Source organism: Rhinoderma darwinii (assembly GCF_050947455.1).
Source record: "Rhinoderma darwinii isolate aRhiDar2 chromosome 1 unlocalized genomic scaffold, aRhiDar2.hap1 SUPER_1_unloc_4, whole genome shotgun sequence".
Classification (NCBI taxonomy): Eukaryota; Metazoa; Chordata; class Amphibia; order Anura; family Rhinodermatidae; genus Rhinoderma; species Rhinoderma darwinii.
The window spans coordinates 225,500-513,857 of record NW_027461668.1 but is presented as its reverse complement, the minus strand read 5'-3'; the positions used below and the strand labels follow the sequence as shown (position 1 = coordinate 513,857).

The 288,358-nt window shown below is 43.4% G+C and overlaps 3 protein-coding genes across 5 annotated transcripts; 2 read left to right on the top strand and 1 right to left on the bottom strand.

Moving 5' to 3' along the window:
• Nucleotides 1–48,760: 48,760 nt before the first annotated feature.
• Nucleotides 48,761–157,839, bottom strand: LOC142673167 (uncharacterized). 2 transcript variants are annotated; one of them, XM_075847177.1, is made up of 12 exons: nt 157,685–157,839; nt 113,475–113,638; nt 112,809–112,982; nt 112,601–112,724; nt 105,475–105,560; nt 105,196–105,310; nt 61,284–61,447; nt 60,638–60,829; nt 60,439–60,562; nt 52,163–52,260; nt 51,883–51,997; nt 48,761–50,910 (listed from the first exon to the last, which is right to left on the bottom strand). In XM_075847177.1, the coding sequence occupies exons 2-12, from the start codon at nt 113,550–113,552 to the stop codon at nt 48,761–48,763; spliced, it is 3,420 nt and encodes a 1,139-aa protein (XP_075703292.1). In that variant the 5' UTR covers nt 113,553–113,638; nt 157,685–157,839. The 2 variants fall into 2 exon arrangements, with proteins under 2 accessions (XP_075703292.1, XP_075703293.1); XM_075847178.1 differs by lacking the exons at nt 105,196–105,310; nt 105,475–105,560; nt 112,601–112,724; nt 112,809–112,982; nt 113,475–113,638.
• Nucleotides 157,840–158,044: 205 nt separating this feature from the next.
• On the top strand, nt 158,045–173,257 carry LOC142673165 (gastrula zinc finger protein XlCGF66.1-like). Its single transcript, XM_075847175.1, has 5 exons — nt 158,045–158,210; nt 169,837–169,991; nt 170,228–170,401; nt 170,486–170,609; nt 173,166–173,257. The coding sequence occupies exons 2-5, from the start codon at nt 169,914–169,916 to the stop codon at nt 173,255–173,257; spliced, it is 468 nt and encodes a 155-aa protein (XP_075703290.1). The 5' UTR covers nt 158,045–158,210; nt 169,837–169,913.
• A 16,882-nt stretch (nt 173,258–190,139) lies between these two features.
• Nucleotides 190,140–242,051, top strand: LOC142673173 (uncharacterized). 2 transcript variants are annotated; one of them, XM_075847186.1, is made up of 4 exons: nt 190,140–190,226; nt 192,382–192,494; nt 193,290–193,382; nt 240,970–242,051. In XM_075847186.1, exon 4 carries the CDS (start codon nt 241,002–241,004, stop codon nt 241,896–241,898), a length of 897 nt encoding a protein of 298 aa, XP_075703301.1. In that variant the 5' UTR covers nt 190,140–190,226; nt 192,382–192,494; nt 193,290–193,382; nt 240,970–241,001; the 3' UTR covers nt 241,899–242,051. The 2 variants fall into 2 exon arrangements, with proteins under 2 accessions (XP_075703301.1, XP_075703300.1); XM_075847185.1 differs by lacking the exon at nt 193,290–193,382.
• Nucleotides 242,052–288,358: the final 46,307 nt, after the last annotated feature.

The window sequence follows — 288,358 nt, the reverse complement described above, 5'->3', positions numbered from 1 at the left end:
TCAGCAGCGCTGATCGCAGGTCGTGGCAATTCCACATCCTGACCTAGATCCTCTTTTGTAATAAAGAACGAATTTTTTGCCAGTTTCGGTGAGTGCCTCGATCATTCCTCTACATATATATCCAGCTTTTTGTGCTATTCTTTCGAAGAGCAACTCCGTGGCAATTTACCTGCAATCATCCAACAGTAAGCAAGCCATATTTCAACTCCTATTCCGACTGTGCGGTTTTGGTAGTGCCAGCCTCTTTCCTTCTTCCCATTGATTGTATCCAGTGTATTTGGGCTAGAGCACGCCGATAGAACCAGCCATGGAAAATAATCCAGTGGATCATGTGGAGCCTTTGGCTACTTTGGATTCAGCAGCGCTGATCGCAGGTCGTGGCAATTCCACATCCTGACCTAGATCCTCTTTTGTAATAAAGAACGAATTTTTTGCCAGTTTCGGTGAGTGCCTCGATCATTCCTCTACATATATATCCAGCTTTTTGTGCTATTCTTTCGAAGAGCAACTCCGTGGCAATTTACCTGCAATCATCCAACAGTAAGCAAGCCATATTTCAACTCCTATTCCGACTGTGCGGTTTTGGTAGTGCCAGCCTCTTTCCTTCTTCCCATTGATTGTATCCAGTGTATTTGGGCTAGAGCACGCCGATAGAACCAGCCATGGAAAATAATCCAGTGGATCATGTGGAGCCTTTGGCTACTTTGGATTCAGCAGCGCTGATCGCAGGTCGTGGCAATTCCACATCCTGACCTAGATCCTCTTTTGTAATAAAGAACGAATTTTTTGCCAGTTTCGGTGAGTGCCTCGATCATTCCTCTACATATATATCCAGCTTTTTGTGCTATTCTTTCGAAGAGCAACTCCGTGGCAATTTACCTGCAATCATCCAACAGTAAGCAAGCCATATTTCAACTCCTATTCCGACTGTGCGGTTTTGGTAGTGCCAGCCTCTTTCCTTCTTCCCATTGATTGTATCCAGTGTATTTGGGCTAGAGCACGCCGATAGAACCAGCCATGGAAAATAATCCAGTGGATCATGTGGAGCCTTTGGCTACTTTGGATTCAGCAGCGCTGATCGCAGGTCGTGGCAATTCCACATCCTGACCTAGATCCTCTTTTGTAATAAAGAACAAATTTTTTGCCAGTTTCGGTGAGTGCCTCGATCATTCCTCTACATATATATCCAGCTTTTTGTGCTATTCTTTCGAAGAGCAACTCCGTGGCAATTTACCTGCAATCATCCAACAGTAAGCAAGCCATATTTCAACTCCTATTCCGACTGTGCGGTTTTGGTAGTGCCAGCCTCTTTCCTTCTTCCCATTGATTGTATCCAGTGTATTTGGGCTAGAGCACGCCGATAGAACCAGCCATGGAAAATAATCCAGTGGATCATGTGGAGCCTTTGGCTACTTTGGATTCAGCAGCGCTGATCGCAGGTCGTGGCAATTCCACATCCTGACCTAGATCCTCTTTTGTAATAAAGAACGAATTTTTTGCCAGTTTCGGTGAGTGCCTCGATCATTCCTCTACATATATATCCAGCTTTTTGTGCTATTCTTTCGAAGAGCAACTCCGTGGCAATTTACCTGCAATCATCCAACAGTAAGCAAGCCATATTTCAACTCCTATTCCGACTGTGCGGTTTTGGTAGTGCCAGCCTCTTTCCTTCTTCCCATTGATTGTATCCAGTGTATTTGGGCTAGAGCACGCCGATAGAACCAGCCATGGAAAATAATCCAGTGGATCATGTGGAGCCTTTGGCTACTTTGGATACAGCAGCGCTGATCGCAGGTCGTGGCAATTCCACATCCTGACCTAGATCCTCTTTTGTAATAAAGAACGAATTTTTTGCCAGTTTCGGTGAGTGCCTCGATCATTCCTCTACATATATATCCAGCTTTTTGTGCTATTCTTTCGAAGAGCAACTCCGTGGCAATTTACCTGCAATCATCCAACAGTAAGCAAGCCATATTTCAACTCCTATTCCGACTGTGCGGTTTTGGTAGTGCCAGCCTCTTTCCTTCTTCCCATTGATTGTATCCAGTGTATTTGGGCTAGAGCACGCCGATAGAACCAGCCATGGAAAATAATCCAGTGGATCATGTGGAGCCTTTGGCTACTTTGGATTCAGCAGCGCTGATCGCAGGTCGTGGCAATTCCACATCCTGACCTAGATCCTCTTTTGTAATAAAGAACGAATTTTTTGCCAGTTTCGGTGAGTGCCTCGATCATTCCTCTACATATATATCCAGCTTTTTGTGCTATTCTTTCGAAGAGCAACTCCGTGGCAATTTACCTGCAATCATCCAACAGTAAGCAAGCCATATTTCAACTCCTATTCCGACTGTGCGGTTTTGGTAGTGCCAGCCTCTTTCCTTCTTCCCATTGATTGTATCCAGTGTATTTGGGCTAGAGCACGCCGATAGAACCAGCCATGGAAAATAATCCAGTGGATCATGTGGAGCCTTTGGCTACTTTGGATTCAGCAGCGCTGATCGCAGGTCGTGGCAATTCCACATCCTGACCTAGATCCTCTTTTGTAATAAAGAACGAATTTTTTGCCAGTTTCGGTGAGTGCCTCGATCATTCCTCTACATATATATCCAGCTTTTTGTGCTATTCTTTCGAAGAGCAACTCCGTGGCAATTTACCTGCAATCATCCAACAGTAAGCAAGCCATATTTCAACTCCTATTCCGACTGTGCGGTTTTGGTAGTGCCAGCCTCTTTCCTTCTTCCCATTGATTGTATCCAGTGTATTTGGGCTAGAGCACGCCGATAGAACCAGCCATGGAAAATAATCCAGTGGATCATGTGGAGCCTTTGGCTACTTTGGATTCAGCAGCGCTGATCGCAGGTCGTGGCAATTCCACATCCTGACCTAGAACCTCTTTTGTAATAAAGAACGAATTTTTTGCCAGTTTCGGTGAGTGCCTCGATCATTCCTCTACATATATATCCAGCTTTTTGTGCTATTCTTTCGAAGAGCAACTCCGTGGCAATTTACCTGCAATCATCCAACAGTAAGCAAGCCATATTTCAACTCCTATTCCGACTGTGCGGTTTTGGTAGTGCCAGCCTCTTTCCTTCTTCCCATTGATTGTATCCAGTGTATTTGGGCTAGAGCACGCCGATAGAACCAGCCATGGAAAATAATCCAGTGGATCATGTGGAGCCTTTGGCTACTTTGGATTCAGCAGCGCTGATCGCAGGTCGTGGCAATTCCACATCCTGACCTAGATCCTCTTTTGTAATAAAGAACGAATTTTTTGCCAGTTTCGGTGAGTGCCTCGATCATTCCTCTACATATATATCCAGCTTTTTGTGCTATTCTTTTGAAGAGCAACTCCGTGGCAATTTACCTGCAATCATCCAACAGTAAGCAAGCCATATTTCAACTCCTATTCCGACTGTGCGGTTTTGGTAGTGCCAGCCTCTTTCCTTCTTCCCATTGATTCTTACAGCGAGCTTGGTGGGGTTCATGTCACACATAACATGTGTTCTTTGTTGTTTGTGTTTTTCCAGTCATGTAGATTTCTGGCCACAGGCAATAGTTACCATTCTTTACATTTTGAATTTTGGCTGGGAGTGACCACCATTTCCTTCATTGTGACATCCACCTGTGTCGTGCTGTGTCAGAGATTGAAGACCACGGTCATGCCTCAGCCCATGGCAGAACAGTGGCTTAGTATTTCGGACGATTTTCTTACTGCTACACAATTTCCTCATTGTATTGGTGCCCTAGACGGGAAGCACATTCGTGTGAAGAAGCCCCCACACACTGGCTCCAGATACTATAACTACAAGCAGTATTTTTCTATAGTCTTGTTGGCCTTGGCGGACAGTAATTTTTGTTTTACCATAGTGGAAATTGGGTCGTATGGAAGCTCTGCTGATGCACGCATATTTTGCTCGTCCAGAATGGGTAAACGTCTTATGAATAATCAACTTGCTGTGCCTGAACCTACCATCCTCCCTGGCTCCAGCGGCCCACCAATCCCATATGTCATTGTTGCAGATGAGGGTTTTGCCCTGACAAGGCAAGTAATGCGTCCATTTGCAAGAAGGGGCTTGGATGACCGTAGACGCATCTTCAATTACCGCCTATGCAGAGCGCGAAGATGTGTCAAATGCGCCTTTGGCATTATGTCTAACAGGTGGCGGGTGTTTATGACTACAATGCAAATGTCACCGCAGAATCTGACACGTATTATCCAAGCGTGTGTAGTTCTGCATAACTTTAGCCGCATACATGATGCTAGTTTTGATGCAGAATATATCCAAACAAATGCAACCACCACCAACACTGTGTCGGCAATTCCACTAGGGAGAGCTCTAACATCTGGACTCCGAGTGCGGGAAAGATTTGCCGCATATTTTGATAGCCCTGCTGGAGCCGTACCATGGCAGCACGATGCCATTTAAAGGGTGCCATAGTTATTAGTATTGTGTACAAAGGTCCTTAGTGACCCGTGTTTTTTCTTTTAGGTTCGGGGATTGTAGTGTTAGGGACTCGCAATACATGAGGACCCTTGACGTGGGTTGCGAGCTTATATCTGTTTTGGTCTTGGCATTTATCAGGCAAACAAGTAATTGGATGAGAAACACATAGGCTCTACCACTGATTTTTTCATACAATCACAACTGTCCTTTGTGCGTCAAATGTGAAAGCACTTCACGGCAACATTTAAATATCTTTTGAATAATGCTAAACGCCAACAGATGAACTAATACCTCAATGAACGCATGCAACAATGTTGGGCCCTGGTAAACAGTGTGTGAATGTACAATAACATGACGATTGTGAAACATTTTGAAAATGAGGAGTACAAAAGAATGCACACACTCAATAGCAAATATAAACACCAGAGTTTATGTTCCCGCCATACAGAACCCCAAGTGCGAACATATGTAAACACAATACTGAACTTGGCACCAACATGATGCAACAACAATAATAACCCAACACTGAAGTCAGGAAACAAAAAGCACTACTTCATCCCACACGCACTCCTACAAGTCCTGGTATTCATGAGGCGGGGAAGTGTAGCCGCTCAATTCAGCAACACTGCTGTCCACGGGCCTGCAGTGGATGTTCCTCAACAGCATAGTGGTGCTGATGCTGCACCTGGTAGCTGTAGCTTTGGAAAGGAGGTGGATATGTTTCCGCTGCTCTTGTGTAGGGCGGAAAATTGCGCTCACGGCCAGCCACAGGACTAGGGGAAAAGTGGGCAGGCAATGGCCTGTAGTCGTGTTGCCGTGCGCTGGGGGTGGCCGGTTGGGATGGCCCTGGTAAATTGGAGCCGACTGAAGGCTCCGGTAATCCTCGCCAATGCTCTATTGCGTAGAAGCACTGGCGAGGATTGTTGGGTGGTGTGGCACTGTCGATCAAGGAGATAATTGCGGACTGGAGGCGCGGCAGCCTATTGTCCTGTACCTTGCGCAGTAGTGGCACGATGCTGCGGCAAAAAAAGTCGTAGCCGTCCACATCTGCCGCACGACGCAGGTATTCCAGGACCCTGCCGTCCACTTGCGCACCAGCGGAAGCCATGTGAGTGCGTCGGCGTCTGGCTGGTGCAGGACGTTGTGGCATTTCATCCGTTGCCACATGTGCTGGGCCGGACGGTATGGCGCAGGGTCCTGAGGTGTCGGCTCCGGGGTTAGGGGCAGCAGGCGAGTAGTGTGAAGTTGCGCTTGGGACTCCCCATGGTCAGGCTCCTCTTCGGATTCGTTAAGATTGTCGGTGGTTCTAGAATAGAAATGCATAATGAGAAACAATTTTTCGCCAACGAACAAACATGCTCTTTCGAGGACATGACATGTGAAAACAAACATTTGTTCATGCGACAGTAAGATTACTTACGCTCGCCTCTCCATAATATCTTTCAGGAACATGAGCTGCTCTGTGTAGAGGTACCTCCTTTTCTTTGAGGCACCATCTCCACTTCTGCCTCTGTCGCCGTACTCCCTACGGAATTGATCCCTTCAGCTCCTCCACCGGGTCTTAACATCATGTACTGTAGAAGGAACCACAAAAAGATGGTCACTCTTTGTGTTACAGCACACACAGCTATACTTCAAACAAATTTCTGGTCCTTACACAAAAAAATACATTCCACAAGGTGATGATGCAGCGACACAAAAGAAACGTTGGCCATTTTGGAAAATGTTAGCACAGGGACACACTACTGAATATGGATGACATTTCATCTAGAAATACATGTACTCACCAATTCTCTGAAGGTCGCGCGTGCTGCTTTTAGCCCATTCGTTCATGAATAGCGACTGGGCTATGTGGTCCCATGCCACTTCTTTGGCCGAACGGTCGTGGTAGGACTCCGCACGGGTGTCCCACACCTCAGGCCTCTCCTGCACAAGGCAGATTAACTTCTCAACATCCAGACCTCGAGGCATGGCCGCACTTTTCTGTGTGTAGCTATGTATGGGCCAAACACGTTCTATAATAAAGCACTTCCTGGTTTGTGCTTGTTTGGACAAGTTTTCAAAGTAATTTACATGCACTTAACAAGTGTTGCGTGAAAAATGCACGTCCCACAGAGGTGCCTCCGTGTGGCATGCATGATTTTCACGCACCCATTGACTTCAATGTGTGCGTGATGCGCAAAAAACGCACAAATATAGGACATGTCGTGACAGAAGCATACACTATAGTAGCATCCACTGAACACGGCTTGTTGCCATTAGTAACCTGTTTTACATCGCATGTAATATCAGTGACAGAAGCATACACTTTAGTAGCATCCACTGAACTCGACTTGTTGCCATTAGTAACCTGTTTTACATCGCATGTAATATCAGTGACAGAAGCATACACTATAGTAGCATCCACTGAACACGGCTTGTTGCCATTAGTAACCTGTTTTATATCACATTTAATATCAGTGACAGAAGCATACACTATAATAGCATCCACTGAACGCAGCTTGTTGTCATTAGTAACCTGTTCTATATCACATGTAATATCAGTGACAGAAGTATACACTATAGTAGCATCCAGTGAACACGGCTTGTTGTCATTAGTAACCTGATTTATATAACATGTAATATCAATGCCTGAAGCATACACTATAGTACCACCCACTGAACACGGCTTGTTGCCATTAGTAACCTGTTCTACATCACATGTAATATCAGTGACAGAAGCATTCACTATGGTAGCAGCCACTGAACACGGCTAGTTGCCATTAGTAACCTATTGTATATCACATGTAATATCAGTGACAGAAGCATACACTATAGTAGCTTCCACTGAACACAGTTTGTTGCCATTAGTAACCTGTTGTATATCACGTGTAATATCAGTGACAGAAGCATACACTATAGTAGATTCCACTGAACACGGCTTGTTGCCATTAGTAACCTGTTGTATATCACATGTACTATCAGTGACAGAAGCTACACTATAGAAGCACCCACTGAACACGGCTTGTTATTAGTAACCTGTTTTATATCACATGTAATGTTAGTGACAGAAGTATACACTATAGTAGCACCCACTGAACATGGCTTGTTGCCATTAGTAACCTGTTCTATATCACATGTAATATCAGTGACCGAAGCATACACTAGAGTAGCATCCACTAAACACGACTTGTTGCCATTAGTAACTTATTTTATATCACATGTAGTATCAGTGACAGAATCTACACTATAGTAGCATCCACTGAACACGGCTTGTTGCCATTAGTAACCTGTAGAATATCACATGTGATATCAGTGACAGAATCTACACTATAGTAACATCCACTGAACACGGCTTGTTGTTATAAGTAACCTGTTGTATATCACATGTAACATCAGTGACCGAAGCATACACTATAGTAGCATCCACTGAACACGGCTTGTTGTTATAAGTAACCTGTTGTATATCACATGTAACATCAGTGACCGAAGCATACACTATAGTAGTATTCACTGAACAACGTTTGATGTCTAAACTACTGTGCTTCCCCCAACTCCTTGGAATGAGTGAGCGTTACATGTCTCCATTTCTACAGGATATGAATGACCTGTAGGGGGCAACGTTTCTAAAGGTGCAGCAGTGGCATCTATTGCACTATTCACATTTTCATCACAATCTTTAGGTATGGCCGGGCTGAACTCCAGGTTAACATCATCAACAGTCCCAACCTCTAGGAAAATCCCCTCAAATACACCTGGTTTATTACATGGCACTTCAGTGTCCAAGGACACAAACATCACCTCAGACACTTTACTGGCTCTATTTAACAGTGTTCTCTCTCTTCTTCAAAATGTGGAAATGTCTTCTCAGCATCTCCTGTATCAACCTCTATGAGAGAACTTTTAATGTTACTCAGGGTCACCTCTACAGTAATACTTATTTGATCATTGTCACCTGCAGATTCTCAAAGCAGCTGGTTGCCAGTAGCAACCACATTAGCTTTACCCAAAACGGACATGGCAATATTATTCTCTGGGTTACCATTAGTAACAGCTCGCACATCACATGTGACACTCTTGACATTCTCAGCTATGGCCTCCAGGGGCGCATTTGAGCTCTCTTCTGTCTCAGCTGCTGTTTCTTTACCAGCGCGTTCACACGCTGTATTCATCTGTTGAGACTGTGTGACCTGTTCATGTGTTACAGACATGTTAAGCGCAAATTGGACATTTTGTTAGTGCCACACAACGGGTATGTGATGTCATTTTCTACAGATATTACAGGAAACCCATTTCTACCATCAGACGCAGTTACTACAGGTGCATGTCCCCCTTTAGAATTAGTAGTTGCCTACTCTGAAGAAGGCTTCTCTCAGTGATAGCCATCAAGGTTATGTGGGATACTGTCTTTCTCCCATAGCTGCCAGAAAAGAGGACAGTTTCTGCCAAGCACAAATTCCACAAGAAGTCCCTCACATTTTATGAGTTTGTGCTGTACAGTCCCAAAATCAGTCTCATAAGTAAGAAGAACAGTCTCACCACTCTCAGGATTCTTAACGAATAGCAATATCTCCGGAAGCCCCTCGACACCGCCTGGGTAGGATCCAAATCAACTAAAAGTGGAACGCCACTGATCACCAACTCCAAAGTCTTGATCTGCAATTCCTCTGGCCTCTTTACCAAAGGACAACTAAATGCACATTTCTCCGCTTGATGGCACTTCCCGCACAGCTCCTTTGGCTGAGCAACAGCTGCCTGCTATTGATGTTTGTTGCTCCCAGCAACTGTATCATGGCACCACAGATGAATTGACCTTTTAACACTTGGCCACTCAGAAACAGGACATACGACCATACAGCAATTCGCTCTCAGACATCTCCAGCCTGGCTCCGATTGGTTGCCCTTAGCAACGGCACTCACAGCTTGTATTTTTCGCATCCAAGCTCTTTGCTCTTGCTTGCAAACATTTTCCAAAACCTTAGGCGTGTCCGATATCAAGGCACTTTGTGTTGTGGAGCATCCACGTTGTACAGAGGCTCGTTTATCCATCGACACCTGCAGTTGCGCCCGCACAGCCTCTAGCTTTGCTTTAAACTGTGCCTGGACACTCTGGGTTGGAAGAGTTACCCTTTCTTTAGCTCTGACTGTTTCTGTCAAGACCGTAATTTGCTTAACAAGGAGTTGGTTAGTCTCCTGCTGTTGCACATTTTCCAGCACCAACTGTTTCATCAGCTCCTCCAGGCTGGAAGTACCCGCTTGCATCTCGGTCTCCGAACTATCACAACTCAGCACAAACAGCCTCTCTTCTCAGAGACCGTCAATTTCAAACATCTGTCTCCTAAATTCCAGATGCCATTTTTGTGCCCAAAGCAATTCTCCACCATATGTGACAACTTGGGGTAAGTTAGCTCACAGGATCGCCATCTCCAGGGTCAAGATGGTTTTTCACTCCAACACAGTGGATTTGGTTTAAAATTTCTTTATTGTCTTCATACATGAAAGGTGGTTTTACAAAACAGTTCAAAATAAATCCTAAGCCGTCCAGCCTCTAACAAAACATATAGCACCATTCTAATGCTAGGCTGCTGCTGTGTTGTATCTGGCTGGTTATGAAAATGGGGGGACCCCACGTCGGTTTTAAAAAAAGAATTAAAAAAAATGCCGTGGGATCCCCCCCATTTTCATAATCAGCTAGAAACAACACAGCAGCCTAGCATTACCAGAGTAGGAAGGGTCATGTTTTTTGTCTCTTCCCAGCCTGCGGCCGCCCCAGGGCCCGTCCCTCCCTACAGATGTTCGGGTACTGGATCGTAGTTTTTTGGCACATAATTAGGACTCCCATTGACTATGGGAACATTTGGCATGTTTTACGTGCAAAGGAATTGGCTCAACACTTCTTTATTTACACAACGTGTTTTTTAAAAACACGCGTGTAAAAAAAGTGCGTTGTATGTACTAACAGCGCGCTTTACCAATTATTTAAATGAAAAGCATAATCAAGCATTTTTGATGCGGTTTTTGTCACGTCAAATGCGCAAAAAAAAACCACGTCAAATACACGTCATGTGAACCTGTCAATTGAAAAGTTATTCACCACAGGGTCTTCCTCTTCACTTTCATCATTCTTAGCCTTTTGGTGTGTCCTATAGCTTCCACCAGCTGCATTGTGCAAGCAAATGGGAGGCGAACAATGCTTAGCAATTTGAAGACACCTTTTTCTGGCTTGTAGCCAAAAATAGGGTGGGGTGAGATTCCCTCCCACATCTACAGCAGCTCTCAGTAAGAGAACCGTTATTCACCTTGCTATAATTATGGGAAGTGCTCCCTCTGGTGGCCAACATAGGAAAACATGTCAAATTATTATTTAATTTGTAATACTTCCCACCATGTGGAAGAAAAAAAAATACAGCAAAAAACGTTAAAAATCTAATAAAAATAAGTAACTTACTTAAAAAAAATTGTTTTCTTTTGTGACACATTCCCTTTAAAAGGAGCCTTCCCAGCTGGCAGCTAATGAGACTCCTAAGGCAGCCCAAACACAGAACCAAGCTCAGTACATAAATACAACACCAGAGCCAAGTTCAGTACATAAATATAGCGCCAGAACCAAGCTCAGTACATATATACAGCACCAGAACAAAGTTCAGTACATATATACAGCACCAGAGCAAAGCTCAGTACATATATACAATACCAGAACCAGGCTCAGTACATATATACAGCACTAGAACCAGGAGAAGTACATATATACAACACCAGTACCAAGCTCAATACATAAATACAACACCAGAACCAAGCACAGTATATATATATATACAGCACCAGAACCAAGATCAGTGTCACGATGGGTGTGTGGACCCACTGGGCCGTACCTCCGTAGCAGGATAGCAGCTGGCCAAACAGGATACCAAGGCAAAATCAATAGTTCGAATAAGGGTACCTGTGGCAATACAGACAGTAGCGATGGCAGGCTCGGATGGGACCTTGGCAGCAGGCAGACGCCAGGCATGGTATAATACAGTAGGCATTTTATACGACACAACACGACTCCAACTCTCTACGGCACAGGAATAAGGTAGCACGGGATACAGGTAGCAGGAACTGGAAAGCTGGGAACTGGAAAATTCTAAGGGACCATTTGCAAAGACTAACACGGGTAACACAACAAAGGTCAGTCAATGAAGGAAGGGGCAGGGCCCTTCTTATAGTCCAGAGTAATCATGGTAGCAATCAGTCAATCTAAAACATGTATTGTGCTCTGGCCCATTAAGGCCGGGAATGAGCTTGAGCGCGCACCCTAGTGGTCACTGCAGGACAGGACGGCCGCATGTGCTGGCATTTCCGGGGAGGAAGACGTCTGCAGGATGATAGGAGTCTGCGGTCGTTACAGTTTCCCCCCTCTTACGCCCCCTCTTCTTGCAGCCAGAGCGAGATAGGAACTTCTTAATGAGGGAAGGAGCCTTGACATTCTCCTCTGGCTCCACAGGGACATGTGTGGCACTATATACAGGGGGTGTGTGGCACTATACACAGTGGTGGGGTGGCACTATCTAAGGAGGGCCCTGCAGCATTATCTACAGGAGTTGTGTGGCACTATATACAGAGGGCACTGTGGCATTAGCTACAGTTGGTGTGTGTAATGTTCGTGGCTACGGGCTGTCAGCTCCAACCTCCCGCTGACAGACGCAGCCACGAGTCGGCAAGCGCTGGCCCCAGCCTCCTCCTCTGGAGACGCCAACGCTTGTATCCACTCACCTCTGCTGAATCCCGAAGGGTGCGTGCGCATGCTCGTCCCCGCTCTTAAAGGGGCAGCGCGCGCATCGGACATCATGGACGACCTTTGACCCGTGAGTACCCTGGACTATAAGAGGGGTCCAGCCCCCTAGTTCGATGCCTGAGCGTTGTTGTGTATCCCTAGTTTGTCTATGCAAATTGGTCCCTTAGTGTTTCCTGTTCCCAGTATTTCCCGTTCCTGCTCCTGTTCCTATATCCCGATCTAGCGCCGTGCTTGCTATTGCCGTGCCATGCTGGATACCACGCTTGACTGCCTACCCACGCCTGTCGTCACCTGCTGCCTCGTTCCTGCCAAGCTACTGTCCGTGCTACCACAGGTATCCTATATACGAACTATAGACATTGTCCTGCACCCTGTTGGCCAGCTGCCTTACCGCCAAGGCGGTATGGCCCAGTGGGTCCACAGACCCTTCATGACAGTATGTGGCACTATATACAGGGGGGGGGTGGCACTATCTACAGAGGGCACTGCGGTATTATCTACAGGGGGTTTGTGCCACTATATACAGGGGCACATTTTCGGAGCCTAGACTACCATTTGGTGGAGTATTGTGGTAAAAACTGATGTTAAAAATGGATGCTAAAAACTGATGACAACTAACGACAACTGATGGTTTTGTAGTAAAAATCATAACAAAGCCTGATGGCAACTGATACATTTTTGCATCAGTTTTTGCATCCGTTGTAATCACTTTAGAGACAAAAAAAACTGATGCTGATACAACGGATATATGTGAACGCACCCTTAGGGCCTGTTCACATCACCGTTCATTTCCGTTCTGGGGTTCCGTCGGGTGAACCCCGCAACGGAAAGTGAAAGTGACAGCACAGGTTCCGTTTCAGTCACCATTGATCTCAAAAAATAATCAGACAGATGCACAGCGTAATAATCAAATGACTTGTAAAGAACTGCTGATCCACCCCTTCTGAGTATTGGGACACAATCTATTGTCCTGAACCTTAATTGATTTAGCTGATGATTTTTTTCAATGAAGTCTCTCGGCAATGGTAAGTCTATCATTTTCTTCCTAATTGTACTCTTATGTTTATTAATTCTAAATTTAATGGGCATGGTCGTCTCTCCTATATAGATTAATGAGCAAGGACATGTTATCATGTACACGACAAAATTTGAGTTACACGTAAACCTGTGTCTAATATCGAAAACCTTCCCAGTGTATGGGTGCTGGAACGTATTACCCTTTAGAATATTATTGCAATTACAGCAATTCAAACACGGAAGTTTCCATTTTTAGGGGGGCAAAGCAACATTTGTGTATTTTTTATTTTTACTACCTACGTCTGACTTAACCAGTGAGTCTCTAATGTTCCTAATCTTACGATAGGACATAATGGGTGGTATATTCAATGTGGCAATCTCATTGTGTCCCTTCGACACTATTGGCCAATTCTTTCGCAGAATATTACTTATGCGACCACTCAAGTTGCCAAAAGTTGATATGAATAGTATTTGTTCCATATGTTTATTCTTGTTTTTTGGTTCCAATGGATCAGTTTTAGTCTATCCCGGTGTTTCTGCACAAGATTCCTAGGATATCCCCTCTTCTTAAATTTATTGCACATCTGTGTCAACCTAACCTGTTTCTGTGTTGTATCGTAATAGTGGACTCCATGGTAGAGATTCTATCATGTGTCTGGGATGATTGCTGCTGTATAGAAGAAGATTGTTTCTGTCTGTGGACTTCATGAATAAATCCGTTGAAAACAATCCATCTTTCCATTGTACCAACGTATCCAGGAACTGCAACTCATGGTCAGAACAAACCATCGTGAAATGCAGAGTTGGGATATGTCTGTTCAATTTCACTGTCTAGTTTGATAGAAATCTAATTGTGCTCCCACAATATGAGTAAATTATATTATATGGTTCACTGAAGTAACAATAAAGTAAAAAATACCTTTTATTTAGTAACTAGTTAAAAACAGGGGTAACACACCACTGTAAACATAAGCCCCACCGTGATTATTAAAAAACGTATTAAACAGAAAACACCGAGTCATTATAATACATCTAACTCGGTGTTTTTAGATATTTTGTCTGAAACCAGCATATATCCAGGGCACATCAATAGTACACTCCCCAAATGAAGCACAGGTGTCCGAAAGAATCGGATCTCCTAGTGCTGGGTGTAACTCAATATGACTATCCCCAATGCAAACATTCCATAAACAGTACAACGACCCTACGCGTTTCAGGTACTCATCCTCAGGGGTCCGTATAATGGTAACTCTGGCCTTCACACCAGCGATAAAATCCTTTGAACAGCAGGTATTCTGCTGTGAGTCACGGCAAAGATGCGCGTATCGATGTCAACGGCATACTTCATTGCAGGCGCTACGTTACTATAAGCGCTGAACTCCACCCCTCGTGTTCTAGCGGCAAACATGAACTGACCAATCCCCGCACCCTCACGATTAGTGACACCTGCCCATGTGACCCCTCGCCGTCAGCTGACAACCAGGGGTCATCATCGGCCGCATCAAACCGCTCGCGCAGGCGCAGTAGAAGTCAAGGACAATTCGCCCAAACTGCCATAGTGAGAGAAGGTAAGCGCTATACGATGATAGAATATAAGTAAATCTCGCGGGACAGTTAAACACCGCAAGTAGGCTGCCTGACATAGCAACTATAAAGTATTAATCACATATAGGGTAGAAAGAAAAAATACGATCCCTCATAAATATGGGGGACCGAGAGACGGTCGCCGTTGAAAAGCGGCAGACCAGAAAAGCCATCTCAAAACTACGTATGTTGAACAATTATAAACTCACCCACCCCAAGGATCCCAAGGAGATAGGTCGTTCATAGACTGTTAGATGAAACATGTATAATTTGTCTGCTCATTTAAACCTGCTGGATGTATGCATTCCAGTCTGTGGATCCATTGTGCTTCTTTGCGTAAAATCAGGTTATCCCAATCACCTCCTCTTTTGGGGGGTCTGACAAGTTCAATAGCTTGAAATTTTAAACATGCTGCCTGGCCTTGGTGTTTGACATGCACATGTTTAGATATTGGGGTATCTCTCTCATGGACAATATCTCCAACATGCTCCCTAATACGGCGACGAAATTGTCGTGCTGTTTTTCCCACATAATTTAGGGGGCATGGACATGTGATTAGGTAGACCACTCCCGCAGTCTTACAATTGACATAATCCCGAATAGTGTATTGTTTCTGTGTGGTTACGCTAGTGAAGCTATTGCCTTTAAAAATGAAATCACAGGCTTTACAACTGCCACACCTAAAGGTACCTGGTATTTGTCTGTCCAGCCACGTGCCCCTAGGTGAAATGGGGTCAAAACAGCTATGCATTACTCTGTCCCTTATATTTTTCCCTCTCCGATACGTGACAGACGGCCTCTGTGTGATCTGATCTACCAGATCTGCATCAGAACTGAGAATACGCCAGTATCTATTCAAAATCTGCATAATATCATTTTGTTTGGAATCATAGGTACCTATGAGTCTTGTGACCTGTACTTCTTTTCGTTTTTTAGGGATCAGAAGACATTGCCTATCAGCATCCCTTGCTCCCTCATAGGCCTTCCTGATGACCCTCTCTGGGAAACCTCTGTCCTTCAATCTCGTTTTGAGCTCCTTTGCCTGGAACTCAAAGTCACCCATAGAACTACAATTCCTACGTACTCTCATAAATTGGCCTTTTGGTATGCCACTTTTGAGGGACTGAGGATGACAGCTATTCCATTGCAGGAAACTATTTGTTGCTGTTTCTTTCCTATGTACCTTGGTGTGGATAGTGCCATCTGGTGTTTTGGTGATTTTCAAATCTAAAAAAGACAATTCTTTCTCACTGATCTCACATGTGAATTTAAGTCCTACATCGTTCATGTTGAGGGCTGCTACAAAATTATGGAACTCATCCACTGTAGAGTTCCAGAGGATCAACACGTCATCAATATATCTTATCCATAAACCAACAGATGAAGTCCAATTGACAAATTTGTCCCCAAAGACAATTGTCTCCTCCCACCAGCCAAGAAATAAATTTGCATAGGTGGGAGCAGTAGGACTCCCCATTGCAGTACCACATTTCTGATGGTAAATTTTGTCTTCAAAAATAAAAATATTTCTTTCAAGGACAAACTGTAATAACTATATGTCTGTTCAACTCTAAAAGGAACATGTCTAGACACAATCTTTCTCCCTCTCAGATGACAAAAATGTCATCAATAAATCTCCACTGGCAGCGGATGTGACCCATATGCATAGAGGTGTAGACATGCTCCTCCTCAAAGGTAGACATGAAAATGTTGGCATACGTTTGGGCTACATTGGACCGCAGTCCCTCTAAGCTGTAAATAGAATTGGTGACCAAAGAGGAAATAATTCCTCCCTAGTACCAAATCCAACAGATGGAGGATGAAGCGTTTACACCCTGGGTCACATCCGGTGCTGGTGAAACAATTTTCTACTGCCCTTAGACCTCTATCATGTTCAATGCTAGTGTATAATGACACAATATCAAATGATACAAGCAATAATGAACCTCTAGAATCAATGTTCTGTAATCTACTCAGAAAGTCAGTCATGTCTTTGATATAGGATGATGCCTTAATGGCAAAATCTCTCAGAAATTTATCCCACAAAATTGCAATGTTATTAAAGATTGAACCTCTCCCCGATACAATTGGTCTACCTGGGGGGGCACATAGATTTTTATGAATCTTGGGGAGTGTATATAGCAATGGAGTGATAGGCTCCTCTACCCTCAAAAAATTACTCAATTGATGGTCAATAATGTTCTGTTCCACTGCAACATCAATAATCTCTTTAATCTCTCTGAGAAGGTCAGATTTAGGGTCCCTGGGTAGCAGTGGATATATTTCAGTACCTGCCAATTGTCTATATATCTCAGATTCATATTTATTACTATTCATAATGACGGTAGCCCCACCCTGATCGGCCTGCTTTATGGTAATCTCCTTATTACTCATAAATTCCTTCAGAGCCTTACTTTTTAGACGGGTTCAAATTAATCCTTGTATCATGAATAGTACTCTCTTTCAGTGTCCTGATCTCATCCAACACAATCCTGGAAAATGTCTCAATCACTGGGCTAGAGGGGGGCATATATGTACTGATTGGTCTAAGACCTAATTTGTTAGACTGGAAAATACAGTTTGAATCAATCTTATCACATACAGCATCTATCTCTTTAGAAAACAGTACTTTAAGATTCAGAATTTTAAACCAAAAAAGAGATCTTGATATCATGCAATTATTTTGTCAAAATACAATTTAATTTTTATTTAAATACTTTACAATTTATTATACATCAATACAAAAATAACCCCCCTCCCAAGTATATACTATAGACATGTAAAAATATATAAAAGAAAACCAGGTGACCTCAAGTATGATGTCATAAATCATGAATGGTATAAACTCCTCATGAGATTACAGTTGCACCTCAGGTGAAGCGAGTAGCATGTATTCCTATAAAGCACGATCAACATGGCAATATGATGACATAAATCATGAATGATATAGACTTCTCATGAAGTCGATTACACCTCAGGTGAAATGACATATATTCCCATAGAGCACGATCAACATAGCAATTGAAGTCACAGTGCGATAGGTTTATTTAGATAACATATCCACGCTGGTAATCCTGCTAAGGGTAATACAAGAAAAATAGCAAAATAGCACTACAATTGGCTACAGTGATTACAAAGGAACAACCAATGTTAAAAATAGAGCATACCTATATAGTGAATATATGATAGGGCACCTGGACACCGAGCACCTCGACGCGCGTTTCGCAACCTTCGTCAGGAGGTGTAGTAGCTACTCTGACAGCTTCGATTTAAATACACAAATGAGAAACCCCTGTAACCAATGGCGCGCCGCGCACCGCTCACACCCACCGACGTCATCTCGTCAGCGTCATGACGAGCACCTCTGAACGCAAAGCATAATAGAGATGCCCGTCATGTCAAAACAGCTTCTGGTCTGAGGACGGTTAGTGCAAGAGAGCGCACGTGCGCACATCGGACATAATTCGTATATAGAGAGTTCCTTAATAAAACGGGGAATGTGGACAAAACATAAATTCAAAAATATCTGGATTATCAGAGTTATACTAATCCAGACTCCTACGATGCCATTTTCAATGTACATCGCCAATTACATGATGTATATAAATGTGTTCTCAATAAATGTGTATATATATATTTTTCGATGAGATCTGATGTCAACTGTACTATATCAGTATACACACAATTGGCAATGCCATATATACACATCCCAAACATCCCATACAATTGGGCTAAAAGATAACATATACATACATATTGAAATAGTTTAGACCCATAAATCATAATAAATAGAAGTAATACAAAAAGGAATTATACATATAAATGGTACATAAAAAGACCCCCATGTGAAATAATAATAAAATATAAAAAAGTGTAAAGAAATCTAATGTGTATATATATATATATATATATATACAAAAAGTGTAATAATACACCAATTCTATATATATCACCAAAGTGATATACAATTAAGCCATATATAATATGACAAATTGTAATTATAATTAGTATGTAAAAAACTACTAATAATACATGTATATAAGATATATAAATGTATAAAAAATATATATGTAAAATGTGAAGAATTCCCTGGTGAGGCAGCGAATGCCTCAGCGAAAGCACATGAAAGTCCGACAGGTGATGGACATCCAGGATACCCACCAGGCGGGGGCCCTCCGCCCAGAAACGTACACCGGACCCCAAACACCCGCCGGACAGCCAGGCGATCGCTGGAGCAATCACCTACCACCAGGAAAAATTAATTATATATGTGTGTATTACATAAAATTAGTACCTTAACCCCTTAAGGACGCAGCCTAGTTTTGGCCTTAAAGGCATGGTGTTCGCAGAAAAACATGTTTTTTTTTTAAAAATTAAACATTTAGTGTGTGGGTGATTAAACATGGTTCAAATTTTTTTTATTTTTTTCACGAGTCAGGAAATAGTCAGGAAATTTTATAAATTAATTCTAATTTATAATACTACCCATTTTTGGTCACTAGATGGAGCTAGTTCCCAAAATTGCAGCATTGCAACATTGGGTTAAAAGCCCTCGCTCTAGTGAGCTCTCAGCATCCCCCCTCCTTTATCCTGGCTAGTGCCGGGATAAACGAGGGGTTTGAAAGGTTTAACCTCCTACACTGTGTGTCGCCATTTTTTGAGGTAACCCACAGTGTAGTAGGTTTACATACAGTAGTAAACACACACAAACACTAACATACATTGAAATGTCTTACCTGCTCCTGCCGCCGCGGCTCCCTCCGGCCCGTCCGCTCCCTTTGCTGCCGCTGTTCCATGTGCACAAGTCCGGAAGCCGCGACCGGAAGTAGTAATATTACAGTCCGGCCGCGACTTCCGGTCCACAGGAAAATGGCGCCGGACGGCGCCAATTTTGAATAGGACTGTGTGGGAGCGGCGCATGCGCAGTTCCCACACAGACGCCGTACACGGACGTGAATGGGACGGGAGCCGTTCACAGTCCCTATGGGACTGTGGCTGCCGTACTCCATGTCTGTGTGTGTCGTTAATCGACACACACAGAAATGGAACAAAAAATGGCAGCCCCCATAGGGAAGAAAAAGTGTAAAAATAAGAAAAAGTAAAACACAAACACACAAATGAATAAAAACGTTTTTATTAAAGCACTAACATCTTTAACATATAAAAAAAATTATTTGCCATGACACTGTTCCTTTAAGGCTCAGAGCCCATTTTTCAAATCTGACATATTTCACTTTATGTGGTAATAACGTGGGAATGCTTAAACCTACCCAAGCGATTCTGAGATTGTTTTCTCGTGACACATTGGGCTTCATGTTCAAGGTAAAATTTGGTCGATATATTCAGTGTTTATTGGTGAAAAATTGCAAAATTGAGAGAAAATTTTGAAAAAATTGCATTTTTCAGAATTTAAATGCATCTGCTTGTAAAACAGACGGTTATACCACCCACAATAGTCACTAGTTCACATTTTCCATATGTCTACTTTAGATTGGCATCGTTTTTTGAACATTCTTTTATTTTTCTTGGACGTTACAAGGCTTAGAACATAAACAGCAATTTCTCATATTTTTAAGAAAATGTCAAATGCCTTTTATTTAAGGTACCTGTTCAGTTCTGAAGTGGCTTTGAGGGGCCTATGTATTAGAAACCCTGATAAAACACCCCATTTTAAAAACTAGACCCCCTCAAAGTATTCAAAACAGCATTTAGAAAGTTTTTTAACCCTTCAGGCATTTCACAGGAATTAAAGCAAAGTGGAGGTGAACTTTGCAAATTTCATTTTTCTTGCGGAATTTCAATTTTATTCATTTTTTTTTCTGTAACACACAAGGTTTTACCAGAGAAACACTTCTAAATATGTATTGTCCAGATTCTGACGTTTTTAGAAATGTCCTACATGTGGCTCTAGTGCGCTCGTGGACTAAAACACAAGCCCCAGAAGCAAAGAAGCACCTAGTGCATTTTGAGTCCTCTTTTTTTATTAGAATATATTTTAGGTAGCATGCCAGGTTTGAAGAGGTGTTGAGGTGCCAAAACAGTAGGAATCCCCCAATAGTGACCCCATTTTGGAAACTACACCCCTCAAGGAATTCATTTATGCTTGTTGTTACCATTTTGACCGCACAGTTTTTTCACAGCACGTATTTGAATTGGGCTGTGAAATGAAAAAAATTTCATTTTTTCCAATAAAATGTCATTTGTGATCAAAATTTCTTATTTTCACAGGGAACAAAATACCCCATTTGGTTGCCCAATTTGTCCTTCGTGTGGCAATACCCCATTTGTGGTGATAAACTGCCGTTTGGGCCCATGGGAGGGCTCAGAAGGAAAGGAGCGCTATATGTTTGTTGGAGTCCAGATTTTGCTGGATTGGTTTTCGGGTGCCATGTCGCATTTGCAGAGCCTCAGGGGTATCAAAGCAATGGAAACCCACCAAAAGTGACCCCATTTTGGAGACTACACCCCTCAAGGAATTCATTTATGGTTGTTGTTGTTGTTAGCATTTTGAGCACACAGTTTTTTCACAGCACCTATTTCAATTGGGCTGTGACATTAAAAAAATGAAATTTTTTCCAATAAGATGTAATTTTTTATCAAAATTTCTTATTTTCACAAGGATCAAAATGCTCAATTTTGTTGCCCAATTTCTCCTGAGTGCAGAAATACCCCATTTGTGGCAATAAACTGCCGTTTGGGCCCATGGGAGGCCTCAGAAGGGAAGGAGCGCTGTGTGTTTTTTGGAGTCCAGATTTTGCTGGATTGGTTTTCGGCTGCCATGTCGCATTTGCAGAGCCCCAGAGGTATCAAAGCAATGGAAACCCACCAGATGTGACTCCATTTTGGAAACTACACCCCTCAAGGAATTCATTTATGGGTAATGTGACCATTTAGACCCCATAGTTTCTTCACAGAACTTATTTGAATTGGGCTGGGAATTAAAAAAATATATATTTTTTCCAATAATATGTCATTTTAGCTCAAAAATTCTTAGTTTCACAAGAAATAAAATACTCCATTTTGTTGCCCAATTTGTCCTGAGTGCGGCAATACCCCATTTGTGGTGATAAACTGCCGTTTGGGCCCATGGGAGGGCTCAGAAGGAAAGGAGCGCTGTGTGTTCTTTGGAGTCCAGATTTTGCTGGATTGGTTTTCGGGTGCCATGTCGCATTTGCAGAGCCCCAGAGCTAGTAAAGCAATAGAAACCAATCACAAATGACCCCATTTTGGAAACTACACCCCTCAAGGAATTCATTTATGGGTGTTGTGACTATTTTGACGCCATAGTTTTTTCACAGAACTAATTTGAATTGGGCTGGGAATGAAATCAAAATTATTTTTTTCAAATAATATGTCGTTTTGGCTGAAAATTTCTTATTTTCACAAGAAACAAAATACCCCATTCTGTTGCGCAATTTGTTCTGAAGGCCGCAATACCCCATTTGTTGTGATAAACTGCCGTTTGGGCCCATGGGAGGGCTCAGAAGGAAAGGACCACCATTTGGCCTACTGGGGATTTTCTAGTGCGAAGTCATGTATGCAGAAGCACCTGAGGTACCAGTACAGTTGAAACCCGCAAGAAATGACCCCGTTTTAAAAACTATACCCTTAAGGCATTCATCTAGAGGTGTAGTGAGCATTTTGACCGGAGACCTACACCCCATAAACTGTAATGTGGGTTCTCCCGGGTATGGCAATACCCTACATGTGGCTGTTATCAGCTGCCTGGGCACACAGCAGGGCTCAGAGGGGAAAGACGAGGGGGGATAAGCTGTGCGGAGTGCATCAGGGTAAGTAAAATTGGGGTAAATTATAAACCAAGGGATGTATGATAAATTTTAAAACACGCTTTCATACAGAGCTCTGGTTATTCGGCACACGTGTCACATTGATATATTGTGTCATCCCTTATCGCCCTCTTATAGCAGACTTTGCACCTCTTTTGACTTTTTCCCTTCTTGCGAGTTTGGGGAACTTCTCCTGGAAAGTGTTGCCGCCCAGGTACGATGCGTGTGGCTCCGCTTCCAGAAGTACTGGGTGCCCCCTCTTCTTGGTCCCTAAAGATTAGGTTCTTGATAATCACCTCTTGAAATTCCAGGAAAGTTCCCGTCTGGCCTGCACATCGACGTAGCACGTACGCATTGTACAAAGCCATCTATATGATGTTCCCGGCCAGCTTCCTATACCACACCGCATGGCGCTGTAGGGCTTCAGGATTTGATCTGACAAGTCCACCCCTCCCATGTACCTATTGTAGTCCAGGATGCAGTCTGGTTTGGGGGTGGCCTTTCCTTCATATATCCTAAACCTGTAGGTATACCCTGATGCACTCTCGCAGCTTATACATCTTCACGCCATACCCTGCCCTCTTACCCGGCAGGTACTCGCGTAATTGAACCCTCCCTTTAAAATGTATCAAGGACTCATCAATAGAAATACACTTCTCGGGGTGTATGCTGGGGAAAACCGGGCTCTGAAACGGTCTAATAGGGGTCTCCGTTTATACAAACGGTCAAAACTGGGGTCATCTCGGGGTGGGCACGGCTCATTATCAGTATAATGTAAGAAGCGAAGTATTGCCTCATTTATTTATTTTTTAAGGTTCCAGTTCAGTTCTGAAGTTGCTTTGAGGGGCCCATATATTAGAAACCCCTATCAAACACCCCATTTTAGAAACTAGACCCCTCAAAGTATTCACAACAGCATTTAGAAAGTTTATGAACCCTTTAGGTGTTTCACAAAAATTTAGAGCAAAGTAGAGGTTAAATTTACATTTTTTTTTTGTCAGAAAATCCTCTTTATACCATTTTTTTATTACACAAAAGGATTTATCAGTGAAACGCAAATTAATACGTATTGCCCAGATTCTGCAGTTTTGAGAAATATCCCACATGTGGCCCTAGTGCGGTAATGGACTGAAGCACCGGCCTCCGAAGCAAAGGCGCACCTAGTGGATTTTGAGGCCTCTTTTTTATTAGGCACCATGTCCGGTTTGAAGAGGTCTTGTGGTGCCAAAACATTGGAAACCCCCCAAAAGTGACCCCAATTTGGAAACTAGACCCCTTGAGGAATCCAGTGTAGTTTTCTTGGGGTGCATGCGGCTTTTTGATCAGTTTTTATTCTATTTTTAGGTGGCGCGGTGACTAAAAAACAGCAATTCTACTATTGTTTTTTTATTCTATTTTATTTACAGCGTTCACCGTGCGCTATAAATAAAATATTCACTTTATTCTGCGGGGCGATACGTTTACGGCGATACCAGATGTTTATAGTTTTTTTTAATGTCTTATGGCGTTTGCACAATAAAATACGTTTTGTAAACAATCATTCACTTTTTGTGTTACCTTATTCTAAGAGCCAGAACGTTTTTATTTTTCAATCAATAAAGCCGTGCGAGGACTTATTTTTTGCGTAACGAACTGTAGTTTCCATCAGTATCATTTTTAGGTACATGCGACTTTTTGATCTCTTTTTATTCCATTTTTTGGGAGGTGAAGTGACCAAAGAATTGTGATTGTGGTACGGTTTATTATTATTTTATTTTACGGTGTTCATCGTGCGGGATAAATAATGAAATTATTTTGTAGTTCAGGCCGTTACGGACGCGGCGATACCAATTATGTATAGTTTATTTGTTTGTTTATATATTTTTATTAATAATAAAGGACTGATAAGGGAAGAGGGGGGATTTTTACTTTTATTACTTTTAAATCTTTTATTTTCTTATTTTTACACATCTTTTTTTAACTTTTTTTTTACTTTAATACTTTGTCCCACTAGGGGCCCTGATCGCTATTCTAATACACTGCACTACATGCGTAGTGCAGTGTATTAGAACTGTCAGCTACTCACTGACAGCAAGCATAGTGGGTCCTGACGTTGTCAGGACCCACTAGGCTTCCGTCTATGGCATAGCCGGACGCCATTGTTTGGTGTCCGGTTGCCATAGTCACCATCGCCGGCCGCTATCGCGTAGCAGGCCGGCGATGGCAGCTTAACCCCTAAAAAGCCGCGATCTCTATAGAACGCGGCTTTTAAGGGGTTAATCAGCGGGGACACAGTGATCGGTCCCCGCTGTAGGAGCTGTGACAGCTGCTGAACAAGACAGCAGAGTCACAGCTCCTGTATGTGTCGGGAGGACGGCCGAAACGGCCGTTACTCCCGTGACGTACTATTACGTCATGGAGCGCTAACGATACAGCTGCCATGACGTAATAGTACGTCAAGGAGCGGGAAGGGGTTAATCAAAAACATATAAATGATTATATAATTGTGTATGTTATGGGCATATATTATACCATATACCATTATTGAGTGGTTTCAAATACATTTCCAAAAATAATCAATAAATTTACATAAATATAAATAATAAATAAAAACAGACATAATACAAAACAAAACCACAAACAATAACATTATTTTATATAAATTATATAATAAACAAATATATCCAAATATATCCACACTTATATATGAAAATCATGGGCATAGCAGCTCATTGAAAATTCTAAAAATATATTGTATTATACATATACATCCCAGCGCCCAACAGTTGTCATACATATACATACAAATACATCGCAAACACCTACAACATAATATCATTAGGATGAACACATATAACAGCCAGTTGCCTATTAACTACATTGATTTATGCAGTATATATAGGAGTTACAGAACAGATATCAACCCTGTCAAAGGACAGGTAACATTCACAGATGAAAATTACATTAAACCAAATGATGGTATAGATTTCATAGTAGTAATTCTTCTCATCATCGATTTATCTTTTCCATCGCATCATCACACGGATATACAGGTCGTTGGCAAATAGATTCATATCAGAATCAGTCAAACGGAATCTAGTCAGAGTAGCAAAAATATAAATTAAAACATATTAAAAAACATAAAACAATACTTACAAGAAGGATAAAAAAGCTTTGAGATTCATTTAGGCCTTTAGGAGACATAGTATCCAAGATCACAATCCATTTAGTCTCCTTCCGCAAAAGGTCCCTAAAGACATCACCACCACGATTCCCCTGATAAATCCGATCAATCCCCTTGATTTTAAGCTGCCTCCAATTTTTATCATGGTAGTCCCTAAAGTGCCTAGCCAATGGCTTGTTACGATCACCAAAACCTTCATCAAACTCTCCATTGGTAATCCACTTAATGTCTCTAATGTGCTCCATCACGCGCACTTTTAACTCCCTCGTGGTCATCCCCACATAGATTTTATTACAGGGATACTGCGCGTGATAGATCACATTCCGCACATTACAGTTGATGAAGTGTACTATGCTAAAAGATTTCGCACAGTCTGACCCTAAAAAGGAATCAGTCCTCTCCATTACTGGGCAAGCACCACACGATCCACAGGGTACATTGCCCCATCTGGGTCCTCTAGATCCAAATAGATATTTGTTCACAGGGGGCACATAATGACTCCGAACCAGCATATCCCGCAAATTCGGGCTTCGACGTGGTGTCATCGCTGGGCTATCATTTAATATCTTTCTCAATCTTTTATCCGTAAGTAATATAGACCAGTGTTTCTGGAAGATATTACGAATAGAGTTCCAATTTTTATTGAATCTGGAGATAAATCTCACAGTGGTATCATCTGATTGTTTTTTTGTTTTGGGTTTCAGAAGATCATTTCTTTTAAGGGTCCTAGCATACTCATATTCCCGTTTAACATGAGTATTATCATAACCTCGTTTCAAAAATCTTTCGGTTAGGTCCCTAGATCTATTCTCAAAACATGTATCAGAGGAACAAATACGTCTTGCACGTATAAATTGTCCCCTAGGTATAGCCTTGATAACATGCTTTGGATGTGAGGAATCAGCCTTCAAATAGGAGTTTATGGAGGTGTCTTTCCTAAATATATCGGTCACCACCCGACCATCTGGTTCAATCCGAATCTTAAGATCCAAAAATTCTATCTCGGTTTGGCTATACTTACTGACAAGTTTGACATTCATGTCATTATCATTCAAATAGTCAAGAAATGATGTTAAGTCCCGCTCGCAGCCCTGCCATACAAACAGCACGTCATCTATGAATCGCCTCCATGAAATAACAGGTTTTCTTTTATATATTTTTACATGTCTATAGTATATACCTGGGAGGGGGGTTATTTTTGTATTGATGTATAATAAATTGTAAAGTATTTAAATAAAAATTAATTGTATTTTGACAAAATAATTGCATGATATCAAGATCTCTTTTTTGGTTTAATATATGTGTACATTGTGGTATCTTGAGTATAATAAATTGGCAAGAAATATATTTATATAGGTGATAATACGTTTTTGTTGTATATTTCTGAGCAGAAAAACTATATATGGATTATAAAGTACGTGACCAGGCTTGGGTCACACAACTGGCAACCATTTTTGATGGTACTAATTTAACCCATGAGGATGCAAATGGCGATGTGAAGGAGATTAAGGTATCACTTAAACACCTGTTGAAAAAACGTACAAAGGTGTGGTGGAACAAGGCCACACTTGAAAGTTACTTATCAAAGGACTTAATTCCACGGGGCCTCAGAGTCCAAATTTTCCCTTCTTTCCCAATTGAGGATTTGCCTTTTAAACAAAAATGGGAAGAAACGTGTAGAGTGTGTTCTAGAAATTTCTTGGAGCTATTGATTGGGCTGGATGTAGCAACTCTGAAGTCTGTAGAAACAGAGATAGAGATTCTACAAGATATATTGAAAAGTGAGTTAAATGGTGGTTCACTGAAAGAATTTGAAAGTGCAATGGATCAAGAATTTAAAAAGTGGGAGAGTGAAATACAGGCCAATAAGGTGAATAAATTTAAACGGGATTTATCGGATTACCAGACCAATACGGTATATAAATGGCAAAAATCGGGAAGATTATATTCGTCATCACGATCCTCCTCTGTGTCATCGGTCAGAAGTATTCAAGGGGATCGTTTTTTAGACAGACAGACCCCCACGTTAGATCGGGAAGGAACTATAGAACAACCCCAAGTACACACTCGGAGTCAGTACAACAAAAGGAATTATGGAGGGGCCAGAGAGATCAAGAAAAAGACAAGGAAACACTAGAGGTAATTAATCTCTCTGAGCGACAATTCACCGATGACGAATTCTCGGTTTTAAAAAGGGGGTTAACATTCTCTCCTACAGCCAATTTAGATTTTTTTCGAATTCGTTAAAGATGTACGTTTGTTCGCTCGGAAGCTCTTATTGAAATGCCACTTTTTTAATCCAAACCAATTTACTCCTAGTAGTGATTTGGAAAAGGAGACATTAAAAATATTAGAGTCATTGTTGGAGGAGAATCAGGGGGAGGAAGGATCTAGGTCCGGTTTTCCATCATGTGTAAATAAAAAATCCACTACTTTTCCATCGTTATCCCTTTGTCCACAGGTTGATATTTATGTCAGGTTGTTTACTGAGGAATTGAGAGACCTGAAGAATAATTTCAATGATAATTTAAGCCCAGGTGAACGTAAGGCTTTGAAAGATCTTAAACATATGAATGACATTGTATTTAAACCTGCGGACAAAGGGGGTAATATCGTAGCATGGCCTAGTGACCGTGTGGTGCTTGCCCAGTAATGGAGAGGACTGATTCCTTTTTAGGGTCAGACTGTGCGAAATCTTTTAGCATAGTACACTTCATCAACTATAATGTGCGGAATGTGATCTATCACGCGCAGTGTCCTTGTAATAAAATCTATGTGGGGATGACCACGAGGGAGTTAAAAGTGCGCGTTATGGAGCACATTTGAGACATTAAGGGGATTACCAATGGAGAGTTTTATGAAGGTTTTGGTGATCGTAACAAGCCATTGGCTAGGCACTTTAGGGACTACCATGATAAAAATTGGAGGCAGCTTAAAATCAAGGGGATTGATCGGATTTTATCAGGGGAATCGTGGTGGTGATGTCTTTAGGGACCTTTTGCGGAAGGAGACTAAATGGATTGTGATCTTGGATACTATGTCTCCTAAAGGCCTAAATGAATCTCAAAGCTTTGCATCCTTCTTGTAAGTATTGTTTTATGTTTTTTAATATGTTTTAATTTATATTTTTGCTACTCTGACTAGATTCCGTTTGACTGATTCTGATATGAATCTATTTGCCAACGACCTGTATATCCGTGTGATGATGCGATGGAAAAGATAATCGATGATGAGAAGAATTACTACTATGAAATCTATACCATCATTTGGTTTAATGTAATTTTCATCTGTGAATGTTACCTGTCCTTTGACAGGGTTGATATCTGTTCTGTAACTCCTATATATACTGCATAAATCAATGTAGTTAATAGGCAATTGGCTGTTATATGTGTTCATCCTAATGATATTATGTTGTAGGTGTTTGCGATGTATTTGTATGTATATGTATGACAACTGTTGGGCGCTGGGATGTATATGTATAATGCAATATATTTTTAGAATTTTCAATGAACTGCTATGCCCATGATTTTCATATATAAGTGTGGATATATTTGTTTATTATATAATTTATATAAAATAATGTTATTGTTTGTGGTTTTGTTTTGTATTATGTCTGTTTTTATTTATTATTTATATTTATGTAAATTTATTGATTATTTGTGGAAATGTATTAGAAACCACTCAATAATGGTATATGGTATAATATATGCCCATAACATACACAATTATATAATCATTTATATGTTTTTATTAAGGTACTAATTTGATGTAATACACACATATATAATTAATTTTTCCTGGTGGTAGGTGATTGCTCCGGCGATCGCCTGGCTGTCCGGCGGGTGTTTGGGAACCGGTGTACGTTTCTGGGCGGAGGGCCCCCGCCTGGTGGGTATCCTGGATGTCCATCACCTGTCGGACTTTCATGTGCTTTCCCTGAGGCATTCGCTGCCTCACCAGGGAATTCTTCACATTTTACATATATATTTTTTATACATTTATATATCTTATATACATGTATTATTAGTAGTTTTTTTACACACTAATTATAATTACAATTTGTCATATTATATATGGCTTAATTGTATATCACTTTGGTGATATATATAGAATTGGTGTATTATTACACTTTTTGTATATATATATATATATACACATTAGATTTCTTTACACTTTTTTATATTTTATTATTATTTCACATGGGGGGCTTTTTATGTACCATGTATATGTATAATTCCTTTTTGTATTACTTCTATTTATTATGATTTATGGGTCTTAACTATTTCAATATGTATGTATATGTTATCTTTTAGCCCAATTGTATGGGATGTTTGGGATGTGTATATATGGCATTGCCAATTGTGTGTATACTGATATAGTACAGTTGACATCAGATCTCATCGAAAAATATATATATACGCATTTATTGAGAACACATTTATATACATCGTGTAATTGGCAATGTACATTGAAAATGGCATCGTATGGGTCTGGATTAGTATAACTCTGATAATTCAGATATTTTTGAATTTATGTTTTGTCCACATTCCCCGTTTTATTAAGGAACTCGCTATATACGAATTATGTGCGCGCGTGCGCTCTCTTGCACTCACCGTCCTCAGACCAGAAGCTGTTTTGACATGACGGGCATCTCTATTATGCTTTGCGTTCAGAGGTGCTCGTCATGACGCTGACGGGATGACGTCGGTGGGTGTGAGCGGTGCGCGGCGCGCCATTGGTTACAGGGGTTTCTCGTTTGTGTATTTAAATCGAAGCTGTCAGAGTAGCTACTACTACTCCTGACGAAGGTTGCGAAACGCGCGTCGAGGTGCTCGGTGTCCAGGTGCCCTATCATATATTCACTATGTCCTCCTCAGGTATGCTCTATTTTTAACATTGGTTGTTCCTTTGTAATCACTGTAGCCAATTGTAGTGCTATTTTGCTATTTTTCTTGTATTACCCTTAGCAAGATTACCAGCGTGGATATCTGCTTATTTGCCATTGTTTTGCAGTTCCTAGCTCCATGCACTCCTTTTAATTAGTTTAGTTCATAATTCAGGTTATTCCGATTTAGCGGCTTTTTGGCAATTACATAGAGATTATAACTGTTACTCCCTTACCGCTACGTCATCTTCCCGATATCCTAATTTTTACTCCGTATCCCTCATTTTTAATATCTACCTTACCTAGTTATTTGATTGTCTAACCGTATACTGGTTGACACGCACCTGCTTCCCTTTTATCTTGTTTTTATATTGACAGTTTATTTAATTACTTACTGTATTGTACCTATATAATTGTATCCTATAATTGTATATTATTTTTTCATAATAGTATCTTATTGTATTATATTTTGTTATCCCTTTCTGAGTACATATTTAAATTGATGCCCGTCTTTCTATTCATACGTGCGCTGTCACTTTAGCATCCATATTGATGTCACTTTTGGATGCTATTACTTTCAGCATACGTTTAGATGTTTCTAATATTATTCTGTTAATATTATTCTGTTTCTTCTACATCTATTTAGATACTGTCTTTTTAACATCCCTTTGGATGTTTTTATTTCCAAGTAATTTTATTGCCGTATATATATATATATATTTTTTTTTTGTATATTTGGATCTTTCTTTTTTCATTTTTCTTACTTATACTGTTCCGACATAATAGAGTATTTTAATAATATTTAATATCCATTTGCAATTTTCTGCACTATGTACCATTGCTTTTTTTGCTATGTGTTTCCTCTGATTCAGTTGAGTATGTTTTGCAATGCTGCTGTCCAAGGTCCTGACCGCTGATTATACTATCTACTGCCTCGTGTGAATGGTTGCATTCCTTTCATTTGTGACGTCATCTGAGCACTTTGACCCTGGTCACATTGGTGGGTTTTTTCAGTGTTAAGTGTGTATTTAAACTGTGCAGTTGATATGCTTCTTTTATGGCCTGATGAAGATGCCGGTGCGGCATTGAAACGCGTAGCCTTGTTTTCAATAAATCTCTTGTATATTACATACCTTTCATGCCTATTACCTTCCTAGTGCAGCAGCGCCTTTGGAGACTCTGTTTTTTCTGTACATCAGCACAGCGTGGATATGTTATCTAAATAACTGTGACTTCAATTGCACTGTGACTTCAATTGCTATGTTGATCGTGCTCTATGGGAATATATGTTATTCACTTCACCTGAGGTGTAATCGACTTCATGAGAAGTCTATATCATTCATGATTTATGTCATCATATTGCCATGTTGATCGTGCTTTATAGGAATACATGCTACTCGCTTCACCTGAGGTGCAACTGTAATCTCATGAGGAGTTTATACCATTCATGATTTATGACATCATACTTGAGGTCACCTGGTTTTCTTTTATATATTTTTACATGTCTATAGTATATACTTGGGAGGGGGTTATTTTTTTATTGATGTATAATAAATTGTAAAGTATTTAAATAAAAATTAAATTGTATTTTGACAAAATAATTGCATGATATCAAGATCTCTTTATTGGTTTAATATATGTGTACATTGTGGTATCTTGAGTATAATAAATTGGCAAGAAATATATTTATATAGGTGATAATACTTTAAGATTCAGAAGTCTAAAAAAACTTTTAAGGTCCAAATCTAATTTAAACCAATCGAAATTGGTATCATGGCAAAACGAAAGTCCCTTTTGTAATACTCGTAATTGGTCATTCAAGAGATCTATAGAAGATATACAGTGAAGGAAATAAGTATTTGATCCCTTGCTGATTTTGTAAGTTTGCCCACTGTCAAAGACATGAACAGTCTAGAATTTTTAGGCTAGGTTAATTTTACCAGTGAGAGATAGATTATATTTAAAAAAAAAAGAAAATCACAAAGTCAAAATTATATATATATATTTGCATTGTGCACAGAGAAATAAGTATTTGATCCCCTACCAACCATTAAGAGTTCAGCCTCCTCCAGACCAGTTACACGCTCCAAATCAATTTGGTGCCTGCATTAAAGACAGCTGTCTTACATGGTCACCTGTATAAAAGACTCCTGTCCACAGACTCAATTAATCAGTCTGACTCTAACCTCTACAACATGGGCAAGACCAAAGAGCTTTCTAAGGATGTCCGGGACAAGATCATAGACCTGCACAAGGCTGGAATGGGCTACAAAACCTTAAGTAAGACGCTGGGTGAGAAGGAGACAACTGTTGGTGCAATAGTAAGAAAATGGAAGACATACAAAATGACTGTCAATCGATATCGATCTGGGGCTCCATGCAAAATCTCACCTCGTGGGGTATCCTTGATCCTGAGGAAGGTGAGCTCAGCCGAAAACTACACGGGGGGAACTTGTTAATGATCTCAAGGCAGCTGGGACCACAGTCACCAAGAAAACCATTGGTAATACATTACGCCGTAATGGATTAAAATCCTGCAGTGCCCGCAAGGTCCCCATGATCAAGAAGGCACATGTACAGGCCCATCTGAAGTTTGCAAATGAACATCTGGATGATTCTGAGAGTGACTGGGAGAAGGTGCTGTGGTCAGATGAGACTAAAATTGAGCTCTTTGGCATTAACTCAACTCGCCGTGTTTGGAGGAAGAGAAATGCTGCCTATGACCCAAAGAACACCGTCCCCACTGTCAAGCATGGAGGTGGAAACATTATGTTTTGGGGGTGTTTCTCTGCTAATGGCACAGGACTACTTCACCGCATCAATGGGAGAATGGATGGAGCCATGTGCCGTCAAATCCTGAGTGACAACCTCCTTCCCTCCACCAGGACATTAAAAATGGCTCGTGGCTGGGTCTTCCAGCACGACAATGACCCGAAACATACAGCCAAGGCAACAAAGGAGTGGCTCAAAAAGAAGCACATTAAGGTCATGGAGTGGCCTAGCCAGTCTCCAGACCTTAATACCATCGAAAACTTATGGAGGGAGCTGAAGATCCGAGTTGCCAAGCGACAGCCTCGAAATCTTAATGATTTACAGATGATCTGCAAAGAGGAGTGGGCCAAAATTCCATCTAACATGTGTGCAAACCTCATCATCAACTACAAAAAACGTCTGACTGCTGTGCTTGCCAACAAGGGTTTTGCCACCAAGTATTAAGTCTTGTTTGCCAAAGGGATCAAATACTTATTTCTCTGTGCACAATGCAAATAAATATATATAATTTTGACAATGTGATTTTCTTTTTTTTTTAATATATATAATCTATCTCTCACTGGTAAAATTAACCTAGCCTAAAAATTCTAGACTGTTCATGTTTTTGATAGTGGGCAAACTTACAAAATCAGCAAGGAATCAAATATTTATTTCCTTCACTGTATTTACCACTATATTTTCGCTCTTGGAGGATTCCTCCTCATCGGGAGTCTCGATCTCGAGCGGAACTGGCCTCTTGCGTTGCCGTTGGTGCTTGCGTACCCCTCTCCTAGACCGTCCCTATTCCCACGTGGACCTTTGTCTAAAAAAGGTGCACGGTTAGCTTCATCTGTAGAGTCAAAGTCACCTGTGGTATAGAGAAAATTGCCAGTCCTCGATTTCCTACGTCTCTGGGAAAGACCATGAAGTTAATATTTCGCCTGTTATAAATTTTACCATTCCGATAATCCTCCAGGTCACGATGCCACTTACCTCTTTTCGTCCTCTCTATTTCCATTTTCACTCTATCCTAATTGGTAGAGATTTTCTCCTTTAGAGTACTGAAGGTCTTTTCATTGGAGGATTGAAGGATTAATGTTTCAACTTTCATTTTATTTTCAATCAGCACAATTTCCGACTGTAAATACTCCACATTCAGAAGAATTAAATCAAAAGCATATTTGTTAGATATATGTTTGAACTTCGTGCAGAAATATTCATAGTTTGGGAAGAGATTCGGGTGTAGATGTGATCTGAGCCCCCTAGGGATCCTATGCGCCTTATATTACTCCAATAATGTGGATAAATGTAAATCCAATGAAATTTTTATTTTGGGTCATTTTCATATTGCCTCTTCAGGGCATCCATTGATGGTGGACAAAGGAACGCTGAATCTTAGGTTACCCATTGTACAATTCTCAATGCGTCTTCATTGCTATACGCAAAAGGGTTTGACATACCTTGCAACAGTGGTATAGTAGTATCTTGGGGAATCGGACCCATGGCACTAGGCGGATTCGGATTCATGATCAAAACTCCCGCTTCTGTGGTTTGATATCAAGCCAAAGTAGAAAATTTGAAGCAGCACAAGTCCCGAGTCTGGTGCGGTGCATGCTGTCAAGCCAGGCAAACCCACTCTGGCATAATGCGAATTCCAAGAAAAGTAGTAGCACAACAGCACACGTCTCCAGATCTTCAAAACGGTTTTATTGTCAAAACATCTTACGGAAAACAGGCAACGTTTCGACCCATAGTGAGTGAAGGGTCTTTTTTCAAGCCTAACATCATATCTAAAAACATCATCTTTAAATAGGTAGATACAAAAAGTCACATGGTACATTTCAGCCTGTGAAAATTGTGATCAGTGTCTTCCAGGTGAATTATACATTAGTTCAATTGACATCAATCAACTTGTTACATAATAATAAAATGTGTACAAAAACGACATACAATACATTTCATTAAACCAGTTGATATTTATGCATCAATCTTTATTCCATTATTATTACGCTGTACATCTCTCTGATAATTTTTTCGGACATATGTTACGAGTGTTCCCTTTAACTGTATTTTGATCACTTCTGTGATCTAGCTTATATAGGAGAGTTAACATAATATATGACTTACAATATGAGCATAGACAAGGCTGTATAGTAGTCCATACATGTAGATATGGGATGGTGCTCTTTTTCCCATCGACCCATTGGGCATTTGTGAACATGACCATTTGTTGCATAGTTATGGAGTCCCTACCAACACATTGGATTATGGTTGCATAGTTACGGCGTCTCTGACAATAATATTGATCTGATGTGGTTAACATACTTGAGCCACAAGTTACGGGATCGATTAAAATGTGGATTTCATACATACCTGATTAGAAGACCTCGCCGATTTGTTCAGTTGAATGTGGATGAGGCTTGACTCGCTGCGTCTACTATGCCTCGGCGATTCACGGATTGTGGAGCATGCGCAATGGTATCCTACGAACGGTGCTGGGAGCTGTAGTGTAGTGAACTTCTCTTCTTCTTTTCCGCTTAGTGGAATAATGATTGATGCATAAATATCAACTGGTTTACTGAAAATGAATTGTATGTCGTTTTTGTACACATTTTAATTATTATGTAACAAATTGATTGATGTCAATTGAACTAATGTATAATTCACCTGGGAGACACTGATCACAATTTTCACAGGCTGAAATAAACAATGTGACTTTTTGTATCTACCTATTTAAAGGTGATGTTTTTAGATATGATGTTAGGCTTGAAAAAGAACCTTCACTCACTATGGGTCAAAACGTTGCCTGTTTACCGTAAGATGTTTTGACAATAAAACCGTTTTGAAGATCTGGAGACGTGTGCTGTTGTCCTACTACTTTTCTTGGAATTTGCATTATGCCAGAGTGGGTTTGCCTGGCTTGACAGCGTGCACCGCACCAGACTCGGGACTTGTGCTGCTTCAAATTTTCTACTTTGGCTATATACAGGAGTATGTGACAAAAAACAGTATTATAAGTGACAGTCAACATGACTATACTAAGGACAGAATTCGTCAAACCAACCTGATTTGTTTTTATGAAGAGGTGAGCAGAAGCCTAGACAGAGGGGACGCTGTGGATATAGTGTTTTTGGACTTTGCAAAGGCATTTGACACTGTCCCTCATAGATGTCTAATGGGTAAATGAAGGACTATAGGTTTAGAAATTCTAGTTTGTAATTGGATTGAGAATTGGCCCAAGGACCGTATCCAGAGAGTTGTGTTCAATGATTCCTACACTGAATGTTCACCGGTTATAAGTGGCGTACCACAGGGTTCCGTGCTGGGACCACTATTATTCAACTTATTTATTAATGATATAGAGCATGGGATTAATAGCACTATTTCTATTTTTGCAGATGACACCAAGCTATGTAATACAGTTCAGTCTATGGAAGATTTTCAAAAATTGCAAGCTGATTTGGACACACTGGCAAATGAGGTTTAATGTAGATAAATGCAAAGTTATGCATCTGGGTACCAACAAGATGCATGCATCATATGTCTTAGGGAGAGCTACACTGGGGGAGTCACTTGTTGAGAAGGATCTGGGTGTACTTGTATATCATAAACTAAATAACAGCATGCAATGTCAGTCAGCTGCTTCTAAGGCCATCAAGATATTGTTGTGTATTAAAAGAGGCATGGACTCACGGGACCGGGATGGAATATTACCACTTTACAAAGCACCAGTGCGGCCTCATCTAGAATATGCAGTTCAGTTATGGGCTCCAGTTCATACAAAGGATGGTCTGGAGTTGGAAAAAATACAAAGAAGAGCAACGACGCTAATAAGGGGGATGGAGAATCTAAGTTATGAGGAAAGATTAAAAGAATTAAACCTATTTAGCCATAATAATAGACGACTAAGAGGGGACATGATTAGTTTGTATAAATATATGAATGGCACATACAAAAAATATGGTGAAATCCTGTTCCAAGCAAAAAACACTCAAAAAACAAAGGGGCACTCCCTCCGTCTGGAGAAAAAAGGGTTCAATCTGCAGAGGCGACAAGACTTCTTTACTGTGAGAACTATTAATCTATGGAATAGTCTACCGCAGGAGCCGGTCACAGCAGATGGCTTTAAAAAATGCTTAGATCATTTCCTAGAACGAAAAAAAAATCAGCTATGAGAATGTGTAGAATTTTTATTTCATCCCTTCCCTTTTTCCAATGCCTTTGTTGAGCTTGTCTTTTTTCGACTTTGTAACTATAACCAAGCTCAATAGATATGCAGTGGATATAAAAAGTCTACACACCCCTGTTAAAATGCCAGGTTTTGTCATGTCAAAAAATCTGCACAAGATGAATAATTTCAGAACCTTTCCACCTTTAACCCCTTCCCTCTTTAGCCACTTTTGACCTTCCTGACAGAGCCTCATTTTTCAAATCTGACATGTGTCACTTTATGTGGTAATAACTCCGGAATGCTTTCACCTATCCAAGCGATTCTGAGATTGTTTTCTCGTGACACATTGCACTTTAAGTTACTGGCAAAATTTGCTCGATATGTTCAGTATTTAATTGTGAAAAACACCAAAAATTAGCGAAAAATTTAAAAAATTAGCATTTTTCTCAATTTAAATTTATCTGCTTGTAAGACAGGCAGTTATAACACACAAAATTGTTGCTAATTAACATCACCCATATGTCTACTTTAGATTGGCATCGTTTTTTGAACATCCTTTTCTTTTTCTATGACCTCACAAGGCTTAGAACTTTAGCAGCAATTTCTCACATTTTCAAGAAAATTTCAAAAGGCTATTTTTACAGGGGCCAGTTCAGTTGTGAAGTGGTTTTGAGGGCCTTATATATTAGAAACCCCCAAAAAGTCACCCCATTTTAAAAACTTCACCCCTCAAAGTATTCAAAACAGCATTTAGAAAATATCTTAACCCTTTACACATTTCACAGGAATTAAAGCAAAGTAGAGGTGAACTTTACAAATTTCATATTTTTTTGCAGAAATAAATTTTTAATACAATTTTTTTTATAACACAGAAGGTTTTACCAGAGAAATGCAACTCAATATTTGTTGCCCAGTTTCTGCAGTTTTAGGAAATATCCCACATGTGGCCGTAGCGTGCTACTGGAATGAAGCACCGGCCTCAGAATCAAAGGAACACCTATTGGATTTTGGGGCATTATTTTTGTTAGAATATATTTTAGGCACCATGTCGGGTTTGAAGGGCTCTTGCAGTGCCAAAACAGTAAAAATCCCCCAAAAGTGACCCCATCTGGGAAACTAGACACCTCAAGGAAATTATCTAGGGGTATAGTGAGCATTTTGACCGCACAGGTTTTTACAGAAATTATTGGAAGTTGGCCGTGAAAATTAAAATCGACATTTCTTCAAAGAAAATGTAGGTTTAGCGATTTTTTTTCTCATTTCCACAAGGACTAAAGGAGAAAAAGCACCGCAAAATTTGTAAAGCAATTTCTCCCGAGTAAAACAATACCCCACATGTGGTAATAAATGGATATTTGGACACACGGCAGGGCTTAGAAGGGAAAGAGCGCCATTTGGCTTTTGAAGCTCAAATTTAGCAGGAATGATTTGAGAGGCCATGTCACATTTACAAAGCCCCTGAGGGGACAAAACAGTGGAAACCCCCCCACAAGTGACCCCATTTCGGAAACTACACCCATTGAGGAAATTATCTAGGGGTATAGTGAGCGTTTTGACCCCACAGGTTTTTTGCATAAATTATTGGAAGTAGGCTGTGAAAATGATAATCTAAATTTTTTCAAAGAAAATGTAGGTTTCGCTAATTTTTTCTCATTTCCACAAGGACTGAAGGAGAAAAAGCACCATAAAATTTGTAAAGCTATTTCTCCCGAGTAAAACAATACCCCACATGTGGTAATAAACGGCTGTTTGGACACACGGCAGGGCTTAGAAGTGAAAGAGTGCCATTTGGCTTTTGGAGTTCACATTTAGCAGCAATGGTTTGTGGAGGCAATGTCACATTTGCAAAGCCCCTGAGGGGAAAAAACAATGAAAACGCCCAAAAAGGGACTCCATTTAGGAAACTACACCTCTTGAGGAATTCATCTACGGGTGTAGTGAGCATTTTGACCCCACAGATGTTTCATAGAATTTAATAGAATTAGGCAGTGAAAATAAAAACAGTCCTTTTTCTTCAATAAGACGTAGCTTTAGCGCAAATTTTTTCATTTTCTCAACAAATAAAGGAAAAAAAGAACCCAACATTTGTAAAGCAATTTCTCCCGAGTACGGCAATACCCCATATGTGGTCATAAACTGCTGTTTGGGCAAACGGCAGGGCTCAGAAGGGAAGGACCGCCATTTGGAGTGCAGATGTTGCTGGATTGGTTTCTGGGCGCCTGTGGGCCCAAAACAGTGGAAACCCCCCAGAAGTGACCCAATTTTGGAAACTACACCCCTCAATGCATTTACCAAGGGGTGTAGTAAGCATTTTAACCCTGCAGGTGTTTTGTAGAAATTAGTGTGCACTCGATGTTGCAGAGTGAAAATGGGATATTTTTCCATAGATATGCCAATATGTGGTGCCCGGCTTGTGCCACCATAACAAGACAGCTCTCTAATTATTATGCGGTGTTTCCCGGTTTTAGAAATACCCTACATGTGGCCCTAATCTTTTGCCTGGACATATGACAGGGCTCAGGAGTGAAGAGTACCATGCGGAGTGGAGGCCTAATTTAGCGATTTACAAAGTATTGGTTCACAACTGCAGAGGCTCAGATGTGAAATAATAAAAAGAAACCCCTGAGAAGTGACCCCATTATGGAAACTGCACCCCTCAAGGCATTTATTAAGGGGTGTAGTGAGCATTTTCACCCCACAGGTCTTTTCCATAAATGATTGCACTGCGGATAGTGCAAATTAAAAATGTATATTTTTCCCTAGATATGCCATTCAGTGGCAAATATGTCATGCCAAGCTTATGACGCTGGAGACACACACCCCAAAAAATTGTTAAAAGGGTTCTCCCGGGTATGATGATTCCATATATGTTGAAGGAAACTGCTGTTTGGGCACGCTGTAGGGTCCAGAGCCGAGGGACCACCATTTGGCTTTTGGAGAGCGGATTTTGCTTGGTACTATATTTGTTTGAGTATTGCTGGTGTTTCCATTTATAATGTGGGGGTACATGTAAGCGGGGCGGAGTATATAAGGGGCATAGTTAGGTGGTATAATAATGGGGTAAAAAAAAATAAAAAAATAATCCATAGATGTGTGTTACGCTGTGAAGCAATCCTTTCTGCACAGGCCGGTGTCGCACTGATAAATGGTGTAATTTCTTATGCCCCTTTTGGTCCACACTCCGCACCTTTGTAGTTTGGGGAATTGTGCTGGGAAAGTGTTGTCCTGGTATAATACGGGCACCGTCACTTCCAGCGGATATGTTTGGGCTCTCCCCTTCCTGGTTCCATAATTTTAGGTCCTTGATAAATCGCCTCTTGAAACAGAAGAAATGTTCCCCTCGGGCACAACTGCATATTTTTTTATTTCCTGACTTATTGGAGCCATAACTAATTTTATTTTTCATAGACGTAGCGGTATGAGGGCTGGTTTGTTTCGGGACGAGCTGTAGTTATTATTGGTACCATTTTGGGGTACATGCAACTTTTTGATCACCTTTTATCTTATTTTTTGGGATGCCAGGTAAACAAAAAAACGCAATTCTGGCACAGCTTTTTTCGTTTTTTTTATACAGCGTTCACCTTGCGTTATAAATTACATGTTAACTTTATTCTGCGGGTCAGTACGATTCCGGCGATACCTAATTTATAGCACTTTTTTATGTTTTACAACTTTTGTAAAAAGAATGTATTTTTTCTGTCGCCAAGTTGTGAGAACCATAACTTTTTTATTTTTTTGTCGATGGAGGTGTATGAGGGCTTGTTTTTTGCGGGACGAGCTATAGTTTTTATAGGTACCATTTTTGTATATGTGCGACTTTTTGATCACTTTTTATTCTAATATTTGTAGGGAAAAGTGACCAAAAAACAGAAACTCTGGTAACGTTTTTTACGTTTTTTTTTACGCTGTTCATCGCGTGCAATAAATAATATAATATTTTGATACCTCAGGTTATTACGGTCGTGGCGATACCAAATACATATGGTTTATTATTATTTTTCAATAATAAAGGACTTGATAAGAGTAAAAGGGGGATTGTGTTTTATTTGATTACTTGAAACTTTTATTGATTTCAAACTTTTATTTTTTGCACTTTTTTTTTACACTTTTTTTTACACTTTTTCTCAAGTCACTAGGGGACTTGAAGGTCCAACGGTCAGATTTATTTTTTTTCTAATACATTGCACTACCTATGTAGTGCAATGTATTAGATCTGTCAGTCATTCACTGACAGCAAGCCGATTAGGCTTCGCCTCCCGGCGGGGGCCTAAATCGGCTTCCGTAATGGCAGAGCAGGAGACCATTGTGTCTCCTGTTGCCATAACAGCAGTCGCCAGTCCTGATTGCCTGACAGAGCTGGCGATCTGCTAGTAACCGCTACGATGCAGCAATCAATGATGACGCCGGATCAGCTCCTGACCCGGCACCATCTTGCCGGCAGCTACGGAAGCCGATCAGGCTCCGCCGCCAGGCGGATCTTGACCGGCATCGGTGCTAGGCAGACCGGGAGGCCAGTATTAGGCCTCCGGTTGCCATTGCAGCCACCGGAAACCCGGCAATTTCATTGCTGGGGTTCCGATGAGCTGCAAACACCTTAAGTGCAGCGATCGCGTTTGAGCGCTGCACTTAAGGGGTTAATGGCGGGGATCAAAGCTAATTTCGGTCTCCGCCGTTACAGTCGTATGTCAGCTGTAAGATACAGCCGAGATCCGACGATGATGGCACCGGCTCAGCTTCTGAACCGGTGCCAAACATTTGGCGTAAGTATACGACATTTTCCGGGAAGCACTGGCTTTCCATGACGTATATTTACGGCAAATGTCGGGAAGGGGTTAATGTCACATAACATCTGTACAGTTGTATTGAAAAACTAACTAAAATCTTTTAGGGTGGAAAAACCATAATGTGGTTGCATAAATTTGCACTCCCTTAAACTAATACTTTGTTGAATTACCCTTTGACTTTATTACAACATTCTTTGTGGGTAGAAGTCTATCAGCATGGCACATCTTGACTTGGCAATTGTTGCCCACTCTTCCTTGCAAAAGGGCTCCAAATCTGTCATATTGCGAGGGCATCTCCTGTGTACAGCCCTCTTCAGGCCACCCCACAGATTTTCAATGAGGTTCAGGTCTGGGCTCTGGCTGGGCCATTCCCAAATTTTGATCTTCTTCTGGTGAAGCCATTCTTTTGTTGACTTAAGGTATGCTTTGGGTCGTTGTCAAGCTGAAATTCATCTTCATCTTCAGCTTTTTAGCAGAGGCCTGCAGGTTTTGTGCCAATATTGACTGATATCTGGAACTCTTCATAATTCCCTCCATCTTGACTATGGTATGGAAAGAGGCAAAACAGTCCCATGCGGATATCGTATGTTTGCAGGAAACCCATTTAAATCAGGTAGATGTAAGTAGGCTGCACCATAAGCAATTTGCGAATATATATGCCTCCCCGGCTTATCACAAAAAAAGTGGAGTCGCAACTGCGATTAAAAACTCTCTGGCTTTTATACTTAGGGAGTCCCATATAGAGCCATATTGGCGTTTTGTGATATTGATATGTGACATTAATAACATTACCTACACTCTGGTCGCAATTTATGCGCCCAACCAAAAACAGTTACGTTTTTTTCAATCACTGTTTAAACTTCTCAATAAGCATCGGTCAGGTTCGGTGTTACTTATGGGAGACTTTAATAAAACAATGTGGCCCGCACTAGACTCCTCAGCTCATTCAGGGTCGGATAAACCGTCCGACTTATACAATATTACTCAAAAAGAAATGCTATTAGATGTGTGGCGGCTCCAGCATCCTTCAAAGAAAGATTACACCTTTTTCTCTCATCCACATAAGACATATTCACGGATAGATGTTTTTTGCGGATCCTTTTTTGTTTCGTAGAATAATATCTACAAAAATAGGTAATATCGATTGGTCCGATCATGCGCCCATTTATTTATCCATTGCAGAAAGATATAGTACTCCTCCTGCGAACCAATGGCGACTTAACAATTATTTTCTGTCTGCCCTTCAATTTGCTAACAAATCCGCTGATTTATTGCAAGAATTTTTTTTGCTCAATCATACTGCCGACGTTTCCTCGGCTACGCTTTGGTGCACACACAAAGCTTATATGCAAGGTCAATTTATCAGTATTGCAGCTAGAGATAAAAGACAGAAAAATGAATAGAGATTTCATTTGTCATCCAACATCACTCAATTAAGTGCTTCCAACAAGCAGTCTTACTGTCCACACAGGGCTGCTTTGCTCAAGACTTTACAGAATCAACTCCACCAACTTGACCTTTATAAATACGAGCAGTCCTTGAGAAAGGTGAAGGCACGTTATTATGGATATAACAAAAAAACCAGCGCCTTATTAGTTTCGCATCTCAAACAGAGATCGGCTCAATCTAGGATTCCTTTCCTTTATAATAGTAAGAATGAAAAGGTATTTGATCCTCAAGGCAAAGCAAGTGTACTGGCAGACTACTATGCAGATCTATATAATCTCAAGGATAATTTAGATACCCCACAGCCTTCTGTGTCCATGATTTCTTCCTTTCTACAGGACAGGAATTTGCCTTCAGTCACCTCGCATCAGTTGGAGATGCTCTCTGCTTGTATATCTGAAACTGAAATCCTCCAGGCTATAAAGTCCTTGAAACCTCATAAGGCTCCTAGCCCCGATGGTCTCACGGTAGACTACTACAAAAAATTTGGTTCTCTTCTCCTACCCCATTTATTGAATCTGTTTATTGATGTACAGCAAGGTGGTAATTTCCCTGTGGAAATGTTAAAAGCTACAGTAGTTGTTTTACCTAAACCGGGGAAAACTCCGAACAAACCGGGTAACTTCAGACCTATATCATTGCTGAATACAGACTTAAAATTGTTTGCTAAAATAATTGCGGAACGCCTAGCCGGCATTTTGCCTGATTTGATACATCAGGATCAGGTGGGATTTGTAAAGGGGAGGCTCTCATCTGATAGCACAAGGCGTTTTGTGGACTTGTTGGGCCTGGTGGAGCGAGATCGGACGCCTTCTTTCCTTGGACGCGGAGGCCTTCGATCGGGTCCATTGGGGATATTTGCGGTTACTTCTGGAGGCATTTGGAATTCATGGTACGGCGCATCATAGTATAATGGCCCTATATTCTTCTCCCTCTGCATTGGTATTTACCTCTGGATGTACATCAAACATTTTTAACATAACCAATGGGACTCGACAAGGGTGTCCTTTATCTCCACTCATCTTTACCTTGGTGATGGAGCCGTTGGCTACTTCCATTAGGTCATCTGTTGCTATTAGTGGTATAACGGTGGGGGATATATCTTATAAAATTGGCTTATTTGCGGATGATGTGCTCATTGCTATATCTGACCCTGAGACATCTCTATTAGAGGTCACTAAGATATTGGAGGCTTTTAGTGCAGTTTCGTATTATAAGCTTAATGTTACCAAGTCTATGGTTTTGAGTATGAATATTTCTCGTCTTCTTTTGGATTCTCTCCGGAAGAAATTTCCGTTTGTTTGGGTTCAGCACTCTTTCTCATACTTAGGAATACAACTTACCTACCCCACCTCTCTTTTATATAAATATAATTATATACCATTGGTATCTGCGATAGAAGCAGACTTATCCAAGTACATGAAGTATGAGGCATCATGGGTAGGGAGAATCTCTGCGGTTAAGATGATGATCCTCCCAAAAATACTATATCTATTTAGAAATTTACCTATTCTGCTATCGGTATCTTATCTTAAAAGACTCCAAGGTATAATTAATAAATATATATGGAAAAACTCCCGCCCTAGAGTAGCTGCGGAGGTATTATACCAGCCAATTATTAAAGGGGGTCTGGGTCTCCCGAACTTGGTTCATTATTATTATGCAGCAATTTTGGATCAAGTCAGAATGTGGAAGACTAAAGTTCCTATGAAACATTGGATTTCTATGGAAAAGGAATTACTTGATGGATCTTCTGTAGAAGCGCGCATGTGGCTATTGTCCACTGGTGCTAAAATATCTAAATCTTCTTTTTTAACGATTGATGCAGGGCTCCAGGTCTGGAAAAAATGTACTGTTATTCACCCTATAATCCCGGTGAGATTTTCGGATCTTCCTCTTCGACTGCTTTCGCTTCTGATACCTGATATTGATATCCAAAATTGGCTGTTGTCCGGCATTGAGTGTATTTCTGACATTATGGAGCGAACTCATCTAATAGCATTTCATGATATATGTCTGAAGTACAACATACCCCGTAGGGATTTCTATAAATTCTTTAGAATACGTCATTTGTTGAGTACATTGCCTCCTCTGATTGATTCCCCTAAAACGCCTTTTGAATTGTCATTCACTAATCTGGATAAAACATGCAAAGGGATATCAAAAATGTATAAGGTATTGTGTGAGGGTTTGCTTCGGGAGGAATTTCCTTGTCTGGGGCATTGGGAGAGAGATCTGGGAATCCCTATAAGTACGCAGGATTGGGAAGCCACTTTCAATCTAGCTTCCTCTCTCTCTAAGTGCGCTACACATTTGGAAGCGTCTAGGAAAATAATGTATAGGTGGTATTACACTCCTAGTCGTTTGTCGCGAATATATCCAGCATCATCAGATAGGTGCTGGAGGTGCCTCACTTCTTAGGGTACCATCCTCCATATTTTCTGGGAGTGTACAGTATTGTCCAGCTTTTGGCAGCAAGTAGAACATTTCTTACGATCTCTTTTAGGGGTTGACATTCAGCTCGCTCCTGCCCTAGCCCTACTGCATGTGGGATTGGTGGATTTCTCGCCGGGTGTCAGAAACATACTTTTTCATGTATTGCTGTCTGCAAAATTATTGATTGCAAAATGCTGGAAATCTACAAAAGTGCCTAGTATGAGTGAAGTGATCTTATATGTTAACAATAATTGTGTTATGGAACGCGCTTTAGCCTCTATTCAAGGGTCCCACGCTCGTACTTCCTTATGGGATCAATGGACTGACTGTACCTACTCCGACATACTCTTATGATTACCTTAGTCGAATATGTGGTCAATTTGTCGTGTCTGGATCCGGAGTTTTGATTGTGTTTCCTTTTTTTTTTTCTGTAAAAAATGTGATCCTTATCCCAATGCTTTGTTTGCAATGTTTCATTGCTGTATGTAATGATTAGATGTTTACTGGATCAATAAAAATCTGTTTATTAAAAAAAAAAGAAAAAAAAGAAAAGGCTTCCATCTTGCCACCCTACCCGACAGCTCAGACATATGAAGAATACGGGAGATTATTGCCATATGCAGTACACAACCAGTACCTGCCAGAAAGTCCTGCAGCTCCTTTAATGTTGCTGTAGGCCTCTTGGTAGCCTCCCGGACCAATTTTCGTCTTGTCTTTTCATCAAGTTTTGAGGGACGTCCAGTTCTTGGTAATGTCACTGTTATGCCAAATGTAATCCACTTTTTGATGACCGTCTTACGGTGTTCCATGGTATATCTAATGCCTTGGAAATTCTTTGGAACCCTTCCCCTGACTGATGCCTTTCAACAATCAGATCCCTTTGATGTGTTGTCAGCTCTTTATGGTCCATGGCTTTTGCTGCCACATGCAACAAAGAAAATGTCAGGAAAATCCTAATAGAACAGCTGAACTTTATATAGGGTTACTCAGAATCACTTTAAATAATGGCAGCTGTGCACCGACTACTATTTAACATGAGTTTAAATGTGATTGGCTAATTCTGAACACAACCACATCCCTAATTATAGGAGGGTGTTCACACTTAGGCAACAAAATTATTGTAGTTTTGTTATTTTTATTTTCCTCTCTAAGTGGTTTCAGATTGTTTTTCAATGGAATTGTACAGATTATGGGTAACATTAAAGGTGGAAAAGTTCTGAAATTATTCATCTTGTACTGATTTTTTCACATGACAAAAACATGGCATTTTAACAGTGGTGTGTAGACTTTTTATATCTACTGTAGATTTATAGCTAACCTACTGGCTCGCTTTTAATGTTTAACAACCTATTCCTAATATGTGGTCAAGTTAAAAGTTCAGGGCACTCCAGAGCTCCTAAGAGCATTTGCACAAACTCAGCCCCTAAGATTGATTAACCCCCTAGCTACAGGGAGACCAGGCAAACTATCATAGGTGGGGCAATAAAGGTGGAGCAGCACAGAGACAATAGCACAGTAGCGTCAGTATCACAGCAGGCCAGCCAAGATATCTGTGATGCCACAGCAGACTGGCACCACATACATTTATAGAAGAGGCTAAAATCAGGGTCAGGGCGGTCAATCCCACTCAAGTTTACCACACACTCCCGGGGTCAGCCCAGAATATTCAGCAGTGGCCTCTGGAGGCTAGCAGTGCATGGCACCTGGAGCATTCAACATGGAGAGAGAATGGTGGGGAGAGCACAGTCGTCATCACACCACTGTCCTTAATGGGCAGAAGTGACATGTCAAAAACCATCCCCCTTTTAAAGCAACCAGTCTTCTCTTATAATTCAATTAGCATGACAGGGTGATATTTGCCTTGTCCTCGTTAACACTTTCTCCTGGGCTAACGAGAATATCACTGAGCAGGTCATTTTGTGGCAGGGCTGAAATGCAGTGGAAATGGGGTTTTTGTGATTAAGTTAATTTTCCTGGCAAGGAATGACTTTGCAATTAATTACAATTCATCTGATCACTCTTCATAACAATCTAGAGTTAATGCAAATTGCCCCTATAAAAACTGAAGCAGCAAATTTTGTGAAAACCAAAATATGTGTCATTCCCAAAACCTTTGGCCAGGACTGTACAGCTGACACCCACTGGTGATGGTGCAGACTCCCCATGATACATGCACAGCGGTTTGTGGAAATGCTTTTCCAAGAGTGCTGTATCTACGCTGCAGATACTGTGAAAGGTTAAAGGACGTTTAAATTAATCTCATAAAGTGACACATTAGATTTTAAAACAATGGTTCTGTGTTTACAAGGCCATAATTGGCTGCGTCGCCAAGGGGTTATTGCCTGTGAATAACCTGATGAGTTAAAAATATTTTTTTCCCCTTCTATAGTTTTTCCCACATTCCAAACAAGAATACAAGATTTTTTGATGCAATTTTTTTGATGCGTTTTAAAATTTTATTTCCACGTGAAATATTTTTCCATATATATATATATATATATATATATATATATATATATATATATAAATAAAACATCAAAATGTCTTCTCCCCTCTGTGAGTTTTCTCATGTTTAAAAAGACTTGATTTATGTGTAAAACATTTCCCACATTCTGAACATGAATATGGCTTCTCTCCTGTGTGAATTCTCTCATGTGTAACCAGACTTGATTTAACTGTAAAACATTTCCCACATTTTGAACATGAAAACAGCTTCTCCCCTGTGTGACTTCTTTCATGTATAACAAGACTTGATTTAACTGCAAAACATTTCCCACATTCTAAACATGAATATGGCTTCTCTCCTGTGTGAATTCTCTCATGTAAAGTAAGACCTGTTTTATATCTAAAGCACTTCCCACATTCTGAACATGAATACGGCTTCACGCCTGTGTGAATAATCTCATGTGTAAGCAGACTTGATTTTTGCGTAAAACATTTACCACATTCTGAACATGAATATGGCTTCTCTCCCGTGTGAATTTTCTCATGTTTAGCAAGACTTGATTTTAGTGCAAAACATTTCCCACAATTCGAACATGAAAATGGTTTGTCTCCTGTGTGACTTCTCTCATGTATAACAAGGTATGATTTTTCTCTAAAACATTTCCCACATTCTGAACATGAATACGGCTTCACTCCTGAGTGAATTCTCTCATGTATAACAAGATGTGATTTATCTGTAAAACATTTTCCACATTCTGTACATGAATATGGCTTCTCTCCTGTGTGAGTTCCCTCATGTTTAACAAGACTTGATTTATCTGCAAAACATTTCCCACATTCTGAACATGCATATGGTTTTACTCCTGTGTGAATTCTCTCATGTAAAGTAAGATGTGTTTTATCTCTAAAGCACTTCCCACATTCTGAACATGAATATGGCTTCACTCCTGTGTGAATTCTCTTATGTGCAACAAGACTTGATTTTACTGTAAAACATTTCCCACATTCTGAACATGAATAGGGATTCTCTCCTGTGTGGCTTCTCTCATGTTTAACAAGACTTGGTTTATTTGTAAAACATTTCCCACATTCTGAACATGAATATGGTTTCTCTCCTGTGTGACTTCTCTCATGTGTAACAAGATTTGATTTTTCTCTAAAACATTTCCCACATTCTGAACATGAATACGGCTTCACTCCTGTGTGAATTCTCTCATGTGTAACAAGACTTGATTTATCTGCAAAACATTTCCCACATTCTGCACATGAATATGGTTTTACTCCTGTGTGAAGTCTCTCATGTAAAGTAAGATGTGTTTTTTCTCTAAAGCACTTCCCACATTCTGAACATGAATATGGTTTCTCTCCTGTGTGAATTCTCTTATGTGTAACAAGACTTGATTTTACTGTAAAACATTTCCCACATTCTGAACATGAATACGGATTCTCTCCTGTGTGACTTCTCTCATGTTTAACAAGACTTGATTTATCTGTAAAAAATGTCCCACATTCTGAACATGAATATGGTTTCTCTCCTGTGTGACTTCTCTCATGTTTAACTAGAAGTGATTTTTGTGTAAAACATTTCCCACATTCTGAACATGAATATGTCTCTCCTGTGTGACTTCTCTCATGTGTAACAAGATTTGATTTTTCTGCAAAATTTTTTCCACATTCTGAACACGAATATGGCTTCTCTCCTGTGTGAATTCTCATATGCTTAACAAGACTTGATTTTTGTGTAAAACTTTTCCCACATTCTGGACATGAATATGGTTTCTCTCCTGTGTGAATTCTCACATGTGTAACAAGATTAGATTTTTCTGTAAAACATTTTCCACATTCTGAACATGAATACAGTTTTTCTCTTGTGTGAATTCTCTTATGTGTAACAAGATGTGAATTAGTTGTAAAATATTTCCCACATTCTGAACATGAATACGGCTTGTCTTCTGTGTGAATTCTTCTGTGCTTATAAAGACCTGAAATTTTTGTGAACTGTTTACCACATTGAAACCTTTTACCCCCTTCCTGAGCTGTACTTGTGGTAACAATCTGTGATTCGTCAGAAGGTTCCTCATGATTAGGGGAATTATATGATAGATCTTTACTGTGAAGCTCTGGATGTACATTAAGGGCAATGTAATGTTCTGCTGAAGACTGCTGCTTGACATCTTCATCTTCTACTTCATAATTTATTGAAAACTTTACGTTTCCCTCAGAGTTCGTACTGGCATCTTCTGTTAGGATTAAAAATGGATTTTGTGATTTTTCAAACCACAAAGTAGACAACTTTATGACATATTAGGCTGCATGCAGTTTTTTTTATATATATATAGTCAATCAGAAGTGGATCCAGCAGGAAGGAAAGGTATGAGCCATTCCTTTCAAAACCAGCACTGGCTTTGGCTCAAAAAACTTCACCAAATACTGCCACAGAAATTGAATGCCTAATTCCAGCCTTATAAAGAATTCAAAAACACTTTAAATGGACAGTAATTTTTAATTAAAAACTTGTGTTAATCTAATTAGTATACCTGATATCTAGCAATTTTGCTACTTGCTTTCTATGAAAAAAAATCTGCATTATCCTTGCAAAGTCTGTATAAAGTGCCAATAGGTGACTCCTTTTCTATAATTTGTTGTCAACCTGTGGTTCTGCAAATTCAGTCCCTAGTTACAGGAAACAGTAGACATGCAGAAAATTGGGATGCCTCTCTCTGCTAAAGCTCCCTGTACTCATAGCCTGCCTGAACTCTCTCATGTATTCCTTGCAGTAGCGTCTTGCATCTCTGTCTGCTTTGTTAAAGATTTTTTCTGAATTTCCAGCATTTCTCGGACTCCGATGTGCACTTTGCCCTAGATGTCTAATGTTTGCTGCAAGTATTTCTCAATAATAACTAAAGCTGCATGTACAGAGTTCTCACCTCACACTAAAAATTTGTCTTTTGGAGAGAATCGCAGGAATTCATAACATTATGCCATGACTATAAAAATAGCGGAAAAATTGTCGTTTTGCTTTTATTTGCAAGAATTTTCATAGCTCTGAGCTCTGAAATGCGGGTACGACGTCATAACATTGTCGGGGACAGAGGAGCATGACTATTTTTAGCTATTGATGGCATATCGTGAGGATAGGCCATCAATTTTTAAGGGCTGGACAATACTTTAACAAACCTCCCATTTCACTTTCTAAATTCATTATTACTTACCTGTGGTAACATCTTCTGGAATATCCTCCTCCACTCCACTCTTATACGGTTGATCGTCGCTCACCCATTCTTCTTCTGCATCATCCTCCGCTTTCATATTAGTCAGATCATCCCCCTGATTTCACATATGTAACAATTCAGTACAATACAGCAGAGAGTGGGAAGAATCTAACAGATCAACATAAGAAACCACCAAAATCTAGGACCACATCTATGACCGCAGGACCAAAAAGGTCCACACAACCCTATATAGTCTGGTATAGAGCTCAGCTTCATCTACCTGATGATTCTCTGGGACATTGTGATTTTCCTCTGGACAATCCTGGGAATACAGAGGACTGGAACATCTCTCTGGTGGATTTCTCCTACTGGATCTATCTGTAGGAAACACACAGTGACTAAATACATGACTACTGTATATATATATATATATATATCAGACACTTCTCTCAACACTTCTATGCTTATTGATCAGAGCCGAAATTACAATGTTGTGCTTCTCACCACCTGCGCCACGGTCCCAGTGCTTTGTAAGCTGCAGGCCTAATGTAACGCCCGCGGTCGCAGACCGCAGATTTCTATCATTATGCAGATGTCTTCCTCCCCTGAGATGCCAGCACATGCGGCTGTCCTGTCCTGCAGTGACCACTGGGGTGTGCACTCAAGCTAATTTCTGGCCTTAATGGGCCAGAGCACACACGTTTTAGATGGACTGACTGCTCCCGTGGTCACCCTGGACTATAAGAAGGGCCCTGCCCCTTCCTTCATTGCCTGAGCTTTGTTATGTTACTCGTGTTAGTCTTTGCAAATGGTCCCTTAGTGTTTACCAGTTCCCAGTTTTCCCGTTCATGCTACCTGTATCCCGTGCTACCTTGTTCCTGTGCTGTAGAGAGTTGGAGTAGTGTTATGTTGTATACTACGTTTGCTGTATTTCACCACGCCTGGTGTCTGCCTGCTGCCAAGGTCCCATCAGAGCCTGCCATCGCTACTGTCTGTATTGCCACAGGTACCCTTATTTGAACTATTGACTTTGCCTTGGTATCCTGTTTGGCCCGCTGCTATCCCGCTACGGCCCAGTGGGCACAGACACCCATCATGACAGTAAGCTCAGGCCATGGACCCCGCTGGTCAACCCAAGACCATGACGACGTCACAAGTGATGCGAGCGGATATGCTAGACCTCCGGTCTCTACAGGACCAACTCCTCCAGGCCTCTGCTGTTCCTCCAACTACACCTCCTGGCAGTACGGACCCTCCGACTACATGCCCCAGTTGTGGATTGGAATTCTGGAGAGGTTCTCCAGCGGGGTTCCAAGTGCCCCAACCGCTGCCTGGGGCTGATCCATCCGTCCCAGCCTCAGTCATTGGCAGGATTGCCTTCTCACTATTCACAGTTTGCGGATGTTTTAGCAAGAAGGAGGTGGAGACGCTGCCCCCACACCGGGTGTATGTTTGCCATATTGAACTGGTTCCTGACACAACCCTTCCCTGTGGAAGGGTATACCCTCTTTCCTTGCCAGAGGCTCAGTCTAATGTCCGCCTATATTAAGGAGAATTTGGAGAGGGGCTTCATACGAAAATCCTCCTCCCCGGCCGGGGCCGGTTTCTTCTTTATCAAAAAGGACGGATCTCTTCGACCCTGCATCGACTACCAGGGTCTCAACCAGATCACGGTCAAAAATAGATAACCATTGCAACTGATTTCTGAACTTTTTGACCGCATACGAGTGAAGATTTTTTCTAAGCTAAATTTGCGTGGGACTTACAACCTAGTCCGAATTCGCCGGGGTGACGAATGGAAGACGGCATTTAACACCCGAGACGTGCACTATGAATACCTGGTGATACCCTTCGGTCTGTGTAACGCTCCCGCGGTCTTCCAAGAGTTCGTCAATGACATCTTCTGTGACCTCCTCTATGTCTGTGTTGTGGTCTATCTCGATGACATCTTAATTTTTTCTCCAGACCCGACGACTCATCAGAGACATGTCCGTCAAGTTTTGCTGCGATTAAGGGAGAATCGCCTGTATGCCAAGCTGGAGAAGTGCGTGTTTGAGAGAAATGCTCTACCCTTCCTGGCCTACATCATCTCGGATAAAGGCCTCAAGATGGATCCTGAGAAGGTAAAGGAATGACCACGTCCTCAAGGCTTAAGGTCCATACAGCGTTTCCTGAGATTCGCCAGTTTCTAACGGCAATTCATCCCACACTTCTCCTCACTGACAGCTCCCATTTCCACCCTTACCAAAAATGTGCGGACAGCCGCTACATGTTACCATGGAGACGTCGCGGCGCATCTGCAACGGGCAAACGCCGCTCTACACATTGGCCACATCGGCTTCCGTTTGGGGGCACTGCGCATGTGCCGGGGGCCGCATCACACACACGTGGTTTGGGCCCCGACGAATGCGCACTGTGCCCGAGCGGACGCCGGCCAGGGATCCACATGGTGACCACAGGAGAAAGGTAATTGCGCAAAAGGGTGCATACTATTGTATTAATTAATATATCTCATCAATAGACTATATAAGTAAGATTACACCCCTTTACAAAAATAATCCCTGAGGAAGCCACATTGTGGCAATACGCATGGGGCATTCAGTCCCCGTCTCCCCTTTTCATATATCATGTAATTATGTTGGTTTGATGCAACATTTGTATGCATATATTGGAACTGCATATCTAGGGGATTAGGTGGTATGGCGGGGGTCCCCCTTGGAGATTTCTTGTAGCATTTTGATGCTATTTTAAATGATTTTAATTTTTTCATGTGGTGTTGTTACTTCCAATAAAAACGTATATTTGTAATATACATAGTTATATTTTTTTTCGCGTCACACATACATACCCGATTGTGTTTTGTGTTTTTCAGGGTATGTGGCAAGATTTTTGCGGTGCCCGCTGGTGATTTAAATACCTCACGTAAAAAGGCATGAACGCCAAGGTTTGTACTCCACTAGCAGAACCCGCATTTCATAGCCTGAAGAATGCCTTCACATCATCCTGATGTATCTCGAAAGTTTTGTTGGGGGTGAACGCCTCCTCTGTTGGTGCTGGCGCACTTCTGTTACAGAGGACCCAAGGGCAAGGCATTGGGATGTGGCTATTACGCTAAACTTTTCTCTTCTGCAGGGCGCAACTACTCGATTGGGAATTAGGAGTTACTGGCCATCAAATTGGCCCTGTGGGAGTGGAGACATCTACTAGAGGGTGCAGTTCATCCGATCCTGATATTTACTGACCACCTCACCTATCTCCAGACGACCCAACGACTGAACCCCCGTCAAGCCAGATGGTCGCTGTTCTCTGCCCGGTTCCAGTTTGAGCTCCACTACCACCCGTCCAATAAGAATGTGAGGGCCGATGGAGTCTCCACAAAATATCATTAATCCGTCCTGCATTATCTCGGTCAACCCTTTGCAAGTAAGAGACATCCCTCAGGGGAGGATTTTTGAGCACTTGATAGACAGAAGGATAATTCTTAGCTGGGGACACAGCTCCAGACTGGCAGGTCACGCGGGTGCCAGTAAAACCAGAGACCTGATTGCCCGTAATTTCTGGTGGCCCATACTGCCCAAAGACATCATGGACTTTGTCTCGTCCTGCACGGTGTGCGCGGCTAACAAGGTTGCTCACTCCAAGCCTACTGGCCTGCTCCAGCCGCTGCCTGTGCCCAATGCTCTCTGGCAGCATATAGCAATGAGCTTTGTCACGGACCTGCCTCCCTTTACTGGATGCAGCGCGGTCTGGGTAGTGGTGGACCGATTCTCGAAGATGGCACATTTCATTCCGCTGACCGGACTAACTTCTGCTTCTCGACTGGCCGACCTCTTCATCCAACACATCTTCCGCCTGCATGGCTTACCTCTGCATATCGTGTAGAATCGGGGGCTTCAGTTCACATCGAAATTTTGGAGAGCCCTCTGCAAACTCCTTGATGTAAAGTTGGACTTTTCCTCAGCCTACCATCCCCAGTCCAATGGCCAAGTCTAGAGGATCAACCAAATCATGGAGGACTATCTACGATACTTCATCTCCAGGCAGCATGGTGACTGGGTGCAGCTTCTTCCTTGGGCTGAGTTCTCCTATAACAACCACACAAGTGAGTCCACTGCTTCTACACCGTTCTTTAATGTCTACGGCCAACATCCACAAATTCCTCACCCTGTGTCAGCTACCTTCCAGATGCCTGCAGCTGATTGTGCATTCAGGGACTTCCTACAGATCTGGCAGCAAACCCGATCATTTATTCTGCTGGCGATCAACTGCATGAAGTGAAAGGCAGACACAAGGAGAAGAGAGCCTCCACAGTTTCTTCCGGGTACCAAGGTCTGGCTGTCCTCAAGTAATATCCGGTTGAGGGTGCCGTTGTGCAAACTCGCTCCCAGAATCCTCAGACCCTTTGAGATCCTCCAGCGGATCAACCCGGTCTCTTATAAGCTTCGGCTGTCCGCTACCCTCAGAATCTCCAACTCCTTTCACGTGTCTCTTCTGAAGCTTGTGGTCCGGAACCGCTACTAAGACTCTTAGCCCTGCAATTGTCCCAGCGGTTCTGCCGATGTATTCGAGGTCAAGGAGATCTTGGACTTCAAGAGTATAAGAGGAAAAGCCTTTTACTTGGTGTATTGGAGGGGGTTTGGTCAAGAAGAGAGGTCCTGGGAGCCAGAGGAGAACGTCAAGGCTCCTTCTCTCATTAATAAGTTCCTCTCTCGTTCTGGCCCCAAGAAGAGGGGGCATACAGTAATGTCCGCGTTCGCAGACTCCTATCATCCTGCAGACGTCTTCCTCCCCAGAGATGCCAGCACATGCAGCCGTCCTGTCCTACAGTGACAACTAGGGTGCACACTCAAGCTCATTCCCGGCCTTACTGGGCAAGAGCACACACGTTTTATATTGACTGATTACTCCCATGATCACCCTGGACTATAATAAGGGCCCTGCCCCTTCTTTCATTGCCTGAGATTTGTTGTGTTACCTGTGTTAGTCTTTGGAAATGGTCCCTTAGTGTTTCCCAGTGTTCCCGTTCCTGCTACCTGTGCCACATTTTTCCTGTGCCGTAGAGAGTTGGGAGTCGCGTTGTGTCGTTAACTATGCCTGCTGTATTTCACCACGCCTGGTGTCTGCCTTCTGCCAAGGTCCCGTCCGTGCCTGCCATCGCTACTGTCTGTATTACCATAGATACCCTTATTCGAACTATTGACTTTGCCTTGGTGTCCTCTTTTCCCAGCTGCTACGGCGGTACGGCCCAGTGGGTCCACACATCCATCGTGACACTTATTGTGGCCTACAAGAGTGAATGGTTGGGAACTAACGGCTTTCTGCTCCACCATAGTATTCAATTGCATTTGTCTCCTAAGGATGTGAATACAAGTGAAATCGTCAGGACCTATTATAAGAGCTTCCTGACAACCAAAAGAGTACCAGATTGTTGACCTGGAACAATACCCCCTGCTTATATGGGAAGTGAAAATTTAGAGCGAACCCACGGTCAGACAAAGTACCTGTAGTAAGGAAAACAATTACTCCAAGATTCCCTTCTACAAGGGATGGAAAACCACTGAGGTCTTGGAGGAAACTCTATGGTTATATAAATATAATGGTGGTTTCTCTTGGCTCAAATACCCACAATATTTCTCTCAGACCGGAGCAGGCAAAACTAAATTGGGTATGGTCCAACAAATACCCTAAATGACATATATAAAGTACAGTTAAGTTTACCGCTCAGACGGCACTGGTAACAGTCCAATATCATTCAGTATGGACACTCTCTCCCAGAAAAATGCAGTGGACAATCCGCAATCCAATGAGGGTGTGGATGGTAATTCTTATCCTTGTAGTTCCACCGAGCGCCCTATCGTCTCTCTCCACATTCAAAGAACTTCTGGTAGGAAAAGGATATTATGTCTCTAACAGATGGAAAAAGGATGACACATAGTGCAACACCCTCTGAAAAAAGATTGCTCCATGCCAAGTTTAATCTATACTCACAGAAGTAACAAGAAATAAAAGCATCAAAGTAAAAATCTTTAAAATTTCTAGACGGCACGCCAAACACTCTCGCCCGACCCTGGGTTTCTCCCTTCCGGCTTCCTCTGGGGCGTATGGATTAGATTTGGTGTGGAGCAATCTTTTTTCAGAGGGTGTTGCACTATGTGTTTTCCTTTTTCCATCTGTTAGAGACAAAAGATCCTTTTCCTACCAGGAGTTCTTTGAATGTGGAGAGAGACGATAGGGAGCTCGGTGGAAGTACAAGGATAAGAATTACCATCCACACCCTCATTGGATTGCGGATTGTCCACTGCATTTTTCTGGGAGAAAGTGTCCATACTCAATGAGATTGGACTGTTACCAGTGCCGTCTATGGTTATATACCTCCAAGTTTAATTTCCCAAGTGATGTTATGGCGAATGGGGAAAAAGAGAATATTTATAAATACATTTACCGGTAATTGGTTTTCTGTGAGACCATGAGAGAGAAGTACTACATTGTCCTCCTCCATATATACACCAATCATCTATAACATTAAAACCACTGACAGATGAAGGGAAGAACATTGATGATCTCGTGACAATGGCGCCTGACAAGGGGGGGCGGGGGTATTAGACAGGAAGTGAATAGTCAGTTCATTAAGTTAATGTGTTTGAAACATGATGAAGTATAAAATGACAAAGGCCAAATTGGTCAGAGTATCTCCAAAAACTGCTAGTCTTATGGGGTGCTTCTGGTATGTAAAGGTTCGTACCTACCAAAAGTGCTCCAAGGAAGGACAACCGATGTACCGGTTGGCGGTCAAGACTCATTAATGTGCGTGAGGAGCTCATCTGGTCCCAACCCACAGAAGGGTTACGTACAACAAATTACTGTAAAAGTCACTACGGCTAGAATAGAAAGGTGTCAGGACACGCAGAGCATCGCAGCTTACTGCGTATGGGCTGTGTAGCCGCAGACCAGTCAGGGCGCCCATGCTGACCCCTGTCCAACCCAAAAAGCGCCAACAATAGGCAGTATCAGAACTGGGCAATAGAAGGTGACCTGGTCTGATAAATCCTGTTTTCTTTTAGATCATGTGGACGGCCGGGTTGCATCCCTTACCTGGGGAAGAGATGGCAACAGGATGCATTATGGGAAGACAAGCCGGCGAATGCAGTGTGATGATCTGGGCAATGTTCTGTTGGGCCCTTCATGTAAATGTGACACGTACCACCTACCTAAACATTGTTGCAGACAAGTAACCGTTATGGCAGCGGTATTCTTAATGGCAGTGCCCTCTTTCAGCAGGATAATGCCCCCACCAAAATGCAAATATTGATCAGGAATGGTTCAAGGAGTTAACTTGGCTCCAAATACCCCAGATCTCAATCCGATCGATTATCTGTGGGATGGTCTGGTAGAACAAGTCCGATTCATGGAGCCCGCACCTCACAATTTACAGGACTTGAAAGATCTGCTGCTAACGTCTTGTGCCAGATCTCATGGAGATGTTACGTCTCCATGGGTCAGAGCTGTTTTGGCAGCCTGAGGGCGACCTACACAATATTAGGAAGGTAGTTTTAATGTTATAGCTGATCAGGCTAGACAGAGAGAGACATTTTACATAGTTAGTGGGTTAAACAAGGTCTAAGTCCATCAAGTTTAAACTTTTTAGACTTACAAACCCCAATTCATCCAGAGGAAAGCAAAAAACACTTTATAGAGGACTTGTTGGCTCTCTTCACACATCTGTTTTAGTACATAATTGTATTCCCCGTGAATAAACAATTCTGGAGCATCTTTTCTCAGAACTCTGCGCCATGCCGTTCCTCTGTTATTCCTACTGGAAATGCAAGATTAAATTCAGAAAAGATTGTTACCATTCCCTTTGTGAAAGAGTCGTGTCCCTACGCCTTCAGATATTGTCAGAACTGATTGGACAATGTCAGACTATATGAACACTCCCCCAGATGGTAACACCTAGATGTCAAATCATTAATACATTTCTAGGAGGAATAACAGAATCCCAGTAGATCCAGAGGAAGGTAAAAAAAAATCTTTACACGACAGAGACCCGATTCTACATAAAGTAGAAAATACCTCCCTGCCCCGGCTGACAATCGAACAGATCCCTATTCTACATTTCTACCACTGACCCTGTGTATTGTGTCTTACAAAGAAGATATTCAGCCCTTTGTTATATCTGGACATGATTGTCATGTCTGCTGTTCCCACATGGTAGAACCTTACACTTCTCATGTTGTAGAGATAAGAGCAGCGCAGATCAGTCGCTGGTTATATAAGACTATGTTCACACATGGAAAAATAGTGGCAGAAATTTCTGTGATTGTCCAACTCATCTTATTGTGTTAGTAAAAATTCATGTACCTGCTTCAGAAACAAAAACATTCAGTTATATAGAAACTTCTACTACAAATCTGTGACCATTCCCAAGTGCAGCACTGCAGCAAAGCAAGGAGCGTGTGATCGGAGATCAGGAATTACAGGTCTGTAAATACTGCACATGACGAAATTAACACTTCAACAAAAACATTTAATAATATATAAATTATATATATATCTCACCTTGTGATGTGCGCGGCCGGTAGTTCTCCATCATGACTTCCTCGTACAGATCCTTGTGTCCTTCTAGATACTCCCACTCCTCCATGGAGAAATAGACAGAGACATCCTGACACCTTATAGGAACCTGACACATACAATGATACAGTCATTACCCAGACACCTCCAGTGCGGTTACTGTAGAATTTCCCAGCAGTGTCACCTCTCCAGTCAGCAGCGCAGTCATCTTGTAGATCACTTCTAAGATCTTCTTTTTATTGTTCTTCTCATGTATCCGGGAGTGAGGGGGAGGCTTTGTGATGGGGCTCTGACTATTGCTCCATCCTCCTGACCCCTGGAGATGGATGATAGGAGTCGTACAGTCACCCGATGTCTTCTTCACTATTGTGTACTCCTGTGTATGGAGAGAGACACTTAGAGAACTGAACACAGTATTCCCCCCTCAGTAGAAAGAGGGAGATTTTGACCCCACTGTATAGAGCTCCAGTGACCCCACATCCGTAATACTTTGGACCTCACCTACAAAAAGACATTGAGAAATTAGAACGAGGCCAAAACTAAAAAGCTAATAATATTGTGGGACTAGATGGACCATGTGCTCTCCTCCTGCCGTCATCTTCTATGTTTCTATATAGTCACTCTCATTGCTCTACAACGTTATTAACGGTGATATGACACATAACTGACCATATTGGTAGCTGATCTTCAGCTTTTCTGCTGTTGGCTTCTTGACGTCACTTGGAAGATCTGGGCGCTGTTATACAGGACACTGGATTCTTCCTATTACATCATATTATGTATTGTCCCTTCCCTATGTGTGACTTGTTCTAGAATGTAGAAAAGTTTACCTCTCCGCTCAATAGGTAGATGATCTCCAAGGTGAAGTCTAATATTCTTCTGCTCATCTCATTCCTGTCCTTGTCCATCCTTGGTGGGTCATTCAGGAGAAGGAACGTTGTGGAGGAGAAGATGAGAAAACTGGAGGAACTGGAGGATCTAGTACTGCAGACGTCTTTATGAAAAAAAGAGAAGATGGAATTCTAACAGGGGACAACAGCAATAGTGACTGAGAGATCTAAGAGTTTGGGAGGGGGCTCCTCTGCAAGATCATCCTCACCTCGAGATTGTGGACTAACGATGAGTTGTCAATTTCAATTGTGCAGAGAGGAAAAAAATAACTTCACCTTACAAAATGTTTTATTATGGATTATGGTCTTATTGCAGCATGTAGGGATAATTTTTTGGTGTTTCTATGTATGGGGTCCCATATGTGCAACTATATTGATATTCACCTTTAAATATATAGGTATTCTTTTTTGGTTTCATTATTTTCTTGGTGAATACAGGTCCAAAATTGGGTCACTCAGTTGTCACATGTTTTTAAAAGTGATATACATTCAGAGGTTGGCACCTATGTACCTTTGAATAGAGATATTCAGATACGTATCAAATCTTTATTGGAAAAGCGGACCAGAACATGGTGGAACAAGGCTTCACTGGAGCATTATCTCAGTAAAGATATTATCCCCAGGGGATTGAGAGTCAAAATTACACCTTCATTTCCAGTTGATGACGACCTATTCAGACAGAGGTGGGAAGATGCATGTAAAATCTGTTCCAGAACGATGTTAGAATTATTGATAGGGTGTGATAAACAGACCCTAGAAGCATTAGAAAGTGAAATTGAACCACTACAGCAAGATTTGAAGGGATGAAAATGACGACAGAAGAGATGATCACCTTTGAAAAGGAATTAGATAGTGAATTTCTCAAATGGGAAAAAGAGAACCAACAATTTAAAATGAAGAAATTTCAGCGTGACCTTTCTGATTACCAGAATGATCGTGTCTTTAGGTGGAATTGGCAATACTCTATGAGGTCAAGATCAAGATCGAGATCACGATCAGGCTATACATCGTCATCCTCCAATGAAGGACTATCAACTGGTTATTTTTTAGGCAAACGCCCCAGATGGGAGCAAAATACAGGACATCTAATGGGCAAAATCAACAAGCCTCTAGATGGAGGGATGAACCTCAGGAACAGACAAGCAAAGACCAACTAAAGGTAATTAATCTGTCCAATGAGATATTGACGCAGGCACAGATAGAAGTATTAGGAATGGGTTTGACCTTTTCCCCAGTATCCAACTTTGATTTTTTTTGAGACTGTCAAGGATGTACATCTCTTTGCTAGAAAACTGCTTTTCAAAAAGCACATTTCTAAATATGATGTGCAACTTTTACAGGAAAGGACGAACAGTTAACACTTAGGGCTCTTGATGAGCTTCTGAAAGAACAAGAACCAATTGTTGAACATAAATTCCCGCTGGGAGTCAGGGGGCACTCTACCACATTTCCTCCTTTGTCAATGTGTCCTGCAGTCGACACTTTTGTGAGACTGGTCACTAATGAATTAAGTAAATTGTCTTCACATCGTACACATAACAATTTAAATGGGGCACAACGTGAGGCCCTTGAACAATTAAAAAGAATGAAAATGGCGGTTATCAAGCCAGCTGACAAAAGGTGGAAATCTGGTATTGTGGCCTGTTGAAAAATATGAGAGAGAAGCCTTTAGACAGCTCAATGATGTGTCATGTTATCAAAAATTGGATGGATGTCCTCTTGGCAGTTTTAAGATCCAACTAAACAAAATTTTATGGAAGGCTTTTGAATCCAACATTATACCTAAGACCACACTTGATGGTCTGATTGTTGACAAACCTATCTTAGCAACCCTGTATCTACTCCCTAAGGTCCACAAAAATCTAGCGGACCCTCCGGGAAGACCGATAGTTTCGGGCAATGGAAGTTTGTGTGAAACTGTATGTCGCTTCATTGACCATTATCTTAAACCCCTTGTGAGCAAATGACCTTCGTACATTCGTGATTCTACGGATGTTTTGAATAGGTTAGAGGGTGTTTTTATGGGTCATGATGACTTTTTTGTGACATGTGACGTGGAGTCACTATATACTTCAATTGAACACAAACATGGCATTGAAGCTGCTAGGTTCTATTTAAATGGGACCAACTTGGAATCTGATCTCATTGATTTGCTGATTTTATTACTAGATTTTGTCTTACATCACAATCTATTCCTTTTCAAAGATCAGTATTTTTTACAAAAGAGGGGTGTGGCAATGGGGGCGACTTGTGCGCCCTCATATGCCAACCTTTTTCTTGGCCATTGGGAGCAGAATTTACAATTACTTGATGCTGATGATGGAGGCGTCCTGATTTGGATGCGCTTCATCGATGACATACTGTTCCTCTGGCATGGCGAGAGAGAGAAGCTTGACAGGTTTCTTGTGGATCTGAATGTCAACCAGCTCAATATCCGTTTGACTTTCAAAATGAGTCGGACGGATATTGAGTTTCTTGACATCAGACTCACTAGTGACATAGATGGATCAATTGTCACTGATATTTTTAGGAAAACTACATCAGTTAATTCCTTCCTTTATGCTAAATCATCTCATCCCCCACAGACATTGAGAGAAGTCCCAGTGGGACAATTTTTAAGAGCACGCCGGATATGCTCCACAGAATCGGCCTTTGAGAATCAGGCCTCTGACCTCTCATAGAGGTTTCGTGCTAGAGGTTATAAATCTATGGATATTGAGCAAGGATACAGGAGAGCTAAAAATACGCAACGAAGCGATCTACTCATACCTAAACCTAAGAAAAAGAACAGCAATGAAGAGGTAAGGTTTATCACTGGATATCATGCCCAATGGAGAGAAATGAAATCAATTTTTGAGAGGTTTTGGCCGATCCTCCATACTGATATAGACTTGAGTGTAGCGCTATCAGACTATCCTCTTATGACTTCACGTAGATCACGCAATCTAAGGGATATACTAGTCAAGAGCCACTATGTAGCTCCTACCTCAGAATTTATATTTAATTCCAGAGGACCAAAGTGGGGTTCATACCCTTGTGGTGACTGCGGGGCATGCTCTTTAATTACTAGATCTCTAAATTTCAGTGACTCTTCTGGGTCAAGAGAATATAAGATCTGTCATAATATCACGTGTCGTTCAACTGCTGCGGTCTACTATGCTAATTGCCCATGTCGACTAATATATGTGGGATTCACTTCTAGAGAACTTCGTGTGAGAATCCTTGAACATATAAGGGACATAAAGGGAGCCATGAAAACTGATGATCCTGAAAAACTAAGCAAACTAAAACCAATACCAAAACCATCACCATCAAGGTCTTTTCTCACTTTTAGGGGAATTGACAAAATCTCTTTAGGAACTAGAGGGGGTAATGTTCAGAGAATCCTTGCCCAACGCGAATGTAAATGGATTGTGAAACTACAGACCGTTTTCCCTAAGGGGTAAAATGAAATGGTCAGTTTTGCTCCGTTTTATAATGTCAATCTCTATTAGGTGCCAACCTCTGTTATGTTTTATACTTTTGTGTGTAGGGAGGATTTATAATTTACTTTTTGCTTGCTTGTCTTTTCAGAGCGGACTTTACTTGGTCACATCGGAGGTGCAGGAGGCGCATGGTTATATTAAGGCGCATGGTTGCATTGGAGGCACATGAGGATAGTTATCTCATATGTTCTGATATAAATGTGGTTTCGGTGACCACATCATCTGCTAATATTTGTGATGTAGTGATTGGCTCTCCTAACCCCCTTTTTTTATGACTTTGTGGCTATGTGATGATTGGATTAGGCGGCAATAGTAATATTTCTGCTTATGACCTGGTACAGTTATTTTTTGAGTGAATTGTCCCTATATTTCGGCATTCTATAGATGCATTATAATAATGATGGATGTTTTGTTTTAACACGGTTTTAATTATCGTATGCTTTTTTCTATCCATATGTCTTTTCACTTTATTATTCTTGCTGCTTTGAAGCTACACAATTGTGCTTTAAATGCACTCCTAATTTTATTTATTTAGCACTTGACTGTTCTCAGTCTCTTTTTTGACCTATTGGGTCTCCTTATGCACAATTATTACATATTTTTTCACTCATTTCTATGTGAGCATGTATGTGGTTATATATACACATAATTGCATATGCGCGTATGCATACATGCCTACTTATATATTTTTTTTATATATACTCATAAATACTTCTATATTTACTTATTTTTCACATTCATACTTTTTAACCACTTACGTCACATTTTAATTTATATATTTTCTTATTTTTGGTCCATCTATGTAATGTGGTATGATGTTTGGTCATACAATCTTATATATGGTGATATTTCACCTTAAATTATCTGCGATGTGTGTGCACAGTGGGATCCTAGGCATGCATTGGGTCCCCCTCTGTACACTCTTTTTACATATTTTAGCACCTGATTTGTTATTGCCATAGCTTTATCTGTCGGAACCAATTATAGAGTTATAATATATGTATATATATTCTCAATGCCAAAGTAGGCTCTCATCCATAACACTCTTGTTATCCTGTAAATGTATTCCTCTAATTGTTAATAGTGCTCCTGTATACATACCGCTTTCTATTTTTGGATATGGGCAACTGCGATGGCCTTGCCCTTGTCCAAGATGGATGTGGTGGTCCGTGGTTGTTGTGCGCATGCGCGGGGCCGTTCATGACGCAGTCCACCGCGCAACATGGACTTGAGCTCTGTGCAGCTGTGGACTGTGTGATTGAGGTGCCACCTCTCCTCGTGCAGGCGCCAGCTGAACATCCTATGGACAAGTAAGTGTGGTACACTTTCAGCTATGTACCTCCTATTTAAATCCTCTGGTTACACTCTTCCAGCACCCCCTGACGAAGCCAGGTGCGAAACGCGCGTTGGGGTGTTCTGTCAGTGTTGTGGCAGTGGAACGGCTCATGGTGGGTTCTGGTATGCATGTTATGAGGTCTTAATGATTTTCCTATGAATGTTACCATATATTTTTTGTGGTCATACTCCAGGCATTTGCTGTGGTAGATTGGTACAAGTATATTTATACCCATGGTACATACTTCATATTTTATGATATAGTATGCATAGTACCACCATTGTTTGCCCTGCCTCATATTCAACACTGTCTATCTCTTTGTACTGATTGTACATTGTTTTTATGGGTGTTAATTTTTAAGTGTCTTGATCAACATTGTTGTTTGTTTTCAATAGTCTTTTTGTATCTTTCTACGATACGTTTGATTTGGTCTTATTGCAGCATGTAGGGATAATTTTTTGGTGTTTCTATGTATGGGGTCCCATATGTGCAACTATACTCATTGATATATGACCTTTAAATATGTAGGTATTCTTTTTTTGGTTTAATTACGATTATAAATGTTTCACCCCTTCGATGCTGCGGTCAATAGTGACTGAGGCATCTAAGAGTTTGGGAGGGGGCTCCTCTGCAAGATCATCCTCACCTCGAGATTGTGGACTAACGATGAGTTGTCAATTTCAATTGTGTAGAGAGGAAAAAAATAACTTCACCTTACAAAATGTTTTATTATGGATTTTTTTTAAACTATAAATAATTGTTGTCACCCCAAAAATAATGTCCGGACTTATAAATGATGATATTTTACGACTTCTTTCAGCGTGAAGTTTAAGGAGTTTAGAAACATTATTGTAAAGTGTCTTCCCATTTGCGGTCAGGACTAGGTGACATTATTCGGGATGGTGTAAGAGTTATACCAGAGAGACCCCAACACGAGGACAACGTCTCCCCTGAGTTTATGTGAGGGTGAAATACGGAGTCAGACTTGTCTCACCACTGAAGGTTATTTCCACCGTGGTCATAAAAAGCCGATCCTGGAATTATAACAAAGCTACAAATAGTTCTTCGTCTTGTACAGATAACGAGGTGTCACTAGTAAGACAGATATAGATTATAATACATCACGTCATTTATCTCATCCACTCTCTACAATGTCAGGTTCAATATGTCAGTTGTACAACATTAAGGCTGGGTTCACACACCTTATTTACGGAAGTAATTCGGGCGTTTTAGCCTCGAATTACGTCTGAAAATACAGCTCCAAAGCGTCGGCAAACATCTGCCCATTCATTTGAATGGATTTTACGATGTACTGTGCCGACGGTCATTTTTTTTACGCGCCGCTGTCAAAAGACGGCGTGTAAAAAAGACGCCCGTGTCAAAGAAGTGCCTGTCACTTCTTCAGACGTAAATGGAGCCGTTCTCCATGGACTCCATGGAAAAAGAGCTCCAATTACGTCCGTAATGGACGCAGCGAAAAGCGCCTGAACATGCCATTACGTCTGAAATTCCGGAGCTGTTTTCTCCTGAAAACAGCTCCGTAATTTCAGCCGTAACGGAGCCTGCCGTGTGAACATACCCTTATGGTGCGAATACATAAACCTCTTCTAGATAGTAGCAAGAAAGACGCCAGTAATCCATCAGTCATGTCCAAATGCGGCCATCCCCATGACAACACTGAATGTCATGGTGCGGGAGAGAAGTATGGGGAAGCTTTACAGAATGGCCGATTTTACCCAAAAAACAAATCTAGATTATTTTCAACCATATAGACAATGTTAGATTTTATTATTTTTAGGAGTAATTAACCACTTAGTGACCAGCCTATTTTAGGCCTTCATTACCAAGCAATTTTTTTACGCTTTTCCATCGTCTCATTCAAAGAGCTACAACTTTTTTATTTTTGCGTCGACATAGCTGTATAAGGACTTGTTTTTTGCGGGACAAGTTGTATTTTTTAATAGCACCATTTTGGGGTACATATAATTTATAAACGTTTATTATTTTTTGTTAGGGGGGGGGAGAGAAAAAATTTTGCCACTCTTTTTTGCGTCCTAAATTTACACCGATTACCGTATAGTATAAAAAACACAATAACTTCTTTGAGCGGTTTGTTACAATTGCAACGATACCAAATTTATATAGTTTTCTTATGTTTTACTACTTTTAAACAGTAAAACCCCTTTTTTTCAAAATTATTTGTTTTTGTGTCTCCATATTTAAAGAGCCATAACTTTTTATATTTTTCTGTTGATGCAGTTGTATGAGGGCTTTTTTTTTTGCGGGACAACTTGTAGTTTTTATAGGTACCATTTTGGAGTACACGCAACTTTTTGATTACTTTTTATCAGATATCTTTTAAGGCAGGTTTCACAGAAAACAGCAATTTTTGCATTGTTTGTTATTTCATTTTTTTTAGCGGGTTAAATAATGTAATAACTTTATAGTTGGGGTTGTTACGGATGTAGTAAAACCAAATATGTGTAACTTTTTAACTTCTTTTGTTTTTAACCCCTTAATGCCCTGTGACGTACTATTACTTAATCGCGTTAACAGGATACAGTGTCTGCAGACACAGTTTTAAAGTAGTGATAGCTTAACGCTATCACTGCTTCAAGGCCAGGACCGGAGCTAGCCTCCGTTCCGGCCGATTAACCCCTTAGGTGCAGCCCTCAAAACCGAGCGCTGCATCTATGGTGTTTACAAGCAGATCGGAACTCTGCAATGAAATTGCGGGGTTTCCGATGACTACTCCGGCAGACCGGAAGCCTAAAAATGTCCTCTTGTCTGCCTAGAATGGATGCCTGCTAGGTCCCGCCTAGAGGCAGGGCCTAAAAGTCATCCGGCCGCAGTAACAAGATGGTGAAGGCTCAGAAGCTCAGCCTGCGACATCATCTGCTGGTGTCAGCTGTATGTTACAGCTGACACCATGCTGTAACAGTAGGGAATAGAGGTAGCTCCGATCCCTGCCATTAACCACTTATATGCCGCGATCAAAAGCGAATGCGGCATCTTAGTGGTTTGTAGCGATCGGCATCAACACAACGTGACGAAGCCGATCCTTGCTATGGCAACCGGAGGCCTAATAATGGCGTCCTTGCCTGCCACGTACAATAGCCTATTAGGCCTCGCTCACAACGGGACCTAATAGGCTTGCTGTCAGTGAATGACTGACAGCTCTAATGCATTGCACTACGTGGGTAGTGCAATGCATTGGAGTAAAGATCAGAGGTGCAGGCCCTCAAGTCCCCTAGTGGGACAAAAAAAAAAAAAGTTGAATATAAGTGTAAAAACAAAAGTTTCAAGTTAATAAAAATAAACAATGACTTTTTTCTTATAATAAGCCTTTTATTATAGGAAAATAATGAAAACGTAAAAAAAAAGTACACATATTTAGTATCACTGTGTCCGTTACGACCCAATCTATAAAACTGTCATAATCGCCATGATCATAAAGTCATACGTACCAAAACAGTACCAATAAAAACTACAACCCGTCCCGCAATAAACAAGCCCTTACACAGCTTTTTTGACTAAAAAAAAAAAAAGTTCTGGCTCTCCGAATATGGCGACACAAAATGTGCAGTGTCCAAAAGCGGGTAAGATCGGGCACCATTTATCAGTGCGAAACTGGCCACATATCTTATTTACCAAATTATTATACCCTGATGTTCTCCGCACAGATTACATATGCCCCCACATTATAAACTGAAATACCAGCAAAACCCCAAACCGAACAACTACCAAGCAAAATGTGCGCTCCAAAAGCAAAATGGCGCTCCCTCCCTTCTGAGATCTACAGCGTGCCCAAACAGCAGTTTACATCCACATATATGGCATCGGCATACCCGGGAGAACCAGCATAGCAGTTTGAGGTATTAGTCTTCGGTGGCACATACTGGGCACTACATATTGTGCACTAAAATGGCATATCGGCGGAAAATTTAAATTTTCACTTTGCACCATCCGCTACGCATTAATTAATGCTGTGGGGGCAAAATGCTCACTACACCCCTTAAAATGCCTCAAGGGGTGTAGATTCCAAAATTGGGGTCACTACTTGGGGGTTTATTTTTCTACTTGACCTCGGAGCCCTGCAATTCTGGTCCAATGCTGTGAAAATCACCAAAATAAACCTCAAATGCACATGTTGTTCTTCACTTATGAGCTCTGTCATATGTCCAGGCAAATGTTAAATGCCTTGAGGGGTGTAGTTTCCAAAATGGGGTCAATTCTTGGGGGCTTCCACTGTACTCTGGTACCTTAGGGTTTTGCAAATGCAACATGGCGCCCAAAGACCAATCCAGCAAAATCTGCATGCCAAATAGCACTCCTGCCTTTCTGAGCCCTACCGTTTGTCGAAACAGCAGTACTCTAGAGAAATTGCTTTACAAATGTTGGGGTGCTTTTTCTCCTTTTATCCCTGAGGAAATAAAAATATGAAACTTTTTAGTGGAAAAAATTGATTCATTTTTACGGCCTAATTCCAATAAAATTTTGCAAAAGACCAGTGGGATCTAAATGCTTACTATACCCCTAGAAAGATTCCTTAAGGGGTGTTGTTTCCTAAAAGGGGTCACTTTTGGGGGTTTCCTACTATTTTAGTCACTTTGCAAACGTGACATGGCACCCGAAAACCATTCCAGCTAAATTTGAGCTCCAAATGGTGATCCTTAACTTTTGACCCCTGCTGTGTGTCCAAGTAGCAGTTTATGACCACTTTTCTGTTGTTGCTGTAAATCGAGAGAAATTGGTTTTCAAATGTTTATGCCTTGTAAAAATTGAAAATGTCAACATTTTATTAGAAAAAATTCTGATTTTCATTTTACCAGCCTATTTCCACTAAAGTCAGCATTGAACCAAGTCAAAATGCTGACTATACACCTCGATAAATTCCTTGAATGGTGTAGTTTCACAAATGGGGGCACTTTTGGGGGGTTTCCATTGATTTCATCCCTCAGGGGCTTTGCTAATGCAAAATGACCCCTGAAAATCATTGCAGCAAAGCTTGAGCTGAAAGCCAAATGGTGCTCCTTCCTTTCTAGTCCCTGCCGCGTGTCCAAACAGCAGTTTATCACCACATATGGAGTATTGCCGTAATCGGGAGAAATGGCTTCTAAAATGTTGGGCATTTTTTTTCTCCTTTATGCCTTGTAAAAATTTTACATTTCTACATTTATTTGAAAAAAATGTATATTTTAATTTTCACGGCTTCATTCCACTAAATTCAGCAAAAATGTTCACTATACCCCTTGATAAATTTCTTGAGGGGTGTAGTTTGCCAAATGGTGTCTTTTTGGGGGTGTTTTCACTGTTTTGGTATCACAAGACCTCTTCAAACCGGACATGGTGCCGAAAATATATTCGAGTAAAAAGGCGGCACCAAAATCCTCTAGGTGCTCCTTTGCTTCGGAGGTCTGTGTTTCAGTGAATTAGCACACTAGGGACAAATGTGGGATATTTCTAAAAACTGCAGAATGTGGGCAATAAATATTAAGCTGTGTTTCTCTGGTAAAACCTTCTGTTACATTAAAAAAAAAGGATTAAAAATGCAAAAAAAATGAAATTTCTAAAGTTCATTTCTACTTTGCTGTAATTTTTGTGAAACGCCTAAAGGGTTAATAAACGTCCTAAATGCTGTTCTAAATACTTTGAGGGGTTCAGTTTTTAAAATAGGGTGATTTATGAGGATTTGCATTGTATGGGCGCCTCAAAACCACTTCACAACTGAACTCATCACTGTAAAAATAGGCTATTGACATTTTCTTGAAAATGTGAGAAATTTCTGCTAAAGTTCTAAGCCTTGTAACGTCCCAGAAAAATAAAAGGATGTTCAAAAAATGATGTCAATCTAAAGTAGACATATGGGAAATGTTAATTAGCATTTATTTTGTGCAGTATTACGATCTGTCTTACAAGCAGATACATTTTAAAGAGGCTCTATCACCACATTATAAGTGGCCCATCTTGTACATAATATGATCGGCGCTGTAATGTGGATTACTGCAGTGTTTTTTTATTTAGAAAAACGATCATTTTTGACGGAGTTATGACCTATATTAGCTTGATGCTAATGAGTTTCTCAATAGACAACTGGGCGTGTTTTACTTTTTGACCAAGTGGGCGTTGTGGAGAGAAGTGTATGATGCTGACCAATCAGTGACCAATCAGTGTCATACACTCCTCTCCATTCATTTACTCTGCAGATAGCGATATAGCTATATCAGTTTATATTATATAAGTGATCACACATAGCACCAGGGACAATCCTGATAATCAGTGTATATTATATAAGTGATCACACGTAGCACCAGGGACAATCCCGATAATCAGTATATATTATATAAGTGATCACACATAGCACCAGAGACAATCCCGATAATCAGTATATATTATATAAGTGATCACACATAGCACCAGGGACCATCCTGATAATCAGTATATATTATATAAGTGATCACACATAGCACCATGGACAATCCTGATAATCAGTATAGATTATATAAGTGATCACACATAGCACCATGGACAATCCTGATAATCAGTATATATTATATAAGTGATCACACATAGCACCGAAGGGACAATCCTGATAATCAGTGTATATTATATAAGTGATCACACGTAGCACCTAAGGTACAATTTTGATAATGAGTATATATGATGGAACAGCTGTGCCTGCAATTCCCTTATGTAAAAGAATTGTGTCATATTATAAACACGCAGGATATTGGATTTATACCGCGTATTCGCTGCGTATTTGTTGCAGAATTTCCCCATTAAGTTCAATGGGAAAGTCAAGTTCCGCAACAATCGCCATTGTTCCCAGAAGCCTCAGTGGGTATACCGCATCTTCACAGCAACGATGCAAGTTACATATATATATATATATATATATATATATATAAAAAGAAGGCGTCATGTGACCCCTGTAGCCAATCACAGGCTGGAGAGGTCACATGACAGAGCAGCCGGAAGAGCAGGTACGTGTTGCTATGGTAAGAGAGAAGTGAGGATCGGCTTTGTTATAGTATATCATTACAAGATACAACTCGTAGCACAAAACATCAGACCACTACAAAGACCAGAAATAGCAACTTACCACAAAGAGGCCGGCACTGATGGTGTTAAATCCCTGCTCAGTCTTGGTTGAGGACTCCAGTGGGCGGGGTCACTCAAAGATTGATACACACTCATACAGGAATGACTGATAACAGAGAGAACACCCGACCAGCGCCTGGTCTCTACCTCTAATGCTGCAATCGCTGAAGGACCTGTGCTGATGTCACCACCATGTGATCGGCGCAGGAGGGGCGGAGCTTAGCAATTGAAAGTAGTAATGGATAAAGGACCTGTGACGATATCAAGATCACGTGACCGGTATATCATGGGCGGAGCTTAGAAGTGGAAAGAATGAAGAATGGATGAAGGACCTGTGATGAGAAACATGTGACCGCTGCAGGAGTGGTCTGAGCTAACCAGTGCAAAATATAATAGTTTGTGGCTAAAAGACCTGCGATAAGGTCACCACCATGTGACTGGGGCAGTAAGGGCGGAACTTATCAGTGGAGAGAAGTGTTGGATAAAGGACCTGTGACAATCATGTGATGTAAGGGGTTCGTGAGGGGCGGAGCTCTGTGAATGGGCGGGGCTCCTGTGCTATGTGGAGAAGTGATGGATTCAGTGTTTTCTTCTTCTATAGGTTTAGGCAATTGTGTGAAAGCTGGAGCCAGGGGAATGATGGGAGTTGTAGTCCTCTCCTCTTATACCTCCTCCCTGTAATGTCCTCTGATATCACATAACAGCCTAGACATGCTGGGAGTTGTAGTCCTCTCCTCTTATACCTGCTCCCTGTCATGTTCTCTGATATTCATAGTTACATAGTTTGTACGGTTGAAAACAGACACGTGCATAAAGTTCAACCAAGGGAAGGGATGAAACAACATTTCTACAGATTGACACAGGAGCTGATATTTTTTAATTCCAGGAAATTATCTAAGCCTTTTTTAAAGTCATCTACTGTCCCTGCTGTGACCAGCTCCTGCGGTGACTATTCCATAGATTCACAGTAAAGAAGGCTTGTCGTCTCTGCAGGTTGAACCTTTTTTTCTCCAGATGGAGGGAGTGCCCCCTTGTTTTTTGAGGGGGTTTTACATGGAACAGGATTTCACCATATTTTTTGTATGGACCATACATATATTTATATAAGTTAATCATGTCCCCCCTTGGTCGTCTCTTTTCAAGGCTAAATAGGTTTAATTATTTTAATCTTTCCTCATAACTTAGATTTTCTATGCCCCTTATTAGCTTCATTGCTCTTCTTTGTATTTGTTCCAACTCCAGGGCATCATTTCTATTAACTGGAGCCCAGAACTGAACTGCATATTCTAGATAAGGCCGCACTATTGCTTTGTAAGCTCCACTTACCCGATCCGGACACTCTGCTGGCTCTGGGCGGCATCAGGTAAGTGCTTTTCTTACCTCCCTCCGTGGTCGTCATCCACGATGTGCGGCTGCAGCCACAAAATTTCCAAGACTTCCTATTTAAGGATCCTCCTCCCTCTGAATCCTTGCTTGTTCAATCAAGTTCCCTGTAAACTTCCCTGTACCCAGTATCCCTGTTACCTTGCCTTCTGCCTTTATCTGGATTTCCCGTTGTGACCTTTGCCTGTACTTGACTATCCTTGCCTGCCGCCTGCTTTGACCTATTGCTATCTATACCCGTTATGACGTCTGCTACCTACCCTGACTTCTGGCCTATACATCCGACTGCCTCTAAACCCTGCTGTGCCAAGCGTTGCCCTGGGTTACAAGCACCATCTCCCGGACGACACTGAGGATCCACAAACAAACCGGTGAGAACCGTTATAGTTTGAACAAGCCATGGATCCCCTTGACACAGCCCTGCCTGACGCGGCTGATATGGCTCAGGAACATTCTAGACAATGAGTCCGCCAAGATCAGCTTTTTCAGCTTCTACAAAATGTGTCCAATCGTTTGAACGAACTTGCGCCTCCGACAAAGCCACAACCACCGCCAGCTCCTGTCTACATTCCAGGACTACATTTACCTACGCCTGCCCGCTATGAGGGTGACCCCGAAACCTGCAGGGGATTTGTTAATCAATGCACCATCCATTTTGAGGTCATGGCACATCATTTTTCTTCAGACCGGGCTAAGGTGGCCAACATCCTGTCCTTGTTTTCTGGCGAAGCACTGGCGTGGGCATCGCCCTTGTGGGAGAGAAACGACCCTATCATGTATGATATTCAGAACTTTCTACATTAAAAAGGTGTTTGAAGAGCCGGGTCGGGCATCTTCAGCAGCTTCCTCTCTTCTCAAGCTCCAGCAAGGAACCTCCACTGTAGGCCAATACGCCATTCAATTCCGCACCCTGGCTACAGAACTCCAGTGGGAGGCTCTGGTATCTACCTCCAGGGACGGTCTGGCAGGCCGAATCAAGGATGAACCTGCTGGCCGAGACCTTCCACCATCCTTGGATGACTTGATCTCTCTTGCCAATGGGATTGACATACGTTTCCGTGAGAGACAACAAGAATCTGCTAGGGGCAATCGGACATCACGGTTGGCACCAACCTTCCAAAGGCCTCTTCTTGCCTCATCTTCCTCTTGGTCAGATGAACCCATACAGGTGGAGAGAACAAGATTCACGCCTGAGGAGCGCCAGAATAGACACAAGTTGAACTTATGTTTATATTCTGGTGGAAAAACGCACTTCCTCAAGGACTGTCCAGTGAGGCTGGAAAATTCCAACGCCTAGGGAAAGTAGGAGAGGCTACCCTAGGTGGAGTATCACACTCTCAAAAGATGACCATACCAGCAAAACTGTCCTTTGCAGGAACCACTTTCTGCGTTCAAGCCTTTCTAGATTCCGGATCCGCTGGGAATTTCCTGTGCCAGTCCCTGGTAAATCGCTACCAGATTCCAGTTCAAAAAATAAACAAACATTTATCCATTGCTTCTGTGAATGGGAGGCTTCTACAGGACAGTATCTTGTCACCGAGCCCATTTTCATGTTAACAGGGGCGCTGCACCAGGAACGTATCCCCTTCTGTCACGAAGCGGGTTAGTGGACCCACTAGGCCGTACCGCCGCAGCGGGGAGGCAGCTGGCCAAACAACAGGACACCCCAGAAATACAATGTCCCGCACAAGGGTACCTGAATAGTCCAGATGGTGGCCGCAGCTCTGGCACAGATGAGATGGGTGCAGCAGATGGCGCCAAACCTGGCGGATGACACAGGAGCCGCAAGTTGCGCCAGACGTGGTGGATTCCTCCGGATGTGGCAGATAACACAGGACGTGGCGGATTCCTCCGGACGTGGCAGATGACACAGGACGTGGCGGATTCCTCTAGACGTGGTGGATTCCTCCAGACGTGGCGGATGACACAGGACGTGGCAGATGACACAGGACGTGGCAGATGACACAGGACGTGGCACGACTAGATACTAGGGCAAAGCACGGAAACAGGAACGGGGAACAAGGTACGGGTAACAACAGGAACGGGAAACACTAAGGGACCATTTGCAAGACAGACTGGGAAAACTAACAACGCTCAGGCATCGAACTAAGGGGCTGGACCCCTCTTATAGCCCAGGGTACTCACGGGTCAAAGGTCGTTCAAGATGTCCGGTGCGCGAGCTGCCCCTTTAAGAGCGGGGACGAGCGTGCGCGCGCACCCTGCGGGCTCCGGCGAAGGTGAGTGGATGCAAGCGCTGGCGTCTCCTGAGGAGGAGGCTGGGGCCAGCGCTTGCCGACTCGTGGCTGCGGCTGTCAGCGGGAGGCTGGAGCTGACAGCCCGCAGCCACGGACGTTACACCTTCTATGTTTTAACAAACTCTCTGAACCCTTTGCTACTGGGTTGCAGAAACAGTCTCCTGTTATTGACTGGACTGGGGGTCAAATTACCCACTGGAGTGCCTTGTCACCAGCATTGTCTACAAACTATTCGCCCATCCATGCCTCAGCCTACAGAACCTAACTCAGCAGGCCTTCCTACTCCATATAAAAGCTACTCTGATGTTTTCTGTAAACAACAAGCTGAATCGCTGCCACCTCACAGGCCATAAGACTGTGCCATTGACCTGGTTCCCAATGCCACACCTCCCAGAGGTAGAGTCTACCCTTTGTCTTTGCCTGAGAAGGAGGCCATGTCTCGGTATATCCAAGAGAATCTGGAGAGAGGATTCATCCGTTAGTCTTCTTCTCCTGCTGTCGCAGGGTTTTTCTTTGTGGGGAAAAAAATGGCTCCTTGCGTCCTTGTATTGATTACAGTGGGTTGAATAATATCACGTTAAAGAACAAGTACCCGTTACCGTTGATCTCTGAACTCTTTGACCGCCTACAGGGGGCGAGAATTTTTGCCTAACTACTTCTTCGTGGAGCTTTTAATCTCATCCGTATCCGCGAGGGAGCGGAATGGAAAACCGCATGCAACACTCGTGATGGGCATTTTGAATACCTCTTCATGCACTTTGGACTTTGTAATGCTCCTGTGGTTTTTCAGGCATTTGTTAATGACATTTTTCCAGATCTGTTGTACAGCTGTGTGGTGGTATATCTAGATGACATTTTAATCTCTTCTCCTAATACTCAGACTCATCGTGTGCATGTGCGTCAAGTGTTACAGTGTCTGTGAGAACTCTGTTTGCTAAACTGGAGAAATGCCTCCTCGGGAAAACCAGCCTGCCTTTCCTGGGGTATGTCATTTCCGACCAGGGGCTTTAAATGGATCCAGCCAAGCGGTCCTCAATTCTTAACTGCCCTCGTCCACAAGGACTCAAAGCTGTCCAACGCCAGCTGGGTTTTGCTAATTATTACCCCCAGTTTATTCTTCACTTCTCCTCTATGACAGCTCCTATTTCTGCGCTGACCAAAAAGGGGGTTAATGCCAAAGACCGGACCACGGAGGCCGAAGCTGCATACCAAGCTCTTAAAATTGCCTTCTCTTCTGCTTCAGTCCTACATAGACTGGATTCCACCAAACACTTTGTTCTGGAGGTCGATGCTTCATCTGTGGGAGTCAGAGCGATTGTTTCAGAAAAGAGTTGTAGAGGGAAACATGTGGCCTGTGGCTTTTTCTCCAAATAATTTACACCTGCTGAAAAAAATTATGGTATTGGAGATAAATAACTTTTGGCTATTAAATTGGCCCTGGAGGAGTGGAGACATTTGCTAGAGGGTGCGCGGCATCCTATTATCAGCTATACAGATCATAAAAACCTCCTTTACCTGCAATCTGCTCAACGCCTGAATCCTCGCCAAGCACGGTGGGCATTATTCTTTTCTAGATTTGATTTCCTTCTTCACTACAGACCCGCTGAAACGAATACCAAGGCTTACGCCTTATCTCGCTTTTTTGACCCCACAGATCAAGAGCCCAGTCCTCAATTTATTATAGCTCCAAAAAGCATTATGATCGCAGCCCCAGCGGAAGTGGTACACATTCCCAGAGGGAAGACCTACGTACCCCCTAAACAAAGGCATTGTGTTCTTCACTGGGGTCATGCCTCCAGGGTTTCTGGGCACCCTGGCATCAAAAAAACTCTCAAATTGACTGTCTGTCAGTACTGGTGTCCTTCTATGTCTCAAGATACTAAAGACTTTGTTTCAGCCCGCTCCAAATGCTCTCAGAATACACTCTCCCATTTAAGACCAGCCGGTCTTTTGCATCCTCTACCCGTGCCTGACTCTCCTTGGTCGCACATTGCCATGGACTTCATTACCGATCTACCACGTTCTGCTGGGTGTACCGTGATCTGGGTAGTCGTGGATCGATTTTCCAAAATGGCGCATTTTGTACCCCTTCCAGGCCTTCCGTCATCTTCCAGACTGGCTACACTGTTTATCAAGCACATCCTTCGCCTTCATGGTCTTCCAAAACATATTGTTTCTGACAGAGGAGTACAGTTCACATCCAAGTTCTGGAGAGCCTTGTGCAAACTGCTGGAGGTCAAACTTGACTTCTCTTCCGCTTACAATCCTCAATCCAATGGTCAAGAAGAGCGGATTAATCAAATACTTGAAAGTTTCCTCCGAAATTTTGTGTCTCCACGACAAGACGACTGGGCAAGTCTACTTCCATGGGCCGAATTTGCCTGCGACAACCATACTGGGGAATCTACCCGCTCTTCTCCTTTCTTCTTGGTGTATGGCCAGCACCCAGGAATAACTCTACCAGTTTCTGTACCTTGAGGTTCCAGCTGCTAACATGGGCCATCCTGACTTTGTATGTATGTATATGGCAGGAGGCCAAGGACTCCATCCACAAAGCCGTAGCCAGGTTCAAAAGTAACGCGGATAAAAAAATGCAGGATAACGCTGCAGCTATTTCCTGGGGATAAAGTCTGGCTGTCCACCCAGTACATACGTCTGAAGACTCCTTGTTACAAACTGGCTCCTCGTTTTCTGGGTCCTTATGAAATAACAGAACAAATCAATCCAGTAACTTTCAGACTTCGCCTTCCCCAGTCTCTCAAAATCTCTAATTCCTTCCACATTTCTCTGATTAAACCTACTATATTCAACCGATTTTCCCCAAAAATTCCTGCCCATCCTGCTCCTGCAGCTGATGCCGAGTTTGAAATGAAAGAGATCCTAGATGTCAAAAGAACAAGGGGGAGATTGTGGTACGTAGTGGACTGGAAAGATTATGGTCCTGAGGAGGGATCATGGGAGCCCGTGAAGAATGTCAACGCCCCAGCTCTCATCAAGGACTTTGAACGCAGGTTCCCTAGCAAGCCAAAAAAGAGGGGGCATAAAGGCGGGCTACTGTAACAGCTGCCGCGCTGTTCCACGCGTCTTCCACAGTCTCTGCTCCGTTTCCTGCACCCTCCATTTCCTCATGCTCGTCCCGAGCTCCACTTACCTGATCCGGACGCTCTGCTGGCTCTGGGCGGCGTCAGGTAAGTGCTTCTATTAGCTCCCTCCGCGGTCGTCATCCACGATGTGCGGCTGCAGCCACTAGAGGGTGCGCGCGCTGACTCTTCCCTTCTTAAAGGGCTAGATTGTGCCAAATTTTCCAAGACTTCCTCTTTAAGGATCATCCTCCCTCTGAATCCTTGCTTGTTCAATCAAGTTCCCTGTGAGCTTCCCTGTACCATTGCCTTCTGCCTTTACCTGGATTTCCTGTTGTGACTTCTGCCTGTACTAGACTATCCTTGCCTGCCGTCTGCCTTGACCTATTGCTATCGATACCCGTTACGACGTCTGCTGCCTGTCCTGACTTCTGGCCTATACATCTGACTGCCTCTAATCCCTGCTGTGCCAAGCGTTGCCCTGGGTTCCAAGCACCATCTCCCAGACGACACAGAGGATCCACAAACAAACTGGTGAGAACCGTTATAGATGTCTATGAGGGACAGTGTCAAATGCCTTGGCAAAGTCCAAAAACACTATATCCACAGCGGCCACTCTGTCTAGGCTTCTACTCACCTCTTCATAAAAATAAATCAGGTTGGTCTGACAACTTCTGTCCTCAGTAAAATAGTGCTGGCTGTCACTTGTAATACTATTTTTTTTTCACATACTCTTGTATATAGTCCCTCAATAACCCCTCAAAGATTTTTCCCACGATTGATATTAAGCTTACTGGTCTATAATTATCCGGGGAAGACCTAGAGCTCTTTTTGAAAATAGGCACATTTGCCCTGCGCCAGTCCCTTGGCACTATACCAGTCAGTAGAGATTCTCTGAATATTATGAAGAGGGGGAGAGAAATAACTGAACTAAGCTCTTTAAGAACTCTAGGGTGTAACCCATCTGGTCCCGGGGCCTTGTGTACATTTATTTTATTTAACTTAGCTTGGACCATATCTACATTCAGCCAATTCAGTAAATTAACGGATATATTAACAGCACTGGCATCGGCTACATCAGCTGCTCTTTCTTCTGTTAAATATACAGAGCCAAATAGCCCATTTAGTAACGCTGCCTTCTCTTGATCCCCTGTGACCAACTCCCCATTACCACTATCTAGGGGTCCTACATGTTCAAACCTTGGTTTTCTCGCATTCATATAATTGAAGAATTTTTTGGGGGTTTGTTTTACCATCATTGGCCACCTACCTTTCATTTTGTATTTTTGTTGATTTTATTCAGCTCTTTATAATTTACAAAGGCTACAGCTGTACCCTCAGATTTGTATTATTCAAATGCCCTTTTTTGTTATATATTGCCCTTTTTACAGAAGGTGTAAGCCATGTGAGGTTTAATTTTAGTCGTTTAAACTTGTTACCTATACATTTTGCACTATAATTATACAAAGTGGATTTTAAGTTCTCCCATTTATCATTTGTACCTTTATTTGACATTAGATGTTTCCAGTCTATGTCCTGAATTGCAGCCCTCATGCTGGGGAAATTGGCCTTCTTAACATAATAGGTAAAATACAACTATATTGTGGTCACTGTTACCGAGGTTTTCACGAACATTGACATTCCCAACAATCTCTGCATTATTCGAAATGACAAGATCCAACAGAGTTTCACCTCTAGTTGGCTCTTCCACAAACTGGTCCCATAAAATTTTCCTGCAACAGGTTGAGGAAATTTCTCCCCATCGCAGTTTAAGCCGAACAATGATAACAATTAATATCCCGGTAATTAAAATCTCCCATTATCACTACAGTACCACCCTGTGCAGCACCGCACCATCTGTTTATATAGCTGACCTTCCATCTCCTCAGTTATATTGGGGGGGGGGGGGGGTCTATAGATTACACCAAAAGTAATTTTTTCAGTGTTTACCTCCCTTTGTAATTCCACCCACAAGGTTTGAATCTCCTCACAATCTTCACCCACTATTGTCTTTCACACTCAACTTCATATCATTTCTCACATACAGACATACACCACTGCCTTTCCAATTTGCCGTCTTTCCGAAACGGTGTAAAACCCTTTGCCCAGTCATGAGAAGAGTCTAGCCACGTTTCTGCAACACCAACTATATCTATATGTTCCTCCAGTACCATAATGACAGTCTGGACATGCTGGCAGTTGTAGTTCTCGCATCATATCTCCTCCCTGTAATGTCCTCTGATATTCCATAATAGCCTGGACATACTGGGAATTGTAGTTCCCTCATCTTACACCTCCTTCCAGTAATGATATAACATAACAGTCTGGACATGCTGGGAGTTTAAGTCCTCTGATATTCCATAACAGCCTGGGAGTTGTAGTTCTCTCTTCATATCTCCTCTCTGTAATGTCATCTGATATCTCATCGTAACAGCCTGGATATGCTGGGAGTTGTAGTCCTCTCCTCATATACCCCTCCTTGTAATGTACTCTGATATCCCATAATAGCAGCATAGACATATTGGGCGTTGTAGTTCTCTCTTCCTATGTACTCTTCAAATGCAGACCTTTGTTTATCCTGGTGCTGCAGCAGATTTTCTAGATTCTGATATGGCCAAGAAGTTGGAGATTATCCCTGCACCTCTGGAGAAACCCATTGACATTTGTTCACTGGATGGTACTCGTGTGTCTGGAGGATCGCTAAGATACCGTACTCCTGGTCTGAAGTTTTCAGAAGGAATAATCCACTGTGAGACTATTTATCTTCTGTTAGTTCTCTCTCCCTCCTATACAATTATTTTGGGGTATCCTTGGTTGTTCCTCCATAATCCAGTTTTTGATTAGACTTCAGGAGAATTAGTGCAGTATTAAAGTTTTGTTCAGGGATAAGTTTTACGTCCCCCCGATTGTAGTCGCAGTCACCAGGGTCTGCCTGTTGAGTATAGAAAATTTGTGAATGTTTTGTGTGACAAAACTGCTGATCTTCTTCCCCCTCATAGAGAGTATGACTGCTCCATTGATCTAGTTCCACGTTCCAAAAACCTTAAGGCGGACGCCCTTTCTCGCAGTTTTCTACAGCAACATGTGGAGACACCTGTACCTTCTTTCATCATTCCTCCTGATAAAATGGTGACAGGGCCAACAAAGGATATTTCTGATTTACTCTTGCAGGCTCAGTCTCCGGAACCTCCAGAGAAACCCGCCCATCGCTTGTTTGTTCCTAGTGACCTTAGACCTGCTGTTCTTTTAGAGTGTCATGGCAGTAAGTTGGCGGATCATTCAGGTATCACTAGGATGTGTAAGACCATGTCTCGATCAGTTTGGTGGCCAGATATGCGGAGAGATGTAGAAAGGTTTGCTGGGGAATGTGACACCTGTGCTCGCAATAAGACATCTACAGCATTACCTTTTGGTCAGTTAGAACCTTTGCCAACTCCCAGGAAACCATGGACACACATATCCTTGGACATTATTTTCGATTTGCCCAGATCCGGGCGGGGGGAGGGATACAAAATGGGTTGTTGTAGACAGGTTCAGTAAAATGGCCCATTTTATACCCTTGTCTGGCTTGTCCTCTGCTGATAGGCTGGCTACTCACTTTGTTCATCTAGTGGTGAGACTTCATGGTATTCCTGAAAATATTGTATCTGACATGGGTTCACAGTTTTTGACTCAATTTTGAAAGGCCTTTTGTGCAAATGTAGGTATTGATTTGGGTTCCTCCCTCACCTATCATCCACAGACCAATGGTCAGACAGATAGTGAACCAGACATTAGAGTAGTATCTCCGGTGTTGTTTCAGATCTACATGATGTTTGGGTCCAGTTTTTGCCATGGGCAATTTGTTTATTAAAATTTGTATCATGCATCCACTAATGTCTCTCCATTTTTCTGTAACTATGGTTTTCACCCATAGGCATCTTCATTTACCGTCAGTGTGGGTTTTGACATTCCATTGTTCAGACTGAGGGTTAAGATGTTGAAGTCAGTGTGGAGTAAGGACCATGGAGCTTTGGGCTCAGCTGCCCTTCGTGCTAAACGCAAGTTTGATCGCCACCGCAGGCCACATAAGTTCAAAGTGGGAGATAGAGTGTGGTTGTCCATCAAGAACATCAGTTTAAGACAACCATGTGGCAAGTTGGGTCTAGATTTATTGGTCGTTTTAAGATTTTAAGACAAATTAATCCAGTTTCCTTAATGGTGAATTTACAACAAAGCATGAGAATGCCCAGGACTTTTTATTGTTCTCCTTTTAGGCCTGTGTATACTTTCAGAAGGGCGATTCGTAGAACTCCTTCTGTTTAGGTCCATTGTGAGCAGAGTATGTGGTCCAGAGGATCCTTGATTTTGAATGGCGTGGCAGACAACTCCATTACCTTGTTGATTTACGGGGTAATGGCCCAGAGGAAAAGTCCTGGGAACAGCTAGAAACATCCATGCTGATAGATTGATAAGAGCCTTTCATGCAGCCAATCCAGATAAACCCAGTATTAAGGGATTGTCAGCCCTCCTTGAAGGGAGTGGTAATGTTACGAGTAGCAGAAGGAGTGCTGCTAATCAATGATTTCTGTTATCTCTATGTTTGGGCGTTGCTAGGCAATGCCCTTGGTCTGTGTCTGGATTTGGGCATCATTTAGCTTTGCCTGGTTAATTAGGGCGGAGCATTGTTCTGGGGGTTAGTATATACTTCAGGCCTGGATTACTCATGTACTGGTTATACTGTTTCGGTCATGTGCTAAATTCTTTACAGATTCTAGTTGGTGATGTTTTTCTTGTCTATGTATTTGTTTGTAGTGTGAGACCGGTTGGTCTTCCGAGAGATCTAGTTTTTGTATAGTAGGTTTCATGGTGTATCTTGGGATCAGTAGTTCCTCTGCTTTGTTTGCCTTTCCTGTGCATTTGATCTGCTGCCAATGTGTTGTCTTTCCCTGCTGTGGGATAGTATTCAGATAGGGTCAGTTAGTGCTGTTAATTCTTTGCCACTGTCTATTCATCTGTTAAAGAGGCTCTCTCACTAGTTTAGTAATGCCCTATCTCCTAGCTAATCTAATAGGCGCTGTCACACTGATAATGCTAGTGAAAATTGTGCGTTTATTATTTTAAAAGTTATGAGCTTTTTTCTAAATATGTAAATGAGCCTTTATTAGACAAGTGGGTATCAACAGCGGCGATTCTCATTTCGGTGGAGCTACCTTACAGCCTCTGACGCGGTCCTATAAGCACGAAACTGCTTTACACTGTATGAGAGAGAGTGAAGCTGGAGGGAAGGAGGATCACTTTAAACAGCCATATATCGGGCTGTGGACCACCTAGAACAGTGGTATATGAAAGATGAGATTCTAAGGTTTCATATGACACCAGGATCGCAGTTCTAGCTGTAACACAACCGGAGATATCGCCAGTTAAAGAGGCTCTGTCACCACATTATAAGTGCCCTATGTTGTACATAATGTGATCGGCGCTGTAATGTAGATTACAGCAGTGTTTTTTATTTAGACCGATTTTAGATTTATGCTAATGCCTTTCTTAATGGACAACTGGGCGTGTTTTTACTTTTTGACCAAGTTGTGGAGAGAAGTGTATGACGCTGACCAATCAGTGATCAAACAGGTTCCCCATTCATTTACACAGCAGACAGTGTTCTTACTAGTGTGCAGTCACATTCTCACACACTAAAGTTACTGAAGAGTCTTGAGAGTTAATAGACATCACGTTCATCCAGGACGGGATGTCTATTCATCACTGCTGACACTTCTCTAACGCTTGCTGTCATTAACTCCCACACTAAACGTTAGAGAAGTGTCGGCAGTGATGAATAGACATCCCGTCCTGGTTGGGCGTGATGTCTATTAACTCTCCAGACTCTTCAGTAACTTTAGTGTGTGAGTATGTGACTGCACACTTGTAAGAACACTATCTGCTGTGTAAATGAATGGTGAGAAGTGTATGACGCTGATTGTTCACTGATTGGTCAGCGTCATACACTCCTCTGTACAACGCCCACTTGGTCAAAAAGTAAAACACGCCCAGTTGTCCATTGAGAAACTCATTAGCATAAAGCTAATATAGGTCATAACTCCGTCAAAAATAATAGTTTTTCTAAATAAAAAAACACTGCTGTACACTACATTACGGCGCCGATCATATTATGTACAAGATAGGGCATTTATAATCTGGTGACAGAGCCTCTTTAAATACACAGTCGGGAATGGAAGCTGTATACTATATGATCACACGGTGTTGCTGGGCCGGGAAGGGGTAGAAGCTGTTTGATGATTGATTAGTGTCTGTTAGGAAAGTTTTACATTTATGTTTACTTTATCTAATGAAGACTAAAATGTGTATCTGTAAAGCCTTGTCTAACAAAATGTCTAATATGTTTTATTGTTAAGATAACTGATATTATATATGAGGAGGGGGTAGATGAATTCCTAAAAAGGGAGATTAGAATTTCCAGACAGAGGTTTAACTTCTAATTAGTTTAATTAGTTGTCAATTGTGATATATGAAGCAAAATGTAACAAGAACTAGTCCAGACAAGTTATTCTCAGAATATGTATAAAAACTGTCATTCAGGATAGAGGCAGACATTTTGCCATATTGTCTCCTTATCGATAATAATAAAAGACGTGCATCTCTATTCACATGACTCCTTGAATCTCTTTGAGAAGTACATAATTTGGTCCTTCGTGAGCCGGGAATCCAACATCTCCTGACCCCTCGTCTACCCGAGGACTACATACCGTGCACGGGGAGAGTTATTCAATGAATTCACTAAATCTAAAGACCTCCGGCTGAATTGCCGTCAAACTGAGGCCAGTCTGATGGGACGGACAGGGTGGTGTGAAGGATTCTAAAAGAACGTATAGAGAAGAATTGAGGATTTGAGTTTTCATCTGAATAAAAGTAATATAATTTTGTTTTTATTATTTTTCATATTTAGATGTATAAGGTTATGTGATAAAAACCTAAGTTGGATCTAAGGCACTAAGACTGGGTCTTAGTTATATTAAGCACAGGTCTTAATATAAAAACTTGAGAATAACAGTTCTCGAGGTTAGAAGTCCATAGCTTGTATGAGAAGGCTACAGGTAATAAATAATTCCGTGCAGCAAGTAAAAGATATATTACTTGGAGGATCTCCTATAGACTAAGGATTATAGAGTATTAGGATTATTTGTTGTATAAAGTTCAATATTGTGGTTAAAAGTATTGAATTATTGAGATATGAGGGGGAACAGCTGTTTGTCTTTGTAAGCGTCTGAATTGTGCTGTGTAAGGTAATGATGTATATAGGTTTATGCTTTTGTGAATGTATAATATGAAACATATATGAGACTCCTTGGCTGTGAAGAATGAATGTATGAGGGTTAAATAAATAAAACCCTGTGTGTATAAGGGAGTCCAATTAGGAATGGTCCTATTTAAATTTGTTACCAGGACAAATTAGTAGAAAAAATACTGTTAAAACACCCAGGAAAATTAAGTATATGACTGATCAGCATAACACTTGTAAATATTGGTGTGAGTGTGATAGAAAAAAAAAATAAGAAATTAAACTTTTTACTAATGTATTAACATGGAGAATGAGGACGTGTCTTGTAGGAGAACAGAAGTTATACTGGTTCTATTGTGTGAGTTACCAGACAGGGAGTCACAGGAATTCCATCTGTTCAACTAACCATTGTATATAATAAATGAACCTTTATCTTTACCGCATTATATTATATAGACATGTGCCAGTGGTATTGTATATTTAGTCACTCTATCTTCTGGTGTACATACGTCATATTGGCTATATAAACTGCTGTAATTAATGATTTGATGTCCAATCAATTTTGGTTTATATTACAGATTGTAAAATATGTGTAATATTGTAAAGTATTGTAAAATTGTTATGCTAACTGTATGTTTGCTGTTTGAATGAACAGAAGTATATGGTATAGTCTCTCTGTGTTTTACAGACTTATCCACCAGTACGTGGGTCTAAGTTGAGACACTTTATTATAAACTCTGTGCGTGAAGTGGCGCGTAACCACTCCCGTCCGTGAATCTGGGCAGTACTCTTGCACGTCCACGTTGTGACTATTATTGCGCTCGTGGTCAGAAATGAGTTAGCGAGTTAACAATTGAGAAAAGTAAGATAGAAGTGTATGTATGACTCGTTTTGTATACATAAGTTCTGCATCTTTTCTGTTGGGGTTATAAGCGTTTTCTACTATACTTCTATGTTGTGTTCTCTTGTGATGTGGATGTATGCACTGTTCTGTCACTAACAATACAGTGAATGGGTAATAGAAGGACCTTTGAAAGGAGTGTGAATGTATAAGGCAAGTGAAGGGTTACCCCTGAACTGTCTGTCTGCTATAAGGGACGGTAAAAGTCCCTGAATCCCATAAAAAGTCAGCTGTCTAGTTTAATGCTCTGTTACACTCGGTAGAAGGAGTTAGTAGAAAGTGAAGTAGGGAATGTTTGCGTACTGACTGATGGTTTGACCCTTTGTATCTATAAGAGTGTTTCTCTATTGTATATTTTTGTGCCCGTGCTTGAGTTACTAATCTCTGACAGCTATGTTATAGAAGCAAAATTCTTGTAGTAAGGCTTAGTACGATGATATTGCCTATTGAAGGTGGTCTGACAAGATCCATATTGTGTCCCTGTAGTTTGAGACTTCCGTAGATGAGAGTGAAATTTCGGGTTATGGTAAAACTCCACTGCAGGGGACAAGGTGTGTGGCATATCCAGAAGGAAGCCATATGATCATAATGATCTAGGCACATGGTAAGAAAGTATACAAAATGTGGAGAACTGTGCTTCCAGCTCCACATTTGGGAGTACTCTAGATATTAAAGTGCTGAAAACTATTGCTCTGTATTATAAAAATTACGTAGAAAAGAAAATGTATTATAAATGGTTGGATTTAGTTAACACAGATATTAGAGTAATGCTCTTACAGCAATTATAGCCCTACATGCTACATCAATGTATTGTATGTCACCTAACATGATGATGATGATGATGATGATGATGATCTACTAACCATGATAAGCTGAATGCCAAAGCCTAGAACAGGGGAATATATCCAGTTAGTGAGCTACAGCAAGTAAAAGAAGTTTTGATGACTGATGGTTACACTAATGTAGATATCTCCAATGTGATTAAGTCTAGGTGATTATGGAAAGCCTTGAACTTGTACTAAATTGTTGGAGTTGAAGAAACAAAGAGAAAGGGAATAATAATAATAATAATAATAAAAAAAAAAACCTGTTGCCATTATATTCATCTTGTAGGCAATTTACGTGTTAAAGCTAGAGATCAGAGAAGAGTGGCTACAAGAACAAGAGGTTGACAAAGACTCCTGGTGGCATAATATCTTTTCTTTTTTAAATCCAGCTAATTGGTCTAAGGGAAGAGCAGGATGGCTGATGGATATACTTCAAACTGTGTTCCAAATAATTTTGTTTTCCATACTTGGCTATATAGGCTTTCATTTGTTAGTATGGCTAATGAACTGAAGTATAAGGTTGTGTAAAAAGACAGTTTTATTGTTCTTTTAATGTACCGTATCTATAAGGTTTAACCCCTTAATGACAAGCCTATTTTAGATCTTAATGACGAAGCCATTTTTTAAGTTTTTCCATCGTCTCATTCAAAGAGCTATAACTTTTTTATTTTTGCATTGACATAGGTGTATAAGGTCTTGTGTTTTGTGGGGCATGTTGTCATAATTAATAGCACCATTTTGGAGTACATATTATTTATTGATTAACTTTTATTAACGTTTTTTTGGGTGGAAATAGAAAAAAAACCTGCAATTTATTCAGCGGGTTGTTGCGATTGCAACGATACCAAATTTATATAGATTTTGTATGTTTTACTAATTTTACACAGTGTAAACATATTTTTTTCCAAATTATTTGTTTTTGTGTCTCCATTGTTGAAGAGCCATAACTTTTTTATTTTTTCGCTGATGCAGTTGTATGAGAGCTTTTTTTTTGCGGGACGACTTGTAGTTTTTATAGGTACCATTTCGGAGTAGATTCGGCTTTTTGATCACTTTTTATCATATTTTTTTTTTAAGGCTGGATTCACAGAAAACAGCAATTTTTGCATGTTTTTTTATTTATTTTTTTTACGACGTTCACCGTGCGGGTTAAATGATGTAATAAGTTTATAGTTGGGGTCGTTACGGACGCGTCGATACCAAATATGTGTAACTTTTTTACTTTATTAGTTTTTTAATAATAAAGCAGTTTGTAAGGGGAAAAAGTAGGTTTTTCTTTTTTTTTTCCCTTTTTTTTTACTAGTCCCACTAGGAAACTTCACTATGCGATTATCCGATTGCATTTATAAAAAACAATGCAACACTTCTGTATTGCAGTGTATTATGCCTGTCCGTGTAAAACGGACAGGCATCTGCTAGGTCATGCCAGAGACATGGCATATTTATTTATTCCGATGCAGCGCCGTAAAAAGGCTACTGCATCGGAATAAAGCCCGTTAGTGGCCGCCGTAAAAACACTATGGGGCGGTCACTAACGGATTAAATAATTAAAGTTATCTGTGTACAGTCAGGTTTTAGCGTTATAAATATAGTAGAAATTTTGTTTCCTTTCAGCATTTTGGTTTGCTCAAGTTTATAGTGCCAAAAGAAAAGGGTGGGGGGCAGCAGATGATTGCAATATATGAGCAATGTTAGTAGGAATGTAAAATGCTCTCTCTCGCTCGCAACTGAAATATAGATTGCGAAGTTATTAAGAAATAGACTGATAACTCCCATTGTGTCTCCCTATAATATTCGGTTTTTTTCTATCCTTCTGTCTGGTTACTAATATTTTGCTTTACACACAGAGGCAAACAGTATGCCTGGATGGTGCTTCCCCAGGGTGCAGCAAATTCCCCTGATATTGTCATCCGTGCAATGAAAGATCTGTTGGATAAGTGGTCCCACAAACACTCCACCACTTGTGTATTGCAATATGTTGATAATTTGCTTTTATGTTTCTATTGATATATGTGCTCAGGAAACAGTCTCAATATTGTTGTAATTTTCCCATAAAGGTTTACTGCTATCCAAGACCAACCAGTCCCACACAACTATCACTATGTCTATGGTTGTAGAGAAAGGAGGGGAAAGGTAGGATTTAATTTACGAACTTGCAAATGACAATGTCTTGTTTGAGATGGAACATGAGTCTGATTGTCACAGTTTAATGCAACTTGAAGCCCAAGGGTTACCAGGTGTCACTGATGTACCTTTGACTAACTATTATGTTCAGAAGGGATCCAGATACTGGAATGAGCAGACAGGACATTTCACCACCGGATATGCAGTAGTCCAGGAAGGTAAGACAGTGCTGAAAAATTCACCGCCCTCCAACAGCTCTGCCCAAGAGGCAGAACTCATGGCACTCGCAGAAGCATGTAAGTTGGGCACAGGTAAAAAGGTGAACGTCTACAGACTCAAGGTACACGTTCCGAGTCGCAAAAATTTATGACACAATATGGCGAGCAAGAGGCTTTCTGACTTCAGCAGGCAAACCAATACAACACTGGTTTGCCCCTGGATTTCAGAACGCAGCTTCTCAACATGTAGAGGGTTGCCTGACATGCGCCAGACACAACCCCTGTAAAATGACAAAAACACCCAGTAAGCACACACCTCGTCCTGATTACTCCTTCCAGCGACTGCAGGTGGACTACATACAGCTACCCAAGGTAGGTGTATATGAATATGTCCTCGTATGTACTGACAGGTTTTCAAACTGGCCTGAGGCATTGCCAGTAACTAAAGCCACAGCTAAAAAACACTGCTAAGAAAATACTCAGTGAAGTAGTATGCCGATATGGGGCCCCTGAAGTACTTGAGAGTGACAGAGGAACCCACTTCACAGGAGAAGTACTATGACATATACTTACTAGCCTCGGCATCACACAGGCATTCCATACACCATACTACCCAAGAAGGTAAACATCTAGAGGAAGGAAGAAAGTCAGCAATACTCCAAGCACCGAAACCCCTGACAAAAAGACAAATGATGTCCTTTTTGGGTATGACTGACTTCTGCAGGAGTTGGATTATGCTGCTATTACAGGACCACTGATGTCTTTGATTTATGAGGAACCTCTTGCAGCCCAGGATTCCATTAAATAGCTCCTGAAGCTGAGGAGGCATTTTTCAGATAAAACAGGGTCTTGTAGGTTCTTCAGTGCTTGGACTATCTGATTATTCAAAACCCTTTATTCAAACTGTAGATTGTAAAAATGGATACATGACTTCAGCGCTAACACAGGAGTATGGAGGAAAGGATAGACCTTTAGCTTTCTACTCATCAAAACTATGACCCAGTAGCTAGAGCCTTGCTTCCCCGTGTTCAATCGGTTGTAGCCGCCGCAGAAGCTATAAGAGATTCCGCCACATTAGTGTTATTTATGATAGAAAGATGTACCACTTTAAATTCTTCGACCTTGATGCCTACTGCTGAGGATGGTGAACCACATGATTGCCTATCCTCCATAGCAGAAAGAGTGTTACTAAGATCAGATCTTAATAGATACTCCACTACCAAATAGTGATCTCATACTGTTTGTAGATGGATCTTGTAAGAACAAATACATCCTACCCAGCAATTATTCAGATATGTAGTCATTTTGAGCAATGAGACAAGCCAGGTCTCAACAGGGGGGATGGTAGTAAAGCCATATGCCGTGAACACTTTAGATACTTTTTCTAACTACTCTAAAAATTTTGCTTAACCTGTTTAACATGCGCCAAACATAATCTACAGGGGAATGTAAGACCAAAGAGAGGACCGTTCCCAAGTCCACAATATCCCTTCTAACATATTTTGTATGGATTTCATTGAATTAAACCAGTTGTTTTTAGCTTCCTAAGATATTAGGTATATGTATAAGGGTGTTAATTTGAATTTCAGAGTAGGTAAGAATGAATTTGGTTTGAGACACTTGTCAGATAAAGAAAACTTTGAGAGAGAGAAGTCATTACGCCATAGATATAGTAGAAAATTAACAAATTTTATTGGGACATACAACATAAAAGGTATTACATAAAATTCAAAAACAGATCCGAATAAAAATAGGAACACAGTGTGGTGGCTTCAGAGGTTTTATAAATTTGGGATATTAAGCTCACCGCAACACAAAGATCCCCGGCAGTGAGTCACAGTCCAGAATGGATAGTAGGTGATCCAGTCTAAGTAAATTAATGCGTGCGTAACAGTGGAGATAATGAATGCTGAGTATCTGCAAATTTGGAGCGAAAAAGACTCGCTCAAAGAGTCATGTATTCTCTCCAAAAGATATTCAGAGTGTTAAAAATTTATATCCACAGTTGGTAATAGCATTACAGAAAGTAAGATGCAGCAATAGAGTAAACCAGGATCAGAATATAGTAATGTGACTAGGTACGCCAGAGAAAGAGTCAGATGTCTTGCATAAGGAGTGTGAAGGTGGGCTTACCCATAGAGATGGACGTAATAAAAGGCCCCGCACTGCAGCCTGACAACGTAGCGCCCCGACGCGCGTTTCGCCAATGTGGCTTCCTCTGAGGAAGCCACATTGGCGAAACGCACGTCGGGGCGCTACGTTGTCAGGCTGCAGTGCGGGGCCTTTTATTACGTCCATCTCTATGGGTAAGCCCACCTTCACACTCCTTATGCAAGACATCTGACTCTTTCTCTGGCGTACCTAGTCACATTACTATATTCTGATCCTGGTTTACTCTATTGCTGCATCTTACTTTCTGTAATGCTATTACCAACTGTGGATATAAATTTTTAACACTTGAATATCTTTTGGAGATAATACATGACTCTTTGAGCGAGTCTTTTTCGCTCCAAATTTGCAGATACTCAGCATTCATTATCTCCACTGTTACGCACACATTAATTTACTTAGACTGGATCACCTACTATCCATTCTGGACTGTGACTCACTGCCAGGGGTCTTTGTGTTGCGGTGAGCTTAATATCCCAAATTTATAAAACCCCTGAAGCCACCACACTGTGTTCCTATTTTTATTCGTATCTGTTTTTGAATTTTATGTAATACCTTTTATGTTGTATGTCCCAATAAAATTTGTTAATTTTCTACTATATCTATGGCGTAATGACTTCTCTCTCTCAAAGTTTTCTATGATATTATGAAGTTTGCTATATTACTTATATATAACGAGGCGTATTGGACACTTGTTAATGACGCCTAACTTTCTACTTAACCTGGTAAGTCCTTATATTTCACTTGTCAGATAAAATATATGGTATCGGTGAATATTTTTGTTGGTAGGAGCTGTTACAGGTAATCATCTCAGATCAAGGTACTAATCCTGCTGAAAAGAGTAACAACAAGTGTTACATAAAATGTACCCAGTAACTACAAATTTCTAGGTGCCCTGTCCAGAGGGACCGAGAAGTTTTTCTTATACAAAAGGTGCTTGTTTGATTTGATATACAGGACTTGTCAATGAACTGATGGGACCCAAACCTGAGGGGTGATAGCATGAGATTGGTGATATTATTTTATTAGTTGAGACCCTATTGTCTGAGGATTATAATGTATGTAATATGCCATGGTACTGTGAATAACAACTTGAGGTGTTTTATGTGGAGTTATGAGGTGAAGGTCACTGGTTGTTGTTACTCATAAGTACATGGCAGCAATGAGAGCCCGGAGGTCATGTTACCTGGGTGTGTTTAGGTTTGAGAAATATGCTGCCCACGACCTGTTATATCTGAAGGGGTAAAAGTCCCATTAGGACAGTAAGAGACAGTGCGACAATTATTACCAATATGTACCATGGCAGGACAAGTTTGGATTATTGCCAATATTAGTAGGTTTAGCAATAAAGAATGCTCATAATATAGAGAAAGTGATCGACAGATTGGACACTGTTACAGATTATGTGTTTGATGCTTTGAATGCTGCCCAAGGGGGCATTTGCCAAGAAGGTGGCCCAGCCTGTTACCACCGTATAGACCTTTTTGGCATTATGCAGGACAAGTATGGGGGATAAGCCCTCTTTTAAGTACCTGGCTTGGGGAAATGTGAAAGCGATTAAAATAATGTTTAAATAAATTCATTTTGAACAGCAGCCATCTTGTCTGCAGACCCCATCTTGTTCTTATGTAGTGAATAAGAAAGACATTGTTCCTTTAAGAGAAGTATATTAATGCTGATTTCGTATGTTATTAAAAGTTAGTTATCTTTGACCTCGGTTCTCATGCGAAACTCAAAGGGAAGAAATATTGCTTAGTGATTAATAATCTATTTACCAAATGGGTGGAAGTATTCCCTACAGTAAGCCCAGGTGCTATCACAGTCGCTAAAGCATTGGTAAAGGAGATAATACCTAGGTTGGGGATACCGGAGAAAATATACAGCGACAATGGGATACTAAAAAACAAACTCAAGAAAACAATGGAAGAGACTAGGAAGAATTGGGTATATTGTTTACCATTAGTAGTCCTAAATATGCATGTGACTCCGACAGCATCAGGTTTGACACCTTTTGAAATGATGTATGGTAGACCACTTGTAATACCACATTTAAATACATTCTCTAAGATGGATGAGGAGTCTGATTTTACACTTGATGAATATATGGCAAATGTTAACCAACAAGGAAGTTCCTATTTCTAATTGTATTCCAGGTGAAACTGTACCTGAACCTGTGAAGCCAGGAAATTGGATCCTGATCAAAGTTATAAAAAAAAAACACTGGTATCATCCTCGTTGGGAAGGACCATATCAGGTACTATTTACCACACCTACGGCCGTAAAGATAGTAGATGAAAGGTAGTTAGGGAATTGCCACTATATTCCTAGGCTATAAACGACTGATTACAGAGGGTGGCCATTTGTTAGAAGTGACTGGTCTCAAACTTAAGCGAAGAAAACATCCAGAGCCTGGGAGGAGACAGGGCAAAATGTTATTAGTTATTCTAGGTATCCTATGGGGGTCCAAGGTATGTCAACCTGAGGTATGGGATCCGTGGGAAACCGGCTCAGGGGAAAGGATTCCCTGAAGACTTAGATTGGAGGGGTTAAATATTTTAATTTCACTGAAGGTGCAATTGCAACATATGAAATAGAATTTTGCGCTGTGGTTAGAGACCAATGCACGGATAGAAACATATCTGAATATACTAATTTGTAAGCTAAGTACATTTGTACTATCTATGTGAATACCCTAGGGAAAAGGAGATCAGATCTAGGAATGATGATACATAGGGTCATGATTGTAGGATTACTGTGATCGGGTTGTGTAGGAGATGGGGCACTTGTAGTCTGGTGACAAAGCCTCTTTAACTTTAGTGAAGGACGAACAGCGACATTGCAGTTAGAATTTTGTGACCTGCTCAGAACTGGAAACAATGGATGGTTAAAATATAATCGAAATAGAGGAGAATTGTAGCGTCCATGGCCAAGGGCCGTCGGATTTACTCACCTCCCGACACCACCAGCCATGGATCCGTGAGCGCTGGTACCCATCCCCTTCCTAGGAGACGCCAGCGCTCACTTCCGCTCAGTTCTGCTGTGTCCCGTAGGGTGCGCCCGCACGCCCGTGCCCGTCCTTAAAGGGCCAGCCCGCGCACATCAGGAAATCATCATCATCAACGGCCCATGATTTCCTGGTCTATAAGAAGGCCCCAGCCCTTCTGATCCTTGCCTGAGCGTTGTTAGTTTATCCCAATCTGTCTTGCAAATGGTCCCTTAGTGTTTCCCGTTCCAGTTGTTACCCGTGCCCGGTTACTGTATCCCTTGCTGTTCTTGTTCCTGTGCCTACCAGTGTTGGAGTCGTGTCTACTGCACCTGCTGTCGTTTGCCACGTCCAGTGTCTTCTGCCACAACCAGTGTCTTCTGCCACGTCCAGTGTCTTCTGCAACGTCCAGTGTCTTCTGCAACGTTCAGTGTCTTCTGCAACGTCGGATACTGCCCACCACGTCTGGCGCTACCTGCTGCACCGGCCTCCATCCGTGCTGAAGCCACCGTCTGGACTAGTTCAGGTACCCAAGCGTTACTATCTACTATTGACTTTCATATAGACTGCGACCTGGTCAGCTGCCTCTCCGCTACGGCGGAGCGGCCTAGTGGGTCCACATACCCTGTGACCGTGACAGTACGCACAGGCCATGGGACCCGCTGGCCAGCCCAAGACCGCAGTCCAGAAGATACAGACGGAGATGCATGACCTACGCACACGTCAGGATCAACTCCTTGAGGCTGTGAATTCTATCCTGGTCCGTCTGGATCTACTTACTGTTCCACCTCCGGTTCTTTCTCCTGAAGCTGTTGCTGTACCACTGCCCGTTGCTCCTCCTGTTTGATCCGGATCCACGGTTCTGCTGCCTCTTCCTCCTAGCTACCTCGGTGATCCCAGAGCATGTAGAGGATTTATTAACCAATGCACGGTTCATTTTAGACTACGGGCTCATCTCTTCCCATCCGAGGAGGCCAAGGTAACATTTATCATCTCCCTTCTTGCTGGCAAGGCCGTTGCATGGGTGAACCCAATCTTGGAGCAACAAGGACCTGTATCCTTGGACCTAGCCTTGTTCCTGCAGTCCTTTCGTGCCGTGTTCGAGGAGCCGGGTCGAACATTCTCTGCCGCCCCTACTCTGTTGACCCTCAAGCAAGAGGGTTCCACAGTAGGGGAGTATGCTATCTCCTTCCGTACCCTGGCAGCCGAGCTGGCATGGAACAATGAGGCACTGGTGGCGACCTTCTGGCAGGGACTGTCCACTCACATCAAGGACAAACTGGCAGCCCGCGACCTTCCTTCTACCTTGGATGCCCTCATCCTGTTAGCCACCCGGGTTGATATGAGAATCCGGGAGCGCACTCAGGAGGTTCGACAGGAGAGCCGGGTCCACAGACCAGCACCCTCAGTCCCGAGACCACTATTGCCTTCCCATAGGGCGCTATCTGAAGAACCCATGCAGGTAGATAGAGTCCGGTTATCTGAACAGAAGAAGCAGTGCAGACGCTCCTCTGGACTATGTATGTATTGTGGCCTTAATGGTCATTTTGTGCGCCAATGCCCACAGAAACCTGGAAACTCCAGTACCTAGGGTTGGTTGGAGAGGTGGAATGTCTCCAAACGTTAAAAACCTCTCCCAAATTATTGATTCCTGTGACCATAGTCTGCGGAGAGACGTCACATCCTTCCTCAGCCTATCTTATCTGGACTCTGGAGCGGCTGCTAATTTCATCCAGCAGGATCTAGTGGATCGTTTATGTCTACCCACAGTCCGTCTGGAGAGACCCCTGGCTGTTGCCTCTGTGAATGATCTACCATTGCCCGATCCGATTATGCTCATCACGGAGCCGTTGACACTACGGGTTGGAGCTCTTCACTCGGAGCAGATCACCTTCCTGGTACTACCTAAGGCTATCAATCCTATCCTGCTGGGTCTGCCATGGCTCCGCCTACACGCCCCGGTTCTTGACCGGAGTTCCGGAGAAGTTCTTCATTGGGGTTCCAGATGCCATAGCCATTGCCTGCCACAAGTCCATCCTATTATGCCCCCTCTGCCTCAATCACTCTCCGGTCTACCATCTCTGTATGCCAGTTTTGCGGATGTCTTCGTCAAACGAGAAGCTGAGACGTTGCCTCCACATCAGAATTATGACTGTCCCATTGAACTGGTTCCTAATGCTGCTCTTCCCCGTGGACGGGTATATCCTCTCTCCTTGCCAGAGACGTTATCTAGGTCAGCCTATATCAAGGAGAATTTGGAGAGGGGTTTTATATGAAAATCTTCCTCGCTGGCTGGGGCCGGCTTCTTCTTCGTTAAGAAGAGAGATGGATCTCTTCGACCCTGCATGGACTACCGTGGTCTCAACCAGATCACGGTCAAGAACAAATACCCTTTGCCACTTATATCCGAGCTGTTTGATCGCATACGAGGAGCCAACATTTTTTCTAAGCTAGATCTGCGGGGGGCTTATAACCTAATCCGGATTCACCGGGGTGACGAATGGAAGAAGCCATTTAACACTCACGATGGGCACTACGAATACCTAGTGATGCCCTTTGGACTGTGTAACGCTCCCGCTATATTTCAGGAATTCGTCAATGATATTTTCCAAGATCTACTCTATGTGTGTGTTGTGGTTTATCTCGATGATATTTTCTCCCCAGATCTGATGACTCATCGGAGGCATGTCTGTCAGGTTCTCCTGCGACTAAGAGGGAATCGCTTATATGCCAAATTGGAGAAGTGCGTCATTGAAAAGAAGGCTTTGCCCTTCCTGAGCTACATCATCTCGGATCAAGGTCTTAAGATGGAACCTGAGAAACTAAAGTCTGTCCTGGAATGGCCACGTCCTCAAGGCCTAAGGGCCATACAACGGTTCCTGGGATTCGTCAATTTCTACCGGCAGTTTATTCCAAACTTCTCATCTCTGACGGCTCCCATCTCTACCCTTACCAAGAAGGGTGTGAATGCCAAGGTATGGACTCCAGAGTCAGAGTCCGCATTCATTAGCCTCAAGAAAGCCTTCACTTCAGCTTCGATCCTCCATCATCCTGACGTATCTCGGCAGTTCTCATTGGAGGTGGACGCTTCCTCTGTTGGTACAGGAGCACTTCTGTTAAAGAGGAGCTCCAAAGGAAAGGCAGTAGTTTGTGGCTACTACTGAAGACTTCTTTCTTCTGCTGAGCACAATTACTCTGTTGGAGATCGGGAGCTACTGGCCATCAAATTGGCTCTGGAGGAGTGGAGACATCTTCTAGAGGGCGCAGCTCCCCCCATCTTGATCTACACCGACCACAAAACCCTTACCTACCTTCAGTCCGCTCAACTACTTAATCCTCGTCACGCCAGGTGGTCGATGTTCTTCACCCATTTCCAATTTCTGCTCCACTACCGTCCCGCTGACAAGAATGTGAGGGCCGATGCCCTGTCCAGATCGTTTGAGACGGAAGACACAGTGGGGTCCCTTCAGACTATCATAGACCCGTCCTGCATTGTCACTGCTAATCCTCTGCAAATTAGAGACATCCCTCCGGGGAGGACTTTTGTTTGGTTTGCAGACAGGATAAGAATTCTCCGCTGGGGACACAGTATTAAACTAGCTGGGCACGCTGGTGTCCATAAGACCCGAGACCTGATTTCTCGTCACTTCCGGTGGCCCACGCTACCTAAAGTTGTTTCTGGACTTTGTCTCTTCTTGCACGGTGTGTGTTTCTAACAAAGTGACTCACTCCAAGCCGGCCAGCCTGCTTCAACCTCTGCCTGTACCCAATGCCCCCTGGCACCACATTGCAATGGACTTTGTCACAGACCTTCCCCCCTCAGCAGGATGCAACACTGTCTGGGTGGTGGTGGACCGGTTCTCTAAAATGGCAAATTTTTATCCCGCTGACCGGCCTACCTTCTGCTCCCCGACTGGCGAGTCTCTTCATTCAACACATCTTTCGCTTGCATGGCCTACCTCTTCACATTGTGTCCAACTGGGGGGTTCAGTTTACTTCAAAGTTCTGGAGAGCCCTCTGTAAACTCCTGGATGTGAGTTTGGACTTTTCCTCAGCCTATCACCCCCAGTCCAATGGGCAAGTTGAGAGGATCAACCAGATCATGGAGAATTATCTCTTCACAGCACGATAACTGGGTACAGCTTCTTCCATGGGCCGGGTTCTCATACAATCACACAAGTGAGTCCACCACTTCCACTCCATTTCACTTTGTGTACAGTCAACATCCTAGAGTCCCTCTTCCAGTGTCGACTTCATCTCAGGTACCCGCTGCGCACTCTGTATATGGGGACTTTCTGCAAATCTGGCAACAGACTCGGTCCTCTATTTTGCTGGCAGTCGTTCGCACGAAGCAAAAGGCAGATACAAAGAGAAGACAGCCGCCTCAGTATCTTCCCGGTACTAAAGTCTGGCTGTCCTCTCGGAACATTCGTTTGAAGGTACCCTCATACAAATTTGTTCCCAGGTTCCTTGGTCCTTTCGAGATTCTGCAACAGATAAACTCCTATAAGCTGCGGCTGCCTCTACCCTCAGAACCCCCAACTCCTTTCATTTGTCCCTCCTGAAACCTGTGGTCCTGAACCGCTACAGCAAGACTTCTAGTTCCACAGTTGCTCCCAGCGGTTCTTCTGATGTATTCGAGGTGAGGGAGATCCTGGACTGCAAAATGGTAGGAGGAAGGACTTTCTATTTGGTGGACTGGAGAGGGTTTGGTCCTGAGGAGAGGTTCTGGGAGACAGAAGAGAACCTCAGTGCTCCTGATCTTATTAAAAAATTCCTCTCTCGCTCTGGCCCCAGAAAGAGGGGGCGTAAGAGGGGGGATACTGTAGCATCAATGGCCACGGGCCGTCGGGTTTACTCACTTCCCGACGCCCGCAACCACTGGTCCGTGAGCGCTGGTCCCCATCTCCTTCCTAGGAGACGCCAGCGCTCACTTCCGCTCCGTTCTGCTGTGTCCCGTGGGGTGCGCGCTCACGCACGTGCCCATCCGTAAAGGGTCTGCGCGCACATATCAGGAAATCATGATCAACAACGACCCATGATTTCCTGGTCTATAAGAAGGCCCCAGCCCTTCTGATCCTTGCCTGAGCGTTGTTAGTTTATCCCAATCTGTCTTGCAAATGGTCCCTTAGTGTTTCCCATTCCAGTTGTTACCCGTGCCCTGTTGCCTGTTCCTGTATCCCGTGCTGTTCTTGTTCCTGTGCCTACCAGTGTTGAAGTCGTGTCTACGGCATCTACTGTCGTTTGCCACGTCCAGTGTCTTCTGCCACATCGGATACTGCCCGCCATGTCTGGTGCTACCTGCTGCACCGGCCTCCATCCGTGCTGAAGTCACAGCCACCGTCTGGACTACTTCAGGTACCAAAGCGTTACTATCTACTATTGACTTTCATATAGACTGTGACCTGGTAAGCTGCCTCTCCAATACGGAGGAGAGGCCGAGTGGGTCCACATACCCTGTGACCGTGACAAGAATCAGCCAAGTTAACAAGGTCAGCAAACACATCTATTCTATACAAACACATATAAAGCTAGGATGTGCAGTTCATGGACTTTGGCTGTATGGATTACGGCTATGCCCGACTACGGAGATTATGCCAGTAATCCCTCTTTAAAAGAAAGGTTACTTATTATTAAGAAACCTACCTCTTCCTGTACAAATTCCACCAAATGTAACCAGTCATTTTTGATAGGAGCTGATGTTTCAGGTAATGACCCTATAGGGCATTTTATTGAAGTTAAGACAAAGGATGTAACTGAAAGTCCTTTAGCCCCAAAGATAGACCTACCCTCTATAGTTTATCTGGCCAATTTCACTTATGAAGATAAATTGGCATTAGAAACCGGTTACAGTGATAAAAATGAATGGTTAGCTCGGACAGGATACACTGCAATCCAAAATAATAGAACTAACTGTATCGCTTGAGCAAAACTTAGGCCACATCTGGCTACTATACCTTTCAGGCTATCAGATAAGGAGAACCCCCAAGGTCTGCAATGCGTGTTACTTTATATAATGCATCATATAATCCAGGTGATAAATTATGTAAGACACGCTCTTTATTGTACCCACCTGTGGGGAGAGATGAAATCCCTCCCTTAGTAGTTGCATACCCAGGCAACTATACCTGCTTTCTGAGGAATGGGCAAGGTAAGAAAGTAGGGAACCTCACTGAAGAGTTTTGTGAAACCACCATAGATATTGGTACCGATAATGGTAATTACTCCTCTAATTGGTTTACCAACCAGACAAGGGCAAGGACTGATCTCTGATGGCTATGTGGAAACAGCTGAGACCTAGGCTACTGGCCAAGTGGTGTGGAAGCTGTACTCTGGTTCAGCTTCTGATGCCATTCCACTTGATTTCAGCCCCTGAGTTTCAGAGAATAAGAAAATAGCCCTGGAGACTATCTGAATAGCTATAAGCGGTCTAACCCTGGAGGTTCCTTTGACCATAGAATATACATAGATGAAATAGGTATTTCCCACGAGGGGTGCCAAATGAGTTTAAGGCCCGACATCAGATTGCATCAGGCTTCGAGTCTGTACTTTTCTGGTGGTCTACGATAAATAAGAATGTCGACTGCATTAATTATATTTATTACAATCAACAGAGAGTTGTTAATTATACCAGAGATGCAATAAAGGGCATTGCAGATCAGTTGGGACCTATATCTTAAAAAGGGCGAGTGTCACGAAAAAAAAAAAATTTTGATAGCAATTTGCATTTAGTGTTTTATTATAAAATCTTTTATTTATGTGTGTGTTTGTGTTTTCCTTTTTTATATTTTTTAACTTTTTCTTCTCTATGGGGGCTGCCATTTTTTTTGCCATCTCTGTATGTGTCGATTAACGACACATACAGTGATGGAATACGGCACACACATCCCCATAGTGAATGCGAACGGGAGCCGTTCCATCCACTATAGCGTACGCGGTCTGTGTGGGAGCGGCGCATGCGCCGCTCCCACACAGACCAAAAGTCAGGTCTTCGCTAGAGCGAAATCCGGCGCCATGTTCATGTCGACCGGAAGCCGCGGCCAAACTGTGAGATGACAAACTTCCGGTCGAGGCTTCCGGACTCGTGTTCTGAAGCAAGCACGAGGAGCGGAGGGAGCAGACCGGAGCGGACGTAACAGAGGGAGCGGCGGCAGCAGGAGCAGGTAAGTTAGGTCTGTGTATGTACGTGTTTCACTGTGTGTTTACTACTGTATGTAAACCTACTACACTGTGTGTTAGCTCAAAAAATGGCGACACACAGTGTAGGAGGTTAGACCGTTCAAGCCCCTCCTTTCTCCTGGCACTAGCCAGGATAAAGGAGGGGGGATTCTGTGAGCTTACTAGAGCGAGTGTGTTTACACCAAATTTGCAGCATAAAGCAATGTGGTTGCTTTACCACATGCAATGCTGCAATTTTGGGAATTGCTCCATCTAGTGACCAGCACTGGGAAATGTTATAAATTAGAATCGAATTTATAATATTTCCAGACTCGTGAAAAAAATTGAAAAAATTTGGACAGTGTTTAAGCATTCATACAATAACTGTTTAACTAAAGAAAAAGAAAACATTTTTCTAGCGACACATTCCCTTTAATGACATGGTAAAATAGAATGGCCCTGGATATGTTACTCGAAAAAAGAGAGGGCGTCTGCAAAATGTTTGTATCTTCTGTTGTACTTTTATTCCCAATAATACAGCTCCTGATGGTTGTATTACCACGGCATTGGAAGGACTCAATTCCCTGTCCGAAGAGCTTGTGGAAAACTCTGGAATAAATGACATCTTCACTAAATTGGCTTGAAGGATGTTTTGGAAAATGGAGTAACCACATATCCAGTCCATTGATTTCCTTAGCAACAGTTGCAGCAATACTTGTAACTCGTGAGTGTTGTTGCATTTCTTGCATAAGGGGACTAATTCAGAGACTCATTGACACTTCAATTACTAAAACAATGTACCAAGAAATTCAAAATGAGGACTTATGATGGCTTGGAAACACCCCATGACAAGATTTTGAAGAAGAAAATCGGTTTTGGATGTGTCACAGTACATTCCATGATAAATTTACAACAGGGGGGAATGTTAGGAAAGTTTTACATTTATGATTACTTTATCTAATGAAGACTAAAATGTGCATCTGTAAAGCCTTGACTAACAAAATGTCTAATATGTTTTATTGTTAAGATAACTGATATTATATATGGAGGAGGGGGTAGCTGAATTCCTAAAAAGGGAGATTAGAATTTCCAGAGGTTTAACTTCTAATTAGTTGTCAATTGTGATATATGAAGCAAAATGTAACAAGAACTAGTCCAGACATGTTCTTCTCAGAATATGTATAAAAACGGTCATTCCTTATCAATAAGAATAAAAGAAGCGCATCTCTATTCAGACGACTCCTTGATTAGTAAATAAATTCTTCTATCAGTGTCCTACAGAAAACATTACACTGCCGAGAGTGAAAAGAAAGAGTCACCTCCTTTTTGACTATTAGAGCTAAATTAGCATATTTCGAAAAATGTCCATAAACAGCAAAGCGCCTATTAGATTAGTTAGGAGATAGGGAATGAATAAACAAGTGCCAGATCCTCTTTAAATGCTTTCATGCTATTCGTCTGCCATCCACTCTATTTATGCGTCTCCATCTTCTACTACCTTTAGTGTTCGGTTCCGCTTGTCGTTGAAGTCACTTTATGAATTCATTATTACTAACCTGTGGTAACACCTCCTGGAATTTCCTCCTCAACTTCACTCTTACACGGTTGATCGCCCCTCATTCGCTCTTCTTCTGCTTCATCCTCCACTTTAATATTAGTCAGATCTTCCCCCTGATTTCAAATATGTAACAATTCAGTACAATAGAGCAAAGTGCGAAGAATCTAACACATCAACATAAGAAACCACCAAAATCTATGACCACATCTATAACTGCAGGACCAAAAAGATACACACACCCCTATATTGATCGAGTATAGGACTCAGCTTCATCTACCTGAGGATTCCCTGGGACATTGTGATTTTCCTCTGGAGAGTCCTGAGAATACAATCTCTCTGGTGGATTTCTCCTACTGGATCCATCTGTAGGAAACACACAGTGAATGAATACATGACTATTGTATATCGGTCTATATATCAGACACTTCTCTCAAGACCTGCAATTCCATGTTTATGTTTAGAGCGTAAATGAATTATAGTATTTGTGTCCCCCACCACTGTTCCCTATAAAGTGCACGGATGTGCTCACTAAACATACACTAAGTCCACGCACTGTCGCGGGTGGATGGAGTGGCAGATCATGCCCGGTGGGGTCGCTAGCACCGGAGGGGGGGCCCAGGCGCTAGCAACAGCCACATTCACTTGTATCTGTGTCCTCAGGATGCAGATACAAATGATGACGTCTATAACGCTTTGGGAAGACCCCATTCGCAGGCTGGCGTCACTGCATAACGCTGGTCTGCGCAAGCGTCCTGCCCGCAAGGCTGTGCAGCGCTCCGTCCGTTCCGGGAACAAGGCAAGGTAAGTACAATATTTTTTTTGAGGGGGCTGTGTGGCACTATTAGCAAGAGGGGGGGCTGTGTGGCACTATTTACAAGAGGGGGGCTGTGTGGCACTATCCACAAGAGGGGGGCTGTGTGGCACTATTTACAAGAGGGGGCTGTGTGGCACTATATACACAAGAGGGGGTGGGCTGTGTTGCGCTTTTCACAGGGCTGTGTATGTGTGGCGCTATCTACAGTGGGCTGCGTGTGGCGCTATCTACAGGGAGCTGCGTGTGGCGCTATCTACAGGGGGCTGCGTGTGGCGCTATCTACAGGGGGCTGCGTGTGGCGCTATCTACAGGGGGCTGCGTGTGGCGCTATCTACAGTGGGCTGCGTGTGGCGCTATCTACAGGGGGCTGCGTGTGGCGCTATCTACAGGGGGCTGCGTGTGGCGCTATCCACAGGGGGGCTGCGTGTGGCGCTATCCACAGGGGGGTTGCGTGTGGCGCTATCCACAGGGGGGCTGCGTGTGGCGCTATACACAGGGGGGCTGCATGTGGCGCTATCCACAGGGGTGCTGCGTGTGGCGCTATCCACAGGGAGGCTGCATGTGGCGCTATCCACAGGGGTGCTGCGTGTGGCGCTATCCACAGGGGTGATGCGTGTGGCGTTATCCACATGTGGGCTGCGTGTGGCGCTATCCACAGGGGGGCTGCGTGTGGCGCTATCCACAGGGGGGCTGCATGTGGCGCTATCCACAGGGGTGCTGCGTGTGGCGCTATCCACAGGGGGGCTGCATGTGGCGCTATCCACAGGGGTGCTGCGTGTGGCGCTATCCACAGGGGGGCTGCGTGTGGCGCTATCCACAGGGGGGCTGCGTGTGGCGCTATCCACAGGGGGCTGCGTGTGGTGCTATCCACAGGGGGCTGCGTGTGGCGCTATCCACATGTGGGCTGCGTGTGGCGCTATCCACAGGGGGGCTGGGTGTGGCGCTATCCACAGGGGGGCTAGGTGTGGCACTATCCACAGGGGGGCTGTGTGTGGCGCTATCTACATGTAGGGCTGTGTGTGGCGCTATCTATAGGGGGTTGTGTGTGATGCTATCTACAGGGGCCGTGTGTGACGCTATCTATACGTGGTGTGTGTGGTGCCATCTACAGGGGGCTGTGTGTATGTGGTGCTTTACTTTACAGTGTTTAACACAATTATATTCAGGGGCATGGTATATGGTGCTATTATATTTAGGGGCACAGTGTGCGGCACCATGCTAATTTTAATCTTTGTTTGTAGGTGTGGAAATGTAGGAAAAGTGATGAGCCAAAGACATCTGAGTGGCAAAATCTGCAGAAATGGGTCATGGCTGGGAGAAGTCGTCATGAAGTTTATTATAGGAAATCCTTGTATTTCACAAAAAGTCTTTGTGAAGTCCAGGACTGATAGACAAATGGATGTTACCATTACCCTTGTCAGGAGGACGTGTCCCTGCACAGTGTGATACTGTTAGTATGTAGGGACAAGGGGAATCGTAACATGCATTTGTGAATACTTACATAAAAAGGTAGTGCTAACAATAGTTTATAACTGTCTATTTTACTGGTGTACTTGTAATATTATAGTATTTATAAAAGTAATTAAAACAAACTCAAAATAAGTTTTCTTATGGTCTCATTTAGTACGCTATATTAGTGTTTACTGGGGGTATTACTTTTGGTCATTAGAACGCCCACCATTGATGGAGACTTGCCCTGCTCCCTAACTGCTCCGCTCAGGAGCTGCTAAGTCTTAGAGCGAACATTGGTCCTCACCAACTGTCCTTGGGTCCTAGTGGTAGTTTGCAGGCCTGATGTGGCCGAAGGGCAAATGAGAGCTAATGGTGTCGCAGGGGAGAGACGGCTTTTTACTCTAGAATAATGATATTACGCTATCATATTGAACATACACACTTGAACGCAGCAGGACGCATCTCTTTTAAGAATGCCCTGCTAGGCAAAAAAAATGCCAAGGTGTCATGTGCTTTTTAGCAGCTAAAGCACTGAGCCATTTTTGCCATAAGGACCAAGATAATTTTTTTGTTTTTGCCTCCTCACATTCCATCAGCCATAACTTTCTATTTTTAAGGCTACACAGTAATGCTCATCAGAATCAGTTCTGCATCAGGCACAACTCTAGGATAAGTTTGTTTGCAGATTCAAGTAGGGTCTGTGACCGCTGCTCCAACCTACAGGCCTCCAGCATCAGGTACAATTTACCAGAAGAGCTCAGATCGACCTTGAAATGCGTTGTACATTCCTAATAATTCTTCTTATACCCATCTACACAACGGTGACAGCGCCCAATCTATTTCTGCTTTCTTCAGATCACGCCGGATGTCTCACATAGTTATTTGAGGCCTTGTTGTTTGCAGGACGAGTCATATATTTTTTTTAGGAATCATTTTCGGTTAAATACATCCTGGTGCTTTATCTTCCCCAAGTAAACGATGCAGTGCACACGCACCCGACTGTCCATGAGATGTTAAAGAAAATGCGATTCATAAGACCAGGCCAACTTCTATTACTCCATGGTCCAGTTCTGATGTGCCGATTGTAGGAACTTTTAGCGGTGGATAGGGGTCGGCATGCCAGTCTCAACTGCAGTAAGCCGCGATGCTCTGTGCGATCTGACATCTTTCTATCATAGCCAGCAGTAACTTTTTGAGCAATATGTGCTACAGTTTCTCTTTTGTGGTATCGATCCATTTGGACTATTCTTCGCTCCCCATGCACATTCTATGAGCCTTGGGCGCCCATGATACTGTCTCTGGTTTACCTGTTGTCCTTTCTTGGACCACTTTTTGCAGATACTAACCACTGCATACCGAGAACACCCCACAAGACCGGACGTTTTGGAGATGCTGTGCCGTGGTCATCTAGACATCACAATTTGGCTATTGTCACAATCGCTCATGTCCTTACACCTGCCCATTTCTCTGCTTCCACCATCTACTTCAAGAACTGACTGATCACTTGCTGCCTAATATACACCTCCCTTGTCAGGCGCCATTGTAACCAGATAATCAATGTTATTCTCTTCACCTGTCACTGGTTTTAATGTTATGTATGAACAGTGTGTGTGTGTGTGTGTGTGTGTGTGTGTGTGTGTGTGTGTGTGTGTATATATCACAGTCGAAGTGAATTGTATAGTGGATGTATGTATGTGTGTATATGTGTGTGTGTGTGTATATATATATATATATCACAATCGAAGTGAATTGTATAGTGGATGTATGTGTGTGTATGTATATATATCACAGTCGAAGTGAATTGTATAGTGGATGTGTAAAGGATCTGCCAGACACAGCTTCTGTGTCGACGCCCGTGGGTAATCAGTCTGCACCTGCTCCTAAGTCTGAGAGAGTGACACGATCTTCTACCAATCAGGCTGGGAGGCTGAGGAGTGGGAGAGCCTATCACAGCCTGGCCAGACCGAGCTAGCTCCTGCCCTCTGTCTATTTATACCTGCATTTCCTGCTCCTCCTTTGCCTGTGATTCTTTCCTGTTTCCTGGCTCTGCTGCTCCTGCTATTATTATTGACCTTGCTTCATTTTGACCCTGGCTTTACTGACTACGCTCCTGCTCTGCGATTGGTACCTCGTAAACTCCTGGTTTGACTCGGCTCGTTCACTACTCTTGTTGCTCACGGTGTTGCCGTGGTCAACTGCCCCATTTCCCTTAGCTTCTGTGTACCCTTGTCTGTCGTGCACTTATTGAGCGTAGGGACCGTCGCCCAGTTGTACGCCGTCGCCTAGGATGGGCTGTTGCAAGTAGGCAGTTACTGAGTGGCGGGTAGATTAGGGCTCACCTGTCTGTCTCCCTACCCCATCATAACAGTATGTATGTATGTATGTATGTATGTATGTATGTATGTATGTATGTATGTATGTATGTATGTATGTATGTATGTATGTGTGTGTGTGTGTGTGTGTGTGTAACAGTGGAAGTGGATTTTACAGTGAGGATGGTTTAGATATAATAAATCCACATCCCTCGTCATTCTCTACCCTCTCTAGTGTTTTTTAACCTTTAATAACTGCTGTTGGGGAAAGTAAATGTTAACGTTTTTATTTATTACAGCAATTTAAAGAGTTCTGACATTTCGACGTAAAGAAAGTGCCGTTCTTCCTATATTTCCATTGTGATCCTCAGAGTCAGGATCAGCAGAATGACATATCGGAAACTGTTGTTCTCCTGAACTCTCATTGAAGTTGCTCAGACTTGCCCGGTCTCTTAACCCCTTCCCGACATACAGTTACATCATAGCCGTGCAGGGGGAAGTATGGAGCGGGCTCACAGGCTGAGCACGCTCCATACAAACCTGGTAATGACTGTAAGATACAGCCGAAACTTCACAGTAACGAGCGGGATCAAGGTCGAGAGCGATCCCGCTAGTTTAACCCGTTACATGCCACAGTCATTAGCGACTGTGGCATTTAAATCGTTAGAAGCAGATGGTTGTTATAGCAGCCAGGGGGCCTAACGTTTGCCCCCAGGTCTGCCATCTTTGTGCTCCTATTACCACCTACCTCTGGCAGAGCTTAACAGAAGTCTGTCAGAAAGACGAAATACTGCAATACATTAGTGTTGCAGTATATAGTGCAAGCGATCCAACGATCACTTGTTAAGGTCCCCTAGGGGGACTAATAAAAAGAAAAGTATAAATCAGTTAACCCCTTCCCGACATTTGACGTATCCATACGCCAAAGTCGGGTGGGGTGGGGGGGGGGGTAGGGAGCGGGCTCACGGAGTGAACCCGCTTCATACGATGTCGGTGTCGGCTGTTTGTTACAGCCGACACCTCAGAGTAACTAGCGGTATCATGCTCGAGTGCGATCCCGATAGTTTAACTCGTTAAATGCCGCGGTCAACAGAGACCACAGCATTTAAATCGTTAGAGAGAGGGAGGCGACCCCCTCTAACAGCTCATCGCAACCCCCGCAACGGAATCGCGCGGGGGGGGGGGGCGATGGTTGCTACGGCTGCCTGATGAAAGCCCCCAGGTCCGCCATCTTTGTACACCTATTAAGCCTTAATAGATGCCTGTCAGAATCACGATATACTGCATTAGTATTGCAGTTTATCGTGCAAGCGATCTAACGATCGCTGGTCTAAAGTCCCCTAGGGGGACTAATAGAAAAAAGTTAAAATGAGTTAAATAAAGTTGTTTTTTTTGTGTAAAAAAAACCTATTAAAAGTTTAAAAAAAAAAACTTTTCCCCATTTTCCCCCTAGAGCATAGTAAAAAAATAAATAAACATAATTGGTATCGCCACGTCCGTAAAAGTCTGAACTATAACACAATATATCATTATTTAACCCGCACAGTGCACGCCGTAAAAAAAATAAAAAAATTGTAAATACCAGAATCTCTATTTTTTGGTCACCTAATCGCCCAAAAAAAATGAAATAAAAAGTGATCAAACCGTCGCATGTGCACCAAAATTTTATTATTAAAAAACTACAGCTTATCCCGCAAAAAATAAGCCCGCATACCACTTAATCGACGGAAAAATAAAAAAGTTGTGGCTCTCGGAATTTGGCGACACAAAATAAATTTTCTTTTTTACACTTAGGTTTTTACTTGTAAAAGTAGTAAAATATAGAAAAAACTATATATATTTGGTACCGCCGTAATCGTATTGACCCACAGAATAAAGTTAACATGTTGTTTTAATTGCAGAGTGAATTCCGTAAAAACGGCGCACAAAAAAACGTGGAGGAATCGCTGTTTTTTCTTCATTTTCTACCCCACAAATATTTTTTTTCCCGTTTCCTACTACATTATATGGCAAAATAAATAGTGCTACGAAAAACTACAACTCCTCCCGCAAAAATGAAGCCCTCATAGTACTATATTGACGGAAAAATAAAGACGTTATGGCTTTTGGAAGGTGGGGAGGAAAAAACTAAAATTAAAATCTGAAAAAGGGCAGCGGCGGGAAGGGGTTAAATAAATCTTTTCCATGATGTATCAGAAAAAATATTCAAAAAGTAAAAAAAAAAAAACACGATTTTAACCGATTTTCCCCCTAAAAAATAAACAAAATTGGTATTGCGGCAATGGTAAAAATCTGAACTATTTTAATATACCATTATTTAATCCGCACGGTGTACACCGTAAAAATAAGAAAATGTAAAAACGACAATCACGTTTTTTTAGTCATCTCATCTCCCACAAAAAATGGAATAAAAAGTGATCAAAACCTCGCAGGTAACCCAAAATGTTTTTATTGAAAACTACAACTTGTCGCGCAAAATATATGCCCTCATGCCGCTCAATCGACGAAAAAATTAAAAAGTTATGGCTGTTTGAAGGTGGAGAGGAAAAAATTAAAATCTGAAAAAATGACTGCGGCGGGAAGGGGTTAAAATATGAGCGTGGTCTAAAAGAGATGACATCATGACGTGTGGGCCAGTCCCACCCTGGAAGGAGAAGACTCACGTGATGAATTACCCTCTCCACAAATGTGCACAGATGTGTAATGTAATGGCCCCCACATCACAGATTTACAGCAGGTGTTCTAAACATGGCTTCAACATGGCCGCTAGTCCAGCCTGTGTCCACAGTAATGCCAAACATATATTTATATCTATATCTTCTTACCTTGTGATGTGCGCGGCCGGTAGTTCTCCATCATGACCTCCTCGTACAGATCCTTGTGTCCTTCTAGATACTCCCACTCCTCCATGGAGAAATAGACAGTGACATCCTGACACCTTATAGGAACCTGACACACACAATGATACAGTCATCACCCAGACAACTCCAGTGCTGTTACTGTAGAATTTCCCAGCATTCCCAGCAGTGTCACCTCTCCAGTCAGCAGCTCAGTCATCTTGTAGATAAGTTCTAAGATCTTCTTCTCATGTATCCGGGAGTGAGGGGGAGGCTCTGTGATGGGGCTCTGACTACTGCTCCATCCTCCTGACTCATGGATGATGGGAGTCGTACAGTCACCCGATGTCTTCTTCACTATTGTGTACTCCTGTGTATGGAGAGAGACACTTAGAGAACTGAACACAGTATTCCCCCCTCAGTAGAAAGAGGGAGATTGTGACCCCGCTGTATAGACCTCTAGTGACCCCACATCTGTAATACTGGAGACCTCACCTACAAAAAGACATTGAGAAAATAGAACGAGGCCAAAACTAAAAAATAAATAATATTGGGGGGGTCTAGATGGACCGTGTGCTCTCCTCCTGCCATCATCTTCTATGTTTCTATATAGATGCCATCCTGATCCTCCTGGTTCCTTGTCATTCTCATTGCTCTACAACATTACTATTGCTGCACTGGTGACATGACACATAACTGACCATATTGGTGGCTGATCTTCAGCTTTTCTGCTGTTGGCTTCTTGACGTCACTTGGAAGGTTTGGACGATTTTATACAGGACACTGGATTCTTCCAATTACTTCCTATTATGTATTGTCCGTTCCCTATGTGTGACTTGTTCTATAATGTAGAAAAGTTTACCTCTCCGCTCAGCAGGTAGATGATCTCCAAGGTGAAGTCTAATATTCTTCTGCTCATCTCATTCCTGTACTTGTCCATCCTTGGTGGGTCTTTCAGGAGAAAGAACGTTGTGGAGGAGAAGATGAGAAAACTGGAGGAACTGGAGGATCTAGTACTGCAGACGTCTTTATGAGGAAAGGAGAAGATGGAAATCATACAGGGGACAACATCATGTGTGACATACAGAACCTCACTTATTGATCATTGAGAGAAACATCTTCACAGAGCTGTCACCACATGGATTAAAACGGGTGTGCCCAACATGGACATTTCTCCCCAGGATATGCCAGAAATGTCTGATAGAAGCGGCTCCACCTCTGGCTGTGCTCGGCTGTTTCTGGAACTCCTATACAAGTGAATGGAGAGAGTCGTGCACATGTGTGGTCATCTCTCCTCCTGGATGAAGTCATCCCCTCACCAGGCTAGTTGGGGCACCCAGTTCTCCACAAACAGGTGGGACCCCATTTATCAGACATTTATGGCAGCTCTCTCAGGTGTGAATTTGCAGCTTAGAAGAGTAAAATGAAGACATTTCCCCAGACAATTAAGTCCTGACTCCTTACAACTTGACACATGGCGGTTACTGGGGAGACATTGCTCGCATCTCACAAGACATGATACACTATGCAGTCAGTGATTGATATGAACTTTGAGGTCCTGCAACAGCTGAGGTGACATTATATATAAAGGGAACATGCAGTGTGGTCTCTTATGTTATGGCGCAAGAGGAGTTGAGCAGATAGATAACAGAATTTTTCTACTTACCAGTAAAATCTTTTTCTCGTTGAATTCACTGGGAGAAACAGTATCATGGGTATAAACCACAGTTACTAGGAGGCGGAAACTAGGTAAATATTAAAAAAAAGTGTGGCTCCGCCCATTGGGCTATAACCTCTGTTGAACACTCAGCTTCTCAGTTTTTACCAAGAGGAGAGAAGATTTAACACAATGTTTTACATGAGAAAAGCAACCTCAAGAAGCCCAAAAATGTAACAGTAAAGAAATAGGGCGGAACCTGTGTCCCCCAGTGAATTTAACGAGAAAGAGATATTACTGGTAAGTACAAAAATCCTGTTTTCTCGTTAAAGTACTCACTGGGGAACACAGTACCATTGGACATCCTAAAGTAGTCCATTAGGGTCGTAAAAAAGAATCATAGCCATGCGAGCAGCCTAAACAATGGCTTTTTGCAGCACCATCCGACCCAAACCGGCAGCGGCAGAGGCCAAAGAATGGATCCAGTAAAACCTCAGAAAAATATGTAACGAGGACCAGGTGACAGCTTTACAGACCTGAAGGGCAGAAACCTGACAGAGGACCTCCCAGGAGTCCCCAACTGCCCTGGTAGAATGAGCAGTGACCCGGAAGGGAGGTTACCTACTCTTAGTAGAGTAGGCCCTTTTAATGGCCAACCGGATCCAGCTAGCAAAGGTGGCCTTTGAAGCCGGGACAATCTTATGAGGGCCCTTAGGAACAACAAATAGGGAGTCCGACTTTTAGAAGGACTTCATAGCTGCAATGTGGACCCGAGTGGCTCTGACGACATCCATGCAATGTTAGGCACGTTCACGTGGATGAGAACATTTAGAACAAAATGAAGGAAAGACAATGTCCTCATTAAGTTGGAATGAGGAAGCTACCTTAGGAAGGAAATATGGAAATGGAGTAGCGCGACCTTGTCCCTATGAAAAACCGTAAATGGAGGTTTGCAGGACAAGGCTGCAAACTCAGAAACTCTACGGATAGGTGATTGCCACACGGAGAACTACCTTCCAAAATAAGATCCTGAGAGAAACTTCCCACAAAGGTTCAAAGGGTGCAGCCTGGAGAGCGTCAAGGACCAGATTGAGATCCCAAGGTTCCAGAGGAGACGGATAAGGAGGAGCACAATGTGTGACTCCCTGCAAAAAAAGTCTTAACTGAAGCACGTAAAGTCAAAATGCGTAGGAAAAAAACTAGATGGGGCTGAAACCTGCCCCGTTATAGAGTAGCCAATCTGAGTCCATAATCCAAGCCAACCTGGAGGCAGTCATTTGTGAGATGGAAAAATGGAGGGGGTGGGGCGGATGGAATTCACACAGCTACAATAAGCTAACCAATCGCGATGGTAAATTCTTTGGGATTGAGTCTTCTGGGCCTTAAAACAGAGTGGAACACTGGACCTCGGGAAAAGAGGTTGTGCCGCTGAGGAAGCGTCCATGGGGTGTCTGCTAACAGGAGCCTGAGATCCGCGTACAAAGACCGGCGAGGCTAGTCTGGGGACACCAGAATGGCTGTGATTCCTGAGTCCTTGACCCTTTTCAGCACTCGAGGCAGGAGTAGAAGGGGAGGAAAAAGATAAAGGAGGTTGAAGGATGACTAGGGCAGAACCAGAGCGTCGGCTCCTATGGCCCTGGGATCCCTGGTTTGGGTGACGTAGTCCGGGCATTTGTGATTGAGGTGAGAGGTAAAGAGATCCACGTCTGGGAAACTACACCGAATGCAAATGCGCTTTAAAATCTCTGGATGAAGAGATCATTCTCTGGGATCCAGGCATTCCACCTTCCAGTTGTGTACTCCTGGGATGTTGGAACGGTGGCAGCCGCCGATCATCACCATCCTACTTCCCCGGGCGAGCGCCAGCGTCTATCACCTCGGTGCCGGCATCCTACACCTCCTTTCCATGGATGCCGGCGTGTTCTGGCCTCTGTCACTGCTGCTCATAAGGTGCACAAGCTCGCTCCTGGCCTTAAAGGGCCAGAACGTGCACCAGGAAAATCTCCCCAACCTATCCCAGCATACCAGGAACTAAAAAAGGGACTCTGCCCATTCATTCCTTGCCAGAACAATGTTGTGTCTACCCGTGTTTGTCTAGCAAATGGTTCCTTAGCTATATTCTGTTTTCCTGTATCCAGTATCGGTGTCCGAGTCAAGTCAAGTGTTTGAGACGACTGCATTATTCATGTTCAGTGTCCGTGCCAAGTCTTCTATCCAGGTACTCTAGTACTACAGACTATCATTGACCCTTGTTTGGCCAGCTGCTACTCCGCGACAGCGGACCGGCCTAGTGGGTCCACATTCCCCACGAGGCGTGACAGATGTGCACTGCTGAGATTGCTGGGACATTTTGTTTTGCTCAGTGAAGGATCTTAGGGGTTTCCTTCCATACAGTCCTCTTTTCTGTACCTCCGTGATGATTAAGGTAAGCCACTGCTGTACAGTTGTCTGTTTGTATCCGAACTGGAAGAGTCAGGAGACGAGATGTCATGTTGATCTGGAGCAGAGCTTCCGAATCGGATCAGGTGCCCTGGACTGTGAGACAGCCGAAGAACACCCCCATCCAGACTAACTTCCATCCGTTGTGGTGACTTGCCAGTCGATAGTTGTTGGGTTTTTCCTGAAAGATGTCGGGGAAAGACGTCCACCACAGCAGCTCCTCCTTGACTGAAGGGGACAGACGGATAATCAGATCCAAGGACTCCGGAGACTTGTCCCAACTAAATAGAATAGCCAATCTAGAGATCGGGAGTAAAATTTAGCAAATGGGACTGACATGAAGTACCCAAGAGATAGGGAGATAAAAAATGGAATATCCGAGGGCGCAGCTGTACTGGAAATTGCTTTTATTTGTACAACAACAACAACGTGTTTCAAGGCCGTACCGGCCTCTTCGTCAGGTTAGGTACAAGTGTTAGGTCTATTCATGATGACTGTGCATTTATAGCTGGCCTAGGAATCAGTACCGGGTTAGGTTACAGGTCAAAGGTCAAAGGTCAATTGTGTAAGCAAGGTACGGCAGTGAGGTATAAAAATTATTCATTTAAAAACAAAACAGTTTTTCATTCATATTAGAGGTATAGACAAAGATACAAAACAAGGATCGTAGGTTCAAAAATATGAATAAGCATTTTTTACAGAATGATAATAATATAAAAATAATAATAATAAATAATGATTAAAAAACATTAATGACAATATGTATAAAAGTATGTATAAAAAGATCATAGATGCATTTCAAGTGGAATGTCTCCGCAGTGTGTTTATTCGTTAGTTGTAGTATGAAGTTTTTTATTATTGTTTTGTATTTTCAATTTAAAACATCGTTCATTCCAAACTGTCAGTGGTGTGTATCATCGTCATGGTGATATGACGCTCCTAGGTATGAGTCATATTAGCAAAGTGCGGTAATGAAGTGTGTAAGTTGTTCCCTATCAGAGAGCAGACCCGTTTTACATTAATATTCAAAATTTGTGCAAAAAGATAGAATAAGCATCTCATATATAATCATGGAAGAAGTGATTTAGAAACATATAGAAATATATGTAGAAATATATACAAAAGCCTATTAGAGATGGAGCATCTTTGAAATGTGTATTTATTCAATGGGGGTGTTTATTTTTTGTTTATATGTACTTCAAATGTTTGGTGCTTATATTTTAGAGTATCGTTCTTTCAGAGCTGTCAGTGGTGTGTATCGTTGTCATGGTGATGTGACGCTCCTGGGTATGAGTCATTCATGCAGAGAGTGCTGCTGCCGACTCAGAGAAGGGAGCCGTGCGGTTCGAGGAAGATTGATCCGAACAAGAATACACAGCAGCGACGGGTGAGAGAATTGCCTGTATTATAGCGCACAAATGTTGGTATATTAGTTTGTATATATATATATATATATATAGGATGATTCCTATATATGTTGCTCTTAGGGTTGTAAAAACTGAGTTACATAATGGTCTCTGTTATTTCATTGAGACCTGTTGGTTTTAATGTCTTGAGTTTATACATCCAGAAGATTTCTCTTCTGCAAAGAATATTATAACGGTCTCTTTGGTTTTCCTTAATGTGATCGATCGGGGTGATGGTGAAGCAGTTAAAATCACTATCATGTGCCAGTGTGCAATGTCTGGATATACTGTGGAGTAAAAATTTCTTTTTGCAGTTGGATCTATGTTTGTTTAATCGACAGTGTAAGGGTTGGATTGTTCTTCCCACGTACTGAACTCCACATTTACAGTTTATGAGATAAATCACGAATTTTGACTGACAGTTTAAGTTTTCATTGATGTTAAATACTTTTCCTGTTTGTTGAGACCGGAAAGTGTGTGTTTTATCAGTAATCGATTGACAGCACAGGCACCTAGTTGTTCCGCATTTAAAGCTGCCTATTTCAGATGATTGATTCTGTTGTTGTATTTTCCGTTTAGAATTGTCTTTTATTCCTGAGAGGTTCACTCTACTTGGGGCTAGGATGTTTTTAATAGTTCTCGCTCTTCTGAAAGTAGTTATAGCTTTTGCTGGTAGAATTTTCTGAAGAAAGGGATCAGTTTGGAGTACATGCCAGTGTTTGTTGAGAATGTCTCCTATTCTTTTGTATGATGTATTGTATTGTGTAATGGTCTCAATGAAATAACAGAGACCATTATGTAACTCAGTTTTTACAACCCTAAGAGCAACATATATAGGAATCATCCTATATATATATATATATACAAACGAATATACCAACATTTGTGCGCTATAATACAGGCAATTCTCTCACCCGTCGCTGCTGTGTATTCTTGTTCGGATCAATCTTCCTCGAACCGCACGGCTCCCTTCTCTGAGTCGGCAGCAGCACTCTCTGCATGAATGACTCATACCCAGGAGCGTCACATCACCATGACAACGATACACACCACTGACAGCTCTGAAAGAACGATACTCTAAAATATAAGCACCAAACATTTGAAGTACATATAAACAAAAAATAAACACCCCCATTGAATAAATACACATTTCAAAGATGCTCCATCTCTAATAGGCTTTTGTATATATTTCTACATATATTTCTATATGTTTCTAAATCACTTCTTCCATGATTATATATGAGATGCTTATTCTATCTTTTTGCACAAATTTTGAATATTAATGTAAAACGGGTCTGCTCTCTGATAGGGAACAACTTACACACTTCATTACCGCACTTTGCTAATATGACTCATACCTAGGAGCGTCATATCACCATGACGATGATACACACCACTGACAGTTTGGAATGAACGATGTTTTAAATTGAAAATACAAAACAATAATAAAAAACTTCATACTACAACTAACGAATAAACACACTGCGGAGACATTCCACTTGAAATGCATCTATGATCTTTTTATACATACTTTTATACATATTGTCATTAATGTTTTTTAATCATTATTTATTATTATTATTTTTATATTATTATCATTCTGTAAAAAATGCTTATTCATATTTTTGAACCTACGATCCTTGTTTTGTATCTTTGTCTATACCTCTAATATGAATGAAAAACTGTTTTGTTTTTAAATGAATAATTTTTATACCTTGCTTACACAATTGACCTTTGACCTTTGACCTGTAACCTAACCCGGTACTGATTCCTAGGCCAGCTATAAATGCACAGTCATCATGAATAGACCTAACACTTGTACCTAACCTGACGAAGAGGTCGGTATGGCCTTGAAACACATTGTTGTTGTTGTTGTACAAATAAAAGCAATTTCCAGTACAGCTGCGCCCTCGGATATTCCATTTTTTATCTCCCTATCTCCTGGATCTACATAGTGGATTTTTACCAATCTTCAAACCGGAATTTGGGCTGCAACTGTCTCTACCCAAGTCTAACTTGGACACGCACCTTGGGATGTTATGCTCCGAGCATAACAACATCAGGTCAGCATAATTGACCACTTTTTTCCTTTTGTTCTCACCTAATACAGGCTCATGCACTATGTGCGCTTTGTTTCCTTTTTCCCTATAGCGTGATGAAGTACCCAAGACTTTCATGAAGTGAATGGAGCAAGGAGCATTCCTGTGGAGTACAGTCACTGTCCTGTTTGAAAGGTGCCTTCACCAGAAGATCGTCCGAGTATGGGATAACCGCTATCCCCCTGGATGAGAGAAAAGCCATAGGCGCCGCCATGACCTTGGTGAAGACCCTTGGAGCCATGGCCAGCCCAAAGGGGAAGGCCATAAACTGGAAATGCTCTGAACCTACTGCAAAGTGCAAGAAATGCTGATGTACTTGAACAATGGGAACATGGAGATAAGTATCCCTGATATATATTGAGGACAGGAACTCGTCGACCTCCAAGGAAGCGACCACCAATTGCAGAGACTCCACGCAAAACCTTAGAATCTTCAAAAATCGATTGAGACGTTTTATATCCAAAATGGGTCAAAGAGATCTGTCCTTTTGTACTCTAATAAAGGTTTGCATAAAATCCTTTGTACAGTTCTGGAGTTCATACTGGGACACTTGCTCCTTGATGGAGGAGGCTTTAAATGGCATGAGAAAAAGCTTGGGCCCTGGAGGGGCACCGAGGGGGCGTTGACAGGAAAAAACGGCCAGGAGGGCGAGAAGAAAATGGTATTTTGTAGCCTGTCGACAACCTCCCGCACACAGGCGTCTTCGATGTTTTAGAGCCATGTCTCCTGGAAGTAGAGCAGCCGTCCCCCCATATGAGGGAGCAGCTCAGATGAGGGCAAATTTTAAGGATGTGGAAGCCCACTGTGCCGGAGCAGGTCTAGTGGGTCTGTTGCAAGGCTGCCAGGAGTTTCTAGAACGGAAAAAATGTCTGTGTGCTCGGAAGGGAGTTCTGCCTCTGACGTGGGGCCACGTACCGAAATGAACAAAATCATTTTCTGAGGGAACTGGGCGTCGTCTTTGACAACATTGTTGAAGTAAAGTGCTCCTTCTTCCTGTAGCCTCAGAAATTAGTTAGACCAGGCCAGGTCTATAAAGCAGATCCTGGGCAAACGGAAGAAGGTTTTCGTCCTTCCTAGGGGCACTTCCTAGAGGCACTGTCAGTATCCCAGTTTCTAGTCCAAATGGCCCAGCGGCAAGCTACCACATTAGCCATGGCCTTAGCTGACCTTTGGGCAGCTTAGACAGAGACAACACAGATACATTTAGACATCTGCAAAAACTCTGCAGCTAGAAGGAATTATCCACTTGGGAGTCCCCCGAATCAATTGTGTCCTGTAGTTGAGTATTAGTTCAATACTAGCCATGCTAAACCAATATGCTGTAAAAGGTGGTCTGACTGAAGCTGTGGCCATGCTCAAAGTGGCTTTAGCCATAGACTCCACTTCGGTATCAACAAGAACCTTTAAGCTGGAAGCATCTGCAACCGGAAAGGTAGTATTTTCATAAAGCCGGGCCATTGTAGCATCTACCTTGGGGTGAGCTGACCATTTGGAAATACACTCATTAGAGAAAGGAAACATATAGTCTGCACTGTTGTACAGATGCATATAATCAAAGTGTTTCCATGCATCAGAAAACAATGTAAAAACCCTTGTGATCTGGAAAGACCAGAGGGGGTCGCCCGTGGAGCTGCAATAATTCACAGAAGAAGTTGGTTCAGATATATCTCTTGAATGAAAAGAATGAAGGACGCCTGCAGCATTTTTGTCCAAAGAGAAATCAGAGGAAGAATGATATTGTCTTGATTTCAGGGCCCGCTTGCGGGATGCACTGGGAGAACTAGAACGAGTGCAATCCAGGGAAGAACATCTGGGGGCCTGAATGGACAGTGGTGCCTGAGAGGGGTCAGACATTTGGTACGCTAACTGCTGACAAAGGCGTTGTAAGGCATTCGCCATGGCCTGAGAGACACGGGCGAGTTTATTTATCTCCTAGGTGAGGGAAGCCGCCCATTGGGGGGGCAATATGCTCACTAATAATGCGAGATGGGGAGTCCTGTGATGCTTAGGTGGAGTGCATTTTAACACAGACTGGGTCAGCCAGCTCGCATGGAAACTTAGTATTGTGCCGTGAACACGCAAAGTGCGCTACAATGGTGGGGGGTTATGGGTCTTAGTAGATTTTCCCTTTGATTACATATTCTGAGCCTTTTACAAAAAAAACACCATAGCCAATGGCTATCCTATCAGACCCTGTAAGTGCTCTGTCCCCCGTGCAGCAGGAATGTTTCCAGCGCTATATGACTTCTGTACACCGCTCAGTATACTATGGCGTTCACTACCGGTAAGAAATGTCTGACAAGAACAGAATTACCCCTCTCCTCCATCCAAAAACCTGCGCCGGAACACAGTGGGGCGGGGAGGAGAGCCGGCGGAAGCGCAAGGGGCGTGACCAGCTTGTAGTAAAAACGCCGTGGCTTGTAGTAAAAAGCAGAAGATAATGCTTAAGTATGTCTGCCAGCACATGTGTTAGAAACCCTATTACTAAAGGACACAACATCCGAGAAAAAAACCCTCTATATATAATGCCGCAAAGCCTGCTGACATAGTCTGAATGCTCCACCACCACAGAGGCTCCCAATGGCGGCGGGAGAACTTACCGGTCAGTCATCTTCAGGCGCAGCCTGTCACCCCTTAGGAAAACGCACACAAGTAGTGCGGCTGTTCGGCATCCTCAACCGTCGGGGCGCTAATAATAGTGAACTGGGTGACCAGAGTGGTAACATCCAACAGAGGGGTGGGGATCCACCGATGTGGAAATAGCATCCGCCAAAATGCCGGACATTCACGGAAAGGGTGGGAATTCCTACCGCTCAGCGCCCGCAGGGGAGTCACCAAGTGGAACACATGAGGGACTCGCACCCTGCACCTGAAAAATAAATAAAAATAAAATATCTAGCAAAATGTCTGCCTGCTACGGATACTAGGCTAAAACTGAGGTGCGGAGTGCTCAGCCGAGGGTACAGCCCACTGGGCGGAGCCACACATTATTTTTATATTTACCTAGTGTCAGCCTCCTAGTGACAGCGGCCTCTACCCATGATACTGTGTCCCCAGTGAATACTTTAAACGAGAAACATTGTTTTGTGGGATAAGATTTAGTATAAACTTGTATTTTACTAATTTAACTGGTTCCCGACCGCTGGCTGTGTTTTTACGGCCAGCGGTCAGCGTCCTTAAAACCCGAGCCATAGACTTTTTACGGCTCGGGTTTTAACTTGCTGCCCGCGCGATCGGGCAGCTGAATGTCGGGTCTCCGGCTGTCAGTGACTGCCAGGGACCCTGAGGAGAGGATAGAGGTAGCTTTCGCTGCTTCTGCATTCTCTGATCTCTTTTACACAGCGCTCAATGAACGCTGGGTACAGGAATAGAGGCAGCGGCCGCGCCGCTGTGTCTATTGCTTCCGGTGTTCATGTGACTGGTCACATGATTGCCGGGTGCCGTTAGTGACAGACTGCTGCTGGGTCTTACTAGAGTACTGCCAGTACTGCCCTATGAGTGACAATCGTCACTATGAGAGGGCTGATTTCCCCTGTAACTGGGGCTGCTGTGCAGCCCCAGTGACAGTGGAAAAACATGGTGTAAAAGAAAGGAAAAAAAAGAAAAAGTTCCCCAAATGTATTTTTTGGCCTTTGAGGGACAGACCATAGTAATAAAAAAATCGTAAAGTAATGTGCAAAAAAATTAATAATAAATACACATAAAATACCCACACCAAGAGGGGCGTGGCTGGACGAGCTGGAGAGTAGACGTGCTTGAGAGAGCTCTCCTCAGGCCTGTGCTACTAAGGGACAGATCAAGCAATTTTAATGGGGAAAACTCGCTCTTAAAAGACCCCACGGGGTACCCAGACACAAGGGGGTGCAGATACCCCGATCTCCAATTTTTTTTTTGCCGCTGGCAGCCGGGGTGTTGGGCTCGGAGGGAGCCGCGATGCCGCCTTTGATGGAGCCGCAGGCTGGGAACATAGCGTGCAGCCCGGCTCGGCTCGCTTTCAGCCTGGAGGAGCTGCTGTCCCCTGAGACAGAGGGCAGCAGCACAAGCACTCGGTTCCCTGGCGGGGAGTGAAGGACGGGAGAGGAGTGGAGGTACATTACCCGGGTCGGCAGGTACATCGTGGAGGATCTAAGATGGCGGCGGCCAGGACCGGGGTGAGGCACAGCCCGTGCAGGCGGATGCTGAGCTGTCCTTCAGGCGTGGTCCGGACCGGCATGAGTTGAGAAGGACGACGGTGACATGGGAATCGGAGGAGCAAGAGGAGAGCTGTCCGGGAGGGAGCAGTGCCAGAAGGGGATGCCACTTACCTGCTTCTGCCGACACGTCGTGGCGGAGCCAAGATGGCGGCCGGGACCGGAACTCTGCAGTGGCGCTGGGGGACGGAGCTGGGGATGTGAGAGGCAGTGCGGCGGCCCGTCCTCCTGTACAGGCCAATGGAAGGGAGCTGGGAGCCGTGGATTCGATGGCCGATCCAGGGCTGATGTTGGACCAGAGGTCTGACCAGGCTCAGGACGAGCCTGGTGAATAGGAGGGAGACGAGTTCTCCTCGGAAGAGGAGGGGGGGGATACCCCAAGAAACCTGCAGGCGGCAAAGAATTAGGGGGATGGTGGGAGAGAGGTCCGCCCCATTTTCCTCTGGCGGTGGGAGTCTGATGGGAGACCTGCCGCCGCCAGACCGAGCGGCCCTGACGCTCAGGGGTCAACCGGAGCTGCAAGCATTGTTGGCGCTTCTCCCCTCTAAGAGGGACATGGAGGTGATGGCTGCCGAATTTGAAAGTGGCGTGGCGCTGGGATCTGCATGTGGTACAGTCTGAAGTATCTACCCTGCGAGCTAAGGTGGATGCATTTGAATCATGGAAGGACTCTGTGTCTGCAACTATACAACAGCTTTCTGAGGCTCAGAGAGCATCAGGGTCACAGCAGCGACAACTGCAAGGGCAGCTTGATGATCTGGAAAACAGGAACAGGAGGAATAATATACGTCTGAGAGGTTTGCCGGAAGCGACTAGAACTGCAGACTTAATGCCGACACAGACCGGTATCTTCAACACCTTACTTAACCGCCCTGTGGATACCTATATTGAGATAGATAGAGCACACAGGGCTTTGCGGACGAAGAGTGCGGATGCTGCTAGACCATGCAATGTTATTTGCCGTATCCATTATTAAGGCCTCAAGGAGAAGATTCTGCAGAAGGAGAGATTAAAGGCCGAGATCGATTTTGATGGGGTAAAGCTGCTCCTGTTTCCGGATCTAGCGAGACGCACCTTGAGGCAACGTGGGCTGATGCGCCCTTTTCTCTCTGTATTGCAACAACGGGGGATATCGTATAGATAGGGATTTCCCTTTGCCCTGCATGTGCGAGTGGAGGACAAGACTGTCTCACTGTTCACACAGGCGGAACTCCCGGGATTTCTGAGGGCCCTTGGACTGCCTGTCATCTCGTTGCCAGACTGGGAGACTTTCCAAATGGATGCTTTGCAGCGGCCAGGGAGCGCCACCGCTTGGGAGACCCGTGTCTGGGAGGAGGGAGAGAACTGGATCACCGCTGCCACAGAGGCCGCGGTGGTGACAGAGAGCGTCCCCGTCAAGATTCCGGGAGCGTTGCTGTTTTATATGCTTTCTTTATAACCCCGTTGCATTGCAGGTTTTTACCCATACAGGGATGCCCGAGTTCGTTATTATTGTGAGTCTGTAAAATGCTATTTTATTATGCCCTGTTGGGCCGATGTAGGGATCTGGTTAGGTATACTTTCGGGAGTTCGGTTATGGGGAGGCTAGAAACGTCCCGTTGTGGGCTTATGTTAGGCACTTATAGTCCCCGTAGCTTGTTTGTGTCAGCATACGATAGGTCTGTCCCTTCAAGTAACTGGTTCAGCAGAAGGTGATAATAGAGGCTGAGGAGTTTAGTCCGGTACACGTACTTTCTGTTACAGGTAGCGGTGTACTGTTTGCAGGTAGTCTTCTGTGACCCCCACATAGGATTATCGCTGAGACTAGACTGGTTATTACCAGTGATACAGGTGCTTAGAGGCACAATATAGTATTTGTCGTTACAGGTTGTTTTACTTGTCATCTGTTTATTTTTGCTTTTCTTTCATTATCCCGTTTATGCTCTTTATGCTATGCTATGGTAATGCAATGTACACATGGAATGTTGGTAATGTACTCGATGTATTTGAAGGGATGGTCGGCACGGTGGCAGCGTCTGGCGAACGCAAGTCTTTTCTGATTGGATCTCTTTGAGTTCATGGATAATGGCTGATTTCACCATCTCATCCCTGAATGTGAAGGGATTTAATGTTCCGGAGAAGAGGTCTCAGATCTTGTATGCTTCACATAAACAGAGGATCCAAGTACTTTGTGTTCAGGAAACCCACTTCCGGGCGGATCAGGTTCCGATTATTCGAAATAAATATTACCCGGTGGGATACCACTGCAGTAACCCGCATGGCTAGACTAGGGGGGGGTGTCTATATTCCTGCATAAATCTATTCAGGGTAGGGTGATAGATACCTATGTGGATTCTGAGGAACGATTTATTTTTCTGAAATGTGAGGTAGGGGTCCGCACGGTCACGGTAGCCAATATTTATGCTCCTAACACTAACCAAGTTCCTTTTTTCTTGAAGATGTTGGAAGAGTTAGGCTCTTTCTCGTCGGGCGCGCCTATCCTATGTGGGGACTTTAATTTGGCCATTAATCCTTTGGTTGATACGTCCTCTGGGCAGACTTCCCCGGCATACAATAAGTTGAATAAATTGAGGAAGAGGCTCAGAGATATGCAACTTTGTGATACGTGGCGGTTGATTCATCCGGACGATAGGGACTTCACCTTCTATTCGTTTGCCCATAACTCCTACAGTAGGAAAGACTACGTCATGGTTCACCATAGTTTGTTATCTTTTGTGAAGGAGACTTCCATTGGCAGTATGCTTCGCTCTGACCACGCTCCGGTGTCTTGTGTACTGCACTTTTCTCCGCAGCGTCGCAGAGACTTTACCTGGCGCCTAAACGAATCTTTGCTGAAGGATCCATTGTGTTTGAGAGTTGAAAAAAAACGGTGGAGAATTTTAGGGGGGGGGGGGGGGATCATGCTAGGGATGAAACCACCCCAGCAATGAAGTGGGATGCTCTTAAATGTGTGCTTCGGGGAGTCCTCATCAAGCACGGTGCTCGCCTTAAGAGGGAGAGGGAGGGGCGAAGCTGCAGGTGCTTTTGGTTAGGGTGCAATCTCTAGAATCCCAGCATAAACAGACGCTGCAAGAATGCACTCTTCGGGAACTAACTAAGACTCGCCATGAGATTCAACTTTTGCTGAACAGGAATAGTGCTCGACTCCGTCAGGTGTGCTCCCGCTATTATTATGAGTGGGGTAATAAGGCGGGGAAGGCGTTGGCAATGCGTGAGTGGGGGGCGTCTTCCTTTATACCCTCGATACGAACTGAAGCGGGGGAGCTGGCGTTTAAGACGGAGGATATAGCATCGGCCTTCAGAGTATTATTCCTCGCTTTATAACCTGCCCTCTCCTTCTCTGGGTAATGTCCCCCCTGAATCAATGCTTTCTTTATCGGAGTATATTAGGGACACTGTGTTGCCTCGGTTGTCTCCAGAGGAGGCTTCGGATTTACCATTCACTAGAGAGGAGTTACTGTAGGTTATTAAAGCTTTACCGGCGGGGAAGAGACCGGGGGCCCAAGGTACACGGTGGGATTTTACAAGGCCCTGGCAGAAGACTTGGTACCGTCATTGCAGGAGTCATTTAATTCTATTTCGGAACAGGTGAGGTTCCCTGATTAGTTTTTACAGGCTCATATCACGGTCATCCCGAAAGAGGGTAGGGATCCACAACATTGTGCGAATTATAGGCCAATCTCTCTCATCAACACGGATGCTAAGATGTATGCTAAGTTGATAGCGAACAGACTAGCTGGGCTTCTGGGATCCCTGATTCACCCGGATCAAGTGGGGTTTGTCCCAAGGCGCGAAGCCAGAGATAATACGCTGAAGACCTTCTCTCTAATTCATCACGTGACGAAGAGTAGCGTTCCATGTATGCTTTTGTCGCTGGATGTGGAGAAGGCCTTTGACCGGGTGAATTAGGGGTTTCTGGAGGCAGCTCTGGGCCAGATGGAAGTAGGTCGTTTAATGTTGACGCGTATAATGTCCCTTTACAATCATCCCCAGGCGAGTATTAGGGTTAATGGATCCCTCTCTGCTCCATTTAGGATTGGTAATAGGACTCGACAGGGCTGCCGACTGTCTCCCCTACTGTTTGCGGTGGTCATGGAACATCTTTTGGTATCAGTACGGAATAATGCTGACATAAGGGGGGTTCAGGTGAGTAATGTGCATTTTAAGGTGTCTGCGTTTGCTGATGATTTATTGTTCTATATTACACGACCACACCTATCATTGCCACCTTTGATGAAAGCCATCCGAACGTATAGCTATTTTAGTAATTATAAGATGAATATGTCTAAGAGCGAGGCTATGAATATCTCCTTGTCGATGTCGGAAGCTCATCGGGTGAGTAGTAATTATTCATGGAAATCTGGCTCGTTTAAATATTTAGGGGTGTGGATACCTGTGACTCTTGTGAACTCCTACTCTCTTCATTTTCTGCCTATTCTTCAGACTCTTAGAGCTGACCTGGACAAGTAGGAAGCCAAGGATTTTTCGTGGCTTGGTAGGATAAATGTAATAAAGATGAATATCCTTCTGAGGTTGATGTATCTTTTCCAGACGGTCCCGTGTGTCTTGCCCAGGGGGCTTTTTCTTCAATTAAACAAAGCACTGGCTAGGTTTGTTTGGCGTGGCAGACCGCTGAGAATAGCGAAAGCTACCCTTTTCAAGAGTAAGCGGAGAGGGGTGCTAGGATTGCCTGACTGTCTGGCCTATTACTTTGCGGCGGTGAATGCTCAGATCCTGGACTGGTTCCACCATGCGGACTCCAAGTTGTGGGTGAAACTGGAGAATCTTTTGGTGCCGGTTCCTCTTACTGTACCTCCATGGCTCCGGGTGCGGTATTTTAAGGGGCGGAAGAACGATCTGCTCCCTTTGGTTGCGGGACAAGTGGTACTCGCGTATAAACGTTACTGAGCTCTGGCTATAGAGATTCCTCCTGATGGTCCGTTGGTGGCGATATCCCATAATGTGGACTTTCCACCTGGGAAGCAGCCCTCCTTCTTGACCTTTGCGTCCAGACCCTCGCCTCTGACTTTTCGTCATGTTCTGACGAGTAGGGGCTTGAAGTCTTATGAGGCACTTGTCCCGGAGCGGGAGAGATCATCGGTTGGGAGGTGGGACTTTTTAAGGCTGCAACATTTCTATACTGCTAACAAGGTGAGACTGTCTTTGCACAGGGATCTAACACAGATGGAGCAGCTATGTGTTGCTTCTTCCCCTCCGGAGAGAACTATCTCCCTCATCTATAAGTGTTTGCAGGATTTAAATAACGAGGTTCCACCTTCCTTTGTGAAAGGATGGGAGAGAGAGCTTACTTCGCCTCCGTCGCCGGCTGACTGGTCAAAAGCTTTTGCCCTGTGCCATAGCTTCTCCATTTCATGCAAGGCCCAGGAAACTAATTACAAGATCTTGTCGCGCTGGTATAGGGTCCCCACATTGCTTCATTCCTTTTATCCGGCGGTACCTGAAGAATGTTGGCGATGTAGCAGGTCTGGTGGTACGATGTTGCATATTTGGTGGGGGTGCCCGTTAATCAATTCATTCTGGGCTACAGTGGTGGACCTGATACAGAAAATCACAAGTCAAGTGCTTCCCAATACCCCGGAGGTGTTGCTTCTTTCCATGCCCCCCGGAGCGATCAAAAGATACACGAAAACTCTGATTAGTTTCCTGTTGATTGGAGCACACACGGTTATGGAAGTCCAGTAGCGTGTCAACCATTACTGAATGGTTCCAGGAGATTTTACATCTGCAGAGAATGGAGGAGGCAACACAGGCCCAGCAGGAACATCCACGGTCGGGGAGATGGGTCTGGCAGGAATGGCAGGAGTTCTGCGACTCGGACGATTATTTACTTTACGCGTAGACCTCATATGATATTTCAGGGGGGAGGATTGGCTTGATCCGCCCTGATAGCGGGAGTGCGGGTCCTCTGGTTCTGCCTACTTTCTTTATCCTCTATCCGATACAGAGTATGGAACTAACGCCTTATCACGTGTCGTGGTTCTGATGCCGTCTGTCGCGGTGCCCAATGTCCTGGATGCATTGTTGGTATTGATGGTGATGTATTGTTATGTATTGCCGATAGCCATGTATCTTGTCCACCTTATATGTTTCTTCTCTGCTGGTATAGAGGTATATGTTGCATTATATGCATAATACGGATTGTTTTCTTTTTTGATTTGCTTTTTGTTCTCTCTTTGTTTTCATTTGCCGGATATGTATGGTGCATTAGTTGCTTGTTTTGATTTATTTTTGTTGAAAATACACGAAAATAAAGAATGTTTAAAAAAAAATACCCACGCCAAAAAAAAAAACTGTGTCCCCCACCAATCATTGTTGTAACGCTAGCGCTGACCCAATTACCCTAATATAGACATGTAATATATTAAAATTTACGGTAGACAATGGCGATCACAAATAAAAGGTCTATTTTAAAGTAAAACTATGTGATTACCAAAAAAAAAATAGCTGAAACGTAAAAAAAATCTTAGTTTTTTACTATTATTTTCAAACTTTAAGAATAAAAATTCTAAAATAGCAAAAAGGACGTGTATAAAAACGATAAAAAAAGAAACCTGCATTGTCTACGGAAAAAAACAAAGCAAAAATCACGTAGTTAGCCCAACAAATAAAAAAAGTTATATATATATATATATATATATATATATATATGTAAAGAGGCTCTGTCACCACATTATAAGTGTCCTATCTCCTACATAAGTAAAGAGGCTCTGTCACCACATTATAAGTGGCCTATCTCCTATATAAGTAATGAGACTCTGTCTCCACATTATAAGTGCCCTATCTCCTATATAAGTAAAGAGGCTGTCACCACATTATAAGTGTCCTATCTCCTATATAAGTAAAGAGACTCTGTCACCACATTATAAGTGGCCTATCTCCTATATAAGTAAAGAGGCTCTGTCACCACATTATAAGTGTCCTATCTCCTATATAAGTAAACAGGCTCTGTCACCACATTATAAGTGCCCTATCTCCTATATAAGTAAAGAGGCTCTGTCACCACATTATAAGTGGCCTATCTCCTATATAAGTAAAGAGGCTCTGTCACCACATTATAAAAGTGTCCTATCTCCTATATAAGTAAAGAGGCTGTCACCACATTATAAGTGTCCTATCTCCTATATAAGTAAAGAGGCTCTGTCACCACATTATAAGTGCCCTATCTCCTATATAAGTAAAGAGGCTGTCACCACATTATAAGTGTCCTATCTCCTATATAAGTAAAGAGGCTCTGTCACCACATTATAAGTGTCCTATCTCCTATATAAGTAAAGAGGCTCTGTCACCACATTATAAGTGCCCTATCTCCTATATAAGTAAAGAGGCTCTGTCACCTCATTATAAGTGTCCTATCTCCTATATAAGTAAAGAGGCTCTGTCACCACATTATAAGTGCCCTATCTCCTATATAAGTAAAGAGGCTCTGTCACCACATTATAAGTGCCCTATCACCTATATAATAAGATCGGCGCTATAATGTAGGTGACAGTAATGCTTTTTATTTAGAACAACGATCTATTTTAAACCACTTTATGAGCGATTTTTAGCTTTATGCTAATGAGTTTCTTAATGCCCAAGTGGGCGTGTTTTTACCTTAGACCAAGTGGGCGTTCTACAGAGGAGTGTATGACGCTGACCAATCAGCGTCATACACTCCTCTCCATTCATTTACACTGCACTAGCGAGATAGTTCTATCGTTATGTGCAGCTACATACACACACTATAACATTACTGCAGTGTCCTGATAATGAATATACATCACTACCAGCCTGGACGTGATGTTTATTCACAATCCTGACACTTCTGAATCTTTTCTGTGAGATTCCAGCAAGGCAAGCGTAATCTCGTTTGAAATGACAGGTTACATCGTAATCTCGCGAGATTACGCTTGCCTTGCTGGAATCTCACAGAAAAGATTCAGAAGTGTCAGGATTGTGAATAAAGATCACGTCCAGTATGGTAGTGATGTATATTCATTATCAGGACACTGCAGTAATGTTATAGTGTGTGTATGTAGCTGCACATAACGATAGAACTATCTCGCTAGTGCAGTGTAAATGAATGGAGAGGAGTGTATGACGCTGATTGGTCAGCGTTATACACTCCTCTGTAGAACGCCCACTTAGTCTAAGGTAAAAACACGCCCACTTGGGCATTAAGAAACTCATTAGCATAAAGCTAAAAATCGCTCATAAAGTGGTAAAAAATGATTGTTTTTCTAAATAAAAAGCATTACTGTCACCTACATTATAGCGCCGATCTCCTTATATAGGACATATGGCACTTATAATGTGGTGACAGAGTCTCTTTACTTATATAGGAGATAGGGCACGTATAATGTGGTGACAGAGCCTCTTTACTTATATAGGAGATAGGGCACTTATAATGTGGTGAAAGAGTCTCTTTACTTATATAGGAGATAGGGCACTTATAATGTGATAATGTGGTGACAGAGCCTCTTTAAGTAACACGTGCTAAAAAGGGCTAAACGGTGTCTGGTCCTGAAGGCTCAAAATAGCCCGGTCCTGAACTGGTTAACCCCGTCCTGCACAGGACATTTACCGCTCAGGACTCAGTCACCTGACATAGGGAAGACCGGACACCCTGCTGCAAAGGCCGGAAACCTAAAAGAACTGTGATTAAGGCCATTTAGCCCCTTCAATGCTGCGGTCAATAGTGACTGAGGCACCTAAGTGTTTGGGGGGGGGGGGGGGGGGCTCCTCTGTAAGACCATCCTCACCTCGAGATTGTGGAGTAATGAGGAGTTGTCAATTTTCATTTATGTACAGAAAAAAAAATCATAATAAAACATTTTGGAAGGTGAAGCTCTTATCACCCCAATAATAATGACCGGACTTATAAATGATGATATTTTACGACTTCTTTCAGCGTGAAGTATAAGGAGCTCAGAAACATTATTGTAAAGGGTCTTCCCATTTGGCGGTCAGGACTGGATGACATCATTCGGGATGGTGTAAGCCCTTATTCACACGACAGTGAAAAACGGCCGTGTGATGGCCGTCCTTTTAACGGCCTTCACATGGCCGTTTTCAGAGCAATGATATTCCATGGGTGCATTCACACGCCCGTTTTTTTTTGTTTTTTTTCAACATTACATTTTTATTGGTTTTAAAACACAGAAAAGCATTGTTGTACATAAGCATACAAATTATACCATCAAGAAGATCGTCCCAAAACAAAATAATACCATCCAGTACAACTGAGGTAGGCAACCTGAGAACATCAACTTGTAAGGGAAGGTGGGAAGGAAGGGGAGGGATAGGGAAACAGGGAAAGTTTTCTCAGAACATTCTCATATCCTTTATTGTGTTCCTCCATTATTCTTAACCACTTCTCCTCTTATAGTCATTGTATTCCCCGTGGAAGTCCCCCGTTACCTTTGACAGCCTCAACCCGGAAACATGTCAGTCCACTTTTGCCACTGAGCCTAAAACCTATTCATTCTGTTCTGACGAAGTGCAAATAATCTTTCATATACACAATGGGATGAGACCTGTTCTATAATTTCCCTCAAGGATGGGACCGAGGCTGACTTCCAGTTTTTGGCCACCAATAGTTTAACCGACAAACAGATATGGCAAACCAGGGCTCTATCTTCCGGCGAAATTAGTCCTATATTTAGGAACAAAAGGGCTAGATCTGCACTTGGTGTCACTTGAACTCCCAACAATCTGGAAGCCAGATTGAACACTGAAACCCACACTGAAGAGATAATGGGACACTCCCAAAATATGTGATGTAGGGTCCCCATCCCGCCACACCCCCTCCAGCAATCAGCGTTAGCCCCAGGATATATCTTTGAGATGTGAAGGGGAGTATAATACCATCGCAACACCAGTTTGTGATAGACTTCCAGGAGGTTTGAGTTCATGGTAGAACCCAGCGTCCACTTAATGGCCCTGGACCAATCCTCTATGGTATAAGTGGATCCCAAGTCTCCCTCCCACTGTAACATGTGTGTATTTTTGGCCATCATCGTATCTCCCAAGAGCACTTCGTAGAAGGATTTTGTTAAGCTGGATTCTATTACGGAGGTTTCGAATAGCAAATGGTGAATCCTGGAGGGGATGCAGACCTGTGCGTGTGCCCTTGTCGGGAGGAGATGTCGAATCTGCAAGTATTTAAAGAACTCGGAATGAGCCAAGGCAAATTCTTCTCTCAATTCTGAGAAGGATTTAATACTTTCCTGCCCATAAAGATCCGCCAGCGTCGCCACTCCCAACCTAGTCCAAGTTCGCAGACTCAAATCCGGTATTAACAGTTCAAGAGCATCTACTGGTAGGAAGAGTTTGTACCCCAAATTGGAGGAGGGTGTCACTGTCAGGATATGTCTCCATGCCTGTAGCGACACTCGTACTGTAGGAAATTTAGGAAGTATCTTCCTAGGAAATTTTGCATGGATTAATAGTAGCGAGGTAAGAGGAACATCCCCTATTAGGTGTTGCTCAATCGTCGGCCAACTAGAGCCAGAGGATGCGGTGCACCAGTATCGCAATTGTCGTATCACTATGGCCTTGTGGTAGGCCTCTAAGCTCGGTACTCCCATCCCTCCTCTCTGCCTATGTATGTAGAGACGATGCCTAGCTACCCGAGGCTTCTTATTTTTCCATATAAACCGCATCAGCTGATCCTGTAACTTACGGAGGATAAAGGCCGGCAGAGGCACCACCACTGTCCTAGAGTATCTTGGGGAGGATAAGCATTTTATACAGAATTACTCTGCCCATCCAGGACGGTTCTGTATCCAACAAGCGGTTTAATTCATCTTGTAATTTATCATGAAGAGGGAGAATATTAATATGGGCTAATTTAGATGTTGGTGAGCACAATTTTATGCCTAAATAAGGAATCGACATCTCCTCCAGCCAAACGGAAACTCCCTCTGAATATCTTGTCGCAGTGTCAATGGTATGGCCACTCCCAATATCTGAGACTTGGAGGCATTAACTTTATAATAGGACACGTTGCCAAATTGTGTCAAAATCTCTGCAACTCTGCGGAGAGAGGACAACGGTTCTGTAAGGGATAGTATGACATCGTCCGCAAACAATCCAATTTTATGCTGTCTATGTCCTACGGATATCCCTCGTACCCCCATATCCATCCGTATCAATTCCGCCATCGGCTCCATCACCTTGGTAAAAAGCAAAGGAGACAATGGGCAACCCTGTCTTGTTCCATTGGTGATATTAAATGGCTCAGACAGCATCCCGTTAGCCAACACTCGGGCGGAAGGTGCAGAGTACAAGGCCCCGATTGCTCCTAGTTTGGCCCCCGAAAATCCAAATCTCTTCATAGTTTCAAAGGCAAATCCCCAATGTATCCTATCGAACGCCTTTTCTGCATCCAGAGTAAGGAGAACAGAGGGCGTCCAACCTGCCTCCACCCTAGAAATTAGATTTATAATCTGCCTTGTACCATCTGGCGCCTGTCTCCCTTTAGTAAATCCTACTTGATCGTTATGAATTACTGTGGGGAGTATTGTCAAAAGACGTTGGGCCAATATTTTTGCATAAATCTTTGTGTCGCAATTTAACAATGAGTTGGGTCGGAAATTAGCCGGGAGAATCGGGGGTTTCCCTTGTTTTGGTATTGTTACAATAGTAGCCTGCAGCATCTCGGCCAGGAGGCTTCCCCTAGCTATGGCTACATTAAAGATATAAGCTAAGTAAAGGGTCAAAATAGATTCGTTAAATTTGTAATATTCAGATGAGAACCCATCCGGCCCGGGGCCTTACCTGATTTAACAAATTTTATAACTTTGGACACCTCGTCCGATAGAATAGGAGCGTTTAGCTGTTCTAGTTGAAGAGAAGTTATTTTAGGCAGCTGAATCTGATCTAGAAATATATCTATTGCCTCTGCCGTAGGCGGTACTATACTGGGTTCACCTTGTAAGTTGTATAATTTGGAGTAGAACTGGCTAAACCTATCCGCAATCCCTTGGGGATTCGAGATTTTTGGCTCACTCCCTTCCGCTACCAAAAACGGTATCCTCGACTTCTGCCGTCTTTGTTTAACCCTATTCGCCATATATTTACTCGCTTTCTTGTCAGAGGTGTTGTATGTCATGCGGAGGGAGGTCAAGCTTCTGTCAAAGTCTGCTATCAGTATTTCTCTCAATTCCCGCCTTAGTTTAGCCAGGGCATCATGGACCGTGAGAGACGGGGAAGATTGCTGTTGCATCTCTAGGGATTTGATCTGTGCTAGTCTGCGGTCTGTGCTCAGCTGTTTTTGTTTTTTATAATGGGAGCTTTGCTGGATCAAAAGACCCCGCATCACCGCCTTATGGGCGTTCCACAACACAAATGGATCTATGTCCGGTGAATCATTTAGGTCAAAATATTCCTTTATCTGGGAGGAAATACGTTCTCTATATTGGGTCAGGGCCATCAGAAAAGTATTGTTCCTCCATGACCTATGCGGGCGATTCCATGGTGACAGCGCTACCTGCATGGAGACCGGGGCATGGTCCGACCAAGTAATGTCTCCCACATCAGCTTTTATCACTGAATTCAGCAACCACTTATCTACCAAAAACAGGTCTATCCTAGAGAAGGTGTGGTGACAAGGCGAGTAGAAGGAGAATTCTTTTGTCGAAGCATTGTGACATCTAAACACATCGTATATGTCCTGTTGCTGAACCCACTTTGACAGAGTAGGGAGAGATCTCTTGCTCCTACTGGTAGAGTCTAAAATTCTGTCTGGAATGATATTGAAGTCTCCACATAAAATAAGCTGCCCTTGCTGTATTTTGCGAACTTTTCTTATGGTTTTGTTTAGAAATCTAATCTGAGAAACATTAGGAGCATATATGTTGACTAGTGTGATTAGGGTATCGTTAATGGTGCATATCAGAGCAAGAAATCTCCCCCCCACATCCACCCGGGAGTCCACCAATTTAAAATCTATTGTATCCCTGATAGCTATCAAAACCCCCGCCTTTTTTTTTTTCTGCATTAGACATAAAAACATGGGGAAATCTAACATTTGTAAAGGCCGGACCTTTCAATTGCTGAAAATGCGTTTCTTGCAGACACATAATATCCGCCCCAGATTTCAGAGCCTCCTTCCAGGCCGACGCCCTTTTGAAAGGACTATTCAGACCCTTAACATTAAGAGACATTATTTTAACCGCCATAATCCCTATTACAGACCTGCAATATAACATAGGTAAGGCACTGTATCAATTTGACATTGCATACTTGGACAATACTGAAAAGGATATTCTTGAAAAAGCTGTTTGGATAAAACAACCGGAAAGACAACCGGGAAAAACGGAAATATAAAAAACTGCGTTCGTTTTTGTAGAACAACATTCTCCGGAACCAGGAACAATTCCAGTAGGATCCCATCAACCTTGGCGATCCCATAAAGATTTCGGGGGTGAAAGTTCGACCAGATGAGACTCGACCTCTCGGTTAGCCAATAAAGCCATTCTTTCAACGAGTTTCGGTGTTCCTTGACCACTCTGGGGAAATCCTTGCCGGTCCCCTAGTAGATATTTTCCACTTTGTGCCAGAAAGTAGGAAACCCCAGTCTGACATCAATTTATCCCCATCAGCAGGTTTAAACAGGACATGGGTGCGTTCATCTTTCCTTATCAACAACTTCGTAGGAAAGCCCCACTTATAGGGTATTTTATGATTCCGAAGCAACAGGGTTACCGGAGAGAAGGCCCTCCTTGCTTGTAACGTAGCTTGCAAGAGATCTGCATATAAATGGACACCTCCAAATGGATCTGGTAGGGGCTGCCTTTTCCGCGCAGCGAACATCAAGGCCTCCTTGACATGATAAAAATGAATGCGGGAGATCACATCGCGTGGTATGTCAGCCGGCAGAGCTTTGGGTTTAGGCAGACGGTGTGCACGATCAATAATCCAATCCGGAGGATGGGTATCGGGCAATAAGGTTTTAATCAGCTTCTGGAGATACCCCTGAAGATCTGCTTGTGCCACCGATTCCGGAATGCCTCGAAACGTAACATTGTTCCGCCTGTTTCGATCCATTTTATTTTTCATAGCTTCCACCTCCTCTTCTAACACATAGTGCGCATCCACCAAATCATTATGGGCCTGTGTGAACTCTCCCATCTTGTTTTCCACGTGATCCACTCTAGTACCCAGATCTTCTATGGAAGTATTTAACTTGGCAGTGATTTTGGCCATATCTTGTTGCAAAGATCCTCTGAGCGCCATTACAATGCCTTTAATGAACTTTTCTGACGCCACTTGGTCTGTAGTATGCAGATTAGATATTGGGTCTCCTTCCCTTGCTTCCTCGTCCTCCAAAACCCCTGGGCTCTGTCTGTTAGTGTTTATTATAGGCCTTTCTTCCTCCCTTTCCGGCCTCTGATCCTCTGCCCTGTCAGCATGAGGTGTTTGCAAAGGGCTAACTGCCTGTAACCCATCTCCTTCTCTTTCCTTAGATCCCTGTCTGGGGCACACCGGAGTGTGTGAGGACTCACCCAGAGAGGCTGTAGGAGACGCTGGACCAGAGCTTCTGCCACAAGCGCCGGAATCTCCTGGAGAATTCGCGCCGGCGCCATCTTGGATGTCGTCCCGCCTCATGCTGCGGGTGGAGAAGAATTCCGTCAGGCGCTTCGGGCCGTTTTTATTGCCTCTCTTCCTGGTCATCATCTCGCCTGCACTCCGGGACTCCGGTAAATGCCAGGTAAGTCGGCTTTCGGTCGTTTATTTCTTGTCGCTTTGAGGTCTGAGGACGGAGCTCCGAATCAAGCGTCCGCCACGGTCAGCATCCAGGCCACGCCCCCCACACGGCCGTTTTTTGAACGGCCCGTGAATAATGGGCGTCAAAAAAAAATAGGACATGTCCTATTTTTGGGCCGTTTTAAAGGCCTGACGGCCCCCATAGAAGTCAATGGATCCGTTTTTAACGGCTGTCAATACATGTAACAACCGTTAAAAACTGATCTGTTACATGGGGTTTGGCAAGAGAACTACTAGTTCCCTTGCTGGCTATCGTTGGCATACTCACTGTTGCAGCGCTTCTTCAGGTGTGGTCACTTGTCTTCATGGGTTTGAAGGCGCCTCGATGACGTCATCGCCCCGTAGCGCTGCCTTGCCAGATCCCGTGCAGACGAGTGACCACAAGTGAAGAAGACGAGAAACGGCACTGCACCCGTGAGTATGTAGGCAATGATCTACAGGGAGGCTGGTGTGGCAATGATCTACAGGGAGGCTGGTGTGGCAATGATCTACAGGGAGGCTGGTGTGGCAATGATCTACAGGGAGGCTGGTGTGGCAATGATCTACAGGGAGGCTGGTGTGGCAATGATTTACAGGGAGGCTGGTGTGGCACGGATCTACAGGGAGGCTGGTGTGGCACGGATCTACAGGGAGGCTGGTGTGGCACGATCTACAGGGAGGCTGGTGTGGCACGATCTACAGGGAGGCTGGTGTGGCACGATCTACAGGGAGGCTGGTGTGGCACGATCTACAGGGAGGCGCGTGTGGCATCATATACAGGGAGGCGTGTGGCATCATATACAGGGAGGCGTGTGGCATCATATACAGGGAGGCGTGTGGCATCATATACAGGGATGCGTGTGGCATCATATACAGGGATGCGTGTGGCATCATATACAGGGAGGTGTGTGGCATCATATACATGCAGTCTGTGTGGCATATACAACGAGGTGTGTGGCATCATATACCGGGAGGTGTGTGGCATCTGATATGGAAGCCTGGACTTCTATCCTCCATTTTGTATATTATTCTCAAGTTTTAAAACTACTGATACAGTAATGTAATACTTTAACCTTTGTTCTTCCTTTTAGATGTCTCACCGCGAGCTAAAATGATACATCCTCTTTCTTAGACAGATGATGAATCTGCTGCATAGCTAAAATATAGAATGTCTGAGCATGTAGCTAAAAAATATGCTGATTACCAATATTACAAAACATGTGATATAAATTGATACAATGTGATATAATGTATACGTGTTCTTTTATGATAAACTGCCACGTGATTTAGAGGCGGAGGAGACCTGGTCAATATTGATTGGATAGACTGAAGGCCATGGCCCCTCTTATGTGATTGGAGAGGGAGACATGGCCAACACCCCTTTTAATGATATATAATCTATGTATTGTTTGCTAATAAACTAGAGAATCTGATTGCACTTACAATATGTGTGAAGTGTGTAGTTTCTCTCCGATGCATCGTCAAGCTCTCCCACATATTTGAAACCAGATAAGAGACATCGAGGTCCAGTTGATGACCTGCCTAAATTGATGACCCTTAACAGTTGGTGCCGAAAGCCCGGGATGGAAGACAACGAGTAACGGACTGAACACAGTGGACGGATTCGGGAGGAGTCGCTGACATAAAACCGCGGTGAGTAACACGGTTAGTTACTTAAAGAGGCTCTGTCACCAGATTTTGCAACCCCTATCTGCTATTGCAGCAGATAGGCGCTGCAATGTAGATTACAGTAACGTTTTTATTTTAAAAAAACGAGCATTTTTGGCCAAGTTATGACCATTTTTGTAATTATGCAAATGAGGCTTGCAAAAGTCCAAGTGGGTGTGTTTAAAAGTAAAAGTCCAAGTGGGCGTGTATTAGGTGCGTACATCGGGGCGTTTTTAATACTTTTACTAGCTGGGCGCTGTGAAGAGAAGTAACATCCTCTTCTCTTCAGAACGCCCAGCTTGTGACAGTGCAGATCTGTGACGTCACTCACAGGTCCTGCATCGTGACGGCCACATCGGCAGCAGAGGCTACAGTTGATTCTGCAGCAGCATCAGCGTTTGCAGGTAAGATCGACTTACCTGCAAACGCTGATGCTGCTGCAGAATCAACTGTAGCCTCTGGTGCCGATGTGGCCGTCACGATGCAGGACCTGTGAGTGACGTCACAGATCTGCACTGTCACAAGCTGGGCGTTCTGAAGAGAAGAGGATGTTACTTATCAGAGCGCCCAGCTAGTAAAAGTATTAAAAACGCCCCGATGTACGCACATAATACACGCCCACTTGGACTTTTACTTTTAAACACACCCACTTGGACTTTTGCAAGCCTCATTTGCATAACTACAAAAATGGTCATAACTTGGCCAAAAATGCTCGTTTTTTTAAAATAAAAACGTTACTGTAATCTACATTGCAGCGCCTATCTGCTGCAATAGCAGATAGGGGTTGCAAAATCTGGTGACAGAGCCTCTTTAAAGTACCAGTGTCATGAAAAAAAAAATAATTTATATCAATTTGCTTTTTGTGTTTTATTAACCCCTTCCCGACATGCGCCGTACATGTACGGCGCTGTCGTGAGGTGCTTCCCGCAAAGCGCCGTACATGTACGGCGCAGTGATTGTGCGGGCTCAGAAGCAGAGCCGGCACCACCACCGCGGGGTGACAGCTGTATTATACAGCTGGCACCCTCCTGTAACTGCCAGGACCGGAGCTATTCTCCGATCCGGCAGATTAACCCCTCAGATGCTGCGCTCAATAGAGCGCAGCATCTGATAGGTTTTCACCCGATCGGCAACCCAGTGATGCAATCGCTGGGTTGCTGTGGCAATCGGACGCCAGAAAATGGCGTCCGAGTCTGCCTTGTACGGGAGCCCATGAGGACCCGCCTTCGGCGTGTCCTCATAGGCTTGCTGTCAGTGAATAACTTGCAGCGCTAATACACTGCACTTCGTATGTAGTGCAGTGTATTAGAGTAGCGATCGGGGCATCAGGCCCTCATGTCCCGTAGTGGGACAAGTCAGAAAAGTAAAAAAAAGATAATAAAAATGTGGTAAAACAATAAAAACACACACATTTCAAATAAAAATAAAGCTAAAAAGGATCGTTAAAAAGGATCAACTTAACGGATACCCCACTGCACACCTAGTATAGTGTATTAAGATAGTAAAATATATATATATCTTGCGAGTGCTATAGGCCTGGGGAAAATATATTATTGTGTCCTAATTGTAAGGATATAATTGAATCTGATATAGTCAGATTTCAACAGGGGGTGAGGATATACCAATTCCTTTCGAGTGCTGTAGGCCTGGGGACGGTATATCACTATATCCTTATTGTTTGGATATAGAAAGGTTTGACACAGTCAGACAAAGGAGAGTGGTCCTTCGAGGTCTGATACAGCTGACCTGGGAACCTCCTTATAAACTCCCGACATGGGGTTCAGAGATCTTGAACCCGACAGTGGGTGTGTGGAAACATGGGTGTCAGCAGTTGATATAATTAAACGGTTGAAATGTGAAGAAGCTGTAAAAAAACAACTATAAAAGAATGTTTAAACAAATGAAGATAGAAAGTAATGGTACGTTAGATAAAGTAGATTGTTTACATAGTTCAATATGTAAGACTAAGCCGAACTATAGAAGTGTGTCAATGATATTGATATGAGTATGTGTATGTGCACAGATTTTGATAAGAGTGACTGTACTAGTAATGTAAAGAGTAATACAGCTAGGTACATTGCAGTGAGAAATGTGGATTATGACGAGAAGTATGATATAGACATGATACAGTGTGTGTCCTTGTATACTGTCTGTGTGTCCGTGTATACAGTGTGTGTGTCCGTGTATACAGTGTGTGTGTCCGTGTATACAGTGTGTGTGTCGTGGACTAGTCTTAGGAGTGACTGGAGCAAATGAAAATGTGTACGGTTTGAAAGTAAGATGTTTTTCTCAATCAAGATTGAAAACTAAATTTATTGAACTTTAAATTATTGTTATTATATTTAAAAACATTGTGTAAAAAAAAAAAAAGAAAGTCCTAGAACATTGAATTTAAGTACTAGGTTGTGTAAATAGACTGACGTTTTAATTTACCTTATATATATGGTTTAAATAATTAAAGCTAGAGTTACAAATATAGCAGAGACTTAGTTGCCTTTCAGCATTTTGGCTTGCTGGGACTTGTAGTTCTAAAAAAAAAAAAAAAGGAAGTTGTAAAAGGCGGGGTGGGTGGGGAGGGGGGCAGCTGGTTGCAGTGTGTGAGAATGCTAGAAAAGGGAAGTATTTTGCTGCTTTTTCTCTGTCCCTTAAGTGAAATATTACAAGCACGGTCTGCATGAATGACTGCTAATTTATTAGAAAGGAAACTGATAATTGTTACCAATATTTTGCCTTCACACACAGAATGCCTTGGATGGTGCTTCCCCAGGGTCCAGCAAATTCCCCTGATAGTGTCACCCATACAATGAAAGAGCTGCTGGATAAGTCCCCCGGACACTCCACCACTTGGCTATTGCAATATGTTGATGATTTGCTTTTGTGTGGTGTCTCTGTTGACATATGTGCTCAGGAAACAGTCTCATTATTGTTGTATCTGTCCCATACAGGTTGCAAAGTGTCCAGGAAAAAATTACAGCTTTGTAAGCCCACTGTTGTTTTCCTTGGACATTGCCTGTCTGCTGGTGTATTGCACCTGACCCCCTCCAGGCTTACTGCTATCCAAGACCACCCAATCCCACACAACCATCGCTCTCTCAGAGCCTTCCTGGGATTAGTGGGTTATTGTAGACCATGGTTTAAAAGTGCGTCCATATCAATGCAGCCCCTGTATGATTGCCTGCAAACTGATGCTCTAGCTGCATTTTACACCCTCCAGCTGGCTTTAGTCTCAGCCCCAGCTCTGGGCATCCCTAGCTACCTTAGGCCTTTCCAGCTGTATTGTCACGAACAAGGTGGTCACGCTTCAGGTGTGCTCACACAAGACCATGGTGGTCGTATGCGGCCCATCGGATATTACTCCGCTAGCCTCGATCCCATTGCACGAGGTGTCCCCTCTTGCCTCAGGGCTATTGCAGCAGCCGCACTTCTCCTTGACAAAACTGCAGACATTATTTTCTGAAAAGATGTACTACGCTCAACCATACTACTCTGATGCCTATGGTTGTAGCGAAAGGAGAGGAAGGGGGGGGTATGTGAGATCTTTAATGTATGAACTTGCAAATGACAATGTCTTGTTTGATATGGAACATGAGTCTGATTGTCACAGTTTAATGCAACTTGAATCCCAAGGGTTACCAGGTGTCACTGATGAACCTTTGACTAACTAAGATGTTCAGTATTTTGTAGACGGTTCCAGATACTGGAATGAGCAGACAGGACATTTCACCACCGGGTATGCAGTAGTCCAGGAAGGTAAGACACTGCTGCAAAAGTCACTGCCCTCCAGCAGGTCTGCCCAAGAGGCAGAACTCATGGCACTCGCAGAGGCATGTAAGTTGGGCACAGGTAAAAGGGTGAACATCTATACAGACTCAAGGTACACCTTTGGAGTCGCACACGATTATGGCACAATATGGCGAGCAAGAGGCTTTCTGACATCAGCAGGCAAACCAATTAAAAATGCAGACGCAGTAGAACTGATATTTGAGGCATTACCTACAGAGGTAGCCAAAATTAAAGTGCAAGCGCACACAAGACACCCCTGAAATGGAAGGAAATGCACGGGCTGACCAAGCAGCAAAAGCAGCTGCAACCCTCCCCGTGTTTGTAGTCCAAGTGGGCCCGGTCACGGAGGAATTGCTGTGCGCTTTCCAGACCCAAACACCGGCCCCTGAACTGAAATTGTGGCAGGAGGCCGGAGCTTTCAGAGGCGAAGGAGGGTCATGGCGTGTAAAGGGTAAAACGTGCTTACCACTGTAAAGGATCTGCCGACACAGCTCCTGTGTCAACGCCAATAGGTAATCAGTCTGCACCTGCTTCTATGTCTGTGAGACGGACTCCATCTTCCACCACCCAGGATGGCAGGCTTAGGAGTGGGAAAGCCTATCACAGCCTGGCCAGACGGAGCTAGCTCCCGCCCTCTGTCTATTAATACCTGCCTTTCCTGTTCTTCCTTGATTGTGATTCTTCTCTGTTGGTTTCCTGGCCCTGCTGCAGCTTCTTGAACTACTGATCCTCTGCTTGTGATTGACCTTGGCATTTCTGACCACTCTTCTGCTCTGCGTTTTTGTACCTCGCCCATCTCCTGGTTTGCCTCGGCTCATTCACCTCGCTTGTTGCTCACAGTGTTCCCGTGGGCAACTTCCCCATTTCCCTGGCTTCTTTGTACCCTTGTCTGTTTGTCTGTCGTGCACCTATTGAGTGTAGGGACAGTCGCCCATTTTTCCCCGGTCGCCTAGGGCGGGTCGTTGCAAGTAGGCAGGGACTGAGTGGCGGGTATATTAGGGCTCACCTGTCTGTCTCCCTACCCAGTCATTACATAAATCACAAGCCCATATACCTAGTCTACCCTGCTCCCTGACACTACTATGGACCCCCTTGAGACCCTGGCTCAGAAAATGCAGGGCCTCTCCCTACAGGTCCAGGCCCTGGCTAAGAGGGACAACCAGCCTGATGATACCCTGGTAGTGCCCCTTACCTCATCTCTTGAACCCCACCTCAAGTTGCCTGACCGGTTCTCAGGGGACCGGAAGACTTTTTTCTCCTTTCTGGAGAGTTGTAGGCTCTATTTTCGCTTAAAGAGGCTCTGTCACCAGATTTTGCAACCCCTATCTGCTATTGCAGCAGATCGGCGCTGCAATGTAGATTACAGTAACGTTTTTATTTTTAAAAAACGAGCATTTTTGGCCAAGTTATGACCATTTTTGTAATTATGCAAATGAGGCTTGCAAAAGTCCAAGTGGGTGTGTTTAAAAGTAAAAGTCCAAGTGGGCGTGTATTAGGTGCGTACATCGGGGCGTTTTTAATACTTTTACTAGCTGGGCGCTGTGAAGAGAAGTAACATCCTCTTCTCTTCAGAACGCCCAGCTTGTGACAGTGCAGATCTGTGACGTCACTCACAGGTCCTGCATCGTGACGGCCACATCGGCAGCAGAGGCTACAGTTGATTCTGCAGCAGCATCAGCGTTTGCAGGTAAGATCGACTTACCTGCAAACGCTGATGCTGCTGCAGAATCAACTGTAGCCTCTGGTGCCGATGTGGCCGTCACGATGCAGGACCTGTGAGTGACGTCACAGATCTGCACTGTCACAAGCTGGGCGTTCTGAAGAGAAGAGGATGTTACTTCTCATCAGAGCGCCCAGCTAGTAAAAGTATTAAAAACGCCCCGATGTACGCACATAATACACACCCACTTGGACTTTTACTTTTAAACACACCCACTTGGACTTTTGCAAGCCTCATTTGCATAATTACAAAAATGGTCATAACTTGGCCAAAAATGCTCGTTTTTTTAAAATAAAAACGTTACTGTAATCTACATTGCAGCGCCTATCTGCTGCAATAGCAGATAGGGGTTGCAAAATCTGGTGACAGAGCCTCTTTAAAGCCCCACTCCTCTGGTTCTGAGAGCCAGCGGGCGGGTATTATTATGTCCCGGCTCCAGGACGGGCCCCAAGAATAGGCCTTCTCCTTGGCTCCTGAACTTTCCTCCGTTGATCTTTTCTTTTCTACTCTCGGGCTCATTTATGACGAGACTGACAAAACTGCCTTTGCCGAAAGTCAGCTGGTGATCTTACGTCAGGGTAAGAGACCTGTTGAGGAGTACTGTTCTGACTTTAGGAAGTGGTGTGTAGCTTCTCGGTGGAATGACCCTGCCTTAAGGTGCCAGTTTAGATTGGGTCTGTCAAACGCCCTGAAAGATCTGCTAGTTAGCTATCCCTCTTCTGACTCCCTAGATCAGGTTATGGCTTTAGCGGTACGACTTGAGCGACGTCTCAGGGAACGACGACTTGAACGTTTTTGTGTTTTCTCCTCTGACTCCTCCTTTTTCTGTAATTTTGGGTTTAATCCACGGTTCTACTCCATTTCACCTGGTAGTTCCAACAATCCCGAGGTAGATGTCGTTCATCAGGAACTGTGCACAGTCTGGGCCCAGGTTCAGAAGAACCTAGAGGCGTCCCAGAGCATACAAAAGACTCAGGCAGATAGAAGACGTTCTGCTAACCCCTTGTTTGTGGTCGGGGATCTGGTGTGGCTATCGTCAAAACATTTGCGCCTTAAAGTCCCGTCCAAGAAGTTTGCTCCCCGGTTTATAGGGCCGTACAAGGTCATTGAAGTCCTTAACCCTGTCTCCTTCCGACTGGAGTTGCCCCCGTCTTTTCGAGTACACGACGTGTTTCATGCCTCCCTCCTTAAACGCTGCTCCCCGTCCTTGGCCCCCTCGAGGAAACCTCCGGTCCCTGTTCTCACCCCTGAGGGGGTAGAATTCGAGGTGGCCAAGATTGTGGACAACAGGATGGTCCAAGGCTCCCTCCAGTACCTGGTCCATTGGAGGGTATACGGGCCTGAGGAGAGGACTTGGGTACCCGCCCGGGATGTTCACGCTGGGGTATTGCTGAGGAGGTTCCACCTTCGTTTCCCCAATAAACCAGGTCCACCTAGAAAGGGTCCGGTGGCCCCTCATAAAAGGGGGGGTACTGTAAAGCATCTGCCAGACACAGCTTCTGTGTCAACGCCCATAGGTAATCAGTCTGCACCTGCTTCTATGTCTGTGAGACTGACTCCATCTTCCACCACCCAGGATGGCAGGCTTAGGAGTGGGAGAGCCTATCACAGCCTGGCCAGACGGAGCTAGCTCCCGCCCTCTGTCTATTTATACCTGCCTTTCCTGTTCCTCCTTTGCTTGCGATTCTTCTCTGCTGGTTTCCTGGCCCTGCTGCAGCTTCTTGAACTACTGACCCTCTGCTTGTTATTGACCTTGGCTTTACTGACCACTCTTCTGCTCTGCGTTTTTGTACCTCGCTCATCTCCTGGTTTGACTCGGCTCATTCACCTCGCTTGTTGCTCACGGTGTTCCCGTGGGCAACTTCCCCATTTCCCTGGCTTCTTTGTACCCTTGTCTGTTGTGCCATTGAGTGTAGGGACCGTCGCCCAGTTGTACCCCGTCGCCTAGGGCGGGTCGTTGCAAGTAGGCAGGGACTGAGTGGCGGGTAGATTAGGGCTCACCTATCTGTCTCCCTACCCCGTCATTACAACCACGTAGTTTTTTCCCAATGATGTGCGCCCTAGCGCATTCCCCAGTCCACAACTCAAAAGGAGCCATGATAGCAGAGTGTTACAACGCTGGTTTGCCCCTGGATTTCAGAACGCAGCTGCTCGACATGTAGAGGGTTGCCTGACACAACCCCGGTAAAATTACAAAAACACCCAGTTAGCGCACGCCTCGCCCTAGTTACCCCTTCCAGCGACTGCAGGTGGACTACATACAGCTACCCGAGGTAGGTGTATATGAAAATGTCCTAGTGTATATGAATATGTCCTCGTGTATATAAATATGTCCTCGTATGTATTGACTTGTTTTCAAACTGGCTTGAGGCATGGCCTTTAACCAAAGCCACAGCTAAAAAACACTGCTAGGAAAATACTCAGTGAAGTAGTATGCCGATATGGGGTCCCTGAAGTAATTAAGAGTGATAGAGGAACCCACTTCACAGGAGTAGTGCTAGGACATATAGTTACGAGCCTAGGTATCACAATTGCATTCCATACACCATATCACCCCCAAAGTAGTGGTAAAGTAGACAGATTAAATGGAACCCTGAAGTAAAAAAAAAAAAATAGAAAGCCATGGACTCCTCAGGTTTGTCATGGACTGAATGCCTACCCTTGGCATTGTACTCTGTTAGAACCACTCCTAGGGGGCATTGAAACTCAGCCCCTATGAAGTACTTTTTGGGTAAGTCCCAAAAACGGGTTTGTACTTCCCGCAACAGTTGCAACAACAGTTTGACGGACTAACAGCTGATGTTATCTAACTACACAGGCATTTAACTGAATTGCATAAAACAAGTGTATTCTTCTATTCCAGGCCCAATTCCTTAGAATGTGCCCATCAACTGCTGCCTGGTGATTGGGTAGTCTTGAAAAGACACATAAGGAAGGTTTTGGAGCCCAGATATACTGAACTGTACCAAGTGCAACTGGTCACTGCAACTTCAGTCAAGTCCGAAGGCAAAGACACCTGGATCCATGCTAGCCACTGCAAAAGGATTGTAAACCAGGAAGTCAAAGATGTCACTACTTCTAACGCTTTTGATGATGTTGCCACTGGCGGGCACCCTCACTGATGTACTTGAGGACGATTGGGACAATAAGTTTATCAAACCTCACCAGGTTTTGTATCATGCTCTGAGGGAGCAAAACTAACCTGACTGATTGGTGGATTTGCGCACACAGCCCTGTAATGCCAGAAGCATGCCCTACCTCGCTATCCCTGTTACTTTAGATGAAATAAGGGAATTGTATAATAATACTGTAATTACCACCCTAACAGGGAGAAACAAGAATAAAAATTTACCTTTGCCCGTAGCTGCGTGGATGGAAGAGCCTTGGATGTTAATTAACAGGAGCGGCCCACCCCTTAAATTTGCACAGACGCCTTGGGCTTCTGCTGGAGTGGACCTTGCCTGTTATCCCGGCTACTCATCCCGCAGCTACATTCAGCATTGATACTCAGTGTGTAGAAGTTGATGCTGCTTTAGGTCAGATCCCCCGCTGCGTAAATATCACTGGATGATTACTTGAGGAGGCCTTGCGATTATATGTTAGAAATAACTCTAGAAGGTAAAATGATGGCTAAATAGGTGACCAGTTTGTTTAAGGGGTCAGTCATAGGGGTACCGAAAAATATGTATATTGTATGTGAACATCCGGTGTATAAATGTCTCCCAAGTAAATGTACATTAGCCTATCTAACACCTGCAACTTTTATTATACCACATGATAATGTAGATGTTAACGCCGTGCCAGGACACATATTGTATAAAAGAAGGGCAGACAACAAACCTCGGGCAGATGGGCGCCCCCATATTGTACATATGGGAAGTGGTAACGCAGTCATAAGTACTCTATACATCTACCCTATGATAATGCAGATGTGGGATAAACTAGTTGAGGCTACAGACTATTTGGATCAACAAATATTTGAGATTCTTAGTTTACCCAATGCCACCAATATACAGGGTGGGCCATTTATATGGATACACCTAAATAAAATGGGAATGGTTGGTGATATTAACTTCCTGTTTGTGGCACATTAGTATATGGGAGGGGGGAAACTTTTCAAGCTGGGTGTTGACCATGGCGGCCATTTTGAAGTCGGACATTTTGTATCCAACTTTTTCAATGGGAAGAGGGTCATGTGACACATCAAACTTATCGAGAATTTCACAAGAAAAACAATGGTGTGCTTGGTTTTAACGTTACTTTATTCTTTCATGAGTTATTTACAAATTTCTGACCACTTATAAAATGTGTTCAAAGTGCTGCCCATTGTGTTGGATTGTCAATGCAACCCTCTTCTCCCACTCTTCACACACTGATAGCAACACCGCAGAAGAAATGCTAGCACAGGCTTCCAGTATCCGTAGTTTCAGTTGCTGCACATCTCGTATCTTCACAGCATAGACAATTGCCTTCAGATGACCCCAAAGATAAAAGCCTAAGGGGGTCAGATCGGGAGACCTAGGGGGCCATTCAACTGGCCCACGACGACCAATCCACTTTCCAGGAAACTGTTCATCTAGGAATGCTCGGACCTGACACCCATAATGTGGTGGTGCACCATCTTGCTGGAAAAACTCATGGAACGTGCCAGCTTCTGGAAAGTGGATTGGTCGTCGTGGGCCAGTTGAATGGCCCCCTAGGTCTCCAGATCTGACCCCCTTAGACTTTTATCTTTGGGGTCATCTGAAGGCAATTGTCTATGCTGTGAAGATACGAGATGTGCAGTAACTGAAACTACGGATACTGGAAGCCTGTGCTAGCATTTCTTCTGCGGTGTTGCTATCAGTGTGTGAAGAGTGGGAGAAGAGGGTTGCATTGACAATCCAACACAATGGGCAGCACTTTGAACACATTTTATAAGTGGTCAGAAACTTATAAATAACTCATGAAAGAATAAAGTAACGTTAAAACCAAGCACACCATTGTTTTTCTTGTGAAATTCTCGATAAGTTTGATGTGTCACATGACCCTCTTCCCATTGAAAAAACTAAAGTTGGATACAAAATGTCCGACTTCAAAATGGCCGCCATGGTCAACACCCAGCTTGAAAAGTTACCCCCCTCCCATATACTAATGTGCCACAAACAGGAAGTTAATATCACCAACCATTCCCATTTTATTTAGGTGTATCCATATAAATGGACCACCCTGTACATTCACAAGGAATTGATTGTAGTATCTAAGCAACACACCATAGTACGTGATTACTAAACTGCCCCTCAGGGAGGCATGTGCCAGATTGTGGGCCCCAACTGTTGCCATTATATTGATCCTGCGGGCAACCTCCGTGTTAAAGGGAATGTGTTGCGAGTTTTTTTTTTTGTTTTTTTTTTAATTGAACAGTTAGTGTAAAAATGATTAAAGAGGCTCTGTCACCAGATTTTGCAACCCCTATCTGCTATTGCAGCAGATCGGCGCTGCAATGTAGATTACAGTAACGTTTTTATGTTTAAAAAACGAGCATTTTTGGCCAAGTTATGACCATTTTTGTAGTTATGCAAATGAGGCTTGTAAGATCGACTTACCTGCAAACGCTGATGCTGCTGCAGAATCAACTGTAGCCTCTGGTGCCGATGTGGCCGTCACGATGCAGGACCTGTGAGTGACGTCACAGATCTGCACTGTCACAAGCTGGGCGTTCTGAAGAGAAGAGGATGTTACTTCTCATCAGAGCGCCCAGCTAGTAAAAGAAGTAAAAACGCCCCGATGTACGCACATAATACACGCCCACTTGGACTTTTACTTTAAACACGCCCACTTGGACTTTTGCAAGCCTCATTTGCATAACTACAAAAATGGTCATAACTTGGCCAAAAATGCTCGTTTTTTTTAAATAAAAACGTTACTGTAATCTACATTGCAGCGCCGATCACCTGCAATAGCAGATAGGGGTTGCAAAATCTGGTGACAGAGACCTCTTTAAACATTGTTCTAATTTTTTACTTTTTTTCACTAGTCAGGAAATATTATAAATTAGATTCTAATTTATAACATTTGCCAGCACTGGTCACTAGATGGAGCAATTCCCAAAATTGCAGCATTGCATGTGGTAAAGAAACCACATTGCTTTATGCTGCAAAATTTGGGAAAACTCACTCGCTCTAGTGTCCTCACACAATCCCCCCCTCCTTTATCCTGGCTAGTGCCGGGAGAAACGAGGGGCTTGAACGGTCTAACCTCCTACACTGTGTGTCGCCATTTTTTGAGCTAACACACAGTGTAGTAGGTTAACATACAGTAGTAAACACACAGTAAAACACGTACATACACAGACCTAACTTACCTGCTCCTGCCGCCGCCGCTCCCTCCGGTCCGTCCGCTCCGTCTGCTACCGCGGCTCCAAGTGCACAAGTCCGGAAGCCGCGACCGGAAGTAGTAATCTTACTGTCCGGCCGCGACTTCCGGTCTACAGGAAAATGGCGCACAGTTCAACTTGCGCCGTTCCCACACAGACAGCGTACAGCATAGTGAATGGAACGGGCCCCGTTCGCATTCACTATGGGACTGTATGTGCCGTATTCCATGTCTGTATGTGTCGTTAATCGACACATACAGAAATGGAAAAAAAATGGCAGCCCCCATAGGGAAAAAAAAGTAAAAAAATAAAAAAAATGTAAAACACAAAACACACAAATAAATATAAACGTTTTTAATAAAACACTAAAACCAAACTGATGTAAAAAAAATTTTTTTTCGTGACACTGGTCCTTTGAAGCAAGTCTAACAATAATAGCTGATTTTAGAGAAAAGTGGCTACAAGAACACGAAGTTAACAAGGACTCCTGGTGGGATAAGACCTTTTATTTCTTAAACCCAGCCAATTGGTTTAAGGGAATAGCCGAGTGGCTCATGGGTAAACTTCAAACTGTGTTTCAAATTATTTTTTATTCTTGGCTATATAGGTTTTCGTTTGTTAATATGGCTAATGATATTTTTATGTAAGAGAACTAATAAGGTGATACATCATAGGCCAAAACCCAGACCCTTCCAGGAACAATATCCTATGAGAACGCAGCCTGTCACTGGGCCCTAGGTGGATGGGCAGAAGCAGTAATGAAGTCCCCCTCATCCGGTCTAGCGGGTGGGGACAGTAGCTTGCGGATCAGTGACTAGGTTTTAAGAATGATGAAAAGGAGGGTCTGATATGGAAGCCGGGACTTTCTATCCTCCATTTTGTATATTATTCTCAAGTTTTAAAACTACTGATACAGTAATGTAATACTTTAACCTTTGTTCTTCCTTTTAGATGTCTCACCGCGAGCTAAAATGATACGTCCTCTTTCTTAGACAGATGATGAATCTGCTGCATAGCTAAAATATATAATGTCTGAGCACGAAGCTAAAAAATATGCGGATTACCAATATTACAAAACATGTGATATAAATTGATACAATGTGATATAATGTATACGTGTTCTTTTATGATAAACTGCCACGTGATTTAGAGGAGGAGGAGACCTGGTCAATATTGATTGGATAGACTGAAGGCCATGGCCCCTCTTATGTGATTGGAGAGGGAGACATGGCCAACACCCCTTTTAATGATATATAATCTATGTATTGTTTGCTAATAAACTAGAGAATCTGATTGCACTTACAATATGTGTGAAGTGTGTAGTTTCTCTCCGATGCATCGTCAAGCTCTCCCACATATTTGAAATCAGATAGACATCGAGGGCCAGTTGATGACCTGCCTAAATTGATGACCCTTAACACATCATATACAGGAGGTGTGTGGCATCATATACAGGAGGTGTGTGGCGTCACATACAGGGAGGCGTGTGGCGTCACATACAGGGAGGCGTGTGGCGTCACATACAGGGAGGCGTGTGGCGTCACATACAGGGAGGCGTGTGGCGTCACATACAGGGAGGCGTGTGGCGTCACATACAGGGAGGCGTGTGGCGTCACATACAGGGAGGCGTGTGGCGTCACATACAGGGAGGCGTGTGGCGTCACATACAGGGAGGCGTGTGGCGTCACATACAGGGAGGCGTGTGGCGTCACATACAGGGAGGCGTGTGGCGTCACATACAGGGAGGCGTGTGGCGTCACATACAGGGAGGCGTGTGGCGTCACATACAGGGAGGCGTGTGGCGTCACATACAGGGAGGCGTGTGGCGTCACATACAGGGAGGCGTGTGGCGTCACATACAGGGAGGCGTGTGGCGTCACATACAGGGAGGCGTGTGGCGTCACATACAGGGAGGCGTGTGGCGTCACATACAGGGAGGCGTGTGGCGTCACATACAGGGAGGCGTGTGGCGTCACATACAGGGAGGCGTGTGGCGTCACATACAGGGAGGCGTGTGGCGTCACATACAGGGAGGCGTGTGGCGTCACATACAGGGAGGCGTGTGGCGTCACATACAGGGAGGCGTGTGGCGTCACATACAGGGAGGCGTGTGGCGTCACATACAGGGAGGCGTGTGGCGTCACATACAGGGAGGCGTGTGGCGTCACATACAGGGAGGCGTGTGGCGTCACATACAGGGAGGCGTGTGGCGTCACATACAGGGAGGCGTGTGGCGTCACATACAGGGAGGCGTGTGGCGTCACATACAGGGAGGCGTGTGGCGTCACATACAGGGAGGCGTGTGGCGTCACATACAGGGAGGCGTGTGGCGTCATATACAGGGAGGCGTGTGGCGTCATATACAGGGAGGCGTGTGGCATCATATACAGGGAGGCGTGTGGCATCATATACAGGGAGGCTGTGTGGCATCATATACAGGGAGGTGTGTGGCATCATATACAGGAGGTGTGTGGCATCATATACAGGAGGTGTGTGGCATCATATACAGGAGGTGTGTGGCATCATATACAGGAGATGTGTGGCATCATATACAGGAGGTGTGTGGCATCATATACAGGGAGGCGTGTGGCATCATATACAGGGAGGCGTGTGGCATCATATACAGGGAGGCGTGTGGCATCATATACAGGGAGGTGTGTGGCATCATATACAGGGAGGTGTGTGGCATCATATACAGGAGATGTGTGGCATCATATACAGGGAGGCGTGTGGCATCATATACAGGAGGTGTGTGGCATCATATACAGGAGGTGTGTGGCATCATATACAGGGAGGCGTGTGGCATCATATACAGGGAGGCGTGTGGCATCATATACAGGGAGGCGTGTGGCATCATATACAGGGAGGTGTGTGGCATCATATACAGGGAGGTGTGTGGCATCATATACAGGAGGTGTGTGGCATCATATACAGGGAGGCGTGTGGCATCATATACAGGGAGGCGTGTGGCATCATATACAGGGAGGTGTGTGGCATCATATACAGGGAGGTGTGTGGCATCATATACAGGGAGGTGTGTGGCATCATATACAGGAGATGTGTGGCATCATATACAGGGAGGCGTGTGGCATCATATACAGGAGGTGTGTGGCATCATATACAGGGAGGTGTGTGGCATCATATACAGGGAGGCGTGTGGCATCATATACAGGGAGGCGTGTGGCATCATATACAGGGAGGTGTGTGGCATCATATACAGGAGGTGTGTGGCATCATATACAGGGAGGCGTGTGGCATCATATACAGGGAGGCGTGTGGCATCATATACAGGGAGGTGTGTGGCATCATATACAGGGAGGTGTGTGGCATCATATACAGGGAGGCGTGTGGCATCATATACAGGGAGGCGTGTGGCATCATATACAGGGAGGTGTGTGGCATCATATACAGGAGGTGTGTGGCATCATATACAGGGAGGTGTGTGGCATCATATACAGGAGATGTGTGGCATCATATACAGGGAGGCGTGTGGCATCATATACAGGAGGTGTGTGGCATCATATACAGGGAGGTGTGTGGCATCATATACAGGGAGGTGTGTGGCATCATATACAGGGAGGCTGTAAATAGTGTCTAGGTGAACATGTGACCTTCCTTTAGGTGTTTTCAGGGGGTTGGGACAAAAAAAGCCTGACCAATGAAAATCATCAGTTTTTTTAACGGCCATGAAAAACGGACAGACGGACTGGAAATGGGTGAAAATTTGGAGACACTGATGCAAAACGGCCGCGAGATACGGACAGTTGATCAGTTTTTAATGGACACTGTCGTGTGAATAAGGCCTAAGAGTTATTCCAGAGAGACCCCAACACGAGGACAACGTCTCCCCCGAGTTTATGTGAGAGTGAAATACAGAGTCAGACTTGTCTCACCACTGAAGGTTATTTCCACCGTGGTCATAAAAAGCCGATCCTGGAATTATAACAAAGCTACAAATAGTTCTTCGTCTTGTACAGATAACGGGGTCACTAGTAAGACAGATATAGATTATATACATCACGTCATTTATCTCATCCGCTCTAATGTAATCACGGGGTGCAGATGGTTGTCATGGCAGCCTGGGGGGTAATGACGGTCCGCCATCTTTCTGCTCCTATTAACCCCTTAATATTAATCACGATATATCGCGATACATTAGTATTACAGTGAATTGTACCGGCGATCTGATCATCACTCGTTCACGTCCCCCAGAACAGGAATGACTTTATTAGAAAAAACAGTCAAATAAAGTTTTCATTTATAAATAAAAAAAAAAAAAACCTCCACAAACGATTTTCCCAAATATTCTGTAAAGTAACGTAAAAAACCAGAACCAGAAACATAAGTGGAATAACGGCGTCCGTGAGAGTCAGAAATACAACAGAACGTTATTTACCCGCACGGCGAACACAGTAATAACAAACACCACAATGGCGGTTTATTGGTCGCTATAAAAAAATATATTAATAATGTAGTAAAAAGTGATGAAAATCCACAGCTCGTCCCGCAGAATCTAATCCTCACGCCATCGACTGACAAATAACAAAGCTATAGATCTGACAAGACGGAGGAAAAAACGGAACCCGTCCTGGTGATGAAGGGGTTAACCTGCGGTGCGGATTATAGACACACAGGATATCGCATTTATACCGCGGATTCGCTGCGCATTTGTTGCAGAATTTCCCCATTAAGTTCAATGGAAAGTCAAGTTCTGCAACAAACGCCATTGTTCCCAGAATCCTCTGCGGCTCCACCGCGTGTTCACAGCAACGCTGCAGGTTACACATATATAAAAAAGAAGGCGTCATGTGACCCCTGCAGCCAATCACAGGCAGAACATTCGCTGCGTGTGAACATTCCCTTAAACCGCACGGTGAACGACATTAACAAGAAATGTATAAAAGTCAGTGAATAAGTTGTATGTCCCGAATATTATGTCATTACAAAACACGACTCGTCCCACAAAACACCCGACCACTACAAAGCCCAGAAATAACCACTTACCCCAAAGAGGACGGCACTGGAGGGGTTAAATCACGGCTAGGAGTCCAGTGGGCGGGGTCACTCAATGATTGACAGCTCTCTGTACACACTCATACAGGGGTGACTGATAACAGAGAGAACACCCGACCAGCGTTGCTCCCTACCTCTTACACGGAAATAGCCGAAGGCCTTCTGATGACGTCTATACCATGTGACCGGGAACGAGGGGCGGGGCTTATCAGTGGAGAGGAGATATAGCGAATAGACCTGACCATATTAAGATCACGTGACCGCGGCATCAGGGGCGGAGCTTACAAGTGGAAAGATTGAGGATATATGAAAGACCTGTGACGAGTATCACGTGACATGAATGGCGGAGCTCTGGCCCATCCCGGTCACATGGTAGTGACGTCATCACAGGTCCTTCAGCTTTTACCGGGTATTCGATGGATCAGCGCTGGTCCGGTGTACATGACTTCTGGTCACCGCTGTTGTTTATTGTTCTCTCTGTTATCAGTCAGGAGATTTCCCATGATGCAGTAGTAAGGTAACGTTACATGAGGTCATTTCTGTCCGGTTTTGGTGCGTTTTTGTCTGGCGCAGTGTTGGTAATTATTATTCTGAGTGCTGTAAATATGAAATACAGGAGGGATTAACCCCTTGGTGACATCAGATCTATAGTATTATGTTGTACGTGCGCCGTCACACTAGAAGGAGCGGAGCCTTCACCGTACACGACTACTGACAGCCGCCTGCAACCGCCAAGATCAGAGACCGCGCAATCCCGGCCGCTTAGCCCCTCAGATGCCGTGACCAATAGTGACCGCGGCATCTGATCAGTTATAGATCGCGGCGTCCTCTGTCCGCCGAAGAGACTGCGCGAGTTGAGAATGGGTAGGAGGGGTGCAATAGTGTTAGATGGGAAGCCACAGAGAAGGATGTTGGAGTAGTCTAGACGGTGGAGGATGAGGGCATATATACTAGCATTTATGTCTGTTCGAGGGTGAGGGAAGACTGACTTCAAGAGGGTTTTTCAGGTGGAGGCAGCAAGAAGTGGTAAGCGCTTGGCTGTGCTGTCTGACATTCAGGGTTATCCCAATGCAGCGGACCTGTGAGACTGGGAAATGTGGAGCCATTACCTGTGACTGATAGTTCTGGTCAGGGTTATCCCAATGCAGCGGACCTGTGAGACGGGGAAATGTGGAGCCATTACCTGTGACTGATAGTTCTGGTCAGGATTATCCCAATGCAGCGGACCTGTGAGACGGGGAAATGTGGAGCCATTACCTGTGACTGATAGTTCTGGTCAGGATTATCCCAATGCAGCGGACCTGTGAGACGGGGAAATGTGGAGCCATTACCTGTGACTGATAGTTCTGGTCAGGCTTATCCCAATGCAGCGGACCTGTGAGACGGGGAAATGTGGAGCCATTACCTGTGACTGATAGTTCTGGTCAGGATTATCCCAATGCAGCGGACCTGTGAGACGGGGAAATGTGGAGCCATTACCTGTGACTGATAGTTCTGGTCAGGATTATCCCAATGCAGCGGACCTGTGAGACGGGGAAATGTGGAGCCATTACCTGTGACTGATAGTTCTGGTCAGGCTTATCCCAATGCAGCGGACCTGTGAGACGGGGAAATGTGGAGCCATTACCTGTGACTGATAGTTCTGGTCAGGATTATCCCAATACAGCGGACCTGTGAGACGGGGAAATGTGTGGAGCCATTACCTGTGACTGATAGTTCTGGTCAGGATTATCCCAATACAGCGGACCTGTGAGACGGGGAAATGTGTGGAGCCATTACCTGTGACTGATAGTTCTGGTCAGGATTATCCCAATGCAGCGGACCTGTGAGACGGGGAAATGTGGAGCCATTACTTGTGACTGATAGTTCTGGTCAGGATTATCCCAATGTAGCGGACCTGTGAGACTGGGAAATGTGGAGCCATTACCTGTGACTGATAGTTCTGGTCAGGATTATCCCAATGTAGCGGACCTGTGAGACGGGGAAATGTGGAGCCATTACCTGTGACTGATAGTTCTGGTCAGGATTATCCCAATACAGCGGACCTGTGAGACGGGGAAATGTGGAGCCATTACCTGTGACTGATAGTTCTGGTCAGGATTATCCCAATGTAGCGGACCTGTGAGACGGGGAAATGTGGAGCCATTACCTGTGACTGATAGTTCTGGTCAGGATTATCCCAATGCAGCGGACCTGTGAGACGGGGAAATGTGGAGCCATTACCTGTGACTGATAGTTCTGGTCAGGATTATCCCAATGCAGCGGACCTGTGAGACGGGGAAATGTGGAGCCATTACTTGTGACTGATAGTTCTGGTCAGGGTTATCCCAATGCAGCGGACCTGTGAGATGGGGAAATGTGGAGCCATTACCTGTGACTGATAGTTCTGGTCAGGATTATCCCAATGCAGCGGACCTGTGAGACGGGGAAATGTGGAGCCATTACCTGTGACTGATAGTTCTGGTCAGGATTATCCCAATGCAGCGGACCTGTGAGACGGGGAAATGTGGAGCCATTACCTGTGACTGATAGTTCTGGTCAGGATTATCCCAATGTAGCGGACCTGTGAGACGGGGAAATGTGGAGCCATTACCTGTGACTGATAGTTCTGGTCAGGATTATCCCAATGCAGCGGACCTGTGAGACGGGGAAATGTGGAGCCATTACCTGTGACTGATAGTTCTGGTCAGGATTATCCCAATGCAGCGGACCTGTGAGACGGGGAAATGTGGAGCCATTACCTGTGACTGATAGTTCTGGTCAGGGTTATCCCAATGCAGCGGACCTGTGAGACGGGGAAATGTGGAGCCATTACCTGTGACTGATAGTTCTGGTCAGGCTTATCCCAATGCAGCGGACCTGTGAGACGGGGAAATGTGGAGCCATTACCTGTGACTGATCGTTCTGGTCAGGCTTATCCCAATGCAGCGGACCTGTGAGACGGGGAAATGTGGAGCCATTACCTGTGACTGATAGTTCTGGTCAGGATTATCCCAATACAGCGGACCTGTGAGACGGGGAAATGTGGAGCCATTACCTGTGACTGATAGTTCTGGTCAGGATTATCCCAATGTAGCGGACCTGTGAGACGGGGAAATGTGGAGCCATTACCTGTGACTGATAGTTCTGGTCAGGATTATCCCAATGCAGCGGACCTGTGAGACGGGGAAATGTGGAGCCATTACTTGTGACTGATAGTTCTGGTCAGGATTATCCCAATGTAGCGGACCTGTGAGACGGGGAAATGTGGAGCCATTACCTGTGACTGATAGTTCTGGTCAGGATTATCCCAATGTAGCGGACCTGTGAGACGGGGAAATGTGGAGCCATTACCTGTGACTGATAGTTCTGGTCAGGATTATCCCAATACAGCGGACCTGTGAGACGGGGAAATGTGGAGCCATTACCTGTGACTGATAGTTCTGGTCAGGATTATCCCAATGTAGCGGACCTGTGAGACGGGGAAATGTGGAGCCATTACCTGTGACTGATAGTTCTGGTCAGGCTTATCCCAATGCAGCGGACCTGTGAGACGGGGAAATGTGGAGCCATTACCTGTGACTGATAGTTCTGGTCAGGATTATCCCAATGCAGCGGACCTGTGAGACTGGGAAATGTGGAGCCATTACCTGTGACTGATAGTTCTGGTCAGGATTATCCCAATGCAGCGGACCTGTGAGACGGGGAAATGTGGAGCCATTACCTGTGACTGATAGTTCTGGTCAGGATTATCCCAATGTAGCGGACCTGTGAGACGGGGAAATGTGGAGCCATTACCTGTGACTGATAGTTCTGGTCAGGATTATCCCAATGCAGCGGACCTGTGAGACGGGGAAATGTGGAGCCATTACCTGTGACTGATAGTTCTGGTCAGGATTATCCCAATGCAGCGGACCTGTGAGACGGGGAAATGTGGAGCCATTACTTGTGACTGATAGTTCTGGTCAGGATTATCCCAATGTAGCGGACCTGTGAGACGGGGAAATGTGGAGCCATTACCTGTGACTGATAGTTCTGGTCAGGATTATCCCAATGTAGCGGACCTGTGAGACGGGGAAATGTGGAGCCATTACCTGTGACTGATAGTTCTGGTCAGGATTATCCCAATGCAGCGGACCTGTGAGACGGGGAAATGTGGAGCCATTACTTGTGACTGATAGTTCTGGTCAGGATTATCCCAATGCAGCGGACCTGTGAGACGGGGAAATGTGGAGCCATTACCTGTGACTGATAGTTCTGGTCAGGATTATCCCAATGTAGCGGACCTGTGAGACGGGGAAATGTGGAGCCATTACCTGTGACTGATAGTTCTGGTCAGGATTATCCCAATGTAGCGGACCTGTGAGACGGGGAAATGTGGAGCCATTACCTGTGACTGATAGTTCTGGTCAGGATTATCCCAATGCAGCGGACCTGTGAGACGGGGAAATGTGGAGCCATTACCTGTGACTGATAGTTCTGGTCAGGATTATCCCAATACAGCGGACCTGTGAGACGGGGAAATGTGGAGCCATTACTTGTGACTGATAGTTCTGGTCAGGATTATCCCAATGTAGCGGACCTGTGAGACGGGGAAATGTGGAGCCATTACCTGTGACTGATAGTTCTGGTCAGGATTATCCCAATGCAGCGGACCTGTGAGACGGGGAAATGTGGAGCCATTACCTGTGACTGATAGTTCTGGTCAGGATTATCCCAATGCAGCGGACCTGTGAGACGGGGAAATGTGGAGCCATTACTTGTGACTGATAGTTCTGGTCAGGATTATCCCAATGTAGCGGACCTGTGAGACGGGGAAATGTGGAGCCATTACCTGTGACTGATAGTTCTGGTCAGGGTTATCCCAATGCAGCGGACCTGTGAGACGGGGAAATGTGGAGCCATTACCTGTGACTGATAGTTCTGGTCAGGATTATCCCAATACAGCGGACCTGTGAGACGGGGAAATGTGGAGCCATTACCTGTGACTGATAGTTCTGGTCAGGATTATCCCAATGTAGCGGACCTGTGAGACGGGGAAATGTGGAGCCATTACCTGTGACTGATAGTTCTGGTCAGGATTATCCCAATGCAGCGGACCTGTGAGACGGGGAAATGTGGAGCCATTACCTGTGACTGATAGTTCTGGTCAGGATTATCCCAATGCAGCGGACCTGTGAGACGGGGAAATGTGGAGCCATTACCTGTGACTGATAGTTCTGGTCAGGGTTATCCCAATACAGTAGTGCAGTGTATTAGAATAGTGATCAGAGCCTCCTGCCCTCAAGTCCCCTAGTGGGACAAAGTAATACAGTAAAAAAAATGTGTAAAAAAGAAAATAAAAGTAAAAATCCCCCCTTTTCCCTTATCAGTCATTTATTATTAATAAAAATATATAAACAAACAAATAAACTATACATAATTGGTATCGCCGCGTCCGTAACGGCCTGAACTACAAAATTATTTTGTTATTTATCCCGCGCGGTGAACGCCGTAAAATAAAATAATAATAAACCGTACCACAATCACAATTGTTTGGTCACTTCACCTCCCAAAAAATGGAATAAAAATAGACCAAAAAGTCGGATGTACCTAAAAATGGTAATGATTGAAACTACAGTTCGTTACGCAAAAAATAAGTCCTCGCACGGCTTTATTGATGGAAAAATAAAAAAGTTCTGGCGCTTAGAATAAGGTAACACAAAAAGTGAATGATTTTTTACAAAACGTATTTTATTGTGCAAACGCCATAAGACATAAAAAAAAACTATAAACATCTGGTATCGCCGTAATCGTATCGCCCCGCAGAATAAAGTGAATGTGTCATTTATAGCGCACGGTGAACGCTGTAAAAAAAATAGAAATTGCTGTTTTTAGTCACCACGCCACCTAAAAATAGAATAAAAACTGATCAAAAAGCTGCATGCACCCCATGAAGACTACAATGAATTCCTCAAGGGGTCTAGTTTCCAAATTGGGGTCACTTTTGGGGGGTTTCCACTGTTTTGGCACCACAAGACCTCTTCAAACCGTTTAACCCCTTAATGACCGGGCCATTTTGCACGTTAATCACCAAGGATTATTTTTTGTTTTTTCACGGTCGCATTCCAAGAGTCGTAATTTTTTTTTTTATTCCGTGGACATCGCCGTATAAGGGCTTGTTTTTTCCGGGACGAGTTGTATTTTGTAATTGTACCATTTTTAGATGCTTATAATATATTGATTAACTTTTATTAACTTTATTTTAGGAGAGTATTGAAAATAAGCAGCTATTCCAGCATTAATTTTCACGTTATAAATTTACGCCGTTTACTGTGCCGCGTAAATAACATGTTCACTTTATTCTATGGGTCGGCACGATTACGGGGATAACAAATATGTAAGGGTTTTATATGTTTTTCCTACGTTTGCACAATAAAAAGCCTTTTCGAAATTACTTGTTTTTGCATCGCCGCGTTCCAAGAGCCGTAGATTTTTTTATTCTTCCGTCGATGTGGCCGTATGTGGGCTTGATTTTTGCGGGCCAATGCGTAGTTTTCATTAGTACTATTTTGGGGTACATAGGACTTCTAGATGAACTTTTATTTTATTTTTTATGGGGGGAATGGGAGAAAAGAGAGAATTTTGCCGTTGTTTTTTGCGTTTTCTTTGGACGCCGTTCATCCGGCGGTTTAATTAATGTGTTCATTTTATTGGTCAAGTTGTTACGATCGCGGGGATACCATATGTGTGTATGTGTGATTTTGTTTTGACACTTTTACTAAATAAAACCACTTTTTGGGCAAAAAAAGTAGTTTTATTTGATTTTGACTGTAATTATTTTTTTTTTCACCAACTTTGTTTAACTGATTGACATTTTTTTTTTTTTTAGTCCCACCAGGGGACGTCACTATGCGATGTGCTGATCGCATATATAATGCTTTGGTATACTTAGTATACCGAAGCATTATTGCCTGTCAGTGTAAGGCCTCATTTACACGAGCGCGTGCGTTTTGCGCTCGCAAAAAAACGCAGCGTTTTGCGCTCGTAAAAAAAAACGCAGCGTTTTGCGTGCGCAAAAGGTACTTGACAGCTCCGTGTGTCATCGGTGTATGATGCGCGGCTGCGTGATTTTCGCGCAGCCGCCATCATACACCGATGAGGCTAGTCGACGTCAGTCACTGTCCATGGTGCTGAAAGAGTTAACTGATCGTCAGTAACTCTTTCAGCACCCTCGACAGTGAATTCCGATCACCATATCGAGTAACCTGTTTAAAAAAAATAGAGGTTTGTACTTACCGAGAACTTCCCGGCCGTTGCCTTGGTGACGCGTCCTTGGTGACGCGCGCCTCTTGACATCTGGCCCCACCTCCCTGGATGACGCGGCAGTCCATGTGACCGCTGCAGCCTGTGCTTGGCTTGTGATTGGCTGCAGCTGTCACTTGGACTGAATTGTCATCCCGGGAGGTCAGACTGGAGGAAGAAGCCGGGAGTTATCGGTAAGTCGGAACTTTTTTTTTTTTTTTTTACACGTTCACGTATATTGGAATCGGAAGTCACTGTCCAGGGTGCTGAACCAGTTTAACTTTTTCAGCACCCTGCACAGTGACTGTCTACTGCCGGGTTCGGTCAAAACGAGTTCGGCCGAACCCGCTAAAGTTCGGTTCGCTCATCTCTAAGACACTCCGTTCGGATGTTTGTAAACAGAAAAGCACGTGGTGCTTTTCTGTTTACATTCAGTTTGACAGCTCTTGCGCGAATCATGCAGTTCGCACGGAAGTACTTCCGTGCGACCTTCGTCGTTTTCACACACCCATTGACTTAAATGGGTGCGTGATGCACGAAAAACGCAGATTTTTAGAACATGTCGTGAGTTGTTTTCAGCGCATTCACGCTGAGCAAAGCTCACGGACTGTCTGCATGCCCCCATAGACTTGTATATGTCTGTGCGACCCGCGTGAAAAGCACGCGAGTCTCACGGACGTATATCACGTTCGTGTAAATGAGGCCTTAAACTGACAGGCAATCTGTTACGTCATGCCTCCGGCATCGCCTAACAGGCAGATGCTGAAGACAGACCTGGGGGTCTTTGTTAGACCCCCGCTGCCATGGAAACCCGACGGCAACCCGCGATTTATTTGCGGGGGCGCCGATGGGGGGACAGAGGGAGCTCCCTCCCTCTGTCAAACACATTAGATGCCGCTGTCACTATTGACAGCGGCATTTAATGGGTTAAACTGCCGGAATCGGAGCGTGCTTCGATTCCCGCAGGAGCCAGGCTGTGTATAACAGCCGTGCTCCTGCCGCTGATCGCGTGGGTACAGTGACAGTACCCGCACGATTACAGGACGGATATATTCGTCGTCCTGCGCGAACTAGCTGCTGCTGAGGACGGATATATCCGTCCTTCGGCGTTAAGAGGTTAAAAATGCAGATATCCAGTGATTTCAGCTTGTGCTATCAGTAATAGAATGAGAGCACCAAAATGAAGACTGAGATTGCAGAAGTTAGTAGAGCTGGGTGTAGTAGGCGGAGCAAGTGCACTGCTGCATGCTGGGACTAGAGCAGTGCATGCAGGGAGGAGAAACACAGGAAGAGAAGAGGAATGAACTTACTGAGGAAAACAAACCTCTCAAGGTAAACAATAGGGAGTAGTGTTACTAAAAACATTTATTATCAAGAAAAAGCTAGTCAGAGTGCACTAATATATTAATAGAGGAACATTGCATTGATGTAAAAAAAAGGATTGGAAAACCCCTTTAATCTTTAGGAAGCAGTAGGTGAAGGAGGAGATGGCTGTTAGAAACTCTAGATAACAGGGAGGTAACATCAAGACCAGAGGTAAATTTCACCAATGGTTTAGAAGAGTAAGGGTCCCAGGACACAAGGACCCTTGATAGACACTAAGGCCTCATGCACACGACCATAGCCATGTGCACGGCTGTGATTTTCGGGTCGGCCGGACACGGAGTGTCAACCGCGAGCTGTGCACATGGCCGCGGCCATTATTTTCTATGAGCCCGGACCGCAGAACACAGCCGTAATAAGGCATACCCGTTCTTTCTGCGTTCCGGGCTCCTGGGCCATGCATGGACCGTGGAAACCACGGTCGTGTGCATGGCCCCATAGAAATGAATGGGGCCGCAATTCTGCCGTGGATTTTTTGGGGAATTGCGGCCACAAAAGCACGTTCGTGTGCATGGGGCCTAACAGAGAGAGGGTGGAATGTTATTTGGTAAGGTATGAGAAGATCCAGGAGAGGGCCAAGTCTGTGATGTCAAGGGACTAGAGAATTTGTATCAGGAGGATGTGGTCGAAGGTGGAGCACAGAGTAATGTAGAAGCAGAGGACAGGTCTAGAAGGAGGGGCACAGCGTAATGTAGAAGCAGAGGGCAGGCCTAGAAGGAAGGGCACAGAGTAATGTAGAAGCAGAGGACCGGTCTAGAAGGAGGAGCACAGAGTAATGTAGAAGCAGAGGACCGGTCTAGAAGGAGGAGCACAGAGTAATGTAGAAGCAGAGGACCGGTCTAGAAGGAGGAGCACAGAATAATGTAGAAGGTGGTGGACCGGTCTAGAAGGAGGAGCACAGAGTAATGTAGAAGCAGAGGACCGGTGTAAAGGATCTGCCAGACACAGCTTCTGTGTCGACGCCCGTGGGTAATCAGTCTGCACCTGCTCCTGAGTCTGAGAGAGTGACACGATCTTCTACCAGTCAGGCTGGGAGGCTGAGGAATGGGAGAGCCTATCACAGCCTGGCCAGACGGAGCTAGCTCCCGCCCTCTGTCTATTTATACCTGCATTTCCTGCTCCTCCAGTGCCTGTGATTCTTTCCTGGCTCTGCTGCTATGATTATTGACCTTGCTTCATTTTGACCCTGGCTTTACTGACTACGCTCCTGCTCTGCGATTGGTACCTCGTACACTCCTGGTTTGACTCGGCTCGTTCACTACTCTTGTTGCTCACTGTGTTGCCGTGGGCAACTGCCCCATTTCCCTTAGCTTCTGTGTACCCTTGTCTGTTTGTCTGTCATGCACTTATTGAACGTAGGGACCGTCTCCCAGTTGTACGCCGTCGCCTAGTACGGACCGTTGCAAGTAGGCAGGGACTTAGTGGCGGGTAGATTAGGGCTCACCTGTCTGTCTCCCTACCCCGTCATTACAACAGGTCTAGAAGGAGGAGCACAGAGTAATGTAGAAGGCAGAGGACAGGTCTAGAAGGAGCACAGAGTAATGTAGAAGCAGAGGACAGGTCTAGAAGGAGGAGCACAAAGTAATGTAGGAACAGAGGACAGGTCTAGCAGGAGGAGAACAGAGTAATGTAGAAGCAGAGGACAGGTCTAGAAGGTTGAGCACAGAGTAATGTAGAAGCTGAGGACAGGTCTAGAAGGAGCGGCACAGAGTAATGTAGAAGCAGAGGACAGGTCTAGAAGGAGCGGCACAGAGTAATGTAGAAGGCGGAGGACAGGTCTAGAAGGAGGAGCACAGAGTAATGTAGAAGCAGAGGACAGGCCTAGAAGGAGGAGCACAGAGTAATGTAGAAGCAGAGGACAGGTCTAGAAGGAGAAGCACAGAGTAATGTAGAAGCAGAGGACAGGTCTAGGAGGAGGAGCACAAAGTAATGTAGGTACAGAGGACAGGTCTAGCAGGTGGAGCACAGAGTAATGTAGAAGCAGAGGACTGTTCTAGAAGGTGGAGCACAGAGTAATGTAGAAGCTGAGGACAGGTCTAGAAGGAGCGGCACAGAGTAATGTAGAAGCTGAGGACAGGTCTAGAAGGAGCGGCACAGAGTAATGTAAAAGGCGGAGGACAGGTCTAGAAGAAGGAGCACAGAGTAATGTAGAAGCAGGGGACAGGTCTAGAATGAGGAGCACAGAGTAATGTAGGAGCTGAGGATAGGTCTAGAAGAAGCACAGAGTAATGTAGAAGCAGGGGACAGATCTAGCAGGAGGAGCACAGAGTAATGTAGAAGCTGAGGATAGGTCTAGAAGGAGAGGCACAGAGTAATGTAGAAGCAGAGGACAGGTCTAGAAGGAGAAGCACAGAGTAATGTAGAAGTAGAGGACAGGTCTAGAAGTAGGAGCACAGAGTAATGTAGAAGCAGAGGACAGGTCTAGGAGGAGGAGCACAGAGTAATGTAGAAGCAGAGGACAGGTCTAGAAGGAGGAGCACAGAGTAATGTAGAAGGCGGAGGACAGGTCTAGAAGGAGGAGCACAGAGTAATTTAGAAGCTGAGGACAGGTCTAGAAGGAGCACAGAATAATGAAGAAGTGGGAGAACAGGTTTAAAAGGAAAAGCACCGAGTAATGTAGACGATGGAGGACAGGTCACGCTTTACAGAAGTCGGTGTGTAAGATGTGACTGCTAAGTGATAAGATAATGCAGAGATCCTGCACACACTGCACAATACATTCTGCTTCCTCACACTGCACTGCCTGGACCTTCCATACATATACACTGAACTACCTGGAGCTTCGATACATACCCACTGGACGGCCGGGACCTTCTGCACGTCCACGTGAACCATGGTTGGTGTCTGTCTTGCAGATGTGAAAAAAGTGTTAGTCACAGGGTGCAGTGAAATACAATTACTATCTGGTAAAATAATCTACAAGGAAAAGGGGAATACTATAATAATTAAGAATTTTAGATGTCTCTGAAGATCCAAGATCTCTCAGGTAACTTGTAATATGTGTAAAAACTTATATTAGGGGTTTATTCATTCATAAGGGGCATCTGTCACGTTGAACACCCGTCTGATCTGTTGGCAGCTTATGAGTTCCAGAAACAGCCAAGAACGGCCAGAGGTGGAGCCGCAAATGCCATAAATGTCTGATAAATGGGGCCCCATTCCTCTATGTCGAGAACGGAGTTGTCCCCCCCCCAACTAGCCTGGTTAGGTGATGACTGCATCCAGGTGGAGAGATGACCACACATGTGCACGACTCTCTCCATTCACTTGTATAGGAGTTCCAGAAACAGCCGAGCACGGCCAGAGGTGGGAGCCGCATCTATCAGACATTTGTGGCATATCCTGGGGAGAAATGTCCGTGTTGGGAATACCCCTTTTAATCCATGTGGTGACGGCTCTGAGAAGATGTTTCTCTCAATGATGAATAAGTGAGGTTCTGTATGTCACACATGATGTTGTCCCCTGTATGATTTCCATCTTCTCCTTTCTTCATAAAGACGTCTGCAGTACCAGATCCTCCAGTTTTCTCATCTTCTCCTCCACAACGTTCCTTCTCCTGAATGACCCACCAAGGATGGACAAGGACCGGAATGATGTGAGCAGAAGAATATTCGACTTCACCTTGGAGATCATCTACCTGTTGAGCGGAGAGGTAAACTTTTCTACATTCCTCTGCTCTTTATTATAGTCTTATTTCTCAGACCTTCCACCAGTCTTGTAGTCGCCTTTGGCCTCGTTCTATTTTCTCAATGTCTTTTTGTAGGTGAGGTCTCCAGTATTACAGATGTGGGGTCACTAGAGCTCTATACAGCGGGGTCACAATCTCCCTCTTTCTACTGAGGGGGGAATACTGTGTTCAGTTCTCTAAGTGTCTCTCTCCATACACAGGAGTACACAATAGTGAAGAAGACATCGGGTGACTGTACGACTCCCATCGTCCATGAGTCAGGGCGATGGAGCAGTAGTCCGAGCCCCATCACAGAGCCTCCCCCTCACTCCCGGATACATGAGAAGAAGATCTTAGACCTGATCTACAAGATGACTGAGCTGCTGACTGGAGAGGTGACACTGCTGGGAATGCTGGGAAATTCTACAGTAACAGCACTGAAGGTGTCTGGGTGATGACTGTATCATTGTGTGTGTCAGGTTCCTATAAGGAGTCAGGATGTCGCTGTCTATTTCTCCATGGAGGAGTGGGAGTATCTAGAAGGACACAAGGATCTGTACGAGGAGGTCATGATGGAGGACTACCGGCCCCGCACATCACAAGGTAAGAAGATATATATATATATATATATATATATGTTTGGCATTACTGTGGACACAGGCTGGACTAGCGGCCATGTAGAGAACATCTGCTGTAAATCTGTGATGTGGGGGCCATTACTACATCTGTGCAGGAGGGTAATTCATGTGCGGAACAGGAAAATCATGGAGTCTCCTTGTAATATTTGTCCCACCACAGACCACGTGGCTTGTAGTACATCATTTCCACTGATCTCCGTGGCCTTCCGGCTTTTTTCAGATTGGACACCAGCTGTTGCAAAGCTAAAACCCCCAGTGTGTCTCTCAGGACATGCTGGGAGTTGTAGTAATGCAGGTTGGTGAACTGATTTATACAAAGGTTTAAAAGGTAGAACATCAATGACATCCAGAATAAGATCTCATCCGGACCCCCGCCCTCCCCATATAAAGCAACGTATTACAGGAGGACGGCGCTGACAGATCACATGGGCAGATATGACCTCTGTGTTTTTACAAGTTTTGGTTTATTTTGTTAATTTACCCCATTCTGGTAAATTTGATGTCACGTCTCATGACACAGCTGTGACCCTGTGACATCTCGCCCACTTGGCACCCATGACCCATGGTGGGGGTGTTTCCCACGTGGCATTGCATTAGCTATAAAAACATTGAGCGATTCTTCTCTGGGGTCACATATTACACCACTCGCCCCAAAAGCCATGCGATCTTGGCATGAACACAATTTCGGGTGAGAGTCCATGAACACGCATGTAAATGCCGTGTTGTATGTTTTATGGCTGCGATTCTATTTTTTACAAAGTCTGTGGAATTGACCACATTGGTTTGGGAATTCTTTGAGGTGATAGAAACTTTCCCAGAGGGTGTAGTGGGACCCGACTGTCTGTATAAATCTTGCTAAAAAGTCCCTGCGTGTTATAGTCGGGCCCCCTGACCGCTCCTTACTTAACCCCTTCCCGACCCGTGATGTGCCAGCACATCATCAGGCGGGGAGGGGATGATGTATGGAGCGGGCTCACGCGCTGAGCCTGCCCCATACACTGCAGGTGTCAGCTTCTGACACGCTGCACTAACGGCTAGGAACAGTGATGGCGCTGTTTAACTAGTTAAATACTGCGGTCAATAGCGACCGCGGCATTTATATTGGTTTTCCTACGAAGGACATTTATGACATATCCACAGGTGTAATATCTCTAGAACGGGGCCCCCTAAGCCCCATTCCATCTTACCCGGCTCCGCGGTCTTCCGGCCACTTCACTTTCTGGTTACATGTTCTGAGCTACGCAGTTTCCGCAACTCCCATAGAACTGAATAGTAGTTACGGCTACAGAGTAGCACGCTACGCTGCTTCTATAACTGACATTCACTACTATGGGAGTTCCGGAAACAGCGTAGCTCAGCGAGTTACGCTGTTTCCGTAACTCATCCATGTATTGCAGTGTATTGTACCAGCGATCTAATGATCACTGGTTCAAGTCCCCTAGGGGAACTAATAAAATGTGTGTAAAAAAAAGAAACATTTCCCATTTTCCCCCAAGCACAATGTAAAAAGAAAAAAATAATAACAAAATTGGTATCGCTGCATCGGTAAAAGTCCGGAACTATTACAACATGGCATTATTTGACTCACACAGTGAACGGTGTAAAAATGTTTTATTTAAAACCCCCGACTGTCTGTATTCTTCTACCATATTACGTTATATATGGCCGCTCTGTTGTAACGGTTCACTGGGATACGCTTCTTGTGATGTCATCTAGAATGTGGGCAGATTCTATTTCTCTGAGCGTGACGTCCTCTAGAGAATCTGAGCGTGATGTCATGTGAAGGGCGGGGCCTGTGATCTGCATGTGTTCCGTTTGCACATAATGGCCCTCAGGTTGTGACATCATCAAGTTTATAAATTGGGGTCACACATTGACCGCGGTGTCAGTTTCTCTTGCTGGCTCTCGTCATGGACGTGTCTCATATGAAGAGGAGGATGGTGATGTTTCCAATGATGAGTGTTGTAGAGAAGATGGAGGTTGGCGGACGCCAGTTTCCGGAGGACGTGGAGATGGAGGAGGAGGATGAGAAGATGGAGGTTGGCGGACGCCAGTTTCCGGAGGACGTGGAGATGGAGGAGGAGGATGAGAAGATGGAGGTTGGCGGACGCCAGTTTCCAGAGGACGTGGAGATGGAGGAGGACGGGAAGATGGAAGTTGGCGGACGCCAGTTTCTGGAGGACGTGGAGATGGAGGAGGAGGATGAGAAGATGGAGGTTGGCGGACGCCAATTTCCAGCTCCTGATGTGGAGATGGACGATCTTTCGGGGGCTACAGTTAACATCAGGGCCTCCAACCCCCGAAAGAGAAAGTGGCCATTTTAGTAACATCTGCCACTTGGGGCCCATTTACCATCAGGGCCCCCAACCCCCGGGAGAGATGGCGGCCATCTTATTTCCATCTGCCGCTCGGGGCCCATTTACCATCTTTAGGTGAGGTAAGTGCCGTCCACTGATGATCTTCTCACCTCACGACTCTTCTACAGCCGCCTGGACACTGAATTTCTGATTTTGTTTTGCAGTTGTCACCCCAACATCGTGGTCTTTACCACCTAAACCATCTGAAATTCCCATGAAGACTCCTCCAGTGATGAGCAGACGCGAGATCCGGTAAGTCTGACGTCTTCCGCTCGTCTTCATCTTCTCCTTGTGGTGAAGGTTTTGTGAATTTTTTTGCTTATTTGTATTTTTTCCTTTTCTAGGATCCGACTTTGAAAAATATGAAAAAAGATTTCGGTTTCTTCTGATCCAGGATCGAGCTGTATAAGGGTGGACTGGCGGCCATACCCACGGGTGAAGAAGGACCCTCCCCCTCTTCATCTCACCGATCATCGCATGTTAAAGGGCCGGAGCCACAGAAAACCGCACAGAAATTCTACCAGATTCTATAATAAACAGATTTATTTTTACAATTTTTAGTGTATAAATTTCTAGATTGGGGAATTTATCCAGGGAACCTGTGTTCTATGGGGGTCCGAAGGTTATAGGTGTAATACTCTGCAGAATGTCACTATGTATCTGTCAGGAGGTAGAGGAGCAATGTTCTGCAGATATCTAGAGAGGTCAGTGGTGTAATAATCTGCAGAATATATCACTCTGTATCTGTCAGGAGGTGGAGAGGACAGAGCAATGTTCTGCAGATCTGTAGAGAGGTCAGTGGTGTAATAATCTGCAGAATATATCACTGTATCTGTCAGTAGAGTACATCAGGGTATATGTAATCTGTGCGGAGTACATCAGGGTATATGTAATCTGTGCGGAGTACATCAGGGTATATGTAATCTGTGCGGAGTACATCAGGGTATATGTAATCTGTGAGGAGTACATCAGGGTATATGTAATCTGTGAGGAGTACATCAGGGTATATGTAATCTGTGAGGAGTACATCAGGGTATATGTAAGACGTGAGGAGTACATCAGGATATATGTAAACTGTGAGGAGTACATCAGGGTATATGTAATATGTGAGGAGTACATCAGGGTATATGTAATATGTGCGGAGTACATCAGGGTATATGTAATATGTGCGGAGTACATCAGGGTATATGTAATATGTGCGGAGTACATCAGGGTATATAATATGTGAGGAGTACATCAGGGTATATGTAATATGTGAGGAGTACATCAGGGTATATGTAATATGTGCGGAGTACATCAGGGTATATGTAATATGTGCGGAGTACATCAGGGTATATGTAATATGTGCGGAGTACATCAGGGTATATGTAATATGTGCGGAGTACATCAGGGTATATGTAATATGTGCGGAGTACATCAGGGTATATGTAATATGTGCGGAGTACATCAGGGTATATAATATGTGAGGAGTACATCAGGGTATATGTAATATGTGCGGAGTACATCAGGATATATGTAATCTGTGAGGAGTACATCAGGGTATATGTAATATGTGCGGAGTACATCAGGATATATGTAATCTGCGAGGAGTACATCAGGGTATATGTAATATGTGAGGAGTACATTAGGGTATATGTAATATGTGAGGAGTACATTAGGGTATATGTAATATGTGAGGAGTACATCAGGGTATATGTAATATGTGAGGAGTACATCAGGGTATATGTAATATGTGAGGAGTACATCAGGGTATATGTAATCTGTGAGGAGTACATCAGGATATATGTAATCTGTGAGGAGTACATCAGGGTATATGTAATCTGTGAGGAGTACATCAGGGTATATGTAATATGTGAGGAGTACATCAGGGTATATGTAGTATGTGAGGAGTACATCAGGGTATATGTAATATGTGAGGAGTACATCAGGGTATATGTAATATGTGAGGAGTACATCAGGGTATATGTAATATGTGAGGAGTACATCAGGATATATGTAATATGTGAGGAGTACATCAGGGTATATGTAATATGTGAGGAGTACATCAGGGTATATGTAATCTGTGAGGCGTATATCAGGGTATATGTAATCTGTGAGGAGTACATCAGGGTATATGTAATCTGTGAGGAGTACATCAGGGTATATGTAATATGTGAGGAGTACATCAGGGTATATGCAAGCTGTGAGGAGTACATCAGGGTATATGTAATATGTGAGGAGTACATCAGGGTATATGTAATATGTGAGGAGTACATCAGGGTATATGCAAGCTGTGAGGAGTACATCAGGGTATATGTAATATGTGAGGAGTACATCAGGGTATATGTAATATGTGAGGAGTACATCAGGGTATATGTAATCTGTGAGGAGTACATCAGGGTATATGTAATATGTGAGGAGTACATCAGGGTATATGCAAGCTGTGAGGAGTACATCAGGGTATATGTAATATGTGAGTACATCAGGGTATATGTAATATGTGAGGAGTACATCAGGGTATATGCAAGCTGTGAGGAGTACATCAGGGTATATGCAAGCTGTGAGGAGTACATCAGGGTATATGTAATATGTGAGGAGTACATCAGGGTATATGTAATATGTGAGGAGTACATCAGGGTATATGCAAGCTGTGAGGAGTACATCAGGGTATATGTAATATGTGAGGAGTACATCAGGGTATATGTAATCTGTGAGGAGTACATCAGGATATATGTAATCTGTGCGGAGTATATCAGGATATATGTAATATGTGAGGAGTACATCAGGGTATATGTAATATGTGAGGAGTACATCAGGATATATGTAATATGTGAGGAGTACATCAGGGTATATGTAATCTGTGAGGAGTACATCAGGATATATGTAATCTGTGAGGAGTACATCGGGGTATATGTAATCTGTGAGGAGTACATCAGGGTATATGTAATCTGTGAGGAGTACATCAGGATATATGTAATCTGTGAGGAGTACATCGGGGTATATGTAATCTGTGAGGAGTACATCGGGGTATATGTAATCTGTGAGGAGTACATCAGGGTATATGTAATCTGTGAGGAGTACATCAGGGTATATGTAATCTGTGAGGAGTATATCGGGGTATATGTAATCTGTGAGGACTACATCAGGATATATGTGAGGAGTACATCGGGGTATATGTAATATGTGCGGAGTACATCAGGGTATATGTAATATGTGAGGAGTACATCAGGGTATATGTAATATGTGAGGAGTACATCAGGGTATATGTAATATGTGAGGAGTACATCAGGGTATATGTAATATGTGAGGAGTACATCAGGGTATATGCAAGCTGTGAGGAGTACATCAGGGTATATGTAATATGTGAGGAGTACATCAGGGTATATGTAATATGTGAGGAGTACATCAGGGTATATGTAATCTGTGAGGAGTATATCGGGGTATATGTAATCTGTGAGGACTACATCAGGATATATGTGAGGAGTACATCGGGGTATATGTAATATGTGCGGAGTACATCAGGGTATATGTAATATGTGCGGAGTACATCAGGGTATATGTAATCTGCGAGGAGTACATCAGGGTATATGTAATATGTGCGGAGTACATCAGGGTATATAATATGTGAGGAGTACATCAGGGTATATGTAATATGTGCGGAGTACATCAGGGTATATGTAATATGTGCGGAGTACATCAGGATATATGTAATCTGCGAGGAGTACATCAGGGTATATGTAATATGTGAGGAGTACATCGGGGTATATGTAATCTGTGAGGACTACATCAGGATATATGTAATCTGTGAGGAGTACATCGGGGTATATGTAATCTGTGAGGAGTACATCAGGGGATATGTAATATGTGAGGAGTACATCGGGATATATGTAATATGTGAGGAGTACATCGGGGTATATGTAAATAAAAAAGCATTACTGTCACCTACATTATAGCGCCGATCACATCATGTAGGAGATAGGACACTTATAATGTGGTGACAGCCTCTTTACTTATATAGGAGATAGGGCACTTATAATGTGGTGACAGAGCCTCATTACTTATATAGGAGATAGGACACTTATAATGTGGTGACAGAGTCTCTTTACTTATATAGGAGATAGGACACTTATAATGTGGTGACAGTCTCTTTACTTATATAGGAGATAGGGCACTTATAATGTGGTGACAGAGCCTCTTTACTTATATAGGAGATAGGGCACTTATAATGTGGTGACAGAGCCTCTTTACTTATATAGGAGATAGGACACTTATAATGTGGTGACAGAGTCTCTTTACTTATATAGGAGATAGGACACTTATAATGTGGTGACAGTCTCATTACTTATATAGGAGATAGGGCACTTATAATGTGGTGACAGCCTCTTTACTTATATAGGAGATAGGACACTTATAATGTGGTGACAGCCTCTTTACTTATATAGGAGATAGGACACTTATAATGTGGTGACAGAGCCTCTTTACTAATATAGGAGATAGGGCACTTATAATGTGGTGACAGAACCTCTTTACTTATATAGGACACTTATAATGTGGTGACAGAGTCTCTTTACTTATATAGGACACTTATAATGTGGTGACAGAGTCTCTTTACTTATATAGGAGATAGGGCACTTATAATGTGGTGACAGAGCCTCTTTACTTATATAGGAGATAGGGCACTTATAATGTGGTGACAGAACCTCTTTACTTATATAGGACACTTATAATGTGGTGACAGAGCCTCTTTACTTATATAGGAGATAGGGCACTTATAATGTGGTGACAGCCTCTTTACTTATATAGGAGATAGGACACTTATAATGTGGTGACAGCCTCTTTACTTATATAGGAGATAGGACACTTATAATGTGGTGACAGAGCCTCTTTACTTATATAGGAGATAGGACACTTATAATGTGGTGACAGCCTCTTTACTTATATAGGAGATAGGACACTTATAATGTGGTGACAGAGCCTCTTTACTTATACAGGAGATAGGACACTTATAATGTGGTGACAGAGTCTCTTTACTTATATAGGAGATAGGACACTTATAATGTGGTGACAGAGTCTCTTTACTTATATAGGAGATAGGGCACTTATAATGTGGTGACAGAGTCTCTTTACTTATACAGGAGATAGGGCACTTATAATGTGGTGACAGAGTCTCTTTACTTATATAGGAGATAGGCCACTTATAATGTGGTGACAGAGCCTCTTTACTTATATAGGAGATAGGGCACGTATAATGTGGGGACAGAGTCTCTTTACTTATATAGGAGATAGGGCACTTATAATGTGGTGACAGGGCCTCTTTACTTATATAGGAGATAGGGCACTTATAATGTGGTGACAGAGTCTCTTTACTTATATAGGAGATAGGGCACTTATAATGTGGTGACAGAGCCTCTTTACTTATATAGGAGATAGGACACTTATAATGTGGTGACAGAGCCTCTTTACTTATATAGGAGATAGGCCACTTATAATGTGGTGACAGAGCCTCTTTACTTATATAGGAGATAGGACACTTATAATGTGGTGACAGAGCCTCTTTACTTATATAGGAGATAGGACACTTATAATGTGGTGACAGAGCCTCTTTACTTATATAGGAGATAGGACACTTATAATGTGGTGACAGAGCCTCTTTACTTATATAGGAGATAGGACACTTATAATGTGGTGACAGAGCCTCTTTACTTATATAGGAGATAGGACACTTATAATGTGGTGACAGAGCCTCTTTACTTATATAGGAGATAGGGCACTTATAATGTGGTGACAGCCTCTTTACTTATATAGGGGATAGGACACTTATAATGTGGTGACAGAGTCTCTTTACTTATATAGGAGATAGGGCACTTATAATGTGGTGACAGAGTCTCTTTACTTATATAGGAGATAGGACACTTATAATGTGGTGACAGAGCCTCTTTACTTATATAGGAGATAGGACACTTATAATGTGGTGACAGAGCCTCTTTACTTATATAGGAGATAGGACACTTATAATGTGGAGACAGAGCCTCTTTACTTATATAGGAGATAGGACACTTATAATGTGGTGACAGAGTCTCTTTACTTATATAGGAGATAGGACACTTATAATGTGGTGACAGTCTCTTTACTTATATAGGAGATAGGGCACTTATAATGTGGTGACAGAGCCTCTTTACTTATATAGGAGATAGGGCACTTATAATGTGGTGACAGAGCCTCTTTACTTATATAGGAGATAGGACACTTATAATGTGGTGACAGAGTCTCTTTACTTATATAGGAGATAGGACACTTATAATGTGGTGACAGTCTCATTACTTATATAGGAGATAGGACACTTATAATGTGGTGACAGAGTCTCTTTACTTATATAGGAGATAGGGCACTTATAATGTGGTGACAGAGCCTCTTTACTTATATAGGAGATAGGGCACTTATAATGTGGTGACAGAGTCTCTTTACTTATATAGGAGATAGGACACTTATAATGTGGTGACAGAGTCTCTTTACTTATATAGGAGATAGGACACTTATAACGTGGTGACAGAGCCTCTTTACTTATATAGGAGATAGGGCACTTATAATGTGGTGACAGCCTCTTTACTTATATAGGAGATAGGACACTTATAATGTGGTGACAGAGCCTCTTTACTTATATAGGAGATAGGACACTTATAATGTGGTGACAGAGCCTCTGTACTTATATAGGAGATAGGACACTTATAATGTGGTAACAGCCTCTTTACTTATTTAGGAGATAGGACACTTATAATGTGGTGACAGAGCCTCATTACTTATATAGGAGATAGGGCACTTATAATGTGGTGACAGAGTCTCTTTACTTATATAGGAGATAGGGCACTTATAATGTGGTGACAGAGCCTCTTTACTTATATATGAGATAGGACACTTATAATGTGGTGACAGAGCCTCTTTACTTATATAGGAGATAGGACACTTATAATGTGGTGACAGAGCCTCTTTACTTATATAGGAGATAGGACACTTATAATGTGGTGACAGAGTCTCTTTACTTATATAGGAGATAGGGCACTTATAATGTGGTGACAGAGTCTCTTTACTTATATAGGAGATAGGGCACTTATAATGTGGTGACAGAGCCTCTTTACTTATATAGGAGATAGGACACTTATAATGTGGTGACAGAGCCTCTTTACTTATATAGGAGATAGGGCACTTATAATGTGGTGACAGAGTCTCTTTACTTATATAGGAGATAGGGCACTTATAATGTGGTGACAGTGCCTCTTTACTTATATAGGAGATAGGACACTAATAATGTGGTGACAGAGTCTCTTTACTTATATAGGAGATAGGGCACTTATAATGTGGTGACAGTGCCTCTTTACTTATATAGGAGATAGGACACTAATAATGTGGTGACAGAGTCTCTTTACTTATATAGGAGATAGGGCACTTATAATGTGGTGACAGAACCTCTTTACTTATATAGGACACTTATAATGTGGTGACAGAGTCTCTTTACTTATATAGGACACTTATAATGTGGTGACAGAGTCTCTTTACTTATATAGGAGATAGGGCACTTATAATGTGGTGACAGAGCCTCTTTACTTATATAGGAGATAGGGCACTTATAATGTGGTGACAGAACCTCTTTACTTATATAGGACACTTATAATGTGGTGACAGAGCCTCTTTACTTATATAGGAGATAGGGCACTTATAATGTGGTGACAGCCTCTTTACTTATATAGGAGATAGGACACTTATAATGTGGTGACAGCCTCTTTACTTATATAGGAGATAGGACACTTATAATGTGGTGACAGAGCCTCTTTACTAATATAGGAGATAGGGCACTTATAATGTGGTGACAGAACCTCTTTACTTATATAGGACACTTATAATGTGGTGACAGAGTCTCTTTACTTATATAGGACACTTATAATGTGGTGACAGAGTCTCTTTACTTATATAGGAGATAGGGCACTTATAATGTGGTGACAGAGCCTCTTTACTTATATAGGAGATAGGGCACTTATAATGTGGTGACAGAACCTCTTTACTTATATAGGACACTTATAATGTGGTGACAGAGCCTCTTTACTTATATAGGAGATAGGGCACTTATAATGTGGTGACAGCCTCTTTACTTATATAGGAGATAGGACACTTATAATGTGGTGACAGCCTCTTTACTTATATAGGAGATAGGACACTTATAATGTGGTGACAGAGCCTCTTTACTTATATAGGAGATAGGACACTTATAATGTGGTGACAGCCTCTTTACTTATATAGGAGATAGGACACTTATAATGTGGTGACAGAGCCTCTTTACTTATACAGGAGATAGGACACTTATAATGTGGTGACAGAGTCTCTTTACTTATATAGGAGATAGGGCACTTATAATGTGGTGACAGAGTCTCTTTACTTATACAGGAGATAGGGCACTTATAATGTGGTGACAGAGTCTCTTTACTTATATAGGAGATAGGCCACTTATAATGTGGTGACAGAGCCTCTTTACTTATATAGGAGATAGGGCACGTATAATGTGGGGACAGAGTCTCTTTACTTATATAGGAGATAGGGCACTTATAATGTGGTGACAGGGCCTCTTTACTTATATAGGAGATAGGGCACTTATAATGTGGTGACAGAGTCTCTTTACTTATATAGGAGATAGGGCACTTATAATGTGGTGACAGAGCCTCTTTACTTATATAGGAGATAGGACACTTATAATGTGGTGACAGAGCCTCTTTACTTATATAGGAGATAGGCCACTTATAATGTGGTGACAGAGCCTCTTTACTTATATAGGAGATAGGACACTTATAATGTGGTGACAGAGCCTCTTTACTTATATAGGAGATAGGACACTTATAATGTGGTGACAGAGCCTCTTTACTTATATAGGAGATAGGACACTTATAATGTGGTGACAGAGCCTCTTTACTTATATAGGAGATAGGACACTTATAATGTGGTGACAGAGCCTCTTTACTTATATAGGAGATAGGACACTTATAATGTGGTGACAGAGCCTCTTTACTTATATAGGAGATAGGGCACTTATAATGTGGTGACAGCCTCTTTACTTATATAGGGGATAGGACACTTATAATGTGGTGACAGAGTCTCTTTACTTATATAGGAGATAGGGCACTTATAATGTGGTGACAGAGTCTCTTTACTTATATAGGAGATAGGACACTTATAATGTGGTGACAGAGCCTCTTTACTTATATAGGAGATAGGACACTTATAATGTGGTGACAGAGCCTCTTTACTTATATAGGAGATAGGACACTTATAATGTGGGGACAGAGCCTCTTTACTTATATAGGAGATAGGACACTTATAATGTGGTGACAGAGCCTCTTTACTTATATAGGAGATAGGACACTTATAATGTGGTGACAGAGCCTCTTTACTTATATAGGAGATAGGGCACTTATAATGTGGTGACAGCCTCTTTACTTATATAGGGGATAGGACACTTATAATGTGGTGACAGAGTCTCTTTACTTATATAGGAGATAGGGCACTTATAATGTGGTGACAGAGTCTCTTTACTTATATAGGAGATAGGACACTTATAATGTGGTGACAGAGCCTCTTTACTTATATAGGAGATAGGACACTTATAATGTGGTGACAGAGCCTCTTTACTTATATAGGAGATAGGACACTTATAATGTGGTGACAGAGCCTCTTTACTTATATAGGAGATAGGACACTTATAATGTGGGGACAGAGTCTCTTTACTTATATAGGAGATAGGACACTTATAATGTGGTGACAGAGCCTCTTTACTTATATAGGAGATAGGACACTTATAATGTGGTGACAGAGCCTCTTTACTTATATAGGAGATAGGACACTTATAATGTGGGGACAGAGTCTCTTTACTTATATAGGAGATAGGACACTTATAATGTGGTGACAGAGCCTCTTTACTTATACAGGAGATAGGGCACTTATAATGTGGTGACAGAGCCTCTTTACTTATATAGGAGATAGGGCACTTATAATGTGGTGACAGAGCCTCTTTACTTATATAGGAGATAGGGCACTTATAATGTGGTGACAGAGTCTCTTTACTTATATAGGAGATAGGACACTTATAATGTGGTGACAGAGCCTCTTTACTTATATAGGAGATAGGACACTTATAATGTGGTGACAGTCTCTTTACTTCTATAGGAGATAGGGCACTTATAATGTGGTGACAGTCTCTTTACTTATATAGGAGATAGGACACTTATAATGTGGTGACAGAGCCTCATTACTTATATAGGAGATAGGACACTTATAATGTGGTGACAGAGTCTCTTTACTTATATAGGAGATAGGGCACTTATAATGTGGTGACAGCCTCTTTACTTATATAGGAGATAGGGCACTTATAATGTGGTGACAGAGCCTCTTTACTTATATAGGAGATAGGACACTTATAATGTGGTAACAGCCTCTTTACTTATATTGGAGATAGGGCACTTATAATGTGGTGACAGAGTCTCTTATATAGGAGATAGGGCACTTATAATGTGGTGACAGAGTCTCTTTACTTATATAGTAGATAGGGCACTTATAATGTGGTGACAGAGTCTCATTACTTATATAGGAGATAGGACACTTATAGTGTGGTGACAGAGTCTCATTACTTATATAGGAGATAGGACACTTATAGTGTGGTGACAGAGTCTCATTACTTATATAGGAGATAGGGCACTTATAATGTGGTGACAGAGCCTCTTTACTTATATAGGAGATAGGACACTTATAATGTGGTAACAGCCTCTTTACTTATATTGGAGATAGGGCACTTATAATGTGGTGACAGAGTCTCTTATATAGGAGATAGGGCACTTATAATGTGGTGACAGAGCCTCTTTACTTATATAGGAGATAGGACACTTATAATGTGGTGACAGCCTCTACTTATATAGTAGATAGGACACTTATAATGTGGTGACAGCCTCTTTACTTATATAGTAGATAGGACACTTATAATGTGGTGACAGAGCCTCTTTACTTATATAGGAGATAGGGCACTTATAATGTGGTGACAGAGCCTCTTTACTTATATAGGAGATAGGGCACTTATAATGTGGTGACAGAGCCTCTTTACTTATATAGGAGATAGGACACTTATAATGTGGTGACAGCCTCTTTACTTATATAGTAGATAGGACACTTATAATGTGGTGACAGAGCCTCTTTACTTATATAGGAGATAGGACACTTATAATGTGGTGACAGAGCCTCTTTACTTATATAGGAGATAGGGCACTTATAATGTGGTGACAGAGCCTCTTTACTTATATAGGAGATAGGACACTTATAATGTGGTGACAGCCTCTTTACTTATATAGGAGATAGGGCACTTATAATGTGGAGACAGAGTCTCTTTACTTATATAGGAGATAGGGCACTTATAATGTGGTGACAGCCTCTTTACTTATATAGGAGATAGGACACTTATAATGTGGTGACAGAGCCTCTTTACTTATATAGGAGATAGGGCACTTATAATGTGGTGACAGAGCCTCTTTACTTATATAGGAGATAGGGCACTTATAATGTGGTGACAGAACCTCTTTACTTATATAGGAGATAGGGCACTTATAATGTGGTGACAGAGCCTCTTTACTTATATAGGAGATAGGACACTTATAATGTGGTGACAGCCTCTTTACTTATATAGGAGATAGGACACTTATAATGTGGTGACAGAGCCTCTTTACTTATATAGGAGATAGGACACTTATAATGTGGTGACAGCCTCTTTACTTATATAGGAGATAGGGCACTTATAATGTGGAGACAGAGTCTCTTTACTTATATAGGAGATAGGGCACTTATAATGTGGTGACAGAGCCTCTTTACTTATATAGGAGATAGGACACTTATAATGTGGTGACAGCCTCTTTACTTATATAGGAGATAGGGCACTTATAATGTGGAGACAGAGTCTCTTTACTTATATAGGAGATAGGGCACTTATAATGTGGTGACAGAGCCTCTTTACTTATATAGGAGATAGGGCACTTATAATGTGGTGACAGAGCCTCTTTACTTATATAGGAGATAGGGCACTTATAATGTGGTGACAGAGTCTCTTTACTTATATAGGAGATAGGACACTTATAATGTGGTGACAGAGCCTCTTTACTTATATAGGAGATAGGACACTTATAATGTGGTGACAGAGCCTCTTTACTTATATAGGAGATAGGGCACTTATAATGTGGTGACAGAGCCTCTTTACTTATATAGGAGATAGGACACTTATAATGTGGTGACAGAGCCTCTTTACTTATATAGGAGATAGGACACTTATAATGTGGTGACAGAGTCTCTTTACTTATATAGGAGATAGGGCACTTATAATGTGGTGACAGAGCCTCTTTACTTATATAGGAGATAGGGCACTTATAATGAGGTGACAGAGCCTCTTTACTTATATAGGAGATAGGGCACTTATAATGTGGTGACAGAGCCTCTTTACTTATATAGGAGATAGGGCACTTATAATGTGGTGACAGAGCCTCTTTACTTATATAGGAGATAGGGCACTTATAATGGGGGGACAGAGTCTCTTTACTTATATAGGAGATAGGACACTTATAATGTGGTGACAGAGTCTCTTTACTTATATAGGAGATAGGACACTTATAATGTGGTGACAGCCTCTTTACTTATATAGGAGATAGGGCACTTATAATGTGGTGACAGAGCCTCTTTACTTATATTGGAGATAGGACACTTATAATGTGGTGACAGAGCCTCTTTACTTATATAGGAGATAGGACACTTATAATGTGGTGACAGATCCTCTTTACTTATATAGGAGATAGGACACTTATAATGTGGTGACAGAGCCTCTTTACTTATATAGGAGATAGGGCACTTATAATGTGGTGACAGAGCCTCTTTACTTATATAGGAGATAGGACACTTATAATGTGGTGACAGAGCCTCTTTACTTATATAGGAGATAGGGCACTTATAATGTGGTGACAGAGCCTCTTTACTTATATAGGAGATAGGGCACTTATAATGTGGTGACAGAGCCTCTTTACTTATATAGGAGATAGGGCACTTATAATGTGGTGACAGAGCCTCTTTACTTATATAGGAGATAGGGCACTTATAATGTGGTGACAGAGTCTCTTTACTTATATAGGAGATAGGGCACTTATAATGTGGTGACAGAGCCTCTTTACTTATATAGGAGATAGGACACTTATAATGTGGTGACAGAGCCTCTTTACTTATATAGGAGATAGGACACTTATAATGTGGTGACAGAGTCTCTTTACTTATATAGGAGATAGGGCACTTATAATGTGGTGACAGAGCCTCTTTACTTATATAGGAGATAGGGCACTTATAATGTGGTGACAGAGCCTCTTTACTTATATTGGAGATAGGGCACTTATAATGTGGTGACAGAGCCTCTTTACTTATATAGGAGATAGGGCACTTATAATGTGGTGACAGAGTCTCTTTACTCATATAGGAGATAGGACACTTATAATGTGGTGACAGAGTCTCTTTACTTATATAGGAGATAGGGCACTTATAATGTGGTGACAGAGCCTCTTTACTTATATAGGAGATAGGGCACTTATAATGTGGTGACAGAGCCTCTTTACTTATATAGGAGATAGGGCACTTATAATGTAGTGACAGAGCCTCTTTACTTATATAGGAGATAGGGCATTTATAATGTGGTGACAGAGTCTCTTTACTTATATAGGAAACAGGACACTTATAATGAGGTGACAGAGCCTCTTTACTTATATAGGAGATAGGACACTTATAATGTGGTGACAGAGCCTCTTTACTTATATAGGAGATAGGACACTTATAATGTGGTGACAGGGCCTCTTTACTTATATAGGAGATAGGACACTTATAATGTGGTGACAGAGCCTCTTTACTTATATAGGAGATAGGGCACTTATAATGTGGTGACAGAGCCTCTTTACTTATATACGAGATAGGATACTTATAATGTGGTGACAGAGCCTCTTTACTTATATAGGAGATAGGACACTTATAATGTGGTGACAGAGTCTCTTTACTTATATAGGAGATAGGACACTTATAATGTGGTGACAGAGCCTCTTTACTTATATAGGAGATAGGGCATTTATAATGTGGTGACAGAGTCTCTTTACTTATATAGGAGATAGGGCACTTATAATGTGGTGACAGAGCCTCTTTACTTATATAGGAGATAGGACACTTATAATGTGGTGACAGAGCCTCTTTACTTATATAGGAGATAGGACACTTATAATGTGGTGACAGAGCCTCTTTACTTATATAGGAAACAGGACACTTATAATGTGGTGACAGAGCCTCTTTACTTATATAGGAGATAGGGCACTTATAATGTGGTGACAGAGTCTCTTTACTTATATAGGAGATAGGGCACTTATAATGTGGTGACAGAGCCTCTTTACTTATATTGGAGATAGCGCCATTTGGCTTTTGGAGTACAGATTTTGCTGGATTGGTTTCTGGGCGCTATGTCGCATTTGCAAAGTCCCTGTGGTACCAAAACAGTGGATCGGGGACCAGAAGTGACCCCATTTTGGAAACTACACCCCTCAAGGTATTCACTTAGGGGTGTAGTGAGCATATTAACACCACAGGTGATTGGCAGAAATTGGTGTGCACTCGATGTTGCAGACTGAAAATGGGATTTTTTTCTATAGATATGCCAATATGTCGTGCCCAGCTTGTGCCACTGGAGACACACACCCCAAAAATTGTTAAAAGGGTTCTCCCGGGTATGGCGATGCCATATATGTGGAAGTAAACTGCTGTTTGGGCACACTGTAGGGTTCAGAAGGGAGGTAGCGCCATTTGGCTTTTGGAGCGTGGATTTTGCTTGTAGTAGTTTTGTATTGAGTCTTACTGGTGTTTCCGTTTATAATGTGCGGGTACATGTAAGCCGGGCGGAGTATATAAGGGGCATAGTCAGGTGGTATAATAATAGGGTAAACAAAAACAATAAAATAATCCATAGATGTGTTACGCTGTGATCGATCCTTTCTGCACAGGCCGGTGTCGCACTGATAAACTGTGTCCTTTCTTATCCCCCTTTTGGTCCACACTCCGCACCTCTGTAGTTTGGGGAATTTTGCTGGGAAAGTGTTGTCCTGGTATAATACGGGCACCGTCGCTTCCAGCAGATATGTTTGGGCCCTCCCCTTCCTGGTGCCCTAATTTTAGGGGCCTTGATAATTCGCCACTTGAAACAGAAGAAATGTTCCCCTCGGGCCGGCACAACTGCATATTTTTTTATTTCCTGACTTATTGGAGCCTTAACTAATTTTATTTTTTCATAGACGTAGTGGTATGAGGGCTGTTTTTTTTGCGGGACGAGCTGTAGTTTTTATTGGTACCATATTGGGGTACATGCAACTTTTTGATCACCTTTTATCCTTTTTTGTTTGGGAGGCAAGGTGACAAAAAACAGCAATACTGGCATATTTTTTTAGTTCTTTTTATACAGCGTTCACCACGTGTTATAAATTACATGTTACCTTCATTCTGCGGGTCAGTCCGATTCCAGCGATACCTAATTCATAGCACTTTTCATGTTTTACAACTTTTTGCACAATAAAATAACCTTTGTAAAGAGAATGGATTTTTTCTGTCGCCAAGTTGTGAAAAGCCATAACGGTTTTACATTTTTCGTTGACGGAGCTGTATGAGGGCTTGTTTTTAGCGAGACGAGTTAGTTTTTATAGGTACCATTCTTAGGTACATGCGACTTTTTGATCACTTTTTATTTCAATTTTTGGAAGGCGGTGACCAAAAAATAGCAATTATGTCAGTATTTTTTAGTTTTTTTTTTACGGCGTTCACTGTGCGGAATGAATAACATAATATTTTTATAGTTTAGGTCGTTACGGCCACAGCGATACTAAATATGTATGGCTTTATTATTTTTTTTCAATAATAAATGACTTGATAAGGGAAAAAAGGCGATTGTGTTTTGTGTTATTACTTGAAACTTTTATTTTAATGTATTAGAACTGTCAGTTGTTCACTGACAGCAAGCCGATCAGGCTCCGCCTCCGGGCGGGGCCTAATCAGCTAACGTAATGGCAGATAGGAAGCCTTTGTTAGGCTTCCGGTTGCCATAGCAATCCCCCCCCACCCAGAAACAATCGGCAATCGCGTAGCGGGCTGCCGATGTTGCTATAACAACTTAAATGCGGCGGTCACTATTGACTGCCGCAATTAAGGGGTTAATCGGTTCGGATCACCGCTGTGATCCAACCCGATGTTTTCCCCCAGTACTAAGGCTGCTAGTAGCAGCCTGTACTGGGAGATGCCGGGCTGCGGGGTGGTCGTGAAGGGGTTAAGCAGGAAGGGGTTAAAAAAAAAATAATTAAAAGAAAATATTGTCTATAAAGTTGTACACCGCCTTTAAGAGGCTAATAAGCAGGTGACACTGACAGGTTTTTGGGTTGGCAGAGAAATCTAAGGCTGTGTTCACACAGAGTTTTTTGCCGGAGGAAAATTCCTCCTGCAAAAACTGCTCCAGACGTTTTTTGCACAGTGGTTTGACAAAAACCCGTCAAGGTGTTTTTTTTACCTTTTCTGACTGATTGAAATGGGGTTTTGGAGGCGGAAACCGCCTCAAGATGGGTCATGTCGCTTCTTTTTACTGTGACGCGTTTTTTTTACGAGCAGTAAAAGAAAAACGTCCAACTCCCATTGAAATCAATGGGAGACATTTTCGGGTGTTTTTTGACGAGTTTTGCGGAGCGGTTTCCACGCCAAAAACTCGTAAAAAAACTTTGTGTGAACAGGGCCTTAAAATAGAGGTGCCGTGTGTCCCGCCACTTTCATGTGTATCCGCGTCCACAGAGGGCAGATACAGGTAAATACTATGGTGGAGCAGGGAGCCAGTTACGCCCCGCCGTTCGCTCTGGTAGGGCACAGTCTACTTTAGGCCGGCGGCTTACAAGGTGCAGGGACCTCGACACCGGTAGTGAGGACCTCAACATTGTAATTCCGGCTCTGATCAGTAAACATAGAAGTGTAGAGAGAAGTGTCTGATATATAGACAGATATACAGTAGTCATGTATTCAGTCACTGTGTGTTTCCTACAGATGGATCCAGTAGGAGAAATCCACCAGAGAGATGTCCCAGTCCTCTGTATTCCCAGGACTGTCCAGAGGAAAATCACAATGTCCCAGAGAATCATCAGGTAGATGAAGCTGAGCCGTATACCAGGTCTATATAGGGGGTGTGGAGCTTTTCGGTCCTGCGGTCATTAGGGATGTCACGATACCAGAATTTGGACTCCGATACTTCGTGTAGTATTGCGATTTCGATACCAAAACGATACTTTACCAGCAGTAATAAAAAAATAATAAAAAAGTTCTTCCATTTTCTGATGTGAGACGCGAGGCGTGATGATGAATGTAACCTCCATGTACCTCATTAATAGTAATTAACCCCATCATGTTTCTCCGTCATAATGGGTTAATGTGTGAGGTACATGATGGGGTTAATTACTATTATTGTGAGGCGCATGGAGGTTAAATTCATCATCACACCGCGTGCCTCACAATAATAAGTGACAGAAATATATACTGATAGTACACAGGCATATATCTATATACTGATAGCACACAGGCATATATCTATATACTGATAGTACACAGGCATATATCTATATACTGATAGTACACTGGCATATATCTATATACTGATAGTACACGGGCATATATCTATATACTGATAGTACACAGGCATATATCTATATACTGATAGTACACAGGCATATATCTATATACTGATAGTACACAGGCATATATCTATATACTGATAGTACACAGGCATATATCTATATACTGATAGCACACAGGCATATATCTATATACTGATAGCACACAGGCATATATCTATATACTGATAGTACACAGGCATATATCTATATACTGATAGTACACAGGCATATATCTATATACTGATAGTACACAGGCATATATCTATATACTGGTAGTACACAGGCATATATATATACACTGATAGTACACAGGCATATATCTATACACTGGTAGCACACAGGCATATATCTATACACTGATAGTACACAGGCATATATCTATACACTGATAGCACACAGGCATATATCTATATACTGATAGTACACAGGCATATATCTATATACTGATAGTACACAGGCATATATCTATACACTGATTGCACACAGGCATATATCTATATACTGATAGCACACAGGCATATATCTATATACTGATAGCACACAGGCATATATCTATATACTGATAGTACACAGGCATATATCTATATACTGATAGCACACAGGCATATATCTATATACTGATAGTACACAGGCATATATCTATATACTGATAGTACACAGGCATATATCTATATACTGATAGTACACAGGCATATATCTATATACTGATAGTACACAGGCATATATCTATATACTGATAGTACACAGGCATATATCTATATACTGATAGTATACTGGCATATATCTATAAACTGATAGTACACAGGCATATATCTATAAACTGATAGTACACAGGCATATATCTATATACCAGTATATTAGCCTGTGTACGGATAGTACACAGGCAGCTGTTAGGACATACCTTAGTATGCCCTAACAACAGGAAATATGGTAGGACAGCCCTGGGGTCCTTCAATGGACCCTGGGCTGTCTGCCCATATATGGTATGTCCCTCAATCGCGTCACAGGGATTCTTGCGATGCGATCCAAGGGGCATCTCCCTTTCTCCTGAATGCTGCAGTCCGCTGTGATCGCAGCATTCAGGGGAATAGCGGCGGAGATGAGAGGTTTCTCTGATCTCCGCCGTTATAGAGGGGGGCTGTGGCTGTGTAATACAACCATTGCCCCGCTCCTGACATAAGTGAGAGCGCGGTCAGCATGAGGTGATGCGGCCGGCGCTGCACTATAATAAGCGGCGGTGCAGGCACTGAAGACAGAACATGGGGTTGTTTTGCAGCGCGCCTGCCATGTTCTGTCTTCAGTGCCGGCAATCATTAGTGCAGCGCTGGCCGCAACGCATCATCCTGACCCCGCGCACTTGTCAGGACTCAGGAGCGGGGCAATGACTATCACACAGCCGGAGCCCCGCTCTCATACATTCATGTGTTACTATACTGAGCTGTGCGGCCGCAGAGCTAAGTATCGAAATACATGAAATAACGGTATCTAAACAGTATGGAAGTTTCGAGGCATCGTGCATCCCTAACGGTCATAGATGTGGTCATAGATTTTGGTGGTTTCTTATGTTGATCTGTTAGATTCTTCACACTCTCTGCTGTATTGTACTGAATTGTTACATATGTGAAATCAGGGGGAAGATCTGACTAATATTAAAGTGGAGGATGAAACAGAAGAAGAGCGGGTGAGGGGCGATCAACCGTGTAAGTGAAGTGGAGGAGGAAATTCCAGGAGGTGTTACCAGAGGTCAGTAATAATGAATTTAGAAAGTGAACTCCGTGGTTTATTAAGGAGGACCTGCTGTGTTTTTTGTTGTTGTTTTTTTAACCACATTCCTCCCCTTATATTTGGCGTCCTCCAGATTCCATCGCTGTCTTTTTTTATTTTTGCCCCCCTCCATGTTGTTCCACTACAGCCCTTACTCCGTTTTGCACCTAACATTTGCGTGTTGTAATTAAAGGTACAAAGAGGAGACACCATCTCTCCTCAGTAGGCGTTGCCTCCCTTTTTGCTGTGACACTGTCCAATCAGAGCGGACCGCTTCACAGCGATGCAGAAAACCTGCTGATTTTGTGAAATTTCCTGCAGGTCTTTTGCATCGCTGTGAGGCTGTCCACTATGATTAGATAGCGTCACAGCAATGAGCGAGTCAACATCTACTGAGGAGAGAAAAGGTCTTCTCCTTTCTGTTCTCTTTAAGGTGGGGTTCCTCCTTAGTTCTACATTACAGTAACACGTCAGACAATGTGTTCTACATAGTGCAGGACCTGAGGGAGCTGTGACTGCACATAGAAGTTCTCTACAAGGTGTTCTCTGAATCCGGTCATGCACTAGGCTTAGCATCAGATTTTATGGGGCAGCGGCTGCGATTAACAGCTGCACTCTAGGCCGAGGTCTAGGAAAGCTCAGCTCAACCACTTACAGAGAATGTGTCATCAGAAAATGATCTATTGTTTAAATCAAATTCTGTTAAACATATTTTTTATGATTTTTTGTTGGGTTTTTTTTATATTATTTTTTTGTCTTTATCTAATCTTGCAGTTTGCCCTCTGGCCAATGAGTCTCATAGTAGACTGCTCCTTACAGTTCTCAGCAGTCATCTCATTATCATCACAGGCAGGATTACACTGACAGGTAACATCTATATATGTAGAAAATACAGAATCCACCATTCATAATGGACTGACCCTTCCTGTTCTGTAGAGATCATTTCTCATCACACCTCTCATTATCATCACAGGCAGGATTACACTGACAGGTAACATCTATATATAGATAATACAGAATCCACCATTCATAATGGACTGACCCTTCCTGTTCTGTATAGATCACTTCTCATCACACCTCTCATTATCATCACAGGCAGGATTACACTGACCGGTAACGTGTATATATAGATAACACAGGATCCACCATTCATAATGGACTGACCCTTCCTGTTCTGTAGAGATCATTTCTCAGCAGTCATCTCATTATCATCACAGGCAGGATTACACTGACAGGTAACACCTCTATATATAGATAATACAGAATCCACCATTCATAATGGACTCACCCTTCCTGTTCTGTAGAGATCATTTCTCATCACACCTCTCATTATCATCACAGGCAGGATTACACTGACAGGTGACATCTATATATAGATAATACAGAATCCACCATTCATAATGGACTGACCCTTCCTGTTCTGTATAGATCACTTCTCATCACACCTCTCATTATCATCACAGGCAGGATTACACTGACAGGTAACGTGTGTATATATAGATAACACAGGATCCACTATTCATAATGGACTGATCCTTCCTATTCTGTAGAGATCGTTTCTCAGCAGTCATCTCATTATCATTACAGGCAGGGTTACACTGACAGGTTACACCTATATATATATATATATATATATATATATATATATATACATACACACAATAGAACAGGGTATAGGAGCAGCACTGTGTAGATAGCCAAGAAACGGTTGGTGCTAGCTTCAAAAATTTAGGAGTAACGTACTCCTCATACATATATCCAAGAAAAGAGACTAGAAGCAGCACTCAGCAAAAAATGTGAATTTATTCACCCAACACAGCCCTGTGTTAGACAACATATAGGCTCAAATGGCCAGAAAGATATAACTGACAATAGATGGACGCAATAGTACAATCATGTAGAGGCTGAAAAGGCTAGCACATACCCTGGGACATGATAAGGAGTGCAGGAGATCAAAAAAGTGGATGGATGAATGAACGCCTCGACGTGCGTTTCGCCCTGTAGACCGGCTTCGTCAGAGTTATATCTTTCTGGCCATTTGAGCCTATATGTTGTCTTTGGATGCTTCTAGCTTCACTTTTCATGTATTGCTATATATTTTGTAGGCAATGATAGACCTTATTGTCTATCTCTGCATATTGTCATAATCAGCTGGTAGCTCTATACTACGTGTGGGCCTTATTACCTTATACCCATGGGTTTATAATTCTGTCATATGAACTATCTGAGCGTGGTTTGGTCATCCTTGTATGGTTGACTCTGTTTGTCTATGGTCTATTCCATCTGACCCTGCTGTATATATCTCCGTGTATGATGTATCCCATCTTTTATTCCATTATATGTTATTGGTGATTATATTTAATAAAGATTTTTTGTACTTTTGTATATCATTCAGTATACTATTTCTTTAAGGGCTATGTCCCTTCATGGTTCGCTTCTAGGTTGTCTACTTGCAATAAGGGACCCCAGCATACACCATTTTTTGGTTTGAGGTTTTGTTTAGGTTGTCTCAGCTTGAAGAATAGGCCAATGTTTTTGCAGTATTTAGAAAATCTGAGGAGAGCATATATCAAAATTGCCTATGCATCTAATTTGGGGTGATAATGGAGCATTTATCTTCCCTCTTCCATAAAGTAACTCACCTCTAGTGATGGCTCTAGCTCTGGCATAAGCTCTATGTAGGGACTTTTTAGGGTACCCACGTGCGCAAAATTTGTCATAACGTTTGTCACATTCAGATTGGAAGGACTTCTCATCGGAGCAGTTTCTTTTCGCTCCGAGATACTGTCCTATGGGAATACCCTTTTTCAGGGCTGGAGGGTGGAAACTTTCCCAATGTAGGAAATTGTTGGTAGCAGTAGTCTTCCGATAGATGTCGGTGTGCACACTGCCACCAGGGTCCAGCGAGATTTTGAGATCCAGGAAATTAATTTCTTTCTCGTGTATTTTGTAAGTGAATTTCATGCCTATGTCATTGATGTTGAGAATCTCCATAAAGTCCAAGAAAAGTGATTTGTCCCCATCCCAAAAAATAAGAATATCATCAATGTATCGACCCCAGAATAAAATGTGACCGGTAAAAAAACATAAATCATCCGTGAAAACAAAACTATCTTCCCACCACCGTTAAAAAAGATTAGCATATGTGGGTGCACAAACTGTGCCCGTGGCACTGCCTTTTATTTGATGGTAAAATTCGCCATCGAACATAAAATTATTGTGGGATAAAAGAAATTTAAGTAGTCAAATAATGAATCCATTGTGTGCTTGGAACTGAGTGCCCTTCGTGCTCAAAAAATATTGAACAGCAGTTAAACCAAGATCGTGTCTAATGTTAGTGTATAGAGATTCAACATCAATGCTGGCTATTAAGGTGGTGGCTGTAACAGAAATCCCCTGGATCCTGGTGACAGTGTCCTTAGTATCTCTAAGATAGGAGGGCAAGGCTGTGGCAAAGGATGAGAGCATCTCATCTACTTATAACTAATCCCTTGCGTGAGGTTATCGTTCCCCGAAACGATAGGTCTGCCTGGTATTGGACGAGATGTTTTATGAACCTTAGGCAAGGCGTAGAATGTTGAAAGGGTTGGATTAGGATTAAACATTCTTTTAAACTCATCCTGTGTGATGAGAAACTGTGATTTCGCCTCCGAAAGTAAGGAATGTAATTCACTAGTGAACTGTTCGGTAGGATTTTTTGCAAGAATGGTATAAGTGGACACATGATCTAAAAGTCTGTGGACCATAGATGTGTAATCATCCCTATCCATAACGACAGTGTTACCCCCCTTGTCAGATGGCTTAACAATGATGGATTCATTCTTAGAGAGTTCATCCAATGCAACCTGCTCCATATGACTGAGGTTACCAAAGACTTTGGATTTAGCGTATTTTAACCCTCGTAGATCTGCACTGACCATCTTGACAAATATGTCGATGTGGCCATATTGGGAGAACGGTGGTGTCATGTGTGACTTTGGTCGCAAAGACGAGAAAGGACCCGTGGCCATACTAGCTCCAAATTCATTTTCATTAAGAAGTGCTTCGAGGTCAGTAAGAGTCCTCAATTCATTGGGAGTATTTGGAGTGTTCGGAGAAGGGTTAACTTTAAAATGTTTAAGTAGAGCTAACTTCCGTGCAAATAAATGTAGATCTTTGGTCCAAGTGAATTCGTCATAGCCAGGGGTGGGAGGGTATGAAAGGCCTTTCTGTAGAAGCGCCATCTGATATGGGTTCAGTTGGAAAGAAGATAAATTATATATCTGCATTCCGTCATTTTTAGTCATCAGGTCCCCTGACTTCAAGTCCCTCAACTCACCTGATTCCAACCCAAATTGGGTGGTCCTAGAAAAGAAAACGGAGTATTTAGAGTAGATGGACTCTTCCCAGTGCCACTTGACACTGTAATGCTTGCTCCCAATGGTCCAGTGTTCTTCCCCGCTGTGAAGGGGGTGGTAACCGTATTGGTCGTGAACATAGTGGGTAAAGCATAGGAGGAGGAAGAAGAGGGAACCGACATGGGTACTCTGGATGGATTTTCTTGGCCAGATTGTATAGGGCATATTTGTTTATTTACTTTAAGAGGTAAAAAGGTTCTTTTTGGAGGATTATATCTCCTGTTATTGGTTTTTCTCTTTGTCCCCAGTCTCTTATCCTCAAGGGATGGCCTAGGGTCATCTGTACCGGAGATATCAGATTCAGAGTAGTCAGTAGATCTAATTTCACGATGGATAATAGGGGGTGTGTGTTTACGGAACGAATACGCTTGTCCCGTTTCAAAGTCTTTGCGGTCTCGTATATATTTACGGTGTTGCGTTCCTTCATTTCTCTTTGCAGGCTTTCGATATTTCTTTGTAGTTTGATTTCACAGTTGTTATATTCGGATGTGGTACTGAAGATTTTAATATCCTCAATTTCCTTTTGCAACTGGAGGTTAATTTGATCAGTCCAAGGGGTAGTGAAGCATGCGTAGAGAATTATCGGTTAGAAGGTCTTCCCACCCTTTAAGGATGTGCGCCGACTTTTTGTGCGCAGGCGCGCCCTCCTGGATTTCTGATTGGTGCTGTCCATTGGCCATTCTGATTGGCCTTACGACCCGCTCGTCTCACTATTGACGGCCGGTCTGTTTAGCCTCTTTTCATTGGGTCCCTGCGGACCGACGCCCACTGTCATGGCGGACCGAGGCTTTAAAAGGGTGTGGATCCACAATACGCCGTCAGTAGCCCCATTTGAACCCCTGAGGACGCTACGTTCGTAGCGAAACATGTCGGGGGGGCTTCTCGCTATGTTTTATACGCAATGTCTCACTGACTGTCAGCCGCTGCTATGATCTTGTTTTGCAATTTCAGCGTACTGCAGACGCTGTCTAAACACTGACCCATTACACTGGACTGACTGTTTGCATCTCAGCACGCAGATCTTCTGCTGCCAGTGAGCATTGGCTCGTTTTTAAACGAGTGTCGTTTCGTCTTTGATCATTTACTTATTTAATCATACCCAATAAAAGTTATATTTTATCTTATTGAATACTCCTGTATCTGGCTGGAAACAAGGGCAACCCTTCTCTATTTTGCCTAACCGCAGATTAGTTTCACTTTGTTACAGTGTTGTGCCTGCCAGCCAGCGGGGTCTCCCTTTCCCTTTTTTGCTGTAAAAACCACATAAAAAACCGCTTGATTGCACTTGATTTTGCGTGTTTGTGTGTGTGGGGGGGGGGGGGGGGGTGCTTGCCGCTGATTCTTCAAAAGAGCTGATAAGCGGCTATGAAGTATCAGCGGCGCGCGTTAACACTCCGCTCTGTCACACACACTCACACACACACACACACACACACAGCACTGCAGACACGAGAAAAGTGTTAAAGGGGTCGTCCAGGAAAACATGGCGCCGCACCTGTCCTCAGGTCGGGTGTGGTATTACAGCTCTGTCCTATTCACTTCAATGGAGGTGAACTGCAATACCAGACACAACCTGAGGACAGGTGCGGCGCTGTGTCTCCAATCCGGACACCCCTTCTGTCCTGAGATGACCCGACGGGGGAGGAGGGTGTCAGAGCCACCCACCGCCATCACTGCAGACAGAACCACAACTACGGCATGAGGGCAGGGCTTGTCCTGAGTGAACGGTCTCTTGTTATGGACAGATTTATAGTCACATGAACCCCGTCTGATGAACCGGTAACCTAGGTCCGATCACATGACAGAGGGGGATCACCAAAAACCCTGTGCACCCTCAGGCCGTCCATCCAGCCCTTTCCTGGTTATATCTGCTTCTGGGAAAGCTGGGTGACCACCATTACCCCTCCTACTGGAGTGTGAGAGGTTCATTAGTCACATCCCCAAACACACTCCAGTAGGAGGGGTAATTGTGGTCACCCAGCTTTCCCAGACCCCTGAACGGTAAATCTCTCTAGTTGTGCTGAGACTGTTTGGGAATGTGACAGGGGTCTGGGAAAGCTGGGTGACCACACTAACACCGGGCATATTATCACCCAGCATTCCCAGGACAGTTACATCATGTGTCCTTTATACAGAGTCTCCTGCACGACTACAGGGGGGGGCCGTCGGGTGGGGGGGGGGGTCACGAGAGCGGGGGTCTGTGAGATAGAGAGTGGTACAGACACACACACACCTTACATGCAGTGCAGCCGGTCTTCATGATGGCGCCTGCTCTCTCCCTGCAAACAGCTGCTCTGCTGTGTGACTCTGACCTGCGTCTGTGCAGTACAGAGCCAGAGAGCAGATACAATAGACGGGAGCCGTTCATTGTGTCCTATGCATTGTGCTGCCGTATTCCATCTCTGTATGTGTCGTTAATCAACACATACAGAGATGGAAAAAAAAATGGTAGCCCCCATAGAGAAGTAAAAGAAAGAAAAAAATAAAATGTACTACACAAATAAATACAATTTATTTTAATGACCTACTAAAAGCAATATTATATAAAAATTAAAATTTTCCGTGACACTTTAAGGACGCAGCCTAGATTTTTCAAATCTGACATATTTCACTTTATGTGGTAATAACGTCGGAATGCTTAAACCTACCCAAGCGATTCTGAGTTTGTTTTCTCGTGACACATTGGGCTTTATGTTCGTGGTAAAATTTGATCGATATATTCAGTTTTCATTTGTGAAAAATTGCAAAATTTAGAGAAAATTTACAAGAAATAGCATTTTTCAGAATTTAAATGCATCTGCTTGTAAAACAGACGGTTATACCACCCAAAATAGTTACTAGTTCACATTTCCCATATGTCTACTTTAGATTGGCATTGTTTTTTGAACATTCTTTTATTTTTCTTGGACGTTACAAGGCTTAGAACATAAACAGCAATTTCTCATATTCTTAAGAAAATTTCAAAAGCCTTTTTTTGAAGTTACCAGTTCAGTTCTGAAGTGGATTTGAGGGGCCTATGTATTAGAAACCCCCATAAAACACCCCATTTTAAAAACTAGACCCCTCAAAGTATTCAAAACAGCATTTAGAAGTTTTTTTAACCCTTTATTCATTTCACAGGAATTAAAGCAAAGTGGAAATGAAATTTGCAAATTAAATTTTTTCTGCTGAATTTCAATTTTATTCAATTTTTTTCTGTAACAGAGAAGGTTTTACCAGAGAAACACTACTAAATATGTATTGTCTAGATTCTGCCGTTTTTAGAAATGTCCCACATGTGGCCCTACTGCGCTCGTGGACTAAAACACAAGCCCCAGAAGCAAAGAAGCACCTAGTGCATTTTGAGGCCTCTTTTTTATTAGAATATATTTTAGGCAGCATGCCAGGTTTGAAGAGGTGTTGAGGTACCAAAACAGTAGGAATCCCCCAAAAGTGACCCCATTTTGGAAACTACACCCCTCAAGGAATTCATTTATGGTTGTTGTTACCATTTTGACCCCACAGTTTTTACACAGCACGTATTTGAATTGGGCTGTGAAATTAAAAAAATGAAATGTTTTCCAATAAGATGTCATTTTTGATAAAAATTTCTTATTTTCACAGGGAACAAAATACCCCATTTTGTTGCCCAATTTGTCCTGAGTGCAGCAATACCCCATTTGTGGTGATAAACTGCCGTTTGGGCCCATGGGAGGGCTCAGAAGGGAAGGAGCGCTGTGTGTTCTTTGGACTGCAGATTTTGCTGGATTGGTTTTCGGGTGCCATGTCGCATTTGCAGAGCCCCAGAGGTGTCAAAGCAATGGAAACCCACCAGAAGTGACCCCATTTTGGAAACTACACCCCTCAAGGAATTCATTTATTGGTGTTGTGACCATTTTGACCCCATAGTTTTTTCACATAACTTATTTGAATTGGACTGGGAATTCAAACAAAATTAATTTTTTCCAATAATATGTAGTTTTGGCTGAAAATTTCTTATTTTCACAAAAAATAAAATACCCCATTTTGTTGCCCAATTTGTCCTGAGTGCGGCAATGCCCAATTTGTGGCGATAAACTGACGTTTGGGCCCATGGGAGGGCTCAGAAGGAAAGGACCACCATTTGGCCCACTGAAGCTTTTCTGGTGCTAAGTCATGTATGCAGAAGCCCCTGAGGCACCAGTACAGTTGAAACCCCCGATAAGTGACCCCATTTTAAAAACTACACCCCTTAAGACTAGAGGTGTAGTGAGCATTTTGACCCCACAGGTACTGTGTAAAAGATATTGCGCAGCAGATGGTGCAGAGTGAGATTTGCAATTTTATATATATATATATGGCATGTCAGTGTCCGATATAGTGTGCCCAGCATGCGCCACCGGAGATATACACCCCTTAAATTGTAATGTGGGTTCTCCTGGGTACGGCAATACCCTACATGTGGCTGTTATCAGCTGCCTGGGCATACGGCAGGGCTCAGAAGGGAAATATGAGGGGGATAAGCTGTGCGGAGTGCATCAGGGTAAGTAAAACTGGGCTAAATTAAAAATCAAGGGATGGATGATCAATTTTAAAACAATCTTTTATACAGAGCTCTGGTTTTTCGGGACACGCGTCACATTGATATATTGTGTCCTCCCTTATCGCCCTCTTATAGCAGACTTTGCACCTCTTTTGACTCTTTCCCTTTCCACCGGTTTGGGGAACTTCTCCTGGAAAGTGTTGCCCTGGTACGATGCGTGTGGCCTCGCTTCCAGAAGTACTGGGTGCCCCCCCTTCTTGGTCCCTAAAGATTAGGTTCTTGATAATCACCTCTTGAAATTCCAGGAAAGTTCCCGTCTGGCCTGCACATCGACGTAGCACGTACGCATTGTACAAAGCCATCTGTATGATGTGCCCGGCCAGCTTCTTATACCACACCGCATGGCATTGTAGGGCTTCGGGACTTGATTTGACAAGTCCACCCCTCCCATGTACCTATTGTAGTCCAGGATGCAGTCTGGTTTGGGGGTGGCCTTTCCTTCATATATCCTAAATCTGTAGGTATACCCTGATGCACTCTCGCACAGCTTATACATCTTCACGCCATACCTTGCCCTCTTACCCGGCAGGTACTGGCGGAATTGAACCCTCCCTTTAAAATGTACCAGGGACTCATCAATAGAAATACACTTCTCGGGGGTGTATGCTTGGGAAAACCGGGCACTGAAACGGTCTAATAGGGGTCTCCGTTTATACAAACGGTCAAAACTGGGGTCATCTCGGGGTGGGCACGGCTCATTATCAGTATAATGTAAGAAGCGAAGTATTGCCTCATTTATTTATTTTTTTAGGTTCCAGTTCAGTTCTGAAGTGGCTTTGAGGGGCCCATATATTAGAAACCCCTATCAAACACCCCATTTTAGAAACTAGACCCCTCAAAGTATTCACAACAGCATTTAGAAAGTTTATGAACCCTTTAGGTGTTTCACAGGAATTTAGAGCAAAGTAGAGGTGAAATTTACATTTTTTTTTTGTCAGAAAATCCTCTTTATACCATTTTTTTTACAACACAAAAGGTTTTATCAGAGAAACGCAACTTAATACGTATTGCCCTGATTCTGCAGTTTAGAGAAATATCCCACATGTGGCCCTCGGGCGGTAATGGACTGAAGCACCGGCCTCCGAAGCAAAGCAGCACCTAGTGGATTATGAGACCTCTTTTTTATTAGGCACCATGTCCGGTTTGAAGAGGTCTTGTGGTGCCAAAACATTGGAAACCCCCCAAAAGTGACCCCAATTTGGAAACTAGACCCCTTGAGGAATCCATTGTAGTTTTCTTGGGGTGCATGCGGCTTTTTGATCAGTTTTTATTCTATTTTTAGGTGACGTGGTGACTAAAAAACAGCAATTGTACTATTGTTTTTTTTTTGTTTTTTTTTACAGCGTTCACCGTGCGCTATAAATGACATATTCACTTTATTCTGCGGGGCGATACGATTACGGCGATACCAGATGTTTATAGTTTTTTTTTATGTCTTATGGCGTTTGCACAATAAAATACGTTTTGTAAACAATCACTCACTTTTTGTGTTACCTTATTCTAAGAGCCATAACGGTTTTATTTTTCCATCAATAAAGCCGTGCGAGGACTTATTTTTTGCGTAACGAACTGTAGTTTCAATCAGGACCATTTTTAGGTACATGCGACTTTTTGATCTCTTTTTATTCCATTTTTTTAGGAGGTGAAGTGACCAAACAATTGTGATTGTGGTTCGGTTTATTATTATTTTATTTTACGGCGTTCACCGTGCGGGATAAATAACGAAATAATTTTGTAGTTCAGGCCGTTACGGACGCGGCGATACCAATTATGTATCGTTTATTTGTTTGTTTATATATTTTTATTAATAATAAATGACTGATAAGGGAAAAGGGGGACTTTTACTTTTATTACTTTTTAAAACTTTTATTTTCTTATTTTTACACATCTTTTTTTAACTTTTTTTTTACATTATTACTTTGTCCCACTAGGGGACTTGAGGGCAGGAGGCCCTGATCGCTATTCTAATACACTGCACTACATGTGTAGTGCAGTGTATTAGAACTGTCAGCTATTCACTGACAGCAAGTATAGTGGGTCCTGACGTTGTCAGGACCCACTAGGCTTCCGTCGTTGGCATAGCCGGACGCCATTGTTTGGTGTCCGGTTGCCATAGTCACCATCGCCGGCCGCTATCGTGTAGCAGGCCGGCGATGGCGGATTAACCTCTAAGAAGCCGCGATCGCTATTGAATGCGGCTTCTGAGGGGTTAATCTGCGGGGACCACCGCGATCGGTCCCTGCACATTGAGCTGTGATAGCCTGCTGTCGGAAACAACAGCTATCACAGCTCATGAACGCGCCCCGCGCGAACGGCGCCGTGTTTACTCCATGACCTACTATTAGGTTTACTGAGCGTTAAGGGGTTAAAGAACTGCAACAGTGTGTATATATGTATGTATGTGTATGTGTGTGTGTGTGTGTATGTATGTGTGTGTGTGTATGTATGTGTATATATGTGTGTATGTGTGTGTATGTATGTGTGTATATATGTATGTGTGTATGTATGTGTATATATGTATGTATGTGTGTGTGTATGTGTGTGTGTGTGTATGTGTATGAATGTATGTGTATGTATGTGTGTGTATGTATGTGTGTGTATGTATGTGTATATATGTATGTGTGTGTGTATATATATGTGTATATATGTATGTGTGTATGTATATATGTGTATATATGTATGTGTGTATGTATGTGTATATATGTATGTGTGTGTATATATGTATGTGTGTGTGTGTGTATGTATGTATGTGTGTGTATATATGTATGTGTGTATATGTATATATGTGTGTATATATATATGTGTGTATATATATGTATGTGTGTGTATGTATGTGTATATATGTATGTGTATATATGTATGTGTGTATATGTATGTGTATATATGTATGTATGTGTATATATGTATGTGTGTGTGTATATATATATATATATATATATATATATATATATATATATATAAATAACATACGCACACACACACACACATAAATAACATGGATAAATCTATTTTAAAAAACAAAATTGTTCCTTTTTCAATTTTTTTTGTGATTTTTCTACTCATAATAAAATTGTAAAACATGGAATTAATTAAACTAATCTAGAAAATGAAAGCCTCATAAGTCTTGTAAAAATCAAAGTTAAAATAGTTGTGATATTCAAAGCGGTTGCAAAGTTATTATCGTCTAAAGAAGTGCAAATCAGAAATGGAAAATTTGCCCTGGACGCAGGGGCATCAATGACCCCTGGTCATGAAAGGGTTAATTATGTACCGAAAATAGAATTGAAAAAATCTACAATCAATATATATATATATACCGTATTTTTCGGACTATAAGGCGCAGTTTTTAGCAAGAATAAATCTTGCTAACAAGTCCCTGCGTGTTATAGTCGGCAGTGCCGGACCCCCTGACCGCTCCTTACTTAACCCCTTCCCGACCCGTGATGTGCCAGAACATCATCAGGCGGGGAGGGGATGATGTATGGAGCGGGCTCACGCGCTGAGCCTGCTCCATACACTGCAGGTGTCAGCTTCTGACACGCTGCACTACCGGCTAGGAACAGAGATGGCGCTGTTTAACTAGTTAAATACTGCGGTCAATAGCGACCGCGGCATTTATATTGGTTTTCCTACGAAGGACATTTATGACATATCCACAGGTGTAATATCTCTAGAACGGGGCCCCCTAAGCCCCATTCCATCTTACCCGGCTCCACGGTCTTCCGGCCACTTCACTTTCTGGTTACATGTTCTGAGCTACGCAGTTTCCGCAACTCCCATAGAACTGAATAGTAGTTACGGATACAGAGTAGCACGCTACGCTGCTTCTATAACTGACATTCACTACTATGGGAGTTCCGGAAACAGCGTAGCTCAGCGAGTTACGCTGTTTCCGTAACTCATCCATGTATTGCAGTGTATTGTACCAGCGATCTAATGATCACTGGTTCAAGTCCCCTAGGGGAACTAATAAAATGTGTGTAAAAAAAAAAAAAAAACATTTCCCATTTTTCCCCAAGAACAATGTAAAAAGAAAAAAATAATAACAAAATTGGTATCGCTGCATCGGTAAAAGTCCGGAACTATTACAATATAGCATTATTTGACTCACACAGTGAACGGTGTAAAAATGTTTTATTTAAAACCCCCGACTGTCTGTATTCTTCTACCATATTACGTTATAAATGGCCGCTCTGTTGTAACGGTTCACTGGGATACGCTTCTTGTGATGTCATCTAGAATGTGGGCAGATTCTATTTCTCTGAGCGTGACGTCCTCTAGAGAATCTGAGCGTGATGTCATGTGAAGGGCGGGGCCTGTGATCTGCATGTGTTCCGTTTGCACATAATGGCCCTCAGGTTGTGACATCATCAAGTTTATAAATTGGGGTCACAAATTGACCGCGGTGTCAGTTTCTCTTGCTGGCTCTCGTCATGGACGTGTCTCATATGAAGAAGAGGAGGATGGTGATGTTTCCAATGATGAGTGTTGTAGAGAAGATGGAAGTTGGCGGACGCCAATTTCCGGAGGACGTGGAGATGGAGGAGGAGGATGAGAAGATGGAGGTAGGCGGACGCCAGTTTCCAGAGGACGTGGAGATGGAGGAGGAGGATGAGAAGATGGAGGCTGGCGGACGCCAGTTTCCAGAGGACGTGGAGATGGAGGATGGGAAGATGGAGGTTGGCGGACGCCAATTTCCAGCTCCTGATGTGGAGATGGACGACCTTTCGGGGGCTACGGTTAACATCAGGGCCTCCAACCCCCGAAAGAGAAAGTGGCCATTTTAGTAACATCTGCCACTTGGGGCCCATTTACCATCAGGGCCCCCAACCCCCGGGAGAGATAGCGGCCATCTTATTTCCATCTGCCGCTCGGGGCCCATTTACCATCTTTAGGTGAGGTAAGTGCCGTCCACTGATGATCTTCTCACCTCACGACTCTTCTACAGCCGCCTGGACACTGAATTTCTGATTTGTTTTGCAGTTGTCACCCCAACATCGTGGTCTTTACCACCTAAACCATCTGAAATTCCCATGAAGACTCCTCCAGTGATGAGCAGACGTGAGATCCGGTAAGTCTGACGTCTTCCGCTCGTCTTCATCTTCTCCTTGTGGTGAAGGTTTTGTGAATTTTTTTGCTTATTTGTATTTTTTCCTTTTCTAGGATCCGACTTTGGAAAATATGAAAAACGTTTCCGGTTTCTTCTGATCCAGGATCGAGCTGTGTAAGGGTGGACTGGCGGCCATATCCACGGGTGAAGAAGGACCCTCCCCCTCTTCATCTCACCGATCATCGCATGTTAAAGGGCCGGAGCCACAGAAAACCGCACAGAAATTCTACCAGATTCTATAATAAACAGATTTATTTTTTACCATTTTTAGTGTATTCATTTCTAGATTGGGGAATTTATCCAGGGAACCTGTGTTCTATGGGGGTCCGAAGGTTATAGGTGTAATACTCTGCAGAATATATCACTATGTATCTGTCAGTAGAGGACAGAGCAATGTTCTGCAGATCTTTAGAGAGGGTAGTGGTGTAATAATCTGCAGAATATATCACTCTGTATCTGTCAGTAGAGGACAGAGCAATGTTCTGCAGATATCTAGAGAGGTCAGTGGTGTAATAATCTGCAGAATATATCACTATGTATCTGTCAGGAGGTGGAGAGGACAGAGCAATGTTCTGCAGATCTGTAGAGAGGTCAGTGGTGTAATAATCTGCAGAATATATCACTATGTATCTGTCAGTAGAGGACAGAGCAATGTTCTGCAGATCTGTAGAGAGGTCAGTGGTGTAATAATCTGCAGAATATATCACTCTGTATCTGTCAGGAGGTGGAGAGGACAGAGCAATGTTCTGCAGATCTGTAGAGAGGTCAGTGGTGTAATAATCTGCAGAATATATCACTATGTATCTGTCAGTAGAGGACAGAGCAATGTTCTGCAGATCTGTAGAGATGTCAGTGGTGTAATAATCTGCAGAATATATCACTCTGTATCTGTCAGTAGAGGACAGAGCAATGTTCTGCAGATCTGTAGAGAGGTCGGTGGTGTAATAATCTGCAGAATATATCACTCTGTATCTGTCAGTAGAGGACAGAGCAATGTTCTGCAGATCTGTAGAGAGGTCAGTGGTGTAATAATCTGCAGAATATATCACTATGTATCTGTCAGGAGGTGGAGAGGACAGCAATGTTCTGCAGATCTGTAGAGAGGTCAGTGGTGTAATAATCTGCAGAATATATCACTCTGTATCTGTCAGTAGAGGACAGAGCAATGTTCTGCAGATCTGTAGAGAGGTCAGTGGTGTAATAATCTGCAGAATATATCACTATGTATCTGTCAGTAGAGGACAGAGCAATGTTCTGCAGATCTGTAGAGAGGTCAGTGGTGTAATAATCTGCAGAATATATCACTCTGTATCTGTCAGTAGAGGACAGAGCAATGTTCTGCAGATCTGTAGAGAGGTCAGTGGTGTAATACTCTGCAGAATATATCACTCTGTATCTGTCAGGAGGTGGAGAGGACAGAGCAATGTTCTGCAGATCTGTAGAGAGGTCAGTGGTGTAATAATCTGCAGAATATATCACTCTGTATCTGTCAGTAGAGGACAGAGCAATGTTCTGCAGATCTGTAGAGAGGTCAGTGGTGTAATAATCTGCAGAATATATCACTGTATCTGTCAGTAGAGGACAGAGCAATGTTCTGCAGATCAGTAGAGAGGTCAGTGGTGTAATAATCTGCAGAATATATCACTATGTATCTGTCAGGAGAGGACAGAGCAATGTTCTGCAGATCAGTAGAGAGGTCAGTGGTGTAATAATCTGCAGAATATATCACTATGTATCTGTCAGGAGGTGGAGAGGACAGAGCAATGTTCTGCAGATATCTAGAGAGGTCAGTGGTGTAATAATCTGCAGAATATATCACTATGTATCTGTCAGTAGAGGACAGAGCAATGTTCTGCAGATCTGTAGAGAGGTCAGTGGTGTAATAATCTGCAGAATATATCACTATGTATCTGTCAGGAGGTGGAGGAGCAATGTTCTGCAGATCTGTAGAGAGGTCAGTGGTGTAATAATCTGCAGAATATATCACTCTGTATCTGTCAGTAGAGGACAGAGCAATGTTCTGCAGATCTGTAGAGAGGTCAGTGGTGTAATAATCTGCAGAATATATCACTCTGTATCTGTCAGGAGGTGGAGAGGACAGAGCAATGTTCTGCAGATCTGTAGAGAGGTCAGTGGTGTAATAATCTGCAGAATATATCACTCTGTATCTGTCAGTAGAGGACAGAGCAATGTTCTGCAGATCTGTAGACAGGTCAGTGGTGTAATAATCTGCAGAATATATCACTCTGTATCTGTCAGGAGGTGGAGAGGACAGAGCAATGTTCTGCAGATATCTAGAGAGGTCAGTGGTGTAATAATCTGCAGAATATATCACTCTGTATCTGTCAGTAGAGGACAGAGCAATGTTCTGCAGGTCTGTAGAGAGGACAGTGGTGTAATAATCTGCAGAATATATCACTGTGTATCTGTCAGTAGAGGACAGAGCAATGTTCTGCAGATCTGTAGACAGGTCAGTGGTGTAATACTCTGCAGAATATATCACTATGTATCTGTCAGGAGGTGGAGAGGACAGAGCAATGTTCTGCAGATATCTAGAGAGGACAGTGGTGTAATAATCTGCAGAATATATCACTCTGTATCTGTCTGGAGGCTTTTTGGAATTTTTCTTGAAAATATAAACAATTGCTGGTAAATTTATACATTTTCTAACGACATAAAACAGAAGGACAGATAAAGTAATGCCAACAAGGGACAATATATTACCCCCCCCCCCCATAAAAAGTGGGGGTGAAATGTCCGAATGTTTCTCTTATTCTGCAGATATCATTTTATTCCTTTATGTCACTAACACAGCAGATGATAACAGAGAATCACAGCTCAATATTTATTACCCCGATTCTGCAGTGTTTAGTGATATGACATATGTGGCCCTAGTGTGCCATGTGACTTACTGGACTCTTTGCGGAGCAACTCACGCGGCGGCAGAAACGGGAGAACAAATATGAAAGACCCCCAGTTTGTACAAAGTGAAATTGAGCTGGGCAGCATAAAGCACCCGTCAGCTGAGTGGACCCCCCTATAAGAGCAGGGGGCCCCGGCATTTGCCCGGTTCGACCATGTGTGGACGGTGGCCCTGATCTGTGTCCTGAGAACGTAGATGTTGGTTACACCGGGACATGCCAGCGGCCGATCGGGACACCACCTGGAATCTGGGACTGTTGGGAGGTATGGAGACCCTCCCCAAATGACCCCATTTTGGATTCTACACCCCTCAGGGCATTCATTTAGGGCTGCAGTGAGCATTTTGAGCCCACAGGTGTTACATCGATTGTATTAGAATTGAGCAGTGGAAATAAAAAGTAGTTTTAGCTCAAAATTTCTTTATATTCAAAAACAAAGAAACGATAACAAGGAGTACATCAGGATATATGTAATATGTGAGGAGTACATCAGGGTATATGTAATCTGTGAGGAGTACATCAGGGTATATGTAATCTGTGAGGAGTACATCAGGGTATATGTAATCTGTGCGGAGTACATCAGGGTATATGTAATATGTGAGGAGTACATCAGGATATATGTAATCTGTGAGGAGTACATCAGGGTATATGTAATATGTGAGGAGTACATCAGGGTATATGTAATATGTGAGGAGTACATCAGGGTATATGTAATATGTGAGGAGTACATTAGGATATATGTAATATGTGAGGAGTACATCAGGGTATATGTAATCTGTGAGGAGTACATCAGGGTATATGTAATATGTGAGGAGTACATCAGGATATATGTAATATGTGAGGAGTACATCAGGATATATGTAATATGTGAGGAGTACATCAGGGTATATGTAATCTGTGAGGAGTACATCAGGATATATGTAATATGTGAGGAGTACATCAGGGTATATGTAATATGTGAGGAGTACATCAGGATATATGTAATATGTGAGGAGTACATCAGGGTATATGTAAACTGTGAGGAGTACATCAGGGTATATGTAATATGTAAGTAGTACATCAGGGTATATGTAATCTGTGAGGAGTACATCAGGATATATGTAATCTGTGAGGAGTACATCAGGGTATATGTAATATGTGAGGAGTACATCAGGGTATATGTATGATGGGCGGAGTACATCAGGATATATGTAAACTGTGAGGAGTACATCAGGGTATATGTAATATGTGAGGAGTACATCAGGGTATATGTAATGTGTGAGGAGTACATCAGGGTATATGTAATATGTGAGGAGTACATCAGGGTATATGTAATATGTGAGGAGTACATCAGGATATATGTAATATGTGAGGAGTACATCAGGGTATATGTAATATGTGAGGAGTACATCAGGGTATATGTAATATGTGAGGAGTACATCAGGGTATATGTAAGATGTGAAGAGTACATCAGGGTATATGTAATATGTGAGGAGTACATCAGGATATGTGTAATCTGTGAGGAGTACATCAGGGTATATGTAAGATGTGCGGACTACATCAGGATATATGTAATCTGTGAGGAGTACATCAGGATATATGTAATATGTGAGGAGTACATCAGGGTATATGTAATATGTGAGGAGTACATCAGGGTATATGTAATATGTGAGGAGTACATCAGGGTATATGTAAGATGTGAAGAGTACATCAGGGTATATGTAATATGTGAGGAGTACATCAGGATATGTGTAATCTGTGAGGAGTACATCAGGGTATATGTAAGATGTGCGGAGTACATCAGGGTATATGTAATCTGTGAGGTGTACATCAGGATATATGTAATATGTGAGGAGTACATCAGGGTATATGTAAGATGTGAGGAGTACATCAGGGTATATGTAATATGTGAGGAGTACATCAGGGTATATGTAATCTGTGAGGAGTACATCCGGGTATATGTAATCTGTGAGGAGTACATCAGGGTATATGTAAAATGTGAGGAGTACATCAGGGTATATGTAATCTGTGAGGAGTACATCAGGGTATATGTGAGCTGTGCGGAGTACATCAGGGTATATGTAAGATGTGAGGAGTACGTCAGGGTATATGTAATATGTGAGGAGTACGTCAGGGTATATGTAATATGTGAGGAGTACATCAGGGTATATGTAATCTGTGAGGAGTACATCGGTATATGTAAGCTGGGCGGAGTACATCAGGGTATATGTAAGATGTGAGGAGTACATCAGGGTATATGTAATATGTGAGGAGTACATCAGGGTATATGTAATATGTGCGGAGTACATCAGGGGATATGTAATATGTGAGGAGTACATCAGGGTATATGTAATATGTGAGGAGTACATCAGGGTATATGTAATATGTGAGGAGTACATCAGGATATATGTAACCTGTGAGGAGTATATCAGGGTATATGTAATATGTGAGGAGTACTTCAGGGTATATGTAATATGTGAGGAGTACATCAGGGTATATGTAATATGTGCGGAGTACATCAGGGTATATGTAATATGTGAGGAGTACATCAGGGTATATGTAATATGTGAGGAGTACATCAGGGTATATGTAATATGTGAGGAGTACATCAGGATATATGTAACCTGTGAGGAGTATATCAGGGTATATGTAATATGTGAGGAGTACATCAGGGTATATGTAATCTGTGAGGAGTACATCAGGGTATATGTAATATGTGATGACTACATCAGGGTATATGTAATATGTGTGGAGTACATCAGGGTATATGTAATATGTGTGGAGTACATCAGGGTATATGTAATATGTGAGGAGTACATCAGGATATATGTAATCTGTGAGGAGTACATCAGGGTATATGTAATCTGTGAGGAGTACATCAGGGTATATGTAATATGTGAGGAGTACATCAGGGTATATGTAATCTATGAGGAGTACATCAGGATATATGTAAACTGTGAGGAGTACATCAGGATATATGTAATATGTGAGGACTACATCAGGGTGTATGTAATCTGTGAGGACTACATCAGGGTATATGTAATATGTGAGGAGTACATCAGGGTATATGTAATATGTGAGGAGTACATCAGGGTATATGTAATCTGTGAGGAGTACATCAGGGTATATGTAATCTGTGAGGAGTACATCAGGATATATGTAAGCTGTGAGGAGTACATCAGGATATATGTAAGCTGTGAGGAGTACATCAGGATATATGTAATATGTGAGGAGTACATCAGGGTATATGTAATATGTGCGGGTACATCAGGGTATATGTAATCTGAGAGGAGTACATCAGGGTACATGTAATCTGTGAGGAGTACATCAGGGTATATGTAAGATGTGAGGAGTACATCGGTATATGTAATTTGTGATGAGTACATCAGGGTATATGTAATCTGTGAGGAGTACATCAGGGTATATGTAATCTGTGCGGAGTACATTTGGGTATATGTTATCTGTGAGGAGTACATTAGGGTATATGTAATCTGTGAGGAGTACATCAGTGTATATGTAATATGTGAGGAGTACATCAGGCTATATGTAAGATGTGAGGAGTACATCAGGGTATAAGTAATATGTGAGGAGTACATCAGGGTATATGTAATCTGTGAGGAGTACATCAGGATATATGTAATCTGTGAGGAGTACATCAGGGTATATGTAATATGTGAGGAGTACATCAGGGTATATGTAATATGTGAGGAGTACATCAGGGTATATGTAATCTGTGCAGAGTACATCAGGATATATGTAATATGTGAGGAGTACATCAGGGTATATGTAATATGTGAGGAGTACATCAGGATATATGTAAGCTGTGAGGAGTACATCAGGATATATGTAAGCTGTGAGGAGTACATCAGGGTATATGTAATCTGTGAGGAGTACATCAGGATATATGTAATATGTGCGGAGTACATCAGGGTATATGTAATATGTGAGGAGTACATCAGGGTATATGTAATCTGTGAGGAGTACATCAGGGTAAATGTAATATGTGAGGAGTACATCAGGGTATATGTAATATGTGAGGAGTACATCAGGGTATATGTAATCTGTGAGGAGTACAGCAGGATATATGTAATCTGTGAGGAGTACATCAGGGTATATGTAATCTGTGCGGAGTACATCAGGATATATGAATATGTGAGGAGAACATCAGGGTATATGTAAAATGTGAGGAGTACATCAGGGTATATGTAAGCTGTGAGGAGTACATCAGGGTATATGTAAGCTGTGAGGAGTACATCAGGGTATATGTAATATGTGAGGAGTACATCAGGGTATATGTATGATGGGCGGAGTACATCAGGATATATGTAAACTGTGAGGAGTACATCAGGGTATATGTAATATGTGAGGAGTACATCAGGGTATATGTAATCTGTGAGGAGTACATCAGGATATATGTAAGCTGTGAGGAGTACATCAGGATATATGTAATATGTGAGGACTACATCAGGGTGTATGTAATCTGTGAGGACTACATCAGGGTATATGTAATATGTGAGGAGTACATCAGGGTATATGTAATATGTGAGGAGTACATCAGGGTATATGTAAGCTGTGAGGAGTACATCAGGGTATATTTAGTCCGTGAGAAGTACATCAGGATATATGTAATATGTGAGGAGTACATCAGGGTATATGTAATATGTGAGGAGTACATCAGGGTATATGTAATCTGTGAGCAGTACAGCAGGATATATGTAATCTGTGAGGAGTACATCAGGGTATATGTAAGCTGTGCGGAGTACATCAGGATATATATAAGCTGTGCGGAGTACATCAGGATATATGAATATGTGAGGAGAACATCAGGGTATATGTAAAATGTGAGGAGTACATCAGGGTATATGTAAGCTGTGAGGAGTACATCAGGGTATATGTAATATGTGAGGAGTACATCAGGGTATATGTATGATGGGCGGAGTACATCAGGATATATGTAAACTGTGAGGAGTACATCAGGGTATATGTAATATGTGAGGAGTACATCAGGGTATATGTAATCTGTGAGGAGTACATCAGGGTATATGTAATATGTGAGGAGTACATCAGGGTATATGTAATGTGTGAGGAGTACATCAGGGTATATGTAATATGTGAGGAGTACATCAGGGTATATGTAATATGTGAGGAGTACATCAGGGTATATGTAATATGTGAGGAGTACATCAGGGTATATGTAATATGTGAGGAGTACATCAGGGTATATGTAATATGTGAGGAGTACATCAGGGTATATGTAATATGTGAGGAGTACATCAGGATATATGTAAACTGTGAGGAGTACATCAGGGTATATGTAATATGTGAGGAGTACATCAGGGTATATGTAATCTGTGAGGAGTACATCAGGGTATATGTAATATGTGAGGAGTACATCAGGGTATATGTAATGTGTGAGGAGTACATCAGGGTATATGTAATATGTGAGGAGTACATCAGGGTATATGTAATCTGTGAGGAGTACATCAGGGTATATGTAATATGTGAGGAGTACATCAGGGTATATGTAATCTGTGAGGAGTACATCAGGGTATATGTAATATGTGAGGAGTAGATCAGGGTATATGTAATATGTGAGGAGTACATCAGGGTATATGTAAGCTGTGCGGAGTACATCAGGGTATATGTAATATGTGAGGAGTACATCAGGATATATGTAATATGTGAGGAGTACATCAGGATATATGTAATCTGTGAGGAGTACATCAGGGTATATGTAATATGTGAGGAGTACATCAGGGTATATGTAATCTGTGAGGAGTACATCAGGATATATGTAAGCTGTGAGGACTACATCAGGGTATATGTAATCTGTGAGGAGTACATCAGGGTATATGTAATATGTGATGACTACATCAGGGTATATGTAATATGTGTGGAGTACATCAGGGTATATGTAATCTGTGAGGAGTACATCAGGATATATGTAATCTGTGAGGAGTACATCAGGGTATATGTAATCTGTGAGGAGTACATCAGGGTATATGTAATATGTGAGGAGTACATCAGGGTATATGTAGTCTGTGAGGAGAACATCAGGATATATGTAAGCTGTGAGGAGTACATCAGGATATATGTAATATGGGAGGAGTACATCAGGGTGTATGTAATCTGTGAGGACTACATCAGGGTATATGTAATATGTGAGGAGTACATCAGGGTATATGTAAGCTGTGAGGAGTACATCAGGGTATATTTAGTCTGTGAGAAGTACATCAGGATATATGTAATATGTGAGGAGTACATCAGGGTATATGTAATCTGTGAGGAGTACATCAGGGTATATGTAATCTGAGGAGTACATCAGGATATATGTAAGCTGTGAGGAGTACATCAGGATATATGTAATATGTGAGGAGTACATCAGGGTATATGTAATATGTGCGGGTACATCAGCGTATATGTAATCTGAGAGGAGTACATCAGGGTACATGTAATCTGTGAGGAGTACATCAGGGTATATGTAAGATGTGAGGAGTACATCAGGGTATATGTAATTTGTGAGGAGTACATCAGGGTATATGTAATCTGTGAGGAGTACATCAGTGTATATGTAATATGTGAGGAGTACATCAGGCTATATGTAAGATGTGAGGAGTACATCAGGGTATAAGTAATATGTGAGGAGTACATCAGGGTATATGTAATCTGTGAGGAGTACATCATGATATATGTAATCTGTGAGGAGTACATCAGGGTATATGTAATATGTGAGGAGTACATCAGGGTATATGTAATATGTGAGGAGTACATCAGGGTATATGTAATATGTGAGGAGTACATCAGGGTATATGTAATATGTGAGGAGTACATCAGGGTATATGTAATATGTGAGGAGTACATCAGGGTATATGTAATATGTGAGGAGTACATCAGGGTATATGTAATCTGTGCAGAGTACATCAGGATATATGTAATATGTGAGGAGTACATCAGGGTATATGTAATATGTGAGGAGTACATCAGGATATATGTAATATGTGCGGAGTACATCAGGGTAAATGTAATATGTGAGGAGTACATCAGGGTATATGTAATATGTGAGGAGTACATCAGGGTATATGTAATCTGTGAGGAGTACAGCAGGATATATGTAATCTGTGAGGAGTACATCAGGGTATATGTAAACTGTGCGGAGTACATCAGGATATATATAAGCTGTGCGGAGTACATCAGGATATATGAATATGTGAGGAGAACATCAGGGTATATGTAAAATGTGAGGAGTACATCAGGGTATATGTAAGCTGTGAGGAGTACATCAGGGTATATGTAATATGTGAGGAGTACATCAGGGTATATGTATGATGGGCGGAGTACATCAGGCTATATGTAAACTGTGAGGAGTACATCAGGGTATAAGTAATATGTGAGGAGTACATCAGGGTATATGTAATCTGTGAGGAGTACATCAGGATATATGTAATCTGTGAGGAGTACATCAGGGTATATGTAATATGTGAGGAGTACATCAGGGTATATGTAATATGTGAGGAGTACATCAGGGTATATGTAATCTGTGCAGAGTACATCAGGATATATGTAATATGTGAGGAGTACATCAGGGTATATGTAATCTGTGAGGAGTACATCAGGATATATGTAATATGTGCGGAGTACATCAGGGTAAATGTAATATGTGAGGAGTACATCAGGGTATATGTAATATGTGAGGAGTACATCAGGGTATATGTAATCTGTGAGGAGTACAGCAGGATATATGTAATCTGTGAGGAGTACATCAGGGTATATGTAAACTGTGCGGAGTACATCAGGATATATATAAGCTGTGCGGAGTACATCAGGATATATGAATATGTGAGGAGAACATCAGGGTATATGTAAAATGTGAGGAGTACATCAGGGTATATGTAAGCTGTGAGGAGTACATCAGGGTATATGTAATATGTGAGGAGTACATCAGGGTATATGTATGATGGGCGGAGTACATCAGGATATATGTAAACTGTAAGGAGTACATCAGGGTATATGTAATATGTGAGGAGTACATCAGGGTATATGTAATCTGTGAGGAGTACATCAGGATATATGTAAGCTGTGAGGAGTACATCAGGATATATGTAATATGTGAGGACTACATCAGGGTGTATGTAATCTGTGAGGACTACATCAGGGTATATGTAATATGTGAGGAGTACATCAGGGTATATGTAATATGTGAGGAGTACATCAGGGTATATGTAAGCTGTGAGGAGTACATCAGGGTATATTTAGTCCGTGAGAAGTACATCAGGATATATGTAATATGTGAGGAGTACATCAGGGTATATGTAATATGTGAGGAGTACATCAGGGTATATGTAATCTGTGAGGAGTACAGCAGGATATATGTAATCTGTGAGGAGTACATCAGGGTATATGTAAGCTGTGCGGAGTACATCAGGATATATATAAGCTGTGCGGAGTACATCAGGATATATGAATATGTGAGGAGAACATCAGGGTATATGTAAAATGTGAGGAGCACATCAGGGTATATGTAAGCTGTGAGGAGTACATCAGGGTATATGTAATATGTGAGGAGTACATCAGGGTATATGTATGATGGGCGGAGTACATCAGGATATATGTAAACTGTGAGGAGTACATCAGGGTATATATAATATGTGAGGAGTACATCAGGGTATATGTAATCTGTGAGGAGTACATCAGGATATATGTAATCTGTGAGGAGTACATCAGGGTATATGTAATCTGTGAGGAGTACATCAGGGTATATGTAATATGTGAGGAGTACATCAGGGTATATGTATTCTGTGAGGAGTACATCAGGATATATGTAAGCTGTGAGGAGTACATCAGGATATATGTAATATGGGAGGAGTACATCAGGGTGTATGTAATCTGTGAGGACTACATCATGGTATATGTAATATGTAAGGAGTACATCAGGGTATATGTAATTTGTGAGGAGTACATCAGGATATATGTAATATGTGAGGAGTACATCAGGGTATATGTAATCTGTGAGGAGTACATCAGGGTATATGTAATCTGTGAGGAGTACATCAGGATATATGTAAGCTGTGAGGAGTACATCAGGATATATGTAAGCTGTGAGGAGTACATCAGGATATATGTAATATGTGAGGAGTACATCAGGGTATATGTAATCTGTGAGAAGTACATCAGGGTATTTGTAAATTGTGAGGAGTACATCAGGATATATGTAAGGAGTACATCAGGATATATGCAATCTGTGAGGAGTACATCAGGATATATGTAATCTGTGAGGAGTACGTCAGGGTATATGTAAGCTGTGAGGAGTACATCAGGGTATATGTAAACTGTGCGTAGTACATCAGGGTATATGTAATCTGAGCGGAGTACATCAGGGTATATGTAAGGAGGACGGAGTACATCAGAGTATATGTAAGATGGGCGGAGTACATCAGGGTATATGTAAACTGTGGGGAGTACATCAGGATATATGTAATCTGTGAGGAGTACATCAGGATATATGTAATATGTGAGGAGTACATCAGGGTATATGTAAGCTGGGTTGAGTACATCAGGGTATATGTAAGATGTGAGGAGTACATCAGGGTATATGTAATCTGTGAGTAGTACATCAGGATATATGTAAACTGTGAGGCGTATATCAGGGTATATGTAATCTGTGAGGAGTACATCAGGGTATATGTAATCTGTGAGGAGTACATTAGTGTATATGTAATCTGTGAGGAGTACATAAGTGTATATGTAATCTGACGAGTACATCAGGGTATATGTAAACTGGGTTGAGTACATCAGGGTATATGTAAGATGTGAGGAGTACATCAGGGTATATGTAATCTGTGAGCAGTACATCAGGGTATATGTAAACTGTGAGGAGTACATCAGGATATATGTAAACTGAGGAGTACATGAGGGTATATGTAATATGTGAGGAGTACATCAGGGTATATGTAATCTGTGAGGAGTACATCAGGATATATGTAATCTGTGCGGAGTAAATCAGGATATATGTAATCTGTGCGGAGCACATCAGGGTATATGTAATCTGTGAGGAGTACATCAGGGTATATGTAATCTGTGAGTAGTACATCAGGGTATATGTAATCTGTGCGGAGTACATCAGGGTATATGTAATATGTGAGGAGTACATCAGGGTATATGTAATATGTGAGGAGTACATCAGGATATATGTAAACTGTGAGGAGTACATCAGGGTATATGTAATCTGTGAGGAGTATATCAGGATATATGTAATCTGTGAGGAGTACATCAGGGTATATGTAATATGTGAGGAGTACATCAGGATATATGTAATCTGTGAGGAGTACATCAGGGTATATGTAATCTGTGCGGGGTACATCAGGGTATATGTAATCCGTGAGGAGTACATCCGGGTATATGTAAACTGTGAGGAGTACATCAGGGTATATGTAAGATGTGAGGAGTACATCAGGGTATATGTAATCTGTGCGGAGTACATCAGGGTATATGTAATCTGTGAGGAGTACATCAGGATATATGTAAACTATGCGGAGTACATCAGGGCATATGTAATCACTTTGCGGGGCCGTCGATTGTGTTCTAACCACTTAGAAGCCGCAAACGCTATTGAACGCGGCTTCTAAGGAGTTAATCGGCGGGGACCCTGGGGATGGAGATGTGACAACTGCTGTTTGTGACAGCAGTTGTCATTGCTCATAGATGGGATGGAGGCGGAATGGACGTTTTTACCAGGACGTACTATTACTTAAATAGCGAGATCTCACTGTAAATGACAGGTTACAGGGAGATTACGCTTGCTCTGCTGTAAGTACCACAGAAACGTTAACGAAGTGTCGGGATTGTGAATAGACATCCCGTCCTGGCTGGAAGGAATGTCTATTCACTGTCTAAACACTTCAGTAACGTTAATGTGTAAGTATAAGACAGCACATAGTGAACAACGCAGTGTTAGGGTATGTTCACACGGCAGTGTCCGTAACGGCTGAAATTACGGGGCTGTTTTCAGGAGAAAACAGCTCCGTAATTTCAGCCGACATGGCATGTTGAGGCGCTTTTTCGCTGCGTCAATTACGGACGTAAATGGAGCTGTTTTTCCATGGAGTCAATGGAAAACGGCTTCATTTACGTCTGAAGAAGTGACTGGCACTTCTTTGACGCGGGCGTCTATTTACGCGCCATCTTTTGACAGCGACGCGTAAATTTACGCCTCGTGGGAATAGACCAACGTAAAACCCATTGCTTTCAATGGGCAGATGTTTGCCGATGCTATCGAGCCGCATTTTCGGACGTAAATCGAGGCGGAAAACGCCCGAATTACGTCCGTAAATAAGCCGTGTGAACATACCCTTACTATGTGGTGACTAAATGAATGGAGAGAAGTGCATGATGCTGATTGGTCACTGATTGGTCAGCGTCATACACTCCTCTTTACAACGCCCACTTGGTCTAATGGAAAAACACGCCCAGTTGGGCATTAAGAAACTCATTAGCATAAAGCTAAAATCTCTCCTAACGTGGTAAATATAGAACGTTTTTCTAAATAAAAAGCATTACTGTCACCGACATTACAGCGCCGATCACATCATGTAGGAGATAGGACACTTATAATGTGGTGACAGAGCCTCTTTACTTATATAGGAGATAGGGCACTTATAATGTGGTGACAGAGCCTCTTTACTTATATAGGAGATAGGGCACTTATAATGTGGTGACAGAGCCTCTTTTCTTATATAGGAGATAGGGCACTTATAATGTGGTGACAGAGTCTCATTACTTATATAGGAGATAGGGCACTTATAATGTGATGACAGAGCCTCTTTACTTATATAGGAGATAGGACACTTATAATGTGGTGACAGAGTCTCATTACTTATATAGGAGATAGGGCACTTATAATGTGGTGACAGAGCCTCTTTACTTATATAGGAGATAGGGCACTTATAATGTGGTGACAGAGCCTCTTTACTTATATAGGAGACGGGACACTTATAATGTGGTGACAAAGCCTCTTTACTTATATAGGAGATAGGACACTTATAATGTGGTGACAGAGTCTCATTACTTATATAGGAGATAGGGCACTTATAATGTGGTGACAGCCTCTTTACTTATATAGGAGATAGGACACTTATAATGTGGTGACAGAGTCTCTTTACTTATATAGGAGATAGGACACTTATAATGTGGTGACAGATTCTCTTTACTTATATAGGAGATAGGGCACTTATAATGTGGTGACAGAGTCTCTTTACTTATATAGGAGATAGGGCACTTATAATGTGGTGACAGAGCCTCTTTACTTATATAGGAGATAGGGCACTTATAATGTGGTGACAGAGTCTCTTTACTTATATAGGAGATAGGGCACTTATAATGTGGTGACAGAGCCTCTTTACTTATATAGGAGATAGGACACTTATAATGTGGTGACAGAGTCTCTTTACTTATATAGGAGATAGGACACTTATAATGTGGAGACAGAGCCTCTTTACTTATATAGGAGATAGGGCACTTATAATGTGGTGACAGAGCCTCTTTACTTATATAGGAGATACGACACTTATAATGTGGTGACAGAGCCTCTTTACTTATATAGGAGATAGGGCACTTATAATGTGGTGACAGAGTCTCTTTACTAATATAGGAGATAGGACACTTATAATGTGGTGACAGAGTCTCTTTACTTATATAGGAGATAGGGCACTTATAATGTGGTGACAGAGTCTCTTTACTTATATAGGATATAGGGCACTTATAATGTGGTGACAGAGCCTCTTTACTTATATAGGAGATAGGGCACTTATAATGTGGTGACAGAGCCTCTTTACTTTATAGGAGATAGGGCACTTATAATGTGGTGACAGAGTCTCTTTACTTATATAGGAGATAGGACACTTATAATGTGGAGACAGAGTCTCTTTACTTATATAGGAGATAGGACACTTATAATGTGGTGACAGAGCCTCTTTACTTATATAGGAGATAGGGCACTTATAATGTGGTGACAGAGCCTCCTTACTTATATAGGAGACAGGACACTTATAATGTGGTGACAGAGCCTCTTTACTTATATAGGAGATAGGACACTTATAATGTGGTGACAGAGTCTCTTTACTTATATAGGAGATAGGACACTTATAATGTGGAGACAGAGCCTCTTTACTTATATAGGAGATAGGGCACTTATAATGTGGTGACAGAGCCTCTTTACTTATATAGGAGATACGACACTTATAATGTGGTGACAGAGCCTCTTTACTTATATAGGAGATAGGGCACTTATAATGTGGTGACAGAGTCTCTTTACTAATATAGGAGATAGGACACTTATAATGTGGTGACAGAGTCTCTTTACTTATATAGGAGATAGGGCACTTATAATGTGGTGACAGAGCCTCTTTACTTATATAGGAGATAGGGCACTTATAATGTGGTGACAGAGTCTCTTTACTTATATAGGATATAGGGCACTTATAATGTGGTGACAGAGCCTCTTTACTTATATAGGAGATAGGGCACTTATAATGTGGTGACAGAGCCTCTTTACTTATATAGGAGATAGGGCACTTATAATGTGGTGACAGAGTCTCTTTACTTATATAGGAGATAGGGCACTTATAATGTGGTGACAGAGCCTCTTTACTTATATAGGAGATAGGACACTTATAATGTGGTGACAGAGCCTCTTTACTTATATAGGAGATAGGGCACTTATAATGTGGTGACAGAGTTTCTTTACTTATATAGGAGATAGGACACTTATAATGTGGTGACAGAGTCTCTTTACTTATATAGGAGATAGGACACTTATAATGTGGTGACAGAGCCTCTTTACTTATATAGGAGATAGGGCACTTATAATGTGGTGACAGAGCCTCTTTACTTATATAGGAGATAGGACACTTATAATGTGGTGACAGAGTCTCTTTACTTATATATGAGATAGGCCACTTATAATGTGGTGACAGAGCCTCTTTACTTATATAGGAGATAGGGCACTTATAATGTGGTGACAGAGCCTCTTTACTTATATAGGAGATAGGACACTTATAATGTGGTGACAGAGCCTCTTTACATATATAGGCGATAGGGCACTTATAATGTGGTGACAGAGCCTCTTTACTTATATAGGAGATAGGACACTTATAATGTGGGGACAGAGTCTCTTTACTTATATAGGAGATAGGGCACTTATAATGTGGTGACAGAGCCTCATTACTTATATAGGAGATAGGACACTTATAATGTGGTGACAGAGCCTCTGTACTTATATAGGAGATAGGGCACTTATAATGTGGTGACAGAGCCTCTTTACTTATATAGGAGATAGGGCACTTATAATGTGGTTACAGAGCCTCTTTACTTATATAGGAGATAGGACACTTATAATGTGGTGACAGAGTCTCATTACTTATATAGGAGATAGGGCACTTGTAATGAGGTGACAGAGCCTCTTTACTTATATAGGAGATAGGGCACTTATAATGTGGTGACAGAGTCTCTTTACTTATATAGGAGATAGGGCACTTGTAATGTGGTGACAGAGCCTCTTTACTTATATAGGAGATAGGACACTTATAATGTGGTGACAGAGCCTCTTTACTTATATAGGAGATAGGACACTTATAATGTGGTGACAGAGTCTCTTATATAGGAGATAGGGCACTTATAATGTGGTGACAGAGTCTCTTTACTTATATAGGAGATAGGGCACTTATAATGTGGTGACAGAGCCTCTTTACTTATATAGGAGATAGGGCACTTATAATGTGGTGACAGAGCCTCTTTACTTATATAGGAGATAGGGCACTTATAATGTGGTGACAGAGCCTCTTTACTTATATAGGAGATAGGGCACTTATAATGTGGTGACAGAGCCTCTTTACTTATATAGGAGATAGGACACTTATAATGTGGTGACAGCCTCTTTACTTATATAGGAGATAGGGCACTTATAATGTGGTGACAGAGCCTCATTACTTATATAGGAGATAGGGCACTTATAATGTGGTGACAGAGACTCTTTACTTATATAGGAGATAGGGCACTTATAATGTGGTGACAGAGCCTCTTTACTTATATAGGAGATAGGGCACTTATAATGTGGTGACAGAGCCTCTTTACTTATATAGGAGATAGGACACTTATAATGTGGTGACAGAGCCTCTTTACTTATATAGGAGATAGGGCACTTATAATGTGGTGACAGAGCCTCTTTACTTATATAGGAGATAGGGCACTTATAATGTGGTGACAGAGCCTCTTTACTTATATAGGAGATAGGGCACTTATAATGTGGTGACAGAGCCTCTTTACTTATATAGGAGATAGGGCACTTATAATGTGGTGACAGAGCCTCTTTACTTATATAGGAGATAGGACACTTATAATGTGGTGACAGAGTCTCTTTACTTATATAGGAGATAGGACACTTATAATTTGGTGACATAGCCTCTTTACTTATATAGGAGATAGGGCACTTATAATGTGGTGACAGAGCCTCTTTACTTATATAGGAGATAGGGCACTTATAATGTGGTGACAGAGCCTCTTTACTTATATAGGAGATAGGACACTTATAATGAGGTGACAGAGTCTCTTTACTTATATAGGAGATAGGACACTTATAATGTGGTGACAGAGTCTCTTTACTTATATAGGAGATAGGACACTTATAATGTGGTGACAGAGCCTCTTTACTTATATAGGAGATAGGACACTTATAATGTGGTGACAGAGTCTCTTTACTTATATAGGAGATAGAACACTTATAATGTGGTGACAGAGCCTCTTTACTTATATAGGAGATAGGACACTTATAATGTGGTGACAGAGCCTCTTTACTTATATAGGAGATAGGACACTTATAATGTGGTGACAGCCTCTTTACTTATATAGGAGATAGGGCACTTATAATGTGGTGACAGAGCCTCTTTACTTATATAGGAGATAGGGCACTTATAATGTGGTGACAGAGTCTCTTTACTTATATAGGAGATAGGGCACTTATAATGTGGTTACAGAGCCTCTTTACTTATATAGGAGATAGGACACTTATAATGTGGTGACAGAGCCTCTTTACTTATATAGGAGATAGGGAACTTATAATGTGGTGACAGCGCCTCTTTACTTATATAGGAGATAGGACACTTATAATGTGGTGACAGAGCCTCTTTACTTATATAGGCAATAGGGCACTTATAATGTGGTGACAGCCTCTTTACTTATATAGGAGATAGGGCACTTATAATGTGGTGACAGAGTCTCTTTACTTATATAGGAGATAGGGCACTTATAATGTGGTGACAGAGCCTCTTTACTTATATAGGAGATAGGACACTTATAATGTGGTGACAGAGCCTCTTTACTTATATAGGAGATAGGACACTTATAATGTGGTGACAGAGTCTCTTTACTTATATAGGAGATAGGGCACTTATAATGTGGTGACAGAGCCTCTTTACTTATATAGGAGATAGGACACTTATAATGTGGTGACAGTCTCTTTACTTATATAGGAGATAGGACACTTATAATGTGGTGACAGTCTCTTTACTTATATAGGAGATAGGGCACTTATAATGTGGTGACAGAGCCTCTTTACTTATATAGGAGATAGGACACTTATAATGTGGTGACAGTCTCTTTACTTATATAGGAGATAGGACACTTATAATGTGGTGACAGTCTCTTTACTTATATAGGAGATAGGACACTTATAATGTGGTGACAGTCTCTTTACTTATATAGGAGATAGGGCACTTATAATGTGGTGACAGAGTCTCTTTACTTATATAGGAGATAGGGCACTTATAATGTGGTGACAGAGCCTCTTTACTTATATAGGAGATAGGGCACTTATAATGTGGTGACAGAGCCTCTTTACTTATATAGGAGATAGGACACTTATAATGTGGTGACAGAGTCTCTTTACTTATATAGGAGATAGGACACTTATAATGTGGTGACAGAGCCTCTTTACTTATATAGGAGATAGGACACTTATAATATGGTGACAGAGTCTCTTTACTTATATAGGAGATAGGACACTTATAATGTGGTGACAGAGCCTCTTTACTTATATAGGAGATAGGACACTTATAATGTGGTGACAGCCTCTTTACTTATATAGGAGATAGGGCACTTATAATGGCGTCCGGCTATGCCATCGACGGAAGCCTAGTGGGTCCTGACGAAGTCAGGACCCACTATTCTTGCTGTCAGTGAGTAGCTGACCACTCCAATACACTGCACTACGCATGTAGTGCAGTGTATTAGAATAGCGATCAGGGCCTCCTGCCCTCAAGTCCCCTAGTGGGACAAAGTAATAAAGTAAAAAAAAGATGTGTAAAAATAAGAAAATAAAAGTTTTAAAAGTATTAAAAGTAAAAATCCCCCTTTTTCCCTTATCAGTCCTTTATTATTAATAAAAATATATAAACAAACAAATAAACTATACATAATTGGTATCGCCGCGTCCGTAACGGCCTGAACTACAAAATCATTTCGTTATTTATCCCACGCGGTGAAAGCCGTAAAAGAAAATAATAATAGACCGTACCAAAATCACAATTGTTTGGTCACTTCACATCCCAAAAAATGGAATAAAAAGAGATCAAAAAGTCGCATGTACCTAAAAATGGTCCTGATCGAAACTACAGTTCGTTACGCAAAAAATAAGTCCTCGCACGGCTTTCTTGATGGAAAAATAAAAAATTTCTGGCTCTTAGAATAAGGTAACACAAAAAGTGAATGATATTTTCCAAAACGTATTTTATTGTGCAAACGCCATAAGACATAAAAAAAAACTATAAACATCTGGTATCGCCGCAATCGTATCGCCCCGCAGAATAAAGTCAATGTGTCATTTATTGCGCACGGTGAACGCTGTAAAAAAAATAGAATAAAAACTGATCAAAAAGTCACATGCACCCCATGAAAACTGCAATGAATTCCTCAAGGGGTCTAGTTTCCAAAATGGGGTCACTTTTGGGGGTTTCCACTGTTTTGGCACCACAAGACCTCTTCAAACCGGACATGGTGCCTAATAAAAAGGAGGCCTCAAAATCCACTAGGTCTTCCTTTGCTTCTGAGGCCAGTTCTTCAGTCCATTACCGCACTAGAGCCACATGTGGGATATTTCTCAAAACTGCAGAATCTGGGCAATAAATATTGAGTTGCGTTTCTCTGGTAAAACCTTTTGTGTTATAGAAAAAAAATTGTATAAAAAGGATTTTCTGACAAAAATAAATATGTAAATTTCACCTCTACTTTGCTCTAAATTCCTGTGAAACACCTAAAGGGTTCATAAACTTTCTAAATGCTATTGTGAATACTTTGAGGGGTCTAGTTTCAAAAATGGGGTGTTTCATAGGGGTGTCTAATATATGGGCCCCTCAAAGCAACTTCAGAACTGAAGTGGAACCTAAAAAAAAAAAAAAATGAGGCAATAATTTGCTTCTCCTGATGAGCATTGCCTACTCCAAGATGACCCCAGTTTTGCCCGTTTGTATAAACGGAGACCCCTATTAGACCGTTTCAGTGTCCGGTTTTCCCAAGCATACACCACCGAGACGTGTATTTCTATTGAGGAGTCCTTGGTACATTTTAAACGGAGGCTTCAATTCCGCGAGTACCTGCTGGGTAAGAGGGCAAGGTATGGCGTGAAGATGTATAAGCGGTGCGAGAGTGCATCAGGGTATACCTATAAATTTAGGATATATGAAGGGAAGGACACTAGTATTCAGCCCCCAGAATGCCCTCCCCCCCCCTTACTGGGAGTTAAAGAGGCTCTGTCACCAGATTTTGCAACCCCTATCTGCTATTGCAGCAGATCGGCGCTGCAATGTAGATAAGAGTAACGTTTTTATTTTTTTTAAAACGAGCATTTTTGGCCAAGTTATGACCATTTTCGTATTTATGCAAATGAGGCTTGCAAAAGTACAACTGGGCGTGTTGAAAAGTAAAAGTACAACTGGGCGTGTATTATGTGCGTACATCGGGGCGTGTTTACTACTTTTACTAGCTGGGCGTTCTGATGAGAAGTATCATCCACTTCTCTACACAACGCCCAGCTTCTGGCAGTGCAGATCTGTGACGTCACTCACAGGTCCTGCATCGTGTCGGCACCAGAGGCTACACTTGATTCTGCAGCAGCATCAGCATTTGCAGGTAAGTAGCTACATCGACTTACCTGCAAACGCCGATGCTGCTGCAGAATCATCTGTAGCCTCTGGTGCCGATGTGTCCTCGCTCGTCTGACACGATGCAGGACCTGTGAGTGACGACACAGCGTGATCTCTGGAGAACACGGCTGTGTCTGCACTGCCAGAAGCTGGGCGTTGTGAAGAGAAGTGGATGATACTTCTATACACAACGCCCAGCTAGTAAAAGTAGTAAACACGCCCCGATGTACGCACATAATACACGCCCAGTTGTACTTTTACTTTTCAACACGCCCAGTTGTACTTTTGCAGGCCTCATTTGCATAAATACGAAAATGGTCATAACTTGGCCAAAAATGCTCGTTTTTTAAAAATAAAAACGTTACTCTTATCTACATTGCAGCGCCGATCTGCTGCAATAGCAGATAGGGGTTGCAAAATCTGGTGACAGAGCCTCTTTAATGCAAAAATAGTGTGGGATTTGGTGCACCCACTGCTAGACCAGGGTTACCACCTCTACCTGGATAATTTTTATACCAGCGTCCCTCTCTTCAACTGCCACGCTTCCAAAAGTCATGCGGCACCGCTAGAAGAAATCTGAGAGGCCTCCCTAAGAGACTGCTTGGGCAAACACTCAGAGGGGGTGAGAGCAGGGCAAAATCTAGCAGCAACATATTGTGTGTCAAGTACAAGGACAAGAGAGATGTCACACCAGTACCCATGTACCTGTACGAGGTACCAGTACAAAGACCCCTAAACCAGACTGCATCCTGGACTACAGTAGGTACATGGGAGGGGTGGGCTTGTTAGATCAAGCCCTGAAGCCCTACAGCGCCATGCGGTGTGGTATAAGAAGCTGGCCGTGCACATCATACAGATGGCATTGTACAATGTGTACGTGCTACGTCGATGTACAGGCCAGAGGGGAACTTTCCTGAAATTTCAAGAGGTGGTTATCAAGAAACAAATTTTTAGGGACCAAGAAGGGGGGGGGGGGCACCCAGTACTTCTGGAAGCATGGCCACACGCATCGTACCAGGGCAACACTTTCCAGGAGAAGTTCCCCAAACTGGCAAGAAAGGAAAAAGTCAAAAGAGGTACAAAGTCTGCTATAAGAGGGGGATAAGGAAGGACACAATATATCAATGTGACACGTGTCCCGAAAAACTAAGGCTCCTAATGAAAGAGTGCTTCAAAATTTATCATACATCCTGTAAAGGATTTGCCAGACACAGGTTCTGTGTCGACGCCCGTGGGCAATCAGTCTGCACCTGCTCCTATGTCTGTGAGACTGACTCCATCTTCCACCACTCAGGATGTCAGGCTTAGGAGTGGGAGAGCCTATCACAGCCTGACCAGACGGAGCTAGTTCCCGCCCACTGTCTATTTATACCTGCCTTTCCTGTTCCTCCTTTGCCTGTGATTCTTCTATGCTTGATTCCTGGCTTGCTGCTGCTGCTGCTTGTACTACTGATCCTCTGCTTGTTATTGACCTTGGCTTTCTGACAACTCTCCTGCTCAGCGTTTTGTACCTCGCTCACTCCTTGTTTGACTCGGTTCGTTCACCACTCTTGTTGCTCACGGTGTCTCCGTGGGCAGCTGCCCCGTTTCCCTAGCTTCTGTGTACCCCTGTCTGTTTTGTCTGTCTTGCACTTACTGAGCGTAGGGACCGTCGCCCAGTTGTACCCCGTCGCTTAGGACGGGTCGTTGCATGTAGGCAGGGACTGAGTGGCGGGTAGATTAGGGCTCACCTGTCTGTCTCCAGTACCTGGTCCATTGGAGAGGATACGGGCCTGAGGAGAGGACTTGGGTACTCGCCCGGGATGTTCACGCTGGGGTATTGCTCAGGAGGTTCCACCTTCGTTTCCCCAATAAACCAGGTCCACCTAGAAAGGGTCCGGTGGCCCCTCATAAAAGGGGGGTACTGTAAAAGATTTGCCAGACACAGGTTCTGTGTCGACGCCCGTGGGCAATCAGTCTGCACCTGCTCCTATGTCTGTGAGACTGACTTCATCTTCCACCACTCAGGATGTCAGGCTTAGGAGTGGGAGAGCCTATCACAGCCTGGCCAGATGGAGCTAGTTCCCGCCCACTGTCTATTTATACCTGCCTTTCCTGTTCCTCCTTTGCCTGTGATTCTTCTATGCTTGTTTCCTGGCTTGCTGCTGCTGCTGCTTGTACTACTGATCCTCTGCTTGTTATTGACCTTGGCTTTCTGACCACTCTCCTGCTCAGCGTTTTGTACCTCGCTCACTCCTGGTTTGACTAGGCTCGTTCACCACTCCTGTTGCTCACGGTGTCTCCGTGGGCAGCTGCCCCGTTTCCCTATCTTCTGTGTACCCCTGTCTGTTTTGTCTGTCTTGCACTTACTGAGCGTAGGGACCGTCGCCCAGTTGTACCCTGTCGCTTAGGACGGGTCGTTGCAAGTAGGCAGGGACTGAGTGGCGGGTAGATTAGGGCTCACCTGTCTGTCTCCCTACCTTGTCATTACACATCCCTTGATTTTTAATCTACCCCAGTTTTACTTACCCTGATGCACTCCGCACAGCTTATCCCCCCTCGTCTTTCCCCTCTGAGACCTGCTGCGTGCCCAGGCAGCTGATAACAGCCACATGTAGGTTATTGCCATACCCGTGGGAACACACATTACAGTTTATAGGGTGTATGTCTCCGGTCAAAATGCTCACTACACCTCTAAATAAATGCCTTAAGGGGTGTAGTTTTTAAAATGGGGTCACTTCTTGGGGGTTTCAACTGTACTGTTACCTCAGGGGCTTCTGCATACATGACTTCGCACCAGAAAATCCCCAGTAGGCCAAATGGTGGTCCTTTCCTTCTGAGCCCTCCCATGGTCCCAAACGTCAGTTTATCACCACAAATTGGGCATTGCCGCACTCAGGACAAATTGGGCAACAAAATGGGGTATTTTATTTCTTGTGAAAATAAGAAATTTTCAGCCAAAACTACATATTATTGGAAAAAATAAATTTTGTTTGAATTCCCAGCCCAATTCAAATAAGTTATGTGAAAAAACTATGGGGTCAAAATGGTCACAACCCCAATAAATGAATTCCTTGAGGGGGTAGTTTCCAAAATGGGGTCACTTCTGGTGGGTTTCCATTGCTTTGATACCTCTGGGGCTCTGCAAATGCGACATGGCACCCGAAAACCAATCCAGCAAAATCTGGACTCCAAAGAACAAATAGTGCTCCTTTCCTTCTAAGCCCCCCTATGGGCCCAAACGGCAGTTTAGCACCACAAATGGGGTATTGCTGCACTCAGGACAAATTGGGCAACAAAATGGAGTGTTTTATTTCTTGTGAAAATAAGAAATTTTTAGCTAAAACTACATATTATTGGAAAATATATATTTTTTTTAAATTCCCAGCCCAATTCAAATAAGTTCTGTGAAGAAACTATGGGGTCTAAATGGTCACATTACCCATCAATTAATTCCTTGAGGGGTGTAGTTTCCAAAATGGGGTCACTTCTGGTGGGTTTCCATTGCTTTGATACCTCTGGGGCTCTGCAAATGCGACATTGCACCTGAAAACCAATCCTGCAAAATCTGCACTCCAAAGAACACACAGCGCTCCTTCCCTTCTGAGGCCACCCATGGGCCCAAACGGCAGTTTATCACCACAAATGGGTTATTGCTGCACTCAGGACAAATTGGGCAACAAAATGGGGTATTTTGTTCCCTGTGAAAATAAGAAATGTTGATGAAAAATGACATCTTATTGGAAAAAATGTATTTTTTTTTCATTTCACAGCCCAATTCAAATACGTGCTGTGTAAAAACTGTGGGGTCAAAATGGTAACAACAACCATAAATGAATTCCTTGAGGGGTTTAGTTTCCGAAATGGGGTCACTTTTTGGGGATTCCTACTGTTTTGGTACCTCAACACCTCTTCAAACCTGGCATGCTGCCTAAAATATATTCTAATAAAAAAGAGGCCTCAAAATGCACTAGGCGCTTCTTTGCTTCTGGGGCTTGTGTTTCAGTCCACGAGCGCACTAGAGACACATGTGGGACATTTCTAAAAACTGCAGAATCTGGACAATACATATTTAGTATTGTTTTTCTGGTAAAACCTTCTGTGTTACAGAATTTTTTTTTATACAATTGAAATTCAGCAAGAAAAATTTAATTTGCAAATTTCACCTCTACTTTTCTTGAATTTCTGTGAAATGCCTGAAGGGTTAAATAAACTTTCTAAATGCTGTTTTGAATACTTTGATGGGTCTAGTTTTCAAAATGGGGTGTTTTATGGGGGTTTCTAATACATAGGCCTCTCAAAGCCACTTCGGAACTGAACAGGTACCTTAAAAAAGGGCTTTTGAAATTTTCTTAAAAATATGAGAAATTGCTGTTTATGTTCTAAGCCTTGTAACGTCCAAGAAAAATAAAAGAATGTTCAAAAAACTATGCCAATCTAAAGTAGACATATGGGAAATGTGAGCTAGTAACTATTTTGGGTGGTATAACTGTCTGTTTTACAAGCAGATGCATTTATATTCTGAAAAATGCTATTTTTTATAAATTTTCTCTAAATTTTGCAATTTTTCACCAATAAACACTGAATATATCGTCCAAATTTTGCCACTAACATAAAGCCCAATGTGTCACGAGAAAACAATCTCAGAATCGCTTGGATAGGTTTAAGCATTCCGACGTTATTACCACATAAAGTGAAATATGTCAGATTTCAAAAATGCGTCCTTAAGGGGTTAATAATGTAATTCCCCCAAAAAAAATTAGTTCAGGGACATTGGGGGTCCATTATCTGTAATTGATAGCAGTGGGATTTTGTACTGGAAAATGTAATTCCAGGACTTGATCACCCACAAATAAATAAAATCATAAAGAGTAAAATTTCTTTCACGGTCTGAAAAAATATGCTCTATGACCTTTCCCAAAAGAAATCCTCCCTACTTGGAAATCCCACAAACTAAAAAGAAAATATAAATAAATCGACTCCCTAAAAAGACCCACACCCCCTTTTTTTTTTTTTGTGTTAATATTAGTAATTGTAATCAGTGTGATAGGTTTTGAAAGAGGGGTAGTTTCAAAGGCCTGGTTTTGATAGACACATGGGGAGTAAAAGCGGGTATCCCTACTCCATCCCTGCTTACTACATACCCGGCACCTTTTTTGGAGATATTTTTGGGTCTCGGTGAAAGGGACGGGGTGTAAAAAGTGGCGCTCTGAAAGTCTGCGCACATATTCAGACTCGCAGGTATAGTGGAATCAAAACTCCTGCTCCTGGTACTGAAAAAAAGTGAGCGTTACTTAGGCCTTTTTAAAAAGAACAAAACTGTTATACGTAGTAATCTGAATTAAGGAGATTGGCACCTTTTTGTACTAGGCCTTATTTTTTCTTCACCGGGTAAGGTTGAAGCACCTGGTCTGAAAGATCTACACCCCCAATAAATTTGTTTCATTTTTACCCCATATCTGGCTCGTTTGGAGGGGATGAATTGACAAAAAGAAATACGGCCTTTAAAGCTCATAAGTGATTCATCTACAGATAAATTCCTTAGAAGGGCGATTAATGGCCTTAATTTATTAAGCCAATCACAGCCTGGGTCACTTCTTGGGGGGACTTGGGAATTATTGGTAAAATACATGAACCGCATTAGGGCTTCATAGCGGTTTCTGGACATCACTGCTACAAATACAGGGATAGCGTGGACAGCACTAGAAGTCCAGTAGGACCGGACAGATGTTTTTGTTTTTTTAACAAAACCCAAATTGAGAGTAATGCCTAAAAATATTTTAATTTCTGGGACACTTGTGCCATTCCACATTCTTAAGTACATAGATGCAGACTTTTGCAGAACAAATTAAATAGCATAAAGATTAGTCTGCTGGACAATTAATTGTAGGACTGTATCACATACGTATAAATAAAAAAAGTCATAGGCTGTAATATTTGCAACATCGACATTAATTCCTGGAGTCGCTTCCATTTGGGGTACTTGGGGAGATAACTATAGTGCGGGATCCCACATTGCAGGAGGGACTGCAACACTCGGCCCTGCACTTGACACCTCGACAGCGACGGCTGTATCTACCACCATAGGGCTATGGGGTCCAGTGGTAGAATTGGAATCGCCACTGTCGGAAAAATGTTCCGCTTCTGAAGCGGTGTCGGTCTCTCAGAACTGTCGAAGCATAGTGAGGCTTGCTCCGCACGGTACATTCTCTGAGACATTATGTGTGGGTACATACACAAGCTCTATACGTCCTAATATAACCTAAAGTAAGCCTAAGAATAACACTAAGGCCGAGTTCCTACACGTAGCGGAAATTCCGCAGCATTTTCAGTAGCAGCAAAGTAGGTGAGATTTACCAAATCTCATGCCCACGCTGCGGAAAAAAACCTGCAGTGTAAACGTCAATAAATTTACCTGCGGTGCAGAATTTAATTCCGCAGCATGTCAAATTATGCTGAGTTATTGTTGATTTTCCATTGCGAGTATTCCCATTCAATTCAATGAGGATTCAAAACCCGCAACAGAAAGCCAAGTTTTGCGGCGTAATCGTAAAGATCGCACTTCCGGGAAAAAAAAAAAAAAAACATACTTACCCAAAATGCCCTCCTTCCTCCTGGGATGACGTTGCGTCCCATATGACCCCTGCAGCCAATCACAGGCTGCAGCATCACAGTTCTTGCAATGTCATCCAGGGAGGCTGGAGCGGACATCAGAGGAGGGAGGGTGTAAGTATGAACGGCTTTTTTCCGCAGCGAATATTCCGTTAGAAAAACTGCACCACAATGTAGTGCGATTTTGGGACGAAATATACTGCGGGTTCTAGGTTGGACACGCTGCGTGATTTTTACGTAGCGTATCCGCCCCTGTGGGTACCCAGCTTAAAACTTTTATTTTCTTTTTTTTTTGTTTTGCTTGTTTCGTTTTTGTTTTTTATAACAGACGTAAAAATAAAATAAAGCCCTAACCCTAATGAAGCCCTGATCTAGCCTTACATCTAGTACTGCTATTACAGCCCTAAATCCTAACCTTAATCTATTATATAATATATATATATATATATATATATATATATATATATATATATATATATATATATATATTAGGTAGAAAAAAGTTGCACTTCAGAGAGTTCAAGTATCACGGTGCTATGCGTCCTTGACCGTCATCCACACGGTACTGAATTGGATACACAAACGAGGAAATAGACGCAGCACTCCAAAAGTAGTTGCAAAAATAGTGGTTTATTCACCCATGTACAGAAATAGCTACGTTTCAGTCCTCTCAGCAGGACCTTTGTCAAGTCTCTGTCATAAAGGTATGGCTGTAATTTTGAGAGCCCATACGATGGCAGGGCACTGTCTTTCAATAGTGGCACAGGCAACTTCCCGATCTAGTAGTTTACGACTGATGAAAGCAACTGGATGTTCAAGCCCAGCCGCGTTTATCTGGCTAAGAACTGCTCCAATACCGTAGGTGGATGCATCTGTCTGCACAAGGAACCTGTGCTTGTAGTCTGGTGCGGCCAAGACAGGGGCAGTGGTGAGAGCCGTCTTTAATTCTATAAAGGCTTCCTCACAGGCAGGTGTCCACTTCACCATACTAGGCATGTTTTTGCGGGTCAGGTCATTTAGGGGCTTTGCCAGGGAACTGAAATCGCAAACTCATTTTCGGTAGTAACTGGCGGTCCTCAAAAAGGCCAGTACTTGTTTCTTATTTTTAGAGGTAGGCCAGTTGCTAATGGCTTCCACCTTGGCAGGCTCAGGTCTTAGGTTCCCCCTCCTACTCTGTGCCCCAGATATTGCACCTCAGCCAAACCCAACTGGCATTTATCAGGGCGAATTGTCAGTCCTGCTGCAAGAATATGGTCTAACACAAGTGTTTAAGATGTTCCTCCCATGATGTGCTGAAAATGGCAATATCATCCAAGTATGCACAGGCAAAGTCCTGACATTGTTCTAACAGCCGGTCTACCGATCTTTGGAAGGTTGCTGGGGCATTTTTCATCCCAAAGGGCATTCCCAGGAACTCAAGAGTCCAAAGGGGGTAATAAATGCAGATCGCTTCCGGGTGTCCTCTTTTAGGGGTATCTGCCAGTACCCCTTGCTCAAGTCTTATGTAGTTACAAATTAAACACTGGCCAGCCGATCCAACAGATCATCAATCTGGGGCATAGGGTACTCGTCACATTTGGTGGCATCATTTAGGCTCCGGTAATCTACGCAGAATCGCGTTGTGCCATCCTTTTTGGGCACCAGTATCAGAGGGGAGGCCCAGGGGCTCTGAGATGGCCTAATAATCCCAAGTTGTTTCATATCCGCCAGTTCATTCTTGATCATGTCCCGAACGGCCTCAGGAACTCGGTAGCGGGCCTGCTGGATCGGGCGTTGTCCTGGAGTTTCCACGTGGTGGTTAGTGAGTGTTGTCCGTCCGGCGCTGAGAAAAACACGGAAGCCCTCGGTCCCAGCAAGCCGAGAATATCACCCTTTTGGATATTCAACAGATGGGGTCCCAGGGGCACTTGGTCCAGAGTACCCCCAGCTCGAGCCAGATGTAGAAAGTCCGGGAGGGAGTTGTCTCCTTCCTTATCACTAGGGGGATAGCAAATGGCCAAAACAGGTAGGGACCGGTCGTGGTAATCTTTCAGCATGTTGATGTGGACAGTCTCTTGTCGCCGGCCACTAGGGTTCATGGCAATGACGTAATTAGTGTCATTACATTTTCGGATAACTCGGTAAGGGCCATCCCATGTTGCTTGAAACTTGTTGGCAGGGGCAGCGATAATCATGAGCACTTGTTGCCCTTTAATAAATTCACGGGTCCTTGCTTTCCGATCATACCAGGTCTTCTGGCTATACTGGGCCCCTTGCAGGCGTTCTTTAGCCAAGGTCACTAGTCGGGTAAGGCGTTCTCGAAATTCCAGAACATAAGGAATGACAGGTACTCCAGTGTTGGTGATATCTCCCTCCCAGTATTCCTTTAGAAGGGTGAGGACCCCACGGACCCTTCGACCATAGAGCAGTTCGAAAGGGGAAAATCCGGTTGACTCTTGGGTAGGCAAACAGGAGATGTGGCAGGTATTGCTCCCAGTCCCGTTCAGTGTCTGCAAAGGCACGTAGCAAATTTTTAGGGTTCCATTAAAATGATCACACAGTCCATTGGTTCGGGGTGGTATGGGGTGGTGCGAATGGCTCGGACGCCGCAGGAACTGGACCAAGTCTGACGTGAACTGGATCCCTTGATCTGATAGTATTTCACTGGGAAATCCTACTCGGGTGAAGACGGTAACAAGAGCCTCTGCTACCTTTATGGCTGTAATGCTGGACAGAGCCACGGCCTCAGGATACCGGTGGCATAATCCACCACCGTCAGGATATACTGTTTCCCTGTTCTGCTGGGGTGCACTAGAGTTCCTATTATATCTACAGCTAAAAGCTGAAATGGCTCCTCAATGATTGGCAGGGGTTGCATGGGTACCTTGTGACGGGCGCCTGGATGTCGCATCCATTGGCACAAATCACAGGTACGGCAGTATTGAACTATCGATTGCGAAATGCCAGGCCAGTAAAAGTTGTGGGTGAGTCTTTTCTCTGTCCGTTTCCTACCTTTATGTCTCAATAAGGGGATGTCATGAGCCAGTTGGAGTAGTTGCAGCCTATACTTTTGAGGGACAATGAGTTGCTTGGTAGTCACTTCAGGGATGATCCCACCCCGGGCCTCTACTAAACGATAATACAATCCCTTATCTCTGGTGATCCTATCCCCATTCTTTCCCTCCTGCCCAGTTTCTGCCCTTAGTTTAATAGCTGCCAAGGTCGGATCATCTTCTATTTCTTGCCTAAACTCTTCTCGGTCCCAAAAGTCCCCCAATGTAGAATCAGTTGATGCACCTCTTACCAGTTCGGTTGGGGGTCCTGGAGGCTGCTCCACGGTCAATTCCGAAACTCTCTGTGCTTGGGCAGCTTGGTGTCGGGTGACGGCTCCCACAAAACGGCACTGTAATTCCCCAATGTCATTCCCAAGGAGAACATCCACAAGGAGTCCCCCCATAACACCAATCCAGAGTCTTTCCCCGTAACCATAATTCAAATGTACAGCAGCCTTCTGGATATATTTGCGAGTACACCCTACAAGTTCGATGGGTATTCCTGGGCCTTGATCGATTGCCTCTGGCCGAACAACACGGGGGTCAGCAATGGTCAGGAATGCCCCAGTGTCATCCTGCAGATGGCGCTGCCTTTTCTCTGGGTAACTTTGCATAAGGGGTTGAATGCTATACATGCCAGAGGGTGTCTCCATGGTGCAGGGTTCAGCAGTCCACTCTGGTGGGGGTGGTGGTAACTCTTCCTCAGGCAGGATGGAGTGCACAAGATGCCGAGGGCGAGGGGGAAAAGATCGGAGCTCCCTTCGATTTCTTGAGGGGCACCTGGACTGTAAAGGGCCCGGCTGACCCCACCTATAACATTTCCTTTCTGAGAACCTTCCATATCGTGGTCAGAATTGTGGGGTCCCCGGATTGTTTGGCCTGGTTGTCATCGGCCTGCGGATGGGTTGAGGGGCATATATGACAGGAGGTGCCCGGGGGGCTGGGTTCGGCTGACGTTTATTGTCCAGCAGACTCCTCCACTGAGGTTTGATGGTTAGTGCCTCATCAGCCAGGGCTGCAGCTCTATTCAATGTTGATGGCTCACATTCCCGGAACCATTTCCGTATTTCCTGGGGGCACTTGGCTTAAAACTGGAACCCATGCAGAATATCTTCTACAGTGAATCCACTTCCAGCCATCTCCGACACGCCTGGGACATTTTATGGGCATACATCCTAAAAGATCCTCCAGTAGTACAGGGAAGGTCTCAGAATTGGGCCCGATGTAAGTCTGGCATGACTACATAGTAATACAAAATAGTTTGTTTCACAATGTTTTAGTCCCGGTTCCACTGTGCGTCTAGGGTCCGGTATGCTTCTGCGGCTCCACCTTCAAGGAGCCCCACTAAAAAACGCATCCAATCAGAGGTGGGTACATCCAGCAGGGCGCTCTGATGTTCAAAGTCCTAGAAAAACCCTTCCACATCCCCAATTACCTCATAAAATGTCTTGAAGTACTTCTGGGTGACCCGTAAAGGTTCCTGGATTCTCTGGTTCTCACCCCAGGTAATAATCTAGCCTCTTTCAGCCTCCATTGCAGCTTGTCTCTGTTTTTTGCCATGCGAGCAGCTTCCAACTGATACTCCGGAGTAACGACTGGTCCCAGATCTGCCATTTCCTCCTCTTACCACACCAACCATTGGCTCTTAGTGGTAAGAGCCCCTGTCTCTGGAGCATGTCCATTAGCCACCTGGGAGGAGGTGATCTGGCTAGCACTCACCAGTAGATCAATTAATGGCTTTTTAGATAGTCACTGGTAGTTCAGTCCAAGTTCTCAGGCTCGTTCTTGGAGACCAAGGACGGTCCAGTTACGGAACTCATTCGCTGGGTGGTTCTCCATGGGGCTGCGCTCTGTTGATCCCGCTTCTGACACCAGTTGTCATGGGGTTCGTTAGGTTAATATACGATCAACAGAGCCAGTGAAGACAGGGCAACTCCAACAGGATTTATTGTATCCAATGCTGACAGACCAGGTCGCCCTCCACGCAGGGACAGCACACAGTCCACAAAATCAGGTAAATACAGGAAACTCCTCAGAGCGCTGGCCTCAGCTTCAGCTCTCATTAAAGTCTACATCCAGGAGATCCCTCTCTTCCCCACGTCAAACCCTTATATACCCCTCAGGGGGAGGAACATCTTGGCAGTTTCTAGTCACCATCATTTGTTATAATGACTTTAGTTTGTATTTCTACTGTCTGTATGTGAGATGTGGTCTTTTGTACTATTATGTGTATTGTCCAACTATTGTCTGCCACATGAGAACACAGGTGGGGGAGGTAATTGGATCTGCTTGGTTTGCTGCTCTGCACACTAGCTGAGTGACTGTGGTGCCTCCTGATGATCCCCTGTGGGGACTGGACAATGAGGACACTTTATGTCTTATGGCTGCGCGACCTGTGGTACCTGATTACAAAATGCATCCCTGAGGGCTCACAATAAACCACACAAAATGCATCATCACAACACATATAGCTTTTGAGGCAGGTTTTTTAACTGAAGCCAGGTATTGATTCAAAGGTCTTTGCTTAAACTTCTCCCTCCTGCTTGATCCACTTCTGGCTTTGGCTCAAAAGAATGCATGTGTGTTTCCAGCCTAATATGAACGTCATACATGTGTCAACTTTGTGTCAACTTTTGTGTTTTGTAACAAAATCACACAATACATTTTTAATCCTTACAGAAATTCCCAGTACGAATTCTGAGGGAAACTTCATGTTATCGATTAATTATAAAGTAGAAGATGAAGAGATCATGCAGCAGTCTTCAGGAGAAAACCTCATTACCCTTAATGTACAGCCAGGACTTCAAAGTACAGATCTGTTACATAATTCCACTAATCATGAGGAATCTTCTCCTGACCAACCACAGATAGTTGCAACAAGTACAGGTCAAAGAGTGGGTAAAAGGTTTCAATGTTGTAAACCGTTCACAAAATGTTCTCGTCATTTTACAAACAGAAGAATTAACGCGGGAGGTAAGCTGTATTCATGTTCAGAATGTGGGAAAATTTTTACAGATAAATCACATCTTGTTTTACATGGGAGAAGTCACACAGGAGAGAAGCCGTATTCATGTCCACTATGTGAGAAATGTTTTTCACAAATATCAGATCTTGTTAGACATGAGAGAATTCACACAGGGGAGAAGCCATACTCATGTTCAGAATGTGGGAAATGTTTTACACAAAAATCAAGTCTTGCTAAACATGTGAGAATTCACACAGGAGAGAAGCCATATTCATGTTCAGAATGTGGGAAATGTTTTAAAGATAGTTCAAGTCTTGTTAGACATGGAAGAATTCACACAGGAGAGAAGCCACATTCATGTTCAGAATGTGGAAAATGTTTTGCTACTAAAGACAAACTTAGGGATCATCAGAGAACTCACACAGGAGAGAAGCCTTATTCATGTTCAGAATGTGGGAAATGTTATACAGATAAATCAAGTCTTGTTATTCATGAGAGAATTCACACAGGAGAGAAACCGTATTCATGTTCAGAATGCAGGAAATGTTTTATAGATAAATCACGTCTTGTTAAACATGAGAGAAGTCACATGGGAAAAAGCCATGTTCATGTTCAGAATGTGGGAAATGTTTTAATAGTATAGGCAAACTTGGGGCTCATCAGAGAAGTCACACAGTGGAAAAGTCGTTTTGATGTTCAGGAGAATCCAGAGTGACAGTAAGGACAATGTGAGTTTTTGTTTTTAAAATAAATGGACATTTTTATATTTGACTTTCATTAAAACAGTATAACAAGATATAGGTGATGGAATTGAACAAAAAAACACTAACAAATGAACTTTGCAGTTAGAAAAAAAAAATGCAAAAGATTTTTTCTTTTTTTTGTAAATATCAGAAGTGTATTATCACTACCTCAAACACCTACAATTAGAATCCGGTGTGGAGCCCGAAATCACGCACATATGCGGTGGCGAATGGCTACATGATTTTTCTGGTAATACCACAGTATTTACCTGCTACATCGTGTACACATTCGTCACCTATGTAAGTAATGTTGCGGCTGGCGATTTCATTTGTTCTTACCCTCAGGTAAGATTCACTTCTGGGAAAGCTTTGTAGCAGAAATTTGTGAAACTGAAAACCATTCCATACAGGGTTGTTTCTGCAGCATGCACATGGATACTAGAAAGCCCCATTCAAATAAATGGGACAGCAGCAGACATTTCTGAAACACTGCTATTTGTGACCTGGAGTTTGACTCATTCCTTCATTTATATTTTACATGTCTTTTTAATACACTCTTGGATTTGGCTAAAAAAGCTGCAAGTGTGATTCCAGCCTTAGAGAGGATCTAGGAGGAATGTGTCTCATTTAAACCTTTGACATTTGGTTTGCCCTTTGTTATTGAAATGTGTGGTATCACCATGCCAGAATGCTCTGAGGCCTTCAGAAAGGTTATGGATGTCTATAATTCAGGAACGGGAAGATGGCCAAAATATTAGATGTCAATCATTCCACTGTCCAGAAAACCATCTACATGTGGAGATTTCAGACAACTGCCAATTGGTCCAGGCCAGTCTGTCTCCGTAAGATCAGCCTGAGAGCAGAACACAAGATGCTGAAATAAGTTTCTGAGAACCCCATAATTTCTTTAAAGATCTACATGAAGATTTTGCCACTCTTGATGTCTACAATTGCAAAAATCAAAACTACATGTGGGTGTGCCAAAAGAAAACCTTAGCTATCCAGAAAAAAACATCAGGGAAAGAGTGAAGTTTGCTCATGAACCCCTTGGAAAAAAGCATGCAACTGTCTGCTATGGAAAGAAGAATCAAAAATGTATTTGTCCCCTGTATCAGAAGACATGTTTGGCATAAATTATAGACCGCATTTCACCAGAAAAATAACGAAATAACATACAACTTGTTATGGTTTGGGACTGCTAAACCGTATCAGGACCTGGGCAGCTCCTCATCCTAGAATCCACTATGAATTCTACATTGGCAGAGTGCCACGAACCTGGCTGGGAGGATGGGATTCCATTTTGTCAGCTTCTAGTAGCGCTTAAAAGCACCGAGGCGTCGATACTAACAGACCCCCCGGTTTTCATCAGGGACCGACGCAAGGCTGTTTGGACTTCTCTGCGGGGAATCTGCAAATTGGGTGCCTTAAAAGAAGTAGCCTTGAATCGTGCAGATGTTACCACAGATGCAGCTCATGATCAGGATATAATAGCGTTGTTAGGGATCTGCCAGGTACTTCATCTAGGTATACTCCTGGGATTAATCAATCCACACCTGAGGCCAGACCTGTTCGACTGACACCATCTCCCACCAACCAGGGTGGCAGGCTCAGGAGTGGGAGAGCCTATCGCGGCCTGGTCTGTCGGAGTTAGCTCCGCCCCCTGTCCTTTATTACCTGCCCTGTTCTCTCCCTCAGTGCTTGTAATTCTTTTGGATTCCTGGCCCCACTGCTGCTTGCTCCAGCCTGCTTCTGCCGTGCTTCTGCCTTGCTGCAGTTCTGCTTGACCTGCTTTGCTTTGCCCCTGGCTTGCTTCTGTCTCCTTGCCCGCTTGGGTGTACTCACTTCGTCCTGGTCCTGACTGTCCGTTCGCCGCTCCGTTTCCTCGTGGCGTTCCGTGGCTACTGCCCCTTCCCTTTCATGTTCCCTGTTTGTTTTCCTGTGCACTTAGACAGCGTAGGGACCGCCGCCCAGTGGTACCTCGTCGCCTAGGGCGAGTCGTTGCAAGTAGGCAGGGACAGGGCGGTGGGTAGATTAGGGCTCACTTTCCCTTCACCTCCTTCCGGCCATTACATAATTACAAGCCCTTACCTAGTCTACCATTTCTCCTACGCTGACGCTATCATGGACCCCCTTGAGACCCTGGCCCAGCATATGCAGGGCCTCTCCCTACAGGTCCAGGCCCTGGCCCAAAGGGTCAATCAGGGTGACGCTGCTTTAGTAGTACCCCTCACCTCACCTCTAGAACCCGACCTCAAGTTACCTGACCGGTTCTCAGGGGACCGTAAGACGTTTCTCTCCTTCCGGGAGAGTTGCAGACTGTATTTCCGCCTAAAGCCCCACTCCTCAGGTTCCGAGAACCAGCGGGTGGGTATCATCATATCCCGACTCCAGGAAGGGCCCCAAGAGTGGGCCTTCTCCTTGGCTCCTGACGCCCCTGAACTTTCCTCTGTTGATCGTTTTTTCTCTGCCCTCGGACTCATTTACGACGAGACTGACAGGACTGCCTTAGCCGAGAGTCAGCTGGTGACCTTACGTCAGGGTAGGAGACCGGTTGAGGAATACTGTTCTGATTTTAGGAAGTGGTGCGTAGCTTCTCAGTGGAACGATCCGGCCCTAAGGTGCCAGTTTAGGTTAGGATTATCTGACGCCCTGAAGGATCTGCTGGTTAGCTACCCCTCGTCTGACTCCCTTGACCAGGTTATGGCCCTAGCAGTACGACTTGACCGACGTCTCAGGCAACGTCAGCTAGAACGCTTCAGTGTGCTCCCTTCTGACTTTTCTGCGATCCCCCCCGAGGTCCCGTCTCCTCGCCCCTCCACGGAGGACTCGGAGGTACCTATGCAACTCGGGGCCTCCATGTCCCCTCGACAACGTAGGGAGTTTCGCAGAATGAATGGTCTCTGCTTCTACTGTGGGGACGACAAGCATCTACTGAACACCTGTCCCAGGCGCAAGAATAAGAAGCCGGAAAACTTCCGCGCCTAAGTGATCATCGGGGAGGTCACTTGGGCGCACAGGTATTTCCCGTTAATGTGAAACGCAATAACATTTTGCTTCCCTTTCAGGTCTCGTTTGCTGGCCGGGCTGCCACGGGCAGTGCTTTCGTGGATTCAGGGTCATCTGCTAATATCATGTCTGCGGAATTTGCTATGTCTCTAAAGATGCCTTGTATTGATTTACCTTATCCTATCCCTGTAGTAGGAATCGACTCAACTCCCCTTGCTAATGGTTATTTTACTCAGCATACTCCTGTTTTTGAACTCCTTGTTGGCTCCATGCATTTGGAGCAGTGCTCTGTACTGGTGATGCAGGGATTATCGTCTGATCTGGTTTTAGGCCTTCCCTGGTTGCAGTTGCATAATCCCACGTTTGATTGGAATACTGGGGATCTCACCAAATGGGGTAATGAATGTCTTATGTCATGTCTTTCTGTTAATTCTATTTCTCCCCGGGAGGAGGTAAACACGCTTCCTGAGTTTGTTCAGGACTTCGCCGATGTGTTTTCTAAGGAGGCCTCCGAGGTGTTGCCCCCCCATAGAGATTACGATTGCGCTATCGATTTGGTGCCTGGTGCCAAGCTTCCTAAGGGGAGGATATTTAATCTTTCATGTCCTGAACGTAAAGCTATGAGGGAATATATCCAAGAATGCCTGGCCAAGGGTTTCATTCGCCCCTCGACTTCTCCTGTAGGTGCTGGCTTCTTCTTCGTGGGGAAGAAGGATGGTGGTCTTAGGCCGTGCATTGATTATCGTAACCTGAATAAGGTCACCGTAAGGAACCAGTACCCACTTCCTTTGATTCCGGATCTTTTTAATCAGGTTCAGGGAGCCCAATGGTTTTCTAAGTTCGATCTACGGGGGGCATATAACCTTATCCGCATCAAAGAGGGGGATGAGTGGAAAACTGCGTTCAACACACCCGAGGGTCATTTCGAATACCTGGTCATGTCCTTTGGGTTGTGTAATGCCCCTGCTGTCTTCCAGAATTTTATTAATGAAATCCTGAGAGAGTACCTGGGTAATTTTCTTGTTGTGTACCTTGATGACATACTGGTGTTTTCCAAGGACTGGTCCTCCCACGTGGAGCATGTCAGGAAGGTGCTCCAGGTCCTTCGGGAGAATAATCTGTTTGCTAAGACTGAAAAATGTGTCTTTGGGGTACAGGAGATACCATTTTTAGGGCAAATCCTCACTCCTCATGAATTCCGCATGGACCCTGCCAAGGTTCAGGCTGTGGCGGAATGGGTCCAACCTGCCTCCCTTAAGGCGTTACAGTGTTTTTTAGGGTTCGCCAACTATTACAGGAGATTTATTGCCAACTTCTCGGTCGTCGCTAAGCCTCTTACGGACCTTACCCGCAAGGGTGCTGATGTCCTCCATTGGCCCCCTGAGGCCGTCCAGGCCTTTGAGACCCTCAAGAAGTGCTTTATCTCGGCCCCCGTGCTGATTCAGCCCAACCAAGAGGAGCCATTTATTGTGGAGGTTGACGCTTCCGAGGTGGGAGTGGGGGCCGTCTTGTCCCAGGGTACCAGCTCCCTCACCCATCTCCGCCCCTGTGCTTACTTCTCTAGGAAGTTTTCGCCCACGGAGAGTAACTATGATATTGGCAACCGCGAACTTCTAGCCATTAAATGGGCTTTTGAGGAGTGGCGGCACTTCCTGGAGGGGGCCAGACACCAGGTAACGGTCCTTACGGATCACAAGAATCTGGTTTTCCTAGAATCGGCCCGGAGGCTTAATCCTAGACAAGCTCGGTGGGCACTATTCTTTACCAGATTTAATTTCTTGGTTACCTATAGGGCTGGGTCCAAGAATATTAAGGCTGATGCTCTGTCACGTAGTTTCATGGCCAATCCTCCTTCTGAGAAGGATCCTGCTTGTATTTTACCCCCTGGTATAATCGTCTCTGCCACGGATTCTGATTTAGCTTCTGATATCGCGGCTGATCAGGGTGCAGCTCCCGGGAACGTCCCTGGGGACAAACTGTTTGTTCCCCTGCAATACCGGCTGAGGGTACTCAGGGAAAACCATGACTCCGCTCTATCTGGTCATCCTGGCATCTTGGGCACCAAACACCTCATTACCAGAAACTATTGGTGGCCTGGGTTGCCTAAAGATGTTAGGGCTTACGTCGCCGCTTGTGAGGTTTGCGCTAGGTCCAAAACCCCTAGGTCCCGACCTGCGGGCCTACTACGTTCCTTGCCCATTCCCCAGAGACCTTGGACCCATATCTCCATGGATTTTATCACCGATTTGCCTCCATCTCAGGGCAAGTCGGTGGTGTGGGTGGTAGTCGACCGCTTCAGCAAGATGTGCCACTTTGTGCCCCTTAAGAAGCTACCTAACGCCAAGACGTTAGCTTCTTTGTTTGTGAAACACATCCTGCGTCTCCATGGGGCCCCAGTCAATATCGTTTCTGACAGAGGGGTACAATTTGTTTCCTTATTTTGGAGAGCTTTTTGTAAAAAGTTGGAGATTGATCTGTCCTTCTCCTCCGCCTTCCATCCCGAAACTAATGGCCAAACGGAAAGGACCAACCAATCCCTGGAACAATATTTAAGGTGTTTCATCTCTGACTGTCAATTCGATTGGGTCTCATTCCTTCCCCTTGCTGAATTTTCCTTGAATAACCGGGTCAGTAACTCGTCAGGGGTCTCCCCGTTTTTCTGTAATTTCGGGTTTAACCCAAGATTCTCCTCCGTCTCCCCTGGTTGTTCCAATAATCCTGAGGTAGAGGATGTTCATCGGGAAATGTGCACCGTCTGGGCCCAGGTTCAGAAGAACCTAGAGGCGTCCCAGAGCGCACAAAAGATTCAGGCGGATAGTAGACGTTCTGCTAACCCCCGGTTTGTCGTCGGGGATTTGGTCTGGTTGTCGTCCAGGAACTTGCGCCTTAACGTCCCGTCCAGGAAGTTTGCTCCCCGATTTATTGGACCTTATAAGATCATTGAAGTCCTCAACCCTGTATCCTTCCGTCTGGAGCTCCCCCCATCATTTCGCATACATGACGTCTTCCATGCCTCCCTCCTTAAACGCTGCTCCCCGTCCTGGTCCCCCTCGAGGATACCTCCTGTTCCCGTTCTCACCCCTGAGGGGGTGGAATTCGAGGTGGCCAAGATTATGGACAGTAGGATGGTCCAGGGCTCCCTCCAGTACCTGGTCCATTGGAGAGGATACGGGCCGGAGGAGAGGACTTGGGTACCTGCCCGTGATGTTCACGCTGGGGTATTGATCAGGAGGTTCCACCTTCTCTTCCCCACTAAACCGGGTCCCCTTAGTAAGGGTCCGGTGGCCCCTCATAAAAGGGGGAGTACTGTTAGGGATCTGCCAGGTACTTCATCTAGGTATACTCCTGGGATTAATCAATCCACACCTGAGGCCAGACCTGTTCGACTGACACCATCTCCCACCAACCAGGGTGGCAGGCTCAGGAGTGGGAGAGCCTATCGCGGCCTGGTCTGTCGGAGTTAGCTCCGCCCCCTGTCCTTTATTACCTGCCCTGTTCTCTCCCTCAGTGCTTGTAATTCTTTTGGATTCCTGGCCCCACTGCTGCTTGCTCCAGCCTGCTTCTGCCGTGCTTCTGCCTTGCTGCAGTTCTGCTTGACCTGCTTTGCTTTGCCCCTGGCTTGCTTCTGTCTCCTTGCCCGCTTGGGTGTACTCACTTCGTCCTGGTCCTGACTGTCCGTTCGCCGCTCCGTTTCCTCGTGGCGTTCCGTGGCTACTGCCCCTTCCCTTGCATGTTCCCTGTTTGTTTTCCTGTGCACTTAGACAGCGTAGGGACCGCCGCCCAGTTGTACCTCGTCGCCTAGGGCGAGTCGTTGCAAGTAGGCAGGGACAGGGCGGTGGGTAGATTAGGGCTCACTTTCCCTTCACCTCCTTCCGGCCATTACAAGCGTGGTCAGGATCACAGGCACAGATGCAGAGGTCAGAGATATAAGCAGAGTCGTAACACAGGAAGTTAGATCAGGTATAGTACAATGCTGGAGCTAGGTAGAAATGACCTGATACTCTGGCACCTGTTGGTGCTCAGAGAGAGGCATATATGGGCTGTCCTATAGTTAGGCGTCATGAATTGGGAACTGCGGGCCCAAGAGAAAAGTCTGGGCTTAGAAGGCACCATGGCTTTACCAGGAGGAGGATTTGGCAGCATCCCTGATGTAGCTGCCAAGACAATCCTTTTGGGGTCAACTATAAACTCCGGCTCATAATGTACATCCATTGACGTTCTTGGAACCTGCGCAATAAGTGATGGGTAGATTGAACTGTGAGAATAACAACGACCATCTGGCTTGACGAGGGTTCAGATGTCGATTAGAGTGTAGGTACAGGAGATGCTTATGATCGGTATAATTTGTAACAGGATGTGAGGCTCCTTCCAGTAGGTGCCTCCATTCCTCTAAAACAAGCTTGATGGCTAGGAGTTCTTTGTTCCCGATCCCATAATTCTTCTCCGTGGGAGAGAAACTTCTGGAAAAGAACCCACAGGAGTGCATTCTTTCCGAGACCTGCCGTTGGGACAGAACACCTCCCACAGCGAAGGAGGAGGCATCCACTTCCAGGAAGAAGGGAAGAGACTAATCAGGCTGGTTGAGGATTGGAGCAGAGAGGAACTCTGCTGTCAACTGATTTAATCCTTGATTGGCCTCTGGAGTCAACAGTTTGGGATCGGCCGACTTACGGGTGAGGCCTGCAATCGGGGCTATCAAGGAGGAGAATCCCTGAATAAATCGCCGGTAATAGTTGGCCAACCTCTGAACGGCCTTTAGCCTACTGGGTTGCGGCCAGTCTTGAATAGCCTCTACCTTGACTGGATCCATCTTGAGTCTGGTGCCCGACTAAATGTATCCCAGAAATGGAACAGAGGATTGCTCGAAGAGACACTTCTCCAGTTTACAATAAAGCGGATTGTCTCTCAGTTGGGTTAGGACATGGCAAACGTGGTTGCGGTGATCCGAAAGTGAACGGGAAAAGATCAAGATGTCGTCCAGATAAAGGACAATGAAGTGGTACAGCATGTCACAGAAAATCTTATTTATTAAACTCTGGAACACTGCGGGTGCATTACTCAGGCCGAAGGGCATGACTAAGTACTCGTAATGGCCATTCCTGGTGTTAAAGGCCATCTTCCATTCATCGCCAGGCTTGATGCGGATGAGATTGTAAGCGCCTCGCAGATCGAGCTTAGTGAACACTGTTGAACCACGTATCCGGTCAAATGCAGATACTTAACCTATAACATGTCATAATGACATGTCATAAGTTTTTATTGGTGGGGGTCCGAGCATGGAGACCCCTACCAATCTTTAAAACGAAGCGGCAGAAGTGCTCGTGTGAGCGCTCAGCTGCTTCGTTTCTGTTTGGCTTTTTCCGGAAAGCTGATGTATCGGAGTACGAGCTCATAGACTTTCTATTGAGCCCGTACTCTGATACAAAAGAGGAACAGAAATGCAGCGGCTGAGCGCTCACACGAGCGCTTCTGCCACTTCATTTTAGCGATTGGTGGGGGTCTAAGTGCTCGGACCCCCCTATCAAAACTTATGACATGTCAGAAGTTTGTTGAACGTTTAGTTACCCTTTAAAGTAGGCTTTGGATCATGGCAATACAAGTAAACCCACCAAGGAATGGCCCAAAAAAAAATAAAAATGGAGGATTCTTGAATGGCCAAGTGAATGCCTAGTTCTAAATGTTAGCAAGATGCTGGGGGGGGGGGGTGAAAACTAGTTTTGCATGCTCCCAATGAAAGAGTAGGAAACAAAATCTCCCATGTAAGAGACTACTAAACCGTAAAGCCTCATTTACATTTGCATATTTTGGTCAGTATTTTGCATCAGTATTTGTAAGGCATAACTAGTACTAGGTCCAAAGCATGGAAGACATGCAAATCTTTCCATTATACTTTTCTCTGCTTAAGTTCCGTCCCCAGTTTTGGCTTACAAATACTGATGCCAAATGCTAGCCAAAATACAGTGTGAATGAGGCCTTATAAAGGGGCAGAACCAGGTAATTGAGCCATAGAAGGAAGTGGCATATCTGTGAGGTATTTTTTTAAATCTTTTTATACTGTATGAATGAACATTAAATATTGATGCACATGTCAAAATATGTAAAGAAAAAAAGATTACATGGGGTGTCCTTACGTGACTGAAGTCGGAGACACTGCAGGCTCCGTACACGTGTACTTTTGAAGGGTATGATAATGATTGTGAGTAAGCCCAAAACGACATTAGTGTTTTACCTTACACTTGAAAAAACTTTGTAGTTGTGTTACCATCCACAGAGCAGGTTTTTACATGAACTACCGTTCCTATTCTGACACAGCCGCAATGATCTCCCATCATTTTACACTAAACCTTATGTGTAACGTGTTGTTAGAATTTTTTTTTTTTTAATAAAGTGCTTGTTTTATTCTCCGTGTTTGTTGAATTAGGTTTCATCAATGTACCTAAAAAGGGTTGTCTGTCTGTCTCTGTTTACAAAGCAATGATGTCACATCACATGGTGAAGATTGGCTGCCTTGGAGACAAGACATGGTGCCATCACACCTCATAATCATAGGGAAGCAGGAAGCTGCAATGTGCGAATAGAGCAGAATAAAGGAGTATTTCCAACGCAGGATGTGCCATAAATTGCTGGTAGATGGAGGTGGTACCCGCACCTATGTGGAAAATAGGGGTCCCCTGACCTGCCTGATGAGTCGACTGCTGCATCATGGCGGAGAATTATTGGAGAAGTGGCTGTGCATGGGCATATACTAGATCCTCAGATACTCAAATCTGGATGTTTCCATCTGAGGAAGTCTGCAACCATGTTTTCTGATCCTTTTAGATGGACAAATGAGAAGAACTGATTTTACCTTGGCCCAGATGACATACAGTTAGGTCCAGAATTATTTGCCCAGTGACACAATCCTCATAATTTGGGCTCTACATGCCACCACATTAGATTTGAAATAAAACAACTGAGATGCAATTGAACTGTAGACTTTCAGGTTTAATTCAAGGGGTTGAACAAAAATATCCTGTGAAACGTTTAGGAATTGCAACCATTTTTATTACACAGTGAAGAGTACATCAGGGTATATGTAATATGTAGGAGTATATCAGGATATATGTAATCTGTGAGGAGTACATCAGGATATATGTAATCTTTGAGGAGTATATCAGGGTATATGTAAGATGAGGAGTACATCAGGGTATATGTAATCTGTGAGGAGTACATCAGGGTATATGTAATATGTGAGTAGTACATCAGGATATATGTAATCTGTGAGGAGTACATCAGGGTATATGTAATATGTGAGGAGTACATCAGGGTATATGTAATATGTGAGGAGTACATCAGGGTATATGTAAGATGTGAGGAGTACATCAGGATATATGTAATCTGTGAGGAGTATATCAGGGTATATGTAATCTGAGGAGTACATCAGGGTATATGTAATCTGTGAGGAGTACATCAGGCTATATGTAATATGTGAGGAGTACATCAGGATATATGTAATCTGTGAAGAGTACATCAGGGTATATGTAATATGTGAGGAGTACATCAGGATATATGTAATCTGTGAAGAGTACATCAGGGTATATGTAATATGTGAGGAGTACATCAGGGTATATGTAATATGTGAGGAGTACATCAGGGTATATGTAAGATGTGAGGAGTACATCAGGATATATGTAATCTGTGAGGAATATATCGGGGTATATGTAATCTGTGAGGAGTACATCAGGATATATGTAATCTGTGAGGAGTACATCAGGATATATGTAATCTGTGAGGAGTACATCAGGGTATATGTAATATGTGAGGAGTACATCAGGGTATATGTAATATGTGAGGAGTACATCAGGGTATATGTAATCTGTGAGGAGTACATCAGGATATATGTAATCTGTGAGGCGTACATCAGGGTATATGTAATATGTGAGTAGTACATCAGGGTATGTGTAATATGTGAGGAGTACTTTAGGGTATATGTAATCTGAGGAGTACATCAGGGTATATGTAATATGTGAGGAGTACATCAGGGTATATGTAAGATGTGAGGAGTACATCAGGATATATGTAATCTGTGAGGAGTATATCAGGGTATATGTAATCTGTGAGGAGTACATCAGGATATATGTAATCTGTGAGGAGTACATCAGGATATATGTAATATGTGAGGAGTACATCAGGGTATATGTAAAATGTGCGGAGTACATCAGGGTATATGTAATCTGTGAGGAGTGCATCAGGGTATATGTAATCTGTGAGGAGTACATCAGGATATATGTATTCTGTGAGGAGTACATCAGGGTATATGTAATATGTGAGGAGTACATCAGGGTATATGTAATCTGTGAGGAGTACATCAGAATATATGTAATCTGTGAGGAGTACATCAGGGTATATGTAATATGTCAGGAGTACATCAGGGTATATGTAATCTGAGGAGTACATCAGGGTATATGTAATCTGTGAGGAGTACATCAGGATATATGTAATCTGTGAGGAGTACATCAGGGTATAGGTAATCTGTGAGGAGTACATCAGGGTATACGTAAGCTGTGCGGAGAACATTAGGGTATATGTAATCTGTGCGGAGTACATTAGGGTACATGTAATCTGTGCGGAGTACATCAGGGTAGTATAATAAGAGGGTATAATAATGGGGTAAATAATACATATCCATACATGTGTGTTATGCTGTAAAACAATCCTTTCTGAAAAGGCCAGTTTTACACTAATAAATAATGTCCTTTCTGATCACCCTTTTGGTCAACACTCTGCACCTCTGTAGTTTGGGGAATTTTGCTGGGAAAGTGTTGTCCTGGTATAATACGGGCGACCTCACTTCCAGCAGATATGTTTGGGCCCTTCTCTTCCTGGTTCCCAAATATTAGAAGGAAAGTTCCCCTCGGGCCTGCTCATCTGCTTATTTTTATCATCCTCGACTAAGGCCCTTATGCACACGCCCGTAGCCATTTGCACGGCCATGATTTTCGGGTCGTTGGGCCGCATATTGTCACCCGCAAGCCGCCCGGAAATCGTGGCCATGTACATGGTCGCGTCCATTATTTTCTATAAACCTCGACCACAGAACACGGCTGTAATAAGACATGGAGCCTGGACCGCAGAAAGAACGGACATGTCTTATTACAGCCGTGTTCTGCGGTCCAGTCTCCTGGGCCATGCACGGACCGTGGAAAACACGGTCATGTGCACGGGCCCATAGAAATTAATGGTGCCGCAAGACTCCCGTGGATTTTAGGGGGCATTGCGGCCGCATAAGCACGTTCCACTTAGGCCACATGCCATATATGGCATCGCCATACCCGGGGTAACCAGCTTAGCAGTTTATGAGATGTGTGTCTTCTGTGGCACAAACTGGGCACAACATATTGTTCACTAAAATGGCATATCAGCGGAAAATTGCAATTTTCACATTGCACCATCCGCTGCGCATTAATTACTAATGGAAAAACAGCAGTTTATGACCACATATGGGGTATTTCCGTACTCTGGAGAAATTTTTTTGATATGTGCCCTGTATGTCTGACACCTGCAACAGCGATCAGCATTAGGAAGAGCCAGGAGTTCCTGCGGCACCGTTCTGTGGTCTGTGATGGCCCGGGAGTGGACCGCTCCAGTCACCTGACCTCACAGTGACACGAGGTCAGATGACTCAGGTCCAGTGTTCCCTATAAGGTGTGCGGCTGCCCACATTCCACGATCTGCACGCTCACTAAACTTTAAAGCCCGCCTCACGGGTGGTGGGCCGATGCAGTGACATTGCGAGCACCGGAGGGGGCACCGGTGCTAGTGACAGACACATTCACTTGTATGTGCGTCCTCAGGACGCACATACAAATGTATACTATAGGCAGCAGGCAGGGCCGGCCTTAGGGATGTGCGAGCGCACAGGGCGCTGCACCCTCCCAGCATGTAGGGGGTGCCACTGGGCTCTGCCTCTACTCTGTGCTCTGCTCTTAGTTACATACACGTAAATAAGAGCCAAGAAGCAGAGGAAGCTCCGCCCAGAGCCCATCCTGTCCGAATCCTGTGATCCTGTCCGAAGCCTGTGATCCTGTCAGCAAGGAGAGATGGTGAGTATCTATGTGTGTATATACAATGTGTGTCTCTGTGTGTATATAGTATGTGTCTCAGAGACACATACTGTATACACAGTTTGTATGTGTATATGTTACAGTGTGTCTCTGTGTGTATACAGTATGTGTATCTTTGTGTATACAGTATGTCTCTGTATGCAGTATATGTTACTGTGTTTGTATGTGTATATGTGTGTGTGTGTGTGTGTGTGTGTGTGTGTCTCTGCATGTTTTTCTCTTTGTAAAAGTGTGTTCAATATTAAAGTAGAACAGATGAATTGAACATATCTGTGCTGCCCCATATATGCCCTGCTGCCCCTATATACCCTGCTGCCTATATATATATATATCCTGCCCCTATATATCCTGCTGTCGCCTATATATCCTTCTGCTCTTATATACCTTGCTGCCCCTATATACCCTGCTGCCCTTTACATACCTTGCTGCCCCTTATATACCTTGCTGCCCCCTATATACTATTTTCCATGTAAAGTAACGATAACATCCATAAAATCACTTCTGAAGATGCATATGGATTTTGCCACTAGCTAGGGCTATGTGGACCTGCTAGGCCGCTCCGCCGTAGGGGAGAGGCAGCTGGCCAAGTCACAGTCAATGCAAAAGTCTATACAAGGAGTTTGTAGCAGAAGGGTACCTGAGATAGTTCAGATAATGGCATAGGCTTTAGCATGGATGGGGCTGGATGTGACAGGTTGCGCCACACGTGGCGGATGATACCAGGACTAGCAGATGACACCAGACGTGGCGTATAGCAGTAGGTATAGCAGGTTGCGCCAGACGTGGCGGATGACAGGTGTAGCAGGTTACGCCAGACGTGGTTGATGACAGCAGGCGGCATGACACGAATCCAACACTAGACAGGCTCAGGAACAAAATACATCACAGGATGCAGGTAGCAGAGCATGGGAACAGGATAACACTAAGGAACCATTTGTGATACAGACATGGGAAGACTACAAAAACGCTCAGGCATGGAACGGAAGAGCAGGGCCCTTTTTATAGTTCAAGTGATCTGGAGAATAATTAATTAATTACATATGCGCGCGCTAGTCCTTTAAGGCCGAGAACCAGCACGCAAAGAGGGAGGTCTGCGGGCGTGAGGTAAGAGGAGGTTGCGGTCCGTGACCGCGACCATAACACTACTCCGTCACAATAACCTGCTCCCCTGCATGGCCGCTGCTGCAGATATATTTTCTCATTATCTCCTGACCTATGGAGAATTAACCTATTACACACTAAAAAGTGTGAAATAATTAAATAAACGGCACAAGGGATATCGAATCATTCAGACCTCCAGGTTTTGTAGATTTAAGCCTAAATATCCATTGAGATTCTTCCTGTAATAGTTTGTTATTAAAATCTCCCCTTCTGATACTAGGACGTACTATCTCAACCCCTTGAAATCTTAATCATTTCGGATCACCTCCATGTTGTTGTAGGACATGTTTAGCTACTGGGGTATCCTCCTCCCTCAAAACATTTCCCACATGTTCCGAAATTCGTCTTCGAAACTGGCGTATGTTCTTACCTACGTAATTGAGAGGACAAGGACAGCCATATACAATACCATATTAATACAATACAATTAATAAAGTCTATTCGCATATGAGGTTACTGTGGTTGCACCATTGAAGTTTTTGCTAGGGTGGAGATACTCGCAGGCTTTACATCCTCCACATTTAAAAGAGCCAAGAATGTTAGTTTTACCCAGCCATGTGTTTGATGCGGCAGGTGTTGAAAGATGACTTTTAAGTAGCCTGTCCCTTAAAATCCATCCCCCGATGATATGTGACAGAAGGATATTTCATAACTTTTTCACTGACATCTGGGTCTAAGCCAAGGATGCCCCAATAGTTTCTCAAAATTTCAAGCGCGTTATAAGATTGTAATTCTATAAACTCCTAATGCATGATAGCAATGGGCTAGGTAATGTCACTATCGGACACCCTCCCACTTTTAATGCAAAGGCAACTCCATAATAGATATTTATATATAGAAAAATCAGAGTACGAAGCCAGGTATATATAAAATATAACAAATTGTATTATTTACACATATAAAACAAACATTTAAAAAGGTACATAATGAAATGGAGAGACTCTATAATATTGTATAATACAAGTAAACAGGCTATCCACGTGTATATAGCAATAAATATTGCACTGTATTCCTTACACTGAGGAGATATGAGATGGGAGGTGTGTTGTCCTATAAACAGCTAATCCCTCATGTGAACACCCATAAAGTAATATACATAATAGTCCTAGGGGCAGTTTTTCAGAAGGGAGAGCTTGAATATCATAAATAGGTATGGAGAACCTTACCCATGTCAGTATTCCTGGAAGGCTGGATAGCAAGTATTAAACCCAACACGCGTTTCGCGATGTCTGCTTCCTCAGGGGATGTATAGTGTCTTGTTGCAGTCTTGGCTTTAAATAGTGCAATGCCCAGGTGTTTTCTGTTTATTCAGCGTCCATAGAATAGCGGCGCATGTCCACCGACGCAACCGGAAGTGAGGCATGCCCCACTTCCGGCCTCCAGCGCCGTAGCGCACATCCGGGTTCCTGACGTGTACCAGGAATACCAGACATGCACATTGCGCTATGGGAGGTGGAAACGGAGCAAGCAACACACCCGGTCACGTGCACTTGGAGTGCGCACCTCATAGGACAACTGGGACAAGGAGAATCGCAAGTAACATGTTGCTAAACTAATGACGTAGCAAACCCCACCCATTCAATATATCCCCAAGGACCAAATGATAGCCAATGAGTATTGCGTGTATTGCCAAGGATTGTGATAGATGCGTGAATGTTGACATTCAGAAGAGGGGGAGAGAAATAATCTCCCAGAGAATGCTTATATACAACTCGATGACTAGTGGGAAAATATAGTGAACATAATACAACATTAATTATATTAGACCTCGTGAGACAAGTTTTGTTACACTAATTAGTGAGGTCACTGTGTAAAATTTAGGGGAATATAGATGTGGATGTGATTACACATCACACATATATCCCACGGCAAAGAAATATGCAAAAGAGACCACAGTTAGGGTCATTTCATAAAAAACAACATGTGACATAAAACACTTCTCAAAAGGAAACTAAAAAAAGAGGAAGAAATAGCAGGGTATCAATATTGAGCTACGTCACTGTACACGAAATTTATTGGCATTTTCTCAGTCCGTATTATAGGGGGTCATCTGGGTCCAAAGCTCATATTTCCTATATACAGGCACTCAGACTGAAGAGAGATTGTACATCAGATACCTAATAAAAAAATATTGTTTAGTACAAGACACAAAAACAATTGTAGGGTTAAAAAACGTGCTGATGGTAGGGTGGTTACACTTATTTAAAGAAAAGGGGGCAGAGCTTGACAGCGAGCAGAGAAGGTGGCTTGATCTGGAGCTACCGCTGCAACCCGACTCACCCGAGCTCATAGCGAGATAGGACACGGCAGTATGGTGAGGACCATCAAAGATAAGGGCAAAGACCCCTCAATCACCCCGAAACCGGGGAAAAACCAAGCCAATTTGGACAAGTTTTTGAAGAAAACTCTAGAGCGCTCTCCGACGCGTGCATCCAAGATGGCGCCGGAAGCACAGGAGATCAATCGGAGGCTGGGGGTGAGTCTACTTATGTCCCTGTGTCAAGAGGATTCATTAAAAGAGTTATTTTTAAAGCCCTGGGCCCCTTAGCCTTAGATTTGGCAGATATAAAAGCAGTCTTGCGACATATAGGGGACAGGGTGCACATGCTTGAGTCCACACATACGGAGGAGGTCAAATTTGGAGAGGCTGTACAAAAGACTTATACATATACAACATGACCACATTAACATGGCTTTATTGCTTTATTGCAAGCTGAAGATCGGGAAAACAGAAGTTGCCGCAAGAATATTAGGATTCGCGGCCTTCCGGAATCCATTTCACATGAGGTTTTGCCTAAAGTTGCTCGGGAGATTTTTGTTTATATATTGGGAGAGGATAGAGCTGCGTCAATTCACATTGAACATATACATCGGGCCTTGAGAGCTAAACCACGTTTGCAAGATCCACCTCGAGATGTAATCTGTGGTCTACTTAGCTATGTGGATACAGCTGCACTTCTGAAGCAAGCAAGGGCTTCAGAAGGAGTTCGTTATGAGGGAACCCCTATTCTTCTTTTCCAAGATTTGGTGTCCTCAACTCTTGCCAAACGTAGCATATTGAAGCCGCTGTTAGATATGTTGCAGGCTAACAACATCCCGTTTCATTGGCTGTATTCTTTTGGAGTGGCAAACATTAAGCAGCATAAGCAAATTGTGATTAGGAAACCAGAGGATCTTCGTGCTGCCTGGCATTTACTTGGATTACAACCTATAGACATTCCATCGTGGCTTCCTTTAGCTCAACCTCTGAGGATACCTGCTCTACGTGAGACTGATCCCTGGACAAGAGTGTCTGGACATCGCTCGCCGTGAGGAAAGAAAAGCACTCCCATGACCCAAAGAGTGGATTCGACCTGAGGACTCTTGGTCGCTCCGTAGTAAATATATATCTGCATAACTCCTTGCACTAATTGATGACTTCCCGTTCAGTTTCCTTACTCCTGTATGGGCTTTGGGGAGATTTATAGTCATAACTGCATTGTTATAAGTTGACTACTGATTGTTTTATGGTCCTCACATTTGATTGTATAATGTATTATAAGTGTACTTGAAGTGTCTTATTGGTATTACACTTGAAATATAAAAAGCTGCTTGGGTGGGGTTTGGGTTGTTATGCCTTGAGGTTAATCTCATGTATTCTATAGTGACCCCCCAACTTGTATGTGTATTTCTCCTTTCTTTAGGGTGATGCTGCTTGTTCCTCTAGATGCTGGAATTACACCCTTTTCCATAGCTTTTGTTTTATTCCTTTATGGAATACGGTTATTTACTATTCTATTACTTTTTTGTTATTTTTGTAATGTCATGTGGTCTGAAAAGATATTGAGGTGGATTTTTGGGGGCTATGGCGGAACTTAAGATTGTATCGCATAATGTGAGGGGTCTGAATGTGCCACAGTGTAACGGCAGCTGAGCCGTTCCCCGCCTTCCCCACGGCCTCTGCTCCGGTTCCGGCGTCCTCGATTACCACATGCTCATCCCGAGCTCCACTTACCCGATCCGGACGCTCTGCTGGCTCTGGACAGCGTCAGGTAAGTGCATCCCTTACCTCCCTCCGCGGCCGTCATCCTCGATGTGCGGCTGCAGTCACTAGAGGGCGCGCGCGCTGACTCGTCCTGTCATAAAGGGTCAGCGCACGCCTTAATTGATAAGACTTCCTATTTAAGGTTCCTCCTTCCCTGCATCCATGCTTGTTCAACCAAGTTCCCCGTGAGTTTCCCTGTGCCCTGGTTCCCTGTTTCCGTCCCTTCTGCCTTTTGTCTGGATTTCCCGTTACTGACCTCTGCCTGAACTTGACCATCCTTGTCTGCCGCCTGCCTTGACCTATTGCTATCCATACCCGTTACGATGCCTGCCGCCTGCCTTGACCTATTGCTTCCATACCCGTTACGACGTCTGCTGCCGGCCTTGTCCTATTGCTGCCATACCCGTTACGACGTCTGCTGCCTGTCCTAACTTCTGCCTATCCATCCGATCGCCTCTACCCACTGTGTCAAGTGTTGCCTGGGTTCCAAGCACCATCTCCCAGGCAACACCGAGGATCCACGAACAACTCGGTGAGAGCCGCTATAGGTTGAACAAGCCATGGATCCCCTTGACACAGCCCTGATTGACACGGCTGATATGGCTCAGGAGCTTTCCAGACAACGAGTCCGCCAAGATCAGCTGTTTCAGCTACTGCAGAATGTGTCCACTCGTTTGAACGAACTAGCGCCTCCGATACCACCACCGCAAGCTACTGTCTACATTTACCTACGCCTGCCCGCTATGAGGGAGACCCCAAGACCTGCAGGGGATTTTTTAACCAGTGCACCATCCACTTTGAAGTCATGGCGCATCATTTTTCCTCAGACCAGGCTAAGGTGGCCTACATCCTGTCCCTGCTGTCTGGTGAAGCGCTGGCTTGGGCATTTCCCTTGTGGGAGAGAAACGACCCCATCATGTACAACATTCAGAACTTTCTCTCCACGTTTAAAAGGGTGTTTGAAGAACCAGGTCGAGCCTCTTCTGCAGCTTCCTCTCTACTCAAGCTCCGGCAAGGAACCTCCACTGTAGGCCAATACACCATTCAGTTTCGCACCCTGGCTACTGAACTCCAGTGGAATAATGAGGCTTTGGTATCTACCTTCTGGGAGGGTCTGGCGGGCCGAATCGAGGATGAACTTGCTGGCCGAGACCTTCCACTGTCCTTGGATGACTTGATTACTCTTGCCAATCGTATAGATATACGTTTCCGTGAGAGACAACAAGAATCTGCTCGAAGCAATCGGACATCACGGTTGGCACCAACCTTCCAAAGACCTTTTCTGGCCTCATCTTCATATCGGTCGGACAAACCCATGCAGGTGGAGAGAACAAGACTCAAGCATGAGGAGCGTCAGAATAGACGCAAGTTGAATTTATGTTTGTATTGTGGTGGTAAAACGCACTTCCTTAGAGACTGTCCAGTGAGGCCGGAAAACTCTAATGCCTAGGGCAAGTAGGAGAGGCTACACTAGGTGGAAAACCTTCCTCTCAGAAGATGACCATACCAGCGAAGGGGTCCTTTGCAGAAACCACTTTCTGCATTCAAGCCTTCCTAGATTCCGGATCCGCTGGGAATTTTCTGTGCCAGTCCTTGGTAAATCGCTACCAAATCCCAGTGCAAAAACTAACAAAACCGTTGTCCATTGCTTCTGTAGATGGGAGGCTTCTACAGGAAACTATCTCGTCACCAAGCCCATTCTCCTGTTAACTGGGGCACTGCACCAGGAACGTATCTCCTTCTATGTTTTAAAGAACTCTAAACTCTTTGCTACTAGGTCTACCGTGGTTGCAGAAGCACTCTCCTGTTATTGACTGGACTGGAGGTCAAATTACCCGCTGGAGTGACTTCTATCACCAACATTGTCTACAATCTATTCGCCCACCCATGCCTCAGTCTACAGAACCTAACTCAGCAGGACTTCCTACTCCATACAAAAGCTTCTCGGATGTTTTCTGTAAACAGCAAGCTAAATCGCTGCCTCCTCACAGGCCATATACCTGGTCCCCAACGCGACGCCTCCCAGAGGCAGAGTCTACCCTCTGTCTTTGCCCGAGACGGAGACCATGTCTCGGTATATCCAAGAAAATCTGGAGAGAGGATTCATCCGTAAGTCCTCCTCTCCTGCTGGCGCAGGGTTTTTCTTTGAGGGAAAAAAAGACGGCTCCTTGCGTCCTTGTATTGATTACCGAGGATTGAATAATATCACGTTGAAGAACAAGTACCCGTTACCATTAATCTCGGCACTCTTTGACCGCCTACAGAGGGCGAAAATCTTCACCAAACTAGACCTTTGTGGAGCTTATAACCTCATTCGCATCCGCGAGGGAGACGAATGGAAAACCGCCTTCAACACTTGTGATGGGCATTTTGAATACCTTGTCATGCCCTTTGGACTTTGTAATGCTCCTGTAGTTTTCCAGGCTTTTGTTAATGACATATTTCGAGATCTGTTGTACAGCTGTGTGGTGGTATACCTAGATGACAGTTTAATCTTTTCTCCCAATATTCAAACTTATCGTGTGCATGTGCGCCAAGTGTTACAGCGGCTGCGTGAGAACACTCTGTTTGCCAAGCTAGAGAAATGCCTCTTCGAGAGAACCAGCCTGCCTTTCTTGGGGTATGTCATTTCCGACCAGGGACTTCAAATGGATCCAGCGAAGCTATCTTCTATTCTCAACTGGCCTCGTCCACAAGGACTCAAAGCGGTCCAACGCCTGCTGGGATTTGCAAATTATTACCCCACCAGATTATTCCTCATTTCTCCTCTATGATAGCTCCTATTTCTGCTCTGACCAAAAAAGGGGTTAATGCTAAAGACTGGACCACGGAGGCTGAATCTGCATTCCAAGCTCTTAAAGTTGCCTTCTCTTCTGCTTCATTCCTACATAGACCAGATTCCACCAAACCCTTTGTTCTAAAGGTCGATGCTTCATCTGTGGGAGTCGGAGCTATCCTTTCACAAAAGACTTGTAGAGGGAGACTGGTGGCCTGCGTTTTTCTCCAAATCGTTCACATCCGCTGAAAAAAATTATGGAATTGGAGATAAAGAACTTTTAGCTATTAAATAGGCCCTGGAGGAATGGAGACATTTGCTTGAGGGTGCACGGCATCCCATCATCATTTACACAGATCATAAGAACCTCCTATACTTACAGACTGCTCAACGCCTAAACTCTCGTCAAGCTCGGTTGGCATTATTCTTCTCCAGATTCGATTTTCAGCTTCACTACAGACCCGCTGGAAAGAATACCAAGGCTGACGCTTTATCTCGATGTTTTGACCCCACAGACCAATAGCCCAGCCCACAGTTTATTATAGATCCTAAACGTATTGTGAATGCTGCTCCAGCTGAAGTGGTACACATTCCTCGCTTAAAGACCTACGTACCCCCTAAACAAAGGGATTGTGTTCTTCATTGGGGGTCATGCCTCAATTTGATTGGCTGTCAGTACTGGTGGCCTTCCATGTCCCAAGACACTAAAGACTTTGTTTCAGCCTGCTCCACCTGCTCTCAAAATAAAGTCTCCCATTCAAGACCTGCTGGCCTTTGGCACCCTCTGCCCGTGCCTGACTCTCCCTGGTCGCACATTGCCATGGACTTCATCACTGATCTGCCTAGTTCTGCTGGGTGTACAGTGATCTGGTTTGTAGTGGATCGCTTTTCTAAGATGGCGCACTTCGTACCTCTCTCAGGCCTTCCGTCATCTTCCCGACTGGCAACGCTGTTTATCAAGCACATCTTTCGCCTGCATGGTCTTCCTAAGCATATTGTTTCTGCCAGAGGAGTTCAGTTCACATCAAAGTTCTGGATAGCCTTGTGAAAACTGCTGGAGGTCAAACTAGACTTCTCTTCCGCGTACCATCCTCAATCCAATGGTCAAGTAGAGCGGATAAACCAAATACTTGAACGTTTCCTCAGGAATTTCGTGTTTCCGCGACAAGACGACTGGGCAAGTCTGCTTCCATGGGCCGAATTTGCCTACAACAACCATACGGGGGAATCTATCCGCTCTTCTCCCTTCTTCTTGGTGTTTGGCCAGCATCCAGGAATTCCCCTACCAGTCTCTGCGCCTTCTGAGGTTCCAGCTGCTAACACGGTCCACCGCGACTTTGTACGTATATGGCAAAAGGCCAAGGACTCCATCCACAAAGCCGTAGCCAGGTTTTAGAGAGACACGGATAAAAGACGCAGGATACCGACGCAGCTCCTTCCTGGGGATAAAGTCTGGCTGTCCACCCGGTACATACGTCTGAAGACCCCTTGTTACAATCTAGCTCCTCGGTTTCTGGGCCCCTATGAAATAACAAAACAAATCAATCCAGTAACTTTCAGACTTCGCCTTCCTCAGTCTCTGAAAATCTCTAATTCCTTCCATATTTCTCTGCTGAAACCCACTATGTAATGGCAGGGGGTAGGGAGACGGACAAGTGAGCCCTAATCTACCCGCCACTCTGTCCCTGCCTACTTGCAACGACCCGCCCTAGGCGACGGGGTACAACTGGGCGGCAGTCCCTGCGCTCAGTAAGTGCACGACAAACATACAAGGAACACAAGCAAGGAAAAGGGGCCGTTGCCCACGGCAACACCGTGAGCAACCAGAGTGGTGAACGAGCCGAGTCAAGCCAGGAGTGTGCGAGGTACAAAACAAAAAGCAGAAGAGTAGTCGGTAAGCCAGGGTCGGTATGGAGCAGGATCAAAAATAGCAGGAGCTGTAGCTGGGCCAGGAACCACAAGGAAAGAAACAAAAGCAATAACAAGCACCGAGGGACAGGAAGTGCAGGCTTAAATAGACCGAGGGCGGGAGCTAGCTGAGTCTGGCCAGGTTACGATAGGCTCTCCCACTCCTAAGCCTGCCAGCCTGAATGGTGGAAGCAGGAGTCAGTCTCAGGGATGTATTCTCAGGTGCTGACTGATTAGTTCTGGGAGTTAACCCCGCTGTGCCTGGCAGATCCTTTACAGTACCCCCCCTTTTATGAGGGGCCACCGGACCCTTTCTAAGTGGACCTGGCTTACTGGGGAAACGCAGGTGGAACCTCCTGACCAATACCCCAGCGTGAACATCCCGGGCGGGTACCCAAGTCCTCTCCTCGGGCCCGTATCCTCTCCAATGGACCAGGTACTGGAGGGAGCCTTGGACCATCTTGCTGTCCACAATCCTGGCCACCTCGAATTCCACCCCATCCGGGGTGAGGATGGGAACAGGAGGTCTCCTCGAGGGAGCCAAGGACGGGGAGCAGCGTTTGAGGAGGGAGGCATGAAACACGTCGTGTATCCGAAAAGACGGGGGTAACTCCAGCCGGAAGGAGACAGGATTGAGGACCTCAATGACCTTATACGGCCCAATAAACCGGGGAGCAAACTTCTTGGACGGAACCTTGAGACGCAAGTTCCTAGACGACAACCACACCAGATCCCCGACCATAAACAGGGGGTTATCAGAACGTTTTTTATCAGCCTGAGTTTTTTGTACGCTCTGGGACACCTCTAGGTTTTTCTGAACCTGGGCCCAGACTGTGCACAGTTCCCGATGAACGACCTCTACCTCAGGATTGTTGGAACTACCAGGTGAAACGGAGGAGAACCGTGGATTAAACCCAAAATTACAAAAAAAAGGAGAGACCCCTGACGAGTTACTGACCCGGTTATTAATGGAAAATTCGGCGAGGGGAATGAAAGAGACCCAATCAAATTGACAGTCAGAGACAAAACACCTTAAGTATTGTTCTAGAGACTGATTAGTCCTCTCCGTTTGGCCATTGGTTTCAGGATGGAAGGCAGAGGAGAAGGACAGATCAATCCCCAACTTCATACAGAAGGCTCTCCAAAACAATGAAACAAATTGTACCCCTCTGTCCGAAACAATATTGACAGGGACCCCATGGAGACGCAGGATGTGTTTGACAAACAAGGTAGCCAACGTTTTGGCGTTGGGTAGTTTCTTGAGGGGCACAAAGTGGCACATCTTACTGAAGCGGTCCACCACCACCCACACCACCGACTTGCCTTGGGATGGAGGCAAATCGGTGATAAAATCCATGGAGATATGTGTCCAAGGTCTCTGGGGAATGGGCAACGAACGCAGTAAGCCCGCTGGTCGGGACCTGGGAGTCTTGGACCTAGCACAAACCTCACAAGCGGCGACGTAGGCCTTAACGTCTTTAGGCAACCCAGGCCACCAATAATTTCTGGTAATGAGGTGTTTGGTACCCAGGATGCCTGGATGGCCAGATAGTGCGGAGTCATGATTTTCCCTAAGTACCCTTAGCCGGAATTGCAGGGGAACAAACAGCTTGTTCTCAGGAAGGTTCCCGGGAGCTGCACCTTGATCAGCAGCAATTTCAGAGACTAAATCAGAATCGATCGAGGAAATGATTATACCTGGAGGCAAAATACAAGCAGGATCTTCCTCCGAAGGAGGGCTGGCCATGAAGCTACGCGACAGTGCATCAGCCTTAATGTTTTTAGACCCAGCCCTATAGGTAACCAAAAAATTGAATCTGGTAAAAAATAACGCCCATCGAGCTTGTCTCGGGTTTAGCCTCCGGGCAGATTCTAGGAAAACCAGATTCTTGTGGTCGGTAAGGACCGTTACCTGGTGCCTAGCCCCCTCCAGGAAGTGGCGCCACTCTTCAAATGCCCATTTAATGGCTAAGAGTTCGCGGTTGCCAATATCATAGTTACTTTCAGTTGGCGAAAACTTCCTGGAGAAGTAGGCACAGGGGCGGAGATGGGTGAGGGACCTGGTACCCTGGGACAAGACAGCCCCCACTCCCACCTCAGATGCGTCAACTTCCACGATAAATGGCTCCATTTGGTTGGGCTGAACCAGCACCGGGGCCGAGACAAAGCACTTCTTAAGGACCTCAAAAGCCTGGACAGCCTCAGGAGGCCAGTGGAGGAGATCAGCACCTTTGCGAGTGAGGTCCGTAAGGGGCTTAGCGATGACCGAGAAGTTAGCAATAAATCTCCTGTAATAATTAGCAAACCCCAAAAAACACTGTAACGCCTTCAGGGAGGCAGGTTGGACCCATTCCGCCACAGCCTGAACCTTGGCGGGGTCCATGCGGAATTCATGAGGAGTGAGGATTTGACCCAAAAATGGAATCTCCTGTACCCCAAACACACATTTTTCGGTTTTGGCAAACAGTTTATTTTCCCGAAGGACCTGGAGCACCTTCCTGACATGCTCCACGTGGGAGGACCAGTCCTTGGAAAACACCAGTATGTCATCAAGGTACACTACCAGAAAAATCCCCAGGTAATTTCTCAAAATCTCATTTATGAAATTCTGGAAGACCGCAGGGGCATTACACAACCCAAAGGGCATGACGAGGTATTCGAAATGGCCTTCGGGCGTGTTAAACGCAGTCTTCCACTCATCCCCCTCTTTGATGCGAATAAGGTTATACGCCCCCCGTAGATCCAATTTAGAAAACCATTGGGCCCCCTGAACCTGATTAAAGAGATCAGGAATCAAAGGAAGGGGATACTGGTTCCTTACCGTGACCTTATTCAGGCTACGGTAGTCAATGCATGGCCTAAGACCACCATCCTTCTTCCCCACGAAGAAGAAGCCAGCACCTACCGGAGAAGAAGAGGGACGAATGTAACCCTTGGCCAGGGATTCCTGGATATACACTCTCATAGCTTCACGTTCGGGACAAGAAAGATTAAATATCCTACCCTTAGGAAGCTTAGCTCCTGGTACCAATTCGATAGCGCAATCGTATTCTCTATGAGGAGGTAACACTTCGGAGGCCTCCCTAGAGAAAACATCAGCGAAGTCCTGAACAAACTCGGGTAGCGTATTCGCCTCCTTAGGGGGAGAAATAGAATTAACAGAAAAACATGACGTACAACATTCATTACCCCATTTGGTTAGCTCCCCAGTATTCCAGTCAAACGTAGGATTATGCAACTGCAACCAGGGAAGACCTAGAACCAAATCGTACGATAATCCCTGCATCAACAGTACAGAGCATTGCTCCAAATGCATGGAGCCAACAAGGAGTTCAAAAACAGGGGTATGCTGTGTAAAATAACCATTAGCAAGAGGAGTGGCGTCGATACCCACTACCGGGACAGGTTTAGGCAAATCAATAAGAGGCATGAAAAGGGACATAGCAAATTCCACAGACATGATATTAGTAGAGGACCCTGAATCCACGAAAGCACTGCCGGTAGCAGACCTACCACCAAAAGAGACCTGAAAGGGAAGCAAGATCTTAGTACGTTTCATATTTACGGGAAATACCTGTGCGCCCAAGTGACCTCCCCGATGATCACTTAGACGCGGAAGTTCTCTGGCTGCAACCTTACGCTTAGGACAGTTGTTCACTTGATGCTTGTCGTCCCCACAGTAGAAGCAGAGACCATTCTTCCTGCGGAATTCTCTACGTTGTTGGGGGGACACGGAGGCCCCGAGTTGCATAGGTATCTCTGAATCTTTCGGGGAGGAACGAAGCAACGGAGCTTCGGGAGGCATCATGGGGGAGTCGGAGGAGAAAACACATAAACGTTCACGTTGTCGTTCCCTGAGACGTCGGTCAAGTCGTATCGCTAAAGCCATAACCTGGTCTAGGGAGTCAGAAGAGGGATAGCTAACTAGCAGGTCTTTCAGGGCATTCGACAGACCCAACCTAAACTGGCACCTTAAGGCAGGGTCATTCCACCGAGAAGCTACGCACCACTTCCGAAAGTCAGAGCAATACTCCTCAACAGGTCTCTTACCCTGACTTAAGGTCACCAGCTGACTCTCGGCAAAGGCAGTCCTGTCAGTCTCGTCATAAATAAGTCCGAGAGCAGAAAAGAAACAATCAACGGAGGAAAGTTCAGGGGCGTCAGGAGCCAAGGAGAAGGCCCACTCTTGGGGCCCTTCCTGGAGCCGGGACATAATTATACCCACCCGCTGGCTCTCAGAACCTGAGGAATGAGGCTTTAAACGAAAGTAAAGCCTACAACTCTCCCGAAAGGAGAGAAAAGTCCTCCGGTCCCCTGAGAACCGGTCGGGCAGCTTGAGGTGGGGTTCAAGAGGTGCGGTGCGGGGAACTACCAGGGTAGCATCAGGCTGGTTGACCCTCTGAGCCAGGGCCTGGACCTGTAGGGAGAGACCCTGCATTTGCTGAGCCAGGGTCTCACGGGGATCCATAGTGGTGTCAGGGACCAGGGGTAGACTAGGTATGGGCTTGTTATTATGTAATGGCAGGGGGTAAGGAGACGGACAAGTGAGCCCTAATCTACCCGCCACTCTGTCCCTGCCTACTTGCAACGACCCGCCCTAGGCGACGGGGTACAACTGGGCGGCGGTCCCTGCGCTCAGTAAGTGCACGACAAACACGACAAACATACAAGGAACACAAGCAAGGAAAAGGGGCCGTTGCCCACGGCAACACCGTGAGCAACCAGAGTGGTGAACGAGCCGAGTCAAGCCAGGAGTGTGCGAGGTACAAAACAAAAAGCAGAAGAGTAGTCGGTAAGCCAGGGTCGGTATGGAGCAGGATCAAAAATAGCAGGAGCTGTAGCTGGGCCAGGAACCACAAGGAAAGAAACAAAAGCAATAACAAGCACCGAGGGACAGGAAGTGCAGGCTTAAATAGACCGAGGGCGGGAGCTAGCTGAGTCTGGCCAGGTTACGATAGGCTCTCCCACTCCTAAGCCTGCAAGCCTGAATGGTGGAAGCAGGAGTCAGTCTCAGGGATGTATTCTCAGGTGCTGACTGATTAGTTCTGGGAGTTAACCCCGCTGTGCCTGGCAGATCCTTTACAACTATACTCAACCATTTTTCAAAGAAAATTCCTGTCCATCCTCCGCTGGCAGGATAATGCCAAATTTGAAATTCAAGAGATCCTGGATGTCAAAAGTTCACAGGGGAGATTATGGTACCTAGTGGACTGGAAAGATTATGGTCCTGAGGAGAGGTCATGGGAGCCCGTGGAGAATATCAACGCCCAAGCTCTTATCAAGGTCTTTGAGCGAAGGTTTCCAAGCAAGCCTAAAAAGAGGGGGCGTAAATGGGGGGTACTGTAACGGCTGCCGCACCGTTCCCCACCTTCCCAACGGCCTCTGCTCCGGCGTCCTCCATTACCACATGCTCATCCCGAGCTCCACTTACCCGATCCAAACGCTCTGCTGGCTCTGGATGGCGTCAGGTAAGTGCATCCCTTACCTCCCTCCGCTGGCCGTCATCCTCAATGAGCGGCTGCAGTCACTAGAGGGCGCGTGCGCTGACTCGTCCTGTCTTAAAGGGCCAGCGCGCGCCTTAATTCCTAAGACTTCCTATTTAAGGTTCCTCCTTCCCTGAATCCATGCTTGTTGAACGAAGTTCCCCATGATTTTCCCTGTGCCCTGGTTCCCTGTTTCCGTCCCTTCTGCCTTTTTGTCTGGATTTCCCGTTACTGACCTCTGCCTGAACTTCACCATCCTTGTCTGCCGCCTGCCTTGACCTATTGCTATCCATACATGTTACGACGCCTGCCTTGACCTATTGCTGCCATACCCGTTATGACGTCTGCTGCCTGTCCTGACTTCTGCCTATCCATCCGACCGCCTCTACCCGCTGTGCCAAGCGTTGCCTGGGTTCCAAGCACCATCTCCCAGACGACACAGAGGATCCACGAACAAACAGGTGAGAACCATTATACACAGAAGCATAGTCAAGTTATTAGAATGTTGAAAAAGCAGACTGCACACGTGGTCCCCTTACAAGAAACCCATTTCAATCGTACAAAACTCCCTACTCTTCCTACCAGAGATTTTAATTTATGGTTCCATTGCCCTTATCAGTCTGCAGCTCGAGGTGTTAGCATAGCTATACATAAATGCATTCCATTTTCGTTGTTAACGCAATTGGAAGACTCGGATGTTAGATACTTATTTATAAAAGGGAAAATATGTAATGATGTATACCTTCGTATAATTTTTATTTCATAGCTATCTAAAAACAGGGGTACAATCACCACTGTGAAAAGCCCAACCGTGTATTTAAAAACGTATTAAACAGAATACTCCCAGTCCTAGTTCGTTTGCGAACCCTTAATGACTGGGTATGTAAACAGAGATATCAAAATATGGAATCAGCGTATAACATTGGTAAAGCAGTGGTTTGGACCCTCGTTCACACAGGAGCCTGCGTTAACCGCACCAGATTCTCCCAATGTACAGATGCACAACAATGCCACTGCCCCCTACGCAAAATTCCCTCACTTCACCCGACCCTACGCGTTTCTATACTTATCATCAGGGGTCTGTCAGTCTGGCCAGGATGCCAGCGATATATCTTCAGCAGCAGATATTCTACTGCACAACACGGAAGCATGCACGCATAGATGTCAGCGGCATGCTTCACTCTGGGACTCTGAGTCACTATGAACTGAATACTCCGCCCCCTGGCTCCGGCAGCATACATCAAACAGCCAATCACACTGGCCCAGCACATCCATGATGCTCAACCATGTGACTCCCGGCTGTCAGCTGACATACCCGGAAGTAACAATGTAAACAACACAGAGCATGCGGACTCAATGGGAGGCTGTAGAAGTATCTATTTACTACACAAAGCCTCATGCTATTCAAGGATGGAGTATAACACTATAAGGTTGGATATATGTTGCGGATCAGCTCAGGGCCGCAATTGGACTACCACGATAGGAGCACCTACCCTGAAAATACATAATATATGGATAGAAGAACGACGTAATTGTAAACCTCACTTAAAACATTTGACACACTCCTGGACTCAATTGCCATACCTGCTACTTATTGATTGATATATTTCAAGTGACTACACTGGGACTAGGAATGCATTACCATACCCCCACCCAGAGGACCAAAAAAGCCCTATGACTTGATATGGATTGTGTATTAAATAAAACAGGTATAATTTGTTTGCTCGTTTAAACCTTCAGGATGTACGCAAGCCAGTCTGTAGATCCATTGGGCCTCTTTACGCAGAATGAGGTTATCCCAATCCCCTCCCCGTTTAGGAGGACGTACCAATTCAATTGCCTGAAATTTTAAACATTCTGCCCTGCCTTGATGTTTTGCATGCACATGTTTTGATATGGAAGTATCTCTTTCATTTGTAACATCTCCAACATGTTCCCTAATCCGGCGCCGAAACTGCCGTATTGTCTTGCCCACGTAATTCAGTGGTCATGGACATGTGATTAAATAGACAACTCCAGCCGTTTTGCAGTTCACAAAATCTCGGATATCATACTCAACCTTGGTGGTAACACTTTTGAATTTTTTTCCACTTTGAATGAAATCACAGGCTCTACAACTACCACATCTGTCTGTACCCGGTATCTGCCTGTCTAACCAAGTACCCTTTTGGATTATTGGATCAAAACAACTCTGCATCACCCTATCCCTGATGTTTTTACCTCTACGGAACGTGACTGAAGGCCATTGTGTTATCTGATCCGCCAAGTCCGCAATTATACATTTTACTCATTTATCACTTCAGTGAATTTTCAAATGTTCATATTTGTGGGAGCACAATATATATCGTTAAAATACAGTGATGTATACCTTCGCTAATCTATATTCTCCTAATGTTGGCTTATTCGGACTCTGAACATGTTACGTGATTTTTCTGAAGGGATTTTGGTGGTGGGGGAGACCTGAATTTACCCCTTAATCTGATTTTAGACACCACGGGATCACAGCATGCCTTGTATAAGACGCTAGCACACTTGAACAAGGCTTTGAATTCCCTGCACTTGACAGATGTCTGGAGACTGCTGCATCCGTTAGATAAGGATTATTCTTATTTCTCACCCACCCACAATACATATCACAGATTAGATTATATTTTTCTTTCGCAGCAGTATACTTCACTAGTCCGTTCTGCGGATATAGGCCATATTTTATTATCAGACCTTGCCCCGATTTTAGTGTCTATAAGTTTAGTAGGTATTCCTAAGGGAGATTGGTGTTGGAGACTTAATGACACTCTTATAGTGGATAAGACTAATGCCCAGATTATTGAGATCCATTTATCTCAATATTTCACTCATAATGTTTCAGATTCTATTTCGAATCCGATTGTGTGGGAGGCTCATAAATCGGTGATCAGAGGTGAGCTTATTTCCCTGGGAACGCATGTAAAGAAAAAGACCAATGCTGTACTAAATTCTTTATTTTCTCAGATTGCCCTTTTGGAGGGAGTACACAAGAAGACAGTAGCCATCTCTTCATTAGCGGAATTGACTAGTCTTAGAGATAAGGTGAAAGACATTCTTAATGTTAAATCCGCCCACCTCATCCAAATTTCAAAATATAAGCAATATGCTCATGGTGACAAGGGGAATAAAATGATGACGGCCTTAATTCGCAAACAACATGCGAAGACTTTTATCCCAAAGATTAAAAAGAGACAGGGGGAATGGTTTCAGACACTGCTCATATTGCAGAGGCGCTGGTGCACTCCTGTTCCAGAGAGGTCCCAAGGGCAAGTAAATGGTATGTGGTTACTTTTCCAAGCTCTTCTCTTCCGCAGAACGCAACTACTCGCATCAATTTGGCCCTGGAGGAGTGGAGACATCTACTAGAGGGCACAGCTCATCCAATCTTGATTTTTACGGACCACAAGAATCTGACCTACCTCCAGACGGCCCAACGGTTGAACCCTCGTCAGGCCAGGTGGTCACTGTTCTTTGCAAGATTCCAGTTTGAGCTTCATTATCGCCCGGCCGACAATAATGTGATGGCTGATGCCTTGTCCAGGTCTTTCGAGACAGAAGACACCATTGAAAGTCCACAGAACATTATCGATCCATCTTGCATTGTCTCGGTCAACCCCCTGCAAATTGGGGACATTCCTACTGGGAGGACTTTTGTGCACCTGGCTGATCGTGGAAGAATCCTCCGCTGGGGTCACTCTAGACTGGCAGGTCACGCGGGGTTACGTAAGACCCGGGATTTGATTGCTCGTCATTTCTGGTGGTCCACTCTGCCCAAGGATATTGTGGACTTCGTTTCTTCCTGTGCTGTATGTGCAGCCAACAAGGCCACCCACTCCAGAGCTGCTGGCCTGCTCCAGCCATTGCCTGTGCCCAATGCTCCCTGGCAGCATATAGCGATGGACTTTATCACGGACCTGCCTCTCTCTGCTGATGGTGGACCGATTTTCGAAGATGGCCCACTTCGTTCCTCTTACCGGCCTTCCTTCTGCTCCTCAGTTGGCCAAGTTATTTATCCAGCACATCTTCCGCCTGCACGGCTTGCCGCAGCATATTGTGTCTGATCGGGGGGTTCAGTTCACCTCGAGGTTCTGGAGAGCCCTCTGCGGACTTCTTGGCGTGAAGTTGGACTTTTTTTCTGCCTACCATCCTCAGTCTAATTGTCAGGTCGAGAGGATCAACCAGATTTTGGAGAACTACATACACCACTTCATCTCCAAGTAGCATGATGACTGGGTGCAGCTGCTCCCGTGGGCGGAGTTCTCCTACAATAACCACACCAGCGAGTCTACTAGGAATACACCGTTCTGCATTGTCTACGACCAACACCCACGAATTCCTCTCCCGGTGCCTGATACTTCCAAGGTACCTGCAGCTGATTCCACGTTTAGAGACTTTTTGAAGATCTGGCAGCAGACTCGATCCTCCATCCTAATGGCAGTGGAACCGCATGAAACAGAAGGCTGACACAAGGCGAAGAGAGCCTCCTCGGTTTCTTCCTGGCACTAAGGTCTGGCTGTCATCCAGGAATATCCGACTGAGGGTGCCGTCATGTAAATTTGCCCCAGGTTCCTCGGACCATTCGAGGTTCTGCAGCAGATCAATCCTGTCGCCTACAAGCTCCGGCTGCCTCCTACCCTCAGGATTCCCAACTCCTTCCATGTCTCCCTCCTGAAACCTGTGATCCTGAACCGCTATTCCAAGACTCCCCTTTTTATTTGGTGGATTGGAGGGGGTTTGGTCCTGAAGAGAGGTCCTGGGAGCCAGAGGAGAACCTCAATGCCCCTACTCTTCTGAAGTTTCTCTCTCGCTCTGGTCCCAATAAGAGGGGGGATACTGTTATGTCCGTGGCTGTGGGCTGTCAGCTCCAACCTCCCCTTGACAGCCGCAGCCACGAGTCGGCAAGTGCTGGCCCCAGCCTCCTCAGGAGACGCCAGTGCTCGCATCCACTCACATCTGCCAAACCCCGTAGGGTGCGCGCGCACGCTCGTGCCCGCTCTTAAACAGTCCCTGTCCCTGTATCCATACTTGTTTCCAGTTCCTGTACCTAGCAATCCATACATTCCTGGTTTAGCACCGAGCCGTGCCAAAGTCGTGCTGCGCTACATCCACGTCTGACCTGCTCCACCTTGCCTGACGTCTGCCTGCTACCTAAGTCCCAGCCAAGCCTGCCCTGCTGCTGTCTGAGCTGCCACAGGTACCTATAGACCTATAGACTCTCACCTGCTCTCTGTTGGCCAGCTGCCTTACTGCCAAGGCGGTACGGCCGAGTGGGTTCACAAACCCTTCGTGACAGTTAGACTTACCTGTTTCCAAGCACTTCGCTGAAATGAACCATACGGAGAAACAGTTAAAATTCAGGATAATTGACCACATCCCACCCCTAGGTTGAGGTGGTGACAAAGTGGCTTTTTAAAAAAAAAAAGGGAACTCGAATGGATATTCAGGCTGAATACTCTTAGACCCTTAGAGATAGCTCCGATTCCTGGCATTAACCCCTTCGATGCAGCAATCCATTGTGATCGTTGCATCCTAGGGATTTGTAACAAATCGGCAGCCTTGCCATGCGATCGCAAGGCTGGCGACTGCTACTATGGCAACAGGAGCCGTAACAATGGCCTCCTGTCTACCATTACGGAAGCTGATTAGGCCCCGCCCAGAGGCGGAGCCTGATTGGCTTGCTGTCAGTGAACAACTGACAGTTCCAATACATTGCACTACATAGGTAGTGCAATGTATTAGAACATCAAACAAACAGTTGGACCTTCAAGTCCCCTAGTGGGACTAAAGAAAAGTGTAACAAAAAAAAGTAAAAATAAAAGTTGTAAAAAATACAATAAAAGTTTCAAGTAATAAAATAAAACACAATCTCCCCCTTTTTCCCTTATAAAATCATTTATTATTGAAAAAAATAAATAAACCATACATATTTGGTATCGCTGCGACCATAATGACCTAAACTATAAATATATTATGTTATTTATCCAGCGCAGTGAATGCCGTAAAAAAACAACTAAAAAATAATGGCAGAAAAAAATACAAAAAAATTAAAGTTATGTCTCTCACAACATGGCGACAGAAAAAAATACATTCTCTTTCCAAAAGTAATTTTATTGTGCAAAAAGTTATAAAAAAGTTCTATAAATTAGGTATCGCCGGAATCATACTGACCCGCAGAATAAAGGTAACATGTAGTTTATAACGCATGTTGAACACTGTATAAAAAAAAAACTAAAAAACTATGCCAGAATTGCTGTTTTTTTTGTCACGTTGCCTCCCAAAAAAAGGATAACAAGTGACCAATAAGTTTCATGTACCCCAATATGGTACCAATAACAACTACAGCTCGTTCCACAAAAAAAAAATAAGCCCTCATACCACTACGTCTATGAAAAAATAAAATAATTTAAGGCTCCAATAAGTCAGGAAAGAAAAATATCCAGTTGTGCAGCCCAAGGGGAACATTTCTTCTGTTTCAAAAGGCGATGTATCAAGGCACTAAAATTAGGGAACCAGGAAGGGGAGGGCCCAAACATATCCGCTGGAAGCGAGGGCGCCCGTATTATACGAGGACAACACTTTCCCGGCAAAATTATTTTTTTTACCTTATTATTATACTACCTGACTATGCCCCTGATATACTCTGCCCAGCTCACATATGCCCCAGATTATAAACGGAAACACCAGTAAAACTCCAAACAAACTATTACCAAGCAAAATCCACGCTCCAAAAGCCAAATTGCGCTCCCACCCATCTGAGCCCTACAGTGTGCCCAAAGAGCTGTTTACTTCCACATATATGGCATCGCCGTAACCGGGAGAACCCTTTTAACAATTTTTGGGTGTGTGTCCCCAGTGGCACAAGCTGGGCACGACATATTTGCCATGGAATTGGCATATCTAGGGAAAAAATTTAATTTGCACCTTCCGCAGCGCAATCATTTATGGAAAAGACACGTGGGGTGAAAATGCTCACTACGCCCCTTAATAAATGCCTTGAGGGGTGCAGTTTCCAAAATGGGGTCACTAGTCAGGGGTTTCTTTTATTATTTCACATCAAAGCCTCTGCAATTTTGAACCAATACTTTATATGTCGCCAAATTAGGCCTCAATTTTACATGGTACGCTTTCACTCCTGAGCCCTGTCGAATGTCCAGGCAAAAGATTAGGGCCACATGTAGGGTGTTTCTAAAACCGGGAAACACAGCATAATTATAGAGCTGTCTTGTTATGGTGGCACAAGCTGGGCACCACATATTGGCGTATCTAAGGAAAAATTCCCATTTTCACTATCCCACATCGAGTGCACACGAATTTCTGCAAAACACCTGTGGGGTTAACATGCTTACTACACCCCTAGGTGAATACCTTGAGGGTGTTGTTTCCACAATGGGGTCACTTCTGGGAGGTTTCCACTGTTTTGGTCCCACAGGGACATTGCAAATGTGCCCAAACAGCAGTTTATGACCACGTGTGGGGTATTGCCGTACTCCAGAGAAGCTGCTTTACAAATGTTGGGGTACTTTTCTTTTTTTTTATTTGTTGAGAAAATGAACAATTTGGAACTAAAGCTACGTCTTATTGAAGAAAAAGGATTTTTTTTATTTTCACTGCCCAATTCTAATAAAATCTATGAAACACCTGTGGGGTCAAAATGCTCACTACACCCCTAGATGGATTCCTCAAGGGGTGTAGTTTTCTCAATGGAGTCACTTTTTTGGTGTTTCCACTGTTTTGGTCCCTTAGGGGCTTTGCCAATCTGACCTGGCCTCCGCAAACCATTCCTGCTAAATTTGAGCTCCTAAAAGCCAAATGGCGCTCTTTATCTTCTAAGCCCTGCCGTGTCTCCAAACAGCCGTTTATTACCACATGTGGGGTATTGTTTTACTCGGGAGAAACTGCTTTACAAATGTTGCTGTGCTTTTTCTTATTTAGTCCTTGTGGAAATTAGAAAAAATTAGTTAAACCTACATTTTCTTTGAAAGAATGTAGATTTTCATTTTCATGGCCCACTTTCAATAATTTCTGCAAAAAACCTGCGGAGTCAAAATGCTCACTATACCCCTAGATAATTTCCTCAAGGGGTGTAGTTTCCCAAATGGGGTCACTTTTGGTGGATTTCCACTGTTTTGGCACCGCAAGAGCCCTTCAAACCCGACATTGTGCCTAAAATATATTCTAATAAAAAGGAGGCCCCAAAATCCTCTAGGTGCTCCTTTGCTTCTGAGGCCAGTGCTTCAGTCCATTACCACACTAGGGCCACATGTGGGATATTTCTAAAAACTGCAGAATCTGGGCAATAAATATTGAGTTGCGTTTGTCTGGTAAAACCTAGTAAAAATAGATTAAAAATGAATTTCTGCAAAAAAAAAATTTGAAAATTTCCCCTCTATGTTTCTTTAATTCCTGTGAAACGTTTAAAGGGTTAAGAAACTTTCTAAATGCTGTTTTGAATATTTTGAGGGGTGAAGTTTTTAAAATAGGGTGATTTATGGGGTTTCTAATATAGAAAGCCCTAAAAGCCGCTTGACAACTGAACTGGCCCCTGTAAAAATAGCCTTTTGAAATTTTCTTGAAAATGTGAGAAATTGCTGCTAAAGTTCTAAGCCTTGTGATGTCATAGAAAAATAAAAGGATGTTCAAAAAACGATGCCAATCTAAAGTAGACATATGGGGGATGTTAGTTAGCAACAATTTTGTGTGGTATAACGGCCTGTCTTACAAGCAGATACATTTAAATTTAGAAAAATGCACATTTTTGGAATTTTTCACGAAATTTTGGTGTTTTTCATTAATAAATATTGAATTTATCGACCAAATTTTTCCACTATCATAAAGTACAATAAGTCACGAGAAAACAATCTCAGAATCGCTTTGATAGGTAAAAGCATTCCCAAGTCATTACCACATAAAGTGACACATATCAGATTTGAAAAAATGGGTCTGGTCCTGAAGGCCAAAATAAGCTTTTTCCTCAAGGGGTTCATAATTCACGGTGGGTGTTAAAAGCACGATCCGGGTGTCTCAGACTAGCGCTGACACCTGGATCGTGCTGTTAACCCCTGCCTCTGGTCCCGGAGACATGACCGGGACCTAATTGGTTCAGATCCTGGTCATGTGATCGTAGGGAAAGTTTGTTGTAGCAACGAACTGGAAAGTTTGTTACTGCAACAAACTGGAAAGTTTGTTGCTACAACAAACTTTCCCGGGGACCGATTGGAGGTGCTGCAATCGGTTAAAAGGCAAAACCGGGGGCCATACAACAGCCCCCGGGTCTGCCATGCACAGCAGCCTATGAGAACCAGCCGGAGGCCGGTCCTCATAAGCTTCCTGTCAGTGTGACTCTCAGCGTCACACTGACAGTTTATAATATGTTATACTACCTAGGTAGTGTAATGTATTATAGCAGAGATCAGTGCTGCCAGTCTTGAAGTAAAAAATAAAGTAATAAAAATGTTTTATAAAAGTGTAAAAACAAGTTATAAAAGTTACAAAACAAAAAATGCTTTTTTTCCTATAAGAAGAATTTTATTATAGGAAAAAAATGAAAATGTTAAAAAAAAGTACACATATTTGGTATCACCGCGTTCACAACGACCCCAACTATAAAACTATAATGTTATTTTTCCCGCACAGTGAACAGCGCAAAAACATTAAAAAACAATGTCAGAATCACAATTTTTTTGGTCATCAACCCTCCAAAAATATAGAATAAAAAGTAATCAAAAATTTGCATGTACCCTAAAATAGTACCAATAAAAACGACAACCTGTCCCGCAAAAAACAAGCCCTTACACAGCTTTTTGACTGAAAAATAAAAAAGTTATGGCTCTCAGAATATGGCGACACAAAAAAATAATTTTATCGAAAAGTGATTTTATTGCGCAAATGCCACAAAACATAAAAAAACTATATACATCTGGTATCGGCGTAATCGTATCAATCCGCAGAATAAAGTAAAATGTCATTTATAGCGCGCGGTGAAAAGTGTAAAAAAAAAAAGACAAAAAACATTGTCAGAATTTGTTTTTTTGTCACTTTGATTGCCCAAAAAAATATAATAAAAAGTGATAAAAAAAGCCCTCGCACGGCTCCGGTGAAGAAAAAAGAAAAAAAGTTCTGTCTCTCAGAATATAGCGACAGAAATTGTGCAGTGTCCAAAAGCGAATAAGATCGGGCGCCATTTATCAGTGCGACATTGGCCACATATCTGTGGATTATTATTTATTTACCGAATTATTATACCCTCTTATTATGTCCTGATGTACTCTGCCCAATTTACACATACCCCCACATCATAAACTGAAATACCAGCAAAACCCAAAACAGAACAGTTACCAAGCAAACTCTGCGCTCCGAAAGCCAAATGGCGCTCCCTCCCTCCCTTCTGAGCCCCACAGCGTGCCCAAACACCAGTTTACGTCCACATATATGATATTTTATATCCCGGAGAACCCACTCAACATTGTATGAGGTATTTGTCTTCAGTGGCACAAACTGGGCACAAGATATTGTGCATTAAAATGGCATATCAGTGGAAAATTTAAATTTTCACTTTGCACCATCCGCTGCGCATTAACGCCTTCGCGCACCACGACTTAATAGCATGTTGTGGTGCAGGGGGTTATATATGGATCGGGCTCATGCGCTGCGCTCGCTCCATATTCTGCAGGTGTCCACTGTGTATTACAGCTGACACCCGGGACTAATGGACAGGAACAGCGATCGCGCTGTTACAGGAGTCTGTATAAATGATGATATACTGCAATACATTAGTACTGCAGTGTATTGTACCAGCGACCTAATGATCGCTCGTTCCAGTCCCCTAAAGGGACTTTTGGGAGGTTTCCACTGTTTTGGTACCTCAGGGGCTTTGCAAATGCGACATGACAACCGAAAACCATTCCAGCTACATTTGAGCTCCAAAAGCCAAATATTGTTCCTTCCCTTCTGAGTCCTGCCGTGGGTCCAAACAGCAGTTTATTACCACATATGGCGTATTGCTGTAATCAGGACAAATTGCTTTAAAAATTTTAGGGTGATTTTTCTCCTTTATTCATTGTAAAAATTAAAAATTTCTATGTTTTTTAGAAAAAAATTTTCAATTTCACGGCCTAATTCCACTAAATTCAGCAAAAAAAACTGTGGGGTCAAAATGCTAACTATACCCCTAGAAAAATTCCTTGAGGGGTGTAGTCTACAAAATGGGGTCACTTTTGGGGGGTTTCCACCGTTTTGCTCCCTCCAGGTCGTTGCAAACGCGACATGGCACTGAAAACCAATCCAGCACAATCTGCGCTTCACAATCCGAATGGCGCTCCTTCCCTTCTAAGCTCTGCCGTGGGTCCAAACAGCAGTTTAGTACCACATATGGGGTATTGCTAAAATTGGGAGAAGTAGCTTTACAAGTTTTGGGGTGCTTTTTATTCTTTATGCCTTGCAAATATTTTTTTTTTATATATTTTTTCAGAAAGTAATTTTCACTTTCACATTCAAACTCCAATAAATATAGCAGAAGACCTGTGGGGTCAAGATGCTAACTATACCCCTAGATAAATTCCTTGAGGTGTGCAATTTCCAATACCGTGTCACTTTTGGGGGATTTCCACTGTTTTGGCACTACAAGAACTCTTCAAACCCGACATGGTGCCTAAAATATATTCTAAAAAAAGGAGGCCACAAAATCCACTAGGTGCTCCTTTGCTTCTGAGGGCGGTATTTCAGTGCATTATCACACTTGGGCCACATGTGGGATATTTCTAAAAACTGCAGAATCTGGGCAATAAATATTGTGTTGCGTTTCTCTGGTAAAACCTTCTGTGTTACAGAAAAAAATGTATTACAAATGAATTGCAGCAAAAAAAATAAAATTTGTCAATTTCCCCTCTACATTGCTTTAATTCCTGCGAAACGCCTAAAGGGTTAAGAAACTTTCTGAATGCTGTTTTGAATACTTTGAGGGGTGCAGTTTTTAATATGGGGTGATTTATTGGGTCTATCTAATACAAAAGGCCCTCAAAGCCACTTCAGAACTGAACTGGTCCTTGAAAAATAGCCTTTTGAAATTTTCTTGAAAATGTGAGAAATTGCTGGTAAAGTTCTAAGCCTTGTAACGTCCTAGAAAAATAAAATAATGTTTAAAAAACTATGCAAATATAAAGTAGACATATGGAATATGGGAAATAGTAACTATTTTGTGTGGTATTACTATCTGTTTTACAAGCAGATACATTTAAAATGAGAAAAATCATAATTTTTGCAAATTTTCTCTAAATTTGTGTTTTTCAAAAATAAACAATGAATTTATTGACCTAATTTTTCCACTAATATAAAGTACAATATGTCACGAGAAAACAATCTCAGAATCGCTTGGATAGGCAAAAGCATTCCAGAGTTATTACCGCATAAAGTGACACGTCAGATTTGAAAAAATGGGGCTGGTCCTGAAGGCCAAAATGAGCTCGGTCTTGAAAGGGTTAAACACTGTATACACTGTACTGCTATACACACTGCTATAACAGAGGGCTCTCTGCGCAGATGCCTCATGCAAACTGAGGGTATGTTCACACGCAGTGACCAAAAACGTCTGAAAATACTGAGCTGTTTTCAGGCGAAAACAGCTCCTGATTTTCAGACGTTTTTGTAGCAACTCGCATCCCAAGAAGTGACATGCATTTATTTTTCGTGGGCGTCTTTTTAAGCGCCGTATTTTGACAGCCACGCGTAACATTACACCGCGTGGGAACAGAGCACCGTAAAACCCATTGAAAGCAATGGGCAGATGATTGTAGGCGTTTTTTCAGGCGTAATGCGAGGCGTAAAACGCCCGAATTACATCTGAAAACACTGCGTGTGAACATACCCTGAGGTTGTTATGTTGTAACCACGGTAACCACTAATGTATCACCTGTTCCTACTTGTTAACTCAGGTTGAATCACTGATTGTATTACCACACTGGTTTATATATACCGTTAAGATTGTTGGTCATTGCTTGACAAAGATCCCATAGCGACGGATCGAAACATTGCCTGCCTGGGGTGAATAAACACACCACCTTTTCTCACCAATTTTCTTGGAGTGCTGCCTCTTCTTTTTTTTTTGGGGGGGGATTATATATATATATATATATATATATATATACACACACATATATTATATATACACACACGGTGCAGGTTTAAGCTTCCTACACAAGCAATTGGGCAGCTGAATTTTGGGTGCCCGTCCGTCAAAGACTGCCAGGGACCCCGGAGAGAAGATCCCGGTGGTTTTCACCACTTCTGTCTTCTCTGTACTCATGTACACATTTATAGAATAGAGGCTGCTTCCGCTATTGGTCCCGGTGGTCATGTGACTGGTCACATGATTGCCGAGATGCGGGTAGTAGGAGCCTGCTGCAGGGTATAGCTAGACCCAGCACAGCCCTATCAGTGACCATAGTCAATGTAACACGGCTGATCTCCCCTTCTGTGCACAACCAGTTACAGAGGAAAAGTATAGTGTAATAAAAATAAAATGTAATAAAAATTCCCCAAATGTCTTTTCTTACCTTTGAGGGAAAGGCCATTAAAATAAAAAGGTAAAAAAATAGATAATTACACATATCACCCCCCCCCCCCACCCCAATCATTGCCATTGACACAATTACATTTACGGTAGATAATGACGATCACAAATAAAAAGTCTAATTTAGGGTAACAATTTATTGCTAGAAAAAATTAGTTTTCTCTTCAAGATATAAGCCTAAAAATGCTGAAAAAGCAAAAGCATTAATAATAGAAAACGTCAAAGACCAACAAATAAAAATATTGTAGCCGTTTAACTGAGAATCAAATCAGAGACATCAGTCAGCTGAATAAGGGTCCGACACACCGCCTAATGGAATGCTTTGTTTTATAATAGGGGTCATCTCAAATAAAAGAGGCGTGCAGCAGCAAGGTCATCAAATTCACCTTAACCCCTTAACGCTCCAGGACGTACTATTATGTCATGGTAACTGCATCGTTCCCGCTCCATGACATAATAGTATGTCATGGATGAAACATGGTGCCGTTCGCGCGGGGCGCGTTTATGAGCTGTGATAGCTGCTGTTTCCGACAGCAGGCTATCACAGCTCAGTGTGCAGGGACCAATCGCGGTGGTCCCCGCAGATTGACCCCTCAGAAGCCGCGTTCAATAGCGATCGCGGCTTCTTAGAGGTTAAACCGCCATCGACGGCCCGCTACATGATAGCGGCCAGCGATGGTGGCTATGGCAACCAGAGTCCTAACAATGGACTCCGGCTACGCCATCGACGGAAGCCTAGTAGGTCCTGACATAGTGAGTAGCTGACAGCTCTAATACACTGCACTACGCATGTAATGCAGTGTATTAGAATAGCGATCAGGGCCTCCTGCCCCCAAGTCCCCTAGTGGGACAAAGTAAAAAAAAGTAAAAAAAAAGTTGTGTAAAAATAAGAAAATAAAAGTTTTAAGAGTAATAAAAGTAAAAATCCCCCCTTTTCTCTTATCAGTCCTTTATTATTAAAATAAATAAACAAATAAACTATACATAATTGGTATCGCCGCATCCGTAACGGCCTGAACTACAAAATTATTTCGTTATTTATCCCGCACGGTGAACGCCATAAAAGAAAATAATAATAAACCGTACCAGAATCATAATTGTTTGGTCACTTCACCTCCCAAAAAATGGAATAAAATTAGTTCAAAAAGTCGCATGTACCGAAAAATAGTACTGATTGAAACTACAGTTCGTTACGCAAAAAATAAGTCCTCGCACGGCTTTATTGATGGAAAAATAAAGAAGTTCTGGCTCTTAGAATAAGGTAACACAAAAAGGGAATGATTTTTTATAAAAAGTATTTTATTGTGCAAACGCCATAAGACATCAAAAAAACTATAAACATCTGGTATCGCCGTAATCGTATCGCCCCGCAGAATAAAGTGAATATGTCATTTATAGCGCACGGTGAACGCTGTAAAAAAAATAGAATAAAAAAACAATAGTAGAATTGCAGTTTTTTAGTCACCGCGCCACTTAAAAATAGAACAAAAACTGATCAAAAAGTCGCATGCCCCCCAAGAAAACTACAATGGATTCCTCAAGGGGTCTAGTTTCAAAAATGGGGTCACTTTTTGGGGGTTTCCACTGTTTTGGCACCACAAGACCTCTTCAAACCGGACATGGTGCCTAATAAAAAAGAGGCCTCAAAATCCACTAGGTGGTCCTATGCTTCGGAGGCCGGTGCTTCAGTCCATTACCGCCCGAGGGCCACATATTGGATATTTCTCAAAACGGCAGAATCTGGGCAATAAGTATTGAGTTGCGTTTCTCTGGTAAATCCTTTTGTGTTCTAGAAAAAAATCGTATAAAAAGGATTTTCTGACAAAAATAAATAAATATGTAAATTTCACCTCTACTTTGCTCTAAATTCCTGTGAAACACCTAAAGGGTTCATAAACTTTCTAAATGCTGTTGTGAATACTTTGAGGGGTCTAGTTTCTAAAATGGGGTGCTTGATAGGGGTTTCTAATATATGGGCCCCTCAAAGCAACTTCAGAACTGAACTGGAACCCCAAAAAATAAATAAATTAGGCAATTCTTCGCTTCTTACATTATACTGATAATGAGCAGTGCCCACCCCGAGATGACCCCAGTTTTAAATGTTTGTATAAACTGAGACCCCTATTAGACCATTTCAGTGCCCGGTTTTCCCAAGCATACACCCCAAGAAGTGTATTTCTATTGATGAGTCCTTGGTACATTTTAAAGGGAGGGTTCAATTCCGCCAGTACCTGCCGGGTAAGAGGGCAAGGTATGGCGTGAAGATGTATAAGCTGTGCGCGAGTGCATCAGGGTATACCTACAGATTTAGGATATATGAAGGGAAGGACACCAGTATTCAGCCCCCAGAATGCCCCCCCCCCCTTACTGGGAGTTAATACAAAAATTGTGTGGGATTTGGTGCACTCACTGCTGGACCAGGGTTACCACCTCTACCTGGATAATTTTTATACCAGCGTCCCACTCTTCAAGTGCCTCGCTTCCAGAAGTACTGCGGCATGCGGCACTGCTAGAAGAAATCTGAGAGGCCTCCCTAAGACTCTGCAGGGCAAACACTCAGAAGGGGTGAGAGCAGGGCACAATCTAGCAGCAACATATTGTGTCACGTACAAGGACAAGAGAGATGTCACACCAGTACCCATGTACCTGTACGAGGTACCAGTACAGAGACCCCCAAACCAGACTGCATCCTGGACTATAATAGGTACTTGGGAGGGGTGGACTTGTCAGATCAAGTCCTGAAGCCCTACAGCGCCATACGGTGTGGTATAAGAAGCTGGCCGTGCACATCATACAGATGGCATTGTACAATGCGTACGTGCTACGTCGATGTGCAGGCCAGACGGGAAATTTCCTGGAATTTCAAGAGGTGGTTATCAAGAAACTAATCTTTAGGGACCAAGAAGGGGAATACCCAGTACTTCTGGAAGCGAGGCCACACGCATCGTACCAGGGCAACACTTTCCAGGAGAAGTTCCCCAAACTGGCAAGAAAGGAAAAAGTCAAGAGGTACAAAGTCTGATATAAGAGGGGGATAAGGAAGGACACAATATATCAATGTGACGAGTGCCCCGAAAAACCAGGGCTCTGTATGAAAGTGTTTTAAAATGTATCATACATCCCTTGATTTTTAATCTACCCCAGTTTTACTTACCCTGATGAACTCCGCACATCTTATCCCCCCTCGTCTTTCCCCTCTGGGCCCTGCTGTGTGTCCAGGCAGCTGATAACAGCCACATTGAGGGTATTGCCATACCCAGGAGAACCCACATTACAGTTTATGGGGTGTAGGCTTCCGGTCAAAATGCTCACTAAACCTCTAGATGAATGCCTTAAGGGGTGTAGTTTTTAAAACGGGGTTACTTCTTGGGGGTTTCAACTGTACTGGTACCTCAGGGGCTTCTGCATACATGACTTAGCACCAGAAAATCCCCAGTAGGCCAAATGGTGGTCCTTTCCTTCTGAGCCCCCGATGGGCCAAACGGCAGTTTATCACCACAACTGGGATATTGCCGCACTCAGAACAAATTGGGCAACAAAATGGGGTATTTTATTCCTTGTGAAAATTTTACATTTTTAGCCGAAACGACATATCATTGGAAAAAATTACATTTTTGTTAATTCACAGCCCAATTCAAATAAATTCTGTGAAAAAATGGTGTGGTCTAAATTGTCACAACACTCATAAATGAATTCCTTGAGGGGTGTAGTTTCCAAAATGGGGTCACTTCTGGTGGGTTTCCATTGCTTTGATACCTCTGGGGTTCTGCAAATGCGACATGGCACCGAAAACCAATCCAGCAAAATCTGCACTCCAAAGAACACACAGCACTCCTTCCCTTCTGAGGCCTCCCACGGGCCTAAACGGAAGTTTATAGCCACAAATGGGGTATTGCTGCACTCAGGAGAAATTGGGCAACAAAATGGGGTATTTTCTTCCCTGTGAAAATAAGAAATGTTGATGAAAAATGACATTTTATTGGAAAAAATTTAATTTTTTAAATTTCACAGCCCAATTCGTGCTGTGTAAAAACTGTGGGATCAAAATCGGAACAACAACCATAAATTAATTCCTTGAGGAGTGTAGTTTCCAAAATGGGGTCACTTTTGGGAAATTCCTACTGTTTTGGCACCTCAACACCTCTTCAAACCTGGCATGCTGCCTAAAATATATTCTAATAAAAAAGGAGGCCCCAAAATGCACTAGGTGCTTCTTTGCTTCTGGGGCTTGTGTTTTAGTCCACGAGCGCACTAGAGCCACATGTGGGACATTTCTAAAAACTGCAGAATCTGGACAATACATATTTATTA

What these genes read in the sequence shown, in the direction of transcription:
- LOC142673167 (XM_075847177.1), bottom strand. Translation starts at nt 113,552, where the DNA reads ATGGACAAGTACAGGAATGAGATGAGCAGAAGAATATTAGACTTCACC. An exon ending in CTGCGCTGCTGACTGGAGAG is followed by an intron (nt 60,563 to 60,637) that starts GTGACACTGCTG and finishes TGTATGTGTCAG; the next exon opens with GTTCCTATAAGGTGTCAGGA. An exon ending in ATGTCCCAGAGAATCATCAG is followed by an intron (nt 51,998 to 52,162) that starts GTAGATGAAGCT and finishes ATGTGAAATCAG; the next exon opens with GGGGATGATCTGACTAATAT.
- LOC142673165 (XM_075847175.1), top strand. Translation starts at nt 169,914, where the DNA reads ATGGACAAGGACCGGAATGATGTGAGCAGAAGAATATTCGACTTCACC. An exon ending in TCTACCTGTTGAGCGGAGAG is followed by an intron (nt 169,992 to 170,227) that starts GTAAACTTTTCT and finishes CTCCATACACAG; the next exon opens with GAGTACACAATAGTGAAGAA. An exon ending in CCGGCCCCGCACATCACAAG is followed by an intron (nt 170,610 to 173,165) that starts GTAAGAAGATAT and finishes TTTGTTTTGCAG; the next exon opens with TTGTCACCCCAACATCGTGG.
- LOC142673173 (XM_075847185.1), top strand. Translation starts at nt 241,002, where the DNA reads ATGTTATCGATTAATTATAAAGTAGAAGATGAAGAGATCATGCAGCAG.